Genomic DNA, 288,358 nt, shown 5'->3' on the forward strand with positions numbered 1-288,358 from the left:
ACACATCATACTGGTTACACACTACAATATCATATTTCTTATAGAATTATAGGTCATGTCTACATTATTAAATTAAATGGATCTAGGGAACAGCTACTCAAATTAAGCAGTGCTAGTTCCAAGCACTGGAACTTGATCTATACTGTTAAACAAATAGAATCCCTGTTATGTCCTTTGTACGTTTTTGGTCTTCACATTTTACTTCCAAACCATTCCTAGGACTAGACAAGAGTTGACATGGGCTAGGAGCCACTCACAACAAAGTTTAGATGCAGCCTCCCACTTCTGCAGGACAAAATTTTTTAATGTTATGAATGTGGTGTGTTCCACATCAGCTGTCCTCAGCACTAGAGAACAGTCCCCAACAGATTTAATGTCCAGGATAGAAACAGACCTTGCAACAAATGCATCTTGCAGCAGGGAGATTCTGATTAGATAAATGGAAAATTTCTTTTTACTATGGTCAAACATTGGCACAGGTTGCTCATAGAGGATGTGGGGTCTACCTCCTTGGAGGTCTTTAACATTTGACACAGCCCTGAACAACCTGATCTTCTTCGAGAGGGAAGTAGGATTAAATGACCTCCAGAGGTTCCTCCCAACATAAATTATTCTGTGATTTTGTGATTCATGTTCTGATTAAAAATCCACACTAGGCTGTGCACACAGGTAAGGATAATTTCATCCAACAAAAGCTATTATTTCTTGAATTGGCACCATGGATCAGATGGATGAATTTTCCATTTTTTTTATGACAGTAATTCACATAATTTGAATCCCAAACAAGACCATTATAGAAAGATGACATGAGCATCACGTTACATAAGGTAAACAATAAAACTCTCTATATTCACTTAACAGACACATCCAATCGATATATGAATTACATCTGGCAAAAGTGTGAGAAAAGACATGAGAAAAACTACCAAAATAATTGAACTCTGTAAGCAATGCTCTTGAATGCAGCTGAAGAGGATCTGAACTGCTCTCTATAAAGACCAGTTCACAACATCTCTACCACTAGAAAATAGGTCTGCACAGACAGGATCTGGGTCACGCATGAAATTTGGTATGTACACTTTTTTAGTCTTTTGAAATTGTGACTTAAATTAGATTGGTATGTTGGAGTCCTTATTTTACTGAGTAGAGTTTTCAAAAGTCCTAAAATTCCTCAGTAAAATATGACCCATTTTCAAAAGTAACTAACTCACCTAATAAGTATTTCTCACAGGAAGTCAAAATGGCCATTAGTTTATACATTATATGTAACACAACTGTATGTGTGTGTCTCTGCATATTTTCCCCCTACCAGATTCATCACAATGAATTTGTACAAAATGATTTCATATGAATTCCCTTTGATGGCAATGACCATAATTTAGATTGTAAACATATAAAACCAAACAGACATTTCCAAATTCTGGCAAGAGTTGAACAAGTATTATGAAAAGATACTGAATACGATAAAAGTATCATGAACAGATATTGAATATTTCCTGTGAAGTTATAAATTGTATGTCTTGAAATGAGCTTTCTTTCATGCAGATTTTATTATTATTTTTCTATGGCATGACATAATTAAAAGCACAGAAGCATTTAAGTGAAATTTATATATTTCTTATATTAAATTTATTACCACCACTTTCTAGACTCTGTGATCAAATCAAAATACATGATAAATGTCCTTACCCATGGATCATTTACAAAGTGTAAAAAAATTATTAATGATCATATCACTTCATGCTTACGGAGACCTTACCCACATGGATCACTGGCAAAATAAACTGCAACAGGAACCGTGTCAATGCGTATATGAGGTACTTAATCTGCAACTCTGCAAATGAACCAAGTCCACATACTGATGGTAAGCATAATGTTTTTCAATATTGGAACTGTTGATGGCTAAACAAAAAAGGTTAATTAATATTATGGAGTATTGACCTCAATGATTTCCCTTCTAATATAAAGACATTTGAAAAAAAAGATTTCACACATAAGAGATTCAAAAGCTAAATAGTTAAGGAAGTATTTCCTTCCCAATTTGAGCTAGGAGAAGGAGTACTTGATGAGCTAAAGCAGAGACTTAAAGTCTGTGAGTCTGGTAGGAACTGCTCTGCTCCATGCTGAGGCACTTCAGTCCAATTTGCCCTGACCTCTCTTCTCAGAGTACCTTTGGTTTGGCTTCAGTCCAGCAGTCCCTTTCTGACCTATTTCTTTCCCCTACCACTTTCTTCATTAATTTGCATATCCCTCTTTTACTTTATTTAAGCACTTTGCTAATCACTTACTACAATTTCCCTTTCTGAAATTATACCCCCAGCATGGTGTTGTCTGTCACAATATTAATCTTTCAGTGTGTTTTGCTTCTGTTCTTTTGGTCTTTCTTTTCTTTCTTATTTGGACTGCAATAAGGTTAAGAAAAGCATTATAGCACCTAATGAAATGTGGCCCCATTCCTGATTGACCATAAGTCACCAGGAATTAACAATAATAATTGTGGCCCTCAATAAAAAGTTACCAAATGTATTAATTTCAAGATCGGGAAATAAAATCCTCCTTTCGAAAATTCTAGCTTTGCAACATATGCCTACAATCAGCTTGACATAGCTAGTACTATAAAACACAGTGCTTCAGGAGAAACACTGGAAAGGGTGTTTCATCAGGAGCAAAATGCTGGTAAAAGAAGGTGCTTTGTGGACAAATAAAAACCCACAGAAGAAAGGAAAATGACTGAATAACCAAAGGAAAATCTTAAATAAATAGTGTATTTTCTTATATATAAGAATATGTATAAGAAAAATCCATCTGCTAAATTATGTATGAAACACAGATTTCATACAGAGGTCCAAATTCTAGTCTACATGTTAAACCTGATCATTTTCTTCCCCACCTTTTGATTATATGGCTCTAGAAAAGTATTACGTTGCCAAAGAGGATTAAACTGGATTTGAGATCCATGATGGTCCTATTATTTCAAGCATTTAGGAGCATCCTTTTGTTTTTGTTCGGCATTAGGCAAACTGACAGCCTTCAACTTATCCTTCCTGCTGTGATACACTGTGTAATATCTGTAGGCAGCTGGCACTGATTTCTGGGTACCTGTTGTTCTGGTTTTCTCTTAATCTCATCTATTTTCAACATTACAGAGAAAGACTATGAACATTCAGTTAAAGTTTTAATGTAAAATATAGCTTAGCATATCTAGCAATGTTAATCTTGGCCCCAATCCAGCAAAGCTCTTAATATTTCTTAATATTCTCATTACATTCAGCAGAAGAGTTGAAAATCAAACATATACCTAAGCATGGAGTCAGCTCAAAGCTTTCAACATTATCTGTGTTATAATAATGAAAACAGTAAGAACACAGAAAAACAGAACATCGTAAATCAGGAAGGGCATAAGAAACATTTCTGAGATTATGTTAAAACCAAAAAAATATATGAATTTCATTTTTATGCTAATTAATGTAGCTTGAACAGAGACTTTTAAACTAGATGTAGTTATATACTGCTGATACTGATCTTTGCTTAAAATGTGTCTCTCTCATCTGGAGAGTCAGTGGATAAGGCCAGGATAAAGATCTTTCTGGGTACCTCTGTACTGTATTAAAAAGAGGGCTAGAGACTGAGGTCAGCACTGGACCATAGCATCCTTACTGCCTAATTGTTAACAGCACTTCCTCACTCTTTTTTTTTTGAAGACTCCAGCTTGCTCTCTCCAAGACAAATTTCTTACAGAGGTGGCTGGCCCTAAACACTGTGGACTAGAGCCAGCTGGCAGCACTCAGCCTTTCGGCAAAAGATCAATCCCTGGACTTTTATTTAGCAATATAGATGGAACTTCAGCGTCCATGGTTGAGAAATAGCTCAGAAAATTAAGCTGCCTTTGCGAGGTGCCTTGCTAAAGATCACATGTCTATCCTTCCCCTACCTTTTCTCTTCATGATCTCTCTTCTGTTGCAAAGGTTGTGAAATCTTTTTAACTCTATACATGGATTTCTCGGCCCCTCTGTCTTTCTACAGCTAAAATAGGCTATCATTCCTCTGCTTCTGGTTTGATAGAGCTCCTGAAAACCTTGCAGAAAAAAGGACTTTGAAAAGGACCATTTTAGGTTTTAAGTAGTCCTTCCTCTATTACAGAGGGTTACATAGCCAAAACCTAAAATCAGAAGTTTTATAATATCATCAAGTTCAGAAATTGTTTTTATTCTATCTTATTCTTGACTGTCTCCCAAAGACCTAAATCAGATCATGGCAAAAGACAAATGTGTCAGTTTGTTGAATGTTGTGTGCATTGCATTCTATAGTCCCAGTTTAGCCTTATCAAATAGAAAATGACCAAGTAACAGACAGAATCAATGTTCATAGTCTTGTAGTGATATGAAGCACTTAAACCACAGCTAAACAATGAGAAGGAAAATAATTCTAAAACAAGTAGATCAACTTCCTCTGAATGTCCTAATGAGATGCAACACAATTTCCTTCAAGATGTTTGCAATAATCATATATTAGCTACCTCAACCTGTTAGAGATTCTCAGATACCTTCATTGTTTCCTGTGGCTGACACTGAAAGTAAAGCCAATCTCTATGTTCATTTGTACTCTAAACTGTGTAGTTCTGAAGTTTGTGAATAGATTCTTCTGTAGTTTTGGATGCAAATTATTTTTGACTATGCACAGATAGAAAACATCCTCTTGGTCTGATCATAATTGGAAAGATAGTTTGAAAAGCAATGAGTATACCAAGGAATAGCTGATACATTTCTTAAATAAACTGAAAATATCTCAGTAAATGGAGAAGTCAGCTATCACTTCATTTAACTGATTGGTTTGTAGGCGGGATAACGTGTTTATGATACTTCAAAGTGAGTGAAAGAAGGCTGAGATAAATTCTTGCCATTCAAAATGACATAATGGTAACAGTGGCTGTGAAAAATCATGAGAGATTATTCTCGAACAATTGTTGGAGAGTGATACATGTAATTATCGTAGATTAAATAAAACAGATTTCTCTAACACAAGGAGAGTGGTTTTATGGCTATTATATGTGGGTGATGACATTAATTTTCCTTAATTTATTGACTTGTATAAGATAACTTGTACATTGGCAGAAGTATACTAGTCATGAATGTTATAATATTGACTTTAAATATGTCTATCAACAATTGTCAAAGACAGCATTATATAATACAGCTAGTAATAACGGGCTTGATAGCCAAGTGTTACCAAAAATTTGCAGCTAAAGGAATCAAGAGCTAAATATTCTCATTGCTATGGCTTTTGCATGCCTAAAATCTAGTAAAAATAGCATTGTGTATACATACTTCAGAAATTGTTGGTAAAGTATGCAAATGAAATTTTATATGTCAGGACATAAAATACAAAGCATCAGTCACATCACTGGATGTGTGTTTTTCTTGCCTAACTGGATGGACAAGCAGGAGCACTGATTTCAGTTTTTGAGAATATCTGGCATTAGGTACAACTTGGGAGACTGCTAAGGATCCTAGAATATGATATGTAATGTTATCAACAGTAACCTTAACAGAAATGTTTTACTTTTCCAAGGCACTAAGTCAAGAAGACATAAACATGGCTTATCTATCCTACTGTCTGAAACTGCAAAGGCACGGCAATTTGCTTCAGTCCAGTTGATCAGATAGAAACTACAATTCCTTCTGGAAGGAAGATCATCAGAAAAGTTTAAGGTCAGATATAGTGAGAAAGCCAAACTTTCCAACAAAAACAAAAGTTCCCAAGAAATGTAAAGAGGCACTGATGAATCCAGCTGCCTAAATTCAGCACACAAAAAATAGTCTTACATATGCTACCTCAAAGTAACAGATATTGACATGTCTGGTATTCAGTCAAGATCAAACCAGAGAACATATACAATTATTAAGAGTCTTGGAACTCTACCAAAGCAGCAAATGTAAGAAAGAAGAAAGTTCAAAATGTTCTTTAGATGAATGTTTCTAATCTCAGTCAAGACAGAACAATGACTCCGTTTCAACTCTCCAAGACAAATATCACTTTACAGAAAGAACACTGAAGTTGGTTCAGGAGTGTCTCTGTTTAGCCAAATCCAGTATCATTGGTTTTTCAAAGCAATCAAGATGACAAAGATTCTGGTGATAGCAGGAGCCAAGGCTGTAGCTGAGGTTAGTTTCAGTCCTTCTGTGATATGCTGTAACAGTCAGAACACATGCACATGGGCTGAAGCCAGTGACATGCAGCTTCTACATGTCAGAAAAGATGTCATGTCCAGAAATCCAGAGCTCAGATTACCGGAACATTTTCAGTTTTTTAAATTGTTCTTTTTACTTGTGAATTTTAAGAAGTATTTTTAAGCCATAATGGCACACTTTATCAAAAGTAAGCTGAACAAGTTTCTCAATTCCCTTTATATATTAACATGTTTCCTGTTTTGGGGCAGGGGGAGATCAAAGTTGCTCTATCCATCTCCCTCTAGTTTTCTTTTGCATTGCTGATCAAGTGGTCAGGCCACCACAAAATAAGAATAAGCAGAGGATGAGGGCAGAATGAGAATGAAGCAGAGGAAAGACTTTTACCTTGTGAAGAAAAAGTTGATAACCTAGGAAAACAGGTTATGATTTCCCAATTTCATTTTAGCAAAGCAGATACATCATATAAATGTAGCAATGCAGCTAAATATTAATGCATTTGCCACATGCATGGATTTTCAGAGTTACTGGTGTTTCATATTTCAGAGTTAATGAAGTTATATATTTAACTCATGAACGGAAATACCAAAATGGCTATATGCAGCCCATACAGATTGGACTTCCTTTGGCCCTAAGCATGCAAGCAAAACTTCTTTACCCCATTTCTAGAAGGTCTTTTTCTTCTCTTGTTAGGATTTTGCACACCTGACCTCTAACCTAGAGCTTGCTAGAGAAAGACCCCATCACACCCTTTTTGAGTTATGAAACAAACATGAGAAAGATTTCCTTCTTAAGATTGTTATACCTCATTCATCTTATCATTGTTTTCACTCTGCAAAGATATGTTAAGTTTTTTCCAAGCCCCCAAGGCAGCACAACATTATTACAATAACATTTGCTGAAAGCTCTCAGAAAGACCTCCTACACTGCAATTCCTAGTTGGCTGGCACACCCATGTGTTGGTTCTTTTAAATCATGTGTCTCAGCAGGTTTTACACACGTACTCTTTCATAACATATAGGCTTGTTGGGTTTGGGGGCTCACTTTCTTTTATCACAGATTGACGTATTGTTGAAATTAATCTTAGGTTACTTTCCCTAATGGCTGCTGCTGGGAAGTTGGGTATGTTGGAAATCCTGCTGTGACTTGTGATAAAATATTAATGTCACTAGCAGCTGCAATGCTATGGAGAGTTAAATAGTAAGGCAGTTAGTTGTATTACAAGGCAATCCTGGCAAATTACCATACTATTTGTTATATTATGATACCTGATGTGGATAGGCCTTAATTATGATTTTATTTATCTTTCAAATGCAGGTCTTATTTCCATATAAGGACTACATTTTTGCAACAAGCAACTATCTATGGCTCAAAGTTTCTTAAGGTGACAATGTCCATCATTATCACCTTTATAGAACCTTATTCCAGTAAATCAAACCCAGGCTGTTCTGAATTGTGTTCAAATCAAGCACATTTACACTTCATGATAGATCATTAGACTATTGTGTGAACTAAACTAACAGTTTCTAATGTATGAAACCTGAATTCTGTCCTTCAACTGCAGAAACCCACCAACTTAGATGTTCAAACAGGAGTTACCTGGTGGTGTCTGTGTTCATTTATTTTGGTCCAGATGACTTCCTCAGTTGGTGCTGAAAAGTAACCAATTTTAAAAGAATTTTAAAAGACATGTCTGGGAAAAAAACCTAGAATTGTTGCATCTTTAGGATATTGTTCTCATCAATAGCCTCCCCAAGCTACCATTGATTTAAATGGAAAATAGATCATGCTCCAAGTGAATTAGGGAATAATTTGCTGCCTGGAAGCTAGGCTAGGGATAATGGTCAGGGAATGTATACAATAACTGATGAATATTCAAAAACTGGCAGGGACCAAGCTAAGGAGAGGAGAGTAAGAGTTAGTACACAGACAAGGAGATGCAAAATGGGCTGCTAAAGCCAGAGATGTGATTAATCAATCAGCCAGCACATTTATTGAGTAATGCTATGGCATATCTCCAGTTAAAGAAACTGGATGGAGTCCAAAAAAGTCCCCCAGAATACCTAATCTGCATGCATACTTGTGATGGAATATCATTTGCCCCAGGAAAGTAGAAAGGCTGTTTTGGGAGAGGACATAGATCAGACATGAGATAGCTGTGAATATCTGTCCTGTTTTATTTTGTGGTGTTTTTTTTTACCCTAGAGGTAAAAAAAGAAAGCAAGGAGCAATCACTGTAGTGTCATTTCCTGGACAAATGCTCTCCTGAAGAACGATGAGCTATTGTGATGTTTTTTTCGTAGACTGACACAGACCTTGTTTCCTGCAAACATTTTTAATGCACGACTTCTAGACAGACATTCTTTCAGCATGTACATGATAGTCCAAAGGTGGTGGCAAAAAGATACTAATCTTTTTGGGCCCAAACTCGTTTTGACCATTTTTCTTATTGTGCTGGGAAAACACTTTTGTACTGCTACTGTTATTGTAAGAAAAACAGATATAAAACATGAGAATAAAAGTAGGTCTGTGGTCTTTGCTTCATATTTGCTTTGGTTTTTTGTCTTAAAGAATCAGGTGATTGGCTCTGGCAGCCCAGTCATCACCTTGTGCCTGAGAAAGTGAGCTGCTGATCTCAGATATGGAAACAGCTCTTAATTATCAAGTTGTGCCACATAGCTGATCCCTAAGCCCCTCAGGTGTCTGTGACACCTTTTTTCTAAGGCATCTTCAAAGTTTTCTCTTGAACCACAACCTTACTCCCAGTGTCTACCAACTATGCCAGGTACTATAAGATCTGACCTCTTGTCATGCAAAAGTATTTTCAATCTTTCCTTAAGGCCAATCAGAAAGCAAATGTGTACTGCTATTAAGCTGTCAGTATGAACCACTTCCCATCTGGGTGCTTCTCATGACTCTTCTTACCCTTTGCAGCCTGAAGAGTAAATTTTGGTGCTAGCTGTATGGCAAGATGTCTCCACCTAATCTACTCAGTCTTTCGGCTGAGTGTGATTTCTGCACCAATGTATAAACAACTCCATGTAGGCTGGAAATCTGTTGTCTATGATAGCATGATGGAGATTGCCCTTTTTTTCCAGGTTACATTGTACAGCTTTATACCAAGCAGTATATCTAAGCATGGCTTTGATTAGCTTTGCACATGCAGTTAGCCAACTCAGATGTCACTCAGTAAACCAGACTTTCTTGTGATATTTTGGAGCTAGAAAGAACAGGGGTTACCACAGCATATGAGTATTTTCTGGGCATTAGATGGTCCAAACTGTGCCAGTAAAAAGTATTAGAAATTACACATAGATCATAACATTAGTTCTAGCTGTGGTCTTGGACCTGCTTACCCGGAGAACTTCCAGAGACAGAAGATAGGGGATCTTTCGTATTCCACAATCCAGACTCAAGAGAGACTACTTCCTTTTCTCTCACTCTTGGTAAGAGATGTTATGTTACTGAAAGCCTGAATCTGGTAAGTTATAATGAGTGACACATGCAGGGGAACTGCATTGTCCAGCAGAGAGAGACAGAAAGGAGACTGGTCTGTGGCTTCTTTGGCATAAGCAGCTGGCTGTGATAAATGAAGAGTCTTTGACACTGACCTCCTAGGCTAGTTAGGACCTGGACACTAATAAAGACTGGAGAGAGACATAGAGCTGCAGGTGGAAAGAACCACAGACAGAAGTTAGGAGAATGTGCCATGTTACACCAGATAAAATTTTGTCTCAGTGGGGAAATGTGTCCATATGGACACTTCCTGTGTGCATCCATTTTTTTCCTGACCTTAACTTCCAGTGTAGCAAACAAATCAGCGGAAATCTAGGTGACCAGACATCTGAGACATAAGCCTTTCCTGTGGACTGTGCCACTGAATAAGAAAGAGAAGAAGTTGTGGGAATTTTGTATGCAGTCTTAGAACTGAGGGAAATGCCTGATGAGGGTCTCTTCCCCCATGACTCTACACCATCATGGGTAGCTCCATTCACTGGCCAGATACACCTTTCTTGCTGCTAGTGGAGTGTGGTGCTCACAATTTAGCATGTCTAGACTCCTACTAACTTGCAGTAGACTGTGGCAATGCAGTGCAGAACTGGATTCAGAACTGACAGTCAGCATGCTGAGGGATGAGCCACTGTGGCAAAGAATGAACAATCTGTCTCTTCAAATACAGTGTCTGGGAAGGTGACTGTAGTTTGTTACTGATCAGAAAATCTAAGATGTGGACAGATTTTCATCAGCACCTGACAGGTATTACTCTTTGCTACCTTTGCTCAGCAATGTCATTATTTCATGGTGTCAGGGAAAGAACTAAAAATAGCAGGCATACATCCAAGGTCTTTTTTGCATAAAAAACTGATGACACGTATGGTGAACAAATGAGGCACAGGGTGAGGCAAAACTGTATTAGCATAACACAAGTTGATCCTGCAGGCCTGAGGCTGCCCAGATATCAAGAGAAGTTAAAAAAGGAACTACTTATTCAAGAGTACTGCCAGAATTAAAGGGGAGCTTGTTGTCTGACTGGCCTGAGCATCTTCCATATCTTAGAAAGAGAAGTTCATGCAAATGGGGCTCTGCACATGTCAGAATTAATCTGCAGGGTGGGATACTCTATATACTCCTTGCTGTTATTTGCAACATTGAGAAAGAACGTTCTTTCTTTTTCTTAGATCTCAAGCAATTTATAAAGAAGCAGTTGTGCCCTGAGAAAGAAAATTGAAAAATACCGATAACACTCTCGTTCTCAGAAGAGGAAAAGACCTGATTCACCAGACTATGTGGTAGAAGCCACCTATGCTGTATTTTCTAAAAGAGATTATAGTTCGAATTTCTCTGCTCATTGAACATTTCTTTTTTTAGCTTAAAAAAATCCATTTTCTTTTTTCCTTTGTATTTATTTAGCAGGAAAAAAGCCCTACTTTAACACTAAATCTTATCCATAGGGAAATCTCTACCCTCTTTAGAAGTGCAGATTACTGAAAGCCACCTGCAGAAGGTGTGATTAAAACAACACAATAACACTGAGAATATTTTTCATTGTTGCATTGCACAACTGCTTTTTCTTTTAAAATAGAAAGAAACAGCAAGGTATTAATGTAATGTAATGTAATGTAATGTAATGTAATGTAACGTAATGTACTAAACTCCCTTAATGATACTTCTATACATTAGGAAATCAGAAAAACAGAAAGTTTCTTGATGCTTGAAATGCTGCGTAGCCCAATTCAAATTCACACAGCTGAAACATAAAAAAACCTTTAAAACTTTCAGATGCATACTGCAAGTGGTGACAGATTTATACTAGTGTTTCTATATGTGTGTCCTAAAATGAGACTCAAATGATTGAGCAATCTCAGCAAAACACACAAAGCAGGCAACATGTAAAGATGTTCCCTAAGATAGACTCTATATGATCCACAGTAAAACATAAAATGAACATAAACATCATAATAACAATAATAAGCAGAGCATAGCAAGCTGAGGAATTTGTGCTTGCAAATGTGTCCCACATGTCTAATTTTGAAATTGTGAACACAGTTTTACTGCTTTACCTGTTAACAGGATGAGTTAATAACCTAATTTTTAATGCAAGCAATGCAAACGTGTTCTAAGTGTACATAAGCTGTCTCACCTTAGTGGCAGAACACTCAGTTTTGTCTCTGTCTTGTCCTGTTTATCCATTCTCACTGTTCTCAGATTGTAAACCTAAAAAAGTTATTTCCCACTCTGCTCAGCTTCCCTATCAAGCTTATATGTAACAGAGGATTTGGGGAAACAGGTGGCTGTAATTGCTGTGATAAAACAGAGTTTCAACAGAAAATACTGGTTTTCAAAACTGAAACTTGTTACTTTCACTGCTGTTAAGACAGTGGAGAGAGACACTCACCAGAGGAAAAGTGGAAGAGCGGCCAAAAATTATATAATTCATGGTCTTTGAAATTGCTCAGATCTATAAAGCATCTTGTTTCAAAACCTAACACAAATGAGAAAGATGTTGAAAAATGTGGGTGTGAACCTTTTCAGGAAGAAAAGGTAATAGAACTGGGTTTCCAAATCCAAGATGAATGCCACAAATAGAGATTCAGTAAAAAAACAAGACTCTTCTACTCTGTTCTTGTCAGAAATTTTTAAAAATTGCCATTTGCAAAAACAACAATATTGGTTAATTTTTAAAAGCCATCTCAGTCTGGAGAAGGTTCATTGCTATAAATTCAAAGCAGACATTATGGAAAGAAATAGGGTTAAGAAGCAAACCCTATTCTCAAGGTTTGCTATCAATCAGCTTAGTTTATGTGGCTCATCCCTCAGCATGCTGACTGTCAGTTCTGAATCCAGTTCTGCACTGCATTGCCCAAATACTTTAATTAGAGACATTATTTGTGCAGGATTTTATCCTCCATCAGAGACTTTGTAGGTAATGTAGAGCAGTGTAGGGATCCTTGTTGCCTCTCTGAATTTATGTTTCATAATCTAAAAATGATTATAAGGAAAGATTTTTTGTTAGTAAATATGGCTAAGGAAGCCTTGACAACATTCAACAGTGTGATATGTTATTAAAAATAAGTTATCTCATCACTAGTACTTAAAATGGATTTCTGGATGTGATTATGTAGGTTCACTGTTCAGGAGAAAAAGAAAGAAAAACAGAAAACAGATGAAAATGCTGCACCTCTGAAATTGACAGGAAAACTCTTAAGTTGTTAGAAGTTTAGAAATATTTCAAATGATGAAATTAGATGCTCTATATCGTATTTCCACTCTCTTAAGCTATGAAAAATTTGGATGTTAGGGAACTACATATAGGTGTCCGTGATACGTATGGATTTTTCAGAAATAAAAAATATATTTGGATTCCCCTCATATATATTCTTTACTTTTTATTGTACACAGATTATGGAATTGTATATAGTGTATGGGGCATATGTAATACAATGGCATAATAAACTTTTTGTCGCATCATAACCCACATCATTATTTCACACAAAATTTTCATGAAGAACACTCTAACATCATATGAACTCAGGACTGAATGTTCACATTTTCTACATGGTAACAGCAAGAAATTAATCTATAACAACTCCTGATGAACAAGTGGTAACGAAAACCTCAGCCTTACAGATTCTAGTAAGTGATGCTGTTCTATCATTTGTCTTAATTTTTTATGAACTTTCAGCAATTATTAGCATTACAGCCCCAACAGTCATTGCTGAAAGCTCTTTCAGCAGTACCACAGCCACATACGTCAGTAGAAATTAAGAAACACAAAAATATTTCCAACCCCTTCCATAAGGGTATCATTTCTATCTGACTAGCGTAACAGGAAGTGACAAATACTTGATGTTTGCTGGAGGTTGTTTCTAGCAAAAACAAAGCAGATTTTTATCCTGTAAACCTACACTGGTCTTTTTAAGACAGAAGATTCCCTAATAAGGGTGGTCATTTTTATAGGATTTCCTGCATCTAGAAGAATCTATCTTTGCTCTTTGCTTTTGGGAAGTTAAAAAGCCAACATACAGGTGGCCAGGAAAGACTAGACTAACCTTTTCCAATTATGAACTAGCTGGGTCATTGAGAATGCCTGCTGGCATACATTATATTATGTGGGACAACTGTTTGATGGCAATACAACACTACCCAAAGTCAATTTTTAAATACATGCGGATTTGCACGAATCCCTAAGTGTGTGACAAAAACACACACTTTGTACCAGAACTGTGTACTATTGGATCATGAATCATTCCGGTATCTCTGGTGTAATACTGATCATTTGGCGTCCCTGCATATTCTCAACAGGAACTACAGGGTAGCATTTTATATTTCTTCCAACAGTCACCATGTGTTTTCAATAAGAGCAGCAGTCTGCAGGTGCAGTTATCTTTTGCAGTACATAAATTTTAAGGAGACTGAATTCTTTTTCTCCCCTAACAAAGACCTCTGAGACTTGCCATGCAGTTGAGACCTTGCCATTGAGGTGTAACCTCTGACCTCCAGTGCAACATGCAGCAGAAGAAAGCAAACTCCCTGGTCTCTACAGAACACCTGCCTCAAACATCTGCAAGCAGCAGAGTCGGCAATTTAATGAACTGGCCTGCTTACAGCCCTGTGATTACAATAGCTCTGCAAAGATGCTTAAGGAGGCCAAGACTAAAAGTGCCCAGGACAGTATGATTTAGAATACTAAAATGTTGACCTTTTACAGCCTTAGTATGATCAAGCCTCATACTTCAGGTTGATGTAGCCTGTTAAAAACACCAGTCCACTTGCCTGTTGCATGCTAATGCTTTATGTGCTTAGTGGTTTTATTCTCCATTTTACTTATGGACTTGCACCCATTTGGAATACTCAGTGGAGGGAAACCCCTCTGTAAAAGCTTGGAGAGAAAACCTCTGTTTTCCTTTTCCCATTTCTCCATTTGTAACAGTAATATTGATATTTGCTTATACAGTGATTTGAGATCTCTGGATAAAACTGGTTTTTTCTTAGAGTTTACACAATCCAGGCCACTGTAAGGATGTCATATGTAAGTCCCCATAGAATCTAGAGAAAGTTCCACAGATCTGTCTTGTCTGTCAGGCTTGCTGGGAACTCTGCTGTGAATAACATAGTATTTCCACCCTTGAGGTTTTTTTTGGGGGGATGAGGGGGATTGGTTGGTGGGGGAGAGGGATGGTTCCTGAAGGGAAAACAGTACACATTTTGGTTGTTTCAGAACAACCAAAATTCCACACATTTTGGTTGTTTCAGAAGCATAGTCTGCTTGGGAAAGTGTTCTGCTGCGGGAGCACGCTAAGCTTCTTTAACACCCTTGTGGGTCACTGCTCCCTACCTACCAGGCTCTATATGTGTGCATACAATGAAGTCAATGGCACTTGTTCTCACAGCTCTACACCACCTGGCTATGCTTTGCAGCAATCTAGTCAGATATGAGCTTTTTTAATAGTATATTAAGTAAGCTTAGTAAGTATGGCAATCATGTTGTTTTCTGAGCAGTACATCTCCTACTGAAGTTAATAGTTCTCACTTGCTAAGGACATGAAGTCACACTGAAATCAAGGAACAATACTGGTAAGCAAAAAAACTACCCAGAATAAGGTCCAACATACCCTTGCTATAAACACAGTATAACTCTTCTTCCACTGCAAAACTTGTAAAACAATTTTCTGCTGAGCCTTTGCCAAATATAAATCTTAGTTATCTAGAACATCCTAATTGAGTCATTAGCTCTTCCCACTTATCTGATCATTGCTAAGCTTATCTTTCCTATTTGGCCACAACTTTTTCTTTGCTTCTTTCTACTGCGAAAAGTGCACAACATAGTCCATCCCTTTGACTGTAATAAGACTGATAAATCTCTAAGGTCCCTAGGATTTTAAATGAGGAGAGCTTGCCCTTTGTTAGCCTGAGTGTTTGGAAGTTGGGTTCCCAGACATATTTATGTACTGCAAATTGCAATGTTGCAGAGCATAACTTGAGTGCCCAGCCTTATTTCCTCAGATAAATTATTTTCCGAAATCTCTTAAAAACTGGGATTTATCCAGTCATCCTCTATAACAAAACCTATAATGCTGGTACCCTGACAATCCCAGACAAGGAGATCTGCTGAATATATGGAAGTTCCCTCTCTATTTACCTCCTAAATCTCATTCTAATTAATCTAAGGCACATGGGTGGTATAGCACAGGTAGGAGACTCAAGAGACAGGTTCATTTTAATGTTGCACTGTAATGGTATGACAAAAGATCACTAGGTCTGAGAAGCACTTGCAGGTGCTCAAGATACCCTGGTCAATATAATTTAAAAATTAAATAAGTTTGTTTTGAGTATTGAACAACTCTTTAATGTCATGGAATGAGGAAAAATTGTTAAAGAAAATTTTCTTTAGTTACATAATCTTATACAGAAGTTGCTTTCCAACTCAGTTTTTAATGTACCAAACAGTCATGGCTTCTTTTAAATGTCCCTAAATTTTTCTTCGTATTGTTCTGTTGTGAGAACGATTCTAACCGAATTAGGAAACTCCTTTACTCTGATGGAAAAGTTGTGAGCATGTAGGGACAGAAACATCTGAGAAAGGACAGATTTACAGGTTTCCAGCTAATTCTATTCCAGGACAATTCTCTGCTAATGCCTCTCTTTCCCACCTCTGAATTGAGTGCAGTGTAAATTTTATCTCATGAAAATCTCTAAGAAAAAGAACGGAAAGACCAGTTCTTTCTCAAATGAATCTCTAGTCTCATAGGCATCTACAAGAGTAAAGAATTAAGATGGTCTTCAGGAATTCTATTCACTACATACAAATTACATAAATAAACACCAAGTATCTCAAAAGTGCAGAACCGACTTTATCCATATCCATGTCAGATCCAAAAAAGATTTTTTTTTCTTTTTAATGGAAGAATTATCCTTGTTTAGAATTGAAAAATCCTGTCATTAGGGGTGTACCTCAGGGATCACTGCTGGCTCCTATACTGTTCAACATCTTCATTAATGACCTGGATGATGAGACAGAGTGCACCCTCAGCAAATTTGCAGATGTTACAAAACTGGGAAGAGTGTTTCATACACCAGATGGCTGTGCCACCGTTCAGAGGAACCTCAAAAGGTTGGAGAAATGGGCAGAGAAGAATGCATGAAGTTCAGCAAATGGAAAAGCAAAGTCCTCCACCTGAGGAGGAATAAGTCCTGTACCTGTACAGGCTGGGGGCTAACTGGCTGGAAAGCAGCTTTACAGAGAAGGGCCTCTGGGTCCAGGTGGACACCGTGTTGACCATGAGCCTGTATTGTGCTCTTGTGACAATGAAGGCCAATAGCAGCCTAGGCTGCAGGTCAAGGAAAGTGATCCTCTTTGCTCAGCACTGGTAAGACACATATGGAGTGTTGGGATCTTATCCACGAGTGTAAATATATGATGGAGAGAGTAAAGAAGAGCGAGCCAGACACTTCTCAGTAGTGTCCACTGACAGGACAAGGGCACAAACGGATACACATGAAACTATGTCTGAACATCAGGAACACTTTTTTACTGTGAAGATGACTCAGCACTGGAACAGGTTGCCCAGGAAGTGTGTGGAGTCTCCATTCTTGGAGATATTCCAAACCTGACTGCATGCCACCCTAAACAACCTGCTGTAGTTGACCCTGCTTGAGCAGGGAAGCTGGACTAGACAATCCTAAGAGACTAGACAATCCAACCTCTTCTATTCTGTGTAATTTTGAGTAATCCAGCCTTTTTGTGTTAAAATTGGATGTTGGTTCTGGGACCCATCTTACACACTACATGGAACAGATGGCTAAGATGTCTCTCTCATCTCAGTATAGAAAGAACTGACTCAGCAGTGTTAATAATACTGTCATTTCTCTCTCTGTACATAAATTCTCTGGCTATATGAAGCATAGCAAGTCAGATGGAGTCATCTTCTGTGGCAGGTTGCCACATTATCCAATCTGCTTCAGGATGGACTGTAGGGAAATGGGAAAGCCAGAATCTATTCTTAGGTTAGTCAAGGGCTCGTATAGGACCCAGCAAAAGTTCTTAAAGGGGCTTTAATCTAATAATTTTAAAAGTTGGGCAAAAGTAAGCTAGCTTATAGGACTCTAACATATGACCAGAGACATAAGAACTTTCTCAGTAAACATTGACATGATAAGGTAGCAAAGCTCTTCTTCCTCTCCAAGAAATTGGGAGGCTAATTGTCTCCTTGAGCATAACACAAGTTGGAATAACTACGTTGGATGTCCAAGATGGCTCTGGCAATACATGCAAATTTCATATCAGCTACTTGATCCTCAGTCATCAACAAAGTAACCCTTCCCACATGACAACTGAAGTGATACTTCTTTTTTACTTTATGTTAAAAACAATACTTGTTTTTAAAACTTGAACATATGGTTTGGTTTGGTTTGCTTTGGTTTGTTTTTTTTTCTCATTTAGAAAATGTACAGGTTAAAAGAGATATTTACTGGAGGAAAAGACTGTTTTTCATTGACAATTACTGGCATGATAAAACAAAACCAAACCCTTTCATAGGCTTAATTTCAACAATTTTACCTTTCTCCGCTTGCAAGTTCTTTCATTCTTTTAAAATTATACTACATAAAGCAGAAAGAAATAGTCACTGCAAACTAAAATGATAGAATTGTACTGTAAAAAAATTCAGAAATTAAAGACTATATTGTAAAAAGTGTATGAAGTAATTAGTACATTGAGCTGTTCTGAAAGCTGCTGGCACTGTTTAGAGATTAAGTCAGCCTTTGGCATTGCTGATTATTATTTCAATGTTGTATTTTTAAAAGGGGATTTTAATGAAAAGCTATTGGATTAGTAGTTTGGAAAAAAGGTTTACTTTATGAAGCAGATTTATAATGAAAGTCCATGTTGGTGGGAAGGGCAACAAAAGGAATATGCCTCTGGTAATGCAAATTGCTAGATATGCTTTATGCTGAGTTTTTACCTTCAAGTATGACTTTGAACAACAGCTACTTCATCTGTGATCTTGGGAAAAAACTTAATCTTTACCTTGCAAAAGAAATAGAACAAAACAAATCCAAAACACGTTCAAAATGTAGCTTTGAGAAATTTGGCAATTTTCTCTTGAAAAGGAGTTTCAAAAGAGTGTGTTGATTCCTGGAGATGTGTCTCAATCCATTTCTTGATTCTCTCATATTTTGTTTTCTCTTTGGAGTTTAAATGAACTGTTGACCTTCTCCTCATTGAAAATTAGAATTTTTAATTTTGTCACTTATTAGCTTAGATATACGAGAAATATTTGGCAATCAGCAAGCTTCTCAAAGAACAAGGTCTGAATTACCAGGTATGTTTTTTTTCAGGGCAATAACCATTAATAATTGTGAAGCAGTTCATGAGGACGATGTGATGCACACTCAGAATCAGGAACTTTTTGCTTATGTTTCCTGTTTTTTCTGTTAACATTTTATGCAGCTGTCTAAGCACAAATGCATATTGAAAAAATAGATATTGAAATTGCATTAAACTTGCATAAAGCAATTTTTGAAATTAGATGGGATTCACAGGAGATACATTGCCGTATATTCACTGCAGATCTAGGAAATACTAGCGAATCCCTACCTTAAAGATAATAAGAAATACTAGATCATCAGAAATGAGGGACTAAACATTAGAAAAGGGTATTTGTCATTGCCTCATTCCATCTGGTCAGATTAAAGCAAAAAGGCAGTTTTCAGAGTATTCATATTTTCTTCTACAGGAAATCATACAACTTCCTATAAGCACAAATGATGACATGACTTAGATTTCCAAAAATCTAATTCTATTTGGACATAGTTAAATGTTGCTCAACTTTTGCTGTGATCTTCAGTTCCATTGACTTGTACAGGATTTAAGCAGGTCCAAACATACTGACCTGAATGAAAATGAATGATCTCCAAAGCCTCAGCTAACATAGTATCATCGAATGAACCTCACCAGCAGAGAAGCTTGAACGTTCAATTTAAGACAAGGTGATTGTCTTGTTGCAGAATCCACAAATGAAAGCCTCTGAAGTCTCAGAGTCATTCAAAATATTTTTGATATTCAAAATATCACTTCTCTGCTTTTTTTTTTTAATGCAGGACAGAATGCTTTGGAAAACACTTTTAGCAATACTTTCCTTTGAAAACATTTACTGTCATTTAAATATTGTTATCAGCTATACCACTACAAGGGAATAGGATGCGAAGAAGATACAGTAGACCAACAAGGCAGAAATACGTTTTTTTCTTTCAAGAGCATTTAGAGGGAAGTTAAAACCATTGAGAATTGTATTGTTTATGGCTTTTTCTTAAAACTGTTCTGCTCAAACACAAAGTAAGTCATGCTGCTTAAAGAAATCTCTCTTCAGTTTATTCTTTAGATCCCAATAGGGACCATTATAATCATCAGAAATAATGATAGATCTCAATCTCATCTGTTCAGATATTACAAGTGCAATGAAAACCAGTTTCCTTTGGGACAAGAAACATTTATTCTGAAGGTATCTTACAAAGGAATTATTTCAAGGATACAAAATGAAAGAAGAAAACAAGGGCTATGTTTTTTCTCTATTTGATATGTTGCCCTAGGCTATCTTGGGAACCTTGATAATTTTGTAATATTTCTAAGTCACTTTGTTCTTATTGCTTTTATAAGCTGGTGAAAAGTAAAGTAATTTTGAGGAATCAGATGTCTTCTGTTACTTACTTTATACCATCAGCTCCTAATTACACCAAAAAGCTGACATTCCTTAGAGAACTTTACATTTTACTAGGATGAAGTTAAATCTGAGATTTACCGTTTTACCAAAAAATCCTGTATTCTGTGTTAGAATGAGGCAACAATTTTATCTGTGAACATTAGGTGATGCAGTTTTTTAAAATGCAAATATATGTAAAGAAACAGTCCATACAGATTTAAGCTGTAAATAAAATTATTCTATTCATGATTTTATATTAACTTCTCATTAATATGGTAATATCCTATTCAGTATAAATGTAGTGGTTAGAATCAAAGTAAAGATTAAATAAAATTAAACGACTCTGTCACAGCCTCAATGTTTTATAGATACTTTCCAGGTGACTAGTATGCCTGACTGTTAAACAAAGCAAATATGGACCATTTGGAACTACTTGGAAATCCTTTCATCATTTGCTTAAAAGAAATGTGTCCCAAATAGTTCAGCACATCATTCTCTGGAAACCATTTAACTAATTTATAAAAACAAGACCACTGTTGAGAGTGTGGCCTGCATCTACCAGGCATAATGATGCTGCTTTATGTTTTGTTCATTCTGGAAACAATCAGTCACACACGTGCCAGGAATAATAGTTGCTACATGTTCAGAAAGTACCCAAACACCAGAGACACATGTATCTCATTGACTAAGTGGGGAGTATAAATCTACAGCAACAAGCATCATATTCTGATATTCATAAGATATTTTATTTCAGCTGCTGACAGGTTCAGATCATTTCTATACCTAATGCATCATTGTTCAAAAATACCATGGAGATAAAGCATGTGAGTGAGAAAAAGAGAGGGCTGTGGTGAACTGAGAAGTGAAAGCTGCAGAAAAAAGACAAACAGAAGACAAAGGAATAATTTTCTGTGACAAATTTTCAGAGCAGCTGGAGATATCAAGCAGATATCAGTAACAAAATATCCCATTTCTACAAATTCAATGTAATATGCAGTTATTACAAAATAAAATTCACACAACTCAATAATATCTGTTAAAAATTAAAACCAGGATGCCTTAGAAGCACAATCTACTTTCCTGGGGCCACTCGCAGGATTAAGAGTTGTACAATTTCAGGAAACTCAACAGAATCAATTCCATAACAATTCTTTTCATAAATAAGTATTACTTGCATGAACTAGCTTCCCTAAATCTCCCTAATAATCATTCTAGAAAACCAGCCACTCATTCTACCTTCTTCTAAAGCTTTTCCATCCCAGTTAACAGAGTGAACTGGGGAACAATGCTGTATACAAAGAAAAAAGAATACTGAAGGCTGTAACAGTTGTATCTGATGATTAGAAAGATTTTGTTAATACCTTGCCAATAGTTGATATGTTCCTGTGGACTACAAAGTGTCTTTTGCTCTTTCATTCATTCAGCATATGAACAACCTCAGCCCTTGTTGGAACTGGAAGATACTTTGCCTTCATGGGTATTGGACAGCCACAACACGCTAGCATTATCGACAACAGTCCCTTGTTCTCTTGTCTAGTTCGCAAAGTATTTATGGGGATATATCCTCCAGTGACAAGATTGGCAGCACAGTCTTCCCTTCAGCACTTTGGTGGGAGAAAATATGTCCCTTTAGTTACATGATTTAGTTTAAAGTAAATTCAGAATAACTACACATGGGCCAATAGGTTGAAACAGATGTAAATCAGCATGTCTAAGTCAGATTTAGTAGGTGAACTAACCAGTAAAATGTAGTTTTATGCTGAGGTAATAGACAGAAAACACAACTGACCTACTACAGGCAGGGTACAGAAGTTACTGTCTAGAGGCCCATGGGTTGACTTAGCATAAAATCAATGAGGGTTCAGATTTGATCTTGCAGGATGAAAGGATTAGCACATCTGAGAAATGTCAAAGAAAACAAGATTACAGTGCATGTGATGCATAAAGAACTGAGGGTTAAGTATGCATGGGGACTCCGCTGGGTCAGTTTGCTGGATCTACTCCTTTTCTCTGAAGGCAGAGTAACCTACTAGCAAATCTGCACTGGAAACTCTGCTTGCATTATGGTTCATCTTAGAAGCGTTATGCATTTCATGTTGAGAGCTGCATCTTTAAAGTGTAATTAATACCAAATTAGATGTAGGTAAGCTAATGGAGGACTTGATGGCTGTGATGAGACATACAGCCCCACATGGCCTGGGAGTGATTGATCAGTAGGGGTGATCCTTCTGGGTGCTTGTGGGACCAGAGGGCACCACCAGTCCCCCGGGGCTCTCTCCACCCTGCCCAGAGCCTGGGACCCCATGTCAGCACCCCGGGTGCCTGGCTTACGACCACGCTGCTGAGGCACCATCATGGCACTTGTTCTCCCTGCTTCCTGCATCACCATTACTACTGTGTGGTTTTTGCACTAAACTCTCTGGAATAATAAGAGGATTGTGCTGTAGCCCACTGGAGTGGTTTTACTATAAAATGAAACTGGGAGATAAGTGACACTGCCTGAGCTGCCACGTGAAGGGGTGTTAGGGTGATCAGACAGGGAGACCTAAACTGTGTGGCTTAACAAAATACCCTGGTTCCATCTTTTCCACACTGCCTCTGTACAATAGCGCCAAGAGAAACTTATTCAAACTCTGGGCTTTGTCCTGGGCCTCACTAGTTGGAGCGGTCCTATCTAGGGCAGGAAACAAACCAACAGTTAAACAACGTGGCTGGTCAGGCATCTGGTACTGAAACTCACTACCTGGACCTCTTTTGCACAGACTCACGGAGGCAGTGCATACGCCTTAATTACACAAAGCAGCTGAGTATATCCTACCTGAGAATTTATGATGCTTTTCCTAACTCCACTTCGTCTATCACAGGATCACAGGATGGTTGAAGTTAGAAGGGACCTCTGGAGGTCATCTGGCGCAAGTCCCTTGCTCAAGTAGGACCATCTAGAGCTGGTTGCCCAGGACAGTGTCCAGACAGCTTTTAAATATCTCCAAAGATGGAGACTCCACAAGCTCCGTGGGCAACCTGTGCCAGTGCTCTGTCACCCTCACAGTGAAAAAGTACTTCCTGATGTTCAGAGGGAACGTCCTGTGCTTTACTTTGTGCCCATTGCCTCTGGTCCTGCCACTGGGCACCACTGAGAAGAGCCTGGCTCTGTCTTCTTTATATCCACCCTTCAGGTATTTGAACGCATTTGTCCCTGCTGTGGCTTTGGGCTTAGGAAGGGAGAAGCAGAGGCAGCGATCTCTTCTGTGATAATGAATTAAAGACACAGCATGAGGTTCAGGACAAAACAACTGACTTCTTGTTGTAACTCCAGAAGTAGCTTTAACTCTGGTGCTTCCTAATTTTCAAGTACTCAATTTTTCAACTTAAATATACTTTAATAAGTCTGAGGGATGTAACGGAATACACATATCCCTCCATTTATAGCACAGCAAAAAATTCAACCAGTATCTCAGCTTTTGCGCTCACCTAACAGAGTTAGGTACATCAGTCACCAAGAACTGTCTCTGACTAATTATATCTTTACATTAAAGAGGACTTATTTTAATATATATTACCATTTGAAAACCTTGTGTCAGCCAAATTCTCTTCCCAAAAGCATTTGTGGTAACATAAACAACAATAAATTTGCTCTAGTCTCACCTGAAAAATCAGCTTTGGTATCATGTTTAAGCTACAAACTGAAAAGTAATATAGTCTTCACTTTGCAATTTACATAATTCCTATTTTACTTGAAAAGAAAAATAAAAGATAAAAATCAGTGGCACAAATATTTATTATTTCTATTATTTAGTTATTATTGTGCATATATATACACATCCTTATGATATGCATGCATGCACATATGCACACATTCTCTTTCTAGATACAGTGAGGTTTTATTGATAAGCAAAAGTTATCAGGGAGAATCTCTGACCTGGGTCAAGCTGATGAGGCAAAACTGATAGGTCATGAAGGTCAAGACCTCTTTCAATTAACCTCACACCATGTGAATGGCATTAGGCAATTACTGTTTCAGATGTGCCAGGGTGGATTAATTGTGTGTCTATTAGCATTTAGACATTGAAGTACTTATGAGTGAAACTTACAGTATACCACTACAGTCTATTACCTGTAAGATGGTAAATACTGATACTTAAAAATACTTTTAACTACATAAATTTCAGTTTGCAAGCAATAAATTAGCATGATGGCCAAAATACTGTCTTTAGTCAGAAAAACCTCCCTTCAAGGCTTCAGAATGAGGCGTAAGCATGCTAGCATTTCATTAAAGGAGTAGCTATAGGCCCCTATCCAAAAAGCATTGAAGTCAATGAATGACAAGAATGCTGATGAGAAAAATATGGGTAGTCTTTAAAATCATTAACAGAAAATAAACATTAAAGAAATGCATATTATTGATGTATGAAATATAAATTTATTCAATCTGGCACCATAACTAGTTTTTTTATGACTAATCTGTCTACCTTTCCAACATTCATCAGCATCTCAATTTTACTTAAGACAGTATATGTATGTCCATAATTCCAATATTTATAAATATATCTGAGCAAGCAGACCACAAAGGGTTTTTCACTGAATTAGGGCTCAGAAGATTGGTTTTACTCCTTTCTCTACTAGTATGCATTGCTTAAGAAAATTTCATTTATGTAAAAAGGGTAAGAAAACACGAGACATAAGAACTGGAAAAGTAGGAATGTTTTGAAAGATTTGCCTCTTCTCGATTATCATGTTCTGCTTAGGCTGACGAATGGCCTTAGACTCTTAAATAGGCTCTTAATATCATAGAGCACTTTTGGACTTTAGGTGCACTGTAGCTGGGTACACACAGGAGTGCAGTTGCCAAGCATTCCGGGGCATGATTTTAATTCTGACCTGGCTTGATCAGAAAATTGCACCTCTATTAGCAGCTATAGTTTAGGCCACAAGGATATTTGTGTTATCCTGTCTTCAGTGTTGTTACAAAATCTCAAAGCTACGTAATCACTGCTACAAAATTCATCAGTTGTATGTTTAGATGCACAGACTGCTACAAGCAGATCACCTTTGTATGCTGGCTTTCTCCCTGTGTCAAGACATTATGAACCTTCAACAGTAGTCTCCAGTCTCTGCAGCTGTCCCTGCCTCTGCTCAGGATCAAGGCAATCTGGAGATCATCTTTCCCAGTGAGTGGGTTCCTGGTCCAAGACCTGTCTGCTGGAAGAAAGACCAGCTGTGGTATGAGACACCAGTTAGAAATATGCTTCCTTCTTTCACAGGGGAAGATACATGAAGAAGAGCCCTGGTTACAAGCAAAAGTACTCTACTGATGGTTGTGTGTATCGTGGTTTAATGCCAGCGGGCAAGTAAGCACCATACAGCCACTCATTCACTCTCCCCTGGAGGAATGGGGGAGAGGATCGGAAGAGTAAAAGTGAGAAAACTCCTAGGTTGAGATAAAGATTGTTTAATAGGTAAAGCAAAAGCCACGAATGCAAGCAAAGCAAAATAAGGAATTCATTCATTGCTTCCCATTGGCAGGCAGGTGTTCAGCCATCCCTAGGAAAGCAAGGCTCCATCACGCGTAACGGTTACTTGGGAAGACAAAATGCCGTAACTCTGAACGTCTCCCCCTTCCTTCTTCTTCCCCCAGCTTTATACACTGAGCATGACGTCATATGGTGTGGGACATCCCTTTGGTCAGTTGGGGTCAGCTGTCCCAGCTGTATCCCCTCCCACCTTCTTGTGCACCCCCAGCCTACTCGCTGGCGGGGTGGGATGAGGAGCAGAAAAGGCCTTGACTCTGTGTAAGCACTGCTCAGCAGTAACCAAAACATCCCTGTATTATCCACACTGTTTCCAGCACAAATCCAAAACATAGCCCCATACTAGCGACTATGAAGAAAATTAACTCTATCCCAACCAAAACCAGCACAGTGTACTTCACTAACAGTGAATGGTTTATGGCCTAAGGCCTGGAAAATGAAAAGTGAGAAGAGAAATTTCAGAGCAGGTAAACAGGTGGTGCCCCTTGTGCAAGAGAAGAAGAGTGGTTGTGTGTAGGTACCTGGAAGAAATCTGAAGTTCAAAGCTCTGTAAAGCTTTGGAGCAGTTCTGTCCCTCTAAATAGCATAGGGCACTGGGCACAGTAAGGGCTCACAGGATAAGCTACTGCTTCTTTGGAAAAGAGAATCTAGTTCTTCATCAGTTTACTAAAGTGACTGATGTTACATCTGTGACATTAGCATCCCTTAACAGCTGTATCCACAAGAAAGAGTATAGTGATGTTCATAAGAGGAAGAGACTATACTTCAGCTAGAGCAGGCTTTAGGCTTTGGATTTTTATAATACAACAAATAAGATTGAAAGACTCACTTTTTCAGAGCACAACAAAAAACTTGTGCTTGCCGTAGCTCAAATTCAGTTTCTCATCTATATGCAAACATCTAGTGCACAAACAAAACTAAAGCAGAACCATGGAAAAGCCTCACAAAACACCTCCATATCCACCCCTTATTTTTCTTTCTACCTTTGTACCTTTCTTCCTGTACTTCAGCAAGCCACTCTCAATGGAAATTTAGGGAATATATTTTGCCTAAAAAGGACACTTTTCCCTACATTTCAGCACCTGAAAGCACCAGTTAAATGAAACTAAAATCTTTGCATTAAAAGCTTTGAATTTCTATGTATCTAAGATGAAAATGTTTATCAAAACCAGAATACAATTGCCAATAAGAGGAGGAGCAACACAAAGGACTATCTCACAGAGCAGACTCGCAGCTGGGTCTCCACCATTGCAAGAAGATATTTGAACAATAAAATTTTACTTTTTATGGGCTGGATGTCTGCTTTTCCATGGCCAGGTTTATTTCCATGTAGAATGAAGTATGGGGGTTCTCTGAACAATCCTTAGTTTTTTAAGGCAGAGGGTTTGATAAAGAGAGAGACATTGTGTTCCCTGTGGGATCTTCAGTTTGGGCTGCACTTTACTAGCTACACTGAAGCAAAAAATAATCTCCTTCCCAAAACATGGGGAGAGAGACAAAGTGGCTTATAACAGTCCTTGCCAACGTTTTATTGCAAAGACTAATGCAGTAGGATTATTGACCTCTTTTGACCTTTTGACCTCGGTTAACTACATCTTTAAAAAATACCATTTGTTCCATGTATTTTTTCCCCATGAACAGGAGTAATTTTTTAACCTTGTGGTATTTGTTAGGCATAGTTCAGTCAGGAGTAGGGAGAAAATAAATGTTCTAAACATAGCTGGTGGCATTATGAATTCTGAACTTTATCATTGTAAAAGATGTTTACAGATAGTCTTTTTTTTTAACTTTGCATTCTGAAAAAGAATTATTATTCTTCCTATCAGCTTGAGAAAAGAATACAAGATTGTTATTTCTCTCTTGAAATCCTTACCAGTTACACACAAATTGCAATGGGAAGTATCATTAAAGTATATGAACAGTCTGCCTATATTTTTTGTTAATCATTTAAAATGAAAACAGTACATATGTCTTTATAAGTTGTAGATCTTTAGTAACACAATCTCTTCTTTCAGTTGATGTCCCAGCTTCTTGTTTTAGGCATTGGCTTTAGTGACAGAAAGCACAAACGTGATGACAGAATGAAAGGCTGAAAGCACCTAATTAATTATCATCATTAAAAAGATTCGTATTTCTCTTTGCACATAGTGTGTGTACTTACATTTTAACTGAGACGGAATCAGCACTTCTATGTACTCTTAAACATCAGAATTATTTTGGGAAGATATAGCAATTTCCGTTTCAAAGCTTTTCCTTTTCTTTTTTCTTTTTCTTCTAGGAGCTTGTCACGAGGAAATATTTCTCCCTGTTCAGTTCTTTACGCAAACACTGACTTTATTAACATTCAATCATAGTTATTTTTGCCCCTTTTTCAAAGCCAGAGAAACTGTACAGTACTGCTTCAGTTGTGCTGGTCCTCAAAAAAATTTATTTTTTGTAGTATCACAGTATAATATTCTATTCATCTTGATGTTACTTTTGTATGTAAATATGTTGCCTTTACGGTCTCAGAGCTAGAATTTTACGAAACCCAGAAGTGACAGAATATAGGCTGTGCTAGCATGAACATCGCCATTCCAGTTCCATTTATTCACTGAGCCCTGACTTGGTAAATTATAAGGGGCAGTAAGTCTTCCAGCTACTGGGTTAATTACAAAAGATATTAAGGATATAGTCCCAACGATGTTTTATTCTAAGACTAGTACCACACAAGCCTCAGCTGCACTTGTGAATTTCAAAGATGTCAGAAACCACATAGTTTCTGCTTTCATTGCAGTGCTGATAACATCAGAGATACCAGGGTCTGTGAAGAGTAATATAGTTAGTTAAAGCTTTCTCATCTGTAGCAAATGATGTGCATGGCACTAATAAAGTTTACTGGTTTACAAACGTGTGATAAAAATCCATCACATACATATTCTAGTGTGAAACGGACAAAGTTTCAGGTGTTTCTGAGATTTTATGTCAATCTACCCACTTCTGGATGAAAAATAAATGCTAAGTACTCCCAAATGGCATTTGTGAGCTAAGTAGCTATTTAACTGGGGGAAAGAGGTGAGGAAAGGAAAATACTCCCACCTCCTTTTCCAGGCTAAAAAATGGAAAAAAATGTCTTTCAGATGTAAAGCAAGATAGAAGATACTGTATACTGTAGCACTGTAACAACTGATGGACTAAAATATTCTTCAAATCAAATATTTATCTGCCTGATAAGAAGGAGCCAATTTTGGAAAAATATTCAGCTGTTCTGTAGACCAAGCTGTTTGTTGTATCTTGACTTAATATTAATTAAATCACTCAGTATCTCCTTAATCTCTGTTACCTTTCCAAAAAGGAAATAAATTATAGTTTATCATTAATGTAATATGATTTGGCTAATTTTAATGAATTGTTCTATAATGTGATCAATCCATTTCTTCCAGAAGTATTCCAAAACACTGTATGTCCAGTGCTTGGATTAATAAACAGATATGTAGGAAAAAAAAGGGGGGAAAGGTAGGTATTTGAGAAACTAAAACAAATCAAAGATTTTTTTTTTTTTAAGTTAACTTGATTTTTCTATGCTAGACCAAAAAAACTTAACACCCACCCTCCAGGTGTACACGTTTAATGCTGTTCAGCTTTTTTACTGAAACACCAACAATCAAGGGATGCAACCTTAGTAATTACAAAGTACAGTGCAGCAATTGCTCTGGGATGATTAATGCTGGTACATTAGTATGCTGCTGTTTGAATACAGAGGTCATGACTTGCAGTGAAGTTCTGGTGGATGTCTTCACTACCAATGCCTTTCTTTTAATAGAAATAGAAATTTACAGGAAAGTTTTTGAAGTTGTATTCATATCACACAAACTCTGATGTTGAGTGTATCACATATATCTCATAATAAGATACGAGTAACTTTTTTGGATTTATTATTTTAAATTGATTTTTTTGTGTTTTGGTGCACAACCCCATTGCATTATTTTATTACTCTAAAGTTGGATACTTCCTTTTCCTACTATAAAACAGAACAGACACACTCCTCAAAAAGACCACTGAAGCATCAGCAATATCCTTGTTTGTGTGTTTCTAGGTTAAGTGGCCCTGGAGTTAAAAGACCCTTGTTGGCCTTTTCAAAGCTCCTTAATATTTTATGTCTGATGGAACCATATTTGGCAATGTGGTCCTTGTAGTGCAGGGAGTACTTCATGAACGCCAGAGAAGTTTAGCTTTTGTTTCAGATATGAACTCAAATCTCCCTAAAAATCTACGAAACCCCTCATCTATTAGTGGAGTCTTCATGCTCTTCATATTTGGCCATTCACCTTTAGCGTGATAAAATTTTCATTGGTCTCAGTTGGAAACTTAGTATATTTCCCCTAGGTATTTAAGCCAAAAAGCTAGAAGAAGAAAGGTAAGGATTTCTCTTTAGAATCAAATTGTTTATCTTATCACTTCTTCTCTTTTTCTTTTTCTTTTCTTTTTCAAAATATGTTAGCTAGTGCAGAAATACCAACATTTTATTAGAACACTTAAGCTCCTTCAATGCCATGAAGAGCATTAAATCCTAACTCTTATATGGCCCTATTTTACCAGTTTGTGAAGTGGAACTAGAAAACTTCATTAGCCTCTCAGCTGAGTGTACAAAACCTGAGTGTTAGCCAGTCCTTCCAGTGTAGAGGACTCTTTATGAATAACCTGGGAAATATTCAGGGAGAAAACATGGCTCACTCCCAAATCACTCCAAAAATCTTCTCTTACATCATAAAATCCCTGGATTCCATCACAGGCTGATGCAATTTGAAGGCTGCTTCAAGGATTCAGGGGAGAACAATGACTGATTAGTGCTTTCTTTTGTTTTCCTATCTTGGGTTATGCAAAGCAAAAAATTGTAAGAGAAACTGGATTAAATTGCTCTGGAAATTATCCAGATCACCAAGCATAATAGCTCTGAAGTACCATCATATTGTTAACAACCAGAAATAGTTATGTTACATATTTCTTCTGAAGTAGTAGCAGCAATTTCCATAAATGTTTCATTATATGATAAATATATTAATCCATTATGGAATGAATGTCACTGCTCATCCTTTGATAGTATCCTGTAAAAGAGGTTATAAAGTATAGTAATAACATTTAGACATGCCTAACTAATTACGCTACAGGAACATACTGAAATGCTACTACACTTGATACTATGCTTGTCATTCTAACATGATTTTGTACTGTTACAATACTGTTTTGTGAGCAGTGGCAGTGATACTACTCAAAGATAGCATCTGCAGTTCTGTGAACATCCGTATCAATTTTTTGCAACCATTTGAATACCATTTTTGTAATAGCAAAACTAACTTCCAGCTTCATTAGTTTGACCTGATCAATGAACACACCTTTAATATTTAGCACATACGCCTTTTGCTTAACTTTTGCTGAATATACACTTAACATTACAACTTTAACTAGAAGGGGATGTTTCTCACTTCTACAGTTAATTTGCCTACTGAAGGCAAGCCTCCTATTAGCTGTAAGGAACACAGCATTTATATTCAGTGACATGTATTTGTAAGCAAGTTCAGTCGACAATCTTTAGTCCACCAAAATCATTCAGTATGCATGCTTAGAAAGCTTTAAGGGGGGTAGTCGCATGTGCCTGGCAGCTTACTTTAGATAGGAGTAGTTCAAAGCATTTACATCAAAGCCCTAATTTTTTTGCCATTAAAGTCTGTGGAGGTGAGTTTGGCAGACGCAGTCTTGCATTCAAAGCCAGAGGCAAATGTATATATCTCTAGGCTTGTTCTGTTCATGTTTTCATTAATTGCAAAGAATGTATTGCTTTAGGCTTACTTTATACTATAGATAACAAAATCACTTCAACAGATGTAAGAATTCTTTAAATCATCCACAGAATTATCTGAGATACAAACATTGAAGAATTTTGTGGTCCCTATTTTGCTATGAAAAAATACTTTAGATTTCTCTTCATCTTTTACAGGAAGAGCCATGCCCTTCACCAGTAGAAGATCGTTTACTTGTATGCTCAGCAACTGTAATGGTACTAATTCTCCAAATTGTTCTGAGATGCGTGAAAGGGTTATCGGAAATGGGAGGAGAAAACTGAGTGGGGATCAAGTCATTAAAAAGGTATTTTAGCAGTTCCATGGCTCTAGACTACAGAGACTTTGTGCATAATTATAAAATTTTTATTCTTGAACCTGACATACCTGCAGTGACCCATGTTGCCCCCCTTTAACAGCAGCAGACCGTCAGTGTCTCTGTTGGCTCCTCAGCTATGTGTGAGAAGGGAGAAGAGAAAGAAGGGCATTTTTGTTGGAGTTCGTTACCTGTGGGAGTTGCAAATACAAAGAAACTAAGGAAGTAAGACAGAAGAACAGTGAAAATAAACTATACGTAAGCTGCCAGTAGAACCATCAGGGTAAAAAATAATCTTCACTCCTTCAGGAGGAAAGGAAAATCATGGATTTAGACAGCCTTATTTTCATATGCTTCTTATACACCATTCCCAGTCACAGCTAGAAAATATCCTAACCATACCAAACTGTGGTTCTGGTAGGGACGTGACAGTTAAAGACCAAAAGGTAGGGGAAAAGGGAATACTCACCAAGGTCATCTTGAGCAGAAAGACCTTTGTGTTTGGGATCCAAGAGGGTTTTGATTTCAGCTATGGAGAGTCATGCTGCGTGAAACCAACCTTTCAGAAGAAACTCTTCAAAAAGCCCTAGCAGAGATGGGGAAGCTCCTTATCCAACATGTCGACAGAGTTGAAGTGCAATACTTGTGGGGGTAGCAACCCCTCCAGCTGAAATGAGATCAATATGCAGTCATGTTGAAATACCCGGAATACTAATATGGTAATTAACACTAATACTAACGCTACAATTTGCAAGTGAAGTCTGAGGTACCTGGAGTCATCTGTGGTTGCAGAAGTTTTGCTCACTGGGTTTTCACAAAGTTTGGGGGCGGGGGGGTTTGTAACAAATCAACCAATTTAACAGTCTTGATTAATTCTATCCCTACAAAGTGTAGACACTCAGCTAGATACTTTCCCTCCAACTGGAATGGAAAGATCAGAGGGGAGCCAAATTCTTTGGTCTTTCCATAAACATTAAATTATCACTGAGATTTCTCAAATTCCAAGGCCCTGTTTGCCCTTACTAAAGATTGCCCTATTTCACACATACAAGTAAAGAACTCACAAAGGATGAAAGGTCTGCCTGTGCTTGGGGCAAAAAGGAAAATCTTTTTCTTTTGTGATGAGTAAAAGCTCAGGCCAGAGTTTTTAAGCACATAGGACCAAGTTCTCCGTATCGCTGTCAACCGCAGAAGGTTACAAGAGGAAAGATGCAGCAACTCAGCAGGATAATGTAAACACATGCTTGGGGAAGTGAGGGTTGCATTTGAGAAATTAAGGAAGTTAATGTTTTGGGTTAATGATAATTTTTCTGGAAATTCTTGGGAGGTCTAACTGTATTCTGGGAAATCTTTGGTTTCTCAGGATTGTAAAGCTTCTGAATTCTCCCTTAAACACACACACAAAAAAATGCCAGTGCTATTCACTATATAGTTGTGCTAAGAAGTGAAACTGTCTGTAGGACTAGCTCACCATTTTCTCTGCATTCCAGTGAAGCCAGTGCTGGAATGCCACTAAGGTCCCAGCAGCTGCTTTTTTAGTAGGTGTTTGGATGGAAAAAAGCCTTTTGGGAGGGTCTGCCCAAAAGACAGCAGCAGCAACACTGGGATTATGACTGTCAAAGTTGTGCATTTGCTTTACCCATGCATGTGTGTGTACTAATGGAGTCATTTGACTACTTTTTTAAAAGGCATGCTCTTTGCTTTGTTGGTTTAATAATCAAGGATTTGAAAAGCAGAGTTTTTCTACAGTAGGGATTAAATTATCTGCCTTTATGGTTTGTGTTTCTTTTTGTCCCCTTCTCCCTTTCTTATTACCTGGCTCTTTACTCCCTTCCTTCTCAATATCCTATTTACCCACTGCTGTTTAAATCCCCCACCTCCTCAGCCCTGCTTTTGGTGCTGCTCTGCTACCATCTTTCACCACCCTTTGTTTCTTACAAATAAGATGTGATCATAGTTACACACCTGCTGTTCTCATTTCATGATAGCATCAGAATACTACTTTCCCAGCAATGTGAGACTGACAGCAGTCAGAGCTTTTTGTTGCCTTTTTTTTTTTTTGCACATCTTTTTGAATATTTGGCATTAAGTGAAAAGCAGTCTTTTCCTTTCACATTACTGCTGTTTTGAACAAGCAAAGTTTCAATTTCTTTGAAGATAAGAGAACAAAAAATGTACTCTTTAGACATGTCTTTGTTATTTTGCGTACAATGACAATATTGACTGTTCTCCTCATGCCATTAGATCATCTACCTTAAGGCCAGGGCAATAAAGATGCCTAATATGTCTCTCACCTAACCTTGACATTTATTTTAAAATTGTATATGTCATGTGTTATGGGAGAAGACTCTCTCACAGGTAATGCATATATATGATAACCATCTCCCTTCATTTCAGATTATCTAAAATGCATGTCCCTGCTCATGCTAACTTTCTCTCTCTTTTCAGTAAATTGAGAGTTGCTTCCTCTAGTTAATTCCTAACCATTGGAAGTTAATGCTTCTGTTGCTTTTACTTTTGTTTGCTCAGCATTACTCTGACTTGTGCCTTGAACATATCCCATCACCATCCCCTTCAAACTGTTTGCACTGTTAACAGTGCCAACTCTGTATTTATTGCCTTTTTTAAGCCCTTTTTCCCAACTGGTGCCATCTGTTTGCTACACATTTACATCTCACTTAAAAACCTACGTTCACATGGGTTGCAGACGGAGAGCTCTTTTTGTTGGTTTGTTCATAAGTTAATTTACTATCAAAGAAAAAGGAAAAATTACCAGAAGTGATTACTTCCTCTCAGTCTCAGTTTTGCAGGGTGGGAAATGTAAATTAGTCTTGTGTAGAAACGTAGAATCAAGTATACAGTTGGTGCTTAACAACTTTTGCACATGTATTTAACTGACACAGAGAAATATATTTAGGAACAACAGCTATAAAAGGTTTTCACAGTTCTTTGCTTTGAATTAGCTTTCATGTTATCAGCTGCAGTATCTGAGTTAGAAGTTAATCTGTTGCAGCTTTGGGATAAATGTGTAATGCTAAGATTACACAGAATGCTATTACTATTGCATACGCCTCAAATCAATTAAATAAATGAAGCCAATAAAACTACAAGCCAAATAGAGCATTATCATCACAGCAGATTTCAGTCATGATTATGTACATAGAACTCTGAAATAGCACTTAGAATCTCTGATTTCATCCAATTGCCTTTGAATTTACATTAGTAAAACTCAAGATAGAAATTCATTAATTCTCTTTGCAAAGAGACTTCTATAATATCTTGGCAAATATGAGTGTTTATAAACATTTTATGAATGGAACTGCATCCTACTGTGTGTTTGGTAGATGTATGAGAATATTAGATGTCTTAGAATATGTGATAGCTTCAATACCACGTATTAGAATTATTAGATTATTAGATATCTTAGAATATATGGAGTCCTCAATACTGAGAATATTTTCTGTTATTATTGACATCTTATAATGCTACATGTGCACAACTTTTAGATGAAAAATTTAAACTCTATATGATCACACTTTAACAACATGTATATTATAAATTAATATACATCTTCAAGTCCAATATTGTGAGTTTTTCCTTAATTTGACCTTTACTGAAAAGTTTAACTTTTGTAGTTTGGTTTTTTTTTTTTTTTTTAAGATGAAAATTCAGGTGTTACTTATTTGGGTCCCACCCAGGGAACAGGCAGTTTATGCCAAGAATCTGTAATGTGGAAATAATTCAGACTTCTGCAAAAATATACACAAGTTGTTAATTCTTTTGCAACGTGTATGAAAACTATGAAAAAAAAATGGGTAAATGCTGAATTATTATTTTTGGTCTAACCATCTGTCAGCAACTTTCACCCTTTTTTCTTCCTTTGACCTACCTAGTTGTCTGTATGGTCTAATGAAACTGAGCTACTCTGGGACACAGAGAGAACTGAAATGAAAGAAGAACATGAGGTAGTCAAAGGTTCTTGTTTAATGAACCTTTGTTAACCTCCTACACATTCCTTCTCATTATGTTGATTTCAGTCTCAGGAAAGATTTAAAAAATATATTCAGAGAAACTGCCGGACGTGGAAAAGTTTTGTTTGTAAGGAATGTGGTGGTATGCCAGCTCTTTTAGCATGGAAACAGAAAAAATAAGAATGCTTACCAATTAAGGCAATGCAACTCAGCAAGCCAGAGCCAACTGCAAAATAGCCCTGCTAAGACTGAAATTATATAATTGCAGTGTAACAGTGCAATCCTAGTTAGGATTTGTGAGAATCAGTTCCTATAAGACAACCTTACAATAAAATTAACTTGTGGCTGAAGACCTTCACCATGGAAAGTAACACCTGGGAGGAAAACAACTGCCTCAGTGTTTATGGTGTGACTAGATAGGATAAACCAGTAGAGACTAAATAAACCATTATTAACATGGCTATTGAGCAAGTAGATAACGGAGCCTTGCAAAAATACACTTTAATTAGTAGCACCTTAAAGTCAAAATAGCTATGTTGATTTATAGTAGCTGACAATGTAGCCTTTTATCTTCAAAGAACTCCAACTCAAGGAGCTTTGAATCATATAGGACTGAAGTAATATTATTTCCCTAAAGACATTTTCTCAGCATGGGGACATTGGTACAGGGTGAATTTATTGATTGCATCTTTGATGCTACTGACCAAAAGGGAACTGCACTGTATTTTCTCAGATTGCAAGCTCAACTTTAAGGATTTCAACTTCAGTGCTCCTGCCTTGTGGAATGAAAGAGAAACTTATTAATTTGCCCTTGACCTCGAGGGATAACTGTCATGAAAGACATTGTCCCCCTTAAGCAGCTTAATATGTCTCTTGCTTTCCTTATTTCTAACAAGAGTACAAACTCTTTCCTGACCAGGTTGTGGCAGGAAGGATGTGCCCTTTTCTACCTTTAGCAGTCAGTCTAGCTATAGTTTTAGGTGTTCAGTCCAGGTATACTTGCATTCCTCTTTGGCTGTACAGAAACAACCCAGTTTGTGCAAATCTCTGATATAAAATACATTGTTGTCTTAATAACATTACCGCAGGTGAAAATGAACATTGAGCATTACTAAAAGAAGGATTTAGTCTACACAGATTCTGGGGCACTGTAGCAGCTGTGAGGAGATTACTAAAACCATCTGCAACCCAGACATTGGACTTCCACATGGAGCAGCAGAACTGACAGAGTTGCAAAAGTTAAATCAGGACTCAGATCAAAATTTTGCAGACTAGCCACATGTCTACTAAAGATCTGAATAAACAATGCTGCCCTCATTTTTACTTTCTTTTTTCAAACACAATTATGCTACATAAAAAGCTAGTCAATCCAACATCCTGAAACACGCCATGTTTTGTCTGCATTGATTTTCTAGCTGTTGACTGTTCAGAGAAAGCAGCTTAGGATTGTACATTTACTTCATACACTTAAAATTTTGTCAGCACATCTGCTGCTTCTTTCTTCTCCTGAAGGTATGCAACTGGATAGTAGCATTTGTGGGAAGATACCAGCTGTACTGTATCCATAATAGTAGTATGGGTGAAGGGAGGAGAGGCAGCAAGCAGAAGACAGAGAAAAGAAGACCAGAAGGGAATAATTTATCTTGCAATATAGATGGCTTGTCCTAGCAGCAGGCTTTAATTATTTTGTTAAACTAATTAAATTTGGGTTGTGTTTTTTAAATATCCAACAAAGTCAGGAATTCTAGGGTACAGAGTGAGTGTTTTTCTTTTGAAATTCCCTGTCTTTACTTATTTTCTACCAAAGAAACACCTAGCCGCTTGAGGATATATTTATCTATGTATTATAGGATGTTAGGTAAAAAATCTCTAGCAAGAAGAATTTATTACCTAAATAGATAACCAAGAAATTGCTGTTTTCTGTATTTCACTAGGACAAAAATCAGGAAACAGCAAAATTCAGTGATTTGCCAAAGGTTATATGGCAAATTGTGATTCTCTGAATTCAGCCCCAATTCTTCTGTCTTCTAGTCCATAGAAAGAGATTAGCCTTCCCTGCTGACGGGACGGGTGTCTAGCAGTATTTCTATTTAGACCTCTGCCATAAGACTGTATTGGACTATGTCAGGACTCAAGCTCCTTTGACTACATCCACTTAGGCGAGTATACCCTAAAAGACAATGCAATGCACAGCTACTTCATCATTCCTTTTTACACACACACTAAACAGCATTAAAGCAAATGTCATATGCAGAGCTGACAGAAATAAATTGCACAAAAGTGATGAAGCATGGAGAATTATTTAGTAATAACAGAAGCTTCTAGTCAATACTGACCTTTACCCAACTGGCAATACTTCTAGGTGATGAATAATTGCAGACATGCACACAGTGCATATATACCTTTCTGAATCTTTGACTTTCTATGTGGTTTTTGTCTATTTAGCCAATATTTATTCTTCCTCTACTGTATTTGTCTATTAAAAGACATCAGAAAAAAAAGCAATTTAAATTTTTTTTCAAAGCTTTACTTATTTTATTAGCAATTTCAAGACATTTTTTATCAAAAGCAAATGTTATTGTATGACCTTCTGCAATGGCAGTTTTACTTCATGAGGTGACAAACAGATTTTAAAATACACCTGGTACCTTTCACCTGTCAGTTATAAGTGTGCTTCAAAAACAATGAGAATATACTATGACCAGCTTTATGGCATTCCTGGAAGAGTACGGTATAACTCAGAGTTGACTAAGCACAGCAGAACAGAACTGTCATTGAACGATTTTCTAATTGCACAAAAATCTAATGACAATTTTGACCACAAGTCCAAGTAAATCACATTACATATTTGCACCAGCTGCATGTATTCAATGTTGCAATTTTTATCTCATGAACTAAAAACGTTCCCAAAACTACTCTTGAACTAGTAGCAAATTCCGCTGCAGTAAGATGTCTAATTCTGTTAAATTAGCAGGGAAAACATTGTGTTTATGATCCATGTTTTTATTTGAACGGAAGATTTTTCTTGCATTCTAAAATTGGAAAAGATATAGAAAAGCAGTGTTTGCTGTCTTACTGTATGAGTGTACCAGTAGGTCGTGCATGACTGGAAAAGTCAGCACTTGTGCTGAGGCTGTAGGAAGGGTGACATTCTTGGCCCTGCCCTCCAGAGGGGAGACTGAGAACATTTTCATAGTGCTCTGCAGTTCCCCTCTGCTCTGCAGGTCCGGGCTGTGTTTTGTAATCCGAGGCTGTAGAGGCAGGAGTAAGGACCAAATGACATCTTTAGGCTCTGGAAAAAAGGACCAGTCAAAAAATCCATCAATTTAGACACAAATGAGATGTAATTGATAATATGATTGAAATAATAGTGAATATATCTATGTTGTTGGGTTTTTTTTATTTTGTTTTTGGGTTTTTTTTCCCCCTCCACAGTAGATGTATATCCTGGAACAAGAAATCCTATATAGCTAAAATATAAGAAAAATATGTTTCTTTTTCTTCACTTTCAGATGACAACTAACAAGTCTCCTTTCAACAAGATTCTTATAAATGATAAAGGTATCTGTCACTGTTCTGTTGAGTCTTTCATTCAGTGGCCATTAATCTATACTAATTTTACTAGTGATTTTTTATATAGGATTTATTAATTTATTAATAGTATTACTCATGGACATAAGAAATATGCCTAGACGTTATGTTTACATATGTGAAAATGATCTTTGGAACTTATGAGAAATGCCAAACAAGCCTTTAGTCTTGTAGTATTGCACTTGTATAACATCAATGCATTAATAATGCAGACAAAACACAATTTAAAAAAGCTACCATATGTATGACAGGTTCTTCTTGAGACCTTCATTTCATACGATGAACCCTTTTTATATAAGTACTCTATATTCACTGAAGTCAAAGGAACTGCTCTTATAAGTAATGTGATACTATTAGCTCTTTTAAATTTTAACAGCAGCCCTCTTTTAGAAAAAAGACTTTTTATAAAAGCAATTAGAAGCATTCCTGTGTTACCAATACAGTATTGTTTGAATTGTATACCACTTCACATATTTTCCAAATAAGTATAATGATGTATCCAGAGCTGGGAGTTCAAGTTCTATATAGAACGAAAATATACGCAACTCATGTTGGAAGTCAGTAGTTTTCAATTTAACCAGTAACAGCATCTTTGTTTTAATTATTATCCCAGTAAAAAGTAATAAATTATGTTGGAAAATTGAAGAGAATAATTAGTTTAACTCCTTAAAGAAGGGCCAATTCTGCAGTTATCTTGCTCCAGTTTAGAAATGTATTTGAGTTATTTTTTTCTAGTGCCAGATCCAAAGCATTTGGTATTCACCTTAAAAATGGCAATTTTCAGAAATTTTCTTACATTATGGTCCAGTCCTGCCCACGTTAAATTCAATATAAAGTTATCACTGTTTTCCATTGAATGATTGTTATCACTTCAAATTTAACAAATTTCATTTTCCATCCCACCATTTCCCTATCAGGTCATTTGTGAACCAATGAGAATAACTTCCCAGTTTCTTGAAGGATGCATTGAAACTTTGCAGAAAAGATATACAAGCATTAATGAGAAGAAGACCTGGGAAAGCTCCTTCTAGGCAGGGTTTTAAGCTGTGTTCACCTTCTCTTGTAAATGAAGTTGACACGGTGATTTGCTTGAGCACTGAACTGAGAAATGGTGCTCCACTGCCCTGGAACACCAGCTGCTGGTGTCCCTGACTCAAGCATCTGCCCTGCTCTGTGGCATCTTGCCCTATGTTAACTTCTTCTAAAACTGTTTGAGAAGCATTTGCTGAGGCCCGACTACACATATGCTGAGCTTACCCACTTGATGTCCTAAGGACACAGTAGCCATTTAAATAGATACTTCACAGTGAAACTTTCCTTGAACTCCAATATCCTAAACTAATTATAATAGATAAGGGTGACATACAGGCTTCAACTGGGAACCAGAACAGTTTTAGGAATGCTCTTTAAAGATGCTAAGTTTTAATGGTGAGAAACAAAAGTATGTTTTCTTAAAGTTTTAAACATGCAGCACAATGATTGAATGAAGAGAGATGTGTCATGGCTGGAACGTGGAAAGTGCACGCATTACAAGGACATGAAAGTGTGTAACTGATAACTTTGCTGCTTCACAATGAAAACCAAAATTGAATGCAAAATGAAAGTCATTGCAGTAAGAGTAAAGCAAAAATAGATATTATTAAAATAATAATAAAGCAGAAAAGCTTTTTATAATTTTCATCTTGCCAGGAGCTTTTTGGAATGTCAACATATAGTGACCACTGCATGAATGTTAGAGGAACAGTAACAGACTGGCAAATGAAATGAGGGGAATGATGCCTGCCCACTAGCTTAAGTCCAAGCTAGTTATTCTGGCTGTTTGCCCAAACCAAGCCTTGTCTTATTTCAGTATTTTTCCTCCAGTGTTTTCTCGACATCTATTACCCTTACTAAGGAAGCTGACAGTATGGCTGTTCACACTTGCTGAGATACCACTCATATTCTTCTTTTATGATCTTTCTATTACTTATCCTAGTTCTGTATTACAGCATACACTGCACATAGGCCTACTAAGTTAAAATCAAATGGTAACTCTACAGTAGCAGGTTTTTACAGAAATTTATTTAATCTCATTAAATATTGCATCAGCTAATAATTCTATAATTACTGTACATGTCATAGAATGTCTTAACAAAACTTCTGAGAAAGAATTATTTCTATATTAGAAGAATCCATCATTTTGTAGGCTATAACAACATAGAAAGATATGAAATTTTAATTTCCTTTTGTTGAAACTTGTGATAACTTATGCTTTTTTCTTATGTAAATTTTCCTTTCATTTAATGTTTTAAAGACATTTAATGTTTTAAAGCATTTTATGAAGTGTTAGTAAGACACATTTTTTTCAAATACAAAAAAAAACATGACTGCAACTATCCATGAACTTTAAACAATTAAAAGGAAATTAAACAAAGTAACTTCATAAGTTTCAAAGGCTGTCACAGATAAGTAAAAACCTCTAAAAATTAAATAAATCTCTGAAAAATATAGGAATAATTATTTTTTGTGCATGATGGCATTACAGGGCATTGTAGATAAGATGGAAGACTGTCCACTTCCTTGTCCTATTCCTTGACATGAGTTCTGCCATCACCACTTCAGCAACTAGCTGGGAAGAAAGACAACTTTCTTTGGAACCTCATTCTTCTACCAGTATAACCAGCAGCAATATGCACCTTTATGCTCGTAGTACCTGGTGACACTTCTCGGGCAGTTTCTCACTGCCTACTCCACTTGTGCTGCACCTACACAGACATCCAGCTCTCATGAAGACAAGGCTTTCTCCTTCAGGACTGAAGTAGGAGCCTGGTCCTCATGCATTGAAAGCTGGCAGAGACCTTTAAACATCCATGTGTCTGAAAGCAAAATGAATTGTGCTTAGGACAGAAGTTTATTTCAATGGTTCTTAAGCCCTGGAAACCACATAAAAATCTCTTCAGGCAAGGTTCTCTAGTACTTTATTGTCCTCGCTAATACAAAATGTTTTCCAAATACTTAAATTTGAGTCCATTAGATATTCATCATCCTTCTTTTCACTGCAGCACATTTCTACATAGTTGGAAGTAAATAAAACTTCTTTGCTCTTTCTATTCTCTAAACTGCCATACTCCAGAAGTCCTTTTTTTCTTTTACCATAGACCATGTTTTCTGAACTCTGATCATTCTCTTTGCTTTGTAATTTTTCCACAGTCTTTCTTAAAGTGAGGTTCATTCTTGGAGCACTACTTCCACAGAAGCTGTAGTAGTGCCAAGTAGAAGGAAAAATTATTTTAATGTTGAATGTCACATTCTTGTCTAAATAATTCAGTATAGTTTGCCTTATTTTCTTTTGCAACAATACAATATTGTTGGCTTATGGACAATTTTTCTTCAACGCATGAATTCTTGTCTATTAGGTGACTACTTAGCTAATTGTTCCCCAACCTGTAGTGTCGAGCAGATTATTCTAGCTCTAGCACAATACTTTTTGCTTATCCCTATTATAGTTAGTGTTTTAAAATAGACCATACCATTAACTTGAGATTACTTCAACTTCTAATCTTTCTTTAAGATGTACTTCCTTTATCAAGTCTGCAAATTTAATAAGAACTCCCTATTTCATCCTCCAAAATGTCAATGTAAACAGTGCATAATCCTGGACAGAGCAAGAGTCCCTGTGGTAAATTAGTGGACACATTCTTCAAAATTGACATGTACCATTAGTAATTACTCTTTAAACATTTTTTTTAAACAAAGTTTGCATATACTGTAATACTTTCATCTCAATAACATTTTTAAAATTTAATCCTAAGAGTAGAAGACAAAGCCAAAAGCTCTGATAAAATCAAGATATGCAGAAATGCTCTTCTTTTCTATCTTGAAGGCCTGTTGCTTTGTTATATGAAGAAATTATGTTACTGTTACAGTTTGGTCTTTACAAATTCATGTTGGCCATTATTTTGTTGCCTATATTATCTTCTACGTTTTCACAGGTTGGGCCTTGTTATTTTTTTCCATCTTTTGCTAGATGAACTTCCTTTATACTTTTGCTTATTTATTTTTGTTCCCACGTCCATCTTTACTGACCTGTCCACAGGCAGTATGCTTCTGGTATATGACATCAATACCTTGCAAATTAGTCAAGTTGCAAGTGCAGCTTGTTATTGTTTCTCTAACAGACTCCAGCTTCTTTATAACATCCTCTGCAGGATTTTGCCTCCTCAGTCTATTAGGTGGTAACACCACCATGTTCCAAAAACCTGTGGGACTGCCTGGACGGGTTTCATATCATCCTGCTTTAAGTATCCATCTTCTGCATAGACATCTGTATCTTAGGTTTTCATTGAAAGTTGTTTTTGACAATGTAAAAAAAAATAGACATTTTTAATGCACAGTTACTCAGATCTGAGCACCTTTTAAATGCCTCTATTGACTAAAGAGTAGCCAGCACAGATACAGATGTCCTCTCTGTAGAAATCTACCCTTAGTCAGGTGAGTTCCTACCTCCATGTCTTGCTGTATTCTTTCCAGAGATTATGCTTAAGTAGTGACCAGTGACTACCAAGTAATTACAATATTACTACCAAGTCCTATGCTTGGATTATTCTGATTTTCATCTCCAGGACCATCACCATGATAGTGTCCATCTTCTTTCTCCTTTAATTCCAAGCAGCACAAAGAGGGCTCTGAACACGTACAGGAAATGTATGCTTGTCTGTAATCTGGATCTCAGAGCAGATGTAAGCACCCTTCACATTTAAGAATATTTTCTTGCCTTCTTCATTAGTCTCCTGCTTGCCTTTTCTAAGCAAGCTATATCCTTCAATATTAATGCTGTGACACATGTGAATCATCTGACAAGTTTTTAATCCACCAAATGACTTTTTCAGCAAAATGTTGGCCATGTAATAAAGCCTCCAGTTCTTCCTACTTAATCCCTACTTTATATAATATATTTGGTGGACCAACCCACCATTCTCCTTTTTGTCTTTCCTCTGACCTTATGGTAAGTACTTCTTTTCTTGCCTATATTTAGACTTTTGTTAAGGGCAGAATAGTTCATACTGATCTGGTGGTTTTTGTGAACCTGTCTCAATAAATCAGTAAATTAATGTGAGAGAGGTGCAGTTCTTCCTAGCACCATAGGGTTTATGGAACAATATTCCATGGCCAAGACAGCTGACGTTCTGCTGGCAGCACCATCTGCTCACTCACATATTTATCTCCATGTCACATCTGTCCCTAAGCCTTGACCTTTGATCAGCAGAATTGACAAAAAAGCCACCTGAGCTCCTGACCCCTTCACCTCTCCATTCCCAGAGCCTTACAGTAGCTTTTAATCTATGTAAACTCGCTCCCAGTAGTGCTATTAACACCCACATGGAACATAAGCATGGGGTAGTGTTCAGAGGGTTGGAAGAGTTTTGGCAACATTTCAGTAACACCAAGGATTTGGGTTCCTCAGAGGCAGCATGCCTCCCAGAATGTCAAATCTTGTCAGCAGATGGGTCCCACTGTCACTCTCATCACCACTGTCATTGATAAATCTTATAATCTTGTCACAAAAGTAGTGTTACTCCGTGTTTTTCATGCAACCTAATCCTTTAAATTCTTAACTTCGTGAGAATTTCACATTCTTCTCTTCCAACCTCTCCCCCTCCGTTACTGTCACTCTTGTAAAATTATAACTTTTCTATTTACAGAGAAAAGCTCAAAAATATAAGTCTTGACTGGCAAGAAACCAGAATGTAAATTAAAATGAAACAAAGCAAAACAAAAACACATATTTTTTTTCTCTTTAGAGAAGCCTATGATTTTTCAAGTATATACGAGTTTGGTAATTCCAGAGATCATTTTGCCAACAACAATTAAAAGTAAAGTAGAATAAAAGAATACAAACTCATCCATCCTTATGGGTAAGTGGTTGAAGAGAAGATAAATGTCTTTAGTAATAAGCTTTTGCCTTAGCTATACCTCTGACTACATTCTTGAAATACTTCCTGAAATATACTTTTGTAAACAGTGCAAGTTTATGGTGGAATGAATCTATACACACAGAATGCGGTGCCATAGACAAAGTCATACTTCTGAAACATTTTAAGGGACACCTAGTATAACATCAAATCAATCTTTTTGTGACATAATGATTAGCTGCTGTGAGGATGCATCCTTTTTTTTCTTTAAATTTATAATAAGAAAGCAGGTGGGCATAAGAAAATTTTAGGGAAAATCTCTGAAAGTAAGCCAAAAGTATAAGCATTCTATGGTGCAAATAGTGACCTATTATGGAACAAAAACATTGCTCATCATTATAAACATTTACTTTTTTTTTCATTTTTAGGTCCTTTATGGGAGAAATAGACTCATTTTGAAGAAGACTAAATAAGAAAGACAATATCAGCTGCAATCTAGCATTTTAAAAGATTTTTCATAGCTCACTTATTAAATCACCTGGGAGGAAAGAAGAAGACACTAAATATTGGGAAAAGGAAACTTCACACAAATCTGTGAAGCACAAAGCATCTCATAATTTATGCAATGAGGAATGTCGTAATACTGCTAGATCATCTCTATAAAAACTAATGGTGATGTTATTCTTTAAAAAATGTAAGAAACCTAAAATGTATATTATGCCCAAACAGGCAAGTCTTTTGCCACAAAATAAGAAGTGATCAGGAAAAGATAAAAACTTCGTAAAGTTGACATGTAAACAAGAAGTGCAATTTAGAGACTGAGGAACATGTAACAGAGTGTTTAGTAATTGGAATTTTAAAAAACCTCTTGCCACTAATAATTGAATTTCCTCTTAAATGAGGGATGGAGAAGCATCACTGTCCAACTCAGGCAAAATTCAAGATATCCCATGAAAAATTAGGGGGATGGTGGTCAAGAACAAGCAAGGGCAAAATCCCTAGAGAAACAAGGAAGCCCATAAAAATGCTTTTTAGAAGAGTGGCTTTCCCATGGCAGAATTATGGCTGTTAGGGACAAGGCAGAACACAGCAGAGAGGAGAGAGGCTCAGACAACAGAAGTATATTCAGGGTGTGTAAAAGAAAAGTCAGAAGGATTGTCTGTCAAAAAGCAAGAATTAGAGAAATCACCTAATCAAGGGTAAGCGCTTCACATAACCTAGGGTCTCTTTTCAAAGTCAACAATGATGAGCAGGTTGGGTTTGTTAATCTCAAATCCAGCAGTACTACTATTGAATTTAAAATGGATTTAAGGGCAGAGGTGACTGTGATTTGCAAAGAGACTTTACAAGAGATGATCCCTGGAACCAGATGGAGCAGTTGTGCATAGTGCTCAATAGCCCTGGGGACATATAAGTTGCCTTGTTTAGTGTAAAGTCTACCTTAGCGACACAGGGAAGGCGTGTGTGTTCGACAAACTTGACATAAATGGGATTCTAAACACTAAAATGCCTAACTAAATCACAGTCATTGAAAAGGAGATTAAAAGTAATTGGAAGAAGCTTGGCCTAAATTTGGCAATAATGCCCTCAGATCAGTGTAGAATTTACTGAAACAAGAGACCCTATTTCACGCCTTTTGCTTATGCATTTTTGCTATTCTTGCTGCTCATATAGCAGGAAGACTAAAGAACATGGCAAAAATCAAAGTAGCAGCCAACACAACTGACGGTGTGGTGTGTCCTTACAGTGCTGATGCTAGTTATTGCTTAGCTAAGCCATACATATATTTTTTAACAACATTAACATGTGTTAAGAGTAATACAATGTTAATAACCAAATGCAGTGTTTCAAAATGTCCAGCTTCACTGAAACGCTGCAACTAAAGGCTTTCCAACATTGCACAGGCTTTTTTTGATTCCCATGACACATTACAAACATATTTCATGGACTGATGTTATAGAATTGCAGAAATGTTTTCTCCAACAGTTTCTGACTGATTTAGTCACTTCATTTTTTATATTTTTCTGTCTTTTCTAAGGATGTCTACATGATATGTAAGATAAAAATACAGATTTTTGAATCATATTTATTAATTGTTTTTCACTCTTCACCTCATTAAAATCTTTCTTGTTCCCCTCTAAGTCCTTTTTTTGACGGTTTTCTTTCCACAGTGGCTTATCAAATTATCTTTTTTCAAGTTATGGATCTGTTCATTTAAGGGAAAGCTAAGTATTCTCCTACCATGGGAAAGTTTACTAGGATAATGACAGCAGCCTGCCAGAGACCAGAAGAAGCTTTCTTTGTTGTTCTTTACAGTGTGCTGGCTCCATGGCAGTGGCACAGCTATTGAATCTGCTGGCACATTAACTATACCTGGAGCTGCCGAGCAGCCAAGATGCACAGCAAAGAGATGTGCAGGGAGACAAGTATTCACATCTGGCCTCCTTTTATTTCTGCCACCAAACTTCTGGTGGGCTATACTTGCTGATCTTTATCTTTTCCTTCACAAGTCCTTAAGAAGTTCCGTAAGTTTTATTTTCTTATCTATGGCTGTGGGTTTATTTAAAGTGTGACCCTTTTTCTTAGTTTCTGAGTCATCATGAGCTATCTAAGGAAGAAGAGAAACATTTACTTGATCTATAAATATTTCAATATTTCCACATTCATGATGATTGAACATATGCTTCACAATGCCTGGAAATGACTTTCTTTCAATTGTAATGCAGCAAGTCATGTATTGAGACTTGTCTTTCGAATATAAAGGAAACCTATTGATTTGAGAAGTCGAAGCTTCAGAATATTTCACAGTAACTATTGCTAAAGCCTCACTATAAGTTGCTAGAAACTGGGGCAGCACCCCTTTCTTTCATCTGAAGCTAACTGGTTCAATAGGCAAAACTGGAAGCTGATGATTATGCAGAAATGCTTTGCCTGCATCAGTTTCCCCATAGTTAGGACAGTTGAGGAACTATCATAAAGTCTCTAGGTCTTTTCATTGCCTGTCTTCTCTTGTATGCAGATTGCCTCTTATTTGTAATTTTTGACTCTTGCTATTCTGTCTACAGCAGGATTTCTACAAAGAGAGAAAAACTTTTGCTCAAGACCTAATGCCTTTCCAGAAGGACTGAGCATGTGATGCTCTGGATTTCAACTGTGATACGTGATGAGCCTCTCAGTGGGCTCAAACACTGCCTTTAGGAGGAATGGTCTTTTCTTTCAACTGACACCCAGTGCAGCTCCTGCTTTTGGCAGCTCAGGACCTCATTACTGTGGGTGCTCTCGTGGTGCATAAAAGCAGATCTCACTCATTTGCAGTCACTGCTGAACCAACGCAAAGGGAATGCTGCTTGTGGTTTCCTCCTTGGAGGCTCCCTTCCTCTACCCAGCTCAAGAGCTATAGCTTCTTTGCATGCAGTGCCATAGCTTTCTAGCTTGCAGGGCCTTGATTTACTCAGCTTTTTTTATGATCCAACACAGTCCCTGTCCTTTCAGCAACAGCATTTGACAGCGATGGAACTCGCACAGCTATCCCTCCGACACTAGGTGATAGTGGCGTGACCATCTGAGATGAGGTAGATCACAAACCCATGGATGTGAGGACCACGTGCAGGAAAAGACTTGTTTAGGACAGGTCAGTGTAAATTTCCTTGAGTGCATGGCAACCCGGGGGAAAAAACACAGAGAAGGGACAGCTAGCGGAGCACAGAGGTGTGTTCCCACACAGGTCCAAATCCCACATCTCAAAGTTTTGCTCAAATACTCTCTATTTTGGAGGAGCTGAGCTCCCTACGCAGCACCAGCAGTAGACACAAAACCCTTTCAGAGCAGCAGGCAGTGTCAGTCCCAGTAAGTATCCCAGCCATGGTAATACTTTGCACTGAGGTCCCAGAGCTTCCGCTCTGCATCTGCAGATGTCTGGGCTAACAGCAAATCGAGGTATTTCTATGAGTCTTTTGCACAATACAAGTAGTCTGTGTGGATTCCAGCATAGTGGTCTTTGTGCCTTTGCATCTTTGTATGTCTTTGCATCTTGTGCACCCTCCCCTAGTCCCCTCAGAAAAGCAGCATACTGAAGGTGTGAGGTGCTCCCCTCTCCCTTTGCTGTGGACACAGGAGCTCAGGACCATTCTGCTTCAACAGCAGGGGCATCTCCCCGTGACTGGCATGGCTCTCTATGCCCCATTTACTTCTCTTGTCCAGGCTATGCCCATGCAATCACTTACACTTATCTCCCAGCTTGGATCAGTGGGCACCTCTGTGCTGAATCTTTCTTCCCTACTCATCTTACAGTCCTGTGGTAGGATGAGAGGCCTTTCCACAGCATTTTCACTGAAGGCGCTCCTTTCTTTCCACTCCCAGGCAGCCACCCCCTCTGCCCCGCCATCCCCAAGCATGTGGGTTTCAACACCTGTGGTGCCAGTTGGGTGCCAGGCACATTCTACCACAGCTGCAGCAACCTGCCCTGCTCGGCTTCGCTCAGCTCTCCAGAGCCCTTGATGGTCTCCTCAGAAGCTCATACCCTGCTTAGAATCACGTGTTACCTGACCAAAGACGACTGATAAATTTGGTAGCTGTAGCTCCTCAAACGAACAACGCATGGCATATACAAGATGCAAAAAAAAAATGGGCCATTGCCATTGTCAATTAAATATTTAATAATTTGTTGAATATTGATATGTTAATATGGTAAACTATCACTTGAGTCCTAATTCATTCAGTTTTGCAAGCTAAGCAACCAATATGAATTCTCTAGAAATATGGCTGATCAAATTCCCATTTCTCAAGGCTTGTGAGGTAACTAATGTCTGACAAAATAAAAATATATTGAGAAGTTGCAGGTTTCATTTTCTGCTAGTTTTGAATTCCAGGGCCAGAGTAAGAAGGGTTTAATCATAAACCTACTGAGAATAAAAGAACCTATAAGTTTGTGCTTCAATAGAATATTTTTGATGGCAGGCCCATCATGCAATTGAAATTGTTTATGCCATGTGTTTTTTCCCATACAATTTCCCTGATAGTTAAGATGTCATTATTTGCCTTACTGTTGTTTCACAAGTAATTAGTAAGAGAGGATGTGAAATCCCCATCCTTGATTATCTCCAAAACATGAAAGGGCAAGGCCCTGAGCAACCTATCATCTATGAATGATAGCATGCAATAAACTATTCTAGAGATTTTGAGGCTAGCTGAGGTAAGAGAACAAGTTTCCTGAATAAAGTCTGACAACAGCTACCGAAAACATTGACTACATTATTTGACCCATAGTTTCCCAATAACTGTATATATAATTTTTAAAAATTGGAAGATGTTTTCAGTCAAAGGTTGAATTTCAGGGAGAGAATCCCACACTGAACTGTTCACTCAGCTGAATTACACTGCTTTATAGAAGTTTTCTGCTGAGTGATTCTGAGAATGATGTTAAGTAAATACTATTTTTTTAAATTAAATTTAATGAAATAAAAGGATTAATTTCTTGTTATTGGTTCCACATATTTTATAAAGTTACTTACAAAAGTTACAAAATCACCTACAAAATAAATGTGAGATCATCTTAGGCTTTTATTAAAGTACTGAGCATTCTCTATTAGTGACTGGGAAAAAACATACAATTTAAGCTGTGTCAGCTTTGTGCTTTTTGATGTTATTCATGCACATAAGTTTATATTGTTCTGATACAGCTCTCTCCAAACTTCTGGTATTCATCCACATCTCCTATTTTGTAGATGAATTGAGATCAGTTTTGATCAGCCTAAAAGTGATGCATTTAGCTACGCTGGACATAATTTATTGTCTTAACAGCATTTATCAAGCTGCAAATATGAATGATATCTATTGGTTTAATATGTTTCTGTGTGCTTGCTACAATTTCCTGTGGCTAGCATGGCTGTTGTTTAAAAAGATAGTAAGGTTTCTTGTTCTCCAAAACTATATTATGTACATAATAATTTAAATGAGATACAGCTGCAGATATACTTTATATCTAAAAACTAATACTTTGTTGACAAGGAGCCCTTTATTGAAATCGGCTCTAAATACATGAATGTACATATATTAATGACTTTATTTTTTTATTGTAAAGGTATCACAAACCTAAATCTTTATAGCAATCAGCAGTGAAAAGAAACATGCTTTGAGTGTGCCATGTATGACTAGGATTAATAAATGAGACAAGTTCTTACACTGAACAAAAGCAAGGAACAGTGATCCATTATAAAACAAAACAAAACAAACCTGAAGATCAGGCAAAAAGATGAGACAAATTAATACAGTCTTCAGAAAAATGTAAAAACACTAGTGCATCATTACAGTGTTAAGCTACTGTAGACCTCTGGTAACTTAGCCAATTAAATGGGATCCTTTGTGATAAAAAATATTTCACTCAAAGTAAGAAAAATGCATATGGATCTTCTTCATCTTCACTATGATTCAATAAACACCAGGCAAAAAGAACAGTTGTCCCTAAGTGCTCTGAGAGAAACATTAGCATCCACCAGCTTATTTTTTTCTTGAATATTCCTGTTTTATGAGTTACGGTCTAATTTATTTTGGCTTGCAGGTAGGTTCACTGAAAGTCTGAAATATTTATATTTCAAGCAAGTATTGCAGCACATCTCAGAAATGTAAAAGATTATTTTGAATGTTTGCAGATAACTACTAATACTGGAAATTGGATGTCTGCAAAGAAACAAATGCATCAGATGATAAGCTTCTTTTTGTGCCACCTATGCTCTTCTGTCCCCAATCTGCCTCCTCTAATTTCACTTACAAATGACAGGGTGGAAATTACAGCCTATCACTCTGCATCTACTAATAACTATGCAGTCTGAACCATTTAAATCAGGCAACATTTCTAAATAAAATTATAAAAATATGAAAAATATTTTGGCTAATCAGTACTAATCAGCAAACCCAGAGTTACTTTCAAACATTGATGATTTTGAACCTGTTGCACATATATACTACTGAACAGCTTGTGAAAAAGACAAGCAAGGTCTATTTGGTGTACAAATATATTTGCACACAAATATAAAGGGATATTTGTGTGTAGTATATTTGCCTAAGTCTCCTGAAAAACGACAACCCACTGTTTCCAAAGCTGATCTCCCTTTGAGAAGAAACAGACCTCCTGAATGTAGCTTATTATTAAGTAAGTAACATGAATAAATCACCATCACAGGTGAGGAACTGGCTATAGCAAGCGGTCATAAATTCTTTAGTTTCTGTGCCACACGGTACTCTCAGTAAATGCTTATAGCAAGGCATGTGTTAAATATTAATCTATGCTCCTGCCAGCACCTTGAGTAGCAGCAGTTCACTTCTGCTGAACCACACCCTCTTCAAATCTGCAGGAGTCTTGCACGTTGGCTCTATTTCAACGCTTACATTCTCAGGGTTCTCTCCGGTGATTTCTTTACCCTTACAGGGGGTGCATTGCCACCAACAGGCTAACAGCCAGTGTTTTGGCTCAAGGCCAAATAATGTTTTATTCAACATTGAATTAGAAGAGACAAATATTTATTTGAAGTTATGGCAGGAAATAATGAATGGATATTTTGAATTACAGCATATAGAACACTTCAGCTATTTATTATGACAACTTACCTATCCACGGTGATACATCATTCTTGTCTGGGTTTACTGAACCGTTATGGCAAATATCTTTGAAATATTCCAACTTGCAGAGAAATTTAACTATACGAGTTTTTCTGAACATTATCCAGTTATGTAAAAGGAAAACCTAAACCAAAAATTTAAGGAGTTATTCTAATGAGAAAGCAATACCAGGAAATTTTGGAGTTTATGTTCAAGTTAACAAAATCTAAATGTTTATTAGGTAAGTCAAAAGTAAGTCAAAGCACATCCCCAAACTAAAGATATTGCACCTGAGAATGAGAGCACATCTGTGACAACTTGAAACAGTTAAATGTTTGTACTAAAAGACAGATATTTATACTTATTAAAAATATGGAATTTAAATCATGGCATATGGTACTTTAAAATAGAAAATACTCCAAATCTGGTGTATACATAGATTTCACCACGATTTTCAATCATGAAAATCTTGACTTGCAGCATCAGGCTACTGACATAGATCTAGCAACATTTTAATTATTTTAAGTTAGTATTACAAAGGGTGAACATATCTTCACTATGAACTATTCTGTTAAAACATAGAAAGGCATGGCAAGTTCTTGAGTTTAATTTTTTACTTCAAGGATGGCTTTTCAATGTAAAAGATGCAAATGATGTCTAAATTTATTTTCAGATTATTTTGATCAGTTTTTAAAGAAAACAAAATGCTGTAGTAAACGGAGGACAAAAAGGTATGACTTTATACACAAAGAAATGTAGATGTAACAAAGGTACTTGGTGTGACACTGATTTTTCTTAGATGACTCTGTGTCTTCAACTTAAGAAAAACAAAACTATAAATTCTGTATGGAGGAGATAATGTAGCAAGGTTTTGATGTAGGATAGTTTATTACCTAAACAGTATGTACAAATTCTAAACATGAAAATAATGAGTAAAAGAAATCAAACTCTATTTACATTTACATTTTTTTACAAATTATTTTTTACAAGAAGTGTATTTTTTTTTCTCTAAGTAACAGGACAGACACATAAGACCAATTTTTTGTATTACATACATAAATAAATATTGACTTTAAATGGTTGTTATAGGAACATAATTTCTACAGCCAATTTGGGTAACAGAGAAACAGTTCTGTTACCGCTACTACAATATAATTAAGTAAAAAGGAAAAATTTTACATATAGAGCTCTGTTAATTACTTTGTAAATTGTACCTTACTAATATATTCAGTAGAGGTAATACAGTCGTTACATTTCATGCCCACAACTGAACAATGAGTTTTGGCATGCAAAACCATATATAATCATCAACATCTGCAGGTATTCATTTACATTTTTTTAAATAAAGGGTTTTCTTAATTATTTAAAACTACATGCAACAGCTTATTAGCATCATATTCCTGGTTACAATGCACAAGTTTGCATAACATTATTTTTAGTAATTGATCTTCACAGGTACTGATCAAAAGGGTAGGAATATACTTGGCACATAGTATAAGAAAATGAATTAATAAATAAGTCAATATCACAACTACATTTACATATACACAAGACAAAAATAAAAAAATTTATGGTGTTGTACACAGAATTTAGAACTGTCTGGGTCCCATACTTTGTTCTATAAGGCCCTGATTTAAAACAGTATTCAAGCAAATGTTGACATGCATGCTTTATTAAGACATCACTAAAGCTTATTCTTAACTGCAGAGGTTTACTTCCATCCCGCTGACTTGTTTTGTGCATATGGAAGTTTCTTCTTCTGCATACCTTCCTGAAGCAGGGCCTGCCTATCTGAAACTCTCCCTGACTCCAGTTGGGAGCATGGAGATGAAAGTATTGTGGAATAAATTGACTCGGTGTTTAGGTTTCTATACAGTTCTGCTAATGCCAAAGGTAAAATTCCCATTCACATTAGTAATGACTATTTCTTTGATTTTGTGTGTGACCATGCCAAACATTAATGTCAATGTTAGCAATGCCACACCATGTCCTCAGCTCTTTCTGAAGCCGCTAAGTTGAGGATGTTCAGCATTTCAGAAGTCAGACCTCTTATTTATTGTCTATGTGCTATATTCTTAATGAATATTCAAGATGATACACATAGTAGTACTTCAAAAGCTCTGTCTTATTTGAATTTCTCTTGCTCTATAAACAACTCAAAAATGGTCAAAAAAGATATAACAAGAACAAACCATTCTCCTCCTAAACAAAAATCACCGATGAACAAAAAAAATCCAAAGCAGTTATCAAAAATAGCATAATCTTATAATTCTCCTTTAAGAAATAAAGATAAACAAAACGCATCCTTAAGTCAACTGACAAATCCATCAGAATCGTACATAGCAAATAATACATTAGTGTAAAGGTGCAGAGTATCTAAAAACTTCCCAATACCTATATTAACTCTGTATTACACAACATCATTAGAGAAAATAAATCTTTAACTAGTGAATCAAGTAGTGAATTACAACTCTATTGCTGAATTAAATGTTTAATGTGACTTAGGCTAGTAAATTAGGACAATACCCTGTACAACTCAGCAAACAAGGATTTATGAATTAGGCACTAACAACTTCAAATCTGTACTGCTAAATTGAAAGAATAATCAGGAAATAACTCATAGTGGGAATTTAACATCCTTGCATGAGCTTTGTTGACGTTGTATTTTTCATTTTTTATTTGGAGGGTGACTTGAAGGGTGAGTTGATAAGCTGATTTGTAGAAGGAAAAAAGTAATTTACATCTTAGTGGACTCTATATAATACAGTTGTTCAATAAAATTCTACTGTATCAACTTTTTTTTTGATTTCCAGAATCTACTTTAAAAGGGAAAACCCCTCCATGTTCCTCAAAAATACATTGCTACTTTTAAAAGTTGAATGCTTCAAAGAGACTGGCATCAGCAAACAGCAACTGCTTTGATTCATTTCAGAAGAATGAGGCTTCCCCTCAGGAACCAAGACTAAGGGTGTGATCACTCAGGGCTGCTAACTTCCAGTTTATCTCCAAGCTAGATTTGGCATCATTGTAATAAAGACCGACATCCACATTCTATGTTTTACCATGTCACTACGAACAAAACATAATTTCATTAACATTAATCAAGTCACTACAGATTTCTAACATAACTAGAATAGACCGTGATTGAAAGCTTTGGACAGAATTTTTCAGAGAATCCTGATGTAATTACTTTCCCTGATCCCACTGACTCCTGCTCTTAGCAAACACCATAGAGTTCTAGCCTTACCGATGCCCTGTGCAATCTAAATGTCAAAGCAGTGCTGCACACTTATTTGCTAATGTATTTTGGAAAAGGGGAGATGACAGAATGATAGAGGAAGGAATTAGAAGCATCATAGTCTTTAATATTTTTAAAACTACTGTAAAAGACCCAAACCGTGTAGCAACAGAAATTTTCTGGAAAAGTTCTTCGTCACTCAGTGCATATCAAAAAAGACAACAAGCAAAGTAGAAAGAGAATGGCAAAAAAGAGCCCTTTAAAACCGAAGGTAGAAATGTAGGAAAACTGGAATGAGCAAGTCATCAGAAATGAATTTGGTTTCCTTCACCCCCTGTGGTATCAACCCACATGAAACAAAAAGCTATAAACTTCAGTATAGGCAAACTGTATTTGAATATTTTGTGAATGCTCTACTATGATAAACATAACTCTGATCCTCAGTTTCAGGTATATATTTCTTTTTTCCGTACTCGCTTTCCACAAAACTGTTTGTCATCAAGAGAAGAAAAATATATTTACCACTAATGTCCGAGCTCCTCTCAGTGAATATCTCAGGCAAATATGAAGTACAGGTGAATCTGTAGCATCAGCTGGCAGAAAAAGTGGCCACCTTGTCAAGTTTGACTACTAAGCATTTGAGCTCCGTTAGCCTCATCATGATGATTCAGGGAGCAATGGAAACTGTGCCAAATAACGCAGGAGCACTTTGAACATCTTGAACGTGAGAAGCTGATTATGAGTATTTGTATGGACGTTTATTGGCAGATACTTTCCACCCTCTTGATAATAAATCCAAGCAGTCTCTGTTTACTATCGAAGGATGTCTCGGTGTGGCAAATTATTCTAGACAGTTTATATTGCACAATAAGGCAATATGAATTCCCTTATGGTTAAAAAGGGCACCCTTCTGTCTAAATTTGAAAAATGCATTCAAATAAACTATAAGCCAATGTTTTCCAGATGCCAGAATATTGTCACATAATTCTTTCTGTAAGCAGAATAGCATGGAGCCAATATATCCATCCTTCTGTTCAAAAGATCCACAGGGAAAAGAGATACGTGCATCAAAAGCCAAAGCCAAAAAGTAGTTCTACGGCTACTTGAATAATAAATGTGCCTCGGAATTTAAATTTCTAAAATGTTGATGTTAACTGCTTAGATTTTTAACTAGAAAATTGGTAGGTTTTTTCAAGATATTATTATAGCTTAAAATATTAGATACAAAAAAATTGTAAGTGGGATTTTAAAAGTCATTCTTCCAGGCCCTACCAATTCATTGTATTAATTGCTATAGATTTTCAACAATTCTATTAATTGCCATTTATTTCTTTACAATGGTACATCTACCTTGTATATTTTTTAGCTATTAACTATGTTAATAGAAGATCTACATGCTAAAACATTACTATTTCAGAACAGATGGTTGATACAAATGTATCATCATTCTCCTCTGTGGTGATACTGCAATTATTAAGTACTGACTATTTTAGGGTTTCTGCTGCTGGTATTTATTTTACTTATGTCCTTATTTCAGACATATGGAGATCTTCTTTAATAGCGAAAGACACCAGAGCTTAAACTGGTGACAGGCAGAGCTTTAAGTAAAACAGATCATTTAAACACGCTGATGAGAACATGGCCTCCAGTGTTCAAAAGTATGTATACATCACAGGACAACCTTGCAAATATTAACACTGAAGTCACTAAGAGAAAAAGCTGTATACACTGCACCGTTTCAATCTACTTTAAACATAGGAATACAAAAACATTACAATGAGCACACTTTTGATTTTCTCACAGGTGTTGAGTTGGATGCGATCTTCAGTTTGTTGAATAGTGGCAATACTGAAATGATACTTGCTGTATGTTTCATCCTGGCCTTGGTGCAAATACAATTTGTCATGGCTAAACTACAGAGAAGTAGATACAGATCGTACAGGATGGTAACTTCTGCTGGAAAACTGGGTTCATTGCTCCTACAGATGTGCCTTTTCCTAGCCTCCATTTGGGAGCTCAGTTTTTCTCTCAGTTATTTGTATAATCATCTGAAACAATCTAATATTTCTCTGGGGGTGGCTTGTAGTGATGTGGATGGTGTTGCTTCAGATGAGGTCCTAAACAAAAGAATAGGAAAATATGCACGTATCAGACCCTGAATATGCAACACCATCGTTTATCCATACTAAAAAGTCTTTGTGAGGTCTTCAGCTTGCAATCCTTCAGCTTGTAAGTGAACTGCCTGTGCCAACAACCATGTGCATGTTCAGTCCAGACAACTTTAGTGACTATGAAAGGACAAAAGGATTCAAGCAGATGAATCTTGGCCTAATTCATTATATTTTTTTTGTTGAGCTTTGGAACATTGAGCTGTACTTTTCAGAAATTTATAAAATGCTGGGAACAGCCATTAAGAAGTCTGCACTGCTTTAGAAATATGATCAGGCTCTAGCCATGCTGGACTGAATGCACCCAGAAAAATCTAATCTTGAAAGCTAAGCAATCCCAGGCCTAAGTAGTACTTGGAGGACAGACCATCTTTGAATCCCAAGTGCTATAGGCATAAGCCAAAGAGCTGTGGTGGAATGAATGGCAAATGTCAGACCACAGAAACTGATTGAGAGAAAGACGGCATTTGCTTCCATCATTACTGATGGACAGTTACGGGGGGAAAAAACCAATATTTTTACGCATCTTAAATTCATGGAATGTTACTGGAACCAATAAAGACTCTAAGGCTCGAGCTAATTGCTTACATGTGGAGGACTGAAGTTCTGTAACATGTAACCACATGTCAAAACGGGGTACTACTTACTGTGGGGTGAAAATGGAGGAAGGTCAGGTGTTCGGAATGATTTTATCGTAGCTGGCCCTTCCCCACCAGTCGTTAGCACTTGAACTTCCAAGCGGTACAGCATCGATGGCCTCAGATTGGGCACGGTAAGTACATAATGATCCTAAAAATAAATAAATCACATTAATTTTCAGAGCATTTAAAAATAAAATATAGTTGATCTACTCACACAAAGCAGTGGTTTAAACAGGTTCTGTCACTCTCAGCATCCATAAATTATTTTCTTAAAATTCTGTTAAAAAGATTTAACTTATGCATCACTTTTTGAGAGGGTTTGTTTTGAATTTTTTCTTGCCATTGCTTTTGAGCATACTTTTTTACCATAATGTTATGGTTTCATGTGTAAGAGGTCCAAGTTGTTCCTTGGTGTTCTTGAAAATGGATAACGTGCTCATCACTAAAAACAATAGAATTTTAACTTCCTAATCATTCTTTTTAACAAACATGTTCATTATATAAACTTGTTTTTATTTTGGATTCCACTAATTGGTAAATTAATTCATGGCAATTCACAGGTCTGGCCCCGTACTGCAGCTAGTGAAAATAAGTGTGGCTACACAGATTTCAGCATATTTGTCCCAGTTACACCATGAGAATCTGCCCTTCTGTTCTTAATCCCAGTTTTGGCATGATGGCCTCAATTTTCACTGCTCCATAGCTTGTGTGGTCACTTACACCTGTGCAAAATAACTTCAGAGTAAGTTTACAAATGCTCCCAAATGCAAATACATCTGATTAAAGTCTGAAGACTGTTAAAGAATCAAAAGTCCTGATTCACCTTATTCCAAGCTAAAAAGGACCAGTCCTGGGATGGGGACAGTGCGGTCACTGTGTGCTCCTGTGGCCAGTCAAGCTGGGCCAGTCAGGAATTTGCAGGGCAAGTTTCTCCGGCTAGCACTGCACCCAGTGCCATGCGGGGGGACCTAAGTGGGCTGTGGGAGTAACTGATAATTTTCTGTTACTGCCAGAGCAGACAACAAAGGGGAAAGGAGAGAGAGAAAATGTGGGGGGAAACATGTAGTTTTACTTCCAAATTAGCGCATATTCTGAGATGGAGCTGCTCTTAATACACCTTGCTGAAGCTATTCCAGGTCGTATAACATACTGAACAGGTAGGAGAGAGAGAGAGAAGTGTATACATTGCACTCATACACTCACTCTGCCCATTCAGGTGCTCTTCCAGCTGTTGGGACCTGTGGGTTTCAGCCCCCATTGTGTAAATATTAAATTTTTATCAGTCAGAGACCACCAACAAGAATGAGTGAATGAGCCTCACCATAAAATACCCTACACATTCTGGTGGTTTCTGAGAGGTAGGAGATGCTATTTCAGCTCAAACCAGAGTTTTCTTAACCAGTTGCCATAAATAGTCAGAGAGATACATATAGTGATAGATAATTAAATAAAACGAATCTGCAGGCTCTATAGTAGTGAAAACAGAGGAAAACAAAGATAAAAAATTAAAGCATAACACAATGCAAAGGAGTGTTTTAAATAAAAATTTATATATATTTCAGACCTAACTGGACCAAAATCTTAAAAAAAGGAATAGAAATTCTGAATAAAACATACGTCTGCTCCTGAAAAAAAAGATGAAAACTGAAATGAAAAGTAACATCTCATGGTCTGAAACTTTGCTTTTCATTGTGCTAAAGTGGCTGTTTGCAGCCAAAGGTCTGTGACTGAGTAACCACTTCAGGTAATCTTGCAACGTGGCTTGCTGAAGAGATCAAGGCTGTATCTGCACCATGCTTCCACTCTAGGACTGTGGGTCGAGCCTTGAGTGAATTGGTGCGGATCACACCCAAGTCTGTACTAAATTGTAACAAAACAGCTCTGCCCACTGCGTGGTAGCTTGCCCCATAGTTTTAGAACATCCGCAGTCAACTTTGTTGCTCTCCCCCACAACAACAGGCTTTGAAACGCTGGTGCCCTACCCTTAGGGCAGTCTGCTAGGAATTAAGACAGAATGGTGAGAACCTTGCCTTGGATTTGTGGAAAACACGTTGAATGCAAGATGTGTCCAACAAAACATTTTACACATTCTTTGATGAAACGAATGTTGTGAAAAGATTTTCAGCCAGCTCTGCTCTAGACACAATTGTCTTGATCCACTTCCCTGAAGTGAATGGAAAGACTCCCAACACTGTTAGCTGACTTTGGATCAAGGCCAGACGCTTAAGCCCTTTTGTTGACTTTGGTGGATCTGGCAACAGAGTCTGAATGAAGTGCTCTTCACCTGCCTCTGCCAGAGGAGGAACTGAAATAGCAAAGGCCATCTTAAAGCAAATAGGGGAAAGAATTGAAATTGTAATTTCTCACACTTTCAATAAACAGTGAAATCTAGTTCTCCTTCAAATTATTTGTCTGTCAGACAATGGTGCATATTGGCAGAGGGGGAAATGATTTTTATTTTTCTTAGAGCAATGAGTGACTCAAAGAAAGAGAAAATTCTCTTAAATCCATCGGCTTGGACACCAAATAATTAGTAAAACTATAGTAACAGCCAAGTTGAACAGCCTGATCATCAAAAGAAAATAAAAACTATCTATTGCCACACAGATGATCTTTTCCTCCCTTCAGGCATTTCTCAGACAATGATTGCTAATTTGACAACTGTGAACATTAAAATGTTTGATGTGTCATCAAGAAGAGTAGTTGTGCTTTGTTTCTCCAGCAAGGAGGAAAAATTAAGCACTTCCTGCTCCAACTTGCCTGTAGAGCCAGGGAACGTTATGTGTGGCATCTGCATCACCACTAAACATTAAAAATAGGCCACATACACACATATTTATGTAGCTGCTAGCAAAGGAAAGTAACAAACAACTTACTGCTGGCAGTATCTGCGACTGCGAAATAATGCTGTTGGGTAAGCTGTTCTGCCGGCTTTCTGTGGTTACTTCTGCCCAAGTGACTTGAAACCCTGTCATGGGCTGGTGAAGGTCTGCCTTAGATATCTTCCAGGAAAAATGACCAGTGATGTTACCTTCCTGGACAATGAAAGACGCAGATAGATTCTCGGGTTTGGCCAACACTTTGTGTAGAACTGGCACTATAAATTTGGAAAGCAAAAAGATAAGCTAAACTTTGAGAGATAACATTCATTAATGTTCATTTCGTTCCACAAATCAAGGTCGGACAGAGCTCTCTTTCTGGTTTTACCCAGGATCATGCCAGCTTTCTGCCATTGCATTTCAGTGTTAACCAAAAGCCTATGTTTGAAATATTCCATTGGCATTTTGTGCCAAATTTAAACTTCAAATCAAATCCTGTCAGCTGCAGGTGACAGAAAAGAAAGCTTATGACATGTAAAGGCATAAGTGCCTCATTCACAGGCAACCATCCTGCTGCTCCTCTGTATTTCAGAATACCTGAGCTCTGGTTTTCAATTTTGGGACCACAAGAAAACCCACAGGATGGCACAGAACTCCATGATGCAGGCAAAAAGTAAAATTCATACTCTAAAACTGTAGTACAAGTTAATAGGGGCACTCTGATTAGAGGAAATATATGCCCGAGTTGCAGTTGCCCAGGAATAAGGTTGTAATGTTGGAAACTGTCAGGAGAGGTGGTCAGGAAATGGCAATGGTGGGCAGCAGGACTCTGAGGTGACTCACGAAGCACGGGAGTACTCTTGGGGACAGTAGGGACTCAAAGTGAGAGGGCCACGCTCTAGCTGAGGAGAGAGGTTTCCAGACTTGACTGTGCAAAGCCATGGCTGATCTGACCTAGTGCTGATAACAGCCCTGCCTCAAGCGGACAGCTGGACTAGCTGACCCCAGAGGTCTGTACCAGTCAACATCTCCATTATTCTGCAATGTTGCATAACCCTCTAGCTATACCTACCATCGTGGCAACACCATAAAACATATGAGTGCCTTTATTTGTTATTAGAGAGCAGAATTAACCTAAACAAAATCAAACTGAAAAAGCAACCTGCATCAGTAGCAAAACATTCAAAAAATGGGTCATGCCAGCATAATTATGTTTACAGTTATCATCTGTCATTATAATGAATCCTCCTTATAAAAATAAAAACCGTGTAATAACAAATGTCATTATATGTCTATAAACAGTCCACTAAAATTATCACCTAATTGACAAAACAGCAATGCAGTAGCCAAAATCTATACTGCTCTTTATTTTAGTTGATTTTTCACATAAGCATTAGTCATATTTTTATTTGTTTTGAATCTTTCATTTTCCATTTCAGAATTGCTTTTAAAGACTTTCTTTTGTGATTATAAATTCATTTGAAACTATTTGGCTGCTTCTCCAGATCATGCCTTACCTCCTTCAGCAGGACAGTTAATGTGCTTGTGGTTTTTTTCTTTAAATGCAGAACAAGGTGGGGTAACAAAGAAAATACTCTCAGTGTTAAAACGACCTTTAGATTTTGCAGGCAAAACAGTTACTTTATATCTGCATGAAAATGACAGGTCCTTCAGAATCATGTAGTTTTCCTAGAAGAAAAACAAAAAGATCGCATGGTGCAAATAGACCTCCAGAAAAAAAAAAATAGAAATTGAAAAATAAGGTTGGCAGAAGATGAAAATTTTTCTCCAATAAAATATTTTCTTGATATGCTTAACACATGCCAACATGGCTTTTACTCAGAGAACAAAGCAAACGTTGCCCATGTTCTGATTATTTTCAATAGTAAAATATATTAGCATGGTATTTGAATATGTCCTTCAATTCTACGGCGTTCCTTCACCACACTGCATCAAAGCAAATGGCTTCTAACATTTAGAACAGTCTCTCTGACATGATGGCAAAGGGGGTAGCAATGTGAGGATGTAAATGATAATTGAATTAAATAAATGTAAGAAAGCTGAGTTAAGCTGCTGTAAATGACAGGCTTCACCTACATTTAACTTTTTAAAAGCGCATTCAAAGTCCAGCATGGCAGTATAGATCCATTTTTTTCAGCTTTAGTACATTAACTACTTCTACCTTCTTATCAGGAAGAAAAGCTCCGCAGCTGAACTACAAAGCACAATTCTGTTTAAAGACAATGTCTGGAGAAGAAAACTACAGAAAATGTAAGTATCCTGCTAAATTCTTCCTGTTGTCTGAAGTACTTTTGAAAAGCACAGCCTGAAAGCTTTAGCACAAAACATATATGAGAAAAAGTTTGTTGTTCTTTTTTTTTTTTTTCCCCTGGGAAAATGTCCAATAATAACTTACTGGCTAAGGTCAAAAGTCTTTCACTGCCTTGTAGATCTTTATTTCCTTTCAGAATCACTAATTTCCAGCGTTTTTCTGCATAACTCCCTCTTTTTCCTAATCCCAAACTGGATTAGTCTAACCTTCACTTGGAAGGTCATTTTCAACGGAACATAGAGATTGGGCTGAGAATAGACTTGACTCCCCACCTTCCACTTGCTGAGAGTGCTCCAATAGGCTTGACTCCTGCTTAAAATTGTGACAGGACTATTTTTATTTATTGTGACAGGGCCTAAATGCTCAACACTGGAAATGTAAGGCCTTTATCTACCTTGACCTATCATATCTGATACCAAACCTTTTGTAGCATCAACCTTCTTCTGTTTGCTTTTAATTATTTTCTTCCTCAAAAGAAACACAGAGTTTCCCAAAGTAGATTGGACCAATTACCGTAAGATGATTGAGAGGAAATAACTGAACTAATCCCACAATGCATTTGGGCAGATGTACAAAGAGTCTTTCCTGACCTCTAGTGGAAATAAACTTCTTTAATGTTAACTTTCCCCTGTCTTCAATGTGCATAACTTGAAATATTGGGACTGATCATAACATTATGTCACAATCATTTTTTAATCCACCTCTAATATTTTCTTTGCTGACCCCATGAAGCAGTAAATCTTACAAGCTAACAGCCTTCTGTATGAGAAATGATGACTTTTGATTTACTCTACTTTTACATGCCATTAACTCCAGTGAATTAATCCAGTAGTATAGGTCAGGACAAGAAGGAAAGCTGAATTGTGATTTCTTCCATTCTCCACAACCCACTAAATCAATTGTGATGCACCAATCACATTACGGTGTTGTTCAAATAATGTGTTATAGAGACAGATGACAGTAGATTGCCAACAAATTGAGTACGAAGAACTGCCACTGCAATATATGTTTGGGCTGACATGTACTTACATAGAGCTTTTCTCCTTATCTGATATCTGTCCGACTTCCAGATTTAATGTCTAGTATTTTTCACCTACGGTCCTTTTTTCTTATTCTATTATTCTCCTCAGGGTTGTGAAACCCACCTGCATGTCTAAAAGAAAACCTAGTTTATTAATTACTATTATTACTGTTCAATACATGCCCTGTGCTAGAGTCCTACAGTACTAATTATAGATAAAGGCCTGTGTTCTATTTGCTGTAGAAATATATAAGTACTTAGCTAAGAAGTTTGTTTGCCTGCTCTTGTTTTCTGAATAACATTGGCAAAAAAAAAAAACGAAACTATTTTAGCCTAGTGTGGATTTAAAAAAAAAAAACAAACAAACAAAAACCAAAAAACCTAACCCCAAAACAGTCCAGATAGATACATCATTTTTATCTTTTGCCGAAGAGGACCATAAACAAGAAACATTCTTACTTATCTATGAAACATGGTATAAAGCATACTGTGTTATGTTACAGAAACATCCTTTCTCTTGCTGCTTAGAAGCTATTCAGAGTCAAGCAGAAGGCTGAGTGGAGACTTACATAAGTCAGCTCAGTTCCTTTCCCAAGTCCTTTGGTGTCATTTTGTGCACAGGACTCCAGTAACCAGTGGACTTGGAATTGATTCATGCTGATATCTAAATGATATAAAAAGAGAGGAAAAGACATATATTATAATTATGCTTTGACCATTGCAACTTTTTTGGCTTCTCTGGATAAAAATAGAAGGAGTTTTAAGTATTTTAGAACTGGTAGTTCCTCACTTGTTCCTAAGCATCCTTCAATAGAATGGAGAAAATATTATACGCATACGTAATTTAAACCTTATATCAGCTAATGGAGATGATAACTTTAAAAATAGTAAATTGGCATTTTCAGATATGTAAGCATATGCTGCTTACATTTTTTAAAAAATCAAGCATTTAAATTGAGCATTAAAAAAAAAATCTTAATACTGTTAATTCTAAACATCTTGCAAATGATGGAAATGACTTTGTGTCAACTGCCTGTGACTGTTTATATTGTCAGAGCATTGCAATACTTCTGCCTGGCACTGCTTGAGAAATCTGTGCCTGAAGACATGTGAAAATGTCTGTAAATCCCTGAGCTTTCTCCTTTCAGAATATATCATAAGACCTGTTCAGTATCTGTCCAAATAAAATTCTAGTCTTGACTCTTAGGAGTAATACTAAAGGCTTGAGTTTGCTCCCGTTTAAATCAATGACAAAGCTTGCTGCAGTCTCAATAGTATAAGCTTTCAACCAATTTCCAGCTCTTCTAGATTCTTGTCTAATACTAATTGCATACGGAAGCAAAACAAAGGGGAATAAAGAATTAGACAAACGAAGAAAAACTCAGCAGGTAGTGCACATACATCCTGTCATTTTTCTGGATTTAGTTCTCCTCTATCTTTATACAGGGGATGCAAAATTATGTCTGCCATTATTAATTAGCTGGGTATAGCACTAATGCCAAGTGCCTGATTGTGGGTTTCAGGAGGGAAAACAAGTATCTTTCATGCCTTAAGGGCTGATCTGACATCAGACTGCTATGAGCAATTTGGATGCAGAAGAGAAGGACTGTAAACTAAAGAGAAAAGAAGTAGTGTCTGAAACTAGCTCAAATGATATTCTGGTAAAAAGGCTGATTAGAAGCTCCTTGAAATAGATTTTTGCAGCAGCTATCTTAATAACAACATGTATGCTAATTATTTGTGTGATTTCTTTGGAAACCCAACATTTTTTTTTTCAAAAAGAAATCTATAAAGAAATAACTTTCTGCCTTGTGATTGTTCCCTTTCATTTAAAAATAAAGAAAGAAACGGATGTGCTTCCACTTGCCTCGTAATTGCTGGGCTTTCCCACTTGATGTGCCTGTTGGATAAAGACACAAACTCACAGTACATTTGTAAGAAGGTTTAATCTGATTTCGTCTCTTGCAGTTCACTCAGTTATTGCCCATCACCTGCTTGCGCCCCTCCCCTGGGACAAACAAACAAAACACCTAGCTTCTTGGGACTGAAAACTTTGTGCTGCTATATTAATCATGCTATAGTAATGATGTACACTCTGTGCCAATTAACCACAGTGAATCTGTTATTGATTGTATATTATCTGATAATCACAATTTATTATTTTAAACTAATTGGATTAAGGTGGACTGCTCTTTGTAAAGCTACATATTGGCTATTTTCACTTATAACAACTTTCACTTGCAATCCATAAATACAACACTCTCTCTTTAGTAGAGATTATCCAAGCCAATTAAGCCTTGACATTATCCAGCCATCAAGAACTGGATAAGACACATACCTCAGGTAGATCACTGAATATCGGTACATGGGCAACTGGGGAAAGATAAATCCCAAGCATCAAGAGCTTACAACAGCTCAACATCCAGATATATCAGTGTAGAGTTTTATTAAGTCTCTGTTCAGAAATGTAATTACACAGGTTACAACCCAAGATATTTGGTATTTCTAGCTCCTGGCACAGTAGAATTCTGTTTAGATTTTATTGTAGCTCCATCTCCATTCCTTATGTGAGCTGCTGCTCTCAGCAGTTCTTTTCTTCCTTCCTACTTCTCCTCTCCTGCGTTAGCAAACCCTTCGTAACCCATTCGTAAACAGCTGTGGTTTCTGATAACCTCTCTATCTGAGCTAGAAAATCAGGAAGAGGTTAAAAAAAATTGTTATTTCACTTCCTATCAACTTGGACTGTAAATGTAGGATGAAGGTTTTTAATAAACATAATTTCATATTTTTTTATTTAAACAAAATGGACAAATGAATCTTATATTTAACAGTGCTCACATCTGGTATTCTGATAACAACCTACATTGAAGAGACAGGCTTTTCTTTCTTTTTAGTAAGTCTGTAATTAAAGTTATTTCAAAAAGGTTTTTGCATACATATATAAAAGTACATCAATTGCTATAAACTAGAATGCATCAGGACAGCACCAGCTAATTTCATCCAAAACTTTTCATTAGAACAGGCCTTTTTGACTTCCCTAAACTTTTATTTTCAAGACTAAAACTTCTTCAATTCTCGTCTCCACATTTGTGATTGCTGTTATCTAAAAGATTTGAACATAAGCGTGCTAATTGCTTTTTGTTAAAAAGAAGAATGTAAAAACAATTGACAACAATAAAAACAATTTTCTCCTTTTAAAAAATCTATCCTGTTGGGGTCTAAAGCCTGAGTAATTTGGGTTGCAAAACTGAAATATAACAGGGAAGTAGCTCCTACTTGAGACAGAAACTTTTTAAAGAATCGGGAAAGGTGGGACATTTTGTGATTAAAGAAAGCTAGAACCATGAAAAACTCCAAGTGTATGTGCATGCATGAAGTATGCATATTAAGATTGGTTTAGAAATTATCTTTAAATTTTTTAAAAGCAAAAGGAGACAAGATGTGTGGAATGATCTAAAAAGCCACATAAGAGACTTCAAAAAATGATTAAAATATGCATTTGTTTTATAAAGTTTCTCATAAAGCTCATGGCTCTAGAGTTTTGTTTTTATGCAACATTATACATCTGATTTTGTGCTTACAGCGCATGCAAAAGAAAAGCTTCTCCCAGCCTTCCTTTCAGCAATATACACTCTCCTAGTGAGATTACTACTATAATTTTATTTAGATTTTTGTTTTCAGCTGTCCATTACAAACTCAGTGGTAGGTACTGGACAAGGGATCCAAGCTGCAGTCTAGCTGAATGTCAGCCACTACCACCAAAGCTAATGGTTCTGAATTAAACCCAGCTGAAGTTAATATATTGTAACCCACAGCCACATCTTTTTCCGAAAAGTCATTTGAGTAGTTAGTATTAAGAGAATATCCAGCATCTAATGGGACTGATTTTGGCCAGTTTTATCAGAAAGCTCTGCTATCCCTTCTAGAATAGGTACATAAAACTGAAAAGAAACTGCCAGACTCCTTCAGTCTGGTTCCCTGATATTTCATAAGTCACATTATAAAGCCTTTTTTGTATAATATCAATTTGCTTCTTAATAGTTTGGAGTTTTCTTGATTCTGTACTTCGAATTGTCTTTATAAAACTTTATAACCTCATTGTTCTCATGGTTAGAAAGCATACCATTTAACACTAAAAACACTGATGCTTGCACAAACAGCAAGCATTCATCTTTCCCAAAACTCAAAATATTTCTATAGAAACACTGAACTTGAAGGACATGCTAAGTGCTAGCCCTCATTTGAGCAGCTCTAAGCTTGTGAAATTAGTCAACATAATAATCATTTAAGTCAGAACTCCTTAAAGGACTGTTACAGCAGACAACTTATTCAAACAATTCAACAAGCTTCTTTAAGAAGAAAAAAAAATAAAAAGGAAACTAGAAATTTGCTTTAAAAATCCCTGTAAAGTTACTGTCATGAACATGACCTTCAGCTGCTCAAGCTAAAGATTTCTTGATGTTTCAGACAGTTGCACAAAACTAATCCTCCCAAATAAACTAATAGCTAATGGTAATTATTTTACCTATGATTTTTAAAGTAAATTTTCTGAAGTATAAAATGAGTTCCTAACCTTAAGAAAACATTCCTATACAGACATCACAGGAGCATGTTCTTAAAATCCACATACGCTTAGCTGTTTTACTGAACAAGGGTATGCAGCCAACTTTGTTGGACAGGAATCTTAAATCTCTAACTAGAAATATATTGATCAGGGGATGCTCTAAAGCATGTTGAAAAGATGTCTGTTTTGATTCCCTCCCTCCTATGTTTCACCCAAAACAGCCTTTAACTCTACATGAGTATCTCCACAAAGCGCTCTCTCTGTCAATTACGTTTATGAAGATGTTCTTCATCAGATTTTTCTTCTTTCTCCCCTTCCCCAACCTAAACTCTTTAGTTCCATTTCAATTAAAATAAATAAATATATTTCATATATTTTGGGGGAGGAAATGCACATTTATTCTGTAACTTTAAGCTGTAAAAGCAGCTCAATATCCCATTAATGCCAATGCCAAATACACCTGTTTGCCACTTTGAAAAGTTCATGTTCATATGCACAATTTAAGCATCTTAGATTGAAAAGTTTTGCTTAAAGTACTGCAACATATCCCAGGTCATGGCTGCACAACAATTAACAGGAATACCCTAGGCCTACATTCTACATTTGCTAAATCTCATCATTTCCCCACAGAATTTGAAGCTTGAGAGCCATTCAGAAAGATCACCCAACACAATGCCAAGTAACTCTGCAACTTTTCCTAGCTGGAATTTCTGGTTTAAATAGTTCTACAGTTTATTGAAAATAAACTAAATGAAAAAGTAATTTCTTTTCCTCATCTTTGCCAACGCTTTCCATGTTTCTGTTCTGCTGTACATTTCCATTACTGCCAGCCATATGAATAATTTCATCTAATGTGGTTTCTTTTTTTCTACCATGTCACCGCAGACAGCTCCTTTCTTTGCCTCAAATATTTTTTTCTGCTTTATATTACATTTATTGTTGCAGAAGGGTTCCAACTTGACAATCATGAAGTCTGCCTTGTAGCTAGAAAACTGGCATAGCATAGGCAGGAACAGCAGTGAAGTTTGTTCACACAACCCAACACCACCAATATGACAACAATCTACTATCACTCCAGGAGACCAGGTAAACAGACTTAAGAGGTATGTATTTCTTTGTATTCCTATGATCCACGGCAAGAAAACTGCAGCAGACTGTTTTGGGAACTGGGACTGGTTCTGCTGCTGGTTTGCTGGAGGTCTTTAGGCAAAGCACTTCATGGCTCCTTACCACTTCCACCACTGTCAAGTGGTGATAATGATAATGGTCTCTGCCATAAAAGTATTTCAGCTCTAGAGTTGTATATTATTCTGTTCGATGGGTGGTTTTTGGATGATGGGTCTCTACAATTTGTTATAAAAATGCCAATTAATGCCAGCTGTGACAGCACTATTATGCAGGCACAAATTACAAACACTTACTACAAAGAAAAATCAAATGGGATTTGCTGGAAAACAAGATTTCAGAGCAGACATGTTCAACAACAGCAGCTCAAATTAAGGTTTAATTACAATAAAAATGTCTGGCATCAATAAACACAGTAACATCAAGCTGATTTCTGTATCGTGACAGGATTTGAAGTACTTATCAAGCAGTGTCTGATAGATTTTTCCATTAGAATAAAATATGGTAAAAAAAGTAAAGATTATAAAATAAGACATGTGAAAACCTTTACCTGGCAGCATAAAAAAACCTAACCTTTCTTCAAGCAGAATGACATAAGGAGACTGAAATTTCTGTGAAGCTATTCAGAAAGAAAATTACTGAAAGAATTTGTTCTGCATGTAGCTAAACCTTTGGATTTATTATATATTGTTAAACCTGATATTTCATACAGCAAACTGCAATGATTATTTGTGACTGGCCACATGGTTTTTGTTTTTCTTCTCATATTGGGGGGTTGATCTTACAAGCTTCTGAGCACTCTGGCCCTGATTCAACAAAGCACTTAAGCATATGAACAGTCGTGTTGACTTCAATTGTTAGGAGTAGCTAATGGATCAGGCCAGAAAGTTTAGTACCCACGAAGATCAAGACACTAATGACCATACAAACTATAGTTAAAAGACAGTCTTGAACATGTCTTTGATTGTCTTACACTAATAGGAAGAAGGAAATATAGCAAAATTACTTAATTTCCTTTCTGGATCATGTGTCTTGCAGCATTACTGCTCTAAAAATAGGCTATAGCAAGGGGTAAAGGTTTTATATTTAATATCACAGCACAAGGCAGAATCTGCTCAGGGCACATGAAGTGCATGTCTCGGTATCTACAAGCTTGATTAATTGTTTCTACAGCAAAGTTATAGTATGATTTTGGGAAGCTCTGTGTAAATCCTGTGTCAAAAAACACACCATGCAGGACAAAAATTATTTATCTCATTGTATTGAATGGTGAAGCTGTGCTATGGTGAATGTAAAAGTAACAATGGTAAATGGTGAAATTTATGATCCCTTGCATAAAGAAAAACATTTTAGCACCTCTGAAGTGCCCAAAGAGGTGTACAAGTCAAAGGCTTCCTGAAGAAATGTTCTTGCCCTATCTTCTCCCAGTATGCAAGCCCTGATACACCTTTACAACCGCAGATCTAATGCAACACAGCACTGCTTCCAACCCACCATTCTGGATTGCAGAAGGATTAGCAGCAGTGTTTGCTCTGCAGCATAACCTGCCTGTATGTTCACACCAAGAACTATTTTGCAAATAGTTGGGATAGAACATAATGAAGTGTCTTCTGCTCTCTCAGGCTTGCGTTCATCTGTTTATCAGGCCACCCTTCTTCTCCATGCCAACACAGAGTTCTACAATATGCAAGTTTCCATAAACACTTTTTCTGCTAAAACTCGGTTGGTAGAGAGATCCTGAAAAATATGCAGGGAAAACTTAAATATGGGCAAAATCCAAGTGAATAGACGAAGCAGTGTTATTTACTACTAGTTGCTTCAGTTTTGAAGACACGATTAGTCTAATGTGATCCACATGGTATTTATTGCATTGTAATAAAAGCATGACTGAAGAACAGTTTGAGAAGGAATACTTCAGCATACTGCAGAGAAGAAAAACATGATCTCAGTCAGTACTTGATCATAACGCCTATTTATTTCTTCACATATTAGTTCACCAGTCATTCTATGCCTCTCTGATTCATGGCGTTTCTTGCCAATATTTGAAATCTGAAGTTAATGATAGGGTAAGAAATAAAGATAGAATAACAAGTGTTATTTTACTTATGGCAGTTCAGTAAATGCAAAGTGAGTTATCAGTCTTAGGATACATAGGTAAACACAATTTACCTTCAGCTAATGATAAAATGCTGCATTGATGCGCTAATGCATTGTGAGCCTCTGTGCATTCCTCTTTTCCCTGTAAAAACTGTGTTGTCAGTGTTTTCTGTCTCAGGCATTTTAGGCAAGTTCTTTTAAAAAAATGAAATTAAAACAGCTCTGGGTCTTTAGCTGCCTGTACATTGATTCACCCAGTGGTATAAAAAAAGAAAAAAAAAAAAAAAACCAAACTGTCAAATGTTTGGTTATGAAATTCATGGTATTCATGATGCCTCTGAGAAAATGAACTTTTTAATAATCACCTATTCAAGCAGTATGATTAAAATAAACACCAAAACCCTCAGTTGACATTTCAATGTCATTCAATAAACACTTCCTAATGAGGCAAACTATACTTCTTCCTGCTCTTACATGGAATATAAGCAGTATCATTTAAATCACAAAGATTTTGTTTCTCAAATTATGCCATTTAAAACAAACTTTCTTTCTATAGAACACATTCTTTGTATAATACAATGATAAGCCTTTCCAAAAATGATATTAATAATTAGTGTGTAATTTAAAGACAGGCCTGAGCCACAGTATTTCTGTCCATATCTAGACCTAGGAAGCCTCAAGGTTTAAAGATGTTTATATTGAGGGATTTAAGTTTGGGATCATCTCTAAGATGGATTAGCTCTACCCTCACTCCTTTTCCCACACACAACCTCCCATACAAAGTGAGTTCAACAGTATCTCATTCTGGTTTTCTATTACAAGGAAATATGCCTCTTGTAAACTCCAAGTCTCACAATAGCTGCTTGTAGCCTGAATAGAAGCTTCCTACATTACTCCCTCATAGACAGATTTTCAAAGGTATCTAAGCATCCAAAACCTGAATTTAATGAGAAAGAAAAAAAAACCAAACAAACAAGTCCAAGGCTCGCTATGGTTATACATCTATTGAAAATGTCACTAGGTACTCTATCATTAACTTTAGCCTTCTGTGTAACTTTGACAAATCTGGACATCAATTTAGGTGGGGAGGCTATATTGACAGTAGGTAATCTGGGAGTCCTTCCCAATTCCAAAGTCAAGATACAGACCCAGCTTACCCTTAACTCCCCAGTGGGAGGAGATGCAGAGACGCACCTGCTACTCCCTTCTCTCTCATACCCTATGCAAAAGCTGTATGGGTGGGTTTGCAAGCATGTACAATGCTCCATCAAGTTCCAAAACTGGACTTTCATGGTATGCATCATGGCATGCCATATCAGGATGTTGTTGTGCTGAACTGTTATTCGTAAAGTTAATGGCATTAATATGCAGTTTCTAAATCTGCAGTTAAAGACTACTGAATCTACGAGAAAACGAACAGAGTGAAAACAGGTTAAATATCTATAAAATTATGTGCGTACAGACAGGGTGAACAGAGCTTGACGGTTTTCTGTGTCTCCAATGTAAGAATTAGTATTTAAATGAAGCTAGAAGAAGTGGCTTCAAAACAAATAAAAAATGTGTTTCTTCATAGAACAAGCACTTAAAACTCTGGAACCCCATAACCCAGGGTGTTTCAGATGCCCCAAATTTATGTGACCCTAATGGGACACTGGATGTTATCATGGAAGAGAAATGCATCATAAGTGACTAAATACAATGAAATCACATTGGGCTCAGGAAATCACATGGACTAGAAGTTGTCTGAAGCTAGGACAATAATCTGCAGAAGTATCATTACACACTTGCCTTATTCTTATGTTCCTTTGGATTTGCTTTTGGCTGCTGACAAGAACAGAATACCTGGTGGGATGGACCTTTGGTCTAGACTACTATGGATATTTCTATATTCAGTTTATGGTCACAGGAGTAAAAAGCAACTGGTGTTGAAGAACTTATTATTCACCAGCTGCATACATTTGACATCTTTAGATAATAATTTCAGTTTCAGATACCCTGTTTTGGTGTCTTTCCCTCCAACTCTAGCTACTCATGCAAATAGTCCAGTTTCCTTCCCTGTCTGTAGTGTTTATGCAACTAGTTTTATGGCCACCTTATAAACTAGGCTAATTAAACAATACAGGTTAAAAAGAGGTATGTGGAGGAAAATTGACCCAATTTATCAGAGGACACTCATTAGTTTAAACCACCTTCACCATGAGCATGATGACTCCGCTGCTGATAGTTTAACCTTCCCTGAATCATAAGCTAAATATTTTACTTCAGAACATAGGCAGGCTAAGAGAACACTCATGAGCGGTTATTTCCCCACAGCTGATGAAAGGTATCTTGCTAAACTGCGGTACCTCAGTGTCTTTTCACTCACAGTAGGAACTGTAGGATTGCTCCAGGTATGATAGTGTAAGCATATGAGACAAAGCTTTGACTGAATGTGACATAGCGATACAGTTTGGGGAAAGGAGGGGAAGAATTGGATGGTTAAAAAGCTTGCCATTTTATCCCTCAGTTATTCAGACTTCCTAACAACAGACAGTGCCATTGACAATCTTAGTGACACTATATATATATATATATATATAGACACTATATATAGTGTCACTATATATATATGTATATGCATATATATAAATTTCTGTATATGTAGTTAAAATAATTAACTTTATAGGTTGTGGTAATACTCAAGAAGTAATAAGAAATGTAGAAAACTGTGCACTGGGTGGACAGATATTATTGAAGGAACATAAAGATGGTGGTTTTGAAAATATATTTTTTCCTGAAGAATTAAAAATCAGGTAAGAGTTTATTTATTAGTTGGCCAGTTAATTTTTTCAATGCCTTGAAGTGAGTTAAGTCTTGATAAATGATTTCGCAATGCGGTATTGAATGTGTATCTGCAGTCTGACCGCAGGTACTCATCCTACATAATGATGGTCTATCTTTGGACTGCACTCATGGACCAGGTAATTTACAATTACATTTCTATTTGATCTTTTAATGTAAGTTCAAAAGAAATCAAGCTTAAATTTGTATTCATTTATTAAGTTTAAGAATAAAAAGACTTCTTTTAAATGCATAAATTAAGTCAAATTAAATAGAGTTTCACAATTATTAAAGGTGTTCTGGAGTACGATTCAGGTCATACTGAGGGCTTGTGAACAGCATATGCTATGTAAATTTTAAAATGAAGCAATAAGTGCATCAACGATACAAAGTGTTAGAACTACTTTGATGAATGTTCTGGACCAAACCAGTCCAGTACAGCCACAATCTGCCTTCAGCAGACATCAGTGGGTGTCTGCTAAGCAAAATCATTCTGTGCTGTCTGAGCTCTGGGACCACAGCAGGTAGTCCTGATTTGGCTTCTGATATTTGATTTCCTGGCAGACTTTGAATCAGTTCCAACTACGTTCCTGGGACTAATCGCCGGACAGACTTGCCCTTAAGTCTCTCATACCTAAAGCTTTAACCACCTAGGCTGAAAGGCAAAGAGGTTTCGAAGCGAGTGAGAGGCATTCAGTAATGACTTTCTGTTGTTCCTGTGGAAACATGAAGAAATGCAGTAAACTGTGCCCTTGAAAAGACTCCCCAATATCGCCCATTTGCAGGGGAGATGCCACTGCGGTTGCCCCTGTTGTAAATGTGATTTTAAAACTTTACGATTTGTCCCACTAATCAATTGCATACCATTTGAGAAGTTGCACACTATCTATCTGCTCTACCAAATTGTATTATTGATGTTTTTCATGACTCCCACCAGTAACATTTTAAGTATTGTCATCATGTCACATTTGGACATAAACCAAATAGTCCAAGTCCTGTAGTCATTTTATAAAATACAACTGGAGATGGTCAGATGCTCCCCTTTTCAGTGTCTCCAGGCAGCAAAAAGGCAAAGACATCTTAAAAAACAGCAATGGGATAACAAAAATTTTATTCCTGGAACTACATTGGGACTATGTAAGACAAAGTTATGGAGGACTAGGAATCACACACAGGATACTTCTGACAGGATATTCTTTTAACTCTGGAATAATTTCCCACAACAGTTAAAGCTGACAGCATTACCTACCTCCCCAGGCAGGCTGCAGGGGAAGCCCATAGGATACAGGCGTCTCAGTCAGCTGTAGCACACGTGGAAAAGCAAAATTATTGAACGTCTACTGGTGAATTTCTAGAGAGTTGATCACGTCAAAGATTCCTGTGCTTGGGGCCAGCTTTACTAACTAAATCCCTATATACAAATGCATGTTATGTGAACCCACACAATGAGCCTCTGCTGAGCCAATGTCTCTGTATTTGCATAGAAATCTGAGGGAAATACATCGGTGTATACTTCACTATAATTAACAGGGAGGTCTTGTTGAAAGAACTATCATCTGGACCACAGTGATACCTTCAAGTAAAAATATTTTTCTGCTTAAATATCTACAATTAGAAAATGGCCAGCTGCTCAAACACTGATCTTCCTAGTGCAATAGTTAGTAGCAAACTAAATAATTCCTTAGTGTTAAGTAACTACTGCTGAATTCTTTACAATAAGAACTAGAAACTCCAGCTGGCATTGAAGGGTTTCATTACCTTCAATGGCACTAGTTCCATGAGAAAGGACCATAGGATAACACAGGGAAAGCTTTCAATTATTTTAAAACCTGCCATATGAAATACCTTATTACAAACAGAGAGTCAGCACATACAGTCACTTCATTTATCTCCCTGAACTAAGTGAAAGTTAATTTTGTTTTCCTAAGATCTGGTTTTAAAAGCATTCATGGCAGCTTTCTGTTTGCTTTGCCTCGCCTTGCATTTTATTCTTCCCTGTAATTTAATTCATTATTCTTGTTTGGTTGATTTATCAGACAATGGAGGATTCTTTGCCTCTCCCTGCTTAAGTGTGCTTTTTTTTTCTGCTTTAGCATTTACCGGAAAAAGAAAGAAAGAAGCCTGACGCCAAGTCTTAATGCATTTTAAATATTTGTCTTTTTAAGCAAAACCAAGGGGCAGATATATTGATTTTAAATATCTAGAAGTACTTTAAATGTTTAATTTAAACAGGGGACATAAATGCTCATAGACTTCATTCAAAGAAAAGTGAAGGAAACTAAAACTTTACCTGAGCAAGGAGAGTTACATTATACTTAAATAACAGGCACTAAGAAAACAGTAGTGAAGGCAGAGTACTGGATTAGAAAATATTATTGTGACATGTTGCTTTGGAAAGAAATCATCATGCTAAATTACATTCTAATATTTTCATATATTATAATTACTGCAGCAAGTGATGAGAATTGATGCAGTCAGCTCATAAAGAATTTTTTTTTCCTCCTATCATCTATGGGAAATATCTTATTTTTATACCCTGAAGATACACAAGTTTGCAGCAACTTGAAGGTTTTTCAGCTGAAGTCCAGAACCTCAGCTCTCTAGTTGCCAAACCATTGAGGAACAGAGGAAACATAAGGATCTTTTTATTTTCACACTTTCAGTCTTGACTAATACACAAGATACTGAGGATCCTAATTATTCTAAGTAGCTAATACTTTTAAGTAGGGGGTTCAGAGTGCATTCATTCTTAGTAATGGATGGTACTCTCTGACTCCAGCACCAAGGAGTTAAAAGTTATTTGTTTAAGCTGATTCCACTATTTGACATAAATAGCACATAATTTCTAATTTCATACAGTCAAGATGGCCAAAAAATCTGGCCACAAGCAAGTTCTTCTTTTCATTTACAAAAGTGGGATTCATGCTGTTTAAGGAATGTACTGTGTTTCTCTAATCCCAGGCCTAAGTCAGAGGCAGCAAGTGAAAGACATTTTCTTCTTTCAGAAAGAAGCTATTGTATTCATATAATTACAATATGCTTTTGTGATGACCCTGTCTAGCAAAATTACGTGCATTTGCTAAGCACCTTGTACTGCTTGAAGCGTGGAGTTATTTTTGCTAGCATACATCCTGAAATAAAGTTATTATTGCCATCATACTGAAGCATTCAAACTGAAAGATTACTTCAGAACGAGATTTATTTTAATGTAAAGTCCAGATCCTACATTCCATTCATGCCTCATGCTTACTGAAGCTAATGGTACTTAAGAAATGACACTTGAAGAACAGGCCTAAATAAGTCTTTCCTGATACAAAACTGTGGCACATTATGGTGCATATATATGGAAATAGGATCTTCCATCCACTTACTCAGACTTTAATTCAAATACTGTGTTCAGTTTCTGAGTACTGATAAGCAATCACTTCTTTACTGTATAATAAAGCCAGTTCAGTAATAGTTTGCAACACCCCCTCTATTGCAGTTGTTGCACAGGGTAGAGGTCTGATGAATTCTATTCAGAGGAATGATATAAAATCAAGAGTTTCAGCCCTGATGTCATCATTGTGGTCTTTCACTGGCTTCCTAGAGGCACATCTGCAAATGACACTGAGGAATATGCCGTCTCTGTAGTAATGGAAGAACTATCTTTGAATGTCAAGAGACACCACTATATATTCTGGAAATTCTAAGGTACATTGCAATAAACTGCTAGGTGGCCTCTGCAGCCTGATATTCATAAAGGATAAATTTCCTGTCATTCAGAAAACAATAACAGCATCTGTTATAGGGCCTTACAGATAGGACTGAACAACTTGATTTAACTTCAGAGTTCTACTTTGAGCAGATGGTTGGACCAGCTGACCTCCAGAGGTCCCTTCCAATTCATTTAAATTATTCTATGATTCTGTTCTATTTTTTCCTTTTTAGAGAGAGTAAAATGGTTCAAATTCAAAAGCAAAACAATTTCTTAGCTAACAAAGGCACCAATGAAAATCAAGCAATCATCTAAAACAACCTTAGGAATACATTTGTGTTTCTTAAGTGGTCTGAGACTGCAAGAAATCCACACAAGTCTTCACTTCTGTTTGTTTCTGTAATCTGTGGTGTGCTGTGATGCTACAGTGTTGGGAGGCAGTACAAAACTCCTCTATAGAGCCACCTTGGTTTTGGACAGAATTAAAAAAAAAATAATAATCTCAGGTCTAAGTAGAATGGTAGAGCCACTGAATTCAGGAATACAACAAAAATTTCCGAGCAGCTATTACTACAGAAAATGAGTAACATTCTTACAAAGTGAAAGACTGCTGTTTTAGTAGTTGTTAAAGTTTTTATTCCAGCTAAAAGACACTCTATATCAACATATCATATTGGTTTAAATGTCTTCATCTTAAAAAAATCCAAAATCTAAATAACACATTTATTTCATTTCATCACCACTGCAACCATCTCTTGTTAGGACCATGAAGTCCATCACAGAAAGTACAAAAAACTTTGAAAATCAAACCAGACAAAGCAAAGATTGCTACAACCAATTGAAATTTTGCTTAATTTACAAATGTCCAATATATTCAAGCTTGAGATTCGTATTTCTTGAATTATTTTATATTTCATGGAAACTCTTACCATTATCAATATACTTATTTCACATGGTTTCATGATATTTTCTTAATTTTGATTTGTTTTAAAGTCACACATCCTAATTTAGGACTACAGAATGGCTGTGTTCCTGTACCAAAAAAAGCATTTTTTTAATAGAAAACTACAAAATAATGAGAACATTAGAGCAATCAACAGGGACTCCTGTTTTCACACACCATGTAGAAGACAAAGAGGTCAATTCCCTGTCAGGAAGAACTTAAACTCTGATTGCCTATCTGCAATGAAAATAGCCTAGACGCTAGGCCATAAGGTAGGCTGAGGTAAATTGTCTCCCAGTATTTTCTATTATAGTTGCTGCACTCTTATACCTCCTACAACTCCCTAAACACGACTTGAGACAGTGCAGTTCATAAAGGAGAAAGATGTGTGGGTACACTTCCCAACGCAGCTGGCTCCAGTAACTGCTGTCTTTCATAAAGACAAGACACAGCCAATATGCTTCTCCTGCTGTGTTCCTTGCACGGTGTAAAAGACTTGCTCTGCAGTAAATTGTCACTAGTAAATTTACAGTCAGTACCTCATCCATGTACTACATAACCTCCAAACTCCTGTAAGAGCTTAAAGAAGCTGCTAGCCTCTCAGGAGCAGGTAACGGGCTATATTTCAGTTCCACATGATGCAATGGCTCCTGCTGAGTTACTGCATATGCTGTCACTCAGAACACAGATATTTTCTTTTTAAAAAAGAAAAGAAAAAATAAGTGTGACAAACTGCCACATTCTGCCCCTCTTCACACACCTTTGCTATCACTGTTCATTATGTGAGAAAAATGAAGGCAACTTCCACTGTGTGGCTGGGGCATACACCTAAACACCCTAGTGCATGTGACAGTTTGCTTCCACCATGTGACCAAAATGGATCTCTGGGTCTCCCCCTTGTATAACTGGATCTACATAGATTCACAAAAGATAAGTCAGCTGAACAGCAACTCAGGAACTCAACTGGTCCATCCCTGGCACAAGGTGACAATATGTAAATCCATGTCATTTCTAACAGATCTGTGCCATATCTGTCTTTGAAGATTCCAATTGTGGAGATTACACCATGTCCAAACACTGTTATTTCCAAGCTATAAAATATTTTCTGACTTCATTTAATCTTATTTACCTCGTCTCAGCCACTATGAGAATGCTAACTTATTTCTTTTTATAGGCATTTATAACTTTTACTACAAATATTACTTCCATGTATGTAACAGGGTGTGGGATTCAGCTCCAGATTTAGATGTCAACATTTAAGTAACTACAGTGTAACATCTACCTATAAACTTGATATGCAAGTTACCATTATAATTAGTGGACACCTAGTTCAAGATATCTACTTTAGAACAAAATGAATCTTGCTGTACTGGTCATGATTTTTCCTGCATTAACTATAACAGTGAATTTGGAAAACTACTTGTAAGGTGAATTTCACTAGAGGCGCTGGCATTTTGCTCATAGGACACATAATCTTTCTTCTGGAAACAGGCTGGCAGGAAAAGGGCTGCAGCTGGATCGATTGTTCCACTGGGCTGAATCTTGTCTGTAGACTGCAAGTTGCACAACCTGGCCTAACATCTGTGGGAGACATCCTCATCTTTGAATCTTGTTCCTCAATTTTTTTAGTTCAAACTGCTCAGAATTGAACCTCAGCTCACAGAGAGATGTTAGGCATCTCTAAGCCTTCTACAGATGAGTTGTCTAGGTTCCCTTCGGTACTCAGTAAGGAAGAGAGGCACCTCCAGAGAAAGATTCGGCTGCTGTGTGGGATGAATTGCTTCAGAAATCACCTGCTTTTCTTTTTTAACTATAAAAGGAGCTTGGACAATGAGTTGACCTCTCACTTCCAGAAGGCTAAAGCTTAAGGTGATCAGTCCTAAGCTCAGAATATATAAATCTCATTTTGGATAACCAAAAGCATATTGTTAGGTGAACTTAGTATTCACAATTAAAAATGCCTCAACTTTTATTTAAACTTCAAATTATTCCAGCTTTCCATGAATTTAGGCAAAAATGAAATATAATAGGGAAAGCTAGAAAAAGGAAAACTAGCATAGCCAAGATAGCAGCAATCCTTTAAAATCATAGAACCATACAATCATAGAATTGTTAAGGTTGGAAAGGACCTCTGAAATCATCGAGTCCAATATGTTAACCTAACTGCCTGGTCCACCTCTAAACCATGTCCCTAAGCACCACATCCACACGCTTTCTGAATACTTCCAGGGACTGTGATTGTACCACTTCCCTGGGCAGTCTGTTCCAATGCCTAATGTGCATGTATTCAGGCTGAGCCAAAGCTTGCAGATTTTATGGAGGAATAAGCGTTTGATTTGAAAGTATTTGATATAGTAGGGCTAGAAAGGTAACCATTCAAACAGGCAGGCACTTTTTAAGAAGCAAAAGATACCGCTCACAATCCACACCATCCAGTGTGACATATTCTTATGTTACGTAGCATAATTGAACGGCTATATAGCCTTTCCCCTTTCAGGGCGGTGCTGCATACACCTGAACCCAAAAGAACTTAAATATTTCTAAAATTCTTTGAAAAATTCCAGAAGGTCGTTATCCATTGTGTAGCCCTTTATTTCAAACACAAAAATTGAATGGATTTTATACATGTGCTACTGCTACACATGTAGATTGCTCCAAATTAAAACACTAACAGTGTTAGCACATTTTCAAATAACAGCACATGAACTTGTTATGGCTAAGCTGGAGCAATGTGTAACAACCTATATGCACCTAGAGGGAAGGAAAATCCCTTTTTCGATTTCTGAATCTGATTAGAGACTTAAAATTTATGGCATTTTCCTTTAGACTGGAAAACTTAAATGTAAAATTGTTGTTAGATTTTTCTGAAAAACAGAAGGGTGCATTCAGCCTAGAAAAAAAAAAAAACTTAAAGATTTTTCCAGTGGTTGTGGCCAACTATTCATCCTCTTCTAATTCAAGGTGACTGATAAAGTTTGACGTAAAGCCTATTGTGGCCTTAACGTGAGCCAATACAACTCTAAATGTTGTGGTTCAAACTACAGTTTAGTTTTTTTGACACCACTGCGTGATTTCCATACACCCTCATTTCCTGACTCATTTCTCAACTGACAAAGTGCAACAAGTGATACTGCAGTAGCATAAGCAGAAAATCCTCCTGGGAACTGTATGTGCTTCAGACCCTCTGACCACACTCCAGGGAGACAACATTCATAGCCATAAAAGCTCTGTTGAACATAAGGCCACATTCTCTTCCCTATTTAAAACTTTACAGAAGCAATTTCCACCAAACTAAAAAATATCTCAGCTCTGGGAAGATTCAGTGTCCCAAAATGACTGACTATAATTTTTGGATAGCTGATTCACGTCATTTTGCTCTGCCAGACATTTACACATCCATAACACAAAGAGGAGAGGCAATGTTTCACTCTAACGTGAAGGTGAAGGGAAGGAAGGATGGCTGTAGGATTTAACTTTGAATGATTGTATAAGGTTCATCATATTATATCAATGTTCTACAACTCTGAGGCAGTTGATGAGAGTTCCTTCTCAGAAAAAATAGTAAAATAAAAATTTGACAAACCTGTCTTCTTCCAGTAGACTTTGACCTGCAGTTGATTGTCCTGATAGAAAGGAGTTCCAATTTTAAGAAAACGAGTGGTTTTTCTTCTTTGAAATGTTGGGTAAGGATCTACCAGTCCTTTCTGTGGTTTCCCAGCAGAAGATGTCTGTTCCTCTGCAATACACAGAACAATCAGGAATTATTTATTTAAGTACAGTGCTGTATAATGACTATGTTAACAGTGCTGATATTCAGAAAATAATACTATCTTTAATACAAATTATCTTATTTCAGTATCTTACCTAAATGAAAATAATATACGGGACAAACTGTCCATAATGGTTGAAAAGCATATTAGTTGTTTGAAATTCAGTCAAAAAAATATTTTGGACAGAGAGAGAAAAAGATAAATATACTTTAATATGAAAATGCTCTGTAAATTTTCAAAAGAATAATAAGGAAAGGGAGTGTATTTATATCCCCAAGAACAAGAAATGTTAACACACTGAGTTTTTAAACAGACATAGTATCTAGCAGTAGTTCTGTATAATCATTCATGGTCTTTATATTTGTGCAGTGTTTGAATATACACAAAACCCAAAGATGGCATTGAGTGTAACCCACAGAGTGCCACATGTGGTTATTACATCAAAGTAAATATAGTCCTTTGGTATGCTATATAAGAACACTCTGGTCAGATTAAAGATCTGTCTTGCCCACTTTCCTGTTTCCAACAGTGAACAGTGAATGCTTAGGAAAACATTGCAAGAGCAGAATTAACTTTCAGCAATTCCCTTGGTGTTATGTGCCAAGCTTCCAACAAGCTACATGGGACGTCCTTCATCAAGCATTTCGTTTGGCAACAGTTCATCAACATTTAGCAGGGCTGACAGTATTTCTAGATATTTTCAGTTGAAAAGGCAGCAATGCTGATTCAAACTGCATTTTCATTGCACACTTGAAAATATATCAGTTACAGTATTTGGATTAGATTAACAAAAAAGCTGTATTTAATTCAATAATACACCTAAATGAAAAGTAAAGATTCTAATAATTAGGAAGTGGCAAATTATTAACTACATATTCGAGAGAAAGAGGGAAAGACTGAGGTTTCAATAATTACCATGAGTAACGTAAAATTGAACATTGTGCTCTATATGTCGGTTCAGCTGAAACCCACTTGCTTTTTGGCCAAATTTTACTTTGTCAATCCTTTCCTTAATCTCATACAATTTTACATTTTCTTTGCTTGTTTTAAATTACAGTAAAACTACCAAACTTAAGCAAATTCTTTCTCAAGGTAACCATAATGTTTATACTACTTAAAATGAAATGAAAAAGTGATAGAGAGGAGTATGAACTTAAATCTATTAGGTATATCTCAACTTAAAAAGTAGTTTAATTTTACTAAATCTCCGCTTTGTTGTTCTCTGTCTGCTCCAATTCCAGAAAAACCAGGACACCAATTTAAAATATTTCTATATAAAGATCAAGAGAGAGAGTCTTGCTGCATTTCCCAGAAGTGAAGCATACAAATATGGTGAGGCAATATATTTCTGAGTGTGAGGGAATACAACGCCAGAGGGCCAGGGTCAAAGCTCACAGAGGTCTGTAGGACTAAATTACTTCAGCGGGTTATGGACTACTCTCTATTCTGACAATAGGAACAGACACCTAAAAAAACAGAGCTTAATTCCACAGAGAGCAGAGCAACTGACAGTGGGACTTCAGCAAAATTGGCATGTTGCTTCTGGAACTTCCCAAAGGCCATGGAAGTCCCCAAATAAAGAGGGGGCGTGAATGTCATGTCCTAGATAATATTTCAGGCAATATTTTTTTCTTTTTCATATTTCTCCATCTGCTTCTGAGTATTCTCAGAAGTACCTCAAGCAGGACTAGCTCTGTACCTAACTAACTTCAGTGAGATGCAGAAGATGAATTTGCATCTCCCCCAGGAGTAGTTTTTATTTGCTTTTCTTATGTAAGCTATAATTTAGCCATTTTAAAAAAATGTCCAAAAAGACCCAAATACACTTCTCAGCAGAGTGCTCTATCCACTAAAATGTGTGATATCAGTGGTTTAGGCTCAATGAATCTTGAATCCTTTACTTCATGGTTTTAACAGAAAGGATGCTCAGATTTGTCTATAAACTTATTATTGAAGGACTCTACTGTGAAACAAATATGTGGTTTAGTTCTTGCAGGCACTGATTTGCAGTTAAAAAGAAAATACTGCTCATTAACTAAATGGCTGTTCATAACTTGAACATAACAGTCAAATACTTGAAGTATATGAGACAATAAAAATGCTGCCCTTAGTATAGTATTAATCTCGTTTAAAAAACAATACAACAATTAATGAACCTTTAGTCCAAAAAGGTCACCACAGTAAAGTGACATAAAGCACAAGCCATTAGAAAGTCTGTACTAATTAGACATTAGCAGATAGCAGACATTCACAGAAATTACTGATGGACTGTTTTCTGAGGTAAAACAATCAAGTAGAGGGCAGATTATCCAAGAAAAATTGTGGAAGGAATTTAAATCTAGCTGTGATGATGATAGGAAAGAGGTGCCACTGGAGTGGACAGAAAATGATGAAACCACCAAAGTCATGTGTGAGGCATAGGGTAAATGAACTCCATTTGTTAGAGGACTGTGATGCAGATGTGATCTGCATCAGATTCTGAAAAACACAATGCTTTGGAGAGTGAAAAGTGAAAGAAAAATCTTCCTCTCCCAACACATACCCCTTAGTGATATAGGCCATGAGAGACAGACCATTAGTGAGACCATGGGGAGTTGATACAGCACCACCAGCGGAAAGGGTTTCTCACAGTAAGTATAGAATGGTACCAAAACCAACCCAGTCCAATATGAATTACTCAGCTTCAGGTTAGAGGGTTTTTGTTATACAGAAAGTCTTTATCTATTATCATGTTTAAAGACTATGATGATCTGACTTAATGCCAGGACTAGGAATAAAGCCTGACAAACATCAATTGATTGATTATCTCTGCTCCTAAGAGGGGAAAGTTTATAAAGCTATCTCATAGTACAATGAGAGACAGAAATTCAACAGCTTGCCCAATGTCACTTTGGCTAAGCGTTTATAACAGCACCTAGAATTTCATCCCAGTTACTAGGACACAGCTCAGCCTCAGGTGAAATCCAGGCACCAGCCTTCTCCTGTGACCTGATGTAAAGTAAAATCAGTTACATGTTCTTTCTCAGAGCTGTGATGTAATCTGGTGAAATGCCAGTCAAGATGATTGGCCTGAAAAATGAACACCTTAAAGTTTAGCACTGAGATGCAGAACTTCACAGAAACTTCTAATCAGAAGAGACAAGAAGACCGGGAGAGGGGTGTGTAAAAGAAAAGGAAACTTTTGCTTGTTTATCTAGAAAAATGTTCTTTGCAGGGAAAAAAAAACAAAAAAAAAACCAACCAAACAAAAAAAAGAAGTAAAACCGACAAAAAATTCTTAGGAAATTACTCCGCAAAATGAGAACATCTCTCATAAACAGCAATGATACACTTCTAGTTGAGCTCAGTGGCTGAGTGTACTGGAATTAAACACCCGGTTCCTGCTGTCATTTTTCTTCTATTACATCTACTGTGTACATATAGAAAAGAAAGGAAAATCAAATGTGGTAACTCAAAGAAGCTTTTGATATCATGCACAATCCTGCAAACTAGGTCACTTTTCTAGGGGATGACAGAAAGCACAGGTACAATCTAGGGGTGCCAGTATGGAAAGGGCAGAACTCTTATATTCACTTACATTGGGCTTCACTGAGGATTTAACCTAAACTTGCCTTACGTATGCACTGTGGAGATTCAAGCTCATATTCTGGTACAGATTTCAAGCAAAGACTCAGTGTATTGAAGAGATGAAAACTTGGCCCTCTGCTGTCTCTTAAGATGGACCAAAAAGTAGCAAAAATGAGCTTAGTATGGGAAAAAGAAGGATCTTTAGGTCTATTTTATCTTCTTAGTACATTAAAATGGGAAGCAACTGTAGATATGAAGGTCTGTCATAGCTAACAACTACTTTAAAATATTTTATATATATCCAAACTGACTATGCTTGCAGAAGGGTCCAGAAACAATAGCAACTGATTAGTTAGGGTAAGAGTAATTACAGTTATGTTATGAAAATGGCAACAAGTAAAGTTTAAACTTTGAGTATACTTTAAAAAAAATAATGTAAGTGGATGGAAAATGAAATGGGAGTCAGGACAGGATATTTAAAATCATATTTTTTAACATTTTATTATCATAATTTTTCTGTACTGGTTAATCAGATATATCAGCAGTTGGGGCAGTAACTTGGTATTGTATTGTAATTATACAAATAGCATTTAACTAAGACTAAGAATCGTGGTTTACTTTCAGATTCAGATATGCTTTTTAATTATATTACTTAGCACATGAGGTTTTAAAGAAGATCTTAACAAGAAATAAGCTGATATCTAAAGATCTCAAGATTCTAATTTGAATGTGGGTCCTATGTGTGCAATAATTTCTTGAGAATTCATTGTTTGTCAGGAATGGAACATTTTAGATTCCCTAATAGAAGAGCTGATGTTTTTTATCAGTTCATAGTCGATACATATTTGTGTGGTCCAAGAATGTGAATTAATGGGCTACTCAAAATAGTCAGGATTTTTAAAAGCATTGCAAGTTAAAACTGTCCAGTTAAGACAAAGACACAGAAATGCTTTTATTCCAGCCACTGACAAATACAGTAAGTATTTACACCTGTATTGCATTTAAAAAATATTACCACCACAGCCATCCAAATGCTTCCATTTTCGTTGCATTTGTTTATTTCAGTTGTGTAGGATCTAAGATAAAGAATTAGGCAAAAATTGTCACCAATTTTTAGATAAGAAATTTAACATTAAAAGTTTACTCAGCTTCACTGAGACAGGATCACTATGATACAAAACGGAAAGCTTTAAGAAAATTATTTTTTTTAATTTGAGAAATCATTACGTAAAACATTCAAATTCCAGATAAAGAATAGAGAAACCATTCAGGTGTTTGAATACAATTACTCACTCTTATTCCTGGTGTCCTGAGTCGTGCTAAAATGGAGAGAAACCTTAGCACTTTTTAGGCGTATCTGACCCCAACGTGTTACCGCCTGCAGTTCTACATTGTAGTTGCTGTTGGGTTGGAGTCCCTCCAGGACCACATAATTTTGGGCCTATAATAGAGAAGAATAAATACACAAAGTAGTTATAGTATTACTGATACACAGACCCTTATTAAATGCAGGCCTATTATCTTAGGCACACTACTCTTTTGAAATTAGAAAAGAAAACTCATGTATAAATTTCAACAGAGAAAAAATTCCTTTCTTTAAAAATATATTTTATTGGACTCTGTTTTTCTGTATGTTTTTTAAAATACTAACCTTCTTGATGTTTACATAATTTTGGCAATTACTTGGCAAATACAGACACCTACCATTTAGGTCAAAACTAAAGGGGTTTTTTTTACATATAACAAGTTTTTTTCTTATGCCAAAATTATTTCAACCAAATAAATTTAAACTTTTTATTCCACAATTTCTCTGTTAGCAAAGCAATTGAAAACCTTTTCTAGAGACAGTCAGTCTGAAGACAGCTAAAATCCAACATTCAGTACATTTGTCAATATTTTCTATTTGTTTCAACTGTTAAGAACAAAAATAAAAAAAAAAAATCCACACAAACAAAAATACCCCCTCATTGGTAAGAACACTTTTCCACTATAGAATGGAAAAAAAAGAAAAAAATACAGTTTCCATTGTCATGGAATTGTCTTAAATGGGGAAACACCAGAGTAGGATTACCATTCTCTGGTCAATAATCCATAAATTAAGGCAAGTCCCATGATATTGCAAAGAGCCAAGGCTTCTCAGTATTCTTACATTTCTAACTTTTTTTAAAGGTATTTATAAAAACGCCCTTGTAGCCCATATCTCAGACAAAAGACATTACTCCATATTTTCATTAGAATACTTTGTATTCTCTGAAGTTTGGCAGTCAATCCAGAGTGAAAAAAATAACCACGTACTGCCATATTTAACAGTTCAGGGATTGTCAAAAGCATTTCATGTCACTTACCTTTACTCGTTTTGTGCCGAGATATTTGTAACATTGACTATAACGCTCAACTAACATTGTTAATATGTTAATATTGTAGTCAAATTATTTGAATGTCTATCTTGAATGATTTCATATGGAAATCATTATATTGTTTGGACTAGACTACATCTAAAGGTAAGAACTGTGAATAAAAATCTTCAATGATCTTTAAAAAATAAGATTTTTCTACATTTAATTTATTTTTTTAAAAGTTTTCTGCAGTTTCAATTTTTAGACAGAAGAGTTGCTATAATATTCGAAGGACCATTGATTAGCAATAGCCTCAGGAGTGCCCTGTGGGGGAAATCTCACTGGCATTGCCATACAGTTTCATGACATGCAACAGAAGAAAAAGTACAATGAGCCAGCAGTAATATGAAAGATATTCTAAGAGCCAGCCTTTCCTCTAAAATATGCCTTGGCTTTTCTGGATTTCCCTATATTCAAGGTCAGAACTTGGTCCCAGTTACTGTAATGTATATTGGATCTGTTTTAACATATATATATGTAGGATGTACCCTATGCAAAGCACCAACACAACATTAAAGACCAGCTCAATTTTAAAATTCTCTGGGTTTTGTGATTTACGGACCAGCTTGTGGAGAGAAAGCTCCCCTGTATCTTCAGGCTGTAGCCTCTGCCATGACGGTCTCTAGCCAACAGCAGCTTTTCTGAGAAACACAAACTTTTCTACCTAGCACAGTCCAACCCTACTCCTATCTTGCCAAAGTGATTTTTTAAAAGTACAAGAAAGAACTAATTTTCTTTTCCATGCATATTTACTTTTTTTTTTTTAAGTATTTAACTGAATTAGAAACAAAGAACCAAGTTATCTCAACCCCTGAAATTACTCCATATTGTCTGCATTTGCAGGGAAATTTCCTTTTGCTGCCTGCCCAGCACAGAGCTGATGGCAGTGGCTCTGCAGCCTCCAGACCCTGATCACCCATCAGTTCCCATGAGAATGCATGGGTCCAGCATGCGCCCATGGTGGTGCCTTTGCTGTGTCCAATCTGCTGTAGAGGAACTCAGCACACGGCCTTCATTGCCTTTATTTCTCTTAGCGTTTGGTGACTGAGGAACAGAGAGGGAACTGTAAGCCTCCGGCTGTCATTCATCACAGTGCAAGTGGGCAGCCAGAGCCAAAACACAGTGTTAACATAGACATGGGACCAAATCCTCACAATGCATTTATTAAGAGCACTGAGAATTAAGTTCAGCCTGTTATCTGTAATTGATTTCTATTTCTATTGAATACTTTAAAATAATATGCAGTATGCTTAAGGATATCACAACAGATAGTTTTCCAGTAAAGCAATATTTGATACATCATTTAAGAAACTCATAGGAACTTGCTGCTATGGAAGTACGTCACATTTTTGGTACAGCAGCTTATTTAAAGAGTTTTGGGTTTGTTTATTCATTGGATCTATACTGACTATTTGACGGTTATTCTGTATGATAGTGTCACAAGTTTTATTTGCATAGTGAAAGAACAATGTGACAGATGATGTTAGGCTTTTTAAATAAAACAAACACTGTACCTTTAAAAAGCACTAATAAAATAATTCTGAATTTAGAGGACAAACAGCATTTGACTTTCTATTCATCTCTCCTGCAAAATCTTGTAATATTTACCTGCGTTAAGGCAGAAATCTACTTCTCTCCCCAAGTTCAGTGAAAGATAGATATTGAGATCAAATTTGTCTATGGGGCTGGTGATATTAAAAATTAAGACCACTACTTTACCAGCTGACGAAATCATCTCAATTTATGGCATAATTTATACTTACACTCTATTTTGTGCCAGAAATAAGCCATATTTCTGTCTCATTTACTATTTTCTTTCTTACCCCATCGGTAATCTTCCTTCTCTTTTTTTTAGCTGGGATAACATATTTGCTATAAGTCCAGCTCCAGAAGACTTTGTAGTGGTGCACTGGGATATCAGGCTCTTCTGGAAGATCCCAAGTAATAATCACATTTACAGTCCCATCATTGTTTGCACTGATATTGGCAATTCTGATACTAGATGGAGCTGGTGGAGCAGACGGATCTGGAATTTAAAACAAACAAAAAAGATTCTAAAATAAAGGTCATCTTCAAGAAGGTAAAGATCTTCTTCATCTTATGTATTTACCAGGCATACATGAGCTGGATTAAACATTCTCAATACACTGAAGAAAATTCAGGCAAAAGTTTCCCATAAGTGATAAGGCTTCTTGTAAATTATAGAAATTCAAGCTCTACTGAAGGAAAAATTATGGGTTAGCATCTAGTTTTGTCAGTATTCTGTGTTGTTGACAGTTCACAAATTTTATGAAGCTTTATCAAAATGTACTAGACTATCAGTTTTACTTCTGTCATTCACTAGTTTAAATACATAGCGAGTGTAAAACATTCATGTTCTACAAGTGGCCTTGTATAGTCATCACAGAATTGTATGGTGGAAACACTGAATATTTTTGTGGTGTTGCCAAACAATTCTCAGATGATGAAATTATGTTTCTACACGTTGAATTTTTCTTCAAAATTCTAGTATTGATATCTACCACCACAGGACATAAACACTTCCTTAGAATAAATATAATTAAGATGTAATGATATGTTATTATGTCATAGAATTCGATAGAGGTTTTTTTAGAACAACAAAAAGCAATTAGCTACTCCTGCGATTTATTTCCCTATTCTGGTTTAATTTCTGGTCAATATCAACTAAGACATTACTCCTTCAGTTGCCTCTGTTCTGACCCTAGAGTCAAGAAGGACACCTGGCAGTCAGAGGTTCCAATATCGAACCTTTTCCAATACTGAATGTTAGGTCCTCTTTGTGGACCTACTATATAATATCCTGGCTCTGAGTAATGTGAATCAATGGAAATTTTGCAACTGAGCTTCTGAAAGTCCAATTTGCTATTTACTAACTGCTATTTTTTAATCCTACTTTTTAACTCCTACTTTTTTTTAAATGCCTGTGGAAGCCAGACATAGGTGACAAAATATAAGGAAACTGCAAAAACAAAATTTAAGTAAAAGTAAACAGTGTGACAAAAAAAATCAGAAGCATATCAGGCAGAATAAAGGAAATCCATAGTAATTAAGGCATGTTATGAACCTGCAGCCAAGAAAAAACAATCTGATCCAAAAAAACATTTTCATATAACTTTTTAGCCAAATGAACCACCACTTATGTGCCAGAAATAAAACTGGAGGTGTGCAGAGGGGACACCAGGCATTCATTTACTGCATGGTTCACTTGCATCTTTTTATAATGGTAAACGAGCTGTTAAATAAACTTTCCAGGCATACTAAGTTCATCAGATAAGCCCTATGACAAACAGTCTCACTGAAAAATTCCATCATTTAGGTCATGCAAACTGACACATTCAGAATTAATAAAGACAGTATTTCCTTTTTAAAGATCAGCAGATGTGAAATAATGGCTTATTCCTGTTATTTAACAGGGCTCTTGGTTAAATAACAATGGATGCTCCTGTTTCCTCACACATGCCGTTTTAGTTAAATAGTTATGGATGCCCCTGTTTCCTCACACATATAATTCAACCTAACTTTTGGCTATAAAAGTTACAAAGCATTACTGAGTTTAAGAATTCTGGAAATTCAATTTTATTTTCAAAATAATGAGAATTCCTTATTTTTTTCTCACTCATTTTTTTAATCAGCTTGCAAGCCAGTTCCGTTTATTTTTTTCTGGCTTTGGAGAAGCACTGTCCTTACACTTATTTCCTTACCTGTGAAGTAGCCAACAACTCCATCTTAAAGTATGCAAAGCTATTTATATTGGATGGCATAAATTTAAGAGATTAATTTAGTTAAATGGTTTGTACTGTTCTCTAACATAACTTTTCATTTACTTCTATAGTTTAATAAAATAAGTAGATATAAAATGAAACTTAGGTATAATAAATATAAACAGAATCATGATTCATGAATACATAATACTTCATCTTCACTGATTTAAAATGTTAGGGGGTTTTTATGTTATATGACAATGTATTATGGCAATAAAACATTTATAACCTGAAGTGCAACATGATCATATTACTGTAGGTGAATTATTCAGGTTATCTCCCAGAAGTACTATGCATCATGTATTATGTATACATAACATATTGGATAGAATTAAAATGTTTCAGAGAATGTCTTCACAAATGGTCAGGTATAAGCAAAAACAGTTCTAACCATAAAACATGTTTGCCTTCATTCTGCATCTATAAAAGACTCTGAGAGTCATTAAAAAAATCTAAAAGTCAAATGAAATAACTCTTCCGGACAAAGTGTATTATGTCATTAAAAATATTTTAAAGTTCTATTCACCAATTTTTCACAGGTCTAAAAGCAAATTACCAAATTTACATTCTTCCTTTTCAAATGTTTCTGTCCCTGTAAGAATGCAAGGTAGTGTGTAATTTTCCTTGTATAAAGTTAGCGGTTGACCAGAACGGAGCTTTTATATGTCTCAGAATCACAGGAATTTGTTTTTCTTTTATGGTTAACTTCAAACATCCCTCTTTTTCCCAGTAACATAAGCAGAAAAAGAAAACAGTAAGGGAGAACTATGTGCATACTGAAACCAATAGATCATTTCTTCTTACTTCTATAGCACCAGCATTTCACCCTGTACTTTTTATAATTGCACAGTTTATTGAAAACGTTTCTTTATCAGTAGCATTTCTTCTGTGTTCACTAGAAACAGTTCAGCCAGCAGACAAAATGCTGATGCATATTTAAAAGAAAACCTAGTAGTGTTTCTCCTTTGCTATGGGAGAATGTAAACATTGTATTAAAAATCATTGGGTAACTAGAGTTAAGGAAAGAAAGAACGTCCTCTTCAAGGGAGTATACATGTGAAATAATGCAGCAATAGCAGAAACATTTTCCTGAGTGCCCCCTTTCTTCAAAGTCTCTCTTTTTCAAGCCTCGCAAATGTCATCCACAAAAATGCCTTTGAACAGGAGGAAGAGTAGTGGTGATAGCAGCAGAAGACAGAAAGGAAGGAGATCTGCAGTTGACAGACATGAAAAGGCGAGACATTTGAAAGTGCCACATTTTCTAGAAGAGCTTTTTTAAAACTAGTAGACTCAGCTGGAGAAAATAATAAACTAGAAGGATGTAAGATGTCAAAGATTAACAAAACTTATTACAGTTTTGCATTTAATCATCTGAAAAAAACCCTGTCTGATTGCAGAGACAGAACAGTAAAATATTTCTTGGATTTTGGGTGTATTACCTGAAATACGAAGCCACTTAGTGAGCATTTTATGCCAGCTCAGGATCCATTCCATATTAAGTATTTCAATACAACTATGTAATTTATTAATCTATTTCTATATATTTCTGTGACACTCATCACTATTACAACTGACAGAGCTATCATTTTGTAAGCCAAAAAACCAATATCAATCTTTTCTTTCATTTGAAAGGATTGAGTTTCACCGGCAAAACAAACAGGTGAGAAGGAATAGCAGCAAAGCAAGATATTGTGATCTCTGTTATTAACAGGAAAAAACCCCAAATGACCCAAACCCCACCCTCAAAAACAAACAAACAAAAAAAACCACAACAAAAAAAACCCCTCCAGACCTCCCCAAAGCCCCCTCTCAAAAAAAACCAAACCCAAAAGAACCCCCAAAACCCAAAAAACTGTTAAGTATAAGAGCATGCTCCTCCATAACGTATGCCTGCCAGTTACCAGGTAACAGATTAATTGTTTTTTTTCTGATTTTTTTAGGCCTTCAGTACTGCATTATTGAATGGAAAAGTCATGCTTCTACAAGGTGCTCTGTTATGGCTATATCTATGCAGACATTAAAAGCAGTGTACAACTCATGCTGAAATACTTCAAGGTCTAATAACTGGTAGTGGATTATAAAGCTTATATACATAAGGTGTTTGTTAACCTGACCATGAAGCTAAACTGGCATTCTGCTGACTATAAAGCTAACAGCCATTCTACTGTTAGTCTTCATATATCTGTGATCCCTTTGACTGACTGCCCACATGTATAATTCAGATACATGAACATTAATTTACTGGAATGGAAACTACTGCCAGTTTTTCAAATGTAAAGTTCTGAAATTTTATATACACAAATTTATCTGAGTGTTAAACCAAATTCTTTGGTTTGCAGAAAGAGTGATGCTAGTTGCAGCTTTTTCTTTGCAGTTTATACTACAACTCAAATAAAATAAAAGTCATCATATATATACTAGAATTTGGCACAGACAGCTGTCCTCAAATCCGAAAAAAATCTGGTCTCAGCAGCCTGACAAGTAAATCACTTCTCGCTGCTAGAAATGATAGCTTCATTAGGTCAAGGCTGAAGCTGCTGTTCCAGCACATAGAGCAAGTATTGCATTTGTCTGGATTGTATCTGGCTTGAGTATACTCAAAGGACTTAAATTCTTGTCTTGCTGCCTACTTAGCCATCACAAGCAAAACTCTTTCTCCAGTCCCCAAAAGGGAGGATTCCTTGCTGCAAATAAAAGAAAAAAAGAAAACCCTCATATCATCACCATTTCAAAATGCACGTCTTCCCACACTCATATTTGTAAACATAGTGATAGACAATTTATATTTTACAAAATTCTTTCAATCAATAGGATCTGGAAGCACTTTGCAATCTTAACAAAACAGTATGGGCAAGCTATACACAACAGTCACATCATACACTGCTGCAATGCATCCACTTTGGCTTTAAATGTGGCAACTGTAATGAAAACAGTAAATGATTTGGAATATATGTCAGAGAAGAAAATAATGATATTGGAACCGGAATTCTCATTCTAAGCTGCAAAAGTGATAGCAAGTTTGACTCTAATTTAAACCCTTTTATATAGAGCTTTTTTTTTCTGATTTAAAATGGATCTCCCATTGCTATCTTTTAAACATTAGACCCTTCAACTCTAAAAATCTGCTGAAGCTGCTCTACAGAGAAGTTTCCAACCATTAAACAATTCCAAGGCATAAGCAGGAGGACTGGCTTTGCCCAATGGAAATGGCACACATAAACCAGCTGTGCAACAGTATGAAAAAATCATTGGTCCCAAAGGAGCAACAGAAAGAATTTTATTGCTGGGAGTGGGTGTCTGTTCTGGTTTTACTAACACTCAGTAATGTATGCATGAAATCACATCCAGCATGGTACTTATGTGCTGTGAAAACAATGTTGTCTGCTTCCTTTTGCTTGACAATTTATCCTGTGCATGCTAGCAACTGCCTTCATGTTGAAGATAAAAACCTTTAGCAGACATAGAAGGATCAGATGGTTTGGGCTCATTGTGTTCATCTTATAGCCTCTTTTTGTCTTGGAAAATGGCACAGTGCCTAACTACAGAACAGCAAGATAGTATATTATATGGAAACGCCTCACACTGATCCCTCTAGTTAACTGTAGTATCTGTTACTAAGAGTTCATTCTCATCATAAATCCTAAAATGCTAGAAAAAAATAGCTTAAAAACTCTTACCCAAATGTAACAAATTAAAAGTTGTATTACTAGCGCCAAGCAGCTTCTGACCAGTTGGGTTAGGCTATTCAGTGCCTGCTTAATGGGAGAAAAGCACAGGTAGCTTTTCATCCAAGGAGACTCATTTATAGGTTGTAGCAACAGTCCTCTCCTGCTTCCAGAGAAAATGAAGCAGTTTGGAGAGCGACAGTCAAAATATGAAGAGATATTTGTACCTTTGGGGATCAAAAATGTTCTGCTGGGCATTTTTTAGCTTTATTTATTGCTGCTAGTGCAAATTGTTGCCACTCATTTGAAGATGAAAAGGAAAGCACAATTCAAAACCCCTGAAAAGTGAAGTGAAAACCACTGTCAAATTAGCAGCAAGTTTTGATCAATTTTAACGGACAGTATCAATCTGAAAATCCATGTGCAGAGTTCTACTTCTAGGAAAGAACCCACTCTCCTAGGTGCAGTATTCACTTCATCTTCTAGCCACTCTGCTCCAAACAGATAGGTAGAGTCTAACCTGTGTTTCTTGTAATTTTGGAATCGCATTTTGGCAAAATGAAGCCACACTTCCTTCCCTGTAAAGGGCCATGCCAGACAAGCGCATGCACATCCTTCATTTCCTTTTTAAAACAGAAATAAACAGCATAAAAAAATTCTCTCTGCTTAAGCACTGAATATTTCATAAATTATCTCAGCTATGTCACTTTTTGATTATTTACCATTTACAGACTAATGCCATAAATGAACACGAGGCAGTGTAAAACAGCTAATAAACCTTCACCTCAAACATTTACAGTGTAAGAGCATCAAAAGCTGCAGTAGATAAAACCTCAAAACACAGCTAGATGAAGAACAGCAAGCTGCAATGCTTAATGAAATACCCTTGTTTTCCTGTTTTTGTCTTTTTCATGACTGGGAAATTAAACAAATATGGATAATAAGAAGATTTATTTAGTGATAGAAAAGTTAATGGAAATTACATACCTCAGAAGACTTAACATTATTTTGAATAAAACAAAACCTTACTTTGCTGTGCCTACTTAGAGATCATATTTTTTGCGTTTGCAAAAAAACACAAAATAGTATAAAACAGTATTGTGGTAACCAGACAAAAAGTCTCTCTCCAAGTAATTACAGCACTAATGTTTTTGAATGTTCTTTTTAACAGCTTAAAATACTTAGTGACAGAGACTTTGCGGTGCCATACTCCTCCCTAGATTCAGATTATATGTCATGTTTGTCCTCCTTCAAAGAAAAAATAAATCCAAATAATTTGCTATTCGTTATAACTTATAAGCAATTGGGAAAAGTTCAGCATCTTGTGTGAGAAACTGTCTTAGGAATTGCTGTCATGTTTCCTGATCAAAGGGTTTCTTTTTGAAGAGACTTCTGTTAAGTCTGATGAAGATAATAATCTTCTCTTGGTCTTGGCACAACAGGGTGAATTGAAACAGTACGAGAACTAATGTGAATTTCTGTCCACACTTCACACAAATGTAGCACAGACAGTGAGCAACCTTCCAAAGCTGATGTGCCAAAATCTGCTTTCCTTTTCCAAACTGGAGGTTAAATGTGCCTGTAGGAGCTCAGCAGGGGCCAGTAGATGCTGGCACTCAAAAAAACAGGCACATTTGAGCAGCAGTTTCTTGCCTCTCTTCCAGGCAGGGGCCACTACTTCCCACTGAGCTCTAAAGTAGTAATTAAATGTCTATATGACACTATAACTGTTACTGCTATGAGTGCCTACTTGGGGACATAGATGCTAAGACATACCGACTGAAGCATCTCAGGATCATTCCTGACAGTCACCACCTAGCAGCATCTTCACCTGTGTCACTTCTACACATTTCATCTGGTGAACATGGTATCTTTATAGTAACAACTGACAATACCAAAGCCTCTAAAATAGTCAAATTACCTGCCAGAGTAGCATGGTTTCTGCTACGAAGCTGATAGATAAACAGCTGAACTCCTTGCTGTTTGTCTGGCAATTCATGATTCTCTGCCAAGGGCTGGAGTTTAGATTTGAAATTTGTTATTTTGAGGGTTATAGAAGCCTTTTGAACAACATTGGCTACATACTTTCTGCCATTATCAAGATCCCATTATTTTGGTTTTTTAGGTGAGAAAATACAGAGGTACTACTGGCTCCTGCTGTCCTTGTCACAAAGTCCTAAAAGTTTCCCCCATGTCCACCAGGCAGCAGTGAGCAGCACTCCAGGAGAGCATGTGCTTCAGGGGTAGCTGCAGAGACCACAGAAAAAGAGGACTCCGGTATCTAACATGTAATCATTTCAAAACCACAAGCTCCTGAAACATAAATCACTGCCAGCTGGGAGGCTATTCTGAAGAAATATCCCTATGTGCTTATCCTGCTTTTATGCTGTTCTCTAAAAGCACACTTTTGGCTAGGGTCAGATACTGGGATAAAGAGACCTTCAGTATAACTTACCATGGATGTTCTTATACTCATTACCAATGTAGGTATTTTGAACAATATACTCCTGCACTAGCACACTCAGTAGGAGATTAATTTTTTTGAAAGTAATACAAATCCTGCCTGAAAATGTCACACTCAAGCCAAAACCTCAGTGATATCATGATATACCTTTATGTAATTGCAATTGTAGTGGTTCCAAGCAGAACAGTTGGAAAATCTTTACAAGCTCAGCAAAACAACTGACAACGATCTGAGTTTAAAAGAAAGTTGATGCCAGATTCAGCAACACAGTACTGTATCTGCTGAAGTGCTGCTCATGAAGATAAGCAAAGAGAAAGCTACTGCTGTTCCTGAGTCCTTGCAGTGATCTCAACACAGTTTGAAGGAACTGTATTTTTGATGTGACTGAAATTATATGCTACTTAAGCATAATAAATTCTTAAATTAATACTTCTTTTATACTTGGAAAGGTTTGTGATCACAGAAGTAATGGGATAGCTATGCCAGCCAACCTTCCTACCACAAATGTGGTTATAGCACCAAAAAATTATTGAGTCTAACGTATTCTTATTCAGTAAGTAATTATACCATCCACACCAGCAAAAGCACTTTCATGCCTTTACAACTGCATCTACAATAAGATTTTTTCTAGGACTGACTATGGCCAAAGAGTAAGCTAAAAGCCAGCACAGGAACCCATAGATGGCAACTGCCTGTATTGCAAGATGATTCTATCTGCAGAAAGAGGAGGCAATGCATTCCTCAAAGTATGCGTTATACCAACGTAAAGATTCTGTCACTACTAAAACAAAGACAAGTCTTTCTATTAGAAACTACCTCTATTAGTAGAGTGAGGAGCAATAGATCTCATTCTTTGGCACTAAAGTCAACCAGCACAGTCTGGCTTTGCCCACATGATCAACTGCCTTTGATAGAGGGTGACCACATCCAGACCATCTGTCTGTTGGGAATAGTGTCTGGCCTGTGCTAACTCCTATACTATGCCTGAGAGTCATCTGGGAAAATTCTGCTTCGCGGGGGTCAAAGGCACGCCAGGGACAATGCCAGCAACTTCACAGGATGAGAGATCTCTTTCCATCTTCCCCATCCCCCAAGTACCATTTACTGGTACAGAAATAATTTTCAAAGTTATTTTATTACCCAAACCCTTGCAACAGCGGACATGGCAATAAAAATTCCTACAATACTTTGTGGATTGTCCAGCATGCCTTTCTAATGAACAGAAACATGCTACTTAGCATTTATATCTTTTTCATACTTAAGCCCTTACAATTAGTGCTAGCAAGGGGAAAGTTATATTAAGAGAGCCCACAGTTCCATCAAAACAATGCTGCTGCAATTATTTAGATAGAGGCAACAAAATATTTCAATACTCTGCTAAACATATGGCAGTAACGTATTTCTCCTAACTAAAAAGAAAAATAGGAGAAACCTCTTGAAATAACACACTGAAACCCCAGTTCCTTCATGTTTCATGGTCAGGGTCATGTTGTTTGATACCAACTGTGCGGAAAATGTTTAAAAGGAGGTTTATTCGTTGAGACCCCTTACTGATAAAAGAATAATGACATCTTTAACCTTTAATTCCTTTGCTGGCTTCAAACAAATCTCATGCCATTTCTAAAGCTGGTGGCAAAACTACCCAAAAACCCACCTGTTAAAAACCTTCTGCCACAAAAGTAGGCAGATCAGGTTGCGTTCCATGTGTGAGTGAGTGGAAGGTGAGCACCAGACATAGCGAATGAAAACTAACCTTTGGAGGATCGGAAGTGCTTGCTGGGTGCTGTGAAGCCTCTCGTCCCGTGCACATTCACAGCTGCCACACGGAACTGGTACCACCTGCTCGCTCGGATGTCCGGCAGCCGAACCCGCTCATCCGTAGTCTGGTGGGGAAAATGTCACACTTACAGTTGTTGTTCTGACATGGCTAGTTGTGCTATCATGTCCCATGCAACACCAGTTAGTCAGACCGAAAGGTAGGGGACACACTTCTTTAATACGCACCAGTGACAGCAGGCTGTGTGCAACGACCTCACCTGACTCCAAGCATCATTCTGCACTGCAAAGCATTTACAGCTGTGAACAAAATCATATAACTACCTAATTTTACAGTGCATTGCAGGTCTCTTCTGGAAAAAAGTAGCCTTCAGAAAACTGGTGAAGTGTTAAATTCACAAAATTAGTTTTCCAGTTATCACAACCTTCATCAACGTAATAGGGCCTAGCTGTTCAGGTGTTGATGTTTCAGGGATCTCATTGCCCCAGGTCACAGGACTCATTTCCCCAATTCGCGGTTCTCAGAGAATTAGGGGTCCAAAATGGCTTCATGAAATCCAGTGCTGTGAGAAGCTGCCTTCTCTGGTTCATAGGAAACACAAAACTCTCAAGTAATGAATGTAAGCCTTCTTCAGATCTTTGGCACTTACATCAAAAAGACACTCACAGTCTTAACTCATCTCTGCAGACTTTTCTCAGGTCATAGGAGATGACCTTTTCTCCAACAACACCCACTGAGACTGCTTGTGTCATGAGTTCAATTTCCACCTTCTGTGGGGAGTGCCTTAACTGCTGAAATATGGAATAAGCAGAGATACTCTCTGAACCCTTTCAGTAGGAGCTGCTTTACGTGCTGTTATTCTGAGCCCTGCTTTCCTCTATCTTTTTTTTTTCCCTTTATACTCTTAAAGAGCTATCTTCTGCACTGTTCTTTATTCTTCCTAAGGTACAAACACCAGAACTGAACACAGACTCCTGGTAACCCCTGAATCACTGCCAAGTAGAGAAGATGTAGCATTTTTGTAGAACTCATCAGAAACTCATCCACTTGTTGAGGGTTTTACTTTTCCAATTACCTCTCAATTATCCAGTTTTCAATTTATTTTAGGATGTCATGTTTATTGCATTGTAATATAATTCTTTAATCAAAATAACATATGAACCTGAACCAAAGGTCCTATATATGTCTAAATATACTATACAGTCATTACTGATTGTCATTACTGACCAAACACGCAAGCTCATTAAAAATGTAGTGACATCAATTTGTTTTCGCAAGCTGTTTTCTATAACTTCAAAAATCCACCTTCCTTGTATAGGATTCAATGCTACTTGCAGTCAAGCCAAGCACTTCCCAAAAAAGGCACAGCATCATTTCTCCTTTCTGCTCTTTCCAATTTGTGTAAGAAATTAGCAGCTGCTGACCTACCTCAGATAGCCAGAACTTGAGGAAGTTGCTTCAGCTCTCCAGCAATGGTATTTTTAGAGCCCTGACCAATAAAATTTGTAGGTGTTATTCTACACTTAATATCTTCATTTGGTGACAAGCAAAAGTTAGGGAAATGGATATCTTTTTTGTGTGTGCATGTAAAGGAAAGAGAGCCTTTCTAAATTGCACTATAGAGTGCTCTCAGACTGGTAAGTGTTGCAGACTTGGAGCCTCTCACATATTGCTGCTACTCAGAGTCCTTCTCCATTCAGACCACTGTATTTTCCTTTTTAGCTTAAGCAGGGGTAACAGTCCTGATGCTTTCATTGTCTGTCTCATCTTCTTTCCATTTTATAGCTTTTATGTTACCTGTAAAGTGAATTGTCTCATCCTATGAAGGGGCTCCCCTAGGGAAGAAAGAGCCTACCTGAACCAACTTTTACTATTATTTTCATTTTATGGAGCACTCAAATGTGCTAGTATTTTCCAGCATGCAGGCCTATATACTCAAGAACTTACAGATAAGACACAACAGTGAACTAGAATATATATTCAGGCAACTGCTGCAACTGAGATCAGGGTCAGAATCAATATCTAATTGTAATTAACTAGTTACAACACTGTGGGTTTTTAAAAACAGATTTGCTGAATTTAGTTACAAGGCAAGCATAATCTGAATAGACTTGACCCCAAATTCCTCAGCTAAGGAATCTTATTTGTCATTTGCATCAGCTCAGTTATTCTGCTCAGACTGATTAAAAGAAAGGATTTCAGTTGTGTCAGTCTTCCGTGGCAGCCATGAAATACTGTAAGATCAAATAATCTGTCAATCCATATCACCAAAATTATTTTAATTTATGAACATGCCTTGGGCCTATTACGTTCATCATTCATTTTGTTGGCAAAGCTCCTCTTAAACTCAATGGCATGCAGGAGGTGTAACTCCTGCATTAGAGTATAAACTGCCTTGGCACCTCTAAGCAACCTTTACATAGATTTAATAAATTTCAAGAAATAGCTAAATACTACTGAGATGTCTTATACTACCTCAATGGTAAATTGATTTTTTTTTGTTTAATTGCTTCAGTTAGTTCTCACCACTTAAGTATGTTTGGAGGTGAGATCATAATATTCAGAGTCCTTTCAATATCTGTCTTATATTAATGTAAGCCCACTAAATGGTATGCTGAGTGGTATTATAGTAATCGGTGGACCGTTTCACTATGTTCCTTCCCTTTCTTTCACACTATCTATCCCGGATTCCTTTCTGTAGTGCAAAGGTTTAATGGAAATAGGAGAGGACAGCCTTACACTGCCGAGTTCATAGCTCTACACCTTCTTTTGAAACAATGTATAGTGATAAAAGAATTTGCAGTTCAGAGAGCGAAGGGATACCATCCAGGGTATCAGATGAGCTGAGTTTATGTTTCCTCTGATACAGAAGAAACCTGACAGTGCTGCATCGACTGCTTTATCAAGGGACAGCAGTCCTCTCCTATTTCGAGTGATCGCAGTCCCACACAAGGTGGGCACTCTCTAAGAATGCTTACCAAAGCAAGCCCTCTCCTGGGAGGTGGAGATATAAACCTTTACTGTACAGGACGGGTGGTTAGCTCCAGTAGGGATTTCTTGCTGTCAAGAGCTGAGAAATTTTTTGTGATCCTCAGAACCAGAACTTTAGGTGTCTCAGAAACTTTAAGTTTTAAAAAAGACCAGTTGTCCACAGAGTTTAGACAATTCCAAGGTGAAGCACTAAGGTTTGTCACAATCAAGCTAGCAGTAAATATAGCTCCTTATTTGTTTTAATAAAGGAATAAATTAATAAGTAAACTTCATTTTGTCTGCCCATATGTATACATATATATGTGTGTGTGTGTGTATATATATATATAAACACACACATACTTGACATCTATTCACAAAACACAGACTTATATTCTGTCTGAAAATAACTGACCTGGCATATTTGAATTAACTTCATTAATTACCTTAATATGATTAACTCTCTAAGTTTCCAATGTAAACAGTAATAATATTATTTTTAGAAGGCATTAGAACCAAAAAGAATTATAAGTTTGTTCACAAGATATACAGTATTCTCATGGGATAGTGCAGCAGGTCCTGCTCAGCTGGTTAAACCTTAAAAAACAGTAGTGTAAGAAAGTTGGCGTAACCATTTAGGACACTGTACGTCATAGCTACCTGGCTAATTATTATCTTAGTTCCCGTAGTTTTTATATTAACCAATGGAAATTAGTCAAATGGTTAGTTATGGCAAGTAATATAAAAAATATGCAGTAAAAAACTAAAGTTAACAAATCCCTTCTTCCTGAAGTGAAAAATAACTAAAATTGTTTTCAATGTATTTGCTTTCTTTATATACTTGGAGAGTTAAGTAAATAACGTATTAACAGACTGAGTCTTCCTCCTTAAAAAGAAAACATCAAAAAGACCTGATGACACAATACAATACAAAGGAAACAAACTTTTTCAAAATCATTTTTTCAACACCAAGTAAAAATTTATGTGAGACATGAGAAATTACTTGTAAATTATCTCATGTAAAGGTAATAGAAAACAGCAAGTTTTTTTGAAAAGTAAACACCTTGAAATAAAGCTATTGGAAATTATAATCCCATTTCTTCTTGGACAGATAATAAAAATAGAATATTGGATGAGGAACTCTGATAAAATATTATGAAATTTCTTATAAGAAGATGCAAACAATAACTTTGCATAGTTACATTACGTATGGGCATAAGAATAGAGAAATTCAGATCCTCACCCACAGCCTTTTTGATCTTCGACTGCTTTTTACATGCTCTCTAGCTTAAGCTGCAGAGTAATGAAAGAGCCAGCATCCTCTCCCCTGGACTGAGATGCCCCAGGAGTTCTCAGCTGAATGGCTGAGCTCTTCACAGCCTTTGCCTATAATTAAGGTCTCATAGCCCAATGTTTTGGAATCATACAAGAAAAAATCTCAGTTATGTGGACAAGAAAAGCCCGGAGACTGTGCACACAGTCACTTTAGTCAAACTGGATATCCATCCTTCTTGCTGATATTGCAAAATAAATTCTATTGCATGCAGCCACACTTAACAAATTTGACTGCCTGGTGGGATGTCTAAAGCTACAAACACCATGGAGGTACACAACTCTGTAGAGACAGAAATTCTGATTACTAGCACCCCTCAAGGGTGCCCAGCCTGTATGTCCCATAAGGTATACACAGTTCACAAAGCCAGTCAGGCATCCTGAAGCTTGTTCTGAACTGACGTCCCCAGTGGGATCCATCACACAATCAAACATGTGTTTCTTGTGATGCAGAAGGGACAGCAAAGTTCTCAGAAAGATGTCAGTTGAAAGAGGCTTCTCCTGCCACAGAGATTAACTCAGCCCCTTCTGCCCACATGTAACAGATCCTCAGGAAAGGCAGCTGTCAGGTTTCTTATCACTCTTGCACAGGAACACATTTCTGAAACACTCTCTGCTGTACATCCACTGCAAGAACGCAGAGGTTCATATATGCCTCACTATCATGGAGCATATATAGTGCATGCTTCCAGAAATATGCATGAGGTCTGTTTCTGGCATGAGAAAAAGCACAGCAGTGTGCTATCTTTGCAGTCTGGATCCACCAGCCAGAAGAGTTGGGCTTATACAGTCTAGCACATATACATGACATGATAACAGTAAGGAGTAATTCAGATCTGGCTCATTTTTGCTACATGGTATTTTCCTAGTAGCAAAGGCAGGAGGTTGTTTCCTGAATATGGAGAATGCAGATTGAAGACCTGCACCACAGCTGAGAGATAATAAATAAGTCACTGCAACTCTATCAGGTTTGGGGGTGTGCACATTCCCTTGGGCTTGCACAAGCAGGGTTTCATGCCAGGCTCTGCTGCAGGTGACTTTTTCTGAGCAAGACTCTAACATAGTGACAGCCCCCTGTAGCACCACACTGAAGCTAAGAGCTTCACTTCTGAGTGTTCAGTTTCACAAGCTTGACATTATTTTAAGATAGCTTTTTCCTACGCAATCTGAATTGAGAATGAACACAGATTGTGACAGAATTTAAACTCCTTACTTTATTTCATGGATGGTTCTATTTATTCTCTCTTTCCTTTTTTCCCTAGCTATAATGACATTTTGCAGGTCTTTTCAAAATCAGCATTTTACTTTTCTTGTCAGCAGGGATGAGGTTGAAGCAGTTAAGATAAACGACTGGAACTCTGCCATCCAGGTGGACTGTCAGCATGTTAAAAAACAGATTGAAACTGGGAAGGAACTAAGTGAAAACTTATGCCCTGTTGGCTGCTTTTCATTAAGAAACATTTGCTCATGAATCTTACATTTTCAGTCTGGATTGCACTGAGTGATAAGAGCATGACATCATAGTCTTTTCTGAATTGGGAGGGTAACATCTGAAAAAAACAACTTCACAAAGAATAGAGGTTTTAGTCTTTTTTTCACTCTTTATTTTATTTTAAAAAATTAAATAGCCTTTTCACCAATTGTATTTCAGATCTTTTTTAGAAGACCCAAACCATGCCTTGGAGACTGTGCACTGAGTCCCACTGACCTCAGAAGGACTATGTCTCTTACGAGCTTACTTCAATGGATTTTGGTATCTAATTCTACATTTTTCAAGAGATTTGTGGCTTTCAGGGACTTTGGATTTCCCATCTGCATAAATCATAAGAATGTGCTTACAAGAAAGTGCCACTCACTGGACTTATGAAAATCAAGCCTCCAGCTAGTTCTATAGATTTTTATCTATAGAGAGCAAACCCACAAAATAAATTCATTCTGAAAACATAAACTTCTGGGTATTTTTTCTTTTGGGGACAAGGAAAGAACTATTTACTTCTTTACTGATATATTCACACATTTTTTATGAAGTCATTTTCAGTGCATACCAAAAGCATTTGATGTTTCTATAAGTGAAAAACTGGAAGTGAAAATGCTGAAATTCATTTCTCCTGAGTAAATCTAGAAAACAGTTCATTGAGCAATGAAGCCTTGGAGATCTGGATTCTGTTTGCAGCTCTGTCGTGACCTGGAGAGATACCCTATAAAGGGATCCCTCTGCATGAGCCTCCCCATCTGTAAGTGATGTAACTCTTCTCCAATATGAAGAGGACCTTTAGATCATGGTCTGGAAGCTAGCGATGCATATCACTTTACAAAGAACTGACCTGTGCCACAGTTTGCCAGTTAGTAGCATCATCCTCACTTGGATGGATTCCTTGATTCCACCTCCTCTGAACAACATAGATCACAGGCTCAATGGAAATATTGAATTTTGAAGACCACTTTACTTCCAGGTCTCCAGACTGAAGTTCTGTGAATTTTAATTCTTTCCGGGGTTTCAGTGGAACACCTGTAATAGGAACGTGCAGACAAAAATATGTGAGTAATTTACAATATGTGATTAAACCATAAGTAGATGAAGCTGTATTAAAAAAATAATTAAAAAAAAAAAAGAGGTTGCTGGTCAGACAGAAGGAAAAGAGGGGAGAATGGATAGGCTGATGAGCATGGGAGTTTCAGAAGTGCTCATAGCTAACCTATCTCTGCTAACAGTAAAAAGTGTTTCTAAAAAAATCTTCAAAATTATTTCTTTATTTCATTTAAAAACTAAAGGATCTGAAAATTGTAAGGTAAAACTGATCTCACAGAAAACACTTTCCAAATATGCTTTGATAATGTGGAGAAAGACCCCTTTGATTCTAAGCAGAATCAGCTATACCTGTTCTTCAGTTTTTCACCTAATTTCTCCTTAAACACATCTGATGAAAGAATTTCCACAGCATCACATAGTAATCTGTCCCACTACTTCTCTATCCTTACCATTAGAAAGCTTTCTCACTACCTTGTTTAGTCTCCTCTGCTGCATCTTAAACTCAATACTTGTCCATGATGTTCATGGACTGTGAAGAACAGACTCTTTAATCTATGGAGGAGCCTTTTATGTATGGCACGACTGTTATCATGCCTCTGAATGTTTTCTTCTTCAGTCTAATAACCACAGTGCACTCCATTTTCCTTTTAAATCAGTGTTTCTAGACCTCTGATCATTCTTGCAGTTGTCTCTGGAAACTCTCCCATTGGCCCACAGCCCTTCTCCAGAGTCAAGCCTAAAACTGGATACAGACTGTGTCTAAGCTCTTACCAGTGTAGACTAGAGAAGCAGGATTATTTCACACATAGTACATTAGTCTGACATACTTAAGAAAGCTGTTTGCCTTCTCCATGGCAGCATGATCTTACTGACTCACATGCAGCTGTATTGTATGATGTGTCACTCTCCACTCTTCCCTAAAGATCGAGGAAAGGTAATTCCAAGGCATCTTTGAATAGATATGTTATATCTAATGTATACTGTCTAATTGTTATATTTCAGAGACAAAGATGTCTTCCTAAAATTTTACAGTAATTTCTCATTACACGGTGACACTGAAGGACCGTTATTTCTGTTGTTTCTACTGCTGGTAACATGACTGTCCTGGTTTTGGCTGGGATAGAGTTAATTTTCTTCTTAGTAGCTGGTATAGTGCTGTGTTTGGATTTAGGATGAGAATAATGTTGATAACACACTGATGGTTTAGTTGTTGCTAAGCACTGCTTACACCAGTCAAGGACTTTCCAGCTTCCCCTGCTCTGCCAGGTGCACAAGAAGCTGGGAGGGGGCACAGACAGGACAGCTGACCCAGACTGGCCACAGGGCTATGCCGTACCGTATGGTGTCATGCTCAGCATATAAAGCTGGGGGAAGAAGAAGGAAGGGGGGAAAATTCAGAGTGATGGCGTTTGTCTTCCCAAGTAACCGTTACGCATGGTGGAGCCCTGCTTTCCTAGAGATGGCTGAACACCTGCCTGCCGATGGAAAGTAGTGAATGAATTCCTTGCTTTGCTTCACTTGCATGCCCAGCTCTTGCTTTATCTATTAAACTGTCTTTAGCTCAACCCACGAGTTTTCTCACTTTTACTCTTCCGATTCTCTCCCCCATCCCACCGGAGGGGAGTGAGCAAGCGGCTGGGTGGGGCTTAGTTGCCGGCTGGGGTTAAACCACGACGATCACCTTTTTGAAAACATCTGCAGTAGCTTGAGGCAAAAAACAGCTCTTCAAATTTGGCATCTTTTGATTAAATCAACAAATCAAGTGTTAGATACATTTCTCTAGACAGACTTTAGGAACTCATATATTTGAGTGTGCAGCATTTTGTCACTTCAGGATATGTCACAAATAAGATATCTATGCTGACATATAAACTTTCTTAGCAAGTTATCATATTAACTTTAGTTATTTTGTCACTTCAGTGGGTGCCCATGTAAGTCCAGTTGCATGTGTTGGTTCAATAAATTGTTTCCTACTCAGTCTGCCACAGATGACTGAGTACCAATATTTCCTTAGGTGAAGAAAGCACTTTTATATTTTAAGAGGTCTTCTAAATCTGATTATACAATTAGCTATAAGTAAATAATAATTGATATTGTAGCCCTTGAAGAAACCTAAAATCAACCTGAGGAAAATCCAGTGCTTAAATCTGGTTATCACAGCAGTTTAAACCCTGGATATCCTTCAACAGCCAGCAGTCCTAGTCTAATATAACGAACATCACAGAACATGTCAGTTCGGATTTCCACATTTGAAAATCCTTCTTTAATTATGATGTACAATAATCCTACAATTTGCATGTTAGGAAAACTTCCATCTGCTTTGCATTAGGGGCAGTTGGATTCACTTGATTGCAAGTATCTCAGCCTCTCCGCTGTTACGTAATTGCGTGCAGATGGAGCACAGCAGCACAAACAACGAGAGCACAGCACAAGTGCATTTTAAAATACTTTTGTAGAACCAGCACCATCAATTTCATATCCAGATGTGTAGATCCAATCACTCTTCAATGTGCTTTTTATTATGTAAATGGTCATCCCTTTCATCGTGCTGGAACAAATTAGTCCTCTGAAGTCTGCAGCACTTAACTGAAGAATTCAAATCACTGATTGCTGTATGTGTGCAATACCAGAGCCCAGGAAAAATGTTTCTAAAGGTGTCTCTCAGATGGCACATGCATCTCCATCCCATAAAAAATAAATGCACGCTGGTCCATCATAAGAATCTGTACCTTAAATGTCAGTTTCCCAGGAATTCAAAAAGTTTCCGTGGAAGCGTTTTGGACAGTAAAGAGTACATTCATGGCGTTAGTACGATTGTAAACACAGTTGTTCAAAGACTCAGAGATGCACACCTTTAAAACTGTACACTAATTTTTTAATACAAAACTATATTTCTTTAAGCATGAAAAGAGCCTTTCAACTGTGGATGACCATCTGGCTCCAGCTGTCCTATTATAACATTGTCGTACCATCATACCCTTTAAATGTCATAATCTTCTCTTTACAATTTACCTTGCCAAGATCTGCAGTTTGGTCTGCTGTATGGATTGCTCCCTTACAAGTTTCAGAAAAAATTAGTGTCCTGGTTTCAGCCGGGGTAGAGTTAATTTTCTTCCTAGTAGCTGGTATAGTGCTGTGTTTTGAATTTAGGATGAGAATAATGTTGATAATACACTGATGTTTTAGTTGTTGCTAAGCAGCCAAGGACTTTTCGGCTTTTCATACGTGCCTGCCAACGAAATGGCTGGAGGTGCACAAGAAGATGAGAGGAAGCACAGCCAGGTCAGTTGACCCAAACTGGCCAAAGGGATATCCCATACCATATGATGTCATGCTCAGCATATAAACTGTGGGGAGTTGGCTGGGGCATGTCTGCTGCTTGGGGACAGGCTGGACATTGGTCAGTTGGTGGTAAGCAATATTTTTTTGTTTGCATCACTTGTCTTTCTTGGGTTTTATTTCTCTCTCTTTTTGTTATTTTCCTTTTCATTACAATTATCATTATTATTATTATATTTTATTTCAATTATTAAACTGTTCTTATCTCAACCCACAAGTGTTCTCACTTTTACTCTTCTGATTCTCTTCCGATTCTCTTCCCCATCCCAACAGGGCGGGGTGGGGGGCGAGCAAGTGGCTGCATGGTGCCTAGTTGCTGGCTGGGGCTAAACGACAATTAGTTAGGCTGGTTTAGACAGCATGAACCCAAAATCTTTGTTAAAAAGGGGTCCTGGAAAGTTCAAACAAGTAGGTGTATCATCACATCTGAGAGACCACTAACTTCTGAACAGGAAAAGGTGATGGGTAATTTTTTGTAGAACACGATACATGTCCTTGTCCTTACTTGAGGATACCTACGTGCACATTAGACAGAGTGACCCTGATCAAGAATTTTCCATCCCTTTCTCTTCCTTCCTTTTTTTCTGCATTTTTAAACTGTGTTAATTTTAAGCAGAGATATCATCCCATTTCTATATCTGAAGTACCAAATCTACTTTAAGTGCTTACTGTTACTTATAACATCATTATGTCCATATAGAAAAAAATGAGGTAGGCCATGGAGAAGGGACACTTTCTGAAGTCCTTCACTAGTTGAGACAATATAAAGGAGGTGGATAAGGCAGATGACAGAAGAGTAGGGAAGAACATTTCATATCTCCAGTAAAGGGAAATAAAAATGTGAAGACTACATAACTGATTAGTAATACTCCCAAAACAGATGAAAAATTGCAATGATAATGGACAGTTTGAAGATTATAGCAAACACAAGCCAATAAATAATAAACAATAAACAATTAGGGTAACAAGTAACTGGACTTGTTATGTTAATCCAACAACATTTGCAATATATGACTTTGGTGCGAGTGTACCTACATTAATATTCTTTTAGGATTGGGCTTTAGCACTTAGTACTAGAGCACAAATCCAGTTTGTAACCCTAGCAAATCAGATGGGTATTTTATATCTTCTGTTGTAACTAATCTCCAGAGCTTGATCAACACTGAAACTATAGGAACTTAAGTGAGTTAATCGGTGACGTCAAGACTGGACGCAGCCTGGGCTGCAGTGATCATGCACTGGTGGAGGTCACAGTCCTGAGGGATATGGGTCAGGAGAAGAGTAAAGGCAGGAACCTGAATTTTAGGCATGCAAACTTCCAACTCTTCAAGAAGTTAATCAACAGGACCCCCTGGGAAATGGCCCTCAAGGACAAGGGAGCAGAACAGAGCTGGCAGATCTTTAAGGATGCTTTCCATAAAGCGCAAGAGCTCTCAATCCACAGGTGTAAGAAATCAGGAAAAGAAGGGTAGAGACCAGCATGGATGAGTCAAGACCTGCTGGTCAAACTAAAGTGCAAGATGGAAATGCACAGGCAGTAGGCGCAGGGACAGGTATCCTGGGAAGAGTATAGGGATGCTGCCCAGCTGTGTAGGGATGGGGTCAGGAAGGCCAAGGAGCAGCTGGAGATGAACGTGGCAAGGGACACAAAGAATAATAAGAAGGGCTTCTATAGGTATGTCAGCCAGAAAAGGAACGTCAAAAAAAGCATGCCCTCCCTGGTGAGCAAGACTGGCAAACTGGTAGCAACAGACGACGAGAAGGCTGAGGCACTCAACAATTTCTTTGCCTCAGTCTTCACGGGCAACCTCTCTTCCCATACCTCTCGAATGGGTGGACCACAAGATGGGGACTGGGGGAGCAAAGTCCCTCACACTGTAAGAGCAGATCAGGTTTGTGATCACCTGAGGAACTTAAACATACATAAGTCTATGGGACCTGGTGAGATGCATCCCAGAGTCCTGAGGGAATTGGCTGATGTAGTTGTCGAGCCACTCTCCATGATATTTGAAAAGTCATGGCAGTCAGGGGAAGTCCCTGGGGACTGGGAAAAGGGAAACATTGCACACATTTTTAAAAAGGGTAGAAAGGAGGACCCTGGGAACTACCGACCTGTCAGCCTCACCTCTGTGCCTGGGAAGATCATGGATCCTAGAAGCTACGCTAAGGCACATGGAGGACAGGGAGGTGATTCGAGACAGCCGGCATGGCTTCACTAAGGGCAAGTCCTGCCTGACCAACCTAGTGGCCTTCTGTGATGGAGTGACTACATCAGTGGACAAGGGAAGAGCTACGGATGTCGTCTATCTGGACTTCTGTAAGGCCTGTGACACAGTCCCCCACAGCACCCTTCTCTCTAAATTGGAGAGAGATGGATTTGGTGGTTGTACTGTTTGGTAGGTAAGGAATTGGCTGGATGGTTGCATACAGAGGGTAGAGGTCAATGGCTCAATGTCCAGATGGAGATCAGTGACAAGTGGTGTCCCTCAGGGGTTGGTATAGGGACCAGTACTGTTTAATATCTTCATCAATGACATAAACAGCGGGATCGAGTGCACGCTCAGCAAGTTTGCAGATGACACCAAGCTGAGTGGTGCAGTCGACATGCCTGAGGGATGGGATACCATCCAGAGGGACATGGACAAGCTCGAGAAGTGGGTCCGTGTGAACCTCATGAGGTTCAACAAGGCCAAGGGCAGGGTCCTGCACATGGGTCGGGGCAACCCCCAGTATCAACACAGGCTGGGGGATGAAGGGATTGAGAGCAGCCCTGCAGAGAAGGACTTGAGGGTACTGGTGGATGAAAAGCTGGACATGAGCTGACATTGTGCGCTTGCAACCCAGAAAGCCAACTGTATCCTGGGCTGCATCAAAAGAAGTGTGGCCAGCAGGTCGAGGGGGATGATTCTGCCCCTCTGCTCTTGTGAGACTCCACCTGGAGTACTGTGTCCAGCTCTCGAGTCCTCAGCACAGGAAAGAGATGGACCTGTTGGAGTGGGTCCAGACGAGGGTCAGAGGGACAGAACACCTCTCTTGGAAGAAAGGCTGAGACAGTTGGAGTTTTTCAGCTTGGAGAAGAGAAGGCTCTGGGGAGACCTTATTTTGGCCTTTCAGTACTTAAAGGGGGCTTATAAGAAAGGTGGGGACAGACTTTTTAGCAGGGCCTCTTGCAATAGGACAAGGGGTGATGGTTTTAAACTAAAAGAGGGTAGATTCAGACTACATATAAGGAAGAAATTTTTTTATAATGAGGGTGGTGAAACACTGGAACACATTGCCCAGAGTGGTAGTAGATGCCCCATCCCTGGAAACATTCAAGGTCAGGTTGGACAGGGCTCTGATCAACCCGATCTAGTTGACGATGTCCCTGTTCATTGCAAGGGGGTTGAACTAGATGTTCTTTAAAGGTCCCTTCCAACCCAAACTATTCTGTGATTCTATGATTCTAACTTCTGTAGACTGTTAGATTCAATCTGAGTTCATTTTCTAGCTGTGAGTGCCATCAAAATGATAAGAATAAGTACTGAACATATTCACTAGATCTTAGTCATGCTTGCAGAGTTTGCTCTTCCTTAGTGACAGGAATGTCATTTACACCTGGAGGAAATGAATAGCAAGCCTGTTCCGCTTCTATTTGTCCTTTGTTACAGAAAGACAGGTTGAAGAGGCTAATTAGCTGAATTCATCAGCTGAGAAGGCAGTACAGTATTGGGCTTGCCCTTCCTCTGCAAGACATATATGCTCTTACAAGTAAGCACCTCCTGCAGGTAGATGATAAGATGTTAGAGAAGGTTAGTTTTGTTCCTATATAATTAAGCTGAACAGCAGTAGACTTTGCAGTTTGCAGTTATACAATGTATCATATCCTGTCATACCCTGTGTCATCTCCAAAAGCATGTAGTCTAATTTCATTTGTTTGCTTGCTTGTTTGTTTTGCTTTTACCTTTTCCAGCTGTTACATTTACTGGAATGCTTTGTAGTTGTGGTATGGTGCCTGATCATGTAAATCATTACATATACAACATGAATGCCAGTTTATCACTCTGGTCATCAAATTTTCTCTATTTATATAAGTAAATAAGACAGTGCTTCCTGATGGCCCATCCTGTACACGCAAAGACAGGATTCAAAAGTCAAAGCACATTATTTCTGACATACATTCTTATCACTAGGGACATTCAAAAAGATACATCAACACTTCAGTTAAAGTAATGAACTTAAGAATAAAATCACCATCTCCTTCACATATTTTACCATTTTTCCATCCACAGATGGAAATAAGTCTGGATTTAGACCTAAGTCTGGAGCTTAGTTCATAGTTCTGCTGATTAGGCTCTCCACAGAGTGCCCATGCTATCAGAAGAATAACTGATTGATATTTATTTTTTATAAGTGAAGTAAGGAGAATGGATTTCTAACCAAACATTCTGACTCTGTGGAACAAGTAAATGCCTTTCATAAATGCTCATTGTTCTGTTTTAGGAGCACATTTTCAGAATATTTCCATCTATAAAGCTTTTTTTAATTCCAACAAATTAAAATCTGGAGTTTGTCTAAGCAAATAATTTCTTAGTCTATGTGTTCTTGCCGATGGATGTCAAGGAAAACCTTTTTTCACAGAATCTCAGGACTCAAATCAATTAAAAATTTTTGAATAAGATTGCCTTAGATTTAAATAAGGAATTAATATTTATATGTGGATATTATGATCTTTCACTATTTTGTTCTTAGGTGATTAAGAACACCAATGCCAAATATACTGCATTGATTTGTTCTTTTACCACATATCTCACACTTCTTATTTGGTAGTCCTACCTGCTTGGCTTATAAACATAAATGTTATTTGTGATTAATAGGACTTGAACTATTTATCATTAAATATTTTCCTGCTGCATTCTCTCTCATCTGCATCAAATTAAGTGAGATTTCACCTAAATTGGCAAGTTTGTTCTGCTTAAGATGATTCATAATAGCCACATGTTTACATTCCACAGATTTCCAGACATGGGCTTCACAAGGGGAAAGAAATTCAGAAACCTGAGCAACATTTTTCCTAGTTTTCCGCCCTTTCAGTGTCCAGGCACATCCCTACAGGCGCCTCTCGTTTTTCTTCCCATCCATACAAAGTCCTATGAAATGAAAGTCCTGGCTTTCTAGGAGACTTTATTATGGCCTGAAGTTATTAGCCCAGTATGAGTACATATTAATAAACTCTGTAAATAAAAAATAAACTACCTTTGTACAGATTTTTTGGAACTTGGCATGTATGACCGCATCCATTGGAACAGCATTTCTTCACTCCAGAACATTCACTATCAGCTTCACAGCTTTCAACACAGGCAGCTGCAAAACCACTGGCCTTCTCAGGTGCTGGGCAGTCCCCTTGCTTCACAGACAGGATGTACTTAAGGAATTCACAGCTAGTTAGGCATTCATAATTCTTCTTGGGGAAAAGAGGCTAAAGGGAAAACAAAAGACTTGTATAAAGTTTTCAACAGGAATAAAACAAAACAAAAAAATAGAAAAAATGTTGTATGTTTTCCAAGACCTCCTAAAGGAAAATTCAGATTTTTAGCTTTTGCAAGACTATCCCTGAAGATTTATATATTCAAGCCACTTCTAAAAAAGCATTCCAAGTACAGAATGATGAATTCCCTCAAGTAAGACCACCATCTTTAATGGAATAAAGTTGTTTATATCTGCCAGCTTTCCCTTGTTTTCCTCGCATTGCCTGGCTACAAAGTTGCTCAATGACAGATGAAAAACATTCCCAAAACAAAGGGGAAGCAATAGTCAGACAGACTTTTTTGGACTTCCCCACATTCCTCCCTTTGTACTTCATAACACTTTACCCACAATATCTGATGTAATGCCACTCTAGATAAATAAGTGAAATCTTGTCTCATTATACTGTTTGAACTGAGTTGGCTAAGGGAAGATTTTGAAGCATTTTTATGTTCTTGACAGCATATTAGTAATTCTATAACTCTTCGTGGAACTGGAACTAAATTTCTGATAAAATGATCATCAGAAAATAGAGACTAAAATAAGCCTTAAATATCTTTATTGAAGATCAAAGTGAATATTACTTCTTTGAGAAATCAAGTCCTAGATATATGAGAGGTTGCTTCAACACATAGACATTTTATAGCATGTGTACTACTCAGAGGTCTGCAAGGTTCACTTAAAACTGTATTAAAAGTAGCATCTAGCACCCTGGGGAGAACATTGTGTGTGATGTGGGGATTTCATCTCCCCTTTTATCTGGTGCTTTATTTAGTTTGGTGCAAAAACAGCTAAAGTGGTTCTCTCAAAGTGATTGGTGGAACTGTAGATGGGCAACCCATGTAACTGGGGTTATCTGTAGCCTGCCTTTCTACCTCAGAGCAACCAAAAACCTTCCACTCTGACAGATCTGATTTACAGGTTTCTAAACCTACACAGGAATTATAACCCACTCTCCATACAACTATTCATGTAACTTCTGCAACTTCCTTCCATATTCAAAAGTTTTACTTTCTTATTTTTACTGTTCTCATATTTCTGGCAAAATGAAGACGACTTCACTATTATGGAGGCCCAGGTGTTTCACAGACTATGTGTCAGTTTATTCTCCAAAGCCACTGTGGTCCAAGAACGTACCACTATGTTACCTCTCCCATCTTGTCCTACAGAGTAGTCCAGAATTTTTGAATCAGGCTTTTAAGGATGCATTTGGGTGTTACGGCTTAACCAGCCTAAAGCCTGCCAAAATGAGCAGTGCTTGTATCTCCTACTGACCCCAGTGATCCTTGGACATGCACTCCTGCTGTTCCCCCCATTGGAATGTACCTAATCCCATGGTTAGCCAGTTAAGACGCTAAACCAGCAGGAAACCAAATTTATGACAAAAAAAGGAGTCAGGAAAACTGTCTCCTTTTCTCCTTTTCTTCAGGTTCCTTTAACATTTGTACACTCATTCAGTAGATAAGAAGTAACATACCAAGCAGGGACCTTGAGAAACACAAAGCTAAATTGTTGCTTCCAGATTTTTTACAAAATAAAAAAAGATTTAAAACACTCTCAAAGGAAAACAGCCTTGTTTAATTCAATCAAACAGTGTCTACGGAGCATACGTGAGTCTGAGAGAAAGGAAAGTGGTCCAGTGTTTTTATGTGTGTGTGTGTGTGAAGCTAATTTCAAATCCTAAAACATCACAAATTTGCAGCTACTTAATTAAAAACTTTATAGCTCCCTGAGGCATAATACGTCCTCAAGGCTTCTCCTCCTCACCCTATTTCACAGCTCATTTTTCAGTTAGCTGCTAAATGCGTTGCTCTTCATTACAGGCCTTTGAAGTTCTAAATTTAGCTTCAGCCACAAAACACTAATCAAAGAGGGATGCTCACTGTTTTTAACTACAATAGAACAGTGTTCTACAAATGTTTTTCTTTTAAACCAATTTTACACGTATTTTCACCCATATCTGAAACATACAGCCTGAGTGAGAAGTGATATACGAGAATTACATAAATTAGATCCACTAAAACTGCTTTATTACACTACTCTAGAGTTTTGTATATGAGGAAGCAGAAATTAATCTGGGTCAAAGAACTCTTACAAGGATTGGTTTTCATGAGAAATTTCTACTTTGTCTTCTAATGTAACTACATAGATCAGCAATCCAGTAAACCCTATTTACACAGTTGGATCTAATTTTTTTTTTAGTTGAAATTACAGCTTTTCCTAATCATCTTCATGATGCTTAAAATCATTTTAACATAAGACATGCTCTCGTATGAGAAAAAGACTGCCCACAGTGATGAGGGAGGAGTTAAATCAGTATATCAGTGAGATCAATATATCAATTAAGGTCATTTCTATTTCTTTATAGGAAAAGCTGAAAATCTTCATAAACATACACTTTCATAGACTTGAATAAAGTTGTATCTTTATATTTAGTTATAATAAAACAACTTTCTATTGAAATTATATTTCCATTTTGTACTAAAAAAACACTTAAAAACTGTAACAGCTAACTTCCACCAATTCAGCAAAGCCATGTTTTAAATCCAATAAAACCATCTGCTTTTTTGTAGTAGTTAACTGATCCATGTTTGCTTATTCACAAGGTTATTCTGATACATGATTCAGAAACAGTTTTTCAAAGACTCGTTCCTGAATAATTATGTATTTTGGTAGTAGTCTTCTGAACTAGGAGTCCACAATCCAGTTACTCCCGGAGAGTTATTCTTTTAGGAATCAGATTGACTTTCACATACAGGAAAGCCATCTTTTCTAGCTACCCTGCACAAGGATTTTCACACAAGGACATTTGTCTCTTAAACAAAGATACTCTTTCTTACACATGGCCAGAAAAGATAGAAGGGCATGTGGTAGAAACAGCATCTTTCTTACAGGAGGGATTTAACAGCATCATCTGAGAAAAGCTAGGTAAATGTGGCTGGATCAAGTCTTAAAACTTCAAGTTGAGATAAATTATTTGGTCAGAAAAAAAAAATCTTTCTTTTTAAACTCAGGCTTAATATGGCTAAATCGTTATATGTGTATCCATTCAAATGAAGGCAAATGCTGTTAAAAATCCCATGTTTGTCAGCTGTCTCCTTAGAGCTAATAATTTAAATAAAAGAGACAGCTAGAACAAAGTGAGAAAGATTGCCCTTGGGCTGACGTACCTCACAGAAGCTTTGGCAATGGTTTTTCTTCAGGTCCCAGGACTCTTTGCAGGGCTCCAGGCACTAGGAAGAATCAGGAGGCAGAGAATTGTCAAGAATAGAAATAAATAAACAACAACAAATGACCTCATCTCTTCTCCAATTGTTTGTTTGGCTCATAGGAAGTTAATAATAGGCTTCAAAAATCCACTTCTCCTGAGGATAAGATTGTGTCATTGAGTCATGGTGTCAGAGCAAGGTCATGTCAAGCCATGGTTAGATTACAAGAAATATTTTCAGTATTTCTTACTGTACAAGGCAATTTCCTCACTTATTTATATGCCATCCTATTTTCCGTCTTATTGAATCTAGGTCCTAATACCATTTAACACCGTGTCACTTGTTCACAGAGACAATGTCAAAAAGCACTGCTCTAAACTACAGAAAGTTAAATCTTCTCCTCACTGACCAGCCTAAAAATTAGATGGGCACATTGCCTTCCCAAGCGAGAAACTATTTCATCAAGCTATGGAGCAAACTCAGCAGAGGTTTAACCACTATTCCTGTATAAATAGACACTGTTCACTAGTCTGTTAGCAAAACCACTTTATTTCAAGTACCATATTATCATTTCTTCACCTTCAACCTCTACTGCAGTGCTTATGCAGAGAGTTGAGATTCAAACTCTGCAAACCAGAGTCAGGGTTCACAGCATAGCATAAAGAAAAATCACACTATTAAGAGCATTTACTGCAGCTGAAACATAAATTTAGACTCACACCCAGAAATCTTTTCTCTTCCTTTGTTAGACATATGATTTGGGAAAATACTGGCATTGTTGGGAGTTAATAACACCTACTCCTTCATAATAGTGGAAAGATACTTATTGCACCGAAAAGAAAGGCCTGTGACATGCAATTTAGTATTTATATAATTTGTTTCTCTTATACATAGTATTAGATTGGATCCATATACATTTATGCGATTCAAAAACAAGCATGAATACATATAGGCTGTATCTCAGCTGTCCACCTATATCATTAACGTACTAAAAAACCCCAGTGTTTTAAAAGTTACGCATTTTTCTTACTAACAACAAAGCCTGAAAAATATAATAAAATCATTAGTCACAGAGGTTGCATATTTCAGGAATGAAAAATACCACTCAAACATTTTCTCTCTATATATTTTGGTATTTTAGACTCGATTTCTAGCTCTTCAAAATTCACAATGTGCTGTATACAGAGTAATTAGAAGGATACATTATAAAATGTCACTGAAGTCAGTAAGTTTAATTAATTCCAGAGTGTTGTGTTCCTCCTGTGGTATAGTTACCACACATTTGAGCGCAATTCCTCTGTCATGCCAATTTTACAACTCTCCTAACTGCCTGATGGGTTTAGCCCCAAATTACAGGGGTAGAAATAGTGTAAAGACAAAACGGGCAACATTTCGACCACACTGGGACTTTATCAGTGATCCCCAAGGCTGTCAGGATTTCCATATCCTTGCCTTCTCTGAACTCTTGCTTCACTGCTGCACAGCCACACAGAGTGTATCTATCTAAACCAGCACATCCACAATCTTGAGATGACAACTAGGACCAAGTTCATGCTGACTGGACCACCTTCCTTGGAGGCTGTAGAGCAAAACAGTTGGTACTCCTGGAAGGAAATACCAAGATGCTGTATGCTTCAGAGGGTTTGTTCAAGGCGTTTGTACCAGGATGTCTTTACCTGCAATGCAAGTAGGCTCCAGCACTTAATGCCTTATCTGGCTGCCACTGTGTCTCAATAATCACTCAGGACAGCCCAGGCTACTTTCAGTTCAGCCCCAGCAACTCCTGCCATCAGGACAGGCAGAGACAATGGACATACCTGAGACACTTCAAAGGAAAGATGGACAAAATGAACCAGGGCTGAACAATATCCTGCAATCTGACTGCTCTCAGAATACTCCAAGGAAAACAGATGATGTAGCAAGACATAAGGCCTCCATCATATGGATGTCATCTATCTGGACTTCTGTAAGGCCTTTGACATGGTCCCCCACAACATCCTTCTCTCTAAATTGGAGGGAGATGGATTTGACGGGTGGACTGTTCGGTGGATAAGGAATTGGCTGGATGGTCACATTCAGAGGGTAATGGTCAATGGCTCGATGTTTAGATGGAGAACAGTGACAAGTGGTGTCCCTCGGGGGTCCGTTCTGGGGCCAGTGCAGTTCAATATCTTCATTAATGACATAGACAGCGGGATCGAGTGCACCCTCAGCAAGTTTGCAGATGACACCAAGCTGAGTGGTGCAGTCAACATGCCTGAGGGACGGGATGCCATCCAGAGGGATATGGACAGGCTGGAGAGGTGGGCCTGTGTGAACCTCATGAGGTTCAACAAGGACAAGTGCAGGGTCCTGCACATGGGCCAGGGCAATCCCCGGTATCAATATAGGCTGGGGGATGAAGGGATTGAGAGCAGCCCTGCCAAGAAGGACTTGGGGGTACTGATAGACAAAAAGCTGGACATGAGCCAGCAATGTGCTCTCACAGCCCAGAAGGCCAACCATATCTTGGGCTGCATCAAAAGGAGTGTGGCCAGCAGGTCAAGGGAGGTGATTCTGCCCCTCTACTCTGCTCTGGAGAGACCCCACCTGGAGTACTGCGCCCAGCTCTGGGGTCCTCAGCACAGGAAGGACATGGACCTGTTGGAGAGGGTCCAGAGAAGGGCTACAAATATGATCAGAGGGATTGAACACCTCTCTTATGAGGAAAGGCTGAAAGAGCTGGGGTTGCTCAGCCTGGAGAAAAGAAGGCTGCAGGGTGACCTTATTGCAGCCTTTCAGTACTTAAAGGGGGCCTACAAGAAAGATGGTGGCAGACTTTTTAGCAGGGACAGTAGCAATAAGACAAGGAGTAATGGTTTTAAACTAAAAGAGGGTAGATTCAGACTAGATATAAGGAAGAAATTTTTTACAGTGAGGGTTGTGAAACCCTGGAACAAGCTGCCCAGAGAGGTGGTAGATGCCCCACCCTTGGAAACATTCAAGGCCAGGCTGGATGGGGCTCTGAGCAACCTGATGTAGTTGAAGATGTCCCTGCCAATTGCAGGTGGGATGGACTAGATGACCTTTAAAGGTCCCTTCCATCCCAAAGCATTCTATGATTCTGTAATCCTGTGATCATAAGCTTTATAGGCTCTGATCAGAGTATACGCTCTTACCTATACATAAACAAAAAAATCTTTCTACTCCTGCTGCATGAGGAGTCCTCAGAGCACTGGGCTTAGCCTAGCACCATGGGCTGCCGCAGAAGCTGGTTGCCTAGCTTTAGTGGAGCTGTACCATTCTGTAGGTTGGAGAAAAACTGCTAGCAGACAGAAATGTGGCCAATAACTTTGCACTGCAAGAGTTTGGGACTGTCCTTCTAAAAAGGTCGTTATTAAGCTTGCAATAACAAAGATTAGAGCACCTCACAAACACTGAAGTTTGTGCATTTATGCTCTTAGCTACTCTGTTATGAGGTTCCTCTAAAGTGGGAAGCTGGAAAAGCTGGAAGCTTGGATCCAGTTCTCACCTTTGAGTCCTTGACTTAAACTGTAAATCAGCTGAGATCTTGAGATCCCCTCAACTGTCTGGTGAGCTTTAACCTCTGAATGGCAATAATCTCAGGTAGAGATATACCCTTTTTTCCCCATGAAGTCTCTCCTGATGTTTTTTTTATATGGAGAGGGAAATGTGTTCCAGATCCAATGTGTTATATACATGCTAGCTATGAAGAATGGCTACTGTGTACATAAATTTGTATTTTACCAGACATCTCAACTTTCCAATAAACTCTCTGTCCTCATAAACTTTAGCCTGCCTGGTTCTGTTAAACTTTCTCATCCCATTTATGTGTGTCACTCTGAGCTGAACCTTTTATCTGCAAAGGGTTGTGGTTTTTTTCTCATCTTTGGCATGCTTTGCTATGAATGTGCATCAAGATAACTCAACCAAAGAACATACATTTTGCAGTGCTCTGCAGAGTACTGTAGTAAAACATTTCTTTCTCTGCTAGGGATCTCCCCCATTTTTAGTCCATCTAGCCAAGGCAAGCACCAAGTTGAAAATTCTCTCAAGAAAAAGCAGAATCAGGCCTTACATTGACAGCAGCTGGAGGTTTTCTGACAGGTATCGTTCTGTGCATAATAAAAACTAAAATCAAGAAAATGTGAGTCCGAACTAGAACATCTGTTTTCTTAAATCCAAGTCTTCAGAGAATATAAAAAAAAGCATACACCTTAAAATTTAAAATTTGGATAATACATTTCTAATAATTTCAATGCAACTCAGCAAAGGCCTGACCCAAAGCTCCCCGAGAGCAACAGGAGTTATTTCACTGGTGTTCAGCTTAGCCTTGATGTCTGAAAGGAAAGCATTTCTCACCAATAAGAAGAGTTTCAAGGAAATACCTAAAACACCCACAAGAAAACTATTCCCACCCAGCAGGTAAACACATCCAGGTTTTCTGGATTAATGTAAATGTGTGTGCCTGTTAAAAGGATACTGAAATCCTCTATCCAGGATAAGGAGGAATCTAGGCCAAGCAGCAGCTGGCAGCTGGTTTTGGCTCTACCTTATGTAATAAAAAATACCTTGCAGACACTACCAGCCACCCTCAGAAGCTAAGCTTAGGTATGTAGATGGCAGACCACCAGCAGGCAGGAGGGCAGCAGCGTGGGAAGTGTCCCAGCAGTCCATTCAGCAGATGTCACTGGTCCCTTGGAGCCACTGCTGACTGCTGCCCTGGCACCACCATAAAGGCTGCTCTACTGCCGGGGCGGGAAGAGGTATGACACACAGCATTGAACCAGTCATTAGGGGCCGGTGGCACTCTTCAGAAGATGATGGGTGTTAATCACACTGGCCTTGCTAAATTGAATCCTCCTAAAGCACCCCATGTTTTATCATCTCCTGTGATTAAATCTGGGAGTTGTAGGCTTCCTTTCTTCATCCAGACTGATGCAGAGGTGTTATTCAGTACTAAAAAATTGCATCAAAAGCCAAAAGGAGTGCTAATAGAAAGCACCCCAGCATTTGTCATCCTTCAGAATTTGTGTGTGTGGATACATACGCACACACACACATAGGTATAAATATATATATCAGATACTACTATAGACCTGTTAATACTCAGACTGTATAAAATTAGGAACAAGGGCAATGAACTGTTTCATTCAAGGAAGAAGGATTGCTATTGCTTTAAAATATTTTGGTTTATATTTTTTATTTCATTTTTTAAAAATCTGCAGTTAAGGGCCCTGTTAGAGAATCCTTTTTTTGTTCTAATTTTTCAACTGTAAATAAAGCAACTATGAGATTTGTATATGATGCATGCCATTTACATTAGTTAGTAAAGGCCTTTTCAAAATGGTCCACCAACACTTTTGCTTAGGAAATGTTGCCTTTGACCTGAATGGGAGAGAGTTACACCAATATAGCAATTTTGAAAGTCTAATGAATTGCAAAGCATCATTTAAATATTGAAATTAATATTTATTCAAATACTGTATATTTATTCAAATATTACATTTAAATTAAATAGCTGAATATGACATATTTATAACTATATAAACATCAAACAATTATTTATTTCAGAGTAGGAGAGTCTACCCACAGTATTTTTGTCTAATAAGGCTTCTTCCTTCACCAAAGTGGAACCAAGTCACATGCAAACTGGTGTAAAAAGAATGGAAGTGTTAGAGCTGGAATTATTCTTTTCATTATCATTTACCATTCCAGTTGCTCACAGAAGCAAGGTCAGAAATGAATGATTTACCTTTACAGTATATATTTAAATGTTTTGCTGTGCTAAGGTATTTCATTAAATGGAACTTAGATGGTTAAAAAAAAAGAAAAGGAAAAAAACAGGAAAAAACCACCTTTCGGTGTACAATCTCCTAAGTACTTGCCATGTCATGAAGACAAGTACCTGAAAAATGCATGTACTCACTATCAGGCACTGAGCAGAGAACATTCTTGAGGTAAGGAATTTAACCAAAGTCAAAGGAGAATATAATGTTCATCACCCTTAGAGAGAATCATTTTGTGATGAGTACACTTAAATATATGACTGCACCCAAAGAAACTGTGAGAAAAGTGATTTTCAATCTGTAAATCTTAGCACAGTGGCAGTAAGCACAATGCAAAACATAAACAGGCAGTGAGAGAGAAATAACTGATTTTGAGATTTTTTTTAATCTACATCTGCTGTTTAACAATAGGAATAGAAATTGTTACTTTCTGTGTCTCAAAAATTGGACTGTGAGTTGTCTGAAGAAGACAATTTTTTGGTTTCAGAACAGTAAATGCACAGTTGAATATTTACGCAGTCCAAATCAATTAATAGCATGCTAGCTTGGTAGAACAATATTAGGTATTAGCAACATCACATCATAGAACATACTATCTTTTGAACAGTTTGAACAACTGCTTTTCTTCTTTATGAGATATGAGATGCAGGATATGTTTACCGAAACTATTTCTCATTATAAAACTGAGGAAACGCATCAGGAAGATTTATAGTTTAAAAAATTTTGGCACAGCAATTAAAAAACAAAATCTCCCATTAGTTCTGGATTATATTTTCCCAAAAGATCCATACACACAAAAAACAATCCTCAAATATTCTCCTCCTAGAAGAGAGATCTCATTTATTAATGCCAAAAAGAAATATCAATAATTACTTTACTGTTTGAATCAAAGACCAAATTAGATTCTCCAACTGATTTGGACTAACTGATCCTCCAGTCTGATTTGGTACTTCTGCACTTAGGAGGACATGGTGAAATTCTAAAAGCAATACCTATAAGGAAATAATTTAGCAGAATAGGAGAATATTACACATAAAAGTAGGTAAGAATCAGAACTCTTTAACAATTTGCAATGAAACATAAGAAAAGCATCCTGGGATGAGACCAATGAATCCATCTGAAGGACTTTGGCTGCCCACTTCAGGAACATACATAATTTTTGACAAATCATTTTATAAAAGTTTATTTATACATTTGTCTCTCAACTTCCTGTGGCAATGCATGTCCTCATAAACTTTAAGATGGGTATTTTCCTTCTATAGATTCAAGGCAGCTTACTTGAATTCTGCATATTAAAATGAAAGAAGTGGTTCGTTATGAAATTGAAGTTAGACATACTCTTTTAAAGATCCCCGTTCTATTTTTTTTTAATCTCCGGTTTAAATCTTTGACCAGCACTAAGGTATGGGCTCTCTACCCACCCAGAACACACAGGTGTGACTGTTTCATAATGTATGTTACAAAATGAAAAGCTCAGGTAAACAGGACTCCATGCAGTGAGAATTTCAGGCTCTTAGAGTGAGGAATTCTACAGAGGCAGGTAAGTGAATCTGAATCGTGATGCAAAAAAACCTTTTCTCATTTCCACACTGGATCATTCTCGATGCTTTCCAAAACCCATGCTCGATAGTTTGACTGATTCGGAGACTTCATGCGAGTAATTCTCCATGTGAGGGGTTCATGGTATGAGGGTACTGCACTCAAGCTTGTGGGCACCTCTCCTAGTGTTCAAGTGCCTAAGACGAGGCACTGCAGCACTTCAGGTATGAACAATTTCAGGTGCTTGTACACCCTATCAGGTCAGGCACCCACGGTACACGTCCATCTTGTTTAAAACAAACCATTAGAGGTAGAGATGCACTAATGAATCAGTTGGTTCCTCAGGCAAAAAAAATCCGTGAGCCCAGAGAGGAGTGTTCAACTGCAGAAACAGTAGCTGTTGTATTAGCTTGTAGGTTGATACATGCTGCTCAAGAAGCCTCTGAGCATTTTGTGAGATCCATTTTAAGCCGAGTGAGTCTCTTGCTTCTCTGCCTTTTTTGCCTCTCCTCCCCCATTAGCAGACTGAACCATTGGAGCACTAGTCATCAACTTTCTAGAAACTCAGTGTGACATTTTAGCTCCTAAAATTCAGTTACATTTAATGTAGACTGGGAAAGGTTTAAGTATCTTTAAAACTTTGAAAGTCTAATAGGAACAACTTTGAAACGTATTCTTGTATGTAAAATAGCAGTTTCATGTGGGTATCTGGAGTTACTCCTCTGTTCATGTTAAAGAGATTCTCATGAGAATTACACTAGTAATATATTTCCCTTGTAACTGAATAAACAAATGGGTTAAATGACAGAGAAAGGTTCCCTGTCTGTGTTGCCTGTTTTCCCTTCTGTAGGTCAGTGAGCATCATGATTTGTTGAAAAGGAGTGATTTTGTATTCGAGGATCAACTCTTAATTAAATTAGTTACAGTTGGGGTTATTCTGTGACATTATCATGTACACTGGGAACCCAGCTGATACTGTCTGAAAGTATTGCTAATTGTAGAGCTGGTTTTGAATGAAAGCCAGGTCTTAGATTTTAAATGGTCACTAAAGAATGTGCTAGTTGGTTAGAGCGATCTGGGTCTTTAATATCCCTTTAAGGAGCACTTCTTAGCCTTTCTTGAAATGTATTTTTTGTTGTTCTATACTGATGACATCCTGATGTGTACTGTGATGGGGTAGATGACAAGGAACAGGTTACTAATGTGGAATTTGTTATCATCTGCAAGTCCTAATTTATTCTAATTAATAAAAGTACATATATACAAAGAAAAAGAAAAACCCTTCATTTGTAACCAAGATTCAGACAATGCATTCTTGCATTTTAGGACAGATGACTGCTTTGTATTTTTCAGAAGTCAACTGCTCAGAAAAAAGTAACAACAAAATACCTGGGGCTGGCACTGAAACTAAAAGAACAGTGTTTCTATTGGAGATGTAGTTACAGCTACCTTAACTATTCTGAGTCCTCTTCAATTGTAAGGTAAAACAGTGCAGCACAAACCTCTAGGATCCGACAGGAGCAAGCAGGGACAGATAGGGACAGGGAACAGCAACCACATGGCCACCATCACATTATATTATATCACATCACACAAGTGTGTACCTGCAGTGGCTAGGATTAATCTGAGGCTAACACCCTAACAGATTTTTCTGATTAATTCATGTGTAACCTCATACAGAGCAATTTGGCATTAAAGTACTAAGGGTTAAGTTATGAGAATACAGCATTTTGTGTTGAGTTCTAACATCAAGAAGTAAGAAGGAATATAAGCCATCTAACTGGTCATAAGACATCCAGTGGTCTTAGTCAACAGGAATGAGAGCCATATTTCCTGGCAGAATTTGGTATATCCCTTATGAAAAGACTAGCAAAAGCTGTATAACAGAGATCCAAAACATATCATTACATATGTAACTGAGATTTATTTTTAATTATTCTTATCCCAGTAGGATGATGTATACAACCTGCAGGTGGGATAAGGAACTTAACGACATATCACTTGGTTTAGATAATTTTCCAAGAATTGGCTTCTTTCTATTTTTTCTCACTGTTTTTATATTTTAAGAAAAACATGGTAAATTACATCTTCCAAATATATGCTAAATATAAACCTACAAAGCGAGACCTTCCCTGTCTGGCACCTTGAACTGAAGTCTTGAAAGATACTGAACAAGCCTTATTCACCTCAAAATGGTGTTAATACTGAAATACTTTTAAAAATTACATTTCAAAACCAGCATTAAATGATTTTACTTCTGGTTTCACATCCAAGCAGTGTGGTCTCAATAAATGTAAATTGTTTCTGCAGATGGGACTGTCAGTGTTTCATAATAGACCACTAAAACCTTCACTTCACCAAACCACGCAGAACATAGCTACAGTATCTTTCAATTACAAATTCTGAAGGACATAGAAAAAAAATAAAATATTATTATTCAAAATATTATCCAAATAAGTAAGAGAAGGACAGCATACTGACATGTTTCTTTGAAGCTCCGTTTTGCTAATTGAGCAGAGAAGTGGACAAACCCTTGATTTCAGCTCTGTTTACTCAGCCTCTTACAAGGTTTAGACATACAGTTACTGAAGCAAACTACAGCAGCTTTAGGTGCAACTGTCTTCTATCTGTTACCACCACTTTGAAGAGTGGTCTGGTCATTTGAATGGTTATTTCAGAGCAGAATGGAACATTTCTGAGAAACTTTACTGGCTGTGAAGTCGAGCAGCATAGTTTAAACTGCTATAAGAAATACCTGCATGCAATGTGTATTTGTTTTACTTGGGTGCGGAGGGACTAAAAGCACACACGTGGACAAGTGTTACTGCTCTCCACAGTTACGCAAACTTGCTAATATCAAGTCAGGATTTACTGTAAAGGAAATTTTCAGAAGTGCAATTGTTGGATATTTAACAAAAACATGAGCTTGAAAAAATAATTTCCTTTTCTTACTTGTCCAGTTCATTTCAGTAGACAACACCAGGGATGCCAATACCACAATTTCAAGTGTTAGCAATTTGAGTTACTGAATGCCTTCAATACCCTAAGCAAATAAAGGAAGCCTTATGACTTAGGAGCAGTACCAATATTTCCTGGAATAGAGATAGGGGAAGGGCTAGTCACAGTATATCGGTTAAGTCCGTTCAGACCTTTGCATATACAGGGTAGCATTACAGGCTTTGTTCCTAAAATGGAGGTTCTGTTTCAAAAATTTGGATAAAAAAGATGTTCTGACTGCATTGATCTCTGAAAACCCACCATTTCAAATTTCCATATGCTCTAACACCCTGCATTAGAGCACCAGAAAGACCAAGACCCTTGCCAAGAAATTCAGGTCAAATTTTCTGGAAGTCCTTGTAGCCTTTGCAGTAAATTCCCAGAATTAAACAGAAAGTGAAAGCTACCAGAAAAGTTGTACACGTACTGAAGGTGTTGAAAATGAAGGAACTGTTTTGACACAAAATATTTGGAAAGTAAATTATATTAAAAAGAGGATAAGTCATATCATCACACTGTAGCAGAAATGCAGCAGTTTAAACTCTAATCCTTTTAGAGTGAAAATAACTTACAACACTGACAGCTTGATATCTATCTGTATGGCTTAGTTGTCTGGCATGTCAAACTTTGCCAGCAGAAGTGGTTGTTTGAAAGGACAGAAGAACAACCCTAGGATGCTTTTCATGTTTCTATTCTTTGTTACCAAATCAAAATCATGGCCATCGATGTCAACAGAAAATTGGCTCCCAAACATTAGTTCATTCCTGACCAGTTCTTTTCAAAGTTTGTTTACAGGGTTTTGTACCAGCAGACAAAACTGGGACACATACTTTCTTCCCTTTTCCTGACTCATAGCCTAGAGCTTAACACAGTCACCAAAAAACAACTTTGAGTTCTTATTTTACCTGCTTTTGAAACATGGAATTGACCTTAAACCTCTTACATTCAAGATGAATCCCCTAAACATAAAGTATTTGATGGAGCTTTCTCTCCTGTTGAAGCTGTTTCGTCTTGTATAAGCAATGAGTTCTTCTCTGGAGGAGAGCCTTAAATGTGAAACTCTCACCTTGAAGGGGCATGCCCTAGCAGCACTTTCTGATCCTCCTGAAGTTCTTTTGAAATGCTTATAATAGGTACAAATATTTTGATTACATCTCAGGGCAGTAGCTATTCCACCACCGCTTCTTTCCTACAGAGGTAATATTCTTTTTCACGCTCTCCTTTTTTCACATCTTTGTTTCCTCTATCAATCTACTCTAGCCTTAAAACTGTTGTTCCAATTATCCCTATTCAAACTGTTGCCTCAGAGATCATTTTCCTGTTCTTCTATTGCCTTGCTTTTGTGTGCTGCATCAAGTGCAATTAGTTCTCTTTTTTCAAAACGCTTCCTAGCCCTTATTCTAAATCTCCACGTTCTGAGGTTTCACCTGTCAAGATATAAGGTGTAGCATTGGCAAAATGCTATGAAGCAGCAAGTCAAGCCTGGAGCACTAGTGTGCACACAAGATATATACTGTGGCAAAATGCATAAATTATTTTAAATCAAATGAAGAGTGATAGTCTAAAAAGGTTAAGAAGCTCTTCTCTAATAGACTTCTTTCTGATAGTGATAATAGCTTTAATTGCTTAGTGCCTTCCTGCTTCTTTCTGTGCTCTTGCTTATGTATGGAATTCTTTGGTAGTGTAGCTACCATATTAATGAATAATGAAATGAACTACCTGAATTAAAAAACAGTAGCAGTTTTGCTTCTCTGTCTGAACTTTCTTCCTTCAGGCTGCAGTCCTGCAGTGCAGTTTACCAATAACATGATTTGTCATGTTTGCATCTGTTCCACCAATCTATCATCAATCAGTCATGCCAACTCTTTCTTTCGGCTTTTAAAGCTTCTCCAAGATTGCATCTATAATCTAGAGAGTAAGCAACATGCAGAAACTTTCCACTTGTATGTCCCTACTGTTTCTAGATCACTGTTCCCTGCCACCCTTTCCATGCGGACAGGGTCCAAAGAAGTTAATCTAGTAAAAATAACAGTAATAGTTACTGCTAACAATAGGGGTCTGCAAAATGTAACAGCTTTTCCCTTCCAGATATTAGAACTGCGGATGGGCTTTCACAATTTGTTTCCAGCAGTAGCAATAGTGATCAGCTGATGAATAACTTTATGGTTAGACTCAATGATCTTAAAGGTCTTTTCCAACCTAAATGATTCCATGATTCTATGATTCTATAATTCTATAATTCTATAATTCTATGATTCTATGAAAAGAAGCCCATCTTATGTTCTAAAATGTCTCTCTCTCAAACTGTTCATCTCCTAATAGTTGACTATTTACTTTAGTGATTACATAATACTTTGAAAATAAAAATGAGCATAAATATTTTGACATTTTATATATGCACAGAATTTTCATTGAGAAAACATGATTCTTTTAATCTCAAACAGACAAGGAAAAGCCTCTTCAAGCTGGCACTTTCTCCTTCCAATCTGTTACAAGGCAGCTTCAGATAACCACACACAGTCTTGTTATAAACACCATCTTGCTATGCATCTTAAAGTGTCTGTCAGAGCAGCGCTGCTCTCTCCAAGCAAAGTCAAGTTTTTTGTTGCTGTTTTATAAATGAGTTAAACTAGTGAACTCTTCTGATAACAGATGACTCTCCTTATACATCACCCTGCAAATTCACACATACATTTCTGAATGAAAGAGCCGCAACTAAATGTTCTTTTTGCTTGTATCCACCACAGCACTATGGTTTTGTAGACCACCTAACAATCAGAGATGATGAAAAAAAGGGGGGCCCTCTTTGTCTAAATCGTTACTTTGTTTCTCTTCCCTGTCTTTCTATTTCCCTCCCAGCACTACCATCACCACCAGAAACGACATATTCCGCATTACTAAACAGCAAGAGCCATAGGGCTTTTCACTTCTAATTTCACGCCATAATAAAATGCAGTGGTTGTTTCACTGGGGGACCTGAAAAGCCTTCCTTTGTGAGGCTTGTTTGACGGTCAGGTTAAGTATTACACTCTGGCAGCAGGCATCTGTGCGTGCCTCTTCATGCGGTTATGGCAAGGGGGGAGGAAAAAGAACAGAAAAATGAAAAGGAGTTTGTCTTGAAAAAAATATTCATCCCCTACTCTGAAGCAAGCAATCTATATTCTATTGCTCAGCCTAAATATTTTTAAATATATCTGCTGTCTGCCTCATTGATAAACTGATCAGTCTAATAATAGCAAGTCTAGAAAGTTTCCAGTGTACTCAGAGTTACACTTGTTGCTTTAATTGAAAAATCTATTGACCTAAAGTAGACTGATGATACAAATTTGTGTAGGTGAGAGGAAGGGGAAAAAAAAAGGATTTAAAGAAAATAAAATTGCATTTTTATTAATTTCAGAGTAAACAAATTCACAAAAAAAAAAAAAACAGCGAAGGTGATCAGCAATAACAAACAAATATGGTGTTTCTAAAAAGTACCAGCATCATATATAAAAGAAATATTGCTTCATTCTATAAAAATAAAATTTAAAATTCTGTTAATCCCAAGTGCAACACGAACAAAAACCCCAAAAAACCACAGAGGAAACTCTGTGAAATGTTCTAAACTTAGCTTTAAATATATTCCCACTACACAAAGAATGTTTTTCTGTCCAATGTTTAGAAACCCTATTGTATCCATTGAATCTTTTGTAAAAAGAGACAATGTGATTCCTTTTCACAATAATATCTTCATGTCTCTTAACATAGTCTACTGAAACACCAAAATGAGTAAAATTCTATCAGTTTACATGACAATTCATAGAATAAACACTGCTGGATAATACTTTAAAAGTTAGATAGTTTCACATATTATTTGCAAAAAAAAAAAAAAAAAAAAGAAAGATTGTGATTTAAATAATACAGTGTCTGATTACCTTAGAAAATTCAAACAAAGTAACCTAAAATAACTATCTATCTTGCTTCAAAGGAATTTCTTTCAAATGTTATTAAATAAATGCCTTCCCTCCTACGATTTTTCAGTGCATGCTACACATAGGCAAGAAAGATTGCACTTACATGCTAAATTTCTTGATAAGTCTCTCTAATTGTTATATTTTTTTAGGTTATGGCTATGTGATGGGCATAAAAGAATCTAAATCTATAATGCCACCAGAAGAGGAGCAGTCCTGTACTGGGACCAGCACTTCTTTGGATGTAAATGTGCTGAAACAGGTACCCTAGATGAAAAAGTGACCAGTTTTTAGCCAAGTAAACTTTCCCATTCAGCTTGCTCAGTAGCCTCATAAAAACTAACTGTCTGAGTCAGGGTTGTGCACAAAAGGGAAGGAGAGAGGAGTGTGTAAACACCTCCTTAATTGATAGCCTGCACTTACCGCAGCATAAGCCAGTCATAAAACCACAGTCTAAAAAACAACTATTATCTCATTTTCCCTCCAAAGTTGAGTAATAAAGGTTGACATTATGGTGCTGAGAGGTAAGTGGGACAAACTGGCAGCCGAGTTAATAAATAAATAGTTCTGATTAGACTATCATAGAATGTAATAAACTGTTAAATGAATCCTTAGCCTTGTGCTGGAAGAATTGAGCTGGATACATTTTCCCTGGCAAGAGGTCTGAGCCAGATCACTGCCACTTCTACTTCCAGGGCAGAAGGGAAGGCAATTTGGCTGTCCAGACTGCGCCCCAGGAACACATTCTGCTTTCAGCGTTCATGAATGCAGGAGTTCACCTCTGCAGCTCAAACAGGCCTCACTGCATTACTTTACAGTATAAATTTAGAATGTTAATTGAGCAAACAAAATTTTCCTTAAATATGAAATTTGGCTGGCAGATATTACTCTTAAATGGATTCTAGGATGGTCACCGAATATGTAGCTTTTTTTTTTACTTTAGCTTGGAAGCTGAGTATTTTGATTAATTATCCACTGATTTCTAACATTATTAAAACATACTGATTCTTCCAGTCATGGACTACAATACAAAAAGCAAAAGACTGATAGTAATATACTTCTAGTCATCCTAAAGTGACGTACTGTAGTGTGCAGATGTTAAGACGATGAAATGGAATATAACTGTGATAAAGGTGATGCTATAGCACAGCAAAAAACGTAAAGTGGAAGTTTGGGATATGAAATGCTTCATCTAGTTTTCTGCCATTCATCTTAATGGGACTCTTGAGCAAGATCTCAGAAGAATCAAAGGGAGTAAGATTATGGAAGCGTGTTGGTAATAAGTCCCTAGAGAACAACTGTCTGAAAAGCAGCTCTTTGCATACCACTCTGTAAGCTGACAGATGAAATGGATAGCTTGCATTTTATGTAAATATATCCAAGGAAATGCACACTAGCTAATGAAGTATAGCCATAGGGTCACAAACAGAAGTCATAATTCTAGATTAAATCAGCACAGATTGCAGGTGCCCAGCAATCTCAGGAACTGACTCCCTGTGATTGATCAGAGGCATCCTAAATCCCATGGTAATGCATATCTAGATAAGAGTACTAGAATGCTCTGTAGTTACTGTCATTGTAAACTGCAAAACTGGACAATGCTGAAAAATCTTCACTGAGGGCCCTGGAGCTGCAGTAGCTCTAACTGGATGTAATTTTTTACCACTCATCTCAATACAAACAGGGTTAGGTTGGGCAGTAGTGGTAAGATGGCAGGTTGGAGGACTGTGTGCAAAAGGAAGAAGGAAAACAATGGCACTGGATGAGAGGAATAGAAAAGGGGGAGTAGGGAAAAAATAGTCCTGCAAAGCTTTCCATGTGAAGTCATCTGTAACAATCACAGTACATCCTGGAGGGTATATTAATCTGTAATCAAATACTGCAGCTTTTTATTCAGTCAGGATATTTCCAAGTTTTCCATTTTCTATATAGCTACCTCTTTTAATGAAATGTTTTAAGGGTTTTATTTTAAGAGTTAAACTCTCCCTTTGAAATCAAACATCAGGAAAGGAAGTACATAAGACAGCTCTACCTCTTGCCCCAACAGCTGGTTTTCTCCTGAATCATTCATCCTAGACCATCCTCTGCCCAGCCACCTTACAATTCACTATCAAAGCTGAAGCAGATAGACAGCTAAAAGGAGAAGGCTTTTGCTGGTCATGCACAGACAGACAGAGTGACCACAGGCCAGAAATGAAGAACCTCTTGCTATTTATCATAGACAGGAAAGCTAGGTAGGAACTTGTGCCAGCTTTATACATAGAATCTCATGGACCTCCAGATATGAAGAGAAGAGCTTGTATTCCCCATGGATTATGTTACCTCTGTCTCACCCTCATCCCACCCTTTCCCTCAGGGCTTATGCAGCACTGAAAATGTAGTATACCACATGATTTTGCTACAGGAAAAGAACAACACTGTATTTTACAATCTACAAAAAAGTCATTATTATGTGCAGTTAACTAGGTTAACTAGTTACCTCATGAAGTAACTGAAAAATTAAGATAAACAAGGTCTGTTTTCTTTTATGGTCCCATCAAAATTTACTTTTGCTAGAAGATCAACCAACAGTGGGGAACCAACCTGCCTTTCTTGAAAGATAAAGAATCTTCTTGAGGTCTAAGCAGCCCCCACAGCAATACCAGGTACCCTAATCTAAAGAGATAGGAAGCTGTGCAAATGTTATCTTCAAAGTTCAAAGGAACGTGAGACACCTATTTCAGGAAATGTATAACTCTCTGTGGCCACAAAACTCACTAGGAACTGTGTTTTGAATGTGCCAAGGCAAAGGAAGTTATTTCCCCAGACAGAAAAGTATCTAGGGCTTAATTCAGTTGCCCATTCACAGGTACTGATATCCAATATGATGCACAGTATGGCAACTGGCCTCCAGCTGCCACCCCTGAAAGGCAAACACCTTTTTCTTAGCTATCTGTCACATCTAGCAGCCCAACACGGACAGCTCCAGGACTCTAGAGAGGCTCAAATGGAACTGAGTGCTCATGTGTGAATGAACAATACAGCTTGTGGTGGGTTGACCTTGGCTGGACGTCAGGGGCCCACCAAGCTGCTCTATCACTCCCTCTCCTCAAAAGGACAGGGGAGAGAAAATATAACAAAAGGCTCGTGGGTCAAGATAAGGACAGGGAGATCACTAACCAATTACCGTCACGGGCAAAACAGACTCCGCTTGGGGAAATTAACTTAATTTATTGCCAATCAAATTGGAGTAGGGTAATGAGAAAATAAAACCAAACCTGAAAATACCTTCCCCCACCCCTCCCTTCTTCCCATGCTCAACTTCACTCCCGATTTTCTCCACCTGCTCTCCCACAGTGGTGCAGGTGGAAGGGGAATGGGGATTGTGGTCAGTTCATCACACGTTGTCTCTGCCTCCTCCTCCTCAGGGGGAGGACTCCTCACTCTCTTCCCCTGCTCCAGTGTGCGGTCCCTCCCATGGGAGACAGTCCTCCATGAACAGCATGAGTCCTTCCCATGGGCTACAGTTCTTCACAAACTGCTCCAGCATGGGTTCTTCCCATGGGGTGCAGTCCTTCAGGAACAGACTACTCCAGCATGGGTCCCCCACGGGGTCACAAGTCCTGCCAGCAAACCTGCTCCTCTCTCCAAGGGTTCACAGGTCCTGCCAGGAACCTGCTCTAGTGTGGTCTTCCCACGGGGTCACAGCCTCCTTTGGGCACCCACCTACTCTGGTGTGGGATCTTCCACGGGCTGCAGGTGAATATCTGCTCCATCGTGGACCTCCATGGGCTGCAGGGGGACAGCCTGCCTCACCATGGTCTTCACCACGGGCTTCAGGGGAATCTCTGCTCTGGCACCTGTAGCACCTCCTACCCCTCCTTCTTCACTGACCTTGGTGTCTGCAGAGTTGTTCCTCTCACATATTCTCACTCCTCTCTCCTGGCTGCTGTTGCACAGCAGGTTTTTTCTCCTTCTTAAATACTACCGTCACTGATGGGCTTGGCCTTGGCCGGTGGTGGGTCAGTCTTGGAGCCGGCTCGCACTCGCTCTGTCGGACATAGGGGAAGCTTCTGGCATCTTCTCACAGAAGCCATCCCTGTAGCCCCCACCAGTACCAAAACCTTGCCACGCAAACCCAATATACAGCCCTACTGTGCGATTCAGCTTCAGACATCTCATCTGCATGTCTACATGTGACATGGGGACCCAACTTCCCTTCAGCTGATGGAGATCTAGCCAATACAGTCAATGGCATGTGGAGAACCACTCATCAGACCAAATATAGGTGTCTCCTACAGGTTTAGATAAGTAGCTTTCTGGAGGTTACTGACTGTACTAACTGGATTCCTATTGACAATGGAGGGAGCTTGGATACCTCCATCATGTATAAATTGTATAGAATCCAAAATTCAGGTGTTTGAATCTCAGGTTAAGTCCCACCACTGGTCAAAGTACTGTTAATTTGCTTAGCATGGTGGGATTATCGTCTTGAGAAACCATTTCTTACCCAAGAACTGTAATATTCCAGAATATTCCTGGAAGCAGAATACTTTTGTAACAAGTATTTCAGGCAGACATTTATAATATTGTGGCTGTATTATACTTATTATATGTAAGAACACTCAGTCATAAAAGCAGATAGAAAAGTATTCATGAAGAGACTTCTGAACAAGACATAAGATAATCTGGTTTGTTTCACCGCCAGTCACATTTGTTGCATGATTTTAATCTTTTTTACTTTTTCAACCCAATTTGAATTTATATAATTTTCAATTGCTGTAATATTTCAAATACGTTTAGGCCTATGTATGAAACCACCAAGGCACTATTTTTTGCTTATTCAAACAAACTGTCTTAATCATTTTATATTTTCCACAGTATTTCTTTGGGCAATTGGCTAGAGATTAATATGTAAGCACCTTAGGGTAACCATCCTATATATGTCTGAACAAATGCATCAATTGATGCTGTATAATAAAAACCCAATTCTCTCTTTTCCCTAACCTCCACAAGACAGTTAGATGAAATTTTTCTACAACCGTGTAAAATTGTCACTGCCCAGCGGCAAAACTGCTAGTATACTGAAACTGTTTACAGAATTACTTGTAACATAAAATAGACATATAGTCTTTATTGTAAATGCCAGTTGCTACACGTCAAATCACAAAAACTACCCTTTTTCGGGAACAGTGCAAAATTTTTTGAATAGTGTTTTTTATACACTGCAGAATGAAGAATATTTCAGGATTTGACTATGAAGAACATCTTAATAATGTCTGAATGTGAAGAAATATAATACCTCTCTCCTGCATTTTACAATTACCTAATGGAATGGCCGTAAAAGTTTGCATGCATCTGACAAATGTATTTTTCAAGTATCCCAAAATTGCTTACATGTTCACAGAGAAATGACCTGGTTTATGGTTTAACCTCAGTGACTTAGTATCATAGGGCCAATTTTGGGCTTGAATTAACATATGCAATGCTCATTAAAATCAATAGGAGCCACCCAGGCAACCAAGGAGACAGAGTTTGGCCCAAAGTATCTTAAGAATAATTTATGTATTTGGCACAAATTCTGGAACAACATTTAGGCCAAGCCACTTACATAAACAATCTTTCCATTCATATTCTTAAAAAAGGCAACAGCAACAACAGCTGTCACAGTTCATTGTCCAAATACATCTTTCTCTTTTTAATTTTAACCTCTTAGAGTAATCTGTACCTGCATTTTTAAGAAACTAATTTCAAATGAAGTCTTTTTCAGTTCATTTCTTCTATGAATACAGTTTTCTTTCAGACATTAAAAAGTAGCTTGAAAAGGATATTCTTTTAAATTGTGGCCATTAAGGTTGATTGACTTACTTCTTCCTCAGTCCTTTCATGTGTCTTTTTCTTGTTCAGTGTAACTACTGAAATCCTTTCCAGGCCTGAAGATGACCAATAGAGATGGCTATATCAAGATATTTTAGATATAAGAGCCTTTCCAGAAAAGGGGCATCACTGCAGGCAAAGATGGACTTCATCTGTGTTAGAAAATCTACACTTCTTGAGTGTATTTCAGGCTTTACTTTGGTTACTAAGACTCATGGTACATACAAAATCATTCTAATTTAGATGAAGCTTACAGTATCATATAATGTGGTCTTAAAGATACAGGCTATCACAGTTAACACAAATTATTCTGTGCCTGTAAAAGCCCTTTTACGCCCTTATAATTGCACCCCTATAAGTATTTTGCTAGAGGAGTATCAGAAAGCTCTACGTCTCCAATCTATACTGCCAAACTAGCTGCTGATATAGTTTTATATTTTTCTCTTCTCTTGGATCTGACAACAGCATAACAACGGTGAGGTGTTAAGAAAATGGAAGTTGTTTTTTTTTTTTTAAAAAAAAAGAATTCTAGCCAAATTTCATTACAACTCAGTTCTTGAAAAATGTCACTATATCTCTCCAGGCACAAATCCAACCCAAGAAGTCAAAGAGAAAAAACATGCCAGCCCCATCTGTAACACATTTTAAACTAATTTATTGACACTAACTGTTCTCAAGTAACTGACTTGCCTTGCAAATACTATTACCTAAAGATTTCATTTAAGAGCTTTATTTTATTTGCTTCATGGATTGTTTTGGCACATTTTGCCATTTCCCACTGCAAAAGTAGAGCTAAATTTCATGTATTCTGAAAACCTCCATGTAATAACTCAGAAGAAAGAGAGAATATTCTGAAGTTTGTTATTTGCCACATTAATAATCCAAACTGCTCCAGTTACCCCCAAGAAGGACAATCAATCACAACATTTCCTATACCAGTCTCCAAGTTATTTCCTTCATGAAAGCATTTTACTGATTTTTCTAAATGACATACTGTCTTACAGTCAGATTTGCTTTTAAAAAAGAAGTAGAAATGTAGCTTTAAAAGTGTCCCTTTGACTACTACAATACAATATACAGTATAGAAGATAGGGACATTTGATGTTTGAAACAGTGACTTCAAAACATAAAGAAAACAGAAGCAGACTAAACAGTGGCATCTGCTTCCCAAGTTTACACAAGGAACTCTTCATCAGTCCAAAAGACTCACCATCCTCTCCCTACACTTAAATATGCTTGAGGGTCTGTATATCCTAAGACTTTTCATGGTGTTTTTTGTTTTCTCCCCCCACCCAGTTATGCCAGTCCCTTATAAAAGCTTTATTCAACTTTATGCAGATTATACAAAATACAAGACCTGTAGCAGGCTTTACCTTCCAGTACATTGCTTCTTGTAGAGCTATTCATACCAAGCACGAATTAAGTGATACGAAAACAGAACAACAGTGTTTTCCGACTCATTGGATCCAGTTTGGAAATTAGATATGGTGTCTTTACAAAGCAATCAGTGATGGTTAAGTGAGAGGCATACAAAAGTATTGGTCAAGATGTAGTTGAGAAATGGCATCCTCCTCCACTGCTATTAATACAAGGAAGAGGATACTCGAGTTCCATTGCCCTTGATAATCAGAGAGAGAGAGCACTTTTGCAGAGATGAGCAGGTGAGGCTGCAAGAACAGCATAAGCCAAATAAGCTATAGGCAGATGTCCTGGTTCTGCCCTTCCGCTCTGTCTGGGCTGCCCATTGTGTTTGCTCTGTTGCACTTCAGCTGAAAAAGTGAACGCACCTTTAGGCTGGCAATGCTGAAAACTCTCCCTTTGCTCCTCCACCCCGAGAAGTTTTCGGCCAGACATGTGAGCTGACCTTGCTCACTGCAAAGTCAATATACAGTAGTAGGATGGAACAAGTAGCTGGGGGAAGGGAAGACTCCCCCCTTGCCATGTCAACCGATACATAAAACAGCCTTATGGCCAGCCCACCCCAAAATGTATTCTGTTTTGAAAATTTCCTTTTTTCTCATCTTTTTACTAAACTGAAAAAACTTTTGGATTTTAAAGTGACCACTAAATAAAAAAAAAAGATTAAATGTTAATGTTTTTTCTTTTACTTCTGCATTTAGAAGATGTGAACTGTTCCCATGATCCTCAAAGAAAGGAGCATTACATTCTAAAATAATAAAGCCTTATTTGCATGTTCAAGGTCTCATATAGAGAGACACAAATTTCAGCAACCTGAGCGTTAGAAAACATACTCCCAAAGAAGACAGTTATGTCACCGTGCTGCTCTATGACTGGTCCAGTGACCAAATTCTCACACTGAAATTAAAATTTGGTCATTAAATCATCTTTGATAGAGATAATTTGCTACTAATTCAGGCAGAAAGCTTATACACTTTTAGGCTGGACAATAGTATTTGTAATCATATATTCTGATCTTCTTACTTCACTGTCAAACTGCCACAGGTGTTAAGGAGCAGAGTAAAGCTTTTTTTTTTTCTAATGTCACATGCCCCCTCTTAAAGCAACAGGAGATGAAGAATTTACCAGGTTGCAATTCTGGTCTCCCAGCTGCCTGCAGCAAGCATTCCTAGATCTCAGCAGAGCTGCATACTGCCTTTGCCTTTTCCCACTCTAGAATGTCTCACCTTCTACTCCAACTACACATTCTTTGCTTTGGATCTTCACAAGAGTCTTGGGTGCATGCAGCTTTCTTGCAGTGCCTATTCTGGAGAAATTCTCCTTAAAAAAGCTCAGGGGCTCCTCAAGTGCTTCTCAGCAACATGAAGAATCCAGACTGGAGGAGAGAGATAAATATTTCTTACATTTCCTGAAACTGTTATTTGGTAGATAGTAAAAATGTAAATGAACAGATCTTTGTCAAACCCTGAAAAGCTTAAAATGGAAGAAATGAAGATATAATACTGGCCAAAGTAATAATAATGAAAAATAATCAGAAGGGCAAGGAATTGCATTCTGAAAATCCTATCACAAGAAATAAGTTTTTTAAAACTGAAAAAAATAATCACAAGTAGCCGATAAGGCTTCAAATCAAAGTCAACTGAAATCAATGATACCTTTGCATTTACTTCAGCAGGCTTTCAATAGGACTATAATTGCTTTAATTGAGTCTTGAAAGATAACCCGTGATCATATCATGTACATTACAATAATAGGTAGTTTAAAAATGAGAATGTTAATCACAAAAGGCTCTTTTCCCCCACTTGTTTACCATCTCTGTAGTTTGAATGAATACATTTCTGTAAATATTTATTCAAGTTGTATGTTTTTCACCATTAGCTTCTAAACTACAATTTTTACATTGTTTACATCTTTCTTTAAAGATGTTTTCTTTCTTTAAAGAAACATTTAAAACTTTGTTTACTGAACTTCAGAAATTTTATAGCAATAAACATTGTATGCAAGTGGTTACATTTTATTGTAAAAATATCTATAAAGTGGTGATTTTATTAATCTGTCCTAGTAGTTCTTGTCTATCACTTTGAAAGAGCAGCCAAAGTATTGTACAGGATTTTACAGCAAAACTTGCTATCTGAAGCTTTTCTACAAAACAGAAAACATTAATTTCTACACAACTGTACCAGTTTTCTAGAGCTTTTTATCAGTTTCAAAAATATTGTGTCTAATTACTAACCTTGTCTGTTAAACTGGATAGTAACTTCATTAGCATAGCTCATAGGTGTTGCATTCACACATTTATAATAAAGAATTGTTCAAAGAAAATGTGTCCAGCTCAAACTACAGTTCTTAATTGCTAAAGCAGATCCAAATTAGTATTCATAGCCTGCATTTCCCTAACAACAGGCTTTCAAGCTGAAAAGAATTTGTACTTCAAAAACGATTTTGGTCAATAGATTCTGAGCATGCAAAACATTTTTGGCACTTAAAAATTCCAAGACCTGTTGAAAACTTAACTTATGAGTTTACATTTTCTTGTTTCCTGTTATTTTTCAGTGAAACGTTATAAAAAGGGTGTGTGATTTGATAAAAATTGGAATTATTCCCAGACATTGAATTTAGACGAGGTTTATTGCTAATATCTGATGAAATCTTAATCTATATTTACAACAGTTCTTTGCTTTGACTCCAAATGATGTAATGTCCTTATGGTTTAATAAACAGGAAAAGATGTTGAGAAAAATAATCTCTTATGTAAATTTTAAACACACCAGCCACCTCTTCAAAATGTTTGTCTGTACATATGTATGGATTATAAGTATAGCTGCCACAATATGTTTACTCCAATAACAGATGCAGAAAAAATCAGGCTGATTCATTGACTAATTGTATAGTTAAGTTGTGTGCAACATCTAGTACTGAATGTACAAAAATTACATGCAATTACATTTTTATGAGGATTTATGGTACATAACAAGTCATGAGATTTAAAAACCTGAACAGTACTTTCCTATTATGAAAATAGAAAAGCACATACACAACAGTTTATATTTTCCCATATCTTGTTGTCTTTGGAAGTCTGAAATACGTAGACATGATATGGTGAGAGTAATACACAGTATTAGTATTTCTGCACTGCACCACACTTTTATAAGAGTGCTGAAGAAACTTCTGAAATCGTTCTCACAGAATTTAAAATGTGATTTCCCTATGAGATCTGTTCATGATTTGGGAAATATATGCTTTCCCTTTATTTGCATTGGAGAAGAGGAACAGAGAAGAACAAAATAATACACCTGTCAAGTCTAGTATGACAAAAGAGATGCTCACCATTTTGGCCTTCACCTTAAGTCCTCTCTCCCTCCCCCTTTCTCCTCAAGCCTACCCCTCTAATTTGATGGCCCCATCTGCCACACTTGCACACCTATCAACTTCTGCAACTGTATCTGGCCAGTTGGAAGAGCTTGCTAACAAGATTTATGTGGTGCAGGCAACCTAACATTTTAAGGCAACAGAACCATGCTGCAACAAGGAAAATGTATGCCTAAATACAGACATGCTTACATGCATCTACAACGACACTGTATTTTTAGAGAAGAGCACCAATTCCACATGGGGAACAAGATTCCAGAACACTGGCAGAAGATTGACTTCTGTACGGCTCCCAGATAAAGTATTTTGCCCTGAAGAGTAGAAGCGTTCCAAATAAGTTCCTGATCATGTTGAAACAGATTCAAGTATTATCTCAGCCATGAGAACAAATGAACGTAACATCCTAGTCCACTGGAGATTTAGGACACGGCAAGAACTTCTCCCTGAAACCTTAAAGCTGTAACTGTACTTCAACACGGCTATAGCTTTTTTTTGTGCATCAGGGGCACACAAGTTTCATCTGTATTTTTATTTCATGTTTGTGTGTCATCTTGCATATTTTTGTCCGGTAGGCCATCGGTGTTGTGATAATTCAGCCTGTTGACTGAAAAAACATGGGAAATCATGTAAAGGAATTTTGAAGTCAATTTTAGCAAAAATTCTCTGAGACTGAAACAACAATATTTATACTAATTTCACTTCTTATTTTCTGAGCCATACGGTATGTTTTGCAGATTGTCATGATTTTAGGAGACATGCCATCTAGGAAAAAGCAAGATCCATGGATCAAAGACTTGGCAGACAACTTTGTAGATTAATTCATTATGTTACCACCCTTCTACGCTAACCCCAAAAGCAAAAGAGCTGCTACAGATGGCTTCTGATGGCAATTTTTTCTTCATTGTAGTTGCAAGACACATTAGAACAATTGACAGCTTAAAGAATGTCCAGCCAGACCAGTATTTCTTTCAAATAAAATTAGAAGTATGATCATTATGGGTTTATCCAAATGCTTCCTCTATCCCCACACCCCACACATACAAAAAAGTTAGCTGTGATTGTTTCCCATACTCAGCTGACATACTAGATGCTTCATTATGAAATTATTCAATCAGAACATGAAATTAAATTTGTCTCAGACTCACCCTGTCACTCTTTTGTGTATTACATATGATTTAAATAAGAAAATGAAAGCCAGTTTTTTACTGAAGCTGAAAAAAAAATACAGAAGAGCAACATAAAACAGTATAAAAGTTTTAGTTTCACAGAACAAGAGATGGTAAAGCATTTGATTTCCTATGAACCAAATTATTATCTTTTATATTCTGGGTCACAATATAGGAAATAAAAATTACACTTTCATAACATTTCAGATCTCTGTCATCAAACTTCAACCACCATCACTAAAAAGACTGAGATGATTTACACAGCAGCATGTGACAGCTTCAGCCAAAGAAAGGGAGAGAATAAGTGGGTAGAGGAGGGGATGAGACATGACTTCTTAGTTTTGATTCTGCATATAAACATGGAGAAATAATGGTGTGATGGATAAATGTATTAGCTTGGTGTTTCTGTAGCTTTTTGAGAGGTTCTTTTTGTAGCTATGCTGCTTTGGTGGCCATATCACAAATGGTGTTGGTTTTGCAGCAGGAAACTGAGACCTGATGAGGGTTTTGGTTGCTCTGCCTCCCTCATACTGGCTACCTGCTCCTTAGAAGAGACTCCAGAAAAGGACACTTGTTCAGTGCTCATCTTCCTTACTTGACAAACCCCCATCTCAATATTTACCATTAAAGTTTATGAATTCTGTTGATTCAGAAGAGTAAATTAAAATTCATCTCTCCCCTTCTTTCTTCCTATCTTTGGGACAAACATTGAGATGCTGCACTCTAACCCACCTGGGCTATGCTAACACTAGCTCCGAAAGCTCATCAGTATGAACCTGATTATACTGAAGTACCAAAGTGTAATGGTTACATGCAAATTTAGATTTGCAAATGTATATAACAAGAAATGTATGTAATAAGAAATGTATATAACAAAATAGGGATTTCTGATTAGGGATTGACAATAGATTTAATTTCAGTTCTGAAGTCCCCCATAGCATTGCAAATACCTTTTATAACATTTTATATTAGGTCTGCATACAATACTTGCTTTAACAAGAAAATCTACGTTAGTCTGACTTCAAAAGTTAAAACATATATATAATAGATCTTGTGCTTAACTCTGTGTAATAACTTCTGAACATTTCTGGAAAGACCAAACTGTGCCTAGTACTATAGCAAGGAGTTAAATGGAGGTGCAAAAAGTAGGGAAAATACTATGTAGGCCACCTATTTACTCATCATTTTCCTGCTCCATTACACCAACTTATCACAAGACATTACACCACTACACTGCTAAGAGTTTACTCTCTATTGCTAGCCATGTATGAGTTTCCTACAATCAACACAGCAAATGTTCATGACAGACCAGTATATATTAATAAAGTTAAAATATTTCATCAACCATTATTATCTTTAGAGGACGCTAATTTAAAACAATCTATTAGAGTAGTTCCTGATGTGTAAGAAGGATCAAGCTCTGTATCTATTTGTCTGTGGTGCTGGAAATAGGGATCCAAAGTATGGCAGAATTATTTCACACCTATCAGTTTATCATGTTGTCAGTTATCATCCAAAATAAATGAAAAAGATCAGAATTAATCCAAAATGTAAGTCTAGCCAAAGGGAACATATATTACATTATGACACATTGATTATTCCATAAATATCCCAATAAAGCTTACACTTTGGCAAAGTAATTTATACTAATACAGTATAATCCTTTTCCTACTTAGCACAAAGAAATGTAATCAACACATAGTTATAACTAGAAGAATCTGTGAAAAGGGTTCATGATTTCCTTGGTAGAGAATATAATGAGTCCTTTTCATCGTTGTGTTATTTGCTACACTTTCTTTGTTGTACTGAGATCAGATGTCATGAAAAATGATTATAGAATTCAGTGGTATTATCCAAGCAGACACTAGTGAGCCTACATACCTGCATGTATATCCCAGAAATAACTTCCCTATCTTGTTCTTAGTCAAAAAAAAAGGTAATTTAAAACTAGGACTAAAATTTCATAAGAAAGCAAACCTCCCCTCCAAGAGAGTTGTCCTTGTTTGCTATTCTGTTAGTATGTTATGTAGTCATATTTCATTCTTCCCCATCTCTTACCATTGATTTAATAAATTTGCGAAGACTACTTAAAGTATATCAGCAATAAGAACATGTGTCTCTCAGCTCCAGCTAAAACAAAAGAATCTTGCTCCTACCTGTGTTACAGTCAATAAGCAATTTTCCATTTAAAATCACTTTCTATCCCTGCATGACAGCATAGATAGATACCCCCAAGCCTTAAGTACAATATTCAGATCTTGCTGTGACGACCCCTATATCCCACCTCTAACTTTTGTTGTGCTCCCTTCACACCAGAGGATACTGCACCCTGAGTTTTCCTCAGGCAGGTGGGTCTGTGACTTTTTTCAGTCAAAATGAAGCTGGTTAGCAAAAACTGTAAATTTGTCCAGCTTAACTTGTTTTGACTGAAGCAGGTTAGGATGTGCTCACTAGAGCAGCAGAGTAGAGAAGCAGTAATCACAGGGATACTGTGGAGAGGGAGGAAGTGATAAACAGCTGGGGACAAAAAAACACAAGCAGTGTCCACCTTGTGACTAAAGTCAGCTGCCATTATAAAGTGGCCAAGTAACTATCAGTCCTACCTGCAATACTCCTTAATAATAAAGATTACTAAAAATTAAGCAATGATACTTTCTTGCAGCTCAAAAGACAGCCTGTGCGAGCCTAAAATTAGCACATACCCCTCCTCCAAGGCATTTTATCTGTTCCTTTAAAAAAATTCACATCAACCTGAATATGAATTAAATGCTGCTTCTCTTCTTTTTTCTCTTTTAAACAAAATCTGCATTTCAAAGGAAATAGACAATTTTATGTTGGATAATGAAGACAGTATCTGCCAGCTCTTCCTTTTGTGTTTCATGTTTCATATTTCCCCTTTTCAACTTTGCATCTTAAAACACCTGGTCTGGCTGGTAAGAAACACACTGTCCAAAGAAGCACATATTACAAACAATCAGAGGGTCTAATTTTTTCTTGGTATATTACTTCATGATGGTACCTATATCTATATCACAGAATAGTGGAAGTTGGAAGTGACCTCTGGAGATCATCTAGTCCAACTCCCTCTGCTCAAAGCAGAGTCCACTAAAGCAAGTTGCTCAATATCTATACAGAAAGAAAAGGGTGTTGTTATTATATATTCTTTTATACTACAGCAGCAGGCACATGCTCTGGTTACATTAGGATTCTATGTAACTATATGCACAAAAGCTTTGTAAGAAATAATTTTGTGGCCTGATAAGTTTCCCACACAGACAAAAATGATTCAACAAATGACTACACCACAACATAAAGAATAAAGGTAACTGCAATTTCTAATATGCTCAGCCTTCACAGAATATCTGTTTCACCATGACTTTTTGAATAGAAGCAACACTAGAGATAAATTAAATGATACTGTCATAACAGGCTACATAAGTGCTGCATTTTAAGGGTTGGTCAAGTGCACGATGTGGGTATGCTTCAGTGTGCGTATGTGTGGGCACAGGCACTAGTTGAGGATTCACTTTCAGACATGAACTAGCTACCAGACAAAAAGATAACTAAATAAATATTAGGGGGTTAGTAATTTTTTTCTTGTAATTTCAGCCTAACTAGACATATCGGTCACTAACAGAGATTTAATCTATTTTATAAAGAGTGACATGAAGTTTAGTATAATCCCAGTATTTTACACAGACATAATCCTTCAGTAAGATACAGTTTACAGTAGATGCAGATAGGCATTTTACCTAGACATTCTTGTAAATAGCACTCTATAGGTTCTAGGAGCTCAGGCTGTAATCATCTGTAAAGATTTCTGCACCAACAAGGAAAAGCAAATCCTGAAGTCGTATGAACTGTCGTAACTAGAGCACCACTGCTGAGCTTCAGAACTACACTATCTGCAATGATGGTACTCAAGTTCAATGAACTACAGTGCTGTTCCTTACCACATTAACACTTTCAGAGAAAATTACACTGACTTCCTTGGGGACTGGATTCTACCTGAAAACCATAATAGAGAAAGCATGTACAAATGTCTCTAAATTGCAGCCCAAGTGGAGAAATTTATGATGGACAATCACAAATCTCCTTTAACAGATTTCTAGCTTTCCACTGGAACCTCTCACTGCAGAGTCTCTTTTTAAATGCCTAAATAAAAAATTAAATATTGTGTAGTGTTAAAGAAACAAACAGACAAAAAGCTCACAGGAACTAAAGTATTCACCAAGATGGACAGCTCATCTTCACCATGTCACTAGCTTAAAGAGAGGCAGCAGTCCCAAACACACTTCAGCATCTGTGTTGAGCCACAGTTTTCTCAGTGTGGCATAGCCTATGTTCCCTGCTAGCATAAAAGTAAAATTTTGTGAAGCAGCAAAAACAAGAACAGATATAGGTATAAAATTTTAAATCTGCACTTAGATCCAACTAAAACTTACATTTTTCAAACAAAAATTCTTCCCAAATTCTTCCCTTATGGGGGGAAGGATGCCTCCACTTATTTGAATGGGCTACTGGACCTGAGGGAAGGCAGATAAGTTTTCCCAGGGAAATGATGTTTCAGGATGGAAGCTGAAAGATGAGGTGAGATGATGTGTAGGACATCTGGAAGCAGAAGATGCCAAATGTTTGTGCTTCTTTTCTGCCTTTTCCTGGCAACTCCCTCTAACAATCAAAGGCACATCCTTGTAAATGCTAGCAAAAGTCACGACAAAGGTTAAGCCTAATCCACATATTTGAAGAATCAAAATGTTCTCCAAGCACATAACACTTTAAAAATAGAGTTTAAGCAAGGGGAATTTAAAAAGCAAGAGAAATGAGCATATTTGAAAATTGTGCATTTCTGCATAGGTAGATATGCTGTTTTACATAGATAATGCAGCAGAAATAACAAGTAAAAATGTCCTATCTCTCTCAGACACCAGTTTCTACTTTATGTTATTTTTTAAAAGCCCAAATATAGGAAAAGACAACTAGATTTGAAATGTGAATTCTGTATAAAAACTGATATTTCCCTACCCAAGGTGGTTTAATAAAAACCTCCATCATTAACCTGCCACAAAGAATGAACATGTGTGTGTTTTTGCAGCTGTATCCTGAAACTTCCAAACAGAAAATCACTGCAAGTTTGGAGCCCAGTTGCAAAATCTTCAACCTGAAGGGAGTTATTGCTGGAAGAAGACTTTGTATCACTGCAGTGTCTTGACTTTCACTGAAATTTTGCCTGGGTACAAAGTAAGGAAAGCCCTAGGAAATTGCTATGCTGGATTTGTTCTGTAGGAGGTGTGACCAAGTAAAGATCTCTGGATTCAGGTCTCAAAAAAAGCCTCCTGAGCCAAGTAATTGAATGTCATTGCCAACATTAATTCATCTGCTTCAGTGAGAATAAAAACTGTTTATTTTCAAATATATATAGATATACAGAGACATACTCTATTACTAATCAAAAAGAATTATTTTCTCAGGGGTTAAATGAACAGGTTCAGAGCTTAGAAACAGGTAAAAAACAAGGAATAGTTTCAGTGCTTTCAGTAAAAGTCAAAAACTATGGTATCAAAACAGATTCAGACAATTAACGTCTTGAAAATACATCACACTAGCTTACATGATAAGATCTAGTTGAAAATTCTTATATCCCACATAAAGGCTGACTAAGGGGGCCAGGCTGGTGTATATACATTTGGACTGAAACTCCCATTCATAGTTTTACAATTTTCTTTCATACAAATTTCCAACACATTTATACTATTTCTTTCTCTATAAATCAAGTATCATTCATGCACTTGCCATATATTCTTCAGTTAAAATATAACTGGAATAATAATTTCAAAAAACAACCTTTTTTGAGAGATCCGATTGCATGTCATAGTGTTCTGTATTAAAAGGCCCAGGAAAAAGGAAAGAATCTGTTAAGATTCTCATCCTTTAAAAGAAATGAAAAGAATAGAAAAAGAAGAAAACAACAGAAGGTTGTCTCTTCATGTGTTTTTCCTTAAATGCGTGTTAGGGAATGTTGCGGGGGGAGTTCCTTCCCCCCCCATTCCCTCCCTCCCGCTCTCTCTTGCTCTTCCTTTGTTTTTCTTTCCTCTGTGGGAGAATGCTATTATACAATAAAAATGTCTTTTCAGTAATTTGTCATCTGCTTTGAAATCATTCTTTTCAATATAACCTTTTGTTAAAATCAGGCAGAAGAACACATCTCTTTCTGCAGAAAGGCACAAATTAAATTTCGTCCTAGTACATGCTGGGTGTACGAAGTCTGCTGACAAATTGCATTACATGAACATCAATACTTACAGTTAGAAGATGAAGATATTTGACACACTTAGATCATACTTTGTGGTGTAAAAATTTCAATTAGTGCACATTATCACTTTCATACTCTAAAGCTTAAATTTAGTATCTCAAGATCCTCCTTAAATGGATGTAATTTGACAAATTTTTGTACCTTTACAGAATTATTCTTGCCTACTCATTTTGTGTGTACTAAAAGGAAGAAAGCAAAAAATGTATTTTTGAGCATATGTTGACTTAGAATCTAGCATCTTGTCTTATTTTCACCTACTCCAACATCAACTATGAAGTGGCAGTGCTATCATAACCCTTATTTCCGAACAATTTCATATTATTGGAAGTCCTCCATAAACACAGACTGCGACTGCTCTACATATTTCAGTAAGACTGAAGGAAGTTTACAAACCTACTTCTTTACAGAAAAATGTCCCTCTGCTTTTAGTGGTCAGATATTTAAACTACCTCTCATGTCCTGAAGTGCAGAGGCCATACTGCTAATGCCTATATTTGTGCATATAAATCTTTAATCTGTCAATCCAGATCCCCATGAATAGTCTATTTAGGTTGGGTTTAAAGCAGTGGGAAGTCGACCTACACGAGAGAGTTCTCTTGTAAAATGACCGGAGGTCAGTGTTATTATCTCTGTAGGCTACCAATGGTGCATTTGTTCCACCCTATGTATGAGTCATTCATTTATAATAAGCTCCACTGCGCTTTGAAAGTGCTGGGAGGGATGGGTACAGAAGCTTATCTTCTGTCAATTGGCTGAAGCATAAGACGACTCAAAAAAAGATGTCCTCAGTATTTAACTGTTCAACTAGAAGATGATTAACTTTGTTATAAATAAATTAGAGACCTTACACCCAAATCCCAGTAAAAGTATGCTATAATCACAATTTCTATTCAGACTGCCACTTTGTTATATACTTCCTTCACTTTTGAAGTTCTTGTTGTTTACAAATACCTACTGAAGTTGTGTACTGTTGATAGCAAATTTCCATTAAAAGCAAAAGTAGTTACAAAAGCCAGTTTAAGCAATTAAAGTACAAGCACGTTATCAAGATGTGATTCTATATCCCAGTGTTTTTCACACAAAAAAATTAAATAATCCAAATAAAACAAGCTCACCATTCAACTGAAAGCAAATTACATACAGATTTACGTTAAGACTTTCCCGAGAGCCTACAGGAGTCAGATGCAAAACCCCCATATGGTTTGAACAGAGTGGAACACTTCTCTTTTATAGCTTTCTTGAGGGAGTGAGAGAAGAAGGTGAAAGGAAAACACAGTAAAACAAAACCATTTCAGAATTCCTGATATCACTGACATTTGTAAATGGCTGTGGGATTCATGCAAAAAAAAAAAGCATTCTCCTACTCAACATATTTGTACAACATATTTACACACTAGCTTAATTCATAGTTATTTATAAATTATAATACAGAAGCATTATTTAAATGTTTCATACACTGTTCTTATGATGCACTCTTGTCAATCTTGGAATCCCTTAGACAATTTAGCTGCTGTTATTTTTTCCTAACTTATTCCGTCTCCCTGAGGCCTCTCCTTAAAAGCCTTTCCACCTGTTCTTTTTATAAGATGTGACATTTTTAGATGGTAGACCATAGAACTAAAGAGAAGTTAGTCAAGGCTTTCTTAATACAAGAGACAAAGGTGTCAAGACAGATAAATTTCTGTGGCTTTGTCTTGAAAAGATATAGAACAATGCAACCTGGCAGCTTGACAATTCTTCCAGGCTCTGTTTACTGTTCTTGCAACATTCACAGTAAATGAGATCACCAATCAGACAAGGTCAGAATATCATGCTATCCAAATGCTGGATAAAATATAGCACAGAGCATGCAAAGTGAATGTCATACACCATTACAGAGCAGCTCAGATTACTGTAGGCATACAGTACCATGCATCAGTAGCGCTTGGATTTGATGCAACATTGACCAGTTTGACAGACCACCTGAAAATAACTACATATATAATTTATTCAAATAAGAAAATATTTTTACTTCCTTTAATAATATTCTGGAGCCATGAGCAGAAAGTGTAATCATTTTTGGAGTGCAATTGCAGACGTTACAAAAACTGTTTTTTTTTCCATTGCACAATAAAACATTTCTGAAACCTATTCATATCCTTTCCAGGTTATATGATGCCTACTTTCAATTCAAGTACCAAAAGTGGAGTCGTTTGCAAAGCTGAAACAGTAGAATACAAACAAGGGGCGGAAAGGTCAAAATAGGCCTGACACCTTTACAGGCCTGTCTTCTCACTGACAGATTTCCCAAAACACGCTGTGCTTCTTGTTAAGCAAGTGTCACAAGTTTCTTTATTGTCTTCTTCCAAGGTGTTAAACAGCTCTGTACTGTTTGATAACCTGTCATCACCCAACAAATGTTAGTAATAAAGAAAAAATGCACTAGCTTTCCATGACAGCACTATAAAACATACTCAAGAGCTTTTCCCTAAATTCAGTATCTGGTAAAACTACAATAAAAAGTACAACTGTATTGAGGTATTTCAGCCTTTCCCCAGAAAAAAAGCAAAAACCAAACTGTAATGCACTTAAAATGTCTGAACTAACAGATCAATCAAGTGAGCTTCTGTGCAAGCACAAAACACACTTGCCACACACACGTTGGTTTGAATTGCACTGATCTACCCAGAAACTTGTGACAACTCAGGGGGAAATTCAAATTATTATGATATAAGCTCTTCTTTCTTTTTTTAATTGCATGATGAACAGCATTTTTCTAATAAAAGGTAGGTCAGAGAAGTAAACGCACAGCTCACTTTTTATCAAGGGGAAGATTTTATAGGCAGATGCCAGCAGTGCAATAAGCCTCCACTAGAAGGATCCTGCTGGCAGGGCAGGAACGATCCCCATCATTTTTCAGCAAAGATGTGGGTACGTGATCTGCCTACACTACTCTATGCTGCCTATTCACCGCTCCTTCACCACCACGCTCTCCTCTTACTATTTCTTTTACAGAATACCACCAATGTCTAACATTTTGATATGATCTGCCAAAAGTAGTAGTTTAAATAGCCATTAAGTGCATCGCACACTTCAAAAACTTTTAAATCAGTATTAAATCTAACAATCTTTCTACCACTGAAGCAGTAAAAAGGGGGAAGAAGAGCTGAATTTCTAATTAATTCAATCTTCCCACATTAGTGATTAAAAACATTCATGTATATGAATAGTGTTTGCAAATCTGTTTTGCTATTGATGTTGTCTGGAAAAAAAATTAAAAGGACATCTTTAAAGAACTGCATATAGATACACCCACTTCCTTACAATAACTACTTTCAAGTGTATTATAAAATGAATTTGCATAATGTTGGACCCAGGAATAATGAGGACAAATAAGCCTTTCCCTGAAGAGGATGATGATGACCTACTTACTTGCCATTTAAGGAATTAAATTCTTCTTTCTGCAGTACTTTCAAACCCTTATTAAACCTATGAAACATGAAAATCAGATGATTTCCCCTACAGCCAGATATTACTTTGAATGAAGTACATATTGTGATTTTATGCACCACTACTATCCTTTAACAAAAAATGTATTTCCACACAATAAAGCTACATTATTTTAGTTCTCCTGGTTTCAGTTTATTTAATGGTAGAGGTAGAAATCAAAAGGAAAAAACAAGGCAAGAAAGCTACCAACCATATCTCTTCCTTTTTTTAAACACTAATTTGTTATTCAAATGTATTATGTAACTATAGATTAATTTTAAAATATTCAGTTATGAAACCAAAAGATTTAATCCATCTTTTGAAGAAAATGAGCAATTAAAAGGTGATTATTTTCTGTACCATGACCCCACCAAGAAACGTAGGTCACAATTATCATAGGAGTTGTGTATGATGACACAAATTGAAAGCTGACTTTGGATGAGGAAATTGTGCAGCAGGAACAGCTGAACTCTAAAGAAACACAATACTTCTGTTATGCAGATACCTTCAACGATAAATAATGGTAGGAAAATAGAACTCTAAATAATATATGAGCAGAACAGATCTCCAGTAGAAAAATGTTGGAGATTTTCCCTGAGACACCATCAGTTCTTTAAGAAATAATTGCTGTCCTGATGATCTTCCAAGGTAGCAAAGACAGGTTTGGTAAAGTTTTCATTGATTTAAATAGTTACTTATCAGTTGTCATTGTCTCAGTGCTTCTTTACAGCTGCAACTCCTAACCTTCCAAAAATCTCACCCAAAAAACTCCAATTCCCTCCCTTGCTCACAGCCCTTTAGGAGCTTTACACCTGCCACCCAGTGAGTGAATAAAGATACCCTCAGATATCACTCAACAATATGGTCCAGATCCAAACAAAAATTAACAGCTGTAGCCAGACTGATCTCTGCCTGCTGGGTCTGACCATACCTCCCATGAGCACTCCTGCCACCCAGAAGCAAGCATGGTTAGTTCCAACAGCAGCTGCATGGCCAGGTTGGGGACACATTCAGGGCTCTGTATTGTATTCTCAGGACAAACTGAAAGAATTCCAGACATTAGGAAGACCAACACACCACAATCCATGTGATGCCAAAGCCTGATTCAAGTGGACATAAGTTGAAAACAATGATAAAGTGATAACTACTGTTTAACCAATATTGTTTACTAGACCTAACAGGGTGCTCATATTTACGTTAAACAAAAATTAGTCTATTTCCCTCCAGAAGGAGTTCAATATTCAATTAGTTACAATATAGTTAAACATTTTACATAAACCATAAAACTGGAGATATTTCATTCCTAATATGAAACTGCTTTAAAAATTGATTCTGCATTCCTAACTCTGGAAAATTCCTACTGTCTTCAGAGAGTGCAGTTCAAATCCCAAGTGCCATAACTGAATTTTCTTTTCCTGGTCATAGAATCATAGAATCATAGAATGCTTTGGGATGGAAGGGACCTTTAAATGTCATCTGGTCCAACCCCCCTGCAATGGGCAGGGACATCAACAACTAGATCAGGTTGCTCAGAGCCCCATCCAGCCTCGCCTTGAATGTTTCCAAGGATGGGGCATCTACCACCGCTCTGGGCAACCCGTTCCAGTGTTTCACCACCCTCATTGTGAAAATTTTTTCCTTGTGTTCAGTCTAAATCTACCTCCTTTCATTTAAAACCATTACCTCTTGTCCTGTTGCAGCAGGCCTTGCTAAAAAGACTATCCCCATCTTTCTTGTAGGCCCCCTTTAAGTATTGAAAGGCCGCAATAAGGTCTCCCCGCAGCCTTCTCTTCTGCAGGCTGTACAACCCCAGCTCTTTCAGCCTTTCCTCATAGGAGAGGAAATCATGGCCTGATTTATTGTGGATATTTAGATTTAATATGTTTTGGATACAACAATATCACCTCTGTGAGAAAAAAAATAGGCATCTGTTTTTTTTATCCAAAGTCAGAGGTTGCAAACTCTGACATTTGTTGGAATCCACAGGTTTTACATCTTAAAGCAAGCACAATATTAGATATACTGGGGTAAAGATCCTTGTTCATAACTCAGTCTCCTGGTTCACACTCCAAATGAAAAATCCCTTTCCAGAATTAATTATGGCAATCCTTTCATTCCTATATGCATAAGCTGAAAACACCTTCCTGAAAAAGGAAATCCCTTTTATGCATACATGCACCAGCATCAAAATAGTACAATGCTGAATAGTTATCCTTTGTCTTCTTTCATTTCAGTGTAGTGGATCTTGCTGGTATTCCTGCATGGGGAACTCCTTAGGTTGAACATGAACCCAAAAGACCTCTTCACATTTGCCATACACATTAAATACATATGTCAACATTCAAGAAATATGGGTATGATTTTCCCCTTCAATTTATACCCCATGTAATTGTTCACTTGTATAAAACGAGGATGAAAACCAATTTTAAATTAGGCTGCAGGAAGTAGCCTTTAGACCCAACTGCAGATACAGAAGTGACTTCAGAAAGGTTATGATACTGGAAAACAGGCCTGAGTGTTTTCCTGTCACTATCTCAGTTTTGGGGATTTGTATCCGTATAGTTTTATGCTGCCTTTGTGCGTTTAAATTCTTCAGGCCATTGAAGGAGCTAAAAACATTTGATTTGACTAAAATCAGAATGTAGGTTTGTAATCCATATAGTAGGTGTGATTGTTATGGAAGAACTGTCAAAATCAGTTACCTTTTTGACCTGCTAACCTGAGACTATACCCCGAACCAACTTTAAGCAGAACTAAGGAAACCGAATGAGGAGATCTGCTTAAAATCCATGGCACAAACGCAGGTCTTTTTAACACTGCACCCTCTCAGAAACATTTTTGTCTGTTGTGCATAGAGAGTTATTCTAATATACAGACAGTGCTCAAAGGCAATTAACTCTTTAATGCCTGATTAAATATCACACTTAGTGTTACGAAACAAAACCTTCAATTTCTGTTTTAGGACAGACCATGCTTCCGTGCTCAGATAGCTTCCCAGTTCTTTGCAGGCACTCAAAAGTGGAAAACAGTCATAGGTCCCACTTCCAGTTCAATGCTTTCCTTACAACTCAATGAGTGTGTGGAGAAAAGGGTGCTTACATCCTTGTCTGTGTGCCTCAAAGACAGTTGCCTTCCTCTCACCACAGTATCTTCACCTACCTAAGCACATTTTTATACCTCCTTCAGTATTATGGTAACGGAGAAACTCCAAGATAGGTCACTTGAAAAAGCACAATCTTGCCTCATGGATGGATATAAAGCTTGTTTAAAGTCAGTATTCTTTACTTCAGTGGGTTTTGAATAATGCCCTGGGTCTAGTCAAGCAAAACCCCTTTTAAAGTCAAGGCTAAGATACAGACATGCATGGTTTTCAGGCTCCGTCCCTTTACAGTGGCTTGAATATATTTTATTACTACATTAAAGGTCAATGCAAGTACATTTTGTCTTTGTCACTTAACTAGAGCTATATTTGATCTAACTCTGCAGTTGTCTTCCACAAGAGGAGAAAAGGACCATACATTTAAACAGACTATTACAGCCTGTTTTGCACCAAGAATTAATTAGGTTAATGAAGTGTAATTTAATATGATAAAATTAAGATTCTGATCTCAACTGCAAAGTTATAAATTTTGCACACATTCTCTGACTTATGTGAGCTATTAAAATTCCCAAACAGTAATTCATGGAGCTGAGCTTAGGGAACTAAGATTGTGTTTGGAAAATCAAAATCTCAAGTACACTTCCATGTTATATATTTCCCTCTGTATATAGAACGAAAAGTTATTAAAAGATGAGAAAAAAAATATGTACAAGGTTTGAGCAAACTGAGTGGCGAGAGACCTGGGAAAACTCTAAGGATTTAAAAGGATAAATCTACTGCTTGCTTTCAAATAGATTTACTGCTAATTTTCCTTAGTCTTAGTAGTGCTGTCTGTCTTTACTGTCTGACCAGTGTTGCTCCATTGATGATTTGCCTTCTGCTAGATGTTACTTAATCAACTGCTTTCTAGATGATAAAAATTTACAGTTGATTAGGCTGCATAGCTCCATTGCTATTTCAAAGTTTCTAGGAAGGGATTATTTTTGTGCTCAAATACCTCTAAATAAAGGGTTCCGCAGTCTGAATATCCCTGGATTCAGAACAGTGTTCACTGAAGCAGATAAAGCCAAGTTAAAGAAGCATTTAGTGCTTCAGCATGCCAGTTTCAATAAATATCTGTTCGGTATGCGTGTGTGTGTGTGCGCGCACCCATGCACACATTTCTCCCTTCAGCTATAGTGTATGTCTGTATATAGTGTAGAGTATGCAGACCTAAGGTCTAAAGCCAGCATTTTCATTTTTGAGACCAGACTTGAGACTGCTATGCTATTATCCTCAAAGCCAGAGTTGGCACAATGCAGTCATTAATGACAATGTTGTGTCCTTTCTCCATGAAAGAGGGCTACTTTGGCTGGTTATGCTCAGCATTGGCTCAGTTTGCTCAGTATTCAGTAGTTCAAATTTCAAACAGTGCAGTGATCAGACTTACTTACCTCCATTAGCAAGTAGATCAGATAAAACTGGCCAGAAAAGCAAGCTCCAAAAGAGTCAAACTTTTCTATAAACCCGTGATGAAAATCGATAAGAAACGCAGAATTCTGCATCAATGAAAACCTGGGGCACAGGCACAGACAACCAGTATGATCCTGTCTTCCCTACCCATCGTAAGGGCTCTAGCAGTGGTGATAATCTATGAGCAGAAGAAAAATGATCACACAAAATGGCCACAAAAATGATCAGAGGGCTGGAACACCTCTCCTATGAAGAAAGGCTAAGAGAGTTGGGGTTATTCAGCCTGGAGAAGAGAAGGCTCCAGGAAAACCTTTTTGCAGCCTTTCAGTACTTAAAGGGGGCTTATAAAAAAGATGGAGGCAAACTTTTTAGCAGGGCCTCTTGCAATAGGACAACGGTAATGATTTTAAACTAAAAGAGGGTAGATTCAGAACAGATATAACGAAGAAATTTTTTACAATGAGAGTGGTGAAACACTGGAATGGGTTGCCCAGAGAGGTGGTAGATGCCCCATCCCTGGAAACATTCAAGGTCAGTTTGGATGAGGCTCTGAGCAACCTGATCTAGTTGAAGATGTCCCTGCTCATTGCAGTGGGGTTAGACTAGATGACCTTTAAAGGTCCCTTCCAACCCAAACTATTCTATGATTCTATGAAAAATGAAAATAACTTGATTCTAACCATTTGTCCTAGAGACAGAAACTTATCAGCAGGACCATTCAGAGTGAAGGCCAAGCAAAACAAATTCCATCAAGCCCTGAGGTCTGTTCTTCAAAAAAAAAAAGCATTTACGTTGAACAAACCAATAAACAGTAAGAGCTGAGAAAGCAAAACTAGTGTCTGAGAAAGGACATACCCTTTATGTTTCACAGTACCACCCAAAAATAAGTAATAGGGCTTAAGTAAGTTTTTTTCTAGCAGCAGGTTATTCCACATCTGCAGGTTTACTTATCTACAGACAATCTAACTGGTAACACAGTATTAGACTGGAAGGATGACTGATGTGATCCAACATGGCAACTGTGAAGAATAAGAACATTCTTCATTTCCACTTATTTCAGTGGCCCATGTTCTAATACAACTGCTTTTTTGATACCCAAAAAATAAAACTTGATAGTTACAAATATAGAGTAATACATCGGGGGATTACAAAGTACTGTAAACATTGTTTGGATTTTAACTCTGTTTATTTGTCATCTCTCAAGTCCCTTAGAGAACAAAGGGCTTCCTGTCATCACAGAACATTTATACACTAATGCTTTTGTATAAATATAAACACTGAATCACAAAGTTCTTTCTTCTATTTCCCCAAACACAACTATCCAGAAACTTCAATCAACCTATTTCTTAGCTAGTTTAGGTTTAATCATCCAACCACTATGGTTCTCTCAGCCTCCTCTACCTTTTTATAGATGAATATAATAAAAAAAGCAAATCACCCATAAGAATGCAAGCAGTAAGTATTACATCTGCCTTCTTATTTCTTATATGCTCAGGATTATTTTATCTATTTAGCACACCAATAATCTTACCAATTCTTATGAACTCTGTTCTATTAAATGGTTTTATGTTATCTTTTACTATATGAAAGAGAAACACTCTGTCTAGCAGATCAAGAAAGAAATTTTTATTCATTCTTTCTTTTTAGCCAAAAATCAAAACATCCATTATCTCACCCTCTCATGGGTGGTACTTAAATTATGATAGATTGACAATACCAAGAACCACTATTCCTCTTAACTTTTACAAAGCTATCGCTATCCTGCTGTAGCTTTCTTGTGTAAATAACAGTGGCTCAACATACTTTCCAGCAGAGATGTGAGTTTCCAGGCTAAGAAACCTGGAATGTTCCAGCTACTTCAGGCTAATGATCTCTCAAATGCACACTAATATGTTTGATAAAAGTCTCCCAGCATGTGTGCACAGAATGCTTACCATAAGAATGACACTACTGTGGGCAGGGCAAATCGCTGACACCATTTCAGACTGAGTTAGATGCTGGAGGCACAAATTAAAACTGTGAGCTTTCATTTCAGTGGGCTTTGACAGATGGAAGAGTGCATCAAATCTCTAATTGTTTAAACCATTAACTCATCTTTCCACCTGCATTATCTTTGGAAAGATCTCAGCTGGAAGCCTGAAACAATTGCTCACAGACTGCATTCAGGAGTGTGTATTATTCTAAAAAGAGTTGTCTTTTTGAAACAGTCTGTTTATTTGGCTGCAGCATTTGTAAACTTATTTATCTTTATTTTCACATTTTCCTCTCAGTTCTGAAAACTCAAAAAATAGCCTTTCAGCCTTTCTACAGAATCAATCAATCAGGGACCACTGCCTTGGCTGCTGGGAACAAGAAAGTTGTATTGCGATTCACAGTGCATTATGATGATCCCCATTTATCTCCAGTCCTCGTAAATGCCACTGCACATGCAGCTCTAAATTATGCCTGCTGGTCTTTTGACTTTCAGTTGCTTACAAAAAGAAAAACTTGTGTAGGGAGCTGTAAAAAAAAAAAAAATCTCTACTTCACAAACTCTTGAAATGCTTTTCCCAGTCATTTTGCCCCCCCTTAGGGCTAAAATACATTTTTCACTAAACCAGCATCAATGTAGGGCACTTTGTCATTTCATGTGACTCTCACCAGCGTTCAACTCTTATTGTTGTTTTTATAGGGAAGCACCTGTTATGTGCTCAGCACTTCCAAGTACTTGAGAAGAACGGCCTCAGCCCTGTGGAGTTCACACTGTAAAAGCAAACTGGCAAAATGGAGCAGGAACAGCAGATGCCATGCATTTACATACAGTTTAGCAAGACTCGCTATTAATAAGATGACAGAAGGCAGTGGGATTTTAAGGACAGGACAGGAGTTTTGTGAATGACAGTAGACAGGAGTCATTTTGGGCTTGGAAAGCATAAGTAGAGAAGAAAACACAGTGCCACGAATATAATTAAGAGACTGGAGCACCTGCCATATACAGAGAAGCTCAGAGAGCTGGGACTGCTCAGCCTGGAGAGAAGGTGGTTCAGGGGGATCTTACCCTTGTTTATAAATACCTGATGGGAAGCAACGAAAAAGAGGGAGCCAGGCTCTTCTCAGTCATGCCCACAGACCAGACAAGAGGCAATGGGCACAAATTAAAAAACAGGAAATATACAAAAAACTTTTTTACTGCATGGGTGGTCAAACACTGGAACAGGTTGCCCAGAGAGGTTGTGGTCTTCATCTGTGGAGATACTCAAAACCCAACTGGACATTGCTCTGGACAACCTGCTCTAGGTGACCCTGCTTGAGTAGGGGGGTTGCGCTAGAAGATCTTAAGAGATTCCTTCCAACCTAAACAATTCACTGATTCTTTGGTAGATCTGTAAGAAACAGGTAGATGAGCACACAGAATAGTGACACTAGTGGACAGAAAGAGGCAAAATACCACATAAAGATTTTCAGAGGTTAAGTTCAGGAAAGGCAAAGTTTTAAACACAAATTATGTAAAGATTTGAAAGTAAAATCCAATAGCAAAGGTGAAGTCAGTGGGAGGATTCAAAACACAAAACAGCTTATTGTCATTGTACAAAAAGAGCAAACCTCCAGTGTGACATTGTTATCCTTGAAGTACTTGAGTTGTCCTTGCAGACTATTTTATTGGGCCAGACTCTGACAGTGTTTCACAAATCAAGTTGTACCTTAACCCACACATAGCTGTTCGTGGGAGGTTGAACCACAAATTTAATGGTTACTGTAATGCTTTAGTTCAAGTGGATTACATAAAGGTGAAGTTACTGGTCAAAGTAAACAAGAGGAGTGAAACAGACCCTTCACCTGTGTGCAATCAGGATATGTATACAGTCAGTGGGTTAATATGCATAAGAAAAAAGTACAGTTGTGAAAATGGGTGGATGTTTTCTGCTTTTCTCCTGAACCCACTAAGTAAACTGTATTTCATTTTAAGAAGCAATGTAATGAAATTACCAGATAGTAACATCTGTACATAGGATAAAAACAAGAATACTATTTTCTACCCTCATGAACACTGGGAATTGCAAGTAAAGATGTATAAGATCAGCTCCAGAAAACACAAATCTAATAACAACCATATCTAGGCAAAATTCTTCTCTCAACACTGAACACACATCTCTCTACTCAGAATTTCTCATTAATGTCAATGAGAATTACGCTTGCAGAAAGAGCTAGAATCCATACAGATTTCATTATGTGACTTTCTTTTATAAAATATCTGTTAGAAAAGAAAAAAGAAAAATGTTCTGAGACCGATTGCTTTAACAAATTATAAACAAATCTCTAACAAAAAGTGTCACAAATATTTCTTAACAGCAGAACTAGACATTCTGGTTTAGACGTTCAGTATATTCAATCAATGGGATTTTAAACACTGACCTATCCTACCCTTCCCTCCCTAGCAGCTACCATTGCACTGAAAAATGAAAAAGATGATTTTTTTTTCTACATGTTGTCATTTAGAAGGAACTTTTCCAGTATTAATGAGGGTTACAAGTGTGTATCAAAGCCAACTGACTACCTGTGTTGGGAACAAGTTGAATTCTTTAAACTGAAATAACAGATTAGATTATTACATGTTAGGTGAGAACAACACATTACAGACACAACTTCTTCATGTATATAACCTGTACCTCATAGTGCTTTAAAATAGTTACCTAAGTAACTCAGAGTATGAGGTATCATAGAAAATATGACAAATCGGAGAGGAAAAGAAGGAATAAGAGCAAAGAAGATTTTATTTACATACCTACACATGTAACATATTTTGACATATGTCAAAATATTATTTATTTTTGTTTTTAAAGACAGTCTACAGATGATAGGCATGAAAATATTTTTAATTGCAATATGAAAGCCAAACACTTTGTCATAATGTAAGACTTAAGTCCAACTTGCATAAGTATACTATATCTATCAGATTCCAGTTTTAACTGTCTTCCCCCAACCAGACAATACACTTTGCAGAGCTTCTATTTTGCATTTCTCTGCTGGGCCAGCTCTTGGCAACAGAAGCTAGGGTTTTATGTAGTCATGTATGTGGAAGAAAAGAAGGGAGTACCTACTTGTCTGATTCTCTCCCCAGACAAGCTTTTGACCCATGTGGTGTCCAGGAATGAGTAGAGATGACTGAGATCCAGGTGCTGGTCCAATGACTGTGTGTCAAGAAATACTGAGCACAGCCCAACCCAGCCCATTTTGCCTTGTCTCAGACCCTCCACTTTGCAGCTCCACTTTCTCATGCTGTTGTTTATGAGCCCACCTTCTCATTAATCAGCAAGTCTGACACGCTGCCAGTAATCTACTGATAAAGTAAAAGAAAAGAATGCTAAATTTTAACTTTCATTATCTAGACCAAATCTGAATGGAACCTCAGGACATAAAGTAAGTTCTGTACCATGTAGTATCAATCCTAATGAGGGTGGCAATGCCAGTAGGAACATTTATGCTGCTCCTGGGAGCACAGAGGGCTCAGAAGCATATCTGAAATGCTTGTACACCAACACATGCAGTATGAGAAACAAAGGATGAACTGGAAGCGTTGGTCATCTCCCAGAGCTACGATATCATTGGTATTAGTGAGACTTGGTGGAATAAGATCCATGATTGGAGTGCTGGGATGGAGGGCTACAGGCTGTTCAGGGGGGATAGGCAAGGCAGGCAATGTGGAGGTGTCACACTATACGTGCAGGAGAGGTTTGACTGTACAGCCCTTACGATTCGTGATGATGTGGTTGACAGCTTCTGGGTGAGGATTAGGGGGATTGAAAACAAAGGAGATGTTGTAGTGAGTGTCTACTATTGATCAGCCAGCCAGGATGTAAGCACTGATGAGTTATTCTATAGGCAATTAGGAGAAATTTCTGGATTTGCAGCCCTTGTCCTCATGGGAGATTTCAACTTCCCAGACATCAACTGGGAATATCATACTGCTGTGACAAGCAGCTCTGGGAAATTCCTGAAGTGTGTGGGAGCTACCTCCTTGTCACAAGTACTCAGGGAGCCAACTAGGAAAGATGTCCTCCTAGACTTGCTATTTGTGAATAGAGAAGGACTCGTGGGAGATGTGGTGGTAGGTGGCTGTCTTGGCCACAGTCATCATGAAATGGTCGAGTTTAAAATTTTCAGGTAATGAGAAAAAAGGTCAGCAGAGTTGCTACCCTGGACTTGAGGAGAGCAAACGTTAAGCTATTCAGGGAGCTACTTAGCAGAGGACCCTGGGAATCTGCACTTAGGAGTCCACAAGTGCTGGTCAGTCTTTAAGAACTACGTTTTAGAAGCACAGACACAGGCAATTCCACTGTGCTGAAAGTCAAGCAAGCAGGGCAGAAGAGCAGCTTGGCTGAACAGTGAACACCTCATGGAACTCAAGAGGAAAAAGAAATTGTATGATCTCTGGAAGCGAGGTCAGGCTTTGCAGGAAGAGTGCAGAGCTGTGGTTCATATATGCAGGGAAAAGACATGAAAGGCCAAAGCTCAATTAGAGTTCAAACTGGCTAGTGTTGTGTCAGACAACAAGAAAGGCTTTTTTAAGTACATTAATAGCAAGAGGTCTAAAAAAACCATTGGACTGATACTTGTTGAAGATGGTCTCTTGACAAATAGGAATGAAGAAAAGGCTGAGACATTCAATGCTTTTTTTGCCTCAGTCATAATACTGATAGACCTTGGGCTGCCTGGTCCTCTGAGTTTGAGGACCACAACTGCAGGAACAGTGACTTTCCATTTGTGGACACTGAAATTGTAAGGGACCCGCTGTATCAGCTGAATGTTCACAACTCCATGGGGCCTAGTGGGATTCATCCCAGAGTACTGAAGGAGCTAATGGATGCTACGGTAGGACCCCTCTCTGTCATCTACCAAAGGTACTGGGAGTCTGGGAGGTCCCTGCGGACTGGAAGCTAGCCAATGCTATTCCAGTTTTCAAGAAGTTCCTGGAAAAATTATGAAGAAGATCATACTGGGTACTATTGAAAGGCATTTAAAGAATAATGCCGTCATCACACACAGTCAACATGGGTTCACAAAAGGAAAGTCCTGTTTAACTAATTTGATATCCTTCTATGATAAGGTCACCCACCTAGTGGATAAAGGGAAGGCAGTGGATATAGTTTTTCTGGATTTTAGTAAGGCTTTTGATACTGTCCCTGACAGCACCCTTCTGGACAAGTTGTCCAACTGTGAGGTGAGCCGGTTCAAGGTGCATTAGGAGCTCCTCTCCTTGGTATCCAGTGACAGGATGCATGGGAATGGTTCAAAGCTGCGCCAGGGGAGGTTTAGACTGGACATTAGGAAGCATTTCTTCACCAAGAGTGTGGTCAAACACTGGAACAGGCTTCCTAGAGAGGCGGTCGATGCCCCAAGCCCATCAGTGTTTAAGAGGCATTTGGACAATGCCCTTAATAACATGCTTTAACTTTTGGTCAGCCCTGAAGTGGTCGGGCACTTGGGCGAGGTGATCGTTGTAGGTCCCTTCCAACTCAAATAGTCTATTCTATTTTATTCCTCTGATTTCCAAAGAAAAACCCACCAAGTTTTCAAGACTCAGCTTCATGCTTAATATATTAAAGATTAAAAGAACCAATTTCAGGACCAAATAGTTACTGGATTAATATTCACTGTTTTTCTCAATATATAAACAATATATGGATGTTGTCACATAAAAATACATTAGTTTGTGTGTACAATAATTCTCAAGCATTATTTTAATTCTAACCAACAGTACCAAACACTTTGCTCCTGGATAAGTTGTACAAAAATGTCTAAACCTTAAAATAAACTTCAATGCCAAAGTATATTTTTTAGGGACTATAAGAAATTGAAACACACCAGATATCTACTGTAATTAGAGGGACAAAAAAGAACTGGATTTGTTCCATTCAATTTCTAATAAAATTTCTTATTCTTGAGACCATGATATTTAAGAAAAAAAAGAAAACCAAGTACCCACCATAAAGTAGTAAGGAGAAGAATGAACACAGTAGAACAAGAGCAAAACATAAGAAAAAGGACAGAACTATAAAATAATATGAAGCACATAAGCTCAAACAAAACAATAGAACTATGGACAAAGTTGGTCAAAAGAGTTTTGGTTTCAAATCTATTTCCTAAGAAATTCACAGCAAACTTCACTGACTCCAGTGCCAATTTTACCTCAATACTCATATTCACAGTGGAAGCCAAGCGTGCAGTTTGCAGGATCCCAAAAAAGCCCGCAGTCTGTTTCAACTCCGTACAAGCAGACAAGTAGGAGCGCACGATAGCATGATAGATAAATAACTACTGCAACCAAAAATGGCAATTTATTTAATAATCCTATAGCTGTCCTAATTATAATAGAGTATTTTTAACTTACTGAAAATACCTCATGTCAAAACGGTGCAAGCATTCAAGAGGTCTCTTGTAGCTTACCTTGTAAAATAGACCTCTGGAGAGATCTTATTAAATTAAACTATATATAAAATCATTGGTGCATATTTTGCTGCTCACAGTCATGATTTTGTGACTTGCTCCATTAAAATAACAAAAATAAATAGCCATTTGGGATGTAGGTAGCGATCTACAACTGTTCCCGTGAGAGCTAAAACCATTTTAGTTCATTAGATTTCCACCTCTTTGAAAGATTAGTAGTTCTCAAAGGTATTCATCTTCAAACTAACAGTTGTTGTCTACACTTGTATTAGAGGGCAATGGTATAAAAGCTTGAATTAACTTTAGAGGTATTTTACCGACCAAACGAACTTGAACAGTATCTTATCAACAGCTATCTTCAACTACAGAAGTATCCTTAAATATAAAGACCACAGACTTCCATGAGGAAAAAAGTCATTTTCATTGTATGCTAGTATTACGATACTTTTTGCAGTTATTCTATATACAAAATTGTAGCCACAAAATTTCAACAGAATTTTATGCCAGACTGATCTTACTCTCAGAGAATAACGGACAGAGACTTTACAACAGCTTTTTGCCAGTTCAGGTCTAGGCAAACTGAAGCCAAAACAGACATCAAAGGTGTTTGCAATGAGAAGAAAACACATGCAAAAGCCCTGTATTGGATGCTTTATGATGATTTTTTCTTCTCCATAGCTCCATCTCCCATCCAGGACTTCTACTTTTAGAGAGTACTGTCTGTCCTTGGAATGAAAAAAAAAGCTTCTAAAATAAAATTGGGATTGGTTATGTTACAAGAAGATGGACTACACTGTACCTTTTCCATCTTACAAATTGTTCTATGAAAGAGTAAAATAATAGAAAAGTTACTAAATTAACTGCCTCGTCTTTTACTGCTGTATCAGCTACTGTTTGATACATTGATGCAACTTCCAAATAAAATTTCTCCACTGTGTATCAGATGCAAATACTTGTGCAAACAAAAGGTGCTTCTGTGTTTCAAAGTCCCCCTGCTATCAAAGTAGCTGGATGTTTGCTGTCATCTGCACTTTACCACAAATCACCTCAAAAAGCTGTGTCACTGAACACCACAGCCACAAAATAAAGGTGGACGCTGGGAGACTCCTTTAGAAAAAAATGTCATCTGAGATATTTAGCAGAATCACACTCATATATAACTCCTCCATCGAGGTGCCGACAAGCAGTGAAAGGAATTTGCATTTTTAAAAGGTTAACTCAATCCCCTGCATTGCTTTGAAAGTTTCAGTTAGGTAACACAATTGTTTGACTTTGCATTGCAAAACACAGAAAACCAAAGCTTGCCTGAAACAAGAGAACATTCTGCTAATGTTCAGCTCTGCTAACAATTTGACCAAGTTTATATTTATTTCTTTTTCTAAATATGGCAAAGCTGCTTTCTTAAGGAAAATGTATTACCTTCCTAAGAAAGAATGAAAACGTAAGGTAACATGACTGTAAAGTATATGTTAAGTAATTTAAAATGTAAACTGTTGTTGCATTTCAAATTATAAAATAATATTAATTTGTAGCATTCTTACACTGATGTCAAGAGACTAATACAATCTTAAAGTAAACCTTAAATTCATAAACTATCAACCTTGTTTTATTTTCCTGCGATGGAGCAGTCAATAACAAATTAGTCCATTTCCAGTTCCACTCATTTCAATGGAAACTAGATCAGTGAACCAGTAATCTCACTCTTTAAATGTAAAGAAGAAATTGTCATATGTTAAAATCAAGGGTTAGCACCAGTATTTACATAGATTACATTATTAAAACAGTACAGAACAATGCTACTTGGATTTAATCCCATTTGCAGTACCTTCACAGAATAAAGAATAAATATTGAAGTTAAAAAGGCTAAGTTATTGTAGAAATACATTTTCAGGAAGATCAGACAAAAAACTACCTTCATCATTTACAGGTAAATTTCCCATGAATGCATCTTCCATGATGTTTACTCTCATGGTTTAACACTAGCCAGCAATTAAGCACCACACAGCCACTCGCTCACTCCCCGCCGCCCCAGTGGGATGAGGGAGAGAATCAGAAGAGTAAAAGTGAGAAAACTCGTGGGCTGAGATAAGAACAGTTTAATAATTGAAATAAAGTAAAATAACATAATAACTAATAATAATAATAATAATAATAATAATAGAATATACATAGCAAGTGATGCATGATTCAATTGCTCACCACCCGCCAAGCAATGCCCAGCCAGTCCCCTTATTTGCCCGAGGTAGGAATAACGCAGATTGTCTTCCCCTGCATACTTTTTACATGCACTACAGGGACTTTATCCCTCTTTACAGTACATAAAACTTTTGACTGGGCAGGACCAACTTGATTGGCAGATCCCTACTGCTGACCAACCAGGTGGCTTTTGCTAAGTGTGTATCCCAACGTTTGAATGTCCCATGACCCATTGCTCTCAGTGTAGTCTTTAACAGTCCATTGTATCGTTCAGTTTTCCCAGAGGCTGGTGCATGGTAGGGGATGTGATATACCCACTCAGTGCCATGCTCCTTGGCCCAGGCGTTTATGAGGTTGTTTTGGAAATGAGTCCCGTTATCTGACTCAACTCTTTCAGGGATGCCATGTCGCCATGGGACCTGCTTTTCAAGGCCCAGGACAGTGTTCTGGGCAGCAGCATGGGACACGGGGTATGTCTCCAACCACCCAGTAGTCACTTCCACCATTGTAAGCACGTTGCACTTGCCATGGTGGGTTCGTGGTAGTGAGATATATTCAATTTGCGAGGCCTCCCCATATTTATATTTCAGCCATTGTCCTCTATACCAGGGAGGCTTTAACCGCTTGGCTTCCTTGATGGCAGCACATTTCACATTCATGGATAACCTGTGCAATAGTGTCCATGGTCGTCTCCACCCCTCAGTCACGAGCCCATCTATATGTTGCATCTCTTCCTTGATGGCCTGAGGTGTCATGTGACCACCGAGCTAGAAATGATTCACCCTTATGCTGCCAGTCCAGATCCACCCAAGCCACTTCAGTCTTAGCAGCCTAATCCACCTGCTGATTGTTTTGATGTTCTTCAGTGGCCTGACTCTTGGGTATGTCAGCATCTACGTGATGTACTTTCACAACCAGGTTCTCTACCTTGGCAGCAATATCTTGCCACAATTCAGCAGCCCAAATGGGTTTGCCTCTGCGCTGCCAGTTGTTCTGCTTCCATTGCTGCGGCCACCCCCACAGGGCATTTGCCACCATCCATGAGTCAGCATAGAGATAAAGTACTGCCCACTTTTCTCATTCAGCAATATCCAAAGCCAGCTGGATGGCTTTCACCTCTGCAAACTAGTTTGATTCACCTTGTTCTTCAGCAGTTTCTGCAACTTGTCATGTAGGACTCCACACAGCAGTCTTCCACCTCCGATGCTTTCCCACAAGACAACAGGATCCATCAGTGAACAGGGCATGTTGCTTCTCATTTTCTGGTAGTTTATTAAGAGGGGCCTCTTCAGCATAAGTCACCTCCTCTGGTGACACTCCGAAGTTTCAGCCCTCTGGCCAGTCCATGATCACTTCCAAGATTCCTGGGTGGTCAGGGTTTCCCATTCGAGCCCGTGGTGTAATCAGTGCGACCCATTTACTCCACGTAGCATCCGTTGCATGATGTGTAGAGGGGACCCTCCCTTTGAACATCCAGCCGGCAGTCAGGGTGCCAGGAGGAGCTGTGCTTCAGTACCAACCACTTCCAAAGCAGCTCCAACCCCTTCATATGCTGCCAATATCTTCCTCAGTTGGAGTATAGCGGCCTCAGATCCTCTGTATACCCAACTCCAAAACCCTAAGGGTCGACCTGGAGTCTCCCCTGGTGCTGTCTGCCAGAGGCTCCAGGTAGGGCCGTTGTCCCCAGCTGCAGTGTAAAGCACATTTTTTACATCTTGTCCTGCCCGGACTGGCCCAAGGGCTACTGCATGGACTATCTCCCGTTTAATTTGTTCAAAGGCTTGTTGTTGTTCAGGGCTCCATTTGAAATTGTTCTTCTTCTGAGTCACTTGATAGGGAGGGCTTAAAATCAGACTGTAATTTGGAATATGCATTCCCCAAAAACCCACAATGCCTAAGAAAGCTTGTGTTTCCTTTTTGCTAGCTGGTGGAGACATGGCTGTTATTTTGTTGATCACATCCACTGGGATCTGACGATGTCGATCTTGCCATTTTATTCCTGAAAACTGAATTTCCTGTGCAGGTCCCTTGACCTTACTTTGTTTTACAGCAAAACCGAAACAATAGTCCCAAGAAAAGCCAATAGAAGCATCATAACTACCCAAGGATGTTCAAGATACTGAGAAGTTGTTGCAATGAAGGAGGAAACATCACAGAAGAAGGTAGCGAAGGTGCCATTCTGTATTTCCTCCACAAAAAACCTCTCAGAGGAAGAGGTATAATTGCTAATTGTCTCCATGAGGTGGTACCCAAAGTACAGTAATGGCTTCAGTACAGAGGCCAAATACCAGATTAAGCTCAAGGTCAGTGTTTTAATAACAAATTTCCCAGGCAAAACATCACTAATCATTGCAGAGCACAGCAAACTACAAAAAATCAACACCAATCTTTAACACATACAGCAAAAAAGAGAGCGTGGTGCAGATCAGATAACTAATGTCAAGAACACATGAACCAATATTGTGACCAGCAGCTGTTTACAGATGTAAATTCCTTAATACGCTCTGGTTAACCTGCTATTATCTCAAACTCTTCATGCTCCACGTTGACGCCAAAAAAGGACTGTCGTGGTTTAACCCTAGGCAGCAACTAAGCACCACACAGCCACTTGCTCACTCCCCGCTGCCCCAGTGGGTTGGGGGAGAGAATCGGAAGAGTAAAAGTGAGAAAACTCGTGGGTTGAGATAAGAACAGTTCAATAATTGAAATAAAGTAAAATAAAATAGTAATAATAATAATAATAATAATAATAATAATAATAATAGAATATACAAAGCAAGTGATGCACGACACAATTGCTCACCACCCCACCGACGGATGCCCAGCCAGTCCCCAAGCAGTGGTCACTGCCTCCCAGCCAACTCCCCCCAGTTTATGTACTGGGCACGACGCCATATGGTATGGCATAGCCCTTTGGCCAGTTTGGGTCAGCTGTCCTGGCTGTGCCCCCTCCCAGCTTCTTGTGCACCTGGCAGAGCATGGGAAGCTGCAAAGTCCTTGACTTAGCGTAAACACTACTTAGCAACAACCAAAACAGTGTGGTATCAACATTATTCTCACACTAAATCCAAAACACATCACTATACCAGCTACTAGGAAGAAAATTAACTCTACCCCAGCCGAAGCCAGGACATTTACAGTCAATACTAGAGTGTGTAATTCCACTTTGACCCACCAAAGCTCCCAAATCATTGTTGCTTCTGTCCAGGCACCATAGAAAGACTCTTGGACAGGAGAATCAGTTGACAATTAGCTGACTTACTGTCTAGGCTTTCAGGGTTGAAGTGCTAGGATAGGACAGGGCATCAGTAGAGCCACTGGGACTTGTATCAAGATTTTTTTCAAAGAAATTCAGTGTCAGGCTAAAAATTAAATACCCAAACTGAATGAAATGTTGAATGTTGGTATACGTCGGTGCTGTTGGAGGATGATTTTAAAGTGATTGACATTTCTACTCTCTTATGACCAAATATACTTAACAAACACAAATGATACACCAGATTTTAGCCAGTGTAATTTTGTTGATAACCACAGAATTATATTGGTTTAACTAAGCTTGATACTTATCCTCAAACATGATTCCTTTGTCCTGAAAGAGTAAATCATTTGGTTTTAATTTTGGATATTTTATTATAGGTTGAGGTTTCCAAAAAAAATATAAATAGATGCTTCTGAAAACCGGCTAAGATGAAAAGCACTTAATCTACAGAGTAGAGATTAAAAGCAAGTAGATAACTTAAATGAGAGGGGGGGAAAAAAAGGACATACCTTTGAACACTGTTTATGGTTCTGGCACCAGGCAAGTGATCCATTGTTCTGAAAGACAAAGAAAAAATACGTGAATATTAATATTTCTTTAAGACCAGACATGATCACTCTAGCAGGTTTAAACAGAATTCCAGTTCTGCTTAGAGAATGATGTTGTGTCACAACATTAGTACCAATCCTGACTCCAACTCCCTTGTGTTGAGTAAAAAGGCTCAAGCAAGTGTGAAGTGACCAGAGAAAAGTTAGGAAAGCATTTCATCAGGCAAGGCTTGTCGAAAACTGACTTAAGTCACCTTTTAGTCCATCTTTGTAAACACTTACTATCTAGATTTGCTAGGAAGCAAACAAAGGTAACACTTGTATCTAAGAAATTGATAGGGATTGGTAGTTATTCATGAATGGAAAGCCCATTAACTACATTTCAATATTGCACAATACTTAAAATAAATTATCAAGGAAAGATAATGAATGGCCTTGAAGTAAATGGAAAATTCAATTAAACGCAACATGAGTTTACCAAAAGTCAACTATTCCAGTTTTATTTTACATTTTTTATAATAAAGTGCATTTCCCAGATCAGGAAACATTGTAGCTCTCATTTGTCTTGACTGCAGTAAAATAACCAATACAGTATCACATGGAAAACAATAATTTAAGCCAAAGGAAAAGAACATGATGAGAACAGAAAGATAAATATGAAACTGGCACAGGGACAAACAGCAACCTGCTGTTCTACTAGAGGAGCTCCTGAAGGGTCAGTTTTGGAAACAATATTTCCCAGTAGAAAAACACAGATCAGGAAACAGAAGTGTATGTTTGTGGGGTTAACAGATGAAATATTTTATTGATTCACTTTCTGTATAGTGGAAGATCAAAACAACATCAGGAAGATCTAAGTGACTCTGTGGACTGAACACAAGAAATGGGGTAAAACTTTGCAATACAGAGTGCACGTTCATTGACTTAGGAACTTATATGTATATATTTCTTCCATAATTTATAAGCTCATAATCTGGAAACAGAACAGATGATGATTCTGGTAAATTTGTTGTTCACAATCTGACTACAATACTGAGTCTATGAGGGAGTAATAGGATGTCCTTTCATATGAATTAGGAAAGGTATTTCCACAGGGATAAATTCATGTGATTGTAATATGCCTTCACCTTCGACAGTCTCCAGGGAAGAGGAATTCAGGTAGGCCAGAATGCAAAGGACTAGCAGGACTACACTATATTCTTTTTGTTTTGGTTTGGTTTTTTGTTTGGGTTTGGGGTTTTTTTAATAAGGAGAGATTCAGATAACAGAATAATACATATACTTATCATTTTATGTATAAAATCACACAGATAAAGCAAAAATTATTCTCTGGATGTACAACAACTACAATTAAGAAGCAGAAACAGACACATTACCATGCATTGTAACTAAGCCAACTAGACTAGTTTCTCAAAACAGCAGTACTCTGTTCTGATCTCAGCAAAGCTTATATGCTTGAATACAGTGGCTTGCTACCACAGCTATGAAGGCTATGCTTTAAAGCTGGATGCCTCTTAGCGAATGTTTGAGATCATGTTTGTGCATGTCTTCATAGAAGTATGTAGCCACACCTTCACACAAGCTCCTAAGATGTGGCCAGTAGGTCAAGGGAAGTAAGTGATAGTCCCCATCTATTCCACTTTTGTAAGACCCCCCTGGGGTACTGCATAGAGTTCTAGGGTCACCAGTACAAGAATGACATCAACCTGTTAGAGCAAGGCTGGAGGAGAGCCACAAAAGTGATTAGAGGGCTCATCTGAAGAAAGGCTGAGAGAGTTGGCAATGCTCAGCTTGGAGAAGAGAAGGCTCCAGGGACACCTTATTGCAGCCTTTCAATATATGAAGGGGGTTTATAAGAAAAACAGAGAAAGACTTGTTATCAAGTCCTGCAGTGACAGGACCAGGGGCAATGGTTTTAAACTGAAAGAGGGTAGATATAGAGTGGACATAAGGAAGAAATTGTTTACAATATGAGTGGTAAGACACTGGAACAGGTTGCCCAGAGAAGTAGTGGACGCCCCATCATGGGAAGTGTTCAAAGTCAGGTTGGATGGGGCTTTGAGCAACCTGACCTACTGAAAGATGTCACTTCCCAAGGCAGGGGGGTTGGACTAGCTGATCTTTAAAGGTTTCTGCCAACCTGAACCATTCTATGACTCTACAATGCTATGACTATGAAGATTGTTCAAGTTACACACTCACAAAATGATTGAGGCTGGAAGGGACCTCTGGAGGTCATCTGATCCAATCCCCCTCCTCAAGCAAGGACATCTACAGCCAGTTGCCCAGGACCAGGTCCAGGCAGCTTTTGAATATCTCCAAGGATGGACACTTCACAACCTCTCTGGGCAACCTGCGCCAGCACTCAGTCACCTTCACAGTAAAAAACGTGCTTCCTGATGTTCAGAGGGAACCTCCCGAGTTTCAGTTTGTGCCCATTGCCTCTGGTCTTCTCACTGGGCACCACTGAGAAGACCCTGACTCTGTCCTCTTTGCACCCTCCTGCCAGCTATTTCTATACATTGATGAGATTCCCCCCTTCAACTTTCTCTTCAGTAAGCTAAATAGTTTCAGCTCTCTCAGCCTTTCTTCATTGGAAACATGCTCCAGCCCCTTCAGCATCTTCATGGCCCTCCTCCTTTCCCTTCCTGAAGATAGGAGTGATGTTTGTTTTCCTCCAGTCTTTGGGCAATTCTCCCAGTGGTAACAGTCAATCAAAGATTAAAGAGTAGCCTTACAATGACAGCTGCCAGCTCCCTCAGCACTCGTGGGTGCTTCCTACCAGGGCCCATGGACTTACTCACATCCAGTTTGCTTACGCATTCACTGACCTGATCCTCTTCCAACAAGGCTACATCTTCCTTGCTCCAGCCTTTCCCTCTGGTCTCTGGGACCTGGCATTCCTAAAGGTTGGCCTTGCTAATAAAGTCTAAGGCAAAGGCAGCCATCAGTACCTCAGCCTTTTCCATGTCCTTTGTAACCAGGTCCCCTCTCTCATTGATCAGTGACCTTTCCCAGTCTTCCTTTTGTCACCTATGGACTTACAGAAGCCCTTCTTGTTGTCATTGTCGTCCCTGGACAGATTCAATTCCATTTGGGCTTTAGCTTTCCTAGCTTCATCCCTGGATGCTGGGACAATGTTTCTGTATTCCTCCCAGTTTACCGGTCCTTGCTTCCACCCTCTGTATGCTTTTGTTTTGTGTTTGAGTATTGCTAGGAGTTCCTTGTTCATCCACGCAGGCATCCTGGCATTTTTGCCTGGCTTCCTATTCATTGGGATGGACTGCTCTTGAGCTTGGAGGAGGCAATCCCTGAATATTAACCAGCTTTCTTGGGCCCCCCTTCCCTCCAAGGCCTTATTCCATGGGACTCTTCCAAGCAGATCCTTGAAGAAACCAAAGGCTGCTCTCTTGAAATTGTTCCAAAAATCTTTCCAGCTGTCACAGGAGCTTAGCCACAACACAAAAATACAGCAAAAAGGACCAGAATCCCTTTTTATCCAAGATGCTGTACATCAAAAGGACGAGAAAGCACAGTAAGTAAAAGGACAGAAACAGTATGGATTTTGACTCACATGTTCCCATCAGATAGTTTGTGGAAGCTAAAGCCTTCACACAGCAAAGAACATAAATCTGCTTTTAACATAAACACAAGTTATTCTAACAATATCAACAGGATATTGTTGCTACTTGTGCTTTAAGGTAAGCACACTCTTCTATGCACTGATGGACCAACTGAATTAAAAAAAAAAAAAAAGAAAGAAAAACAGATCTACTCCAAGATCAGTAAGAGAAAAAAAATTTTGGTTAGATCAGTCATCTAGCTGAGGGCACATCCTTTCTGTACTTAAAGAGATGAGCACAGCTCACTAAGATGGTTCTGTAAAAATACCAATGTCGAGTCACTTCCAAGGACAATTCAGAATCACCTTCCAAATTTTTCTTAAGCTGCTGTTAGCAGGAAAGACAAAAAATGGAGGATAAGGTAATTAGGCTACAAACTTCTGTGTTTCAGCCACACGAGATAAATCACTGCCTTCTTCATTTTGAGCATTAAGAATACTTTGATTCTGATAAAATGCAAAGACAAGTCAGTAACACAGATTTGGATTAGATACATTGGGAAATTTAGGAACTGAAACTGAAGCATTGAACTTGCATGCTACTCTTGTACCTTAAGAACCAAACTAATGCAAAGTATACTTATGCTTTCCTCTCAACTTTTAATCTGAATTTCAGAAACTTTGATGTATGCTTTTTTTTTTTTTTTTCATATGAGCTGTAATGCTAAAAATTTCTATTTCTGCATTACCTAAGGAACTCTGGGGATGATAAATGTAAAGACATAGCTACTCCTTTCCACTTGTAAGCTTATTTAGGAGGAATTTAAGAATTTTAGTTCATACAATTTAATTTCAATATTTTATGAACATTTATTTTGCCTTATCTTCCCAGCAGGTTACCATGCAATCATTATTTGACTTTATAATACCATTTTAATCTGCCATTACTGTAGAATTTAGCTATCCCTAGGATTTACTAGCATAAAAATAGCTACCTATGAGCAACATGTCAAGTCCAACCCCTTCAAAAAGAGAGAGACATAAATAGAAGAAATAAAACTTTAGAACAGCTGTAAATAACATATGCTAGTGGGAATACTTCAGTATTACCCTCAATGCTGTACGAGGATTTATTATTTCCATTTACAGATCTAGCCAGCAGTAATGTTAAAACAATATTTTATGTGCTACTTTCAATTTATCCCCCCTTTCTTCTTCATATAAAGTGTGACAGAGGTAGCTGATTGCAATAACAGATTAGTAGCAGCTTGCCGCTTTGTTTCAGTTATGCTGCTGCTTTCCACTGAACTAGAAAAAGCACTCCTGCTTTTGAATTATATCTGTTACTTGAGACAATAATGCCATAAATGTCCAGATGTGTGGTTTTCCTACTTCATAATTTTAATGTCTACAAATGTTTTCATTTTTCTACTGAAAACTATTACCACTTGAATTAAAAAGTAAGGTTAACAAAACATAAAAGTATTGTTTAGCAACTTCACCTTCATAGAAACTAACATGATGTGAATGATCTTTCATTGTACAAGGTGAAGGAGCAAATTCTACAGGCTTTCTTTGAACAACAGTGTATCAGAGGAAGCAGGAATGCTAAATGAATGCTCTCCTCCACTCTGCATCTTAGCAAATGGTTAATCGAAGTCATACACACGTTCAGCTATGATTTTTTTTCTGCTTTTAATCTAGCGTACCTGGCTGAAACTGTAATTTCAAACCATCAGAAATTCGTATTTTATCTGTAGCATTTTACATGCTCCCAGATTACATCCTCAGTCCCCTCACATCTGTTTTCTTCAAACCCAGTCCTGATCTGACTTATGCCAATGAGAGTTCTGACTTTGTCTTTAGTGGTGTCTTAACTCTGCTGTGCAGAAATGGCCTCGAGGAAGAGTTAAATACCACTATTTCTGCCCATCTATAAGCTTTCCACTAGTGTACCTTCAGGGCAACCTTAAAGTATCTTAATCTGTATGCTGAAGAGGAGAAGAAACTGTGCTCAATGGGACAAACTCCAAATATTCTATCTTCCCAGCACTGACACATCATATGAAAGATGTCAGGCAGACGAGACCAAAACAGTCTCCAACATCACATAGTGGATGGAGACAACAGGAACTCAGGCCACCGCCTGAGCCCCACACACTTTCAGTCTGCCAGAAAGGAAATTGTAGACAAACAGAATCAGACCTTCAAAGACCAGAACTGTTTGACATGTATAAGGCAAGAGTTTACAAAAGCAAAGACAGGAGGGGAAAAAAAAGAGGAAAATGAAAAAAAAAAAAAACCAAACAGATAAATATTACAAGATTTATCATTCAAATTTTTCATTAAAATACAAGCCACAAGTATTTTCAATGAAACTGATAAATTGGCATCTCTAATCAATCTTACAAGGTTTCATTTCAGCAAGTATATGTGCACACTTGCTTTCCTCTGGTAAACCACAAATGTCCTTGGGCCTAAACAGTTAAGATAGATAGAAACATCTGTGTTCTGTGCCTGCTTATGCCTTGAAAAAAGAAAAGTTGTGCAACATCTCTTGTGAGAAAAAAGTGCACGTAGAGAAGCAATGAAGAATCAATCTTCATCTATCTACAGTGTGCCCCAGGGAAAAAAATTAATAACCTTCATAAAGCAAGTAAAAACTGGCCTTTCATTGGAGCAATGGCAAAAAAAAAAAAAAAATTTCCTTCATTTGCATCTCTGTCCATAATTATGTTAGGAGATACAACCCTTCTTTTGAAATGCCAGAGAGCAGCTGTGAAAAATGAATTAGCCATTTAATCTGTTATGACAATACCTGTATACCTATTATCAGTTTTGGAAGTCTTTTCTCCCCTGCTCAATCTTCAATTCACTTTTGAGTGAAACCGCTATCTCTCAGAAGTGGCCTCTCCTGATGACCTCGCTGATTCTTTCAAAGTGACAAAAAAGCATAGAAATAAGCCCTTCAAATAACAGTAGCCACTGATGTGAAACAGAGCATTTGAGCAAACAAATCAATAGCTGCTGCAATGATGAATTTAAAGAGACAGTTTCCCAACATTTTCCTTAACCTTTCAAAAATCACAACAGCATGAAATTATATGTAATGGTAAAATACAATTTATACTGTGCCTGACATACATTTCCTGACTGCATGTTCACTAAGACACAAATTAATATAGGGAGTTATCTATGGCAGTGCTGTGTGTCCCCAGGCCCAACTCAAAACTGTGGAATTAAGGCGCAGAATGGAATCAACAAATTCAAACAAGGCTTTCTGGTTCCCAAATACCAAAGCATGCACCTAGGAATGAATTTCAGAAAAGCCTGTATGCTTAGTGGGGAGAGATATCAAACCAAGCAGATCGGAAATGCCAAAGAAAAAATTATTTCTTAAAGCCTTTCTCTTGAGATTAAACACGAACTTGTAGTAGATGTATGGACAGGGGAACCACAGTCACACCTCCCCTGGGCTCTGGTATTTAGTTATCCTTTTGCATATAAATAACCAGAACACATTTATCTTTGAAAATATGGCAGAAAAATGAAAAGACGATACCCTTTTATGGAGCAGCTTGAACACTTGCCACAGAAGTCCTTCACCAAGTGAGAGCAAATTTATGCCCTTATGCACTTTGAAATTACTCTTAGCAACAGGCTACAGTAAATTATTTTCACTATTGTTTTTCAAAAATCCTTAACTTTCAGTTTAGTTTTGATTCCTCCAAAGAAGTTAGCTGATATTTTCACCTGTCATATGTTTCAATGTTGTGTGTGCAGGGGCCTAAAGACATGAGTAGGCCTTAACAGCCCTGACCTGCCTCACCTGCGGTCTCCACCCTCACCTCCTGCCCATGGGCCCAGAAGTCCCATTACAAGGGGACAGCTGGGGCTGTCAGTCCTTCTGTGAGCCATGCTGCAGCTGTGCCTGTCTCTGGCCCTGCCTCTTGGATGGACATCTCACCTATGCTGCAGAGAGCTCATCTCCTGGGTGTACCCTGTAGCTTGTCTCTGGCCCCGTCTCCTGGCTAGACCTGGGACCCCTTGCTGAGGCCTCATCTCCAGCCCTGTCTCTGGCCCTGTCTCCTTTTAGAATAGAATAGAATAGAATAGAATAGAATAGAATAGAATAGAATAGAATAGAATAGAATAGAATAGACTATTTGAGTTGGAAGGGACCTACAATGATCACCTAGCCCGAGTGCCCGACCACTTCAGGGCTGACCAAAAGTTAAAGCATGTTATTAAGGGCATTGTCCAAATGCCTCTTAAACACTGATGGGCTTGGGGCATCGACCGCCTCTCTAGGAAGCCTGTTCCAGTGTTTGACCACACTCTTGGTGAAGAAATGCTTCCTAATGTCCAGTCTAAACCTCCCCTGGCGCAGCTTTGAACCATTCCCATGCATCCTGTCACTGGATACCAGGGAGAGGAGCTCAGCACCTCCCTCTCCACTTCCCCTCCTCAGGAGGCTGTAGAGAGCCATGAGGTCGCCCCTCGGCCTCCTTTTCTCCAAACCAGACAAGCCCAAAGTCCTCAGCCGCTCCTCACAGGACATGTCTTCCAGCCGTTTCACCAGCTTTATTGCCTTCCTCTGGATGCATTCGGGTATCTTCACATCCTTCTTAGATTGTGGGACCCAGAACTGCACCCAGTACTCAAGGTGAGGCCGCACCAATGCTGAATACAGTGGGGCAATCACCGCTTTTGACCAGCTGGTTATGCTGTGCTTGATGCACCCCAGGATGCCGTTTGCCCTCCTGGCTGCCAGGGCGCACTGCTGACTCACAGTGAGCCTGCTGTGCCAACCAGCACCCCCAGATCCCTTTCTGCAGGGCTGCTCTCCAGCCACTCCTCTCTCAATTTATACTTGCGCTCAGTGTTACTCCATCTCAGGTGCAGAATCTGGCATTTCGACTTGTTAAATTTCATCCCATTAATCATTGCCCAATGCTTCAATCTGCTAGGTCCCTCTGCGAGGCCTCTTGTCCCTTGAGAGAGTCAACAGCACCTCCCAGCCTGGTATCATCAGCAAACTTGCTAATGGTGCATTCAACTCCTGCATCCAGATCGCTGATAAATGTAGTGAACAGAACTGGCCCTAGAACTGAACCCTGAAGAGCACTGCTGGTGACCGGTTGTCAGCCAGAGGTAGCCCCATTCACTACAACCCTTTGAGCTCTGCCCTTCAGCCAGTTCTTCACCCAACGCGCCTTGAACCCACTCGTTCCACAGTTGCCCCTGGCTGCCCCTGACCTTGGCTCATCACTTGCCATGCCTGGAGCGGTTGATGACCCAGTTACCAGCACCCAGCTCTGCCCACCCTGTGGGGCTGCTCCCCTCGAAGAGGCCACGGCCTGCGATGGGGTCACCCTCGGCCCCTGGCTCCCCATTACCTGGGAGCAGCCAGCCCTCACTAAGCCTAATAGTAGGAGACTGTGCTTTGGGGTCTATAATACCTTCATTTTCTCCTGACGTATAACAAATATCCTTAGACTTTGCTCTAGTTAACAAAAGTACAAAGCAAAATTTCAACAACAAAAGCAAATAAAGATCACCCAAACCAGGCAAAACAAAACATAAAAAACCTACCAAAACAAACAAAAAAATCACTGCATAGGACTCTAACATGAGAAAAGGTAAGAGAACAAACAGTACTTACCGGATATTAGTCACATCGTTTAATATATTACCATCAGACACTTGGATAACTTTATGATGAGTGTTATGTAAAAACTTACTTAGAAATACAACATTAAGCCTAACTATGTACATATATTTCCTCTGCCATCTTACAAGTACATACAGTTCTTTTTATAAAAAAAAAAAAATAACTGAGCAACAGTATTCTGAAAAGGAAGACAGGGAAGAACACAATTTGGAACATATACCTGGACTTCTTCTTTTACTGTAACTAGCCACTGTGATCCCTCACAGCTAAATCAAATGTACATCCTCCTTAGCAGAAGCCATTTCTATACCACAGATGTTTAAACTGTAGAAAAGTAAATGCTGATTACTGGTTAACCCAAAGTAATTAAGTTAAAGAGGTGACTGAATGTAAGAAATACTTATAAAACTGATCAGCCTAACAATTCATTCTGGTAACATAACTGCACGTTGTAAATATAAACCAAAATTAAATTATTATGGGTAACAGCTTGACTAACACTGCAGTCTAATTTTAAACATCCAGATTTAACATCAGAAAATGCATATCACATAATTTTTAGAAAGTCTTAGTCAAGTTTTCTTTTGGATTTACATTAATGCTGCCATCACCTGTAATGTGCTAACTCCTATCACAATGATATGGTGGTTCCTCCTGTAGATGAAGGTACAAATAGAACCGTATTGACCCAAACCTTGCATTGATATTTCCTGAACAGTTCATGACAAGTAATCTTCAACGTTTGTTTCTGTTACAGACTGTTTTCATTAGAGTTTACACTGAAATATTTAAAGCCACAACTTTACATGCACCAAAATGAAAACAGAGAAAAAAACATTAAGAGTAATAACAAAAGACATTAAGTAAAATCAGCAACCATCACTTAAATTGTGAGACACAACAGTATTCATTCTCTGGCTGTCATCATTATTAGGTTCAAAATCCAAAAGTCACAGCAAGAAATCAGTAGTTTTGAAAATACAGACTATGTATTACTTGGATTAAATTTGCATCTCAAGTATGGAACACCTTTTCTCTTTTTACAGCAGTGTCTTCTGAAATGGATAGAAAAACTACTAGATAAACACAAGCTGTAAAAACAAATGAGCCACAGGAATCCTTGTGTCTCCACCGCACTTGTGAGTTATGACTGCCTTCTTGTGGTTTCACAGACTTCACACTTACCACTTCTAAGACTGATCTCAACTGAAGTCTTATTCTACTTAGCAGAAGTTTCTATCAATCTGCAAAAGAATCCAGATGAAATAAACTTCACTTCACTAAGCAATAGGAGGAATTAAATACACTGACACTAACTTGAAGATATTAAAATTAAATATGGAATCTCACACTAAGGCATATACTTTGGGCCAAATCCTGCACACATTTCTTGGGGTTAAGTAATCCAATTGAAGTGAACAGAAACTAGTCTAATAGCATTAATAGGGGAAGCAAAAGATGGTTTGTCGACTATGTGTTTGTAGGCTCTATTTCAAAAACCCCACCCTTCCAAAATGCTACTGTGACTTTTTTGTCATGTCATAAAGTAGATTTGCTATATAAATGAACTAATGAGACAATAAAAGTATGTGCTGACTCAAGGATATGACAGAAATGTAGCCCACTGGGAAACTAACACCAAAAAGAACAAAACACATTCTAAAAATGTAATATTTACTTATGCAAAATACAGTATAAATGTAGACACACAGGACCTATTTTAGCATACTTGAAAAAACATGACTGATTTACCAAAAAAACCAGTAATATTCCAGGTTTCAGAAATGCATGCATGCTGCTTTTAATGCTGATTTGACTTTATAACTGAAAATTACAGTCCATATTACTATTCTGTATACTTATAAGATTATTGATTAGTTGAATGATTCCCAACAGCATGTGATGTGGTACATTTACCACAGGCTGCATTTGCCTGTGTTTGCCTGCACTGCCTACCAGCTGATCATAAAATCATAGAATCATTTAGGTTGGAAAAGACCTTTAAGATCATCAAGTCCAACCGTTAACCTAGCACTGCCAAGTCCACCACGAACCATGTCCCTAAGCACTACATCTACACGTCTTTTAAATCCCTCCAGGGATGGGGACTCAACCACTTCCCCGGGCAGCCTGGTCCAGTGTCTGACTACCCTTCCGGTGAAGAAATTTTTCCTAATATCCAATCTAAACCTCCCCTGGTGCAACTTGAGGCCATCTCCTCTTGTTTTATTGCTTGTTACTTGGGAGAAGAGACCGACACCCACCTTGCTACAACCTCCTTTCAGGTAGTTGTAGAGAGCAATAAGGTCTCCCCTCAGCCTCCTCTTCTCCAGGCTAAACAACCCCAGCTCCCTCAGCTGCTCCTCATAAGACTTGTTCTCTAGACCCTTCCCCAGCTTCATTGCCCTTCTTTGGACACGCTCCAGCATCTCAGTGTCCTTCTTGTAGTGGAGAGCCCAAACCTGAACACAGTATTCAAGATGCAGCCTCACCAGTGCTGAGTACAGGGGCACTATCACTTCCCTAGTCCTGCTGGCCACACTATTCCCGATGCAAGCCAGGATGCTGTTGGCCCCAGGGTGTCTCCACACTAGGAAGTCATGTGAACCACAGGAACACATCTGTTGAGCAAAACAACCAGTGTTGATGGACTTGGTGTCTGCACTACACATATGCCAACTTCCCTTTTCCCTTAAACTCATTCTAGCCATGGACACAATGCCCATTAGTTGCTAAAGTACATTAGGTCCCCTTGGATCATCTCTTCCAGTCATGTTCACCCAGAAGAAATCCACTGCATGAACTCTCAGATTGGTCCATGATGTGAAACAAAAGATGATCATGATGCTCAGGAGACTCACTCCAAAAGCAAAGTCTGATCCATGTTAAAACATTAATGTGTAGATGCACCTCAGGCACTTCTAACATCTCCCACAAACACACTAGAGTAGTATTTCAGTGCTTCCTACTAGACTAGATTTTTCTCAGATGCCACACTGTTTCAGGGCCATTAAAAGCAATGTTGCTTTCTGGACTTGCAAAACACTTAGGGTTCTGGTGTCTCATGCCCTTAAGAAACTAAGCATTTAAAAAAAAAAAAAAAAAAAAAACAAACAACCACACATTTTTAGATCATCTAAAATGTCCATTATAAATACTCTAACTGTAAACTATATGAACACAGGATACTCCATGCAGGTTGCATTGTCATGGAGTCATTTCTGATTACAAAACTGCTAAATGCATTTTATTACATACCAGCCATGTGATGTTTTACTGTATTTTCTCCTATTCTGTTCCTGTATGTATGGGAGGGACATCATTATATACTACACTTGTATCTTTGGCAAGAGTATGTATACACACCTGCCCTTGAAACTGAACAGCTCTTCAGTACCCATGTTATTGTGACTCAATATCAGGCACCATCAAATTTTATGCTCACGCTCTTGTACTTAACATACTAATTATTTCCAATATAATTGCCTGAAATTCACATGATAAATTTCAGGAATGTATTTCCTTTCTCTTTGGCATATGTCATTAGTTTATAAGATACTAAATATTTCAAGCAGTAGTAGCAGCCATATCCACCACAAGCTGATGGATACATATATTTTCATCTCCTTTTAAAAGAAAAACAAACAAAAAAAAGAATAAATTCCATGCAGTAAGTACCTTTCTCAACAGAAAATATCCGTGACGAATATCCCCTATCTTATTCCAATTGTCTTGATATATCACTATAAAATTTCTCCTCTTTGATCTGTGAAAGCCAACAAGCTCAATGAACATCATTGCCTATATAAATACTTTGTTTCACTATCCTAAGTTCTTTTAATATTGTAAAAGCATGTAGAAAAGTGTGATCTCAGCAGTAAAAAAGAGCACAAATAATGATCTTACAGATGAAATATGCAGTCTGAAATTCTACTATAATTATACATTAGCAGTTCCACAGACCCATTCGTATTTATAAATAAAGTTTTCTATATAAAAATCCTATTTTAGAAGAATTATTGACGTGCATAGCAAAGCTCTCAAAAGCAACAAGTGTCAAAATTAACACAGTCCTTGGAGCTCTAAGAGTTGTTTAAAACAGTCTTTGGGAATTTTTTCCATAGAAGACCTGGCTCAGTGAGTGAAGTGCACTTCACCAGACCTGGGATTTCCTAGAAACATTTGCAAAAGGGTTCTGTGGTCATTCAGGAATTAAAGAACTGTCCAAATTAAAATGACCCTTGGACTCATAAACAGAACAGCCTATCCTCAATCTGAACAAAAAACAACACAATATTAACATATATTCAGAAAGCACTAATTCAGAGAAACATGTCAGCCACACAAAAAAAGCTTTCACTACAACAGTTAAAGCAGCATTTCAGGAATAAGTCTTATTCCCCAGACATATTTTAATTCCTACAGTCTTTCCATACATCTGCCTTCATTGTAGACATTACAGAAAGACATACAAAATGTAATGGGTACAGCTTAATTAGCCCACAACTTTATTGTCTCATCTCTAAAGCACAACCCAACAACAAATCACACCGTGCAAGTTAACACTCTTCTCTCCATTGCTCCTATTGGATTGACCGTCAGCCTGTCCCTTCCCAACCCAGCTCTCACTTCTGCAGAAAGCCACCACACAGGACTGCCACATTAAGCCAATAATAAAGACTGGCAGATGCCAGTTGTGTACTGGTCGGGTACCGCGTATCACATCACATAATGAATGTCCTCCTCCTAATTGTATCATGTAACAAATAGGTTGTCATGGCCCCCTTCCCTCGACTTCAGCTCAGTGCTGCTCTCTTTCATCAGGTCTCAGACCTGTAAACCCTGTTCATATTTCTCTCCAGACCACATTTTTACTCCCATCCTATTTTAAGGAACTGCAACAGCTCCCAGAGCAGCAAAGGCTGCAATGACATTGTGTTGACAACAGATGAAAAACAGGCATCAAGTGAAGGAGCACACAGAAGGGTGGGTGAGTCTTTCCCTTTCCACTTGAAATTTAACATGCCTGCTAACCTGATCCTGGCTTGGTTCCTTTGGCCCTGCAATACCGACAGTATATTCCTGAGAGAAGAGCCAGCCTGTTAATGCAGGTTACAATAGATACAATCCATTTCTTCAGTTTTCTTAGGAGCTTTTTCTGGTTTGTTAAGAACTGTGTGCCACAAGAAACATATATTACACAGGACAACTGCTGCAGTCCAGTCTTCTAGACCACCCTGCAACCAACCTAAGACTGTGAAAGGACAGATGAGAGGGAAAGGAAACCAACATGAAATTCTATTATTTGAGAAAGATATAACATACTAAAACTACATTTACAGTTCGAGCTACAGGGATATTAACTGGATCTTTCTACAGCAACAATCTTCACTGGAAGATTTACGTTGCCTCATCATATTGTCATAAAACTTTCTACAAACATAAACAGTCTGATAACTAGCTAATGAAGACATACCATAAAAAGAAAATAAATCTCTCTTCAAGGCAGGACTGAAGCATTTGTCATTAACACATCTGGTTACCAGAGATATAGCTGTTATGCAGAGCAATCATTTCCTAACAGGTCCATCAGGTTTAAGACATTTCTAGCATCAAGTGAAAGAGTTAAAAATTAAGACAGGTTAATTTGCATTGAAGTTATTGAAAGGCTTGTAATATGAGAGGTGTCAAAGCTCAGCCTAAGTCCCTACCCAAGCCACAGAATTTTAAAATGTCCAGTTAATGTAAACAATTGGATATGGGATTTCCACATAATTCCATTGCAAGGATCACACAAGTTCTAAAGCCTAGAATTTTCTTTTATATAAATCTTGGACCTAAATTAACAGTTACAAAAGAAAAACATTATCATGTATAACTTCAAGTGCATAAAATGTGGACAACTGAGGTTAATACTAGTTGTTAACATCTTGAATTCTCAACCGGCTTTTTATATTAAAATTTTGTTTCTCTTTCTTAAATCATCTATATTTGCAGAACTGACAAATATTTTAGTTGTTCCATCTTTGGAAAGTCTCAGATACTGGTGGCATGCTCCAGGAATTCTACCCCAATTATAATGTTTCCTTCCATTTTACCAGCCTTCTCGCCTGTGCAAAGCAATTAAGAAAGACAGTGAAGTGAAGTGGGTTGTGGTACTACAAATATGTTGATAATATTCAAGTTTCTTTTTCATTGGACTGAGGAGCTCTGCTTGATTTGCTTTCTCAGTGGGAAGGTCATGGATGAGAACAACTTGACTGAGGCTCGATCTATACCAGATGGATCTACTAGGTATGAGTAAGCATCTTAGGGGCATGAAAATTTGACATCTGCTCCTATTATTAAGAGGATAAGCCATGTCTGTTGATGAAACTTACAGGGATGCTTTGGAATCCCTGAGGGCACCTGGATACATAGAGTAAAAATCAGTAACTGGGCAATATCTCATTTTTTAAAAACATAATTATTTACTGTCTTTAGTGGTACTCAGCTCTGGTTACATCAAAAATTGCTTCTACCTTTCCTTACCATCTGAAGGAATCTCTTCTAAAATATCTTAATTTGAAGTCAAGGTGCCCATCTTGAGTACTGTGTGCTGTTTTGGGTGCCACAGTACAAAAAGGATACAAAGCTACTAGAGAGCATCCAGAGAAGAGCCACAAAGATGGTGAGGGGTTTAGAGGGGAAGTCATATGAGGAGCAGCTGAAGTCACTTGGTCTGTTCAGCCTGGAGAAGAGGAGACTGAGGGGAGACCTCATCACGGTCTACAGCTTCCTCACAAGGGAAGGACGAGGGGCAGGTGCTGATCTCTTCTCCCTGATGACCAATGATAGGACCCGAGGGAACGGCAGGAAGATATGCCAGGGGAGGTTTAGGTTGGACATTAGGAAAAGGTTCTTCACTCAAAGGATGGTGGAGCACTGGAACAAGCTCCCCCGCGAGGTAGTCACAGCGCCAAGCCTGACAACATTCAAGAAGCATTTGGACAACACCCTCAGACATATGGTGTGAATTTTGGGGTTGTCCTATGCAGTGACAGGAGTTGGACTCGATGATCCTTGTGTGTCCCTTCCAACTCAGGACACTGTATGATTCTATGCTTTGCATCTGGCAAATAACTGGAAATTCAGTTTTACTTTGTCCTAAAGGCATAGTATCATTTACTACCGCTCTGAATTGTAAAGGATGATGTCAAGATGCAGTAAGATGGTATTTAACAAATTCAAGTTAATTTTCTTTAAACAGCACACTGGGAAATTTCTTGTTTTTATCTATACATTCTATACATTTATCTATACATTCTGAACAGATATTTCCAGTTCCTTCCTACAATTTGGAAAGTGTCTGAGGATAGGTTTAACTTTCAAGGTTAGTCCACTTTGCTGCTCTTTTCTTCTACTTGAGAAAAAGGAAGCATTTTGAACACTGGAAGGAAGCTTGAAATAATTACTGCTTGCTGTTGCACGTTTATTGCCACTGTAATTACAGCTTTGGTGCTGTTCAGTGCTCAAATGTATATGTGTGTGATTCTATGATTAAACTAAATCTTTTACAAGATGAGCTAATATGCTGCATGTGCAGCATCAAATACATTTCTACTCCACTTGGTCAGTGAAGATACATTGGATAGAAAATGCATGAAATTTACCAAAAGCCTACTGTCTTTCATATTGTTTATTCAATTTTTTTAACTCAAAGAAAAAAAACAACAATAAGCTGCTAGCTGCAAAAATCTACATCTTCTTTCCTTATTTATTCTGACAAACATGTCCCATAGAAGCTACTAAGCACTATATGAAGAGTGACACACACCTCATTAATTGGATGATTTTTACCTCTTTGTGTCAGTTTGTCTAACCCCAAATATTCCTTCCACCTACTGCAGATCCAGACTGACCAATGTTTGGCTAATTCGTGATCTCTCAGTTCACAGTTGCATAGAAAGAAATGTCAAAACAGAAGAAAGCCTCAAGCTCTCCTAGTTCCAGTTCCCTTCCCAAAATTGCAAGATACGAATCAAATGTCAACATATTATACACTCTTTGTGACTAAGAAAAATGGCGGCAGGTAATGATTTGATTCATTATTGTCTAGCTGTAGTTACACAGTAATGGGATTTCATTGTTTTCAAAGGAGCTATAACCATTACCTAATTGAAAAAAAAAAACCAAACCACACCCTGTTGAATTAGTTTCCATGTAGGAACAGAAATTTTGAAAAATATTGACAAGCAGTCACTGTATTAGGACACATTATTATTATTATCATCATCATCATCATCATCATCACCCCTTCCTCAGCATTCGACTATTTGCTGCTTCACATATCTGTTCATCCATGTACTAAATTCCAACAAAACCCAAAGTCTTCTAGCAAGTGATGTTAAGAAATGAATTTACAGTGTCTAGGTCCAGAAATGCCCTGAGGCCTGACTGGAATGTTCCAGTAGGGCAAAGAAATAATTAACAGTTAAAAAGCATTATCAATTAACTACACGTGATGTATAGCCCTAGATCTATGGCCTAAATCACAAGATGAGAAACCATGTTAATGTATGTGAACAGTGATTACTTGTGTTCTTTTTTTTAATATAAGTTAATGTGAAGATAACTCCCCTAAAGAGTAATCCATAAAAAAAGAAAAACAGAAGTATGCTTATAAATTCTTATAAGAATGGCAAGGAAGGTTGAACTATGTTTGCGCTGGATTAAATGAGTACATTATTCTCACCCAGTCTTCAGCATCAACCACAATCTCTGACTCTCTGGATAGAATACATTTGTTCTGAAGCAACCTTATTATTTCCCTCATATTATCTTATTACAGGATCCACAGCAGCTGGATTGCAACCCTCACTGGAAGAAAAAACAGTGTCTTCACTACCTCGGCTATGTTTGCACTTTGAGTTGTGACCACTTGAGAAATTACAGTGGCAGCAGTTCGTCAAACTTCTGACTTGAAAGACAACATCCTTGTAGTAGACAGTGCCCAACACACTGCCTGGGGAGGTCACTTCACTTTCTTTACTGTATGGGAATAAAACATATGTACAGCTCTTCTCTCATCACATGACCAAACTTTATTATATATGTGCAATACAGTAAATCCAGCACTTCTGAAAATGCACAGAACACATGCATAAGAAGATTCAAAGCTTTTCCTGAAGAACTGGGATTACATGCATTTTGAATTAAACAGTAAGTAAATCACAGTATTGACTCAAGCGTGCAGGCTGCCGTCCGTCACCAGAACATATTTCTGGTTGAAAACTCTCCAAAGAGTAAGATCGTAATGTTTGGAGAGCAGGAATTGTTCAGAAAGCCAAAGTATCCTGTTCCTTTGTCCCTCTTTTCTCACAATCCACCAATGTAGTTAAAGTCTTTAGGAAAGACAGAAACAAGGAGCAAGCTGCCACCACCAGAACACGCTCAGCCCATGAACTGCCTCCAGACTCCCAAATTACTTTTAGGAAAGAAATGAATGAAAACAAGCTGAAAAGAAGCCAGTCACAGGTCAGCAGCATTACCTGGACAGGCTGCACACCTGAGCACCCCTGGTCTAGAACAAACTTAATGTTTATTTGCCAGCATTGGTATACATGACAGGACAACAAATTAGCTAGAACTTTGTGGTGAATTTTCTTGGAGGTTTTACCTGTAACTGGACCTTCTAATGAAGACAAAAGGATTTTCAAACCACATTTTTACTAAACTGCAAACAAGAAAAAATAACCTTTTTAAACCAAGTAAAATTCCATGCAGCTGAGAAAGAACAGAAATAAAAAATATTTATAAACAACTCTTCCTACAGCCATTGTGTCTGTTCTCTGTTCCCAGCCTTAGTTTCAATTAATTGTGTCACAGTAAAATCTACAGTCCCCTCTACTCCTAGACAATTTCTCTTCCCAGAGTTGTGTGCCTGCTCGAGGTCACCTATCTCCAGCTTTCTCCCTTCTGAGACACTCTGTCTCTTCTTTTGCTTCTCCTGCAAGTTCTGGAGCCATGCCTTCCTCAGGAATCTCAGCTGCTTACCAGGGGAGTCACTCCCTTTGCAAGCTTGCGTCAAGTCACTTCTGTTTTAAAGGAATATAATGTAACATGCAGACCAAGAAAAAACAAAGCAAAACATGCAGTGTCCATAAAGGTATAAGAAGCCACAGGGGTTTTTTTCTGATGAAAGATGCATGTATTTTTCTGTATTATATTTTCCATACATTAATATTTTTACGTAACTTTGATGTCATACCCCTTTGACAGTCTAGAGACACATTGGTGAAAATATGGTTCACAGAAGTCAATGGAAATTTGATAAAAACTTTGGGCTGGTGTTGTTCCACAAATCTGGAAACATCTGGTATTCTTCTCGGTGGATGGAAATGAATGCGTGATTCTTTTTAATGAAAGGATGAAAGGAACAGTACTCTGTTTTCAAGTTTAAAGGGTCCACTTACTTTTCAACACCCCCAGTTCTCCATCTTCGTGTCCTGTGATCTCTTGGACATTAAAAGGCTAAAAAAGGGGTACAGCTAGAGTTGGGATACCAAGTTCACAGCACTCTTCTTCATTGTTGACAAAGGCTGCGTGGACCTAGTACTCATACATGGACCCGATCCAGCTGAAATCAACAGAAGGCTTTTCATGGGCTTCAAAGGTTTTTGAAATATAAGGCCTTATAAGGCTCAGCTGTGGGAAAGGTCAAAAAATGAAGATTCTTGGTGTAAATTCCAAGGCAAGTGCTTTTTTGGTGCAAGGCTTACATTTGCTAGGCATTGACTACTTAATATCAATACATATGTGTCTTTCTTCTGTATCATATTCCTGATACACTTGGTCATTGATTGTATTTTCAATCTTTAAAAATATGGATACTAAACAACAGCACTTTCTTTTTCTGTTTACAGAAGTTGGATATGTGCTCAAATCCAGATAATCACAGAAAACCCAAATTCACACAGAATAGCTAACGGAGATGTAGACCAGCTTGTGAATAATAATCTTCATTTGTAGACACACATAAATTCAGCATTCAGTCTTAAGAAGTTTGCCCTTTGCAAAACAACAAATGTTCAGCATCTGGGAAATCAGTCTGGTTTTCAAGCTGTCTCAGAAATGCATTGGGATTTTTTTTTTCCTTATAGGACACTTACTAAACCAGACACATTTAAATACGGTTCAGAGCACTAGTTAATCACAGAGACAACCCATATGCAGACAATGAATAATGTTTTAATAATAGTTTTAATATGAACATTACCTAGCTTATAGCCTTTCACTCCCTAGTAAGTGGATATATGTTCGAACGGAAGAGGGATTTACATTTTAGAACTCCCAGTGTTTTTTTTCAAAAGTTTTCTAATGCTTTTCAAAAGCAACATCTCCTCCCCCTCCCCTGTGACATTCAAACTATGCTTTGCCTCAAAACTTATTAGCAACTTTTCTATTGCTTTTATCGCATTTAGTATCAGGCACATTTACTAAATTAATGGCAATTTTAATTTTATGAACAAAAGCAAGATAGCATGAAGAATTTTCTTCTAATATGTAAGCATCCACAAGTAAAATGCGAGAAAAGTATCTTGGCAACTCTTATTGTTCAATACAATTGGTTACCATTCACTTACATTTTCATACAGTTTATTTGATTTGTACTTAAAACTTATACTTGAGACACAGCCAAACACTCTAATTTGGGAAAGCAATGGTCAAGGTTAAGGTCCCAAATCTGAGTAATCAAAACTGCTAGAAAACAACGATCAGGGTCTGTAACTCCTGCACTAATAGCAACTGTGCAAGCCTTCACTGATGCCAAAGAGATTTGAGTTTGTTTGTAAGGAAGTGAACGTAACTCCCACTGAAATCAGGGAGGTTCATACCAGACTAGGATAAACTGCAAAGACTAACTGTGGTTCAATTCCACAATATGGTGAATAATGCAGGTGTTTTCACTAGATGCAATCATCATTATTTAAAACAAACCTTTCGTCTTCAAAGTTTTTACAGAAGAACATGTTAGAAGATCTGTGCACCTCTTGTTCATGACAGCAGATCTCAATAATAAGAGCACACCAAATGCCAGAATAATTATCCAGATCATATGCCATATGAACAATAAAAACAGAAGAATGACTGGGAATTTTAACAAGTTTTGAGAAAATCATAAAGTAATGTCAAATGTTTAAATTTGTCTGTGTAAAGAAATTAAGAGCAGTGTGCTTTATGAGACATATGAAAGTCAGAATTATTTAACACAAGGACTATTTTTGGAAAGGAGATGAGTACTGAAATGGCAACACAAGCAGATGGCACACATTTCCTAAGTAGTAACATGTAGAAAAGATTGTGAACATGTCCCAAAAGATCTAAGCAAACTCGGTGCCTGGGCAGCCTATCTATCCATCAGAACTGAAATATTCCAGGAATAACACACTACATATCTACTACATCTCATTACAAAAGTACTACCTATCTTTTCAAAAGATTCCATGAAAAGTATTTTAGGGTTTTGGAATTATTCAAGACAGTTACAATAAATGGTTTCTTCATGATCTCCGTCTTCACTACAGCAGAGCATAAAGAGGCACATGCACCCTAGACTTTCAGCCTAGCCTACAGCCTGACCTACATCTGGAATCAATTGCAGATTTTTGCAGGTGCAGTCACTTCGGAGTAACAAGCAATTTGAAGGCAGATGTGCTGGCATTTAGACAACTAGCTGCCTTACTTGTAGGTAAAATCTGCTATTGGGTATCTAGAGGTAGTCACTTGCACACTATTTGCTTGCAGATATAAAATCTGAGAACCTTTTTATTATTTATTTAAAAGAATTGCCTGGTTTTCCTCAAAAACTTCATTTGTCCTAACAGGTAACAGTCCATCTATAACAGTGAAAACAACCTCCTACCACCATATAGCTATCAGTCATTCAATGTAACAAACTTTTAAGGCCTTATTGTTCCCTCTTACAGCTATTAAACATTACACAACATACAGATCTATTAGCTTAAAAGAACATTTTTCCATCTTTTCAAAAACAGTTTTGAGTTAGCCTTAGGTGATCTAGCTTAGTACTAATTCCTAAGTACTAATTCCTAGTACATTACTGTTAGATTTATACTAAATCACAGTTACAAGGGGAAATCTGTCAATAATTTCCCTTCATATATCACAAAACTGGCTTACCACTTGCAGGATGTCTACACTGTATCAAAAGTTGCAACTGTAACTCATCCACTACTCAAATAAATTAGCTTAGGTATGAATACAGAAGCCCTATGTGACCAAGCTCATTCACATTGTTGCCGATATGCTTTTAAACAGTACCCATCTGAACGAGTTTAAAACAATACCTCATGAGCCTATTCAAGCAGTAATCACAATTCTGGATCACACTACATGTATATATCCCAGTGATGCTGAATTTCCCTCTTAAGAATAAAGAAGTGGATTTGCTAAAATTCAATTTATTATTGAGGACTACCCAAACACCAAAAAAAAAAAAAAAAAAAAAGGAAAAGAAAAAAAATAAAGAAAACCACAGTGAGATGTACTGATATCTAAAAATATGGAAAAAGAAAAAAATCTGACTGGATTTAGCATTAGCATGTTGTTTTTAATGCATTGACAACCATAAATGGTCATATATAAACTAACGTAAGAAAAATTTAAATAGTGAAAATGAATTTAGAAGTGAGTACCAATATTTAGCATGCATTGTATCTTTGAAATGTAACTACTCCTGTTCTCTGTTCTAGTCACTCCTCTGCATCTGGAGAGCTGGGTCCAGCGCTGAGCTCCTCAGTACATGTGAGACATGGACTTAGTGGAGCAAGTACAGCAAAGGCCACTCAGATTAAGGGATTGTAGCATCCCTCATATGAGAAGAGGCTGAGAGAACTGGATTGTTTAGCCCAGAACAGAAAAGGCTCAGACGGTTCTCATCAACATTTATAAATACCTGATAGTTGGGAGTAAAGAAGATGGAGGCAGACTCTTCTCAGTGGTGCCCAGAAACAGGACAAGAGCCAAGGGGGGAAAACTGAAGCACAGGAAATTCCATCTGAATGTAAGGAAACACTTTTTTTTTTTTTTTTTTTTTTTACCATGTGGATGGTTGAACACTAGAACAGGTTGCCAAGAGGTGCTATCCAGCCTCAACTACTCTGTCACTCTGTGAGCACGTGCCCATGGCCCCTCTCTGTTCCTGCGACTCCATACAGCAAGCAGAGCCGGTCAGCCTGACTGGTAACTACCGCCAGCCTCTTGCTGCCACCATTCTTCCATCCTCTGGCATGTTCTACCACCCTCTTAGCTTCTGACCCAGTAAACAAGATTGACACCTCCTCTATCTTAGCTAATTTGTCAAGTTTCACATATTAGGAAAGAAGACACTTGAGAGATCTGTAACCGATGGCAACTAAGACAAAAGATCCACAAGTTCACAGGTACAAGTAAACACTGCTCTCCATACCATTTTTATGCTGAACCTTACACTGATGTTCAAGCTCTTATTCACAAAGAAAACTTTTAATCATGCTGTTTTCTGAACACAGCTCAGATGGCTGGCAGTAGAGGTTAAAATCCAAACTGTGTTTTCACTCAACTTGAAAACAGAACACTAAAGGTCACTGCCATGCCTGCTCCCCCAAAATGGAATGAGTTCATCCACAACTAGTATCACAGATGGGAAAGGTTACACCCATAGAAAGCAATGCAAGGAATTTAGTCTCACTCCACTAAAAAACGTAGGTTATACAGAAAAGCTCTAGCTAAACTAATCTGAGTATTCAAGCCTCTTTTCCAGCTAGCTATACGTCATCCCTATTTATATCCATACCCTTTTCAGGAATGCAAAAAATTATGCAGTAACTGTGACCTCATTTTCATGAGGGTTTTACCTACTGTGCTAGGTTACTATAAAGCTAGATTCATAAATAAACTTTGGATACATCGTTAGAATCCCTGACTTTTTCCTTTACCTCAGCTAAAACGCTGAGAAGGGAACTGCCGTAATGTGAAAATGTTGAAAGAAAGAATGTATCCAATGACATCACCTTTCTTTACAACCTCAGTCCCTAAAACAGTGTGCTCTCTTCCACACAGGATTCACAATCTTGATATTTCTTGTGCAGCCAGGCACCCTTAACCCTTCCTTTCATTCCAAAACAGAGGAGGAATCTCCCTTCCCTTCTTATAAGGGCAGCTTTTGTGTTCCTCACTAACACAGACACATACTTTTAGACAACAGCCCAATGGGTACAACACTGATTATGATACAGGACTGTCAGATTCAAATCTACATCTTCTCCACTGTAGGCAGGCCACTTGATTGTCATGCTCTTGGTTACTGGAAGAACACTCAGCATCGTCCCCTGTTCCCGTGATTTGCAGAGAATTTTGCCTGAAACAAAGCACAGCAGCAGGAACTCTACCCTACTTGTCAATGCAGTCACCCAGGAGCCTGGATGGATTCCAGTAATGCTCCAATTACTCCCTCAGACATGTTACACAACAGTCCATGTAAAACCTCGGTCTCAACACCCAAAATACCTAAAAGCGAGTATCCTAAACATTAGGGTAGAGAGCTGTGTTCTCTTTTCCCTACTCTTTCCGGTCACAGGTCAACGAATGCTTCATTCAGTGCTGTCCAATGGCCCAAGTTACACAGTTGGGATAAAAAAGTTTTCTCTCATCTGCAAAAGGCCAAAACAAGCTAAAGCTCAATGCTGCACACACTCCAGGAAGACAGAAGTGATATGTCAGAGTCCCTTCAGTCATAGATTGAACATCATTCTCTACTGTGGATGAGTATGTAAGTAATATGCTCTTACATAAAAGAAGAAACCACTATGACCCATTCTGCTTACATTTTTTGTTTGTTTGCTTTTTTATGAAAGGACCTTGTGCCAGCATGTTCTGTGTGAAACTTCCCAGCCTGTAGATAGGCCATAGATAGATATAAAATGTACATATTTCATTGGGCTATAAGACCCATGTGGTGCAATATCTCTCATATTGATCCCAAACGTCCTTTGGTGTAACTTCTACCCAGAATTCCCGAACACTCCCAAAACTGGAAAACTTCCCTGGCCATGGGAATTTTATAGCAAAAAGCAGGCATCTGTGCCTCCTCAACAGGCGTTCTGAAGATCACAGACTTTTGATTTAGGTGACTAATTCTTCTCCTAGCCCACATGAATAGCCTACATGGAAGAAAAAAAAAAAAAAAGTAAATTATTTGACCTGTGCATTGGTTAAAATAATTCCCCACCAAGAATGCACCTTTAAAATAGGCTTAGAACTGCTTTCCAAATGTAAATTAATAAATAGATTTTTTTTTAAAAAAGAACACCTCTCTTGACCCTTTCACAAATAGGCATGTAAAGAAAAATGGGTGAAAATTCTCTGTGGGGGAAAATGAATGAAAATGTCTTGTGAGCATTTTGGAAATTTGAAAAATATCAGTTGGCATTCAAACAAGGGACCTAGCAAGTACAGAATTAATCCTGATTTCCTATTCATATATCTTGGACCTCATTCCCTGTAAAATGTTAGTGATGTGGTTTTGGTACCATGAGCTACATGAAATGAACTCTCTCTGAAGTGTTGGGGAGGGCACCTCCAATGAAGCATCCAGCTGCTGTCTCCCTGACCCCCACCGCTGAGGCTGTATCTAAAACCAGGCTGGGAAATGAGTGGATCAGTCTTCTTTCAATTCTTGCTCTAACTGGGAGACACTAGAGTTCCCTTCTGCTCCAGTTGGGACGAGCTAGTGTTTAGTTTGCTTCAAAGGTTGAATCAGATTACAAGATAAGTGGGCATCTCTTAAATGAAAAGAACTCCAGAAATTGCTACCAGTTGAGATGAAAAGGGGGGGGGGGGGGGGGGGGGGGGGGTCGGATGTTTAGAAGGAGGGAGAAGAGAGGGAGATGAAAGCAGGATCATATCCTTTAGCGCTCATGGAATAATATGGCCCAGACCTGCATGTCCTGCAGTCCACTGTGTATTATCATTCTCCTGTGAGAACGCTTTCTGTCCTCTAAAACTCTCCTCCCTTCCCTCATTAAAAGACAATGGAAAGCTTAACTTTTATAAACGAGAGCACTTTATTTTCCAAACATTACGGTCGTTTCATGTGTAGCAGAAGTTTGATCCCTAGTAATTTAGATAAATTACCATGTGCTTTAGCAGGTTGGGGTTAAAACTCGGAGATTTTGAACTGATTACAAAAAAAAGAGCCAGTTATCAAGTCCTAACTGAGTAATTCGCAGCTTATTTCACCCTTGCTAATTAAAATGTAATCACTATTGTTTGGCAATGTGCATTCTGTCAGCAGTTTCACGTCGGAAAAGAAATCTTGCCAAGAAAACACAAAAAAAAAAGCTTTTCACCAGGAATTGGCTTGATCTAAACTGCCTCTTTAGCCACTGAAACTGTAAAACAAGTAAGTTACAACCGCCTGACAGCGCAATAAAAAATACTAATCCCTCTCGGAGATAATGAACTATTTATCGGGGACCCTCCTTTCAAGCCATCGGGTGAAGCGGAGACCACGCCGGCAGCGACCGCCCCGCCGCCCGGGGCCCCGGCGGAGCTGCGGGAGAAGCGGGGCCGCGGCCAGGGCAGCGCCGGGGCGGGAGCGGGGGCCGCCCCTTCCCCACCCGCCTCGGGGTGCGTCCCCGGTCTCTGTAGCCCCAGGCCGGTTACAGGCACCGACCAGCTCCTGCTGCCGTTGGAAGGAAGGCGTTCAGCTTTCCTTTCGCACTGACTTCTTTTTAACTGGGGTTACCCTTAAGCATCTCCCACGCCGGCCCCTGGTGCCAAGCCCTTAGCCCTGACCGCTGCTTTCCCCAAACCTCTGTCCGAGCGGCTGACAGGAACAGGAGCAGGGCAAGCGGGCGGCGCGATCGCCGCTCGGTCCCCTGCGGGCTGCAGAGACGCCATCCCGAAAGGTGGAGGTGCCCCCCTCCCCCCCAACCGGGCTGCCCAGCCCCGTCCGAAAGGGGCTTGGGGGACAGGGAGGGAGAAGGGCTGGCGGTTCTGGAGGGTTTCCGTCATTTGGATGGAGTCGACTCGGTTTAACTCTTGCACAATGTCGAACAGGTGGGGACGGGAGAAGGGAAAGGTGCGTGCCTAACTGGAAGACGGGAACGGACGGGCAGATTCCCGCTGCTGTTACACCACCTCCCGCACCGCTGCCAGCGCCCTCGCTTTCGGGGCTCGCCCTCCCTCATTTCACTTTTGTGCCCTGTAGGTCTCCCGCCACTTCAACCCCCTTTCCCCCAAAATCATGTCGCATGTCCCCATGTCCCATGGACCCCCATGTCCCCACTCCCGTTAGCCAGAGATGTGCCCCTGTTTCACAAAACAATGTGTTATCCCCACCCTCGCCTTCCAGCAGGTCGGAACCCAGTATTACACCTTCCCGATCATCGCTCTTAACAAATAAGCTCAAACTTTCCCACCAGGCCGGAGAAGGGAACCACCCGCGGGCGGCAGCGCGCAACGACCCGCCCGGCCCGCGGGCAGGCGGAGCCCCGCGGCATCGCCCCAGCACCGCCCGCTGCCGGGAAGCACAAGCGCACCCCGGCCCGGGAGCACCGTGCTGCGGCCGCCTCGCCCGCCCCACGGCCTCGGACATCACCGGAGGCAGCGGCCGGGGCCCGTCCCGCCGCGCCGGAGGCAGCGGCAGAGGCAGGGCGCGCCGAGCACCTGCGAGGGGCCGGGGCGGAGCGGTGCCCGCTCCTCGCCCCGCCGCCCGGCCGGCGGGCAGCTGACAGCGTGCGGCGGGGCGCGGCGTGCCGGGAGCCCCGCGATCCGCCGCCTCCTCCCGGCGACCGGCGGGTCCGGGCGCTGCCGCGGGGCCGTGCCCACCTGTCCGCCGCCTCCAGGTGCTGGCGGCGGCAGCCGCAACGCGCCCGCCATCCCGCGGGGAAACGGCCCCCCGAGTTCGCCAGCGGCGCTCCGGCCCCGGCCGTCCTTTCCGCCCCCACCGCGCCGCGGCCGGTGCCGAGGGACACCCACCCGCCGGGCGGCGCCGTGCCCCTACCTGGAAATGCTTGAAGAAGGCGGAGATGCGGGTGATCTGGAGGCTCAGGCACCTGGAGGTGCATCTGGCGGCGGCGAAAGCCTCGTCCTGCCTGCGGGCGGCGGCGGCGCCGGCCCCCGGCCCGGCGGGGCTGCCGCAGGCGGCCGCTACCCAGAGGAGCAGAGCGAGGGACGCGCCGGGCGCCCTCCGCACCATCGCTCTGCGGGAGAGGAGGGCAGGGGGGCGGCCGGGCGCTGCGGGGGGCGGCAGGCGCCGGGGGAAGCTCCGCTCGGCGGGCTGGTGCCGGGCTGCGCTGGGGGCAGGCACCGCCGCGCCGCAGAAACTACACAAGAAAGTTCAATCATTCAACTCCCCTGCTCCCGCCCGCCCCGGCCCACAGCCCTCCCCCGCCCGGCAGCGGGCGGGCCGAGGCTGACAGCGGCCGCGCCATTGGCTGCGCCGGGCGCCAGTGGCGGGGCGGGCGGGCCGGGCGGCCGCGGGCAGGTCGGGCCGGCGGGGCCGCCGCTGGCCGGCGGGGCCTTCGCCGCAGGCCGCCACCTGTGGGGCAGCGGGGCGGGCGGCGGCCGGCGGAGCCGCTCGCCCTCTCCTCACGCACAGGCGGGCGCGGTGGGGGTGCCGGCCGCCGGCGGTGGGGGGCCCGGCCCGCTGTCCGTGCGGGGCCGGGGGCGGCGGCCTGCCTCAGCCCTGTCACACCGCGCTGCCGGCCCTGGCGCTGCCGGAGGGGCCCGGCGCAGCCCGCCCGTGGCTTTGTGTATCGGCAGCCCTGCTAAGGAGCCGGCCCTTAAAGCCTTCTCTGTGCTCGTCTCTTTATTTCTTCTTTTTTTTTAAAAAAAAAAGGGACGGGGAGGCAAGAACGCGAGGAAATTACTTTTTGAAACTCACTGTTTCTTACAGAGAAATACTGCGGTGAGCATTTGTCCCAAGGTGAAACCCATAAAGGCTCCTCTGAAGAGTTATTTAAAAATGAAAATCTACAAGTCATTAGTCCAAATACCTCTGGGTAATAGCTGCAAAATTAAAACAGCGCCTTGAGCTTTAAAATGGCTCCCGCACCGTATACATCAGCCTAACGTCCTTTCTCTCTGCGCCTTCAGTTCCAGGGCTGGGAGCGCGTGCCGCAGTATGCAGCACAGAGGTTACGTACTACATTCCTCTCCGTGCGTGCGCTATATGGACTCCTCCCGTTGCAAGTATGTGCTACCAGAAAGAGCAAGTGGATCTTTTCTCACTGGAGCCTGTGGATTGAGCCTCCTGAACTTGAAAATCCCAAGGCTGTATGAGCCGAAATAAGTAGTCTTCAGGCCGTTTCAGGAGTTAATACTAGATTAGTTACTACTATAAGTAGTAGTTTAATGGGGCTATCAAGCCCTATATTAAACAGACTGCAGGAGTCTTCTTAACTGGAACAAGTTTTAGCATAAGTTACATGCTCGTTGGGAAAATCACCTAAAGTCTCATCAAAAGACAGCAAGGTCTTTGACCAGTCTGGCTTGTACTAATTTTACATGGCTATAATTCCTCTCTTTATGGGTGCTCTTATGTACACAAATGTGAAATAAAGCATATTCACCAATGTCATTATTCTTACCAGACACCTTCCATACACCCATATATATCAGAAAATCAAAGTATAAAAAGGTTTGCTACATCCAAACTAATAAATCAGTGATTAATTTCTAGCTTTAGATTCTAGCTAGTTTTACTAGCCTACCACAAAAGGCACAGATTAAAAACAGAAGGGAGTTCTTGTCACAAGTATTGGTAACGTACAAATACAGTAGGAAGCAAGACAAATTTTAGTTTAGATATTACTTTGCAGCTTACAGTGTCTCTTGTCAGCTGACCAGAAATCTTCACTTGAAAGAAGGCAGTAGGCTAGATTCACTCCTGCAAGTGTTAACAGATTGGAATGACAGTTTGCACCCTCGGATGCTTGAGGGAGCGCAGTTGCCAGAAGACAAGGTCACCCGCCACATCCTGGCGCAGAAGTTGCCCCGCTGCTTGCACTGTGTTAGTGTACTCTGCCGGCTATTTTGGAAGTGCCCTGCTTAGGCAAGGAAGACCATCTCAGCTACACCTCCAGAAGTCTTCTGCATCTTTGGATCTGGAGTGACTGCCTACCTCTTGCAGTGAGCAGAGGTCGTAAGTGGCTCAGAAATGCTGTTCCCAGTTCCAACAGGTTTCTCGGTGCTAGAGAACTGGTTACTTCACCTAACCCAGCATCTCTGTAAAAAGAAAAAAAAAACATAGCACGCAAATAAATGCACAGTCCTAGCAGTGTTGTGACAAATAGTGGTGAGCCCATTCAGGCCTCGATACTAAGTTCAGGACTTCCCAGTTTCTAACTGACTAACTTTCAAATAGGTTTTCTTAAGCCTTGACTGAAAATTTTGCAACTATTTTTGCCTTGAGTCAGGAAAAGAAAATTGCTTCACTGATTCATAGTGTTTACAGGTACACCAAGTGCTTCCAACTTTTGCCGTATTTTAGCAGATAATGTGAACTGCCTGAAAAAATATGTAACTATCTGTAAATCAGATGCAAACCTAGAAAGGGCAGATGGTTCTACAGATATATCCCCTCCATGTTACTACTAATGCAATTTATGTTGTGTATTATAAACCCCAGCTTTAAGTAAAAGGGTACAAATCCTGTTTCTTTTGTTTTATAAAGTCTTGTTGCAAAGGGCATAGAGCCCTTAATAATTAAAAAGTTCGTGAATACACAGTTTACTTAGTTGCTTTTGTTTGAAAGGTCATGGTTACAGAGATCATCAGCGTAGTCTGTGAATTCCTTTTTAGTGAGGGCTGGCTTGCTTAGCACACAAAAGACTGGCTGTTCAGTTCCAGTAAAACTGTATTGACACAGGTCCTGTTCCCTTACGTGGAGATTAAGAAACAGGCTTGGTAGCTCAAGAATTTAGTAGGTAATTAAAACCCACTATGGGCTAAATATCCGATAGACCAAAAGACAAGATACATAAGTCTGTAAATACACTCATTTTAAAGAGGTTAATAAATTGGTTACAGAATACAGAAATTTGGGAATAAATTATATATACAAACCAACCAATCTTTAAAGATAATCTGTTAGTACTAGAAGTAGTAGAATTAGTACCAATAAATTCTTGCAAATGCATTGATCTTATGTTAAAAATACAGGGATTATTTTCCTGCCTGTGCTTCAGAGCAGTCTGACAATGTAAAAACGAGCTTTTTTGAAGACCAGCTTTGCGAAACTCGGGGCTGTTTTTTTTACAGGAGACAGCGCCACATGCTGGTTTTGTGAGGTGAGAGCTGCCGGGCGTTGTATCGATTTATTTCTGTTTAATGAGTTGGTTTTAATCGATTTTAAATTAAGCTGACTGTATCTAAAGTAATTACTTCTTATTCCAAAGGAATTACCAACATCAGGTTCTAATTTCAGGTAAACAAATAAAGGAGATGTTATTAATGTTAAAAATATTTATTGTTTTCATCTAAACCACTGTATTCTAGCTCACTGATTTAATTCATTATATTAAATCACCCTAATGCGCCATTCTTTACTCAATTCTCTTCAGCTTTAATTACGTTATGTCAAAAATGATTATAACTCTGGGTACAACATAATGCCCCAAACTCTCTCCAGGAACTCAACATGCTGGGATACCTCTCTGAAATGCCCGCATACTAATGCAGGCAGTATGGGGAATAAACACAATGAGTCAGAGATCTGTGTGCCACTGCAGAGCTACAATCTTGTTGGGATCACGGAGACATGGTGGGATGGCTCCCATGACTGGAGTGTTGCCGTGAAAGGATATAAGCCGTTTAGGAAGGACATGATGAGAAAATGAGAAGGGGCAGTTGGCCCTCAAGTGAGAGAGCAGCTGGAATGCATGGAGCTCTGCCTGGGGATGAATGAGCCAATTTAGCACTTACAGGTTAAGATTAAAGAGAGGACAGGTAAAGGTAACGTTGTAGTGGGTGTCTGCTATAGGCCACCTGACCAGGAGGAACAAGTGGATGGGGCCCTCTACAGACAGATGGGAGCAGCCTCATGTTCACAGGCCCTGGTCCTCAAAAGGGACTTCAACCAACCCAATATTGGCTGCAGGGACAACACAGCAGGGCATAAGCAATCCAGGAGGTTCCTGGAGTGCATTGTTGATAACTTCCTCCTCTGAGTGACAGAAGAGCCAACAAAGAGAGGTGGTCTGCTGGAATTCATACCAAAACAGAGGGGCTCATTGGGGTTGTGAAGCTTAAAGGCAGCCTTGGCTGCCGAGACCATGAGATGGTGGAGTTCAGGTTCCTGAGGGCAGAGAGGAGGGTGAAAGGAAGCTCACAACCCAGGACTTCAGGAGAGAAGACTTTGCCCTCTGCAAAGATCTGCTTGGAAGAATCCCATGGAATAAGGCCTTGGAGGGAAGGGGGGCCCAAGAAAGCTGGTTAATATTCAAGGATCGCCTCCTCCAAGCTCAAGAGCAGTCCGTCCCAATGAATAGGAAGCCAGGCAAAAATGCCAGGATGCCTGCGTGGATGAACAAGGAACTCCTAGCAATACTCAAACACAAAACAAAAGCATACAGAGGGTGGAAGCAAGGACCGGTAAACTGGGAGGAATACAGAAACATTGTCCCAGCATCCAGGGATGAAGCTAGGAAAGCTAAAGCCCAAATGGAATTGAATCTGTCCAGGGACGACAATGACAACAAGAAGGGATTCTGTAAGTCCATAGGTGACAAAAGGAAGACTAGGGAAAATGTGGGCCAATTGATCAATGAGAGAGGGGACCTGGTTACACAGGACATGGAAAAGGCTGAGACCTTTGCCTCAGACTTTATTAGCAAGGCCAGCCTTCAGGAATCCCAGGTCCCAAAGACCAGAGGGAAGGTTTGGAGCAAGGAAGATATAGCCTTGTTGGAAGAGGATCAGGTCAGTGAATGCGTAAGCAAACTGGATGTGAGTAAGTCCATGGGCCCTGGTAGGAAGCACCCACGAGTGCTGAGGGAGCTGGCAGCTGTCATTGTAAGGCTACTCTTTAATCTTTGATTGACTGTGACCACTGGGAGAATTGCCCAAAGACTGGAGGAAAACAAACATCACTCCTATCTTCAGGAAGGGAAAGGAGGAGGACCCAGGGAACTCCAGCCTCACCTCCATCTCTGGGAAGGTGATGCAGCAGCTAATCCAGAAATGCATTTCCAGGCACAGTAAGGACAAGCAAATCATTGGGAGTAGTCAGCATGGCTACACCAAGGGGAAGTCATGCTTGCCCAATTTGATGACCTTCTATGATGAAGTGAATGGCCTGGTAGACAAGGGGATAGCTGTGGATGTTGTCTGCCTGGACGTCAATAGGGCCTTTGACAGTGTCTCCCATATGATCCGCATAGAGAAGCTGTTGGTGTATGGGCTGGATGAGCAGACAGTGAGGTGGACTGAAAACTAACTGACTGGCCAGGCCCAGAGTGTGGTGATCAGCAGTGCAAAGTCTTGTTGGAGGCAAGTGACTAGTGATGTGCCCCAGGGGTCAATATTGGGTCCATTCCTGTTTAACATCTTCATTAATGACCTGATTGATGGGGCAGAGTGTACCCTCAGCAAATTTGCTGATGACACAAAACAGGGAGGAGTGGCTATTATGCCAGTGGGTCATGCTGCCATCCAGAGGGACCTCGACAGGCTGGAGAAATGGGCTGACAGGGACCTCATAAAGTTCAACAAGGGGAAGTGCAAAGTCCTGCACCTGGGGAGGAAGAACCCCATGCACCAGTGTACATTGGGGGCCACCCGTGTGGAAAGCAGCTTTGCAGAAAAGATCCTGAGGGTCCTGGTGGACACCATGTTGAACATGAGCCAGCAATGTGCTCTTGCAGCAAAGAAGAATAATGGTATCCTGGTCTGCATCGGGCAAAGTTTTGGCAGCAGGCTGAGGGAAGTGATTCTTTTCCTCTCCTCAGCACTGGTGAGGCCACAGCTGGAGTACTCTGTCCAGTTCTGGGGCTCCTCAGTACAACAGAGACAAGGACATAGCGGAGAGAGTCTAGTGAAGGGCCATGAAGATGCTGAAGGGGCTGGAGCATGTTTCCAATGAAGAAAGGCTGAGAGAGCTGAAACTATTTAGCTTACTGAAGAGAAAGTTGAGGGGGGAATCTCATCAATGTATAGAAATACCTGGCAGGAGGGTGCAAAGAGGACAGAGTCAGGGTCTTCTCAGTGGTGCCCAGTGAGAAGACCAGAGGCAATGGGCACAAACTGAAATTCAGGAGGTTCCCTCTGAACATCAGGAAGCACGTTTTTTACTGTGAAGGTGACTGAGTGCTGGCACAGGTTGCCCAGAGAGGTTGTGAAGTGTCCATCCTTGGAGATATTCAAAAGCTGCCTGGACCTGGTCCTGGGCAACTGGCTGTAGGTGTCCTTGCTTGAGGAGGGAGGTTGGATCAGATAGCCCCTATAGGTCCCTTCCAACCTCAACCATTCTGTGATTTGAACAATACAATAGTTTGAACAAACAAATGTATTTTCAAGTGCATTTCCCAAATAATAAAGAAAGCTAAACAGAAAATCATTAAAATGTTTACCTTGAAAATTAATTGCTTGCCATAGTCTTCATTGAAGTCTGCAGGTATTTTGTCAGAAACACTTATTTAATGCAGCTGTGCAACTTGTATTTGAAATATATGGGCTTTTTGAAGAGCAGTACTCTATTTGTTTTGTTAGTGAATTCATGGCCAGGGATTAAGAAGGGCTTCTATATGTATGTCAGCCAGAAAAGGAAGGTCAAAGAAAGCATACCCTCCCTGGTGAGCAAGACTGGCAAACTGGTAGCAACAGACGACGAGAAGGCTGAGGTACTCAACAATTTCTTTGCCTCAGTCTTCACAGGCAACCTCTCTTCCCATACCTCTCGAATGGGTGGACCACAAGATGGGGACTGGGGGAGCAAAGTCCCTCACACTGTAAGAGCAGATCAGGTTTGTGATCACCTGAGGAACTTAAACATACATAAGTCTATGGGACCTGGTGAGATGCATCCCAGAGTCCTGAGGGAATTGGCTGATGTAGTTGTCGAGCCACTCTCCATGATATTTGAAAAGTCATGGCAGTCAGGGGAAGTCCCTGGGGACTGGGAAAAGGGAAACATTGCACACATTTTTAAAAAGGGTAGAAAGGAGGACCCTGGGAACTACCGACCTGTCAGCCTCACCTCTGTGCCTGGGAAGATCATGGATCCTAGAAGCTACGCTAAGGCACATGGAGGACAGGGAGGTGATTCGAGACAGCCGGCATGGCTTCACTAAGGGCAAGTCCTGCCTGACCAACCTAGTGGCCTTCTGTGATGGAGTGACTACATCAGTGGACAAAGGAAGAGCTACGGATGTCATCTATCTGGACTTCTGTAAGGCCTGTGACACAGTCCCCCACAGCACCCTTCTCTCTAAATTGGAGAGAGATGGATTTGGTGGTTGTACTGTTTGGTAGGTAAGGAATTGGCTGGATGGTTGCATACAGAGGGTAGAGGTCAATGGCTCAATGTCCAGATGGAGATCAGTGACAAGTGGTGTCCCTCAGGGGTCGGTATAGGGGCCAGTACTGTTTAATATCTTCATCAATGACATAAACAGCGGGATCGAGTGCACGCTCAGCAAGTTTGCAGATGACACCAAGCTGAGTGGTGCAGTCAACATGCCTGAGGGATGGGATACCATCCAGAGGGACATGGACAAGCTCGAGAAGTGGGTCCGTGTGAACCTCAGAGGTTCAACAAGGCCAAGGGCAGGGTCCTGCACATGGGTCGGGGCAACCCCCAGTATCAATACAGGCTAGGGGATGAAGGGATTGAGAGCAGCCCTGCAGAGAAGGACTTGAGGGCACTGGTGGATGAAAAGCTAGACACGAGGCAACAATGTGCTCTCACAGCCCAGAAGGCCAACTGTATTCTGGGCTGCATCAAAAAAAATGTTGTCAGCAAGTTGAGGGAGGTGATTCTGCCCCTCTGCTCTGCTCTGGTGAGACCCCACCTGGAGTACTGTGCCCAGCTCTGGAACCCTCACACAGGAAAGACATGGCCCTGTTGGGGTGGGTCCAGAGGAGGGCCACAAAAATGATCAGAGGGATGGAACACCTCTCCTATGAAGAAAGGCTGAGAGAGTTGGGGTTATTCAGCCTGGAGAAGAGAAGGCTCCAGGAAAACCTTTTTGCAGCCTTTCAGTACTTAAAGGAGGCTTATAAAAAAGATGGAGGCAAACTTTTTAGCAGGGCCTCTTGCAATAGGACAGCGGTAATGATTTTAAACTAAAAGAGGGTGGATTCAGACTAGATATAAGGAAAAAAATTTTTTAGAATGAGGGTGGTGGAATGGGTTGCCCAGAGACGTGGTAGATGCCCCATCCCTGGAAACTTTCAAGGTCAGGTTGGATGGGGCTCTGAGCAACCTGATCTAGTTGAAGATGTCCCTGCTTATTTCAATGGGGTTGGACTGGATGACCTTTAAAGGTCCCTTCCAACCCAAACCATTCTATGATTCTGTGTCCCACCTACACTGCATGTTTAGTTCACTAGTATTCAGGACATACATGAAGAAGGTAATATATATGAGATATACAATAATTTAGATGTAATATTAGATATATTTTTAATCTATTTTAACTATAGTTATAGACTTACGAAGGTTTGGGAGATGGCTGGCTTACCTCTGATTTCTTGATTGTGATTTCTTGCTAGCAGCAGTTAACCAAAGAAACTGCAATAACTAGAACTCTGCTAGATACTGGTCTTTACTTTTCTGTCTGAGCTTTGAATCCAGCTTGTGTCTGCTGTAGTTTGCTGTTGCTCAAGGGAAGATGAAAGCATTTACCATGGAAAATGAAGTGATTTTGAAAGATGCTTCCACAAAATCCTTTCTTTCTGCAAGTAAAACAATGGAAGCCAGAACTGACATCGAAAGAAGAATGAACTTGTGCCAGAAATTATGCCATCTGTGGACAAATCCTCATGCCTGTGAATGGGAGGACGAAATAGAATTCCTTATGGCTTTGGACATTCCTTCAAGGACCAAATACAACTCCGTTCCTGTGGTAAGCGCCACATAGTAACTCTTTTTTTTTTTCCTGGGCTCTTATAGGTGGCCTACAGCATTCCTTCCACGTGGGATTCCTGAAGTTGATGACCTTCTCAAACTTCTTTTGAGGAATGAGATTTTGCATAGTCCTAACTCAAGCCTGTGAGTAAAATCCAGAAATCTATCTCTGTGTCTCATATAGCTGATATTCTTCATTCATAGGTATGGAATTGCGGTCCTTATAATACTTTCTTCCAAAAGCAAATCAATAGGAATTTTCTGAGTCACTGTTTTCTCTTGTACAAGGGAAAACAGTAGTAGGTAGCAGGAATATTAGTAGTGCAGTTAGCAGTCCCAGTGGAAGGCAGGGTGAAATAACAGTTCACTGTTGCAAAAATCTCATCGTCTGTGTGTAAAGCAAGAGACAACGGATGCCTGTCCAAAGATTGCTGGGGAAATGCAGGAAATCAATTTGGTAATTTTGAACTATGAGGTAGGCCTCACTGCATGTGCAAGGACCATGAGAGCAGTGAGGTCTGAGGAAAGGTTTAAAGGAAAATGATGGGATAGCTTTAGAGAGATTCACTGGGCACTCTTCCCAAACATAAGAAGAAACGTAACAGAAAGCATGAAAGTGCTTATTTTAAAATGTAAGAAATTAAGAAGAAATGCTGACATCATCGGTTGACTGTAAGAAGGACTGGATTTTTCAGTATTGAACTAGAACATAGTGTTCTGTGTCTTAATACAGTGTGGAAGAGAAGCAAATCCAGAAATACAAAGAGAGAGGAGATGACAAAAACAGGTGGGGAAAGCACCTTTTGCTCTGTTGTTGACAAGTGAAAATTTGCTATTATATCAAGAGCAGAGAAAAGAAGTCATGGTGTTTAGGATGGAAAATGATAAGAGTTAACTGCATGAATGGATAGAAAGGACTGAATATTAGAGACATTATGCCATAGAATGCAGATTTAAACAAACTTTGATTTTCAAGATGTGGAGATCAAAGCCTTAGAATCAAAGATGGTGCCCAAATATTCCTGAATGAGGTTTCATCCACAACGCTAAAGAAAGGAGACAAAATGAGACAAATTATGAACATATTGAACTTGAGACACCCGTAAAGAAAGGTCAGAGGCAAACAATGCTATTAGCTGAATGTCCATACTTATTTCCTCCCAGGGACTCTCATCTTCTTCAGGGTCACATAGAATAGGGCAAAGCCAAGGCCTCACTCGCTCCAAGTCTGTGTCTTCAACTATTTTGCAAAAATAAGTTTTCCAATAAAAATATATCTTACTGGCATGTTCCCAGCTGCCTCTTGTCACTCCAGTCATTTGGCCTGATTTCTTGTTTCAAACAGACCATAATTCTTTGTCTTGTTTTTTGTATATCCCATACTTATCTTCTGATTGAACTAGAGCATGTTTTTAAACAGGCGCCCACTCTTTGTATCAGGAGAGAAAACAATGTAGAAAACAACACATCTTCAGGGAAGTTTTTTGTCGTTGCCTTACTTTAAAAATGTATACCTTATTTCTAGCCTGACGGCAGTGTTTATTAATGTTTAGACATCAAACTTTTTCCCACCTTTTGGATAGATGAAGATTGCCTTTCATGCTGAAATCCACCTGAAGACAGATCGAGATCCATCTGAAGATAAATCTGGGATATAAGGGGAGGTTACTTGCAGACCATTATTAACTTCTTTTATAAATTAACCAGACTGAGATTTCTTTGTGAAGTTTTGCAGTTTTTGTATTGCAGGTTTTGTAAACCTTTTATTTTTTTCAGAAACTTTCCAACCTTGAGGCGTATACCTTAGGATTGGACATGGTATTCTAGTAATGGTGTCAATAATACCATACAGATGCAATATGATATCTATAGTCTGTCTTATTTGTCTTCACCTTATATAGTTAAGAGCTACATTAGTCTTAGTCACTGTATTACGCTGGGAGCTCATGTTCAGTTGGTTACTCACCAAACCCCAAAGGCTTTCATAGATACAGGCTTTCCAAAAAACATTTTTGTGTCTTGTGAGTGTGACCTACTTTCTGTGTTCCTAGATGTACAATATTGCATATGGCAGCATTAAAATGCATGACGTTTAAAAATTAATTCAGATTACTGAATGATTCACAATTATTTGTCTATATATTATTTATCACTTAAGTCAATAATCACGTCATATGGAAACTTCATAAGAAGTGATTTTATTGTTTGTTTCTAGATTACCAATACACAAACTAAATAACACTGAGTCAAGAACACACAGTACTGAACTCATTAATTTCTGTTATGATTTCCCATTTACATTTAGTTTTGGAGATGGTATAGTTATTAAGATTTTTTTTTCCAATCTGGATAACACAAATGTTTTACATTGATTATTGCTGAATGCCAAATTTTAGTTAGAAAGTCATATAATAAGCCAAGTGACATGCTTTTGACATCATTGTCTTTGCCATTCAGATTTGTAATCACCTCAAAAGACAATGTCAGATTTGCTTTGTATACGTGTATGAAAAGTGTTTTCATGCATTTATTAATTTAATTTGCTGCCATACTTGCCATTGTCATTTTTGTCAAGGAGAGGCAGACCTATCAAGGTGAAGGCCCTCTTGAGCTAGGCTGTACAAAGTAAACCAATGTGTGTGGAGTCTGAAAGGAATATGTGACACAATTGTAATAATTCTTTTTAATTAGCCTTAATCTTAAGCAACTATCCAGCCTGTTACACAACACATATCAATTCTTCTCAACTTACATCATTGCATAATTTTAAAATCGTGTATCCTTTGAGATTTATTTGCAAAATATTTAAGAAACAGCATTCAGGATGACAGAACTACAGCATAATTAATTGATCCTTTATAAACATATCTAGCTAATAACTATGAAGTCTTAATATTCCTGTTCAATGTCTACAATAACATTTTTTGTACCAAAAATAGCTAAAGGTAAGGCATGGTGTATAAAAGCATTCTGTGTTCCCTTGAATTAAGCTGAAACCTTTTGATGTGCTCGAGAGGTGGTTGTTTATGCACTGTGTCCTTCAACCTAAAATAACGCCGAGAGTGATAGAATGAAAAATGACAACAATTAAGAAGAAGCTGAACCTGCAAATTTGTTTTTATGGATTTTCCTGCTCTGTGTTGCAAATGTTAAGATTTAAAATACAGAATAATTCAGACTTCTATTGTTCACAGTTCTCTCTTCAAGGTTAATTAATTTTGAAATGAATAGAATGAAAATACATAGCCATGTATTTGCCTTTATCCCCAATCTTTTATGAATTGTACTAAAAATTGTTAAGTATGTCCCTGTGCTTTTGCATGTGCAGACAGACACATGTGGAAACTCATGAGAGTAGTGAAGGACCCCAGGTAAGTTGCTTTGTTTGCCTCTGTTCACTTGGCAATAAATTTCAGAATGGTGCTCTTCCTTTTGCCACTCAGAAGAGCAGGGAGGCTAGCGACAGTTGTATCACTCCCTGCAACACCAAAGCTTAGGAAGATATGACCAGCCAGACAACACAAACGGGGATATCAGTACTAATATCTGCCTTGCCATGTCTGCAAATATGATGTCTTTATAAGAAAATACTTCAGTGAACTGTGCCAGTCCGTCAGTCTGCAGCATGTATTGGTGCCTGGGATTCTTCCTTTTCAGGTGAATTCTTGTTGTATTTCATGAGGTTCCTGTTGGCCTCTTCCTCCAGCCTGCCTGGGTCTCTTTGGATGGCAGCCCTGCCTTCCAGCATATTTACTATTCTCAATTTGAAGTCATCTGCAAACTTGATAAGAGTGCACTCCATTACCACCTCCAGATCACTGATAAAGATTTTAAACCTGACAGGTTCCAGTGCAGACCCCTGCGGTATCCACTTGTCACAGGCATCCATGTAGAGTGCTGCCCATTAGCCACCACTCTGACCCTGCCCATCCAACTAGCTTTTTACCATCTAGTTGTCCAGCCATCCAGACCGTGGTGGTCTAATTTGGCTAAAAGAAGTAATTAATTATGGCTTAGCTAGACAAGCGAAATGAGTCTGTCAAAATGTGGATTAATCTATCCGCTACACTAGTAAGCAGAGTTCCTTCTGATTACCTCCAAGGCTAATGTTGAACTGTGTATCTTAAGCAACATAGTTGATTTGTCTGGTTTGTCTTTACAAGTGTCACTGAGCAGATAAAGTTTGACAGCTTGCCCAGTATCAGTTTATGTATTTATGATATTGGGTACTCATCAAGCCTTCACTAGCAAGAACTAGTAGTTATAGGAAATGCCTATTCTCTGTTGGCTAATTTTTTCAGAAGAACTCTGAAAATTTAGTTCAGAGTTTGAAGTAGTCGAAGCTTAATAGTGAAATAGTGATACAGTGTGGTGACTCTCCCACAATAGACATTCCAATGTACTTAACTTTTTGTGCACAGTTGATGCCATTCCATGCACAAGTTAAATAGGCAACCCAAACTGTTATTTACAGTCAACTGAACTGATCATGATTCCTCCATCTAAATGTTTGGCATTGAAAACGTGTTTTTAATATAGAATGGAAATTTTTTAAAAGATTAAATTTTAATTAAAATTCTCTCAGGTAAAGAATGATTTGAAAAGAAAAAGGGAAGCAGTTTGATACTTACATTAAAGCATCTCCATTTGTGTTTGTAATGAAGATTTTTGATAAAGGAAAAAAAAAAGAGCAGTGTTGCAAATGTGCTAAAATCAGTTGTTGGTATTGATTTTAAGAATAATAAAATACTTCAGTATTTTTTTTTACTGTCACATGCCAGCAGCAGTGCTATAGGTGAATATGCTGATGATGATATGCCATGAACTAACTAGTAACTATAAAAATAACACATAGTATAAATTTTGCAAATCTACCAAATTAACAAAAAAATTGATTCTTACAGGTTTGGGGTTTTGTTTGTTTTTGTTTTTTTTTATTTTAGCTAAGCAAAAATCACCCCAGAGTGGTATGTTTTCAACATTTTTGTTTCCAGGAGACTTTTTTAAAGTTTAGTTTTAGTTCCAAATCAGAATGAAACCCTTTTTTGAACTGCTGTATTTTCAATTTGAATTAGAATGCCAAGAATTGAACAGGTCTGTCCTCAGTCTTATCAAAAGCTGTTTAATAGCTTTAATATCTAGAAAAAAAGGTGCATGTCTCTGATGTCTTGGTGATCTATAGCAAGATATGGATCCTCAGAGAGTGCTTGCTTTTTGTACTACTCTTTAAACTTCTCTAATTTAATTGAGAGGTTGGACTGATATTAAACTGGTCTTGATGTTGAGCTGTTCTTTGTATAACTTTTCCCACTTTTATCACGTCCATTCACCCTAATTGAAAATATCCTTCCCCCCATCCACGCAAGAAAAACAAATCACAGTTTTAATGTTTGTTACTGCAATGATGAATACCTGTGTTGTTTTATATCATGGTCTTGACAGGAAATACCATTTTTCTTGACCTCCTCATGTCATTTGTGTATCTTTCACACTTGTATAATGCTCAGCCTTGTTTAATAATGCCTGTCTGATCATCTATATTGCCATGAAGACTTTAAAAGAAGGAGGATAATGTGCTTGTCAAATCTTTTATCCCTACCAAAATTCTATGGTTGTCATGGTAACTGTGGGGAGAAAAAAAAAAAAAAAAAGGAAAAAGAAAAAGCAGATTGTGGCTTTCTTAAAAGATAGTATTTCATGGCCATTAGAAATAAAATAATGAGAAAATACTGTAGTTTCTCTGTTGCTCTGTAAGGCAGGATACAAACAATGGTACTTAAATTTTACAAATAAAACAAATTAATGTTTTCTGTTTATTAGAAATGACATCAAGTCTTCTTTTTCACTTCAGTCTTCCTCGCCTGGGGCATTCCTGACAAAATAACAAAACTGAATTCAACCTGTGTGTTTTAACAGCAGTAAACCCCTTCATGAACATTATAGTTTTTGAGAGGTCTTTAACTATGGAGTTCACCCACCTTCCTTATCATCTCATCATCACAAGGGTGAGATTGTTCACCCTCCTAAAATAAAATTTCGTTAATTTGAGGAAGCAAGGTCATTTCCTAATGACAAATGACATTGTGATAAAGTGCTGCATAACAGTTTGGAAGATTTTAACCATCCTAAAAGCCCATTGATTTTACTAAAGAGTCTTTTCTCAGAATTGAGCTAATTACCCCAAATAACCTAATGCACCTCATTATTTAAAAATAAACCTAGTCAATGTGAAAGTGAGTGGTAGAATCAGACTATACAAGAAAAAGGTTGCTTCCCTTCTTCCATCTGAGGAAAGATTTTTATTTTAAAGTAATCAAATGGGAGTACTGTATTTATTACACATGCAGCCATACCATTTTATTCTATGTTGCCTAAGCCTTCCTATCTCCAAAAACTTCTTGGAAATGGACAGACGAAAAATCTGTGCAACTGCTAAATAATGGTACCGTTTTGTCACCGTTAAAGAAAGTCTTCAGGAGTCACATTCAGAGTATTTGGAATATGCTTTCATTTTGAGATAAAAGAAACTGCAGGGAGACTGTCCTAAATACATAGAAACTTGGGCTGTAATGGTCTGTATGGTCCTTAGTTGCCATGAGAAACATCGACCATTGTAGCCCAAAACTGTCTGTGAGGCTAGAGTTTTGAATGAGACACTTACATATCTACTTTGCCAAATATTGAAATGGTGGTTTCATGCTAATTTGCTGCACCAAACTGGAGATATTTAATTGGTTGTACTTTGCATGTTGCTTCCTGCTGAACCCAGGAGGATTCAGTCCTGATGTGACAAAGATATATGCTGCTATGACTGAATCTGAGAAGTGAACCAGTCTCTTGGAATACAGTATTTCTGCCATTCTTGTGATACATTTGTATAAAGATTTGGGTGAAGGATTCAGCTCTTTCAAAACTAGGGTATATTTATTTTCAATAGAAGACGACAGCTTCATCTTCATGGTTTTTGGCACCACCTGAGGGAGAAATCCTGTGGAAAATGTAAGTGAGATTTGATCACATACATAACTAAACACCTTAACATGATGTACACGTGAAATGGGCACAATTAATTGTCAGGATAACTTAGAGTTTTCATTGTAATTCCTGTTTTGGAATGCTTGAACTTGTGATATTAATACCATTGGTTTTAGATGGGGCTTTATGGAATATGATATATTAATATCTAAAATTCCTTTGCTCAATAGTTGTCCTGTATCTTCAATAACTACTTTTTAACAGAAATTATAAGACATAGATGTAATATAAAGTACATGACAACATAAGAGTCACATTATAAAAGAGCCTTCTGCAGAAAACAACCTTGAATCTAATGATCCCTAGATGATCCAGTTTAAATGAAACAGTAGAATAAACAAAAGTATGTCTGTAAGTAAGGATTTTGATTTTGAAAGGGCAAATTGAGAAATTTTGCGAACCAATTAGAGACAAGGACTGGATTGAGAGTTTAAGGACTTTAATATAGAAAAGCCAAGCACATTAGTTCAAAAGAGCGAACTCTATCTGGAATTTGCAGGCTAAGCAAAGAAGAAAAGGTTGCAAACAACATCCCAGGACTAAAAAACCACCAGGAGTAAAACTACCTTCAAAATGGTAATGGATATAAAAAGAGAAATTGGTAAAAAGAAAAAAAGAAGAATTGATTTTATTTGGTGATAGAAAGAGTAGAGATAGAATAATAAGGTAAAGATAAACCCTTGCAAAAGATATTTAAACACATTAAAGAATAACTTTAACCAGAGTTATAAAAAAAGGACAACAAAGTAAATCTCATGATATGAAGGCAGAGGTAGTAATGAAATGCAAGATTTTGTTAGTGTAGCTCTAAAACAACATGCATGTTGTGTTTCAATTTTCAATCCAGCTGATGATGCAGATTACCAACCTCTGGGTCCCAGCCTTCCTGTGGACCAGCCATGTGGCCTGTGCAGAGTTACATGCTGCAGGGCCTCTTCTTGCCACATAATCTGGCATGCATAAAACATAATAGATCTAAGAATTCCTGTGCAGAAAACTTACATTGAAAAGTGAAATAATGCTATTATCTGCAAATCTGTTTACAATTTCTGCATCACAGGAAGAATCTGCAGAAATGAAACAAAAATACAAATTTCATCTGTTTTGTTTGGTGCAATCCTTACATTTATTGATATATTTCTTTGAACCCATATTGATTTTACTATTTTACACTTGCCATAGTATTTATCAACAAGAAGTGGATTTTAAGTATAGATATTTTAGAATTCCATCTTATCTTACTTTAGAAAAAACCTTATAAATTAAATTAGTTGGATTTTAGCCCAGATAACTGAAAACAGGTGTGTTCAAGAAAGACTAGTATTCTATACATTTATTCTTAAATGATTACTTTTATGGAGAATAATATTCTGCTGTAAATTTGTTGTTCTGTACAGAAGAGAACAAGTCTCCTTCTCTGTGGAGAACTTCTGCATGAAGTTTACCAGGAGAATATAGTTTTGCTTAGCCCACTGAGCCTATATAAAAGGTTCACATATGTTGTATTAGAAGAAAAATTAGGAGCTGTAACGATTGTGTAATGCATTTAAAGACCACATCACAGAGGCACCATCTGCACTTCACTAAGGGCTTGTTCTAGCCTATGCTAAAGCCCAAATATGTCCCCAGAACTACTAACATTAGGAAGGTTAATTCAGTTTTCCTTGGTTTTCTGTCTTTAGTTTTGCTGAAAAGATGAACTAGAATTTGCATATAGCTGCTTTTCTCACTAATTTTATTGGGTGAGATTTTATAGTCTGAACAAAATATCACTGCTAATGTATGTATGGTTTCACACATATCAATAAGAAAAAATAACCTGTGCATCATAGCCACTTCTTGTCATTGCCAGCATTATCCCTGATCTGGAGGTTCCTGTGCTGGATAATTTAAAACCAACTATTGCAACCCTAAATAGAATTTTGAAGAACCTTACCAGTAACATTTTCTAGATTATCAGAAACATTCAATAATATTTCTGAGTTGTACTTCTTACACACCTTACAAGACCTTTTCACCTTGCTCAAGGTACATAATAAACATTAGACAATCAGAATTACCAGGGGACTTACACCTGATGCTCTTTGAAATCTCTGTCTATTGAGAAGCAGGGTGTATTAGTCCATGTGAGATTTATTCCCAATATAAGAGCAATGAATTTAATATAAGAGCTTGCTGTATGCAGATATACATTTGGAGATAATATCATGGGAGCTGGAAAAGAAGCTAGGGCTTTACTGTGTTTCACAAAGTACTTCTGTGTGTCCTAGAGAGTCTTCATTGCATGTTTTTTCCTCACCGTGGAAAAGCTATTTTCTCTGCTGTCTTATTTCTTTTCTCATTCTCTCTATTTCAAGCACTAAATATACATTTCAGACATTACCTTCTAAAACTCCAATCCCCATCTGAACCAAGAAAGAAATGTTTCTCTCATTCACACCAAAGGGTGGTTGTTATTCAGCTCAAATGAGACGAGGATTTTACCTCAAATATTTATGGCAAAACTGTGGACATCAAGACCTATTAAATTTAGTGAAAAATTAGAATCTAAAATACTTTCTTGGAGCTTATTTTTATTTGGTACCTTCTCTGGTAGGAATGGTACCACTTGCCACATAGCTGAAGATAAACTATGATTTTCCCCATATGAATTTGCCTAGCAATTCTTCTTGACCAAAAAATGTTTAAAGCACTAGGCATTTATCAACTCTAGTATTCCATACTTCTGTTTCCCTTCTCTAGGCATTCTGAAGAAAACAGTTTGATCCATCCCTGGATCAAACTAATGAAAACTAAGATACGCTTATATATATCATGTAAGTATGAATACACACATAGCACACAAATACAAGTGTGTGTATGTATGTATTTTAGCCCTGGAAGATAATTTATTAATTTCCAAATCAGAAAAAAAAAATGTTTTACCGTATGGATGCTCACAAGACTATGCTCATTCTGAAGATTTGTATTTTTGCAGATTTACCATCCTTGTACCACCAGACCATTTTCTATTATGTAATTCTAGAATGCTTTGCAGCATTCTAATTAGAAAGATTTCTCACTCCTGCTCACTTTTTTTTTTTTTTTTCATTTAATAATCTAGCTAAAGAAATTAGTGTTTATGTGGGGGGATAAAGTCAAGAGTGGCAAGAGTGACAGGCCTGTGATGATGACTTAGAAACACATGCTTTGTTAAAAAAATCATTTTTGCTTTTTAAAAAAAGGAAAATCCAGTGGAACACAGTCAGAGACTTCACAAACTTAGATTCAGACCTCTCTTCTGTTGAATTTTCTGGTGTGACCTTGGGCAAGTCTCATAACTGTCCTGTGCTTCATTTCCACATCTTCAAAATGAAGCCAACAGCTCTTCCTATTCCACAGAGGTTGTGTGAGTAAAAAGTATGGGAAAGATTATGAAGTGATTATATACAATGTGAAATTCTATCCAAGGAAGAGTGATATTCATTTACTTATCTGTTTAATACAGATGTCTACTTTTCAACTGCTCACTTCTTGTTTTCTTCATAATCACTGGAAATAAATAAGTACTTCCCAGGCACAAATCATCTCATCCTAAAGGAGACATTGAAAATAAGTCAGCTGAACAGTGTGCTGAATGCCTGTTCCTCTCCACAGACTCCAAAGGAAGTGCAAATGTCTGTAACTGCAGATATTTGGTCAGATTACTCACACTTAAAGAATACAGAGTTCCTTGCAATAACCATACAGATAAGTGTGGGGCAGTTAGTCAGGCAAAGATATACCATCTCCTCGGTGTCAGTTAAGTGCCTAATAATAAAGCAATTCGATCTACAAAAAAACATGTCCTGTAGAGCATACAGAAGATAGACATTTAATTGTGTTTCAATATCTTGCTTACTTATAATGCTGAGGGAGGCAGTGTGGCTTTCCACGCACACCTTCTTGAAAATTCAAATCCAACTATTAACTGTAGTCTTGAGAAAATCTATTTAATATGTGATTTTTTTTGATCAGGAAAAAGTTGTGGATGACATTTTCATCCAAGAGCTCTACTCCCTTTATGCATACCTACTTACTTTCAGAAAAATATTGACATCTCTGCAAATGTCTTTTTGAGGAGTACTTTCTTCTGTAAATACCCCTATTGAAGTCATGAGGGTACCTGTAGACTAAACCACTGCCTATCACAGAAGCAGAGACAAATAGGCTGAAAGAGACCTCAAGAGGTCATCTACTCTATGCTTTTGCCCGCAGGCAAAATCAACTGTACCTGTCAACTCTGATAGATGTTTACCTAACCTGTCCTTAGAGATTTCCAATGACTGAAGCTCCAAAAGCTCTTCAGGCAATCTATTCTACTGTGTCATGATCCATGTCATTAGAAAATTTTACTTAATATCTATCTTAAATCTTTCTGGCTGTAATTCAAGCCCTTTAATTCTTTTCCCATCATCTCTAGGCATGGAGAACTGATTATTTCTTTCTTCATTCCAGAGGCATTTTATGTCCTTGCAGATCATAACAATGCCATCCTCTTTTTTCTGTTTTTCCTGAAGCATTCCTATTAGTACACTTTTTCAGTCCCTCTTTCCTGAGGTCTTTTTTTTTTTTTTTTTTCTTAAAGTTCAGTTGTTTTCATTGTTCTTTTCAGTTAGACCAAACAATAATTCTGCCTGGGAAAAATAGATCTTTTCCACCTTCCTTGAGCTTCGGATATGGCCTTAGTAAGACTGACTACACCTGTTTTTGTTAGATAAACCTGATTTCTAGAGGGAATACATAAGAAAATGAAAATTTTGAGCAAGTATTAAAGGGGAAGGAAGGTGTGATCGCAACGTTGCAAATGATGTCCATTACCTGGCCTGCAGACTAGATGACAAACATAGAAGTCTGATAATTCTTTCTTTTATCCTAGCATCTGAATGATCTAAGTATTTGAGTAGTTAGGCAGAATGTACTGAAAAAAAGTTGTAATATAGCCATTTATTTAGAAGCATTAGGAGGGTATGTTCTGATAAAAAGTTCTAAAATGTCCAAAAATTAAAAATCTATTGTGGCAGCAGTAGATAAATGTTACACACTTTTAAGGAAGTTTTAAACTACTCTGCATTAGCTTTGACAAAAACTAGAGTCGCAAAAAGGCTTAGTTACTCAACTTCCAACTTTGGCAACTAGAACATTTTAATCAACAATATTAATTAATTAATTAATTGCTTTAATTCTAGGAAGTTTCTTAAAGCAATAATTTTTTAATTTGTCTTATTTGAGAGCTGCTTAGGCCAGCGTACCTATATCTTATATGTATGTTGGATATTCAAGACAATCACTTGATATCTGCTGTTGAATTTTCTCTATAAATGAATTAAATCTTCATGTGGCCAAAGAGGGTGGAAATGTATGTTTCAAACTTCTTCAGCTGAGCTGATGCTTGAGTAACTAACTGCTGTGGTCATGGAACAAAAAAAAAAAAATGCACCACTTGTTCATCTGCAGGAACCTAAATTCCACCTGCTCCCACGATAGATTAACAAATATTTTTGTGAGACAGCATTCTGCCCTCAATAATCTGTCATATAATAATAGCCACACTAAATTACAGCAGAAATCTGGCATTTGTACATATTTTAAATAGGAGATGTAAGGGCATCCTTCCAGTGTTAGTGTGTATTGGGTGTAGGTTACAAGGTTTTGCTAGTAGGAAGGGAGCTACAGGGGTGGCTTCTGTGAGAAGAGACCAGGTGCTGCCCCGTGCTGGACACAGCTGTTTCCAGCTGGCTCTGCAATGGACTTACCAGAGGACAGAGCTGAGCCCATTAGCCAAGCTGGTGGTGCCTCTGGGAAAGCATATTTAAGAAAGACCAAAACACTGCACGGCAGTTAGGAATGAGGAAAAAGTGTGAGAAATAATCCTGCAAACAGCAAGGTCAAGAAGAAGGGGAAACAGGTGCTCCAGGCACTGGGGCAGATTCCCCTGTAGCCTGTGTAAGAGACCATGCTGGAGCAGATATTCACACCACAGCCCGTGGAGGACCCAGTGCTGGAGCAGGTTTATCCTGAAGGAATGCAGCGCATGGAGAGGACCCATGCTGGAACCGTAATGGACTGACCACAATCTCCCATTCCCCATCTCCCCTGCACCACTTGGTGAGGGAGGAAGTCAAGGGGTTGGGAATGAGGGAATGAAGCTGAGTCTGGGGAAAAAAGGTGGCTGGGGAGAAGATGTTTATTTTTCATCTTTCTTTCTCACTATCCAGTTCAACTTTTAATTGGCAATAAATTAAATTAATTTTCCAATAATTTTGGCAATAAATTTAATTAATTAATTAATTAGCTTGTGATGCTAATTGGTAAGTGACATCCTTGTCTTTATCTCCACCCACAAACTTTTTAAATCTTATTTACTCCCCTGTCCTATTAGGGAAAGAGAGTGAGAGAGCAGCTGGGTGGGTATCTCGCAGCTACCCGAGGTCAACACACTACATTCCCACTACAGGATAATCATTTATATGAAACGTTTTTTCCTGCTTTTTAAATACATTTTACATATTTAATATAAAGAATGAAAATAAGGAAGTCAGCTAATAAGTCCTTTCCTATCCTATCTTTCTATGTCAAACTCCATACCTCAAAAAATTACCAAATAGTATTCAACAACTAGACTTTCTGACTTTCCGACTTTCCTGTGCAGAACAAAAAATGTGAAACAACCATCTAAAACTCTAAAACTTCAGGTCTTCAATGATTTCACCTGCAAGAAGCTAAACAAAAATACGACTTATTTTTATGTGAGAAAAATCAGTCCTTACTAAAAACTATATTAAAAATCCAGCCCACACTCCTTATGGTTCCATTTCTGATGAATTATGTTAATTCAAAAGTGTCAATTAACCAAGATGTCATTCCATCTTAGCAAGAAACTGAAAATGTTCAAACAGCGGGAGTTTTATATTTTTACTTTATTGCTTTAGTTATTTTAGCAAGAAATCCAAAATTTTAAAGCCAGAAATAAATTTGTTTATAATGATAATGGTATCACAATTTTTTTTGAAAAACAGTCAACCTTCATTCATATCTTTCAATATGACTTCAGAGTGTAAAATGATGCTTTAAATATGAAGTTCATTTTAAGCATTTTATCTTAGAAGTATATTGAGATTCCATATAACAAATAGGGAAGTGGGCTACACTGTTTACTGCATAATTCATACTTCATAATTAGCATGGTTGGGTTTTATGAATTAATATGCGCATTCATGGGTTCCTGGCTCTACTTACTTCAGTGTGACAGTATTGAGAAAGGTGACAGATTTACAGTGAAAAAAATCTGAACAAAGATTCTTTCTTGTAAGCTACTTATGGCAAGCTGATTAACATGAAGAGCTAGGAACTGCAATTTACAAGTGGTACTGATTAAAGTAAAAAGTATAGCAGTAGAATAAGCCATTTTCTCAAGAAACAGATGATGAACAAGATCTGTGACATAATTTCTGTCTAAATCCCAGCATCAGTCTATTGAAATGTATTCCAAAAACTCAAAAAAGGGCCAGGCTGCTCTGTTAGTTTTCTGGTGGTGATACAGTCACCACTTCATAGAACCATAGAATGGTTTGGGTTGGAAGGGACCTTTAAAGATCATGTGGTTCAACCCCCCTTCCTGGGGACATCTTTCACAAGATCAGGTTGCTCAAAGCCCCATCCAACCCGACGTTGAACATTTCCAATGATGGAGCATCCACTACTTCTCTAGGCAACCTGTTCCAATGTCTCACCACCCCCATCATAAAAAATTTCTTCCTTATGTCCAATCTAAAGCTACCCTCTTTCAGTTTAAAACCTTTGACCCTTGTTCTGTTACTACAGGCCCTGGTAAAAAGTCTTTCTCCATCTTTCTTGTAAGCCCCCTTTAAGTATTGAAAGGCTGCAATAAGGTCTCCCCGGAGCCTTCTGTTCTCCAGGCTGAACCACCCCAACTCTCTCAGCCTTTCTTCAGAGGAGAGGTGTACCAGCCCTCTGTTCATTTTTGTGGCCCTCTTCTGGATCCACTCTAACAGATCCATGTCTTTCTTATGTTGGGAACCGCAGGGCTGGATGCAGTAATTCCAGGTGGGGTCTCACAAGAGCTGAGAAGCAGGGGAGACTCACCTCCCTCGACCTGCTGGCCACACTTCTTTTCATGCAGCCTAGGATACAGCTGGCTTTCTGTGCTGCATCACACATTGCCAGCTTGTGGTAGGTTGACCTTGGCTGGATGGCAGTGCCGATCAAGCTGCACTATTACTCCCCTTCCTCAGCTGGACAGGGGAGAGAAAATATAACAAAAGACTTGTGAGACAAGGTAAGGACAGGGACATGACTCACCAATTACTGTCATAGGCAAAACAGACTCAACTTGGGGAAATTAACTTAATTTATTGCCAATCAAAGGTCAGAGTAGGATAATGAGAAATAAAACCAAACCTGAAAACACCTTTCCCCCACCCCTCCCTTCTTCCCATGCTCAACTTCACTCCTGAATTCTCTACCTCCTTCCCCCAAGAGGCACAGGAGGACAGGGAATGGGGGTTGCGGTCAGTTCATCACACATTGTTTCTGTTTCTGCTGTTCCTTCCTCCTCACACTCTTCCCCTGCTCCAGTGTGGTGTCCCTCCCATGGGAGACAGTCCTCCATGAACTTCTCCAACGTGGGTCCTTCCCATGGGCTGCAGTTCTTCATGAACTGCTCCAGTCTGGGCCCCTTCCACGGGGTGCAGTCCTTCAGGAACAGACTGCTCCAGCGTGGGTCCCCCAGGGAGTCACAAGTCCTGCCAGCAAACCTGCCCCAGCATGGGCTCCTCTCTCCACGGGTCCACAGGTCCTGCCAGGAACCTGCTCCAGCACGGACTCTCCACGGGGTCACAGCCTCCTTTGGGCGCATCCACCTGCTCCAGCGTGGGATCCTCCACAGGCTGCAGGTGAATATCTGCTCCATCGTGGACCTCCATGGGCTGCAGGGGGACAGCCTGCCTCAGCATGGTCTTCACCACAGGCTGCACGAGAATCTCTGCTCCAGTGCCTGGAGCACCTCCTCCCCCTCTTTCTTCACTGACCTTGGTGTCTGCAGTGTTGTTTCTCTCACATATTGTCACTCCTCTCTTCTGACTGCTGCTGGTGTTGCACAGTAGTTTTTTTCCCCTTCTTAAATATGTTATCACAGAGGCATTACCACCGTCGCTGATGGGCTTGGCCTCGGCCAGCAGTGGGTCCATCTTGGAGCCGGCTGGCACTGGCTGCATCGGACATAAGCAAAGCTTCTGGCATCATCTCACAGAAGCCATCCCTGTAGCCCCCCCACTACCAAAACCTTGCCATGCAAACACAATACACACCTCTTGTTAAATTTTTTGTCCACCAGTATCCCCAAGTCCTTCTCTGCAGGGCTGCTCTCATCACCCAGTTCATGAGGTTTACATTGCCCCACTTCTCAAGTCTGTCAAGGTCCCTCTGGATGGCATCCCTTCCCTCAAGCATATCAACTACAACACTCAGCTTGGTGTCATCCACCATTTGATGAAAACATATTCAGTATAGCCTTGACTAAACCTGCTATAACCTGTTTTTTTTTTCCATTAGACTGCAGGTGCAGCCTGAGAGTTTCTGCACACTGAAGTAGAAGTTTAAGCTTGAAATGAGTGCATAGAAGGATTTAGTGTTGGTTTCAAGGCCTTTTTTGGTTTGCTGCAATACTATGTAACTTTTGCCTGACCATCACAGGAGAAGAGCATCAAAGAGCATGATATTAAAGTGTGCTGAAGGTTAAATTATATGACAAACAATAGTGAAATTTTTCATGAAAGCTTTATGGCAGGATTTTTGGTTTTATCACAGAAGAAAAAACTTTGCTTTTTTGGAATCATTCCAAGCAATCAAAATGTTCTCTCGGAGAATTTATTCTGCAACAAATTATGCCTTCATCCTATACTACTTCAGAAAGCTGTGTTTTACCTCAAGGATACATGTCATGGCTCTCTGCTGTGTTCTGATCTAATGGCACTTTCACGAGCTCCACTGAGACTCCATTTCAAGTCCATAAAGAAGATTCAGACCAGATCCTATAAATTCAAGTGTTGTACAAATATAATGGTTGTCTGACGGCTACTATTCTGATGCTCTCAGTACAGTGTAACTCAGTAATATGATCTCAGCCAACGGTTATGTTTTTATGTGGTTAGAGTCCCAGGCTGGGAGTTGGTAACCTCATGCTCTGTTCCCAGCTATGCTTCAGATTTACTGTGCAACCATAATCAGATCTGATGTTCTCTCTGTGCTTTGTATTGCTGTTTGCACAAGGACGATAATATTTCTTTACCCTGGAAAGCCCTTCTGAGAAATATGTGTAAAAACTATTAATCTGTTGATTACTTACCTTTCTTATTACCTGGAGTGTCAAAGATAACATTGCTAATGCAGCCATCGATTACATTAAGACTCCATGACTTTGAAAGGGGCTTCTGCAGTATTTAGGAGTGCCCGTGGATTTTGCTTTCAGAAGGACTCAGTATCTTCTAATGGAAACAATATTGTATGTGATGGCTATCATAGCTACCTCATGAAATTCAAACCAATGTAAAGCATTGGAATTAAAGTTTCGCTTTTTGTACTCCAAGGTTTCTGGTCTAATTATTCATATCCATCAGTGCTTTCTGCATGTCAAGTGAAATTTCCTGTCAAATGGAAAAGTTTTTGATGTGGCATGGTCCTTAATTCTTTTATTATAACCAACAGCTAGCTTTCTAGCTTTATATACTTCAACATAAAATAATGATGTAAGAATTACCTGATATAGTTATCCTCTTGTTCTGTAAATTTTGTCATGGGTACAGTGACAATTGATCTCTTTGTGTTTCTTTCAGAGCACTCCACCACATGCTATTTCCAGCTATTTCATGCCGTATTTTATATTCCTTTCCAGCCAGGTTAATAGATCTACTCATAATAATCCTTCAAACCTATGCACAGTGCCTATATTCTGAATTAATATTTTTCCTTTTGTCAATCTTTCCTCTAACATAAATTGTGCAAAAAACTGCATATCTTAATTAAATACTCAAGCACTCTTCCTGATCTACCTTTTGCATACATTTATAATGTTTTTCACTTCCTTCCTCTAGCATTACTATCCCTTCTGTTTTTCCTGTTGTATACATAATTGTCTGTTCTGTTATTGAAATACCCATTAAAAGTCAGCCTTTGCAATGGCATTTAAGATTCTGCAAAGTTTCCCTATGCTGCAAATACAGAATAACAATATTGCTTCTGCCGCAATGCTTTGGAGTAAAGCCAGACTTTTGAATGGTGATCACTAGCATTTTATTTTACAGGTCAGACAACTGCATTTCCTACAGTAGCACACTGGAGCCCAAAATTAACTTACCAATATGCGTTGATGCTACCTAGAATGTTTTTTTCTTCATTACTTTTGATATTTTAGAGCTACAATGTGCACTCAATAGTTTCATGAAATGAGATGGTTCACATTGTTGGGTACCTTTTGTTCTTTGTTCTAATAAGAAAGTATATTCAGATTCTCTGAGTTATTAAATGGAGTTCATCTTGCGTGTACAGGAAGGAGCACTTCTAATGCAGACACTGTGCAATGAATTCTGCCTCTCTCGCAGTTAGTGAGCTTTGGGAAGATGCCAGAACGGGAGCTGAGGTGGCCAGAGGCGCTTTCAGACACTGTGCACGTACAACACATGTAACAACAACCCTCGGTCTCTCCTTTGAGGCTGTGGGTGCAACTGGCTTTGAAGGCTCCTGGAAGCCTGCAGCAAGGCCTGGAAAATGTCTTATCTGGACAGCTGGGACTACTATGATTGGGTACAATGTCCTCTGGTACGGCAGGAAAGACGTGGGAGATTATTGAGGTAATGTCTCCTAAGAAGAGTGTTTTCTCTTTGACAGCCTCACATTTAAATGCTTCCAGCTATGACATTTGGTCTTCAACTCATAATTCAGCCAGAGCCAGAAGACCATGAACAACAAAGGACGAGAGCCATCTTTTTAAAAACATTTTTGTAATAGATAAGAAGTTAGGTAAAGCATGATTGTCATGCCCTTCATAGGATAAATGGGGCAAATTCTACAGTGCCATAGGCGATACAGACTATCAGAAATGAGGTGCTGTTCCTGCCTTGCTGCACACAATTCTTTATGGTTCAAGTGAAGGAAGAAGATGTGTGGTAAGAACTGGAAGTCTCGCATTTAATAGATTGGAGATATTCTGGACAAGGAAACTAAGATTCCTAGTAAGGGAGCAAACCCATGGTATTTGAAAAAAATTCTTGTCATCCTACTCCAGCTGGTTGTTCTGAGTAATGAAAATGTGATGTACTACTAAGTGCTGATGAAGTTTTATCCAAAGGTCAGGCTGGATTATTAAAAGAAACGCTGAATCTATTTGGTATCCAATGATCTGTACAAAGGGTCTGTGAGTTTATCTCATACAGTTACTGTTAAAATCTGGCCTCAAAACTGAATGGAGTAATGTTCAAAGCTATGTCTGTAACTATTAAAAAAAGAAAAGGCACAGCAATAATGGAGAAAAGAATAATCCATCATATGTTTTTCAATATGAGTCATATATTCTCCTTTGTTGTAAAGTGGCTTATGGGTTACTATATTGTCTTCTGCATTTCATTAAGGTACTTTTACAGCAGTCTCTGAAATCCACCTAGGGCTGGTCCTGACAGGGACTTCTGACCTTTTGATGGATATTGTTTTGCCTGTAAAGCAAGCTGATGGTTAACCTTATCCCCAGTGGACAAATGCCCATAGTGCAAAGCCTAGCAGTGCTCAGTAAATGTGGGCCAAATCCTCAACTGGTGCAAATCATCATGGATTCAGCAAGTCACTGTGCAACTGCTGAAATCTAGCCTCAGTAAAGTCAATGATGAAATTCATATTGCTGCCAGTGGAACCAGGATTTTACACTCCAGATTCAGCTAGTACAAAGTCAAGCTTATAATATTATTATAAAATAAATTTTTAATTACTCTGTAGTATGCTACTTAGAGCATACTAGGTGCTTTGATTTGGAAGACTCCTCTTGCTCCACTATATTATATCAGGGCTTTTGTGCAGAGGACTTTGCATTCTCCCATGCAGCGTATGCTGTGTATGGGATAGGCTCAGACCTAATATAAAAGGAGATCTTGAGCCCTTTTCTCCTCATAGCAGTTCATGGTGGCGAGGTGTGAATTTACAGCACTGGGCTGCAATCACACAGAACACATCTTCTGGTGACTGTGCAGCATCTTGTCTCTCTAGTTCCTTGGCTGTGATGCACAGGGTTGAGGAAACAGAAAAAAATCTTGGTGCTGCACTTCCTGCTGTGCTAATGTCCTGGAAGGGGAACAGGAGTTGGGTAACCCCTCTTTTCTCTCCTCTTCTCCCCCTGTCACTGGTAACCTCCATTCTGTGTTTTGGGTCTTCTCATGTAGTGAAAGTAAATGTAGATTCTTCTCCAATATTTATTTTTAAATTACGCCTTATCTCTTTATCTACAGTTGAGCCACTTCTCCAAACTATGTTATGAATTTGTATGTAAATACTTTAACATAAAAATGTGAAAAGTGGCATGGTGTTAAAGTGCTTGACATTTAGTGCTTTCTTCTATATTCTTGTTTATGTGGTTTTGCTTTCCATAACAAACACTTGCTTTTCCCTCCAAATGTCATTCTGCCAAACATGAGTCATGACCTTTATGAGTTAGACAAACTGAGCAACCAGAAATACATACCCAATTATAGTAACTTTAAGATGTATGTACTTACAAGGCATGATGCAGCTGCAGGCCACTTAGAATGAAGTTGATTTATGACTTCTATATATTAACATAGATCATATCAGATCATATTCGTCCTGGATTAACATAGCAGTTTTCACTGCTATGATATGCACTGCTTAGATAAACTACGCTCTTAGAAGATGTAATTGCTAAAGAGGTGGTCCTTTTCTGATCTTTTCAGGAGGTTTCAGTCCACAAATGCACTTCATACCTGATAAGGGATTGGCCTTGTCTTTATGTAACAAAGAGGCAGGCATTTCTGAGACAACCATTACAGTAGCCAACAAAGCCACAATTAAGTGGATATGAATAGTAAAGAAAGTTTTACTGTAAGTACAAGTATCTCACAGGTTTTCAAGATAGATCTATAGGTTCTTCAAGAATATCTCAAGTGAAGAATGAATTTCCTTTCGTGGACCTCTAATTTGTAAAACATTGAAGGCTCACCAAAATGATATTCTTTGCAGCCCACATATGTGCAGCTGATGCATTAGTCTACATATAAGCAAGGATGGTAGAAAATGCTGGACAGTTTTGCATGAATAGCTTAAAGTAGTAGTGCATAGACTAAAATTTATCATCATAAATATGTTGGAAAAGATGTAAATTACATTTGGTGACATCTAATCCAAGAGAAAACAAACTGTATTAAATATTGTAAATGCTTATGTTGCTAATGCCTTAAATAGAACAGATTGTGTAAAAAATAAGCAGTAAGAAGAAATGATTAAGTAATTTAATGTGTAAACAATCTTTGATCACTCATTCTCTAAATGTGTGCTAAAATGGGTGGGTTTGCTTTTTGGGTGTTTTACCAAGTATTTTCTTCTCCGATTTCATCAGAAAAAACAAACAAAAACAAAAACAAAAAAACACACAAGTTTTTAATACACTTATTTCTTATTTGGGTAGCCTAAGTTTAAGACTTTAAGTTTGTGAAGCCATACATTTCTGACAATACTAAAGTTAAGTGAGCTAGCAGTGAACAGACTGAGGCCAAAAAGTATCAAAATATCCCTTGGGGGAAACAAATGGGTTTCCTATTGTTTCCTTTTCCAAACTTTAAGTTTTACAAAATGACAGATTTTCCCTCTCTGTAATATGAAAGACCACCATCAGCCTACTTCCATTGAAACTAAATTCAGCTTAATTCATATTTCTTCTCTGATTTGAGTAGTTCCATAGACCCAAGCCAGTTCCAGGATAATTGTGACCAGAGCTTTTCAACTAAACACAAAACCTGAAAACGTTTGCATGGCGCTTTTAGGGGGAAACTGAAACAAGTTAATAGAAAAATTAATTTTATAAAAATATCTCAATTCTCTTCTATACGGTTTCCCTCAAAGATTTGAAACAGAACAGTTTCTAATTTTTTTTTAGTCACTAAAGAATATTTTTGATCTGTATTCATTTTTCTTATTTTTTCTTTGTTGCCACTGGATTTAATTTTTAAAAAATCTGTGAGATTAGGCATTTTTCTTGTTGAAAAATGGATGAGGGTAAATTTACTCTTTATAAAAGTTCTAATATTGAGGATATTTTGCAATATTATGGAGCAGGAAAAAAGGAGCAAAACCATAAAGATAAAAGAGCTGAGTAAAATAACATTAATATCAATGAACTTACAGCAATAAAAAGGAAGATTGATGGCATAAACGCTGCAAGTTTAGGGGTTTTTTTTGTCACTGAGAAAAAAAACATAAATTTTAGCTAAGAGCAAACAAAAACTGAGATTTATTTAAAAGACTGAAATGACAAATAATAATGAAACAAAATAAAAAATTCTGAATAAACGTTTGAATGTGTAAGAGCTTTTCTTTGTGTTTTTTTTTCCCTAGCTATATCATTTCCCCTCTGTACAAATTTTGACTCCAGTGAGATTAATGATATCTTTCTGTGAGAAAAAACAGAACCAACAAATCTTTCAGGCAAAACATATTTTCTTTTAAAAAATCAAAAAATATTCTTCATCAAAATTATGACAGGAAACAGTCTCTTTCAATAAAATGTAAAATCAACACATAAATAGTTACAATTAAGAATTTAAAAATAATGTTCACAGGATTATTCCACAACATGGCAAACAAATTACATGTAAGTACCTGGTATCCATGGAACTGTTTATGTATGAAATTCATGAATTTTATGACGTCCATTCTTAGCATCCAGTTTATCAGATTTTCTTCTAAGATACTGCTTTTGGAAAGGAAGGATTCCACTTTCATGATAATTTCTGGTCATCAGCAGCTTCAGTTTTCATCTTCTTGAATACTGCTGGGAATATATCAGACCTTTAACACTACTCCAAACAGGGTTTTTATGGTTTAATGTATACTTCAGGCCTTTGTGCTCAAGAAAGGTAAAACCCATCTGATGATCATCATATCACAGTTAAGATCTGACCAGTGTCCCAATATGTAATTTAGTCCATATGTACAGAGTAGCTGGGCCTGCAGTACGTAACCAATAGATACAACTTAGAAAGCTAGAATCACATATGCTTGAAATAAATGTCAGAAAAGAGAAAAAGCACAACTTCATATTTTAATGGTAACACATGAAACATTTAGATGTTCTAGGTGCATTTAGCAGTCTATCAGTAATTCATCCACCCCCCCAAACTTGGTTAGTCTAAAAGGTCATGACCGTTCTCTCATTGATTCATATGTATATGCCAGTCCCTCCTAATGTCTCAGCAGAACATGGTGTTTTTAACATCATTGCCCATTTAAAACCAAGAGTGGATTTTAAACACATACATATAAACTGTTACATTCTCTGTGTTTTACCTTTAAGGTAATAAGATGTGACACTGTGCAGTCATGTATTTCTGCAGGAATATATATAAAAACATGTTTATCATAGGCTATACCGTATATACAATATAGCATATAGGCCATATCAGAGGCTATATCATGAGCCTCAGCCTAATCTTTGTCTGCACTGTTCAAACTTGGAGGCCCTTGCCACCAGCCTTCAGCTATATGTTGTAAAAGTGATGCTTGAGACCACAATTTCTCTTGCTGAAGCAGCTTTTCTTTAGATCATGTTATATTTTTTAGATTGGAATTTTTCCTAAATTATTTTCTCTGAAAGATTTAAAACATGAGGCAAAACTGAATTATTGTGGTTATTATTGTTGTTGTTGTTGTTATTGTATTATTACCTCAAGGTTGCAACTGATACAATTCATATGTAAAATTTAAATAATATTTTGTAATGTTTTTGTGTGTCTTATTTCAAAGTGTTTCTATTTGTTATTTGTAGGTGGAATGAAAATAATTTGCATGTAATGAAAACCCTTTTTTTCACAGGCAACATTTTAACTATTTTTTCTTCATTTTTGTTATTTTCTTTTATTTATGAATTGTTATTATCTGGATTCAGTGAAGTTTAAGCAAAAAATTATTCTTGCTCCAACACATCTCGGATCCCACATGACATTGTCTAGTTTGGCAAAAATAGTAATTCCTAATTTGTGACTGAACAAAACTGATAGCTGAAAAAAGATTAGACAGCAACTAAAATTTCAAAGCAAACTGACCTAAAGGAGTCTCAGGATAGACTCAGCAATGCAGCAGCCATTTCTCTCTCTACAACCTCAGCTCCTAAAGACTTCCTGCCAGTTACATTGGGAAAAATCTCTGAAGACATATAAGCTTTTGAGAAGGTTCTGTCTTCTGTAGAAACTAGATTAGAAACACCTGAAAATGAAATGCAAATGATAATACAAAATTATGAGACGCTGAATTTGCTTAAATGAGAAATGTTGATGAACATCACGAAGGAAATGATAACCAAGCTAGATGACTGTGAAAAAATGGACTTTCAAAGTAATTACAGAATGAAGTAATCCACATCCTTCCTTCATGAACATGTATGTGGAAAAATGTACTCTGAATTGAACTTGAACTCAAGTAGAGTTTATATCCATTGAATGGATCCTGCCACATGGATTTCAAGACTGAGGAATTCACTTCTTATCAGAGGGTTTAGCTTTACAGACATATTTAGAATAATGAATGCTGTCAGCTTGTTGGTAAATATAGACCTTCCAAGGGTCTTGGGATTTCAAGATGTTGAACAAAAAATCTCCCATTGACATTAGTGGAAAAAAATGGGCCTGTGTAGGGGTGTTTTCAGAGAATTTTAGTCTTTCTTAAACTTCCAGGAATTAACAAGCCTTCAGTGGAATCCAAGGGCCATGGAAACTAAAATAAGAAAATGTTACTATACTCCTTTATATAACACCTTGCAAAGTGTCCCTAGTTATAGAAGTAGTTATTGCCAAGAATAATAGGGAGATATGAACAGAGTGTTGAAATATCTTCATATCTATTATCTCCTTGATTTAACTGTTCATCATTTTTGTGAAAAGCAAGGATTCCTCTCAGCCAGAGGAAAAATGGAATTTACTAATACATAAACTGCAATGACACTCTCAGCACCAATCCTTCTCCCAGATGAGGAAAAAAAGTCATATTAATTACACATGCACTCCAGATCCATTTTTTAAGTTATTTTGTCCTTCAATTATTTCTACATTCCCAAAATGCCTAATGCTATTAAATCATTTTTCCCTTGAACTGCATTAATATTCTGTAGTGAGAATGAGGAAGAACTAGCGTTAACAGTTAACGACATTAACAGCACATAAATATCTCTGCAAAGGTAATAGGAATTAAAGCAGTGGTTACAAGAGAAAAGGTTGCACTGGGTGAAATAACCTGTCAGGGCAAAATCCTTGAAAGCAGATGAATAATGTACAAAGGCGTTAAACCCTAACTTAGTACTACTAATAGGAAAGGAAAAGCAAATTCAAAATTCTGTAGATATTCATGGCACCAGGAAATATATCTCACTCCGTGTGAAGGGTGTTGGCTTGCAGCAATGTCTGCCTCAGAGTCTGTTGTAAGCAATGGCACCTAATTCATACAGTCTTTGAGCTACTCAAACCAGTGATGCAAACTTACCAATTCCATTGTTATCTGCCTACAGCTTGCAGACTTTAAGCACTTGTTAATTAAATTTCAGAAGACTCCATATCAGATGTGTCTTTGGCTTTCTGAGCTGTTTCACTCCATATGCAGTATTAGACATATCCAAGCACATATTTTGTGGTTTTGTGATCTTCGATGTAAGAAAAAAAAAAAAAAAATAAAGCAAAGCTGTTAAAATATCTGCAGGATGTAGACATTAAAATCTAGTTAGTTCTTTCTCTGAATTGTTTTGTAGTAGGGTAGGCATGCTCTGAAACACACTCGAGTTGATGGGGAATATTTGAATTTGAATTGAAGTGGGACAGGTCCATTTTATGCAAAGCTTTTATATGCCTTAACGCAATTTTTAGCAGTTCTTGTCTGTAGTTGATTGGAAAGCAATAATACTCAATGCATAATTATAACTAATGTCTACTAACTGCATAATCTATAGCCTTAGTCCCACTCACTGCTGTTCTTTTTCTGTTTTCTTGGGTTTTTGTTTCAATGCCCCGTGGCTCTGAACTGTGGGCTCTGATATCCCAGACAAGCTGCAGAATGGGAATGATTAGTTCAGTATACCCTCTACTGTCACACTGGAGTTTCTCAACTTAATCTTTTTTAAGAAACTATACTTAGTCTCCACTGTCTATTCCATCTTTTGTTTCTTATAGGTATTGCCTACAAGAAGACAAAATAACTTTGGAGTCATCGTGTCACTTACAGCTAATGTAAAACTGAGTGGTTTGCAGAGTTTTCCACTAACCTGAAACTGCCAGGACATCAAGATTAGGGGAAGGCAGCTGTTGTGTTTATTTTCTCTTATGAAATTCAAATAAGATGGGAGAAGGATGGTAGTAGAAGAAAATACTGAAAATGGATTGCATTATACAGAGTTATTTTCCTTCTGTTTTTTCTATCACAGGGCAGATTAAGAGAAGAGACATTCATATTACTTGTCAGAAGTAGCTCATTATAACATGATGAATGAGTGAGTGAATGAAAGAGTGAATAGGAAACAGCAACCTTAATGGAAGTATAATCCCAAAGGTGAAATGAAGTTTTATGAAGTTTCACATTATGAACATTTATGTTTATGAAGTTTTTTCTGACTGAGCATTTAAACTCCAAGACATCTTGTCTCTAAACCCCTCAGGTCTCAATTCACACAGATTGTGTTGGAGGGTATAGAGAGAATTTTTGTAGAAAACTTCTTTAAATGGGTATTTCTTTCTTGTATTATTAGGACCAGAAGCCTTTGAGTACTATGGAAACACTCAGAGTCAGCTTCTGCAGCAAGTTGAAAAGTGTTGTCAAGTATAGTTCAATATTTTCTATATTTTCAAAAAAATTGTGCCAAAAGAATTCTTTTTAGGTTGAAATTTCTCATTTCTTTCTGTAACTGATTATTTTCAACCTCACTGCTTTCCTTCTCTTTCTATCCTAAAACCAAGAGACTTATACATTTCTTAACTGTTGTTTCCCTAGTGAATCCCTTTTCTCTCATGTATTGATCACAATCACATAAGCTATATTAATAATGAAAACAAAATCATATGGGTCAAAAGAATGTTAATGCCTTCATATTACATACTTTATGTTTTAAAGTATTTTATATATTTAAAAAGTAACCAAAGTTTATTCAAAGTAAGAGTTTAGAAATTCAGCACAAATACCACTTTCATGCTCTCCATGTAATTTATCCATTAAATATTTTTTCATTATGTGTCTTAAAAGGATATAGATGGTTTGTCATTGCCATGCATTTCCTTGAACATTTCAAACAATAACTACACCTCATAGCTCCCTAATAAAGAAGAAAATTTTTCTCTTTTCCTTCACAAAAAATCAATGCTTTATTCCTTCCATCTACAGCAGCAGGTCAGTAGCTAAATTACTTTACCATCCCACAGCATTTTAGTGGCATACTGACAACAATCAGCAAACCCTGATTCCATTTCAGTTTTTCTAACCCATAGGTATCCAATTATGAAAATTATTCTTATTGTAGGTATTGAAAACAGAAACCATTTCATTTTTGATGCCTTAAACACCCTCTTCTTTTTATCTATTTTTAATAATTAGGAAATTACAAAGGGAGATGATAGGGAGCTTATGGAGTTGATCCTCAGCTCAATCATTTTACACTGCTAAAAGTCAGCTGTAGGTGAATCTATAGAAGTCACTGACTATATGACTGGAAAGCAGATAGTAAAAATATTCTTGAAATGAAAGGATGGTAAAGATACTTGGGAGTTCCTCTACAGGGTTCTTCTTCCGTCATGCCAGAAACAAACATCCACGGTGTCTCATTCAGGGTCTTTTGTAAGTAGGGGCATTCATTCTTATTTTTTCTTATCGTCTCACTGTATGTCTATTGACACCCCAACAAAACAAAGCAAATACCACACAGCCAAACAAAATACTGGGTTAGCCCTGTTAATATACAGATAAGCTTGCAAATAAGAATCAGCAGGGCTGAGTCACAACTACATGTAACAAATAATATTTGCTAGTTCTACCCATATTGCCTTTGGTCCTCTCGCTACAAGAAAGACATTGAGGTGCTGGAGCATGTCCAGAGAAGGGCAACAAAGCTGGGGAAGGGTCTAGAGCACAAGTCTTATGAGGAGCAGCTGAGGGAGCTGGGGTTGTTTAGTCTGGAGAAGAGGAGGCTGAGGGGAGACCTTATCGCTCTCTATAACTACCTGAAAGGAGGTTGTAGCGAGGTGGGGGTCGGTCTCTCCCAAGTAACAAGCAATAAAACAAGAGGAGATGGCCTCAAGTTGCACCAGGGGAGGTTTAGATTGGATATTAGGAAAAATTTCTTCACTGAAAGGGTAGTCAGGCACTGGAACTGGCTGCCCGGGGAAGTGGTTGAGTCCCCATCCCTGGAGGTATTTAAAAGACGTGTAGATGTAGTGCTTAGGGACATGGTTCGTGGTGGACTTGGCAGTGCTAGGTTAACAGTTGGACTTGATGATCTTAAAAGTCTTTTCCAACCTAAACAATTCTATGATTCTATGATTCTATTCAGTAAAGTACACTGAGAGAAACAGTCTGTTCACCAGCTTCAGAATGTTCACAAAGTTTTAATTTTTTTTTTTTATTTTCCCATTTTTCCCCCTCTGAATAAGTTTGTCCAAGTTACCAACTGAGCCAATAACTGTGTCCATTTTGGATCAGCTGTACTTTTCCACTTTTTTAATTTAACCCTCTTAACAACAGTTACTGCTGAAAAGACCTACTTTAAAGCAAAAAGGAGAAAGGCCAAAAATGCCACCCTGAGAGAGAAAAAAATTTCTTTGAGGTGGTGATCCAGTATGTGTTTGAAGGTTAGGACTCCAGAGAAGACACTGTTGTGTGAGAGAAATTAGAATATTATTTCTGCAAGTGAAATATCTTGAGTTTTCTTATTCAAAGCAGATCTACCTTACAGGTTATTTTAGGCATCTCTCAGAACCATCTTCTAAAAACCTGCAGAGCAAATACAGCTGTCTTTGATACAAAATGATGTCGGCTCTCCATTTTGGCACTGGTGTGTGATTTATATGGGGGATTGTCAGCAAACCTAGGGAACAGACTCTAAAAAGCCACCTAACTTTTCTCATTTCCTCCTCATTCCCCCCTTTAGTTCTCAAAACTTCACCACGAGGAAAGCAACCGACTTGCAGCTTCTCTGTAGACAAAAATGGTAGTATAGCTACATAGAAAAACTGTACTGAGATTGAGGTACAAGATTTGTTGCTTTCCTGACTGCACACTTCATACACATTCTCTAGTATCTATATGAATACATGCAGATGAACAGATGAAACTACTACTGCTTTGCATATCTACAGCTGCCATTAACTTTAATGAACTTATGAGTGTAAACACTGTTGTTTACCTCGGAATCTCAGAGGTTCACTGGGTGAAATGAGCTGGTTTTTTAACTTTTTTCGTAACAATAGTCCAGATAATACAACTGGATATTTATGTTAAGTAATTGGGACTAAGGACAGGTGTATATTACAACATTTCTAAATACTGCAAAAGATACATCTTGTCAAATGGGCTGATTTTATTATTTTTGTAGGGATATGTGGATCTGATACAAACTTTTGACAAGCCCTTGACTTAGTGCTACATTACAATTTGTGGTATACAATACCAAGAAAGCAAGTGTTAAGTAACTCTAAATATAGTTGTCACTGAAAATTCACTTTTTTGTGATGGTGTTTAGTCTGGTGTTTTTGTGGGTTTGACTCTCTTTGTTTGGCTTCCAGTTAGATTCTACTTAAAATTTTTCATCATTAAAACTTTTAATGAATTATTTAGGTAATAGTGGTGTTAAGTATAGCAGTCTGAGATAATTTTTTTTCCTAAAAAATGTAGATTGTGTCAATTTCATATATAATATATGGAATGACTGAAATATATTTTTGTTAATATATGCATATCTCAACTGTAGTATGTAAAAGAAGTGCAGTTTGTAGTAGAAGTTATCCCTTCATGTTTTTACATCAAACATATGACATATTTAACATTTGAAGTGTCACATTCCCACATAGTAAAAGACTGAAAATGGGAAGTAGACCAATAATGTGTGCATGAGTCATAGAAATTTCATTAGCACACCACAGAAACATCAGAAGGCAGGTTAATCATTGAAGAGAGTTCACCTGTGCCTTCTTAAGGATCTCTCCAGGTGTAGGACTGTGCTCTGGAAGAGGAGAAGCTGTATTTTATCTGAGAAAGGAAGTTAGCGTCAATGAATAAGCAACCAGGTTGCTGCTTGATTTGAGTGGCAGGAGAAGGCTTGCTTTAGGCACAAGTCAGTGTTGGGAACTGCTGTGAGATACTTTACCACAATGCAAGAGAGTGATTTAAGTGGCCTAACCTGGAAAGAGTTATGCAGAAGATCTACAAGTAGACTACATAGGAGTTGATTTGAAGATAATTCAAGGGACTGAAGTAGAGAGTCTTTGGGGGCTTATCCTCCCTATTTCCTAAGGTTCTCCAGGTGAAAACCTTGTATGATGGGATAGGTGCATTTCTGTATGATGCCCCTGGTCAAGAAGATTTTAAATGTCTTAAATATGAACTCTGTAGTTCTGATAGAACTGATGGACTGTAGGTTCAGCGTGATACTGGAAGTTACTGTCATTCAGAAGTTAAAGCAAAACTGGTCATGTTTAAATCAGCTTTATAGCTCAGTTATGTTGGATTATACCTTAACTGGTGAAGTTAAAAGCAATTCCACATTTTGGTTAACAGAGGAAAAAAATGTAAACATGGAAGGATACGGAGTGCTCCATATCATGAAATGATGTGGATATGATCATTTCCCTCATCCAAATAACCAGAGGCAGGGGTCATAGCACACACCATGGCAAACACCTTGTGTGGTATGGATTGGCATCACTGCTACTACAGTATTAGGGATTCAAAAGCACTGAGAGCTGAAGGATCACCTGGAAAACACAGGCAACTGATCAGTGTAGAAAAAAAAGTAAAACAAGGGTATAACTAAAAACAGAGAAGGTAAGGTGGTCCTGTTGGAGTGTCAGTACCATGTTTGCTCACCTAATCATGTATGTTCATAGGTAGACTCAATTTATAAAAGAGTTTCATGAGAAGTTTTCTCTTGTTTAATAATAACTGAAGATTATAGTTTTTCTTCTATGTGGAAGATACAGAGTCAGCGTTCTGAGAACAAGATAAAATGTAGGTAAAAAACCCTCTACATCCATGCCTATCAGGGCTTTTGCCACATGCAAATCTGGTGGGGCTTTTGTTGGGTTTTGGTTTTTTTTTTTAGGGGGGGGGTGAGTTTTTTCTTTGATTTTAGTGATAGGAAAGGTAGTTTGTAAATGGATTGTAGCAGAGAACAGAGCAGTATTTTATGTGGTTCTGTGCTAGGAAACAGCAATACTCAAGGGAAAATAGATCAGGAGGAACTGGGAATTACAAGTGCGGATCATGTACAAGTCAAGATTTCCTACAGCATAAGGAACTACAACACTGTCTTATATACTCTAAAACTGAAAAGCTACCATGTTGTTGTGCCAAGTGAAAAGAAAACAACATACTTTTGCAATTAAAAACAGCAAAGTGAGAGTTTAATAATAAATCGAGATAAAATAAATAAAGAATTATTGTTGTACAAAGTTCTTTGGTTGGGTCTGGTTTTTTTTTCATTTAATCTTAAGTTGGAAGAAGGGATAAAAAAAAAAGAGGGAGGAGGAAAGTGTTCCTGATGGCATAAATCCAGCTGAAAGAAACAAAAGGTATGCTGGGTTTTTTTTACATAAAAGTGAATTGCATTTGCACTCACAAAGATTCAGCTAACTGTAGTGGAAAATTTCAAATACTGTATACAGCTACTAAGCAGAGGGGGGTGGGGGTGGGTGGGTTGTTGTACTGTAAAAACAAATGCCAGAGAAAATTAGTCCCTGCAGTTGTCAGCAGAATGAGAATGGAGTTGCATCAAAACTTCATACAGTCCCTTGTGAGTAATGAATTGCAGAGCCCTGAAATGGGGAAAATACCTTTCTTTTCTAGGCACACAGCACTGTCCTCTGTCAAAATACACTTGATTGATTGCTGTCACTACAGCTGACTTGATTGTGACCTTGGGTAAGTCCCTTAGTTCATGGATGGGTTTTTTTCCATTTACTTCAGTGTTAGCTCAGTCCTTTGACCAGTCTATACTTCTAAAAGCACTGATATGCATCATCATTCTTAACAGATAAAATAATTTCAGAATTTTAAATTCCTGTATAAATGTGAGGTATTATTAAATCTCATCTTCTCTTTGCTCTGTCTCAGGTTTTTGGAAATAATTTGCAAGCAATTTAATCCTGTAGTCACTTGCCCTTTTGGGAACAGGCTTTGTTAAGCAGGAAAATTGACATTGCTGTAATTCTTAGCCTGTGGAGAAAGATGACCTTACATAAACTTATAAATGTCAAATTCTGGCAAGAATAGAGACAGCCCTGTGGGATAGTTTGAGTCAACTATATATGTTATTTTAGAGATTCAGACTAAACCTGCCATCCAAAAAAAGTACAGTTAAAAAGAAGGGGTCTGTCTATTAATCATATTACTGGATAAAGATAACGTGGTGCTATGTTTCAGTGTTAGTTTGACATATTAGGCCCAGGCTTGGACTTACTGAAAAGGATAAAGGCCTTCTAACTTTCTGGGTTCAGGCACCAGATCTGAAAAGAATTTGTAGATCTCTACTTAATAAAGATGCAAGGTAAGAGATTGCTATTGTAGTGAAACAGGAGTAGAATGCCTTCCATTATTTCTCCTGTTTTCTTTTGATGATCAGCTTTTGCCCCTGTTGTGATGACATGCTTTTTAAATGAGCAGAGGTAGAGGAAAGCTTCTTCTGCCTGGATATTGAAGGGAAAGGTGAAAATGTGTATGAAAAATTAGCACATTTCCATAGAAATTCTTAAGGCAGGCTATTCAATGCTCTTCTGTCAGTTTCTGAAATATTTCTGCTTGTAACCAAAATGATACTTCAGGTATTTAATGTAATTAACATCATCTCTGGCTTGCTTTAACTCATGTTAATCAGACTAAGCTACCATAATTACTGATTTAAAATTTATTTAATTAAAATGAATTTTCATACTGAAGGACATAAAATGTTAACTTGACATTTTATGCAATTTGACTGCAAAGAAATTCAAAATATCATACAGCCCATGTTTGATAATTGTTATGGTGATAAAACGTTAATTCTAGCATTGTTAAGAATATGACCTATCACTGGAGATCTTTATTAATAAAAAATATTTCAACACATTTTGTTTCTTAAGTATCCAGATGCTGTTATATATCCTGGAATATTAGCACTGGAAATCACAAATTACTTATGGTGAGCGATAAAGTAAACCATTATCTTTCATCTTTGCTGCTGATTGAAGTGAAAATTCATCTGAAAGGTTTTATGTATTTACTTATGACTTTAAGAGGCTGTTTAAAATTGCTGTTCACTGAAATGAGGACAGCATCCATAGTACCAGCAGGTTTTCCCACGCTGTTTCCTGACCTGCAGAATCCCTGCTGCTCCAGCGTTTGGCTCTTCTTAAGCACAGACCACCAGTTGTGTTAAATTATTCTGTAGTATGTGCCTGAGGAATTATGTTGATTTCAGTTCCTGAAATATATCCCTCTCTGTTGACATAAGATGACTACATAAAGCTTCTATCTAATTTTTTATATGGAAGCTATATTTTGAAAAGAAAAGCTTCTAAAATCCTACTTCCAAGCAACTTGTTAATAGAGTGTGCTGCACCATAACTTGGTTATAAAAGGTTTGATATACGCCTTCCATTGTGTTTGCGTAGGACAAAAAGTCACATGATCTAGTAAACTTTAGAATAAGTATCTTGATTAATATTGTTTCACAGACACCAGATTCTATCCAAACTTTTTTTTAAACTTTGTATTTTGACACGGCCAAACAATGAAAAACATGTTACAACTTGCATGCTGCTTACAAGCATACTTTAAATGTTTAGGAATGATCTGATCTCACATTTGAACTTACATCAGTGTGAGATAATAACATGTATTACTGCTGACTGTCTTTTCTGTCTAATGAATAAATTAAAAAAGATGAAGTTTGAAGACACCAGTACCACCAAAACAAACAAACAAAAAAAAATCCATACTTCTCATTTTAGAAAAACATTAGTATAAAGAACTTCATTAAATTGTCTATGAGGTTATTTAGAGCCTTAAGACTCAATTTCCAAAATAACTGCTTTTCATTTTCTAGTTCAGCTTATACTTGTTTATAATAAGTTGTCTAGGTTTTCACAGCTGTTCTGTATTTATAGTCTAATGGGAAATTTCACTTGTCAGGGATGGTATGACAAATAAATGTCCCATATGTGCATTTTATTCTTAGGTGTATCTTCTCATCAGCCAACAAAATGTCAAGAAATACAGTTTGAAGCCATTTAACTGCACACACAGAGAGGCTGTGTTTTTTCTGTGGCACATCCCAACTGATTGAGAAATGAGCTGCAGTTCTCTTAAAGAAGTGTAAAATTTTACTGACCTTTTAGACCTTTTGGGACTCTTTACTACAGCTATTCCCATTTCAGGAACTCTTGGAGTGGGCAGATGGAAATTGTCCACTTCAGCATGGCAAGGGAGACCTGTAATAAATATACATGCCATCAAAATTTTCTATGCAGTGTCTTCAAGACAGTGTGACCTTCTCCGTTTTCTCCCTGTTCTTTCCAAGGATAAAATGTACACCACATCACAAAGACCTTGTGAAGAAACTCTAACATAGCACTTCCAAAATTCCTGAAAGACTGAGGCTCTCCAGCCCGACTTCCAGAAGGGAACCTACACAAGACATGTTCCTCTGGAAAACTCTGTTGGCATGGCCTGTGCACCAAGGTTTGTTCTAAATGTGTGGGTCAGGCAAGGAAATAACTAAACTCTTGATATCATTCTTGCTATTGGTAGACATAGCAGATGAGCCAGAACATTACAGCAGATATATGCTATTGACAGAGGTTCCTAGAGTAAGTGGGACCTGGAAAGAATTATTAATGACTCTTCACATTTTTCATAGACATCTTGGCCTATCTAGTCCATAATAATTAGTTCCTATTACATTGTCAAAAGGGAGTCATAATGAAAATGGCAGCTTCATTTTAACTTACCTTAAAGCTGCCAGACAAGTACTAATTACTCAGACATATACTGCCTTTTTTTTTTTTTACAGGAGCGAGTAATGTAAGGGCTAAATGAATTAGACATAATTTGTGTAAGTCATAATAGAACCAGCTCTGAATTGGCATATTTCATGCCAGTTATGAAAGATAAAAAGCCTGGCAATATCCACAAGAAAGATCAAACTTTCTTTCCTAATTTTCCTTTGGCAAAAGATGTGGGGTAGATCAGCTTTGATCAACAGGGAAGGAAAGAAGTACAATGCACAGGAAAGCTGAGTTGACAAGTAATTATCAGGATGCCAAGGCAAACAAGGTCCCAAAACCAAGACTTAAGTGTTAGGTAAAACTTCTCTATTATCAAACACCTAGGGTTGAATTGATTTTTCTGCCTTGGCTCTCTCTAATGACTTGCCCTCTGGAGGTGTTTATCTTCCACTATAGTCGATAAAGAAAACCTAGGTAAACAGAAGAAAAAGGCTGAAATTAGGTGAGATGAATCTCACTTTACCATTCAATAATCTAAGTATTCTCTACCAGCCTTTCTCCTGTGACTAGTACTGGACTATGTCATTAAAATGTGATTCTTACAACTGTGATGAATAAATGAATTTCATTTATACGTAGTGGAGAAAAAATATCTCTATTTACAATAATGGGTAATATTTCTGCCAGCTGTTAATGCAATAGATGGAGTGCTATGCTGTTGTATTAGGTACCATACAGTTAAACAAATGTTAGCGCTTAGTACTGAGAAAGGCACTTGCATAAAGAAGTTTTTGAATATATTTTACCATTCCCTGCCATGTGATATGAATAAATGAAGTCAAATGGCAGTACAAACAGTATTGCCAAAATAATCTCTACTTGTTTGAATTATAATGTAAAGAACTTCAGTTCTCTTGAGCTGACTCCTTCCAATTATTTATTACTAGAATTAAATAAATGGGATAATCCTTTTAAGGTTTTTCAGCTTACCTATAGCCATATGTGTGCTGTTAATAGGCTCCCCTATACACCACACAAGATTTACCAATTGCCAGAACAGTTCAGGATTTCCTATTAAAATGCATTTTTGCTAAAGGCAGTCATATGTGATGCTGGTGGCAGAGTTCCAGAGAACAGTAACTTTGTAAAGCATTTAAGAACATGTCAACAGAAATCGCTAAAAGTGTTTAACTTAAACGTTTAAGTTACCACTTGCTTAAGTAAGTGGCTAAATGTTTTATTGGACTGCAACAGCTATGATGCAAAATAACACAAGCTCCCTGTTCCCTCAAGAATTACTGTATAAACTCATTACGTGAACAATTTCTGTCCAGAAGTAGTCTCCTGTGAGCCAGAAAGATCTTCTGGCTCTTTAATGGTATGCCACTTCCACCACACCGTGGCTGAATGTCATGCCCTATGGATCTGCTTATGCAGACTGTAAACTCATATCGAAAGCCAGGCTCACCTCCATCCCGTAGATGCCCTAGCATCTCTCCTGCTGGCCCCTAAGTTTGCCTTCAGTGCAGGACAGACAGAATCTTTCTGAAGGTCAGTGCCCAAAGCACTAACCCTACTCACTCCTAAAGTGGGTTCAGAGCCTCTCTGTATCTGGCAGGTTCTTCGAACAAAATCTTCAATAACCCACAGGGTTCCTGTCATTAATGCTCATTACTGCTCTCTGTTGTCTCTTCAGTAATTCAGTTTCTGCCACATTTGCTCGAAACCATAGATTTTTCAAGAAGGAAAAGAGTGGGTTTCTTGAAGGCTTTGCTTGTGGAACAAGCTTCATAGTACAGTCAAGCTTTGACAGAGTGACAAGCACAGGTGATTGTCAGGATTGACCTTAAATGTGACTGTAGTGATGATATGTCCGCACATATTTTTATAATGTTCTTATAATGTAAGTCATCAGCAAATATTCCATCTCCCCTAGAACTGTAATTACACTGTTGCAAATGCGGTGCATTTACAGAGTGGCAAATGCATTTATCTTCTCTCATCCACTTACCTGACTTGCGAAAGGTTTTTAATAATGCCCAAAGTAATGGAAGCTGAATAATTCATGTCCAAATTAGATATGCATTAATGGTCCCAGTGCAGTTAACTGGAAAACTAGGATCTGGCTTAGTGCATGCTTAGAGCAATAAAACACTTTGAAGGCTACCGTGACTGTAACTGCTAGGCTGAATAAAGCTGAGTCACTAAAAAGAGATGATTTAATCTTTCCTGTTTACCTTCTCTGAAGTACACTGCTTGTGGAACCACTGCCGTAAAGGAACGCTTTAGTTTACATGGCAAAATAAATAGGTTTTTGCTATCTTTATTTGCAAAATACAATCATTTAATCGTGCTTTTTTCAGTGAAGCTGATTTTATACATTCTCTGCAGTAGTTTACTTAACATTTTAAAAATTTGATAAATTACCTATTTATTAAAATTTATAGGGCTGTCTGCACAGCTCAACTAAATTTTTAAGCATTACCTCAAACTTTTAACAGCGGCATTTCTGTTGAAATAAATTGACCATCTTCACATAAGGCTCTCTTTTGAATAAAAACAAGGATTTTTTTTAAACGACAAGCTTAAGGCTATAGCTGTGGCAGCCAGCTTATCTGGGGGTAGCAGTCCTATGTACGCACAAAAGCGGGTGAGCGCCTTGTGTGCTAAAAGGGCATATTAAATCTTCGCGCTCGTGTACCCACTGCTACGACTACGCCATGCGCAGTGTTTCCCGCGTGTTCTACACCCGTGAGCGGCCGTGCGGGGGCTGCGGGCAGGGGCCGCGGAGGCGGAGGCGGAGGCGAGCGCTGCCCCCGCAGCGGGGACGGCAGGTGGCGCTGTTGCCCCGGCGCTGGTGGCGTGGCGGCGCCGCTCGGCGGCGGCGGGGAGCGCCGGCCTGGCGCGGGAAAGCAAGCCTCTCCTGGCAAGTCAAGTCCGTAGTACTTCCATGTCTTCCTTAAATCCTACCCGTATATTTACAAGGTGTGGAGCTGTAAAAGGAGTACACAGTCAAGTTTAAAATGTTGTTTAATCTAGTAAGCTAACAGTATTCTTTTGAATCACAAAAACCCTCTTTTTTTTTTTTTTTTCCCTTAGCATTGTTGATTTAAAGGTGATTGATTTTGTATTATGCTTTATATTATGGCTATAAACTCTTGTATAGCAACAAACTTCTCTCTCTGACCTGTGCGTTGTGACTTTACCATCAGTGTGGTGAGCTTACCATACTTCCATATTACTCTTACTTACCTACCATATTTCTTACCATATTACATTTCATTACATACATTTCTTACCATATTACGCTTGCTAACTTACCGTATTTCTCTGTAACACTTCTGTATCCTCCAAATAGATTAATTTAATTCTGTCCCTAAGTTTGTGAGTAATTGAGAGTCTATAAACATGGTAGGCCAAAATAGATAGATGACATAGCTGTGTGTTCCATTTTGCATGTATGCAACCATTTTCATCTTAAGGCAACCCTCGTGTTCAATGGAGATCAGTATCTGAATGAAAGAACAGATGGCTTGTGTGAGTGGTGCATGGTCTAAGCAGTGACGCTAAGGAGTAAGCAGAATGCAGTCATCTTTGTCCCTGCCCTCCCTCTCTCTTCAGTTTGCTCTTTGCTCAACAAACAAGATTCAAGGTCCTATTTGACTCATTAAATTGTTATGTAGATAAGTATTTTCATTTATTTATGATTATAGAAAAATATAAGCACAAATTCAGAATCTTCTGAGTTCCTTAACTTCCAGCAGACAGGCAGGCCACTGTTTCAGGGCAGCAGCCTAGATAAAAATATAAGGGGATGATAAAAAACAGGAAAGAGAAAAAAGAAACAGTAACTTCCTCTTTTAATTTTTTGTTAGAAATACTACTCTCTATACAGTTAGTGATGCTATAATGTTTCAATCTGAAATAGTTATATGTTGTAGAGAACATACATATAGTTAAAATTTTAATATGTAAAACACTAAAGTGAATGTCCGTGTAAATTTTGCCACAGTAACAGGACAGCTATAGAATAATGGAATAAAATAGTTTTGAATGAACCTCTGAGGTCATCTGCTACAACCGCCTTCTCAAAGCAGGGCCAGCTTACATCAGGTTGTTCAAGTTCTTGCACAGTCAGGTTTTGATTATCTGCAAGAATTGAAAATTTACATCTTCCCTGGGCAACTCATTCCAATATTTGGCCACCCTCATGTCCTTCTTTGCTACAAGGGCATAGGGCTGACTCATGTTCTGCTTTGTGCACCAAGTCTTCTTTGGCGAAGTTGCTTCCCTGCCAGTCCCCAGCCTGTGCTGGTGCAGGGGCTTGCTCCATGCCAGCCAGGGGCAGGACTTGCATTTGCCGGTGCTGAACTGCACATGGTTCCTCTCAGCCCATTCCTCCAGCCTGCCGAGGTCCTCCTGAATGGCAGCCCTGCCTGCTGGTGTATAAACCTCCACCTCTAATTTGACATTGTCCTCAAAACTTCTGAGGGTGCACTCTGTCCCATTGTCCAGATCGTGACTGTCTGCTTTGGGGGATCCTCCAAAAAAATAGTTGGAGAAGGGTTTACAATACAGCTGGAAGATAGGAACTTCAGACGAGTGCTGTACAAAATGGGGAGAGGAGGCAAGCAGATTCAGTTGCATGTTTTTAGCAAAGGAAATCAGTTCGTATTAGAACACTTCTTTTGATTTTTGGAGAGGTTTTTGTTCAGTTAATGAACTTAAAATTATTGTTACTATCTTAATTCCTGTGTAAAGTACTAGAGTGCATCTGGATGACACAACTGCATAAGGGTTAAAAAAAAAGTCACTAACGTCCCAAATTATTCACATTTCAATACAATGACTGGGTATCCTGTGACAAAGAGATAAAAAAAGAACATTCATCTGGAAAAGAATAACCCACTGCATTGGTAAATGCTAAATCTGTGTTCTGTTTCTATTTAAAATGTAGCCAAGCTTTTCAATGAGATGGAATTTCAGTTCACTCACAGCAAATGTGAAGCAATACTCTGCTTGTTTATTCGTTCTAGAGTGAATATTACCAGTGAATTTTCTTCCATTAGAGTATGCTTAAATCTGTTGTTCCTCCTTTGGACAAAATTCCCAAGAGACATGAAGGTTGAAATATAGAAGAGCACTGTCCCATTCCCAACCTTAGACCCGATACATAAGAAAATGCTGGGCAAGAAAATGAAAGCAATGGTTTTAGCCATGTCAATATGAGCAAAATTTGCATAGAGTTCCCTTTAAATAGGGAAAAAATATTCAAATCAGCTGATGGTTATAAGTAGAAGTACGCACAGACAAACAATAAGAAGGGAAGACAGGTTGTGTGTGAAGTCCCCCGTTCTGGACTTTTACAACATCTTTTTGGTTCTCACCTCAATTTTTTCGGTATCTGAACCTGACTCTTAATCAATTATTTAAATCAGAAATAATGTGCAGAGAAACTTGTAAGTGCATAAGGGGAAGTAAAAACACTGGCAAAAATGGTTGTATAAAATGGTTGTATAAAATAGTAACAAACTGGTTTAGGACCTAACATTATTTCTTAATACATCTGGACGAACTTCACTCTCTCTGACCTGTGGGAACTCAAACCCCTAAAAAACCTTGTTTTTTGGTCTCATTCAACTCTTTAAATTAAAATTGTTAGGGATCAAGTGAAGTAGCTAGCTTTAATTATGATTTTAAGTTTTGATTGATTTGACATTGAAAATAAAAACAGGTATCATGCAAATAAGGCTTGAATGGTTTTCTCTCAAATTTGTTGCCATTCACCAATGTGAGGACCAAATTTCACCCTTAATTCACCTTACCGTAAAATGGACAAGACTGTCTCACAAGACATTCGGGTGAGTATCACATTAACCTCTCTGTCCTACATATCATCTTAACCCATATTACCTTCCCCAGTTAATTAAATCAGAAGAAAACTGCTTTAAGTTTTTTTAAACATCAAGACTACGTTTATACCATCAAATAAAAAAAATTAAAATAATAGGAGGCAAACAAAATTTATCTGCAAATCTTAGTGACTTTTCAATTAGAATTTCTTCAATCAATATATGATTGAAGCCATTTCCAAAATAGTCCCAAACCCGAGACTTGAACCTCTGCAAATCTCTCATGTAAAAGATGAAACAAATTTTTGTCTTGAGCTGAACTGAGCTACTCCTGCACTGACAAAGATTCATTTTGTGAGTTACAAAATGGTGTTTAGATTGCTAGGCTACACATGGTGAGATCTTGATTTCTTATCTTAAGGAATTAGAGCATCCTGCTCTAATTGACCCTACCTTGAGCAGAGGTGGGACTAGAGGTCTCTTCCAAACTCTTGTGGTTCTGTGATCTGATTCATTAATGTCAGATATATTTTGTTACTGTTCCAGGTGCCTCCTTTATAAGCATGTTGAGGATTACCACCCTACTTAATAACTTCAGTTGAATGGCATGCTCATCCTCCCCTCAGCCTCTTCAGTTTGTAGCCTCACATATTAATGTAAATGACTGTGATACATCCTGCAGCTGCTACAGCTGTCTTCCAGCAGTGATCAGAGCTCTTTTTCATTCATCTGTAAATATAAGATCATGAGATCACTGTTGGCCAAGCATTAAATGGATAAAAGTCTCTTCAAGTTCACCTTACCAATGTCTCATCTCTTCCCTTCCCATGTTCAGTAACTGTCCCATAAGAGTTCCTGAGCAACCAGTGGCATGCTTCAATGTCATTGTTTATCTCTGGTTGCAAAATCTTTATTTTGGCACTGTCTAGACAGTTGAGTAGATTTTCTGCTAAAAGACATTAAGAATTATGATGCTTTGTAGCACAACAGTGACTCCTTCTCAACAGCATGGCCTTGAGACAAGTTATATTACAAAGTTCTTGCATGGACTATGGGCCTTATTTATATTAAAATCTATGTACTAATTGATAGACTCAGACAAAATCAGTTTTGATAAGTCAAAGATATCTCAATAACACCAGCAAAATTATTAATAAAAAATACCACATGTAAAAATTTAAAAACTGTAGTGGGTTTATTGTTCATGAGTCAAAGTCTGTCAAAGGGTATTTATCAATTGCCATAGCTACATAAAGCTCTCTGATTTAACACCATGGACTCACTTTCCTCACTTTGTATTTATTACATCTTCAACTTGTTCTTATTATATCTTCAAATATTATCTTCAAGTGTGAAATAAATGAAACACTTTACCGCATCAGACATGCATGTTCATGGACACGGGTCACAAAGAAAAGTGACTTAGTCATTAAGACCTGAAATTATGTTAGGCATCTGAGTATGATTTCATTTCCTCTGGTTTCCTTTTATTTGTAATAGGCCTGGCTTTTTAAAGGTACTTATTAAAACCACATCTTTATTTTTTGTGACTGCACATTTAGCCTACAGGCACAAACATACTAAAAAAAAATTAAGTATGCAAAGTGTAATATTAAATGGAAAAAAACCCAACTATTTTTCTAATCCAGAACTGATGCTTCTAGCTTTGCATTTCAGAGTACTTACTTATGAGACTATATATCTAGAAATGATAGCTGAATATCACAAATGAAAGGAGAGAGTTGTTACCAAGTGTCATGATGTTTAATTGTACATAGGAGCATAGGTGGTTATTTACAAAACAGCATAAATAATGAGATATTCAAATGTCTTCAAAGGTTGCCTTTTAGTACAAACTAGACTACTGAATTCAAAATAAATAAAACTTTATATCAAAATGGGGAAAAACCGTATCAGAGCAAAGGAATGTGAGAATTCAAGCCTTTCAATTCAAGTGAATTTTTAAAAATGGTAAAAAAAGTATGTCGGTATTAACTTCTTTGAGATCAGAGAAGAAAATTAGGCCTTTACTATTTTTAATGACTTTGATTCCTATCATCTTTGGGCAGTGAGACTTTTAGCTATTAACTGTCTATTAACTCTAATTGGGAAATATAAAATAGCATTACTAAAGAAAAAAAAAGGAGAGTGTAGAATAGCATTATTACTATGAAACTCATACCCTTTGACAGCTGAAATCTTGAGAGAACTGTGAGAATTTACTTTAATGATTTTTTCATCAATTTATAGTCTACCTCTTCAGCAATAACCCAGGTTGTTTTTTTTTTCTGGTTAAAAGCATTTGCATTATCACCATCAAACCTGAAAAATATTAAAAATTGAACTGTGTGCTTTTATTTTCTGCAGATCTTACTGGACCTAGTACTTGGCTCCAACTGAGTACTCAGTAATAATGAAAAGAGACTTTTAAAGCATTTTTGGACACTCCAATAACACTGCACTACAAGATAGTTCCCACATTGAGATATGGCTCCTATGGCCAGCATGCTGAAAAGCATGTCTGTCTTTCCTGTTTCCTCATGTGCTTTTCCTGCTTTCACAGAGGTCACAGCATCCTCTGGTCTCCCTGTTTCTGGTCACAGGAATCTTGCCTCTCTATCCAAGTAGCTTTTCTGTTCATTATATTAACCCAGATAATCTAACTAGCTAATAGCCTGGAAGACCACTAAGTAAGAAGTGGGAAAAGAAAGATTTGACTCTGTTGCACCAAAATCTTAGGGATCCCCCACTTTTTAAGTAGTAGTCTAGAAGTCGAAATATTTAGATGTGGAGGGACAGTTTTTTTCCTGGCTACGTTTTAAAACCTCCTGGCCACAGTTCTGTGATGAGGGACCATGTCTGCTCACACGTGGTTATCATCTCTAAGCATGCTAGCAAAATTAGGAGATTTAGGATCTCAAACCAGCACAGATGCACAAATGTTCAGGTCAAAGCAGACTGCAAAGGAAGAACTAGAAACATCTGAACTGCAGGTCAAATGCAGGCATACATCAAACTTAGGTGACTGATGTGCAAAGATATTTTGGACAGTAATTTTAGCTAAGGTTCCCATAGTCCAGCTTAACATCCTGTTAATTCAGATTAACAGATCTTGTCTGAATTTCTTCATTTCTCTTCAAATAAAGAAGTGGATTAGGAGAAGCTTGACAAAGTCCAACTGTTCTGCTTTCTTACTGAACTCCTCAGCGCTTATTTTTTTCAACAATGCCTGTTGAGATTTCAGTTTACCCTCTTGTACTATCCAGGTTAAGTGTGCAGGTTAAGATGATTGTTACATACGAGTAGATTAATGTGAGCAATAGGCCTCTATTGTCCCAGAAAGACAAAATTGTATTTGTGCAGACCAGCAGCAAAACTCATGCACGGCTTCTGCACATGAGCTCTTCATCCCCCTGTCAGCTCAGGTGTCCCAGATACCTTTGGAAAAGCACTTGTTGCAATGAGAGTTTGCGTCCTGTATAAAAACATAAAGCACAGATTATTTTATTAGATAATAGAAGAAAGTTTGTATTATGTGAGGCAATTAGCAATCCTAGTGCTTGCTATCCTTCCTGTGTGGGGACCTGAAACCTCTAGCCTAGTGGACTTCACCTTAGGACCATGTTATAGGAGACAATTCAAGCATAAACAATACTTATTTAGACAGTAATTAAGCCAACCATCAACTGACTGGTGATATTGTAGGCTGTTGCCTGGCAACTGCTAGGAGCTGACAAATTAATTCTTTTTTTAGACTGATATTAATTGCCTCATTTTATTAAGTTTAAAAAAAAAAAAAAAAAAAAAAAACCACCAAACAAAACCAGCAACATTACCATGAATTTAAAAGTAAAGGAAAGAGAAGATAATCTGAGGAGGAGAGGGGACCAGAAATAGGAATAAATCATGTAAAAGGAAAACTGAGTTAGCACAGAACAGTGATTCATGGGAAAAAAAAGAAAACAGAGAAGAGAGTACATAGAGAGGAGAGGAGAGGAGAGGAGAGGAGAGGAGAGGAGAGGAGAGGAGAGGAGAGGAGAGGAGAGGAGAGGAGAGGAGAGGAGAGGAGAGGAGAGGAGAGGAGAGGAGAGGAGAGGAGAGGAGAGGAGAGGAGAGGAGAGGAGAGGAGAGGAGAGGAGAGGAGAGGAGAGGAGAGGAGAGGAGAGGAGAGGAGAGGAGAGGAGAGGAGAGGAGAGGAGAGGAGAGGAGAGGAGAGGAGCAACCATCACAGAAGAACACCTGTAAATACATGAACAATGGGATCCAGACACCAAACAATATGAAGAATGGTCATGCTGCGTTAAAAGAACTAATTTAAATTTCTTCTTTTTGGCAAAGGCCTATACTCAAAACAAGGAAAATTCAGTGTGATGAGGTTACCTAGGAGCAACATATTCTTTTGGAGAATGAGCACTCTTGAAGTACACAGAGTATTTTATTTAAAAGAAATTACTTTTTCCCTCTTTCCCTAAGGAGGACTCTTTCCAGCTTCAAGTTTTGGAAAAACATTCAAGTGTTTGAGAGATACTTTCCTTATACATACCCAGGTAATCTGAGAGCAACGACAGCAGTAGTCAAGAAGCAGCAATCAGTAAAACACTTTTTGCTACTTTTTGTGACCCACTGTTATATCCAGCACAGTTCCATGACTGATAGTCTCAGAAAGATCCAATGGCTCCTGTCTCATCTTGCTTTTGCTTAGTTACTTTACACCACTGATTTAAAATAAGCCCAGAAAAAAGAAATTTTTACTTTTATTCTTTGAATAACTGTGTTATGATTAAATTTTACCTCCAGATCTCAGGGCTAAAATTAAATAGCTAGAATTTGGTGATCAGCAGAACTCCATTCTTATACAGATTCAATCTCAAAGTGCTTTCAAAAGCCAAAGAACATGTTAGTCTTCAGTGTGGGAACACTGCCTTAGCAATGATATTGGTAATTCTGTTCTTTTTTTAATCTGGAAAAACTACCTTTTGATAAAATAAAAACATTTTGATTCAATAAAAGTTTTCTTAAAGAATTGCCTCAATCTGCACAAGAATTTCATTAGTCCAATATGGAAGACCTTGTCAGAGTGACCTCAAATAACCTCAAGAGATCCCATTAATAATATTATTTAAACTAACTTTGAATGAATAAGGAGGTATAAGTTCAGGTACTTGCTGTATCTAGAGGAGAATAAAAACTTGAAAATGCATCTTCAGTAATGAAGGTAACTGATTTTATCCCATATTGGGATAACATCATCTCCCTCAATGTGAATTCCAAGGTTTTAAAATGTTGCCTTATTTCCCAAATTACTGTCTGCAGCATTTTTCATGCTGCTTATTGGAGAAGGTCAAAGACCTTCTTCTGCAGTGAACAGGACAAGTTGTAATTAGCTGAGATGATGAACATGGCTAGACTTGTGCCAGCAAAGAGTGGTTATCTTGTAGTTCAAACACTTCTTTGTAATTAGTTCACCTGATTACTTGGGTTTAAGGAAAGAACACAAATGCACATTATAGTACAGGCACATTAACTTCAATACAATTAGTGTAATTGCAGTGTAGTTATAATGCAGTTACAATTTGCTAAAAATAATTATTGCTAATGTATCTGAATTATTAAGTGTATTTAGAAGTTTGACTTGACAGTTTCATTTTCTGTATAACACTAGAGAAATTGCTTGTTCATTGCTTCAGCTGTCACAAATTTTTGTTGTTGTTTCTCTGAAGCTTTATAAACAGCCACTGGGCAAAAATCCCTGGTATTCCAGCTGTGATAAGGATGTCCAGTCAACTGCATGATCAGGATGTCTATTAATATGAAACTAGTGTTTTTATTATGAGAAAGGGATTTGGATTGACTTTCCCTTCTACTGCATACAATGTCTTCAGATTTACTGAGTCTAGGTTATGTTGACGCCTTAACACAACCTTAGGTGATTCCTGACATGATCAGCAAAGGGACAAGGATGTGCCAGTGCTGAACACCACATTTCTCTTAGGTGCTCAGTTCCAGGGGCCAAAGTTGCAGCTGCAGACTATGGTCAGTCTGCCAAGGGAGGGAGCAGGGAGAGAAAAGGACATCTCTGCTGGCTACAAAGAAATGCTAGCATACTATCTCTCATTTAAGCCTAGAGCTAAGTCAGGGATACAAGAAGGTACGTAAAATTAGATTGCATGCCTAAAATGATGTCTGGGATTTAGATGCTGAACATATCCCTTTCAGTACACACAATTGTCTTACTCTTTTTTTTCTGCAGTCTTGTAAGAGGAGTTACTGCCACTCATCTTTAAACACAGTGTCTTAACTTGATTTGGGCTGAGACAGAATGAGTTCAAATACTCGTTACTTCTGTTGCAGGTGAACATCCTCAGTGCTGCCAAGAAGGGGAGAATTCCCCTCCTCTCTCCACTGCCCCACCGGGCTGGGCAATAGAGCACCAAAGGAGTCTGATCCAACTGCCTGTTGGCAAAGGCACTCTGCCGGGAAGAGAAAGCAGTGAAGCCCCCTGAGAGGCTTCTGTAGATTGTTTCCCATGACCTTTTAGTGCAAAATGCCTCAATAGTTGTGGGAGCAGGGGCCAGAACTTTATGGATTACATATACCTCCAGTGCAGCTTGCTAGAGAGTGGTCTGCCTTTTCTTAGAGACAGCAAGTATTGGAGCACTCTCTTGAAAGTTTAAATACCAAAGGGAGGACTATGGAATAACCTGCATAAACGAACGACCTTCCTAAGTTTCCATGAGAAAGGTGCTGGAATGCATCTTGAAAGAGACGGGTTTCTATCCTTTTCTAAAGCCCCTGACCTCAGTGGTATCTTGTGAAAAAGAGAATTGCAAGAATGCAGGAGAAGCAGTTTGAAGTCTGTCAGTTCTACTTAGTTCTCTGCATGTGGAATTAAGTTACTAATTGGGGTAGGGAGCAGTAAGAGAAGTCACATGCTCTTTTGCCCTGAAGATCTTGAAATTAAAAATGCTTGAAAAGCCACATAGAACTGAGAACTAATTGGTAGTAGCCGTACACAAGGAAGCGTTCATTATTTTAATCTTGTGAAATATCCTTATCCTCAGTATTTCAAGATTCTTGGTAGTACTTAGATGGAAAAAACATCATTAAAAGTAAATAGATTACACTGAGGTGAATTTTTTAACATGAGGTACTCAATCTCTTGCCAGAACTTAATGATATTTATGACTTGAGAATGTCTACCAGCTGAAAAAAACAACTTAACTATTTTTCAGCTGTAACAATTCTATAATAAAATAGCCCTTGGAGTAGCTATATGGGCGATATTCACAGGCACCACACACACAGCCTAAGTGACTATGCATAGTCAAATGGGTAGCTATTTGTGGGAGACCTGAGTTCATTTTGCTGTGGAAAAATAGCTAGTCTAGTAAAAGCCTTTCTCTGACAGTTATTCACAGCTGTATACATTAAGTGGACCTCTTATACATATTCAGACATGTTTTGATGAGCAAAGCTGTATGAGTGAAAGCCCACAGGTCTTTAACGAGACCCTTCCACTCCACTCCATCGGACAGCAACAGCTGTTTGTGAAGAGTGCTTTTTGTGTAGCTGCTTCAACTGATGTGGTCCTCCTAGAAGTCCCCAGATCTTCCCAGGGACTCAGATGGATCCAGCCCAGAGCAAGACACTTTCAGCGTTCTGAGCTGAGGTGGGCACCATCTGTCTTACTGGTTTCAGTGAGGCAGTAGCAAGCTTTTGCTGCTCAAACAGGAAAGACCCTAAGGAAAGGGCATTATCTAGCTGATCAACGGGGAAGCATGAATCAGAAACATGGGCTTTGTCAGACTCTGCATAAAACATGTTCTTCTGCATGATGAAGGAAACTCAATATATGGAAAAATATTATTATTTAATGAACTCCCATTGTCATTCTCATTTGAAGTTGCTAATGAGGCTGAAGTCAATATCCTTCATCTGTTCAGTAAAGTGAATTCTTCATCTTGACAGTCTAAGATTGCCAGTGGGTAGACGCAGATTTGTGAGAAGAACTAAATGGTGTTTACGGTGGTGACTGATTATCTCCTGAAGAATCATGTGTTTTTCTCCAACAGTAGAGGATATAATTTAATTAGACTGTTATTTTAAATGTTCTGATTTTTTTAATGCATTAACTTATGGCCTGTGGCTGATAGAAAAGAAATTAACACTGACTCCTTTGAGTGTGGAATGAATTGCAGTTTGCAAAGGGAGAAAATTAATTATAAATGCCTGCTATTTAAGTTTTCCAGATTCAGATGATAAATGAAGCAATTATTACATGTCAAGTATATAAACAGTAATTCGTCAACATTTCAGCTTATTAATTCTAACATTTGCCATTCCATGTAACATATTTATCACATTTTATTGCTTGTTGATGAAAAATCTAGCATAGTTCTCTCAATTATCTTTACACAGCTGCATAATGAAGCAACAAAGTAGGGATGTATATCACAGTCCTGAACGCCACGAAAGAGTTCTTGTTTGTCTTGACTTCAGCTCAGAATAAAGCACCAAGACCTCAGTCTAGCCCAGCTACAGGCGTCTGTCCTCATTTCAACTTCCCAACCTTGCTTTCCAGGTGTTGTGCCGCTGTCCTCCTGATAGCATTTCAAAGCCTGTTTCTGCCAACTACTGCGTGCCCAAGCCCCGCTGACTCATCCTGCCTAGGTGCTCCTTCCTGCTCTTTCTAATCACATCTCTGTGGCTTTCCTCATGCTTTCTCTGTACCTGGAATGACCTAAGAGCTGGACACTGGGAACCTTCCATCGTTTTCAGATTTCTCTCTGAAATCCTGTTGTTCCACTGTGCTCCTCACAAACTCTGCATTGGCACATGCGATCCTTTTCCTTTAACCCTCTCATTCTTGGACATAGCTGTCTAATCCAGGATGCTCCAAACTTTACCTTATGGACTGAGAAGAGAGGCTCAAGCTCCCTCTTTACTAAGACAGACAGCTATGTTTGTTAATGATCTGTTTATGGAGCTGTTGTAAAATCTTCCTGTCCTGCACTACTGCTTCGGTTTGGAGGCTCTTCCGATACTGGGTGTCAAAATGTGGGAGCACAGACATGCGATCAGACAAATCCCAGATCGGACGGTCTGGGTTTCACAACAGCTTTATGCTGCTGTGTAACATGTGATTAATCACTTTATATCCTTGGGTGAAATCCTGGCCTGAGTTACATCAATGGAAAACGGCCATGACTTTAACCCCTGACATTTTGTTATTCCTTAACAAGGTTAGTCAAACCAGGTTTTTGATAAATTAAGTGTGAGAAAAAGAAAGATCATATGAATCTCTTGAGGTCATCATCATGTTTTGGGGTAAGAGGAGGGCTGTAACTGAAGGTTAAGAGGATGCATGAAGCTCAGTCGTCATTCAGGGTTTACAGTACATCAGTTACTGAAGCCACCTGTAAAGGGGATGGTGAGGCCAGGTTTCTGGCAGGTGTGATGGGAAGAAGAATTTGGATTAAGTTACTTAAAGCTAAAAATTAAAACCTAGAATCACAAAAAATCTGTTTATCTGTGCTCAACCAAATGAAAAAAATATTTTGCAGACTACATGTTTATTTACGCATTGTACATGTTGCAGAAGAAAGCCATCACTCAGCTGATTCATCTCCTTATCAGTCTGTGATCTACTATGACACCTAGAGCCTTCTGTGCACAACTGTTCCCTAGCCAGCTATTTCTTAGTCTCTTAGTGCAGATGGTTATTGCTGCCTAAATGTGTAATTTTATGTTTATTAAATAGCATCTTTTTTTTTTTTCATTTTTCCATTTGTCAAGGTTACTCTGAAAATTAATTCTGCCTCCTGAGCTGCCAATAGTTCTTTCCTTTTTGATTCTGTCTGTAAATTTAGAGCATACACTGTCATCATCTAGTTAATTGATAAAAACCTTCATCAGTTGCAAGATAATCTGGTTTAATTCAGCTGCTAGTGTGAAGTAAAAAAAAAATATTTGAGGAAAAACACATGATTAAAGATTAGGGATAAACTACTAAGGCACTTTAGTGGGATTTCTTGGATGCTGACAACAGCAAGACACAAACATACTCAGAAAAGTGTGCTTCTACCTATTTTCTAGAAGAGAAAACCAGAATAATTTACATGAAGAAAACTGTACACTTCCTTTACAGTAGTTACCTTGGAACAAAAAAGAATATAATTTTCATATGATTTCATGCTTTAGAATTATACAGAATCTGCAGCAAAAAAAGTAATAAACACATGTCATTTCTAGAATTTAAAGACTTAGGAAAAGGAAGGTTAAAAACACAATTTACAAACCAGTCATTTCAGAGAAGACATGTATGCTGGTAGTTACTCAAATGAAGGAACAGGCTACGATATACTCATTTTAGGCTTACCTGTAATTGTATGTCTTTGCTAACAAACTCTAAGTCTTCTAGTCTTAAGGCTGCATTGATCTCTAAGACCACTTAGCCACAAACCCATGGGACGTGCATTATATAATAAAGCAGAAACCCGCATAGAAACATACCTTTCTGACGAGCATCTATGAACCAACAAACTCGATCTTTCTCCCTTATTGAGAAGATTGAGGCTGAAGCAGATTGTAGATAACCAGGATGATGAATGAAGCCAGTCCGTGCTGTGTTGAGTCCTGGAGTCACACAGAACTCAGTTCTTCTGGGCCATCCACCCCCAGAGCCACATCCATAGCATCTCCCTCTGAGCTTATCAAGCCCCATCTTAAAAGCAGCTGAAGTCTTGCCCCTCCTTGAAGTGGCACCCTAATACCTTTTATCTTTTTTGTCTGTTTTGGCATATAACACATTATAAGCTATGACATATCAAGTAACAGATATTGCTCTGATGCATTCAGGAGCTGAGCCACTTAATTTATTTGTATGTGATATATTTATATTTATTATGAAACGGTTTGTTTAGAGGAGCTGGCACAATGTTGTCAGCATAAGAAAAGTTGGCATCAGAGTCTAATTAAGTCATATAAAAGCAACGTTTGCATTAGTTATCATAAACATCAGTCTCAGTTGCCCTGATAAGTTAAGCAGGCATATAAAGAAATAGTTTTAAAGAGAAACTTAGAGAGAAATATCCAACTTTGGAAGATTAGCATTTAATTTTCAATAGTTTAAAAAAACCTTCTAATTCACCCATACAAGACATTAACAGTATTATACTTGAGCACAGATGGAACAAATGACAGGCTGATAGTGTTTGTTCAGAAAGCTGCACAGGACAGTAATAAAGCCATAGTGGAGGATGTTATAACATCTGACAGCAATCACCCCAAAATAAGTTATGAGCTCATGAATCTAACTTATTAGTTGACAATCTCAAGTTTGTTCCATACTTCCACCCATGTCTCAGGGTCAAACAAATGTTACCTCTTTAACGATGGTCTCTTCCCTCCTCTTGCTGCAGTTCAAAGAACCATTTAGAGATGTTCAAGGTTACTTTCCTGCGAGAGAGAAGCAAGTCATTACATTTCTCTTAAGAAAATGGTCTTTTCTCTACATATGCCTAATATACATATCAGGCTGTGCTGCCTGTATGCTGTCGCAGTGCAAAAAATAAGTAATAGAAGGTATGTTTGCATATAAAGTGTCATCATGATATTTGCCATGTGACTAGGAACAAGAAATAAAAGTATCGTGTTTCTTTCTCACACTCTTCTACACTCCTAAGAACATCACACGCAGGTATTTCTGAGATGATCACCTTGTTTTGAAGAATCAGAATCTGTTTTAATTTCTTCTTCTCTATAATGGTACTTACTTTCACTTTCTAACATTTTTAATGAGAATTGAAACAGGTGCTTACTTTCATCTGAAGCAGTGTCTTGGAGATGTACATGTCCTTACTTAATTTAACTTGCTTTAGCAATGTTTGATGATGATTTAGATGTTCTCTGTTGACTTTATTATGAAGCATGCTAGAAAAGGAGAGGATCACGTACTAAGGCGCTGCTCTCCTTTGGTACCACCAGTGGGTAGCAAGGGACAAAATAAGGTCTTAATGGTTATGTCTTTATAAAAAGCAAGACAAAAATTTCGCCAGAAAATGCAAACCGAGGGCTCTGACTCAGCTTGTGGCTAAATCGTATTTGGACAGCTGAAGACATTGGATTAATAAAGCTATCGTGAGGTGGAGCCATTCCTGAATTTCCTCACTTTTAAGTGCAGCTTACACTGGACTAGGTTTACACTGCTGAATGTGCCAGCAATTCAAAGCTGCTATACGGCAGAGCCGATATCTCTGTCCCACCCATCCAACTGGCAAAAATGAGCAGCGAAGTCCCAGAGCAGGGTTGGCCCCTGACTTTTGCAGCCGGTTTCATGAGCCAGCAAGTGCCCAAGAGTAAATGTGCACCGGAAGGGCAGGTCCCTCATAGGCGAAGGAGCGCAGCAGGGATGTTGCTGAAACAGTGGTGGTGCAGAGCTAATGCCAGCCTGTACGACAGTCTCAGCACCTCACAACACTATGCACAGGTTTGTAAACCCAGTTCTACACTGTGACTAATTACTGTAGACACAGCACTATAGTAATGACACTATATTGCTTTCTGAAGCCCAGTGAGGGCTCTACTTGATGCTGCCTTGTTTGATTGGTATATCTGAGTAGGTCAGTCCCTTCAGAGGGACCTCTGTATGCTCTACTCAGCTGGAGGCTATAGACACCTCCTAGGAGATGTGATAGGAGTATTCTAATGAATGCATTCTATCAAAAGAATCCTTGCAGTAAATAAACCAGGTTTTTTTTGCAATGGATACACTGACATATACAGAGATAATTATATTTTACAGAATTGATACCTTTAGCTAAAGTAAAGGGTCTTAGAATACTCTCCAGGCAGCCTCAGTAGAACTGTTCATACAAAAAGATAATCAAAATTTAATAGTGAAAATCTAAGGCTGATACTTATCTAAACTGTTCTTATTTGGAGCTGGACAAGGAAAGGAAGGAAAATATCTCAAGATCTGAAGGGTACTGAAGAGAAACCACTTAGATATTTCTGAACATAAATCAACTCAATAGCTAAATTAAGATGTACATGGTGTGCAACTTCAGCTCTCTCAAAATGCAAACCCTGCTTTTTTTTGTAGGCCTTCCAGCAAAAACAGTCCCAAAATAAAAATACATAAATCCATTCCAGTCTGGGCTGCCTGCAGGGAAGTGAGAGACATAAAACATCCCAACAAGATGTATTTATGACATCTGGAGCAGGCTCCGTACAATGAGCTTCTGACCAAAGGCTGAATCACCATTTGCTAAGCTACCCCCAGTGACAGCTAGCAGAGATGGAACATAGCAAACCATTTACCTAATAATTGAAAAACAGAAATGGTCTAGACCTTTTTTAACAAAATTATCTTTTAAAATATTTCAGTATGAGCTAAAAAAATTGACTAATAAACCCCCTTAATTTTGGCCAGGAGCACTTGCATTAAGTCACAAAGGAATGTAGCTGGTATCCTCTCCATTTACCATTATAACCATAGAAATAAAGCAGGTAGTGCGACAGTTTCAAAAGTTACTAGATGCCAAAAATTTGCTTGCCAGGACGAATAACATTATTTATTGTTGGAGGTTTTTTGTTATTTTCTTTGGGGGAGAGCAAGGATAGCACTGAAAGGATAGAATGTCAAAACACTTTGATGATTTTTTTACTAACCTTAAAAACAAAGTCATGATCTGCTTTCAGTGTTGACAAAATTAAAGACATTATGGAAAAGGTAAATATTCCATGCAAATACAGGTTGAGTGAATTTGACTTACGGAATTGCTTGCACATCACCAAAAGCAATCTCATGAATATTAATCCTGTCTCTAGGTTAAGGAAGGAGCAGAAATGCTGTAAATTAGATTTATCAATATTAAATATAGAAGTAATTTAAATTCTAAACCTGTTTTAATCTTGACAGTGTCTGATATAGAAGTCACATACCTGCCTCTTTAGACAAAGAGAAAAAAAAGTGCTTTTTTTTTATATGCTTCCTCCAAAGTCCTTTACGTCATCTGGATCGAAAAAAAATCCCTGACGGATTTTGCTGTTGCACTTAAGCTGACAGCAGGAAGCATGAAGCATAAGAATACCTGGCTTTCCACTGAGCCATTACACAAGTAACATATTTGATATAAATTGTTTCCTTTCATTTGCAGATGCTTGTCTAGCATTTGGATTTCCTAAAACTTTGTGCTTCAGTGCATATCTCTTTTTCTCATGCCTAGTTTTAAAAGTTCTTATTCTGTCAGAATCTTTACAATCAAAACATTCAAAGTAATAAATTCGTTTAAGCATATAAGCTGGTTCTGAATAAATAGTCTATCAACCTCTCATTTAGAGAGAATATTTGTAGAGAGAAGGAGAGTAAACACAGAATGGAAGTTTGCAGAGAATCAAGAAACATTTAGGAATGTATTGAAGATAAGAATGTGTAAAATTGTTATCAGGCTTCCATATTGGTGTGTTTATTCATTGTTCTTGGAAATGTGAAAGTCTGAGTGCAATACATTCTCCACTGAAGTCAGAGGAGCAGGAATTTGTTTTCTGACATGGATCCAGGTGTATCTGCAGATGTATATCATATGACTAAGAAATGGGTTGTCTGAAAAGTACAGAGAATATTCTACAGGAGCCTTGGTTTGCAATATGCCCAGGGAAAACACCATACCTCCTATTGCAACCTAGTCTCATGAAAGCTGAGTTACCTGTAGGAATTACACACATAATTAACATTCTTTTTAAGGGATGCAGTATCCTAATTAATGTGCAATTAACCAGCCCCATGAAAGAAAGGAGAAAACAAAGCTGTGCTATATCTTGAACTCAGTTCTTTGAAAAGTTGTTTTCAAAGAAGCCAGCACCAGCATTCCTGTAGCCATGGATACCAATCCATGGAGCTCACGTCCTCCTTATTTGACTTTTTCAGGTGTACGTCCAGTTTCTAATCTCCTCAGCACTTATTCTTTTTGTGGCAACATGTAATAATGTCCTGAAGCTGCTCTGAAATTCCTACTTCCCAAGAGTTAATGGGTAAAGACCTTCCCAGAGGTCCAGAGCCCAACCTGTCTGGCCTGCACCCTCCAGGTAAAACCTCTCTGCGTTAGCAGGCAGCCAGCAGTCTGAGCCAGCAGTGGCCAGGAGCTCTGGGGGGGACTGGTGGGATGTGTCCGACCCTGGCAAGCTGTACCATGGCACTCTGGTGCCTTGAAAGTCTTGGTGAGGGATCAGTGTGCTTCGCAGAGCAGAGGAACGACTCAGCTGCGTCCCTGGGTTTTTTTTTTGCTTTAGTTGGCTGGAGTGTGGAGGCGGGCAACGCCAAGTGGAGAGGCTCCAGCTCTCACCTTGCCAGCCACTGGCCCAGGAGGCGTCTCACTGCAGCACACAGCAGCAGGGCCCCTTGCACCCCAGCCCCATGGGTCACCCTTAAGCACAGGACACAGTGCCAAGTGATGTTTCCCAGAAATGTGCAATGTGTACAGGGTTTTACAGCTGCATGCTAAAGCCAAGACATGTAGCTGGGAAAGCAGCAGGTGAGCTTGCAGAACCTGCTGGTATATCTTTGGGAGATTACAGGCCATCCAGTTTGAGTCAACATTGCCTGTTAAACCAGGACTGCTGTTCTTTCCTCCTCAGGTCAGTCCAAACATAAGGGAAAAGGCAAGTCCACCCACGAGGAAAAATTTTCAGGGATGTATATCTCGGGCACGATACAGAGCTCAAGCGTATCATAATACACATCAGGTCAAGGAGTGCTTCAAAGGCTGTTCTAGCTCTTGTGTGGGACCTTGTTCCCTGTAGCTGCAGATCAACAGACCTTTGTACTTGGGGTACCCAACCTCCATTGCCATGATGAGATTTGGTGAAAAAGAGAAAACTGTTTTTCTCAGTATTTGAATTTACCTTTCAAGTTTCTTCTGTTTGTAGTGTGCAATATATTGTCTCATCTAGACAGTAGCAGCTTAGCTGGCTCCAAACAACTAGTTGTGGACACATACAGTCTTTTTTATGAGAAATTTTCACTGCAGAATCATCAATTATTAAAGCACCATCTCTCTCATATTTCTCTTTGCATTTTTTAGCCCATTTTATGCAGCCAGAGTTCAAGGTGGGCAGTTTCTGATAATCAAACACTAAATAAAGAATTCTGTTTCATAAAGTAGAATGCCACAACTAACACAATCACATGACAAAATACAGAACAGGTCATATTTCTGTCTTCAGTGCTGCACACAGCCTAATGATGAGCTACTGAAATTAGAGACATAGTTGTTAAAGGCAGGCATAATCCTTCTCAGTTAGGGCTGTGTATGGCATTGATTTTGCTTTCATGCAAACTGAAGCTAAAACCATGCATTTTCTTCTCCATATTCTTCTCTTCCCACGCTAGATGGCACTGCGATGTACATTATTAGAGACAAAAGCAGCTTTTGCTATAATGTAAAAACAACACAAATTTCTGAAGAAAACCTAAAATGACAGTGGCAAAAATGCTCACAAATGTTCTGGAGTTCTCAGAGATGCCTTGTAAAAAGTATGTCTCATTTCCAGTCCGTGAATTTTGTATCTTCTGTACCTCAATGTAATTTTGACATGACTGTGTTAGGGAGGAAGGGCTGCTTTCTGGAAACAATGCAGAATTTTATTTCCATAGCTGTCAGTTTGCTAAAAATTGAGAATGTGGACATGCTTGCAGGTATTCTGCAGGAAAACTTAATTAGACAGCTTGAACTTCTGATAATTTTTGCAGCTTCTTGAAACAAGTAAAGTTTATGTCTAGGATTTTTTTTTTTCCCCCCCACCCAGCTCTAGCACTATAGTATTTCAGGTCAGGAAGATGAGCTTTGAAACACTTGCATATATCAAAAATACTGTTTGAGCTTGTGTTATTATGACCCTAGTTAATCTTACACAACCTAGTGAGCTGTTTTTTGAAATAGCTGTTCTCCTATCCACTCCATAAAAAAAAAGATTGCACAGCAGGGGATGTTAGCTGGTACACAACTTTTTCAATGTTATTGCAATGACAGCTTTGGGTTGGTGGTTGACATTAAAATGAAAAAAAATATTTTCCAGCACAGCTAGTTCGAGAGCCAAGGCCATGACAAAGTTGTTCAGCAGTACAGTTATTACAAAAAAGAATTGACTTTTAGAGATTTTTTTAAAAGAAGCCTGAAGCAACATAGAGGCACAATGTCATATCAGATAGTAGCACCACTTTTTTAACTGGAAAATAAACCTATTCAAAGATGTCAGCTCAACAATTGTTTTGCATTAACTAAATGCAATGATATCAGTATCTCCAGAATCTGCGAGACTGGTTTCCTTTATGTTGCTATGATACCATATTATTATTTGATATGATATGCTTTATCATCAACCAACATAGGAATAATGGTCAAGAGTAAAAATGAATAATTCAAATCAAGAAAAAGCTCCCTTTCTAAAAAACACTGTTTATCACACAGTTTCCCTCTGAAAAGTGACCCTGTGAAACCGATATCTGTAGGTTTCATGTTTACTGTCTTTCAGTAGCTCCAGTATCAAATATGGTTACTTTCCAAGCTGTTTGCTTTTTCTAACTGTTATTTCTGCAAACTCATCTATGGTCCAGACTGATTTCCTGTCTCTCTAAGGTAAAACACAAGATACTAAAGACTATTGTCACAAGGGGACTAGTACAGCCCATTGTCAAGCTGGTGAGGTTAAGTAGGTTCACAGGAGGCAGCTAAGTTATTCTCATAGGAATGGGTAAAGCACAATAAGATCTACTTGCTTATCAAAAGTAAAAACAGAGGTGGCTGACATTTTTCACTAACATTTGCAGAATCAAGCTCAACATCCTTTATTTGGTGTATCTTTGGCTCAGTGACCTTCCATCACTGGAGGTCAGGGGGTCTACAAAATTCAGCAAAGAGCACAGGGGCCCTGAGTGCACCCAGCTCCAAGGAGAGGCAGGGCAGGATGCAGGGCAGCCTGATCAGCTACAGTCATGCTCTTCCATGGAGCCAGGGCCACAGCAGCCCTGGCTTTAACCCAGAGACCCTTGGGATGCATTCAGCTGTTTAACGAAGTTTATCTACATCTAAAGAAATTCAGTTGCACTGCTGTAGGGCCTGGGGCACATGTGGTCAGTGCAGCAACATTTGCTGCCGTTTCAAAATGGAGCTTACAACAAAAATGTAGCTCACAGGAAATTTTGAACAGTTTCCCTTGATCGGATGATTTAGAGTGAAATCAAGTTTTGAAATTTAATTTGTCATAAATTAGAAAACCTTCTTCTCTGCAGTGAAGACATCTTTTGCCATTAACACAAGAAAGCATGAATTAATATGCCAGCAAATCATCAGGGTTAGCAGGGGTCACTTTTAAAATTACTTGACCCAGTAAAAGTGAACTCAAGTTCATGCTGTTTAAGACAAAAACACAGAAATATCTAAAGGATAAAAGAAAAAAAGTTATAACTCTCTGCTCTGCATTTAAATAGTCTTTCTTATTCCATGTTTTGTGTCCTTATCTTCTCCCACTCTGGTAATTACCTCTTTAACCATTTACCACCTTGGGAATAGGCAGTGTTCTGTAGGCACATGGTAATCTGTGAAATAGATACACTGGTGTAGTCCTCTCAAAACACCACACTGGGTATGACGGCACAAAACAACGAGTCTTAGCAAAACAGAGCAATAACTGATACTCCTTTATATTCTGCACATATGTATTCCCTATGGCAAATATGCAAGAAGTGAATGGCTATTTTGTTAACCAACCCATTCATACTATATTCTTCTTTGTTAGTTTAAAAGTCCAGGGCAAAAATTTAAATGTATATATGCCATAATATTTAGATATTAATATGTTATGAATTATGCATTTTTGTGTACTTAATTTACTTATGAGCATGCTTTGCATGCTAATGCAAATTAAAGATGACTGATGTTGGTTTATGACATGCAAATTCATGTCTCACCTGACTCATCAGAGCCTTATCATTTGTTAGAAACAGTTGGACCAAAAGACCACAAATAACTATGTGGTTGCCTTTTCCTGAAAAGAGGGAGTGTGTCTCTCTGGCACCATGCAGTATCATGAGGGGATAAATGCATTTGCTATAAATGAACTAGTTTGGCTACCAAAATCAGCCCAATCCCTAATGGAAACATCAGCCCAGGCTGATCAGTTGTATCTGATTTGTATTAGCATGTAAAGTATGCCCATAGGTGAATTTAAGAAAAATTCAGTCTTGCAGTGTAAGCTGTCTTTACCCAGAGACTACCTTTACCCAGAGCACAGGCTGCTCACTTCAACATCTAAATAAAATTTCCACTAGTGTGTGGCAGGGCAATAAGGATTGATGCAGCATGTTTGATACCTGCTAATTTAGAAAACAAGAGGAACTCTATCCATGTAAATTGTCTTTCACAAAGAGTACAGGTATTCCTTTCCTAGAGAACAAGGGATTTAACACTGCATCTGCTGTATATTTTTAAAAATACCCGAGGTGCGTAAAATGCCCTGGATCCATAGTACCAAAGCCATATAGCTAAGAGGGCCCTGGAACAGTTGCACGGATTTGCTACCATTGAGTAGTTGGCCGTTCCCAAGAATTCAAGGAACATGCTTAGGCATACAATTCACTTGTTGCTAATCTTGCCATTACCTTGCTTTTCCTTTAAATATCTGTAAAACCCGAGCTACCACCACAAGTGTGCATTTCTACAGGTTCCAGCAGGACTTCACGTAATTGTTTGTCTAATGTAGACCTGAATATGGTGGGGCTGCACCTGAGGCATGTGTGGCGTGATTTATTGTATGAACAAATGAAGCTGGGGATGACTGCTTGTATCTAAAGAGTCACTCACCACAGTAACATGATTTAGCTAGTGAATGAACTTGTTTTAGTTTCAAAGCTGTAACCTGCACTAGTGAAATTTGAATTCACAGCTTTCCAAATATGCTCAAATACACTCTATCAACATTAGCTGCCATTAGCCAGTGACAAGTATGACAAGCAACCAGAATCTCTTGATGGGCAAATTTGAACTTAGAATTTTAACTGCAAAACCCAAGAACAAGAGTTCATATGAGTAGCCATGCCATGTGTGTTACTAGTACTCTGTTCCTTGGATTAAAAAGAAATAAAACACAATTAATAAACTTTAATCTAATTTGCTAATCTCTCCACCTAAGATTGGAACTTATGAGCAGTCAGATTTTAATGGCTGGCCAGCACATCCCGTTAGCTAGAACAGAGCAACACTTTGTAATATTTGTATAATTGTCATTACAATATTTGACATTTTGTTTTGTATGGTGATATTTCATACCTTCGGAATTGCTTAATAAAAATCTCAACTGTTTCAAAAGCAGGCTAGATATGGGATAACCATATCACAGATAAACACAGACTTTAGCTGCAGCTACATATGGGGACAACACTAGCGCTGTGCTAATAACAGAACTAAGAGAATGAAGACCAGGAGCAACACTTACTTTTAACACCTACAGACCATGAAGTGCGAGTGTTGTGTGCATACAAGCACAAATTACGTGCACAGACCATTTGCAGTTTTGTGAGAGTAATGCAAGCCTTTAGCTAGTGTAAAAGAAATAAGCTGAATGCCACATTCAGCATCCTGACCTACTCTCTCATGAATGAGTCCCAGACAGAAAGGTTGGCAGCAACCTACGTATCAACTGAGTCAACAAGAACTTTGTAGCAGGAGAATACCTTCCTGTTCATTAACGTCGGAAATAATTAAATTATGCAGTGCAACTCCAAAATTATTTTTGCTTTCTTGATTGATATTGAAACATTAATACTTCCCTCTTAACCATTTCTTCCAAGCTGAATTTGTATTATAATGTTGGACAAAAACCTGGACTTCCCTGGCTTCCAGCCTTGAGTGCTGGATTAAAAAAAAAAAAAAAAAAAAAAAAAGAGATTAGTGCAGAATATCGCCTGCATATCTCTGTGTGCCTGTTTATATATTTATCTAATTCGTCCTATTTTTTTATTGTTATTAAGCAGTTGGTGAGTGGCTGACTATGTACCAGCATAACCCTTGAGAACAACCACTTCTCATAAATAAGTTTAGTTTGCCTGCCATCAATTCTGCATGCTGCTGGCTATTTACCAAGTATTAGTATTTGTGGTACCATCAATGGCCTTCTCCTCATACAGCAGTAATCAGTGCTCTAGTAGCTACTGTGCCACCTCTGCCAAACTCCTGTTAGCCTGAGAGATGAAGCAGGGCATCGACTGCTGCTTTACAGGGTACAGGCTTGCAAATGTATGAGAAGAGAGTAATTGTACTTGCCTCCCCACAATCCTCCATTTTACTTTCTCTTCCAATCATTTTTTGGGTCATTTCTATGGCAAGTAAGTGCTTTGGCACCTTTCGTGTTATGTGCTCTCTGGTCTTGAATTTGCCAATGCATATCTCACGCTCCTGCCTACTGTAACCCTGACTGCCACATTCCTGCTGTTTTCCAAAGGTCTTCTCAGTTTTTTTGTGCTTGGTTTGGTTCTTTCTGAACACCAGCAGACTGAAGCAGAACCTTTTCATACACTCAGAAAGATAAATGCTGGCAGCATTAGTTCATAAGCTGTTCCTCAGAAGAATTTGAGACTCATTAAATTTGGTTTATTAATATTTATTTATTACCATACTACCTTGAGACCAAACAGTACTGGGTCTTCTTTAGGCTGCATCCCATGCACCCCCAAAGAGAGCATCTTGCCCCAAAGAGTCGCCAACTATACTGAGACAAGCTACAGAAAAGGCATATGGCACACAAAGGAAATGGCCAGTGGAAGGATAGCAAATGTCATGTTCATTCTACAGTTTTACTTTGACATGCATTTAACTAGAGGGAAAGAGAAAGGAAAAAATAGGAAGGAAGTCTGAAGACTTTGTAAAGTGAGGAGTGGGGGGATAAAAGAAATTTAGAACATGAAATTGGTGATTTCTTTTTTAATAAAGCAAGGAAGCTTGGACTGAAGGGCAAAGACGTTATCTCTGCTCTGGCTTAAAATACTTCTGAAGGTACTGCAGCTGCTTCAGGTAATGTAGTTTCCTCACCACCACCGTAAGATCTAAGTGGCTGCCCATGGGTCAAGCACCATTTGTTCTCCACCTCACAACTCTGGACCTGCAGGTTGAGGGGAAGCACTGTGGAAAACAGCCATGGATGGGCCGCATTTTATCTCCTTCTCCCCTTCTTCTGCTTAAGGCTACCACCGTTTTCTCTGCAGCTTCTTTATGCCCTTTCTTATCCACTTCACTTCCTCCTTTAAATCTCTATTTTCCGAGGCTCTTCTAGTTTAGTACTGACATATCTCAGAGCCTAGATTTACTTCCAGACCCCTCAAGATGCGTTTGTTGATCTTATGATCTGAATAAGAAAATAAAATTCCTTTCAGCCAGAGGAAGACAGAGTTGTCAGTTTCTCTTCTGTGTATAAATGGTATTGCTCATCCTGCCGGACAACATCTATGCATTAAAGGTTAACCTATGGACAAGGCTCAGGTGTAGCAGTGTTATCAGTCTGTAACCACATATCTGGTACATCTGTTTTATTACTTGCTTGATGTTCTGCCCTTTTGGGGGGCTTCTGGGAGTATCAGGTACCAGCATCACTGGAACCACACTCCCATTTACACAAGGTCACTGGCTTCTAGATGTTCAGGATAATTTTGGTTTGTTAGCTCCTCCACTTGTTTCAGAAAGTGCCAGAGGGATCTGGCAGCAGCAGTGTTTGTCCTGGCTGTATGATGTCTCCCTAGTGAATGCAAAGGCAGAAAAGGAAGATAAGACCTCTTTCAAAAGAAAATTTTTTTACTTGAAGAACCCAACCATATGAGCAGGGTTCACAACAGGGATGTCACAAGCCATATTATTAGTAGAAAACAGGATTACTGAGCTGTCAAAGTATGATCTTAAGTTAAACCTTACCCTAACCTTGTCAAAGTCCCAGACATGTGATGTTATCTTCATCTCTATAGTAGATCCTATATTTCTAACAGTTTTCCCTGCTTGTTTTGGAGAGCAACTGCAACATTTTCAGCCCTGAAAGTAATATACAGCATGTAAGCAGCTGGGGAGAGCTGAAGCTGTTGTTATTGTCTTGCTAAATGGATACAGGTAAAAATTAGAAGTGCTTCTCAGGAAAAATCATGTAGAAAAATTTAGCTCTGATATTGCCATGCTGTCAGAGAAGGGAGCACGTACCAGAGAATTCATTGCTTGATCCACGCTGTTAAATATTCACTGCTGAAAAGAGACATAAATAATGTAAAAATTGACTCTCCTATGGGAATGTTCCTTGACTCACTGAAGTATCTATCATGCCTGCCTTCCCTTCCTTCCTTTTTGTGCAAAAGCTTTGAATTAGATGTCCACTGTTAAAAATATTTCTACAAGTTCCTTGCAAAATCAGTTGCTGTTTGTGGAGGAAGATGTTTTCCAAGTCTCATATGCAAAGTATGGTCAGACACTTTGTGCAGTACTGCACTGAATAATCACAGTAAATCAGGTAATTTATTAAGTTAATCCTTAAAATCCTTAAAACTTAAAATGTAAATATAGCTACTGAACCAGAAACCCTATGTCATTTGTGCTCCCCACATACAGATACTTTTGAACTAGAGACAGTGCACAAGCAAAGCCTAACTTGAAAGAAGTATTTGATAATGGAAAGCAATGCTAGGATTTTGAGAAAGGTAGCATATGTTCCTTTTCCTGAATTAATAAAAAAAAAAAAAAAAAAAAAGATTATGACAATAAGTTCTAAAAAATGGCACTGGCTGCCTAAAGCTGCCCTCAGCTCAATCAGCAGCATTATGATTTCTGTAACACACATTCAAATAGCTTCTGCAGTGGACTTCTAATTGCGGTAAATTTCTCATGTGACAAATCCAGCTGAACTTTTAAAAGTAGTACTTCCAAAGATAGATGGGGAAGAAAAAAAAGACTACTAAGTAAGACAACAGCAGTTTGCATGCGGCAGGTGCAAATATGAAGGAATGACTACAAGGCAAATAAGAAAGTAGTTGAAAGCATCACAACACTTAAAAGGCTGCTTCTGTTGCTGGTGAAAAGAGCTGAATTACAAAGGAATGTACATTTGTTTCTTTCCTGTCAAGTAATCGTATTGATAAATCATGTCTGGCTACAGTGGGAACCCCTGGCCAAGGAGGAATTGTTCTCTAGATATACACTCAGCTGTCTCCTACAGCCAGTGGCACAGGCAGTCACCATCCACTTAATCTTTTATGCAGTTCTGTGTTTGAGAAGATGCAGCCCTGTTCACTCCTTGCAATAAGCAAGTCATGGCACATAAAGAATCTCTCTTATTGGAGTGCTTTGGGTCTTTTTTTTTTTTAAAATTTCTTATGTTCTGCAACAATAACGTTTGATGTGGAAAATGAGAGGTCCCAGAATTGCCAATACCAAGACCTCATTGTATATAATAATGTACATAACACATATATAACAATGTTATATATGTTGGCAAGCAACGTTGTATACATTGGCAAGGGATGCAAAGAATAATAATAAGGGCTTCTACAGGTACATTGACCAGAAAAGAAAGGTTTAAAAAAACGTACACCACCCCCCCCTAAAAATGAGACAGGAGAACTAGTGACAACCAGCATGAGGAAGGATGAGGTACTCAACAATTTTTTTTTTGCCTCAGTTTTCGATGGTAATCTCTCTTCCCACAACTCTCAAGCCCCTGAACCTCAAAGCAGGGACTGAGGGAATGAAGTCCCTCTCATAGTAGGAGAAGATCGGGTTCGAGATCACCTGAGGAACCTGAACATACATGAATCCATAGGACCCAATGAGCTGCATCCCAGGGTCCTGAGGGAATTGGCTGATGTAGTTGCCGAGTCAATCACAATCACATTTGAAAAGTCATGGCAGACAGGCGAAGTTCCCAGCAACTGGAAAAAGGGAAACATCATGCCCATTATTAAAAAGGCAAAAGGAGGACCCTGGGAACTACTGACCAGTCAGTTTCACCTCTGTGCCCAGTAAGATCATGCAACAGATCCTCTTGGAAGATATGTTGAAACATAAGGAAGACAAGGAGGTGATTAAAGACAGACAACATGGCTTCACCAAGGGCAAATCATGCCTGACCAATCTAGCGGCCTTCTATGATGGAGTGACTACATCAATAGACAAGGAAAGAACTATGGCTGTCATCTACCTGGACTTCTTTAAGGCCTTTGACACAGTCCCCCACAACATTCTCGCTGCTAAATTGGAGAGATATGGGTTTGATGGATGGACTGTTAGACAGATAAGAAATTGGCTGAATGGCTGCATCCAAAGACTTATAGCCAATGGCTCAATGTCCAAGTGGAAACCAGTAACCAGGCTATACTGGATTCAACCGAGGCTATACCAAATATGTTTTCATAAAGTGGTGTATGACACCAAGATGAGTGGTGCAGCTGATTCACTTGAGGGAAGGGATGCCATGCAGAGGGACATGGACACGCTTCAGGAGCGGGCCAATGTGAAACTCATGAAGTTCAACAAGGCCAAGTGCAAGGACCTACACCTGGGTTGAGGCAATGCCCAGTATCAATACAGGCTGGGGGATGAAAGGATTGAGAGCTGCCCTGCAGAGAAGGACTGGGGGATACTGGTGGATGAAAAATTAGACATAAGACGGCAATGTGTGCTTGCAGCCCAGAAAGCCAACTGTATCCTGGGCTGCATCAAAAGAAGGGTGGCCAGCAGGTCGAGGGAGGTGATTCTCCACCTCTACTCTACTCTCGCGAGACCCCACCTGAAGTACTGCATCCAACTCTGGGGTCCCCAGAACCAGAAAGTCATGGACCTGTTAGAGCAGGTCCAGTGGAGGGCCATGAAAATGATCAGAGGTCTGACACACCTCTCCTCTGAAGAAAAGCTAAGAGAGTTGGATTTTTTCAGTCTGGAGAAGAGAAGGCTCTGGGGAGACCTTATTGCAGCCTTTCAATATATGAAGGGGTCTTACAAGAAACAGAGAGAGACTTTTTACCAAGGCCTGCAGTAACAGGACAAGAGGCAACAGTTTTAAACTGAAAGAGGGTAGATTTAGATTGGATATAAAGAAGAAATTTTTTACAATGAGCGTGGTGGAACAGGTAGCTGGCTGCCCAGAGAAGTAGTGGATGCTCCACCATTGGAAGTGCTCAAAGTCAGGTTCAATGAGCAATCTGATCTAGTGAAAGATGTCTCTTCCCATGGCAGGGGGTTGGACTAGATGATCTTTAGCAGTTCCTTCCAACACGAACCATTCTATGATTTTATGATTCCAATGTATAACATGTTTATAAAATTGTATACGGGCCAAATGGTGTTGGACATTATTTATATGTACTCATGAATTTTTATTTTTATAAGATGGAGCAGCATCAAGATAAGAAATAAAAGTATATCTCAGTTTGCCTACCTAGTACGCTGACTCTCAGAATCTGAAGCAGGAAGACTAAGGGCTTGAGTCATGTTTTCCCAAGATCCATATAAGTGTTCTTCCTAATAAAGGAATGATTATTCTGAGGTTGAGTGTTATTCATGGTTTTTGTTTGTTATCAGAAAAATGTCCTGTCCATGGTGAAAGTGATACATATAGAAGTCCTCTAAAATGCTCTAATAGGGATAAATTAATGCTTTCTGACATATTTTTTTTTAATTTTGAAAAAAAAAAAGTCCCATCTGAGCTATTTGTCTCAATATCAGCTACAGATAACACACACAAATGGGCACCTCTAGAGTACTGTTCATTAAACCTTACAACAGTATGCTAAAATAGATCAGATAATTTGCACCTTCTCTCCACTGCCTACAAAGAGAAGACAGATTAGGCATTTAAAACATGTCTGTAACTAGATAGAGATGAATCCTACCCCAATTCGCTATTGAGTCTGTCTTTCCTAAGGAAAACATTACGATTTTCTGTGTCCTACAATTTCTCCAAGTTGTCTAGACAAATGATATGCATTTTTGGAGAAGGGTTATGTTTATGCTTGCCACCTAGCAAAATGGGGTACAGCTCTCTCAGCAGTACTGTAATATAAATAATGCATGTGTTATCAAAAAACCTTAAAAACTGCTAAGCATCAATTGCAGTATCTAAAACAGTAGTTTTATTAGGTAATAGGCAGTTGCATAGAAAATCCTGCTTACAAAATCAAAAATTTAAATGTAGGGGGAAAGCAGCTGTCTCATTAAAACTTTTTGAATCTGTAACATAGTGTTTCCAAACTTTTGCTTGGAGCACTCTTGGAGAGATGACTAGCAAGTATGCATTCAAATAGACCCCTTCTTACTTATATTTCTAATGTAATGACCTGAAAACCTTTTTCAATTTTTTCTGCTTCTTGTTTCTGTCTTCTGGCGCTTCTCTCTCTCTCTTCTGTGGGATCTTTATATTTCTTGCCATTCACTCTTCTTTGTCCTCTTTCTCGAGCCTTCCCTCCCCGTATTGTCCCTGAAAATGTGGATTAACACCTTCCTGTCATGAAGTCACCAGCAAAGTTTGCATGGTGCCTTCAGTGGACACGTAACTTCTTTCGCTGATTTCCATAGACATTTCCCCTTTATAGCAACCAAAGAGCATGACGATAGTGAAATCAGCTTTTATCGTGCAATTCATAGTCAGGTAAGTTCTCCAGACAAGAAGGCTCAGTCTTGCAGTAAAAAACTGCGTAGCTTTTCTTGGGAAGGTGTCTGACAAAATGCTTTTTAAGCTTCCACTGTAAGATAAGGCAAAACCTCCAATAAAATCTTGGAATTCAAATTAACAGGTACAGATATGCTGGAAAGCAGCACATTTATAACAAGATGTAAACCAGATCTTTATTCTATATATGTAGAAGTATTAAGGAATGTATTATTCCTATAGGTAAACTCAAAGCTCTGATTAGGCAAAAGTATCTCTTGCTAAGCCAGCCAACCATTGCCTTGCTTCTGGTGCAATTTTCATTTTGAAAAAAATCATATAAGATACCCTTGCATGCAGTGAACCTGTTTGGATTCAGTAAGGTTAGTGTTTGAGCTGCTGAATTCCATGTGGAATAAGGAACACGTGTCAGCCCTGTTTGCCTTCAGGCCCATGAAAAGGAATCTGTCCATGGAAATAAGATAATTTCTTAGCAGTGTAATTTAAACATACCTCTCTTCTCCCCATATTATGAAATATATTGTTAAGCACTGCAAGATGAAAATCAGAAGCAGCTCAGACATTCCTTTTGGCTTGCTGACTTGCTATTATCTTCCAAATCCATGCAAATTACTAACACACAGAACAGTATTCAAGATGCTCTTGACTTATTCATAAGAGATAAGAGATATCAGATATGCACAAGCTCCTTTAGTTTTTGAAGGAACTGGAGGTCCTCAGCAAAGAATTTTCCCCAAAGATTTTGAGTCTTTATCGTTTTTCATTGGACTGCTAGTGAAGGTCATATTTGAAAGTAGCAGTTAATTTATCTGAGATTATAGAGTTAACTGTATTCTCTAAGTTTTTCTATTACAGTGCCCCAGCAAAAATATTGCAAACAAGAAATCTTCTGCCAGATTCTGGATGAGTGTGAAATGACCTAGCTGTGATAAAATTTGTGGAGCTTTGTCTGGGCAAATCAAGCCTCGCACAGCTATAGGGAAAAAAAAACAAACCAACAATTAAATAGAATAAAAAGTTCTGTGGCCTTGCTTGGGTGATGTCCCAAATCAGCTTGGAATTGGACTTGGCGATGCTCATCTCCAAGGATTTTTCCATCTGTAGGTCATGAGCATTTGGGGATGGATGACTACTAGCAATCATCAGCCAGTCTAAGGTCCTCCCAAGCTAAAGTGCTATTTACTCTATAAGGAAACAATCTCAGTAATTTTGAGAAGCTGGTGTCTCAAACTCTGGTTTAGGATATGCCTTATAACAACAATAGCAAATCAAAATGGTACAGGTAAAGCTTAACAGCATGCCTTTGGAAGCCCTTAGCATTCCACAGGAGACAATTCCTTCTGGTATTTCCTGTGCAGTAGGTAACTCCCTTTCCCTCATCCCTATTGACTGGTTCCTTACATCTGGAAAAAGCATAGATAATAGTCATCATCAAGAATAATACAGATTAAATGGATATTTCTGACCCCTGCCCTAGGAGAATATGCTGTAACTCTTCAACTGATAATTTACATTGTCTGTATAAACCATGTATGTCTTGTAAAATAACTTACTAATGGTACTTTTTAAACCATACATTTTTCTCACCTAGAATATGCATGGAGAGAGAGACAGATATATGTGCATACATTTGTATGTTCAAAATAGCATATAATTAAATAAATAAATAAATAAATAAATAAAATAATGCTAAACTTTGATTAAATTTGGAGTTTAAATTTACAGTGCTGCAGCCAATGCTTAATAGCTGTACAAACTTTTTCTCTTTTTACTTTCAAAAGCTTACCATCTTGCAAAGCAGAAGTAAAAAAAAAAAAAAAAAAAAAGAATCCACAGGATTCTTACAGTTGTATATTAGTTTTCTAAGCCTCAGATGAGGGAAATGGGTAATTAAAGGTGCTGGAAAGCTTTCAGTTGTTAAGTGTGGGGGAGTGGTTCTACGTATTCACTGTAACTTAGTGGAGAATTACGTTCATGTTCAGCTTGCTGCTCACCAACACCCCAGGGACTTTCCCACAGAGCTGCTCCCCACCCCCTCCAGCCCCAGCCCATATCAATCCAAAGGCTCTGGCCTCCCCAGTGCAGCACTTGGTGTTTGTCCTTGTTGAATTTCATGGAGTTCCTCTCAGCCTAATCCACCAGCCTCTGTGGGTCCTTCTTGATTGCTGCTCTGCCCTCCAATGTATCAACTGATCCTTCCAGTTTTGAGTCACCTGCAAATGTGATGAGAATACACTTCAATAAAGGTACTAAGACAGGTCCCAGGACAGACCACTGTGGGTCTCCAGTTGTCATAGGCATCTAAGTAGAGTATGATGCACTAGCATCACCTTCATAGACCAACCATCCAACCAGGTTTTCATCCAACAAGTTGGACACCCATCAATCATAACATTCTAATTTTTGAACAAGCATGTTGTGGGAGACAGCATCAAAATTCTTATGAATTCAGTTCAGAAACCAATAAACTACTGGAATATGGTAGGTTATGCTAGGGAAAGGATCAGTCTGTACTTACCCTCTTTCCCCTAAGAATCCTTTATTAAGTATTACTAGAGGCAAGATGGGCTATATGGACTTTGGATCTGAGCGTGTCTTACATTCTTGCTACAAATTCGGTCACAACAACCCCATGCAACACTACAGGCTGGGGGAGGAGTGGCTGGAGAGCTGCCTGGAAGAAAAGGACCTGGGGGTGCTGGCTGACAGCCGCCTGAACATGAGCCAGCAGTGTGCTCAGGTGGCCAAGAGGGCCAATGGCATCCTGGCTTGTATCAGGAATAGTGTGGCCAGCAGGACCAGGGAGGTGATGGTGCCCCTGTACTCGGCACTGGTGAGGCCACACCTCGAGTACTGTGTTCAGTTTTGGGCCCCTCACTACAAGAAGGACATCGAGGTGCTGGAGCGTGTCCAAAGAAGGGCAATGAAGCTGGGGAAGGATCTAGAGCACAAGTCTTATGAGGAGTGGCTGAGGGAGCTGGGGTTGTTTAGCCTGGAGAAGAGGAGGCTGAGGGGAGACCTTATTGCTGTCTCCAACTACCTGAAAGGAGGTTGTAGCGAGGTGGGGGTCGGTCTCTTCTCCCTAGTAACAAGCGATAGGACGAGAGGAAATGGCCTCAAGCTGCGCCAGGGGAAGTTTAGATTGGATATTAGGAAAAACTTCTTCACCGGAAGGGTAGTCAGGCACTGGAACAGGCTGCCCAGGGAAGTGGTTGAATCTCTATCCCTGGAGGTTTTTAAAAGATGGGTAGACGTGGTGCTTGAAGACATGGTTTAGTGGTGGACTTGTCAGTGCTAGGTTAATGGTTGGATTCGGTGATCTTAAGGGTCTTTTCTAACCTTAACGATTCTATGATTCTATATTCTTCAGGCACATCTATTTATCAGTAGAAGTGTAGGTTAAAATATACTTATACAGAAAAATACTAGACTTTTTCACCTTTGCCATCCCCTACACTCCACTTACAGTTTTTCTTCATTCTCCCACCAAACTCTACAATGATGGTAACAAAACTGAAGAAACACATAACCAGGGAGTAGACAATGACAGCTGCATTTATAGGTGCCAGAATGATAGCTGAAGTCTGCTTTTGACATTGCTCAGTGATGCTGAAAACTAAAAACGCCAGTTTCAGATTTTTATTTTGACCTTCATTATAGTGACTGACTTTTTTTCCTAGATGCTAAAAACCACAGAAGTCAGCAGCTTGTTCCATGTATTCGACTTGTGCAGGACCAGAGCCTATCAAGTGCCTTTTGCACAACATCTGCTATATCAGTTTTACTGATATGCTTTGTACTGCTCCATGGAGAGGGGTTTTGCAGAAATAGTATTGCTCAACATCTTTTCACACCATCATTTTGAAACAGCTTGTGCTTTGGAATTCTTTACTGTCGTTTGCAAACTCTTGTTTCTATCAATCCACCATCTCCTACCTACATGGAATAAAGCACTAACACAAATGGTCAAGCCCACCCTACACGTAACACCATTTTCTAATTGCTCCATAAGTAGTATCTCATAATGAATGTTACCTGTGTTGGAATAATCTTTGAATAATATGTGTGTTTACTAAGGGGAAAATTCAAAACTTTCCTTGATTGGAATCTCCTTTACTCATGACAGTATTTCATATTTCATTTGATATTATCTACTGACCTGGTTTTCCATGCATGCCCTAGCCATTTTAATTGAGCTCCTCGTTGCCCAAAGCATAGCATTGTAATTCTACAATCTGCTATTCACTTTGTATGTAAAGAACTACTCAACTCCTCAGGGAGCTATTGAACAGCATATATGGCAGCCCGATCACAAAGCTGCTTTACATTTTTAATCCTTTGGTTGTAAAGCGTTGCTCTTCCTTACATCAGAAATGAAATTTCATAATTCTGGAGTCAAGACCTCATCATTGCCAGCATTCTTTTGGGAGTGCTGTAATGGTCTTTGGTATAATGACACACAAAATAGTGCCACATGGAAAATGCAGAGAATATAGAGAAAACACCCAAGGAGATCTAAGGCTACAGCTTAAAATCTCCGTGAATTAAATCTCAGGACTATTTTCTGTTATAACAGTCTTTTAATTCTTGCAGCAAAGACTGACCTAATGCAAATGATAATACATTGGGGTTTCCGATTGTGGCAGATTATTGACTTTCAGTGGGTGCAGGGGCATTTTTGATCTTTTTTGATCTGAGTTGAAAGCTGGGACAATTTTTTGCCCTTACAATAGCTATGTTTTCTTGATTTTGTTTACTACAGTGAGGTACTCAGAAATGGTCCTGTTACAAACCACTTAAGCAAGGCGAAAGATATGAACTGATTAATAAGGAAAACTACACAATGTGAAGACTGAAAGAAGGGAGCATTACTAATTTGTTGGTCTGTACTCTCTTATGTGGACAGTGGTATTGGTATGTTCAATATGGACGTATTTCTTAAGACTGATAAATCTTGGAGAAGTTTAGCAGGACAGGTCAAAACTACATCTTTGGTCATGTATCACAGCAGTACATGTTAAATTGCCACCAACAGGCTTGGTATTATCAGGGAATATTATTCAAATAATGTTGTCTTTGTTTGGTAAACAAGATGATGTTGCTTTCTTATGACCTTGGAATTAAAAGACTTCTTCTTTTCTCATATTTTCTATTAAAGATATTAACTGTTCTAAATGATTTCTGTTTTCTGGCTGGAATTGAGGTTGCACAGTTTTTGTTTGGGTTCATGTCTAAATATTCAGAGGCTGGCAGTCTTAAAAATTTGAATGTCATTTTTAATATGCCAGAAACCTTTAAAAAAAGGCAATACAGAACAAGTTAATAACATTTCCATGTAAAATTTGTCAATAGTTCCTGTTTTTTATTTGGGTTGAAAAAAACCCAGCCTGGTGGAATTTCCAGCCATTAATCCAGTCTTCCAAACCCCTGGGGCAGCAGGGACACACGTATGCCACATATCCCATCTTCAGATCTGGTTTGAGCTTGAGGAGGAATGTGAGAATACTTTCTTGCTACACCTGAGTCAATTTAGCCATTTTTATTCAAAGTCCATACTAATTTCTGATCTTTAGTTACTGCCAAAGGGAAGTGTGAAACCAGAGTATAGGTCAAGTGTAGGAAAGTGCTCATTCCCCTAGATGCCTGAGGCTTTCAGTTATAATACTCAAAAATTATATTATTTTCCTCATGACTGTCTTAGGACTAATGTGATGCTGTTTTTAATGACAGTAGTTTCAGATAAATTATTTTTATTATAGTCATAGCTCAAGTCCAGGTTGAGCTTCAAAAGCAGAGCAATCCCTGTCAAGTGGCAAGAAACTGAAATATAATTAGAATTACTGGTAGTCTCTACTCAAAAAAAGACTTAAACCAGAATTATGTAATTATTTTTCTTTAGAAGAGCTTGTCTGGTGGATTTACTTTCCTATTAAATTTGAGAATAGAGCAAGTCTTCTAACACACTTTGTCAAATAGCAGTACAGAATTTGCTAAAAGAATTTCATTGACCTTAATTGTGCCTTGCTCTGCATGTCTTCGTGCCTAGGGAGACTAGGGGTGTAACATACTCTTTTGCATTTCTTTCTCTTCAAACAACCAGGTCTTCAAGATAGGAAGTTCCCTTAGACGTTTTCTGCACACTCATGGGAAAGCCTTTAACTGTTGTCCTCAATAGCACATTAACTCTTAGATAACTGTCGTCTTGTGCAGTTATTCTGATACTGTGCAATTGTTTTGCTGTTGTAGCTTGCATGAGAGCTTGA

At 38.3% G+C, this 288,358-nt stretch overlaps 1 protein-coding gene across 1 annotated transcript; it reads right to left on the reverse strand.

Moving 5' to 3' along the window:
- Positions 1–58,385: 58,385 nt before the first annotated feature.
- On the reverse strand, positions 58,386–204,184 carry ANOS1 (anosmin 1; the record flags this gene model as incomplete). Its single annotated transcript, XM_082305051.1, has 14 exons — positions 58,386–58,444; positions 59,143–59,284; positions 62,013–62,233; positions 63,473–63,644; positions 65,878–65,972; positions 84,138–84,290; positions 89,185–89,332; positions 92,111–92,313; positions 101,952–102,081; positions 108,602–108,786; positions 117,382–117,604; positions 120,822–120,884; positions 175,667–175,714; positions 203,990–204,184. The coding sequence occupies 14 exons, from the start codon at positions 204,182–204,184 to the stop codon at positions 58,386–58,388; spliced, it is 2,037 nt and encodes a 678-aa protein (XP_082161177.1).
- Positions 204,185–288,358: the final 84,174 nt, after the last annotated feature.

Source organism: Platalea leucorodia (assembly GCF_965183815.1).
Source record: "Platalea leucorodia genome assembly, chromosome: 2".
Taxonomy (NCBI): Eukaryota; Metazoa; Chordata; class Aves; order Pelecaniformes; family Threskiornithidae; genus Platalea; species Platalea leucorodia.